The 236,823-nt window shown below is 43.1% G+C and overlaps 4 protein-coding genes across 13 annotated transcripts; 2 read left to right on the top strand and 2 right to left on the bottom strand.

Annotated features, from left to right (window-relative positions):
- The first annotated feature begins 19,240 nt into the window (after nucleotides 1-19,240).
- On the top strand, nucleotides 19,241-29,377 carry NRSN1 (neurensin 1). Its single transcript, XM_045002926.1, has 4 exons — nucleotides 19,241-19,373; nucleotides 21,306-21,382; nucleotides 26,155-26,352; nucleotides 27,275-29,377. Exons 3-4 carry the CDS (start codon nucleotides 26,164-26,166, stop codon nucleotides 27,671-27,673), a joined length of 588 nt encoding a protein of 195 aa, XP_044858861.1. The 5' UTR covers nucleotides 19,241-19,373; nucleotides 21,306-21,382; nucleotides 26,155-26,163; the 3' UTR covers nucleotides 27,674-29,377.
- A 15,566-nt stretch (nucleotides 29,378-44,943) lies between these two features.
- On the bottom strand, nucleotides 44,944-168,922 carry DCDC2 (doublecortin domain containing 2). 9 transcript variants are annotated; one of them, XM_045002842.1, is made up of 15 exons: nucleotides 168,825-168,922; nucleotides 167,589-167,677; nucleotides 154,821-155,181; nucleotides 147,362-147,413; nucleotides 133,501-133,559; nucleotides 130,573-130,612; nucleotides 127,436-127,450; nucleotides 113,527-113,603; nucleotides 113,283-113,414; nucleotides 105,521-105,667; nucleotides 100,832-100,886; nucleotides 96,986-97,169; nucleotides 63,733-63,833; nucleotides 46,931-47,260; nucleotides 44,944-45,516 (listed from the first exon to the last, which is right to left on the bottom strand). In XM_045002842.1, the coding sequence occupies exons 3-15, from the start codon at nucleotides 155,111-155,113 to the stop codon at nucleotides 45,412-45,414; spliced, it is 1,590 nt and encodes a 529-aa protein (XP_044858777.1). In that variant the 5' UTR covers nucleotides 155,114-155,181; nucleotides 167,589-167,677; nucleotides 168,825-168,922; the 3' UTR covers nucleotides 44,944-45,411. The 9 variants fall into 9 exon arrangements, with proteins under 9 accessions (XP_044858777.1, XP_044858778.1, XP_044858774.1 ...); XM_045002843.1 differs by having other exon boundaries at nucleotides 167,599-167,677; XM_045002839.1 differs by lacking the exons at nucleotides 167,589-167,677; nucleotides 168,825-168,922 and adding an exon at nucleotides 156,266-156,410.
- Nucleotides 160,567-182,803, top strand: MRS2 (magnesium transporter MRS2). 2 transcript variants are annotated; one of them, XM_045002850.1, is made up of 12 exons: nucleotides 160,567-160,626; nucleotides 168,664-168,718; nucleotides 171,429-171,502; nucleotides 173,105-173,141; nucleotides 173,956-174,068; nucleotides 174,756-174,929; nucleotides 176,963-177,093; nucleotides 177,708-177,824; nucleotides 178,826-178,978; nucleotides 180,076-180,193; nucleotides 181,085-181,198; nucleotides 182,011-182,803. In XM_045002850.1, the coding sequence occupies exons 1-12, from the start codon at nucleotides 160,582-160,584 to the stop codon at nucleotides 182,119-182,121; spliced, it is 1,242 nt and encodes a 413-aa protein (XP_044858785.1). In that variant the 5' UTR covers nucleotides 160,567-160,581; the 3' UTR covers nucleotides 182,122-182,803. The 2 variants fall into 2 exon arrangements, with proteins under 2 accessions (XP_044858785.1, XP_044858784.1); XM_045002849.1 differs by lacking the exons at nucleotides 160,567-160,626; nucleotides 168,664-168,718 and adding an exon at nucleotides 169,066-169,282.
- Nucleotides 182,804-187,345: 4,542 nt separating this feature from the next.
- Nucleotides 187,346-232,925, bottom strand: GPLD1 (glycosylphosphatidylinositol specific phospholipase D1). Its single transcript, XM_045005895.1, has 25 exons — nucleotides 230,563-232,925; nucleotides 226,950-227,005; nucleotides 224,131-224,209; nucleotides 219,356-219,453; nucleotides 216,459-216,569; nucleotides 216,108-216,156; nucleotides 215,273-215,327; nucleotides 209,418-209,525; nucleotides 208,148-208,175; nucleotides 207,914-208,053; nucleotides 207,030-207,095; nucleotides 204,985-205,105; nucleotides 201,280-201,419; nucleotides 199,899-200,085; nucleotides 197,760-197,870; nucleotides 196,063-196,137; nucleotides 195,021-195,177; nucleotides 193,357-193,498; nucleotides 191,196-191,298; nucleotides 191,006-191,099; nucleotides 190,238-190,414; nucleotides 189,752-189,912; nucleotides 189,401-189,427; nucleotides 189,257-189,307; nucleotides 187,346-187,975 (listed from the first exon to the last, which is right to left on the bottom strand). Exons 1-25 carry the CDS (start codon nucleotides 230,678-230,680, stop codon nucleotides 187,898-187,900), a joined length of 2,532 nt encoding a protein of 843 aa, XP_044861830.1. The 5' UTR covers nucleotides 230,681-232,925; the 3' UTR covers nucleotides 187,346-187,897.
- Nucleotides 232,926-236,823: the final 3,898 nt, after the last annotated feature.

The raw sequence follows: 236,823 nt of genomic DNA, 5'->3' as shown, positions 1-236,823 counted from the left end.
CCAGATGGACTCCTAAAGGATTCAAAATTAGCTCTGCTCTTTAACAGTGGAGAGAGGAGGATGTGCAATTGGTGTTCCAGGCCCTCAAAAGGGGCCCATACCATCAGGTACACACACCAGTCCCCAGCCTCTCTCCCTTCACTGGGTTTTGGAACCCATGTCCCTTGTCTAGCAAGTACTATTTAATGTAGGTTGAGTCATTTCTGTCATAAAGCAGTCTCATAGTTCCTCATTCACATAATTAAGGTAACAGCCCCATTTTTTTCTTCCTGCCCCAATAACAAAGAAATTGGGGATTCCACAGTGTGAAAATAACCATCCCATGCTGCTGTGTGTTATGCTAAGTGGATTGGGTTTACCAATGCAAATGCACATTCCTAAAATTCCTTTGCCCACTCCTCATAATGTACCACCAGATGTCAGGGTAGATCTCATCCTGACTCTGCTTACATCTTCCCCCCAGCCGAGAATTTGTCATCCCGACAAATCACATTCCCTACTATACCAACTTACTGGTCCCCTCCAAAGGGCCTCAGATAGCCCACTTTAGCTTTCACAAACCTGTGTGCTAAATGTATTGGCTCCTCACTAATCACCCCAGGTGCATCGTAAGTTAGCCGTTTCACTGGTCTTATTACTCTGTCTCGCCTATGGAGAATCTCTGTTGCTGTGGTAGGGGGGACATCCTCTTGAGTGACAGATGGGGAGGTTTCCTGTGAGTTCCCCTCGGATACTGGCATAGGCCCCTGCATTTCTCCTCTAACCGTGGAGGATCGAAGGTGCTTGGGACATCTTCCATCTGTATGTCGCCACTGTCCAATAATCTGTGTAGGTCATTACACGGGGGTTCCACCAGTGGCTCAGGAGTGTCAGGAATGGGCCTAAATACTTCTGCCATAGGGTTTAGGGCGGAAGAGGAGGTAGTCTCTTTTGATTCAGCTGATCGAGACTGCAATCTTGTCTTCATCCTAGGATACACCATGGTTGTGTCTTCCTCCTCAGACTCACTCTCAGATGTGCTGAGTAGGGGTAGGTTAGCTGCAGGGGGCCGGCTGTCCACGTTGGGAGGTGGCTTTGGTACAGCACCTTCGTTCTGCCCAATTGCCCTGTTGTGGCCCATCTCATAAGGGCTGCCCACCAATTCCCCCACCGGGAGCAAAAGGTTTCTATGCACGGTCTTTGTCTGTCCTGGACCCTCTTCAGGTTTGATCTTGTAGACCGGCAGGTCTCCTAGCTTTTCCATCACCAAGTAAGGTATTGCCTTCCATCTGTCAGCTATCTTGTGTTTGCCAGCAATACCCAAATTTCGCAGCAGGACTCTGTCCCCTGGCTGGAGCTCTTGCAGACGTACTCTAGCATCATATCGATGTTTGTTACGAACTGCATTCTTCTGAGCTGCAGATGTAGCTAAGTGGTAAGCATCCCGCAGCTTGTCTCGTAGTCGGGATACATATTGCTGATGGGTTTCATAGCTATCGCCATCCTCTGATACACCAAAGCACAGGTCTATGGATAATCTTGGTTCTCGCCCAAACATCAAGAGATATGGGGTGACTCCCGTAGCATCGTTCTTGGTGGCGTTGTAGGCGTGCACCAGAAATGCAACATGTTGGAGAGACACCACAAACAGGACTATACACAAACCATAAGCAAAAAACCCACCCCCAAGTACATTTGGCACTGTCCTTTCCCCCTTAGGGTCTTAAGTCCAATCACCCCAAAGTCCAACAACCCAAGAGTCTCTGTCTCTGGTCAGTGCCACCCCAGAGTTCAAAAGTTTATCTGCAGAGTTTCACCCCCCCCAGCCTGGGTGGAAATGGGGGGGGGGGGCACACACAGGGTGTTAAGGGACACCTTACGTGGGCCAGGGCCGACTGCCCCGCTTCTCCGTGGAGTTCTGCTGTAGCCTTCACTACGACTGGCTCCACTCCACCAGCTGTGCCGCTCCTCCAGCCAACCCGTGAACCGCATCAGCCGTCCACGCGAACCGCTCCACACTGCTCCACGGGCTGCGCCAACGTGCTGCAGACTGCTCCGCTCTGCCAGCTGCTTAGCGATCGATCTTCAGGCTCCCCCACTCAGTGATCTCAGCTCAGTAAGCTTAGCTCTTTTAGTGATTTCAGCTCTTGTAGTAAAGGAGCCCCAGTGCCACCTTGGCCCAATGTGAATTCAGGTCAGCAGCCTCCAGATGGACTCCTAAAGGATTCAAAATTAGCTCTGCTCTTTAACAGTGGAGAGAGGAGGATGTGCAATTGGTGTTCCAGGCCCTCAAAAGGGGCCCATACCATCAGGTACACACACCAGTCCCCAGCCTCTCTCCCTTCACTGGGTTTTGGAACCCATGTCCCTTGTCTAGCAAGTACTATTTAATGTAGGTTGAGTCATTTCTGTCATAAAGCAGTCTCATAGTTCCTCATTCACATAATTAAGGTAACAGCCCCATTTTTTTCTTCCTGCCCCAATAACAAAGAAATTGGGGATTCCACCGTGTGAAAATAACCATCCCATGCTGCTGTGTGTTATGCTAAGTGGAGTAGGTTTACCAATGCAAATGCACATTCCTAAAATTCCTTTGCCCACTCCTCATAATGTACCACCAGATGTCAGGGTAGATCTCATCCTGACTCTGCTTACATATACAAAAGTGTTTTTAACATATAAGGGGGGGGGTCACACTCAGAGGCTTGCTATGTGAAAGGGATCACCAGTACAAAAGTCTGAGAACCCCTGTGTTAGCAGGTGAAGGTGCAGTTGTTATTGCTGACTCATACTAGTACTACTGTAGGTGGCTACAACTAGCTCCAACAAGGATGGAGAGATTGGAGCCTCTCTCCTAAGCCAAGGGAGGTCAAGGACAGAAGTACAGCAAGGAAATCCCCAGGAACAGCTGAACTTGGGGAGAAAGCTTAGCCTGAAGTTGATGCTTTGTTTGATTGATCATTGGAATGGGCAGCTCAAATTCATGCTGGGGAGGCCACTTGAATATTGTTACTCTCCAGCTACAGTTAGAGAAGAAAGGGAAAGTGTTGCCTTGCCAGCTCCACCTCCATCCCATCCCAACCCTACTGCTGACTTTGCTAAGTAGAAGCACACTGCAGGCAGTAGGTTTGACTGAATAGCATTATACAGGGCTTCTGAATTTGGGTTTAGATGGCATAATATTTAATATCTATTAATGGAAAGTCAAAGGCTGCAGCAGTGTTAATCATCCATTGAAGAGGCCTTGAGCTACCAGGTAGCCTGTTTTAATTGGGTTTTCTATTAAGCCAGTTTTTCCTTTGTGATTTATCATACAAAAATGAAACATATTATTTAGTATGGTCTTAAGTGATACCTCCCCGGGAGAAAAACAAAGCCCTGAAGAAACCAGCTAACGATATATAAATTACTCTCCCTAAAATGCAAGCTGTGGGATAGCTCTCCACATCATTTATTTACCACTGGCAGCTCTACAAGTACCCTGTGGTAGCCCATCTGGCTGGTAAAGTACCTAGCACCGTGCACTGGATGGATTGAAGAGTACTTCTGGGCCAGGCCTGGGTACACTGAGGATCAGGTGCTGAACGAATCTCACTTCACTCAGCTGCTCTAACTGTGTAAACAAACCCCAGCCCTACAGCAATCTTACAGAGAGCTGAACCATTAACCACATCATTTTTAGCCCCTCATGAGTAATTTGTCTTCAGGCAAAAGTAAACTCAGCTCTTATTCCACACAATTACCTTAGTATAACAAGCAGTTACCATTGAGGCAGTGGATGCAATTGTGGCCCTATTGAAGCCAATGGGTGTTTTGTCATTGACTTCACTGGAGCCAGGATTTAACATAGAATGAAAGTTTTAGATTTTAAGGCGAGGAAGAACCATTATAACAACATAGTCTGACCTCTTGCATGACACAGGCCAGAGATCCCCAGCTCGTAACTTCTGCATCAAGCCCATAACTTGTCTGAGCTAGAGCATATCTTCTAGGAAAAAAGCAATAGGGTGGAATTCACAAAGGAACGTATAATGCTGCTATGCTGTGTCTCACAACACTGACCTTTTAGGCACCTAAAAAAAAATCACCACAGGAACAGCACTGTGTTCCCCAAACCAAGTTAGGTGCCTGTTTCTCCCCACTCAATGTAAGGAGCCTCAGTGCCTAAGAACGTGATCCACAAAAGCCAGAGTGCTAAGTAGGGAGCCACCTCAGCTAGCCAATGGGAGAGGCTGACCAGAGGGTGTGTCCTAAGTCCCTCCCCTCTCTCAGAAATAGACACGGCTGCAGAGAGGCACTTACTTCTGCTAGAGAGACACTAATGGGAACCAGCCACCTGCAGTCAGGCAACTTGGGCACCTACAGTGCTTCTTGCAGAAAAGAGCTAGGTGCCTGCCTTGCTCCATGCAAAACAGCTGAAAAAGGAGCCCACATCATTACTTCTAGCCCAGTGAGTTGAGCACTCACCTGAAATGTGGGAGAGAGGAGATGGGGAGAGAGGATTTGAACAGAGGTCTTCCACACCCAGGTGAGTGCTCTACACACTGCACTGAGAGTCACTGGACCAGAAAAGGAAGAGAGAATGATTCTGTAGCCCAGTGGTGAGGGCACCCACCTAGAAGGTGGGTGACTCTGGGTCCAGTCACCCTGCTCCAGCAATTCTTTCATTATTTATCCAGAGTGGAACAGCATGAATGAGAGTGACTGAAAAAGCCCCATTGGAATGTCCCCTAGCTCCGAGGTTAGAGAGGTGGGACCCAATCTGGTAGGCAGCCTCTGAGCACATCTATCAAATCGGGCCCAGCACACGACTGAGGCAGACAAACATCTATCTTCCCTGGGTCTTTGAACTGCTCTGAGGCTTCAGAAGGAGAGGGGCACCTGGGCATCTAGAGACAGGCAACAGCATGCATGCCCCATCTCTAAAATATAAGCACCTAAGGGAATTTTTACAGTGGAAAGTTAAGCACTGAGCGAGTTTAGGCACCTATAAGGTTACGCAGCAGCCAAGTGAGAGTCTCGTAGATTGCAGTGGCCACACACAGGGGCTTAGGCACCTAGCTCTGGAGATGAGACATCCAAGTTGCTTTTTGGATCACACCCATAGTCTTGATTAAAAGACTTCAAGCAGAAGTAGTTCTAGTGGTTAGTTACCCTGGATTAAAAATTTGTGCCTTATGTGTAGCCTCAGTTTCCAGCCATTGGACTTCTGTTATGGTGTGCACTCACCTCAGAGTACTCCCTGGGGTCCAGATACAACACTGCAGGGGTCTTCCACTCTAGCGCTTCATTGCCCATCCTGGTTTTGGGGAAGTAAGCCACTTATGTGGCCTACCTTTCTGGCAAGGTCACTTCTCAGTCCACTCCCCGTCCAGAGTTAACAGAAAAGTCCACAAACAGGAAAACCCAAAGTCTATTGGTCTTTGGCTCCCATCTGGGATTCATCATTCTTGGCCTCTTTCCCTCTTGAAACCAATACCTCCCCTCCGGATTGATCTTGTGGGGAGGCAGGGGAACCTAGGCTCACCTTTACCTCTGGGTTCCAGCCCAGAGACCCTGTTTTAGGTGGCTAAGGACTCCTCCTTCAATCCCTCGCCACTTCCATGGACTGCTCCTACCTCTCTCCACTTGTCAGCATTTTCACTGGGTCTCTACAGACTCAGCTATTCCCACCCTAGTTTTGTGGCTCCGTCCCAACTAGCTACTGAAGACCTCCTTAGAGACACTCCCAACCTCTATGGCAGCAGCTGGGCTGTATTTCAAGCAGTCCTAGTTTCCCTCCTTAAGACAGGGGTCTGTCCCAACTCTCTTTCTGGAGCTGTGGATAGATTTCAGACAGTCTGTCTGTCTCTCTCCTTAAGGCAGGATCCCCACACCCCTTCTTGGAGCTGGAGTTGTAACAGGCTAGCTGTAAGGGCCTTAGCCAGCTTCTCCTTCAGCTGGCCCTCTCTGCCATTAATCCCCTGAGGGTTCAGCAACTCAGACTTCTCTTGATGGCTACCTTGCTATGAGGGAGGAGGCAGCATATATGCTTGTCCCCTTCCTACAACTCATCCCTGAGAGGAGGACAGGAGGAGGGACCTTGTCCCACCAACTCTGTGAGGCTCCTGTCCTGATCCCAGGCCCTTAAGGAAACCATAAGGGGATTCCCCACTTCCCCAAGCACTACTTACTCCCTGGACGGTTGCCTCTTTCCCAGTGCTTCATAGGTCCTGGTATATTAGGCATTCCAAAATCTTAAAATGGCCACACCACAGGATGGGGTGGGCTGACCTGTAGGTACCATTACCATTAAAATATACATGCTCCAAGTCCTTCATTTAAAGTCCAACAGAAAATAGGAAAAAAACAACTGAATCTTCAGCCCAGCTGGGAGCCATCTTCCTTGTAGGCTAGCCCCAGCTTCACACTGGGTCCTAGGCTGCACAACACCTCCCCCCATCCTGAGTCTGTCAGACTCTCCAGGGTTTCAGGCAGGTTAAATGTCCTGATCAGCCACACTCTCCCATCAGGCTCCCAGGCTTCTCTCAGCTTCCAGCCCAAGAGGCAAAGCTCTAAGCTATCTCTCACCTGAGTCTCCTCCCTGGCCCTCTTCTAGGGCCTGTGGTACCAGCTGCTTGCAGGCTTCTCCCTGTCAGTAAGGGCTTCTGCTTTGCCCTTACTCAGGCACTCTCGCATGCAATAGGTCAGTCTTCCCCTTCTGAGCTGTCTGGCTCCCTTTTAGGCTCCTCTTCCAAGAACAGCAGCTTCTGCAGGTGCGGTGGGGTGGAGTCAGCTGGGCCCAGAATGACTTCATAACCCTTCTGTCCCAATATGAAGTTTATACACTGCATTATAGGTGCCTAGAGAATGTAGATACCTCTGGAGTTAGGCAGAAGCTGAACAGGAGTTTTGTGAATGCCATTGGTGCCTAAATGTTGGACTTGGCCACCGAAAGGGGCTGTTAGGCACCAAAGTCTCACTTGTGAGTCCAGTCCTTGGTCTTTAACTTCATGACATGAGATAAGTAGAACTCATGAGATAACTGCGAGGAAGTGCTGCTAAACAGGTCTGTGAATAAGGACTTACTCTCCAAGTCCAAAGCAAGATCTGTGGCGACACAAAGAACCTGATTCTTGTCACACTTACATTACTGTAAAACTAGTTATTCCACCACTGACTTCAACAGAGTTACTCCTGATTCACATCAGCATAAGTGAGATGAGAAACTTGTTCATAAAACCCTGTCCATGAGGTAAAGGGAAAGGAAAAGCAGCGAAGAACCAGAGATTTTATTTGGGAGGGCGGTCTCCAGATGAGGCCTGTATGCATCCATTACAATTCTCAGTCCAAAGACATTTTTAGTGTTGCATACCTTAGCTGTAAATGAAAAAAATATCATTCAGGCTAAACTGGAGAAAACTCATCTTCTGGAAGCAATATGGAGAAATCAATGATATTTTCTTTCTTCAAGAGGATTTAAAGAAAACGTCAGAAAAGAATCTCCAGTGAATTTAGCTCTGTTGACTGTGCCAGTCATTTGACATACGGTTAAGGACAAACCTCAAAAGAGAGATTTTTAAACTCTGCAGGCACAGGCATAAGATTTACATCAGCCAGTTCATCCCCATGACGACATCTCAAAGAAGTGAGCAATGTTTTAAATGGCAACTGGAGACAATGTCAGCAGGATGATAGTCTAATTGGAATCTCACTGTTTAATAAGCCAGACAGTGTGTAGGGGGGTTTTTTTGGAGGGAGGAGTTGTGCCAGTTTACTGTATTAATGAAACGATACAGCTTATAATTGCTATGTGTTTGTTTTTGAACAGCATCAATTAATTAAGGGTGATAATTCTAGTACAGAACTTCAGTTATTCTTTTAATTCAGAAATAAGATATTAAATTCTCCTCTGCATACTTGTATCGATGTGCAATCCCATTGGCCCCATGCCTTCGGAAAGTCCATTGGGGTAAAGGCTGAACAAAATTTTTACCATCCAGAATAAAAAGAAATATTGTTTCTCTCATCTCTTTGTTCAGACACCAGAGAGACATTTATTTTGTCATAACATCTATAAATCACATGACCTATTGGCATGTGCTTTCTTCAGCTGACAATACTTTTGAACAGAGGTTAAGTTCAAAACAGTCCTTTAATGCTACCTGCACTGTCTTTTTTGTTTGTAATTTGACATGTTCTCTAGGAGGTAACACAGTGTGTTGCTTCAAGGGCTCATGCACTTTGTTCTGAGAGGAATTTTTCAGAAAACAAGGAGGAAAGAGACAAAAACAATCACACACTCCGGCTACAGAAATTCAGTGGTATTATTGAACATGATGTGTGTAATTAACAAAGGACTAGTCAGTTATGGTACTGCAATTATACTGTAGTTGATACGACAATTGTTGTATCATTACATCAATATAGCTATGCTTGTAATCACTAAATACCAATAATTTGAACTAAAAGGCACTCTTTGGAGCAGGGACTGGCATTCTATAGGTTTGTACAGCACCTAACATAATGGGATCCCAGCCTGGCTAGCCTATGGATGCTATCACAACATAAATGTAGATAATAATGACAGAACTGGAGTGCATTATTTTGTATTACCTTTTTGGTTTCATAATTAAGATATGTTTTTTAGAATCCATTAACATTAATTAAATTGTATTTGCACTGTATTTCACTCAGTCACGGAGGTAACCCTCTACTTATAGGTAGCTATTGGTATGCAAAAGCATAACCACAATATAATTACATTGCAGTTGCACTGTATTATAAAGTGTGGCCAGTTTATCAAAAGCTGCTAGGTAATAGCATGCTGACTTCTGGAATGCTGATCAGCCAAAGAGAGTGTTCCAATTATGTAACATTTTGATGATTGTCACTAATGGCCAGGCTCTCAGCGTTCACAGTTGGGACCAAATTTTCAAGAGCTCAGCTACCATTTAGGCACCAAAATAAGTGGACAGATTTTCAAGAGTCTCAGCACGTTATGTGTTGAGCTCCTTTGAAAATCCCACCTGAGAGCTACAGTGGCAGTTGCTGAGTACTTTTGAAGATCTGGCCCTAATTAGGTGCCTAAAGGGGAGCTGAGTTCTTTTGAAAATCCAGTCCTCATTGTATCCCTTATTGGGGGGAGGGGGACTTGCTGAGGCACACAACTCTGAAGATATTGTCACTGTGAAGCTGACCTGGAAAAACAAAAAGGGTCTCGTTTGACTGATTATCTTCTGCCTGAATTCAGCAAACTCAAGGGCCATGACTAACCAGCCACTGTGCACAGTCACATCACTGAAATACTTCTTGTGCTCCTTTTTTCAAGGCCCATGTGCATCAAGTCTAGCTCTCAGATGCTAACTCTCCTCCTTTCACAGGAGCTTACTGCTGTCCTAGATTCTGTTTTTGCTTTTGCTATTAAATGAAACAGCCCAACTGTGCAAGTTCTCTATCAATTTCTTAGATTGGTTATGCCACAAAATATTGCATAGGATCAGAATAGTTCAAATCCATTAGCACCAACAAAGGTTTTCCTGGGTTCTGAAAGGACTTGAACCTAGCTGTCCTTATAATGCATAAAATGGATTCAGAGAATATGGGAAACCAATGATTCCTCCTCCATATACTTTCAAGGCAGGATGGAAAAATGCTTGAATTTATGATTTTGAATTGGCAGGAAAGAAAAAGCCGACTGTACTCTTAGCTCAGGAGTCACGATACACAGTTAGGGTGACCAGCTGTCCCAATTTTATAGGGACAGTCCCGATTTTTGGGTCTTTTTCTTATATAGGCTCAAATTACCACCCACCCACCCCCCGCCTCCCACCACCCGTCCTGATTTTTCACACTTGCTGTCTGGCCACCCTATACACAATGAAAAAGATGCCATGGTACTACAAATTATTGTACTAAGTACAAAGCTAAGTCATGTTGAACTTAATTTTTGCTAGCTAGAAATTTGTCAAAAAAGTGCCAATAGTCTCAGTGATATTTAAATAACATGCAGCCAAACTCAGATTTTAGTTAAAGCTGCATCTTATGCTATCAGTGATAGACTAGCAAGGGAGTCATTGGCAGTATTGCTCCCAGAGTTTGAGAAAATATTCTCAATTCATAAGTCACCTTTCATCCCAAAATGCTTTATAAACTAAATACGCTAAAAAAAGACTCATTTAATGCACTGAAGTGAAACCACCACTGGAGTACAACACTGACTGTCCAATGAAAGCTCTGCACTTTCCTTAGGAAAAGGAGGTTGATACAGTCCTGGTACCATGAAGTCAGACAGATACAACCTTAACATTGCAGGTCATATGCAACCCAATAATATGCAGGCCCACATAGATGGGAAGTGATGTGCAACCACTGGCACATATATATTGTATAAACAGTATCATTCAAAACCATCTACAGAGGCGCACAACAAAAGGAGCCTCACAACAGCAATGAATCAGAAATATTGTGGTTACTATGCAGGACTAGACCCCCACATCTAACTAGAGTGGATCAGATTCTCCTTTGTATGGCATCTTGTATAGTCATTTTACCTAGGCAAACTTGAGAGCAAAGTGGGTGTAAAGCGGAGCTACTGATGTCAGGGAATGGAGAATTCGGATTTGGTAGCATTCTACATCCCCACCCGCACCCAGCATTCACTTAGCCCAGCTGTAAAATAACTACACAAGGTACAACGCAGTGGCAAATCAGGCCATTACAGTATAAAAAGATTTAGTACAGAAAAAATGCAGAAGAGGGGATCACTTTGCAAAAGTCAGCATTGTGGATCTGAACCAAACAAAGTTTCTCATGTTACTGACCACTGCATACCAAACGCAAATATCTCTGCGACTGCAAAGAGGGACGTGATACATTAGGGCAGTGGTCAGAGATGTCATGTGGAAGACAAGCATATGTTGATACTTTTTCTCATGTTGACACCCCCACACACCTGGTCAAGCTCCTCCTGCTGTACTCTCATCAGGCTGCTGGGCTCGGATTGGGCACGCTTTTGATCTCTGCTGGGGCTCAGCAGGCTTCAGCCACAGTCTCTGGCCTCTCAGGCACAACTTCTTGGGAACAGACTCTTGTAGCACTTCTAGGGAATGGAACCCTGTGGTTCAACTGCATTAGTCCCCCAGGCCCAGTGTTGGCTTCCCTCCCACCACCCCAAGACACCACTGTCAGTCAAGGACACCCTCATGGGTCCTCTGGCTTATGTTTAACCCTTCAGGGACACCTGATAGTTGAAGCAGGAACACACAGACTTTGCAAAATAAATTTTAAACAGATCACTCTTTACTCACAGCAAGCACAAGCTATAAACAGATCTATGGAAAAATAACAAAACCTGCACTCAACTCCCTGCTGCTGGTTCCTCTCCAGGCCAAGAATCCTTTGGGATTTGGTCAACGGCTGTTCAGGAAGCCCTCCTCTTTCATTCCTTCTGCCTTGCCTTTATTTCCTGATCAATGACAGAGAGCAATGCAGACAGGCTTTGTCCTTTCTCAATGTCCAGTCCCCTCTGTCAGGTGACCTTCCTGGTTAGCCCAAGCCCCTTTCAGGTGGACTGTAGAATACTTATCAGCATGGTAGCCAGCTCAAGCTATTGTTATTTAATATCATAACAGCACCTAGAAAGCCCCAGTCAGATTTAGGACTCCATTGTGCTGAGGTCTCTACAAGCACATAGTAAAAGATAGTCCGTCCCCCCACCCCCAAAATACACACACACACACACACCTTGAAGACCTTGTGATCCAAAGAGATAAAGACACAAAGGACTGGAAAGGAAGAGTGACAGATAAGCAAAGTGATCCAAGTTGTTAGGTCCACTTCTTAGTTCTAGGTTGTTGTTTTGCTTTGTTTTATCTATTCCCCCGGCCCCTTCCTCATGCTCAGCAAGGTTGGCAGTGTCCATTTTATCCACCTACATTTCTTCTTCCTCCAAAACCTACTCCCTCACCATGGCCAAGGAGCAGGGAATGAGGGAGGTAGAGGCCAGAATGATCAATCAAAAAACATCCTCAAAATATTGAAAAGAAAATCAAACATTTCTCCCCTACTTAGGAGTATTCCATTCCAGTGGTGGAGGTCTCCTGTAGTGGTGGAGGTCTCCTGCATAGCCACCCTGCCTCCACTGGGTCTAAATAACTCTCCACTTTGCGGGAGGGTAGAGCTCTCATTTCTGGTTGCAGGGGATGGGGAGAAGCTTTCTGTATAACTGCCTACCAGTTCTGATCAATTTCTGCTGCTTCTCCCCTGCTTGTGTGGGGAAGCCTCTCAATTTCAGCTGGGGAAATGGATGTGGGAGGACTCAGAGCTCAGAGAGTGCTCGGGGTCCTACACAGATGCACAAAGGGAGCTGAACCCTACACCAAACTACCTCTGTGTCAGACTAGTCAAAATGTAGCCCATATTCTGTTAGGTATTTGAGAACTTAAAGCATTTCAGTTCATTTTTCTTTTGTAAAGGGACCCTCTGAGAACATGCTGGAATTTTTCAGAAAGCTGGACTATTATGGGCCAAATGTATTTCTACATTCACCTTCACCTAGAGAGCAAGGCTCAACAGAAAATCAAACATCAGTGCCAAAAATATTATGGCAGAACTGCTCATCCCTGGTGTGCCTGCTGAAATGGGCTAATGGTCATTGGAAGCTTGCCATTGTCATTAAGCAGCAAATACTGACAGACATCTGCAACTCAGTGAACATGAATTTCATACCAATTGCAGCCTCTTGCTTAAGAGAGAAAGGTGTTTTCAGGACCTGAGGATGATGCTTATTGAACACAAGAAGGAACATAGGTTCACAGAAATTAATAGGTTGCATTCACCAAGCCAGCAGTTGCAATTCCATCACCTCTCAATACCAGAGACAGGCTTGCAAATGCCAAAACAGCAAATGCCAGTGGATCTAGCAGCAGTAGCTGCAGGGAAAACACTGCCTGTAGATTTCTAAAGCTTTGACTACACTTGGGATTTACCCCAGTACAAACATTGGTGGCCGGGGCAAATCCCGTGTGTAAACAGGCAAAAATGCTATAAGCTGCAAGTTGCACTGGTGTAGTTTACTCCAGTTTCAAGCAAGGGAAAATTGAAGTGATGATAATTGTAGCCTGTTTATAGTAGGGGTATGCATCTGTTCAGCTACACTGCTGATGGGTGAAATCCCCAGTGTAACCAAGGCCTAAACCTCAATGCTCAGTTAAAGCTGAAGCCAGGAAAGGCTTGGCATTATAAAGTATTTTGTATAGCAATCAGCTTCCTTAAGTCATATCATGAATCAGACCATGGGTTTGGTTCTCATCTCACATTAGTTTTACAGTGGTGTACTCCACGGAGTTCACTTTGTAAACAGAAAAGATGTGGACTTCAGTGGAGTTGATTCTGAATTATACTGGTGTTACTGAGAGCTGAAATTGACCTTGTATGTACCTTAGTTTAATAATAATAGCTGATTTTGTGTTTATACCTAATTCTCCCATTTGATACAATACCAATAGCTGTCTTGGTTCACTGAGTGTTATTCATGTGTCAGAAAACAAATTAGTACTGCTAGTGATATAAGAATGGCCATAATGGGACAGACCAATGGCCCAGCTAGCCAATATCCAGTCTACCAAACATGGCCAATGTCAGGTGCTTTAAAGAGAATGAACAGAACAGGACAATCATCAAGAGATCCATCCCTGTCACTCAGTCACAGGATCAGTCAGTCAGAGGCTTCGAAACACTCGGTCAGGGATGCAACCCTGTGCTCTGTCTTGGCTAATAGCTATTGATGGACCTATCCTCCATGAACTGACCTAATTCTTTTTTGAATCCGGTGATAGTTTTGATATTCACAATATCCCCAGCAATGAGTTCCACAAGTTGATGATGCATTGTGTGAAGAAGTATTTCCTTTTGTTTGTTTTAAACCTACAGCCTATTAATTTCATTGGGTGAACCCTAGTTCTTGTGTTATGTGAACAGGTTAATTACATTCCTAATTCACTTTCTCCACACCATTCATGATTTTATAGACTTGTATCTTAAACCCTCTGCAACCTGTTGCAGACTCACCCCCACATCACCTCCTGCTGGTCACTCTGAGGATTAGCTCTGTCCTAGCTGCAGAGCGCCTGCTGCACATGGTGTCCCGCCCATTGCCTGCTCAGTTGTGCTGTCTGAGACCCACATTGCTCCCTAACTTACAATGTCCTCTTCTGGACACAGCCCCCTGCCTGTGCCCCACTCAGTTCTCTTCCCTTCCAGGAGTAACGGCAGTCCTTTGGCTTGCACCTGCCTCAGTGGCCAACTACAACTGAAAGTCTAAGCCCCTCACCTCAGAGCAAGTTGCAGTCTGTATCAGCTACACTCCTCCACACCAGGTGCAGTGGAAGGAGGACCCAGGCCCACCCACTACTCTGGGTCCTGGCCCAGGGATTCTCTGGCAGCAGCCATGTCCTGCCTGTTTTCTCTCCCCTCAACTGCTCATGCTCCCTGGGCCACTTCTCTTTGGCCTTTACACCTTCTCAGCCCTTTCTTTCAGGGGCATTACCCTGACAGGTATCAGGCTGCAGCTTTCCCTCTGCTCCTCTAAGCCTGCCCAACACTACTCTATCTAAGCTGCTATCACTGAGAGCCAGTCCTCCTCCCTTGCTTATCAGGGAGAGGCTCCCATCTCTTCTGCTTTGCAGCCTTTATATAGGGCCAAGCCTGGTCCTGACTGGCTGCCTTTCTGCCCTTCTCTGATTGGCTGGGTTCTGCACAGCCACTCCAAGGGCTGCTATTAACCCCTCTTCTGCCAAAGTGGGTCAACTGCCCCACTACACCCTCTTAGCTGTCTCTTCCAAGCTGAAAAGTCCCAGTCTTTTTAATCTCTCCTCATATGGAAGCTGTTCCATACCTCCTAATCATTTTTGTAGACCTTCTCTGTACCTTTGCCATTTCTAATATATCTTTTTTGAGGAGGGATGACCAGAACTGCATGCAATATTCAAGGTGTGGGCATACTATGTATTTATATAGTGACATTATGATTGTTGATGTGCAGTCACAGGTATTTCATATTTTCTTCTATTTATTCCCTTTTGTCAATAAAGTGAATGAGCAGAAATAGCTTCTTTTGTGAAAGTAGCATATGTACTTATTTATAGAGGACTAGATGACTCATAAGGTTGGGAATGGAATAGAACATCCTTAATTCCTAGTCCAGAAAGGTTGGTAGTGAATGAAAGTCAGATTTTAGACTTACAGGACAAATAACCAGGAATTCTCTTCTTCTCTTATTTTGAAGATTAGTACTCTATTTGTTTCTCTTCTATTTGCCACCTTCCCAGATTGCCATGATTTTTCACAAATAATCATCAGCAGAAATTTAATTAGGTAATTCTCTTAGGGTCAGTGTATCTATAGCGGGATGGTCACTGGCTCCTGCCTGGAAGGGCTTAAAACCTGGGCTGATTGGGGAAGTAGCCACAGCTGTGCCACACCCCAGTCAGGCCCAGCTGGCCCTATCAAGGCCAGGGAAGCAGACACTGTCTCTTGCTGGGGCGGGGCAGGGGGACAAAAAACCCTGACTGCTCGGATGCTCAGGGTGCCTAGAGCAGGGGTCGGCAACCTCTGGCACGCGGCTTGCCAGGGTAAGCACCTTGGCGGGCCGGGCCAGTTTGTTTACCTGTTGTGTTGGCAGGTTCAGCTGATTGCAGCTCCTACTGGCTGCGGGGTGGTGGGAAGCTGCAGCCAGCACATCCCTTGGCCTGTGCTGCTTCCTGCCGCCCCCATTGGCCTGGGACGGTGAACCATGGCCAGTGGGAGCTGCAATCGGCCAAACCTGCCGACGCGGCAGGTAAACAAACTGGCCCAGCCCGCCAGGGTGCTTACTTTGGCAAGCTGCGTGCAAGAGGTTGCTGACCCCTGGCCTAGAGTGAGGCAGGGCTGGGGAAAGGCCAGAGGGGCTGGGGAGCTCCAGGCTGGCAACTCTCCAGGCTGCAGAGCCTTGTCCAAGGAACCATAGAGGCACTGGGTTGTAGAGAGAGGCAGCAGGTCCAGACCCAACCTTGCCTATGAGGAGTAGCTGACATTGCAATCTGCCCCAGGGCATGGGGGTGAGTTGGTGACTGGCAGTAGTGTATGACTGAGGCGAGGTGGGGATAGGGGGTGGGGGTTCCCTGGGGAGGGGAGACCCTGAGAAAAAAGGGTTACTGTCAGGGGGCAGCACCCCAGATAAAGGGGCACCAGAGTCCAGGGAGGGACACAGGGGCCAAGCGGCAGCAGGATACCAGCAGAGGGCGCTCCAAGGCTGGAGAGCTAATTCCTGGAAGAGACCAGCAGGAGGCACCGTAGGGGTGAGTCCCACACAGTTACAGTCAGATTGTGATACCATTCCTCACACCAAGTAGCACCTTGTTCTTCATGTAGCCTGTTGTCTTCAATGTAACCATGAAAGGCATCAGACTAATTCGCAACTCAAGACATCTAGGCCAGCTCATTTTTATACATTCAAATGCTCATTCCCTTACTCACATATAATCAATAGCTATTTTAACAAGGAATTCCTTATTTCCGAACTATCCAAACTTCTTTTCTCTTTCTTTTCTAAGACAGATTTTTAGAAAAGGAGTTTGGTGTCCCAGCTATTTTAAACTCATCATTAATCTCATCTTATTTCTCATTTATTAAAAGTGCTTAAATATTTATAAAATCTTCCTGCTTTCCCCTTGGCTGGCATTAATTCATTCTGTTTTAGTGTCCTGATATATTTCCTAAAAGCTTTGGCTCACGCTCTGCATTCTTGTTTGGTTGACTACTCCCCCCTTCTCCTGTTTTAGTATAGATGGGCTTTTATAAACCTCAGATCCTTTAGCAGTCTTTTGTGACACTATATTGTCTGTTCTTTTTCTTTATGTTCTCATTTTTCCCCAGAGGAATGGTTAGTTGTATCTTAATTATGGCACATTTTTAAAATCCCTGGCTACCCATGGGTTTTAATGCTTCCTCTCTAACAGCTCATTCACTAGATTACTTAATGCCCCCAGATTTCCTCTCCTGAAATCCTTTTGCTGTCAGAGAATCCACTTCTTACTGGGGTGAATCCAAATAGTTTAGGGGTCACAGGTGCAAAGCTTCCCACACTTTCACAGCCTCATTCCTTTTCTCCTTATCGGTAAGATAGTTATTTCAGGATGGCTTCTCCATTAGTTGGATTCTTACCTTGGAGAGTCAGAAAGAGATCTGCAATGTAATTTAGGAACCACAATGATGCTGCCCTTCTAGTGTTCTAGAAAAATGTTTTAAGGCATCAAGTTACAGCACTTTTAAAATATTACATTTGTGTTTTAAGTGAAGATGGTACATTCTCAGACAGGACTAAAGAACATAGACCTTGCACATTGAGGCTGAGACAGCAGTATCTCTATTTAAACCAGAGACTGCTTTCCCATCCACACCACATGGTGACAGACCAACAGAAACACCAGGGACAAGATCTTCGGCAGGTGTAAACTGGTGTCATGCCACCGAAATCAATGGACTGGTGCTATTTGCACTGATGGAGGGAGCAAGCAGAGGCCAAAAAGGATTATGAGGCATGAAAGGTGTTGTACAGGTGGTGAACTGGCACACTACTGTTCTCCTTTGTTTTGTCAATGCCATTCTACAGAAATTATCTGCCAACCAACCTGAAGACATGAAATCCAGACTAGTATTCTAATTAGTTGCCCCTGACAAATTCATTGCCACTATGACACTAATAAGTCCTACGTCTGAGGTAATGGCAGCTGGTGAACTTTGGGGCAAGTGGGGTGTAGCAGACAATAAAAATCATGGCCACTTACCCCTATGGCACCACCCCCACCCCTAGAGAAAGGGAGGATCAGCCATAGGAAAGTTGCCTTCCTATGCTGGCTAGGGCCCTTACTTAGCTGGGCCAGTCCTGGGACTGCCTGGACCTCCTTCATGGGAACCACCACCTCTTCTCCCTCTTGTCACATTCCCCCTCTCCACTGCTGCCTCCTCTTAACCTGCCTGATGAAGCCTCCTTCAGCAGCATCTCCACCTTCATTGCAGGGCAAGGCCTCCCTCCAGCAGCTCTGCTGCTTTCAGTGCAGCAGTGAACCACCCAACCCCAGCCAGCAGACCCTGAGAGAATGAGCAAGAACCCACCACCAGAGCCAGTCCTAGCACACAGTGCTTCCCTGACACACCACTGCGGGGGAGGGGCACTCTACAGTCATTGCAGCCTGTGGCTTGGATGGTGAATCCAGTAGCCGAAATCCCATTACAGATTGCTGCAGCTTTGCCTCCTATCAGGCATTGACTGCATGTGCCACAGGGGTGGTGGATACTAGATAGGATTCATGCATAGCAAATCTATAGCAAGTTGTGATTCATATTTAAACACACACACACAGGTATACAATGCCGTGTATACATGAGGTACCATTGGTCTGGGATCATTATTATAAAGACACATGATACAATTTCCTCATGCTCACAATATGGAAGCAGCCCTGCAAGCTTGGGTGTTGCTGAGCGTGGATTCCCTTGGGTTTAACACACCATAAGTTGACCATGAGATGGACAGATACACAACTTAATCATTTATTATTTATATTGCAGCAGTGCCTAGATATCCCCCCCTCCCCGGGGACCCCATTGTTGTAGGCAGGCTATAAACTATAAGATAGTGAGAGCTAGTCCTGGCCCTGGAGATTTTACAGTCTAAGAAAACCGGCGGGACAAAGGAAATGAAATAGGTGCACAAAAGGGAAGTGACTGGGGCCAACATCACACAGTGGGGTAGGCACAGAAACCAGGATTGGAACTCAGGTCTGCTGATTCCCAGTCCACCAGGGAGGAGGCCCCTGATCTTGCATTTCCCACTGAGCCCTAGCGGCTGGCTGGTGGCACAAGATACTGAGTGACAGAGTTTGTCGGGGAGGGCTCCCAGCAGCAGGAGAGCAGCCCCGCTTCTCCAGGCCTGGGAAGCACCTTTCCGGGCCCTAGCCAAAGCCAGACATCTTGTGTTCAAGCCCATGACCTGTGATCCTGCTGCACGGGAGAAGGGGGGAACCTCTGGCTCAGGGCCCCCAGTGCCCCCCACCAGGGGGCGGGGCTTCGGGGTTTGTGAGGCGCTGTGAACAATGGGGAAAGGAAGTTACAGCGCCTGTGGGGCAATCGGGGGAGGGGGGGAGCGGGTCTCCAGCCGCGGGCGAGGCTCGCTCCGCCCCCTGCGCCGCGGCAGCGCCCGGGAGCGGCGGCGGCGGCGGAGTGCGCAGGCCCAGGGCGAGCCGGGCTCGGCGGGAGGGGACACGAGACGCGGTGTGTGAGCGCGGCGCGAGCGGCTCAGAGCCGGGATGGGCGCCGCGCGAGAGATCTGCAGCTAGCGCCGCTGCACTTGCTCAGCCGGCAGCAGGGAGGCTCAGGTAACCAGCGCCGAGCGCGGGCAGGGCTGCGGGGCTCCTCCGTGTCCGGGGGCTGCGGGGCCGGGCTTGTGCGGACGCACTTGCCCCTGGCAGTTTTGCCAGGGGGGAGGCTGAGCTGAGCCCCCCCCCCGAGCCGCTGGGGAGGCGGCACGTTTCCGGGCTAGGAACCGGCGGGCCAGACAGCAGCTCCTGCCGCTGGCTTTCACAGGACGGTATTGAACTTCCAGATTAGCCCCTTCTCCCTGCCCGAGCCCTGCCCCCGGAGAGAGGGGAGCTGCAGAACGCTTCCGCGTGCTTGCTAACCCCCAGGCAGCCCTGCAGGGGGAAAGGGGGGCCTGTGTTGGCTCCACAGCTGGGAGACCGCGCCGGCTACGGTGCAGGGCAAGCCGAGGGCGTTTTCGTTTCATAATTTGGTCTTTGGGAGCAGACCGTATTGGTCTGGCTGGGCGGAGGGTGCGTCGGTAACACACACACACACTCTCCCTCTCCCTCTGCTCGGAGCCGGCCGCTTCGCTAGATGCTTTGCAAGCGCTTGACAGCATATCTCGGTGAGGCCGGCTCGCCTCCTGGCAGTCGCTGCTGGGTTTCAGCACCATGGAGAGCGCGCTCCAGGCAGCAGTGAAGGGCACTGAAGGCCACTTCCTCCTGCAGAGCCGAAGCGTGCAAGGAAACCAGTTGCTGTGGGGGTTGCACTGCTTTCCCTCCTTGTTGGTGCCATCGGTGGCAAGGGCAGATTAACTCCTCTCCCTGCTCCAAAAACAAGCAGTAATTCAGGCGTCGTTTATGTTTTCTGTAGATTAGCCTGAAGAGGAAAATATGGTCTTCTCCGTTGTTGGAGGGCGTTCTGCAGCTGGAATGTGTATCGGCTGATCAAAATAAAACTAAGCCTCAGCCATCTCTGAGATTCTGCTGATACCTTAGTGAATATAATTATAGAAGGAGGAGAAAGAACTCTAGTAACTGAAATATAAAAAATCTCTTTAAAGAAGGGCTAACCTGCCTTCCTGGGGCAGAGGAAGGGTAATGAGTGGGGATTGTTGATGTGATTAAAATGGGGGGAGAGGTTTCAATTCCTTTTGCAACAGATAGTCACAGGAGCTATACTATACAGTAAGTACCTCGGACATTTTTCTGGGGGGATGCCATTGACCTTGTTTAACAAAGAAAAAGTAAACAATAGCCTTCTTTCCTTGTTCCTACAGGCATGTAAGTATAAAAAACTTGAAATCATGGTTACTTTCATTTCCAGTATGGTGCATCATATTGTAGTTACTCACCAGGATAAAATAGATTTAACCTGTTGCAAGAAGCATTATTTAAAAGTTGTGATGCACTAAGTGTGAGACTGTGGCATTACCATGAGCCCTTAGTAAAGAGTACTGCCTAGTTGCACTGATCTCAAAGCAGACCCGGGGCCTCAGATGGTCACAATATGGTCTTTGCTTCCCCCTTCTTGACTAAGGGAAGTAATTCGTGCCATTTTTCTCCCTGGTGTAGTTTACTTCCTCCTTTGTGCTGCCTTGGCTGAAGTCAGGCTCCACCCACCTGCACAGATTGGGGAATAGCAGCTGTTCAATCCCCTGAGCACAAAAGGGTGTAGCCCAGGCAGGAAATTAATGGGGTGCCTTATGTCCACATTCCCCTCTGTATGGCTGTGTGACAGAGCTCACAATTGACTCCTCAACAAGAAAAGAGGCCTGTACATAAAAGGCATGATGCAAATCCCACTAAAGTCAATGGAAAGACTCCCACTGATTTCAATGAACTTTGGATCAGGCCCAGTCTGCCTTGCTTTGGTCTCTATCCTAAGGGAATATTAGGTATGGATATTAGATTTTGTAAGCATCAAGATTATCCCATTAATTATTATCCAATATCTATATTATTTACTCCAGAATTCACTATTTCTAGGGGGGTCTCTTTTTCCTGTAGGTAAAGATTGGAAAGATGAGCCTTTAAACAGAAAGGTCAGAGTGTTTAACATCAGGAGGAGGAGGAGGACTTAAAACGTAAGAACCCATTTTAATTTGTGTTTTACATTTGCAGGGTCATGGTCATTCATGTGCATGTGCTCAGAGAGCAACATCACATTTCTATTTTCTTCTGTTTTAGCATAGCTTTCAAATTCAGTTTTCTAAAAGGTAAACATTTAATACTTAAAACAATTAATTTAGCATGAAGCAGTTTGAAAATTCATTCAGTAGTTTCTCCTGAAATATGCTCAATGTTTCAACCATCTAGTCACAAAACTGATCACCACCCTCCTACCCCCTCGCCTGCTGTATCAGTGCAGTGTAATAAAGCACAAAATAAACACAGGATAGTCTTTACCTGGGGAATAAAGTTGCTAGGGGATTGCTACACTGCAGCTGCATGTTCTGAAGTTCTGATTGTAACTTCTCTATATTTGTAGAGATTGATCATGATTACACTGGTCCGCTGTTATGCTGTGAAAAGTTCTCCAGCTGTCCCTTGGCTTTATACAAGCTCTAAGATCAGACCAAAACACTGATATAGGGTAACAATGTTTACCCCACTTTTGGGCAAAAGATCCCCAAGCATGGGCTTTTAGGCCCAAATCCTTCATGGTATTTAGGCACCTCACTCCCAGTGAAGTCAATGGGAGTGAGGTGCCCAAGTACCTTTAAGGATCTGGCCCTTCATACCCACATACACAAAAGTGAAGCCTATGCCAATACATTCAACACCCCAACACAGTAGCTGTCGTTTATATTGATCTGGTACAAATGGGTGCCTTTGAACACTCCCCCACATATTTATTGTGGACTCCTTTACCTCACCTCCCTTCAGCATTCTGTTCAATTCCGCTGCCTCATTCTCATATAGCAAGAGCCACATTCATGTTGAAGCTCAGAAGACAGACTACACCACTCCAAATCACCACTGGGGACTGAAAACCTCTCCTTCCTCTGTCTAGGAACTGATAGTATCTCTACATGAAGAACCAGAGACCAGGATAGATTTGCCCACATGTACCAGCTTATTTGTTTGTGTGTCTGAGCAGTGGCTAGGGGGAGTGTGTGTGTGTGGCAGGGGTTATAAAGGTGTTCAGGAAAGCATCCAGTAGCACTGGCTAAATTGAATCAGATGTTTATTTCTTTTCATTCTAAGATCATGATTTGATGAACTAGTTGTCACAACAGTAACACTATGCTCCACTCTTGTGACTAAAATTTTCTTTTTTTGTCTGCTAACCTTTATTCTGTGATACACGTATCTACATTTTAACTCCTAAATAATCAAATGCAACTATTAGCATTCTAGATTTCACTCTAAACTTGTTTTAGTATAGAAAACAATCTACATATAAAATAAGTAATCGCAGGTTGTGTGGTTATCATGGGTTAATCCCACAGTGAGGAATTAGAATTTACAACATATCTCCTGATACACAATGTGGTTAGTGCAAAATAACTATACAGTACTTTTTTTTAAATGTGGTGCATAGTTAATTTATGCTGATCTTTACAAATTAGTCAATCTGTGCCATATTACCTTATGTTTTCTTGAATTAACTACAGTAAATTACAGAGGAGAATGAAGATCACTGGAGATATTGGGCCAGAATCACTGATATGCTCCAGTTGCTTTGCATGATTCTGCTAATGCAAAGCAAGTATCGACCTAGCTTAACTTCCCCGGGAGACTGCTGTGCATGACCAGAGCAAAACAAAGCAGCCAGATACATTAGTCAAACTGACCCATTAGGCCTCATTCTCCCCTACCTTGTGTTGTCCTTTACATCTGTGTAAAGTGCGAGTAAAATACTTCCATTCTGATCTCACTATGCACAAGTTAAAAATGATTGTACAAGTTGCAAGTCAGTGGAGACTCACACATACAGTTTATATGAGGAGACAGTTTTGTCCTGCGAGATATGGGACTTGACTGGGAGTCAGGAGATTATTTGGTATGGGAGGGTTGGCAATCTGTTTCCTGCTCTGCCAGTGATGCTCTATATTGACCTTAGTCAATCCCTTAATTTGTGTGTGTGCACCTCTTTTTTTTTTGGCACACCCTCAGGTGATCTCAAGACACTTTACAAACACTAATTAAGCCTCATAATAATTTGCGTGTACCTCAATTGTCCACATCTGATAATTGGGGATAATAATGCTTACCCCTCATTGCAAGGCAGTTTGAGGTATATTATAATATATTATTGTGTCATATCTTTGAAGGAAGATATGACAGTATGAATCTAGCTATGAAAGGGCTGTGCAGATAAGGAAGCTATGGTAATTCATACAGCCACTTTATAGTTTAGTGCAGTAAACAGTCAAGTGCAGAGGATTAGAGGCCATGATTCCCTGGGTCCATTTTGGATTCTACCATTAACTTATTCCTGCCCATCCTGGCTAATAGCCATTGATGGACCTATCGTCCATGAATCTATCTAGCTGCCTTTTGAACCCTGTTATAGTATTATCCTTCCCAACACCCTCTGGCAAGGAGTTCCAGAGGTTGACAGTGCGTTGCATGAAAAAATTATCCTATTTGTAATGCCTGTCTAGTAATGCTTTGCAGTTGCCCAAAAGATTTGTAAGACGACATCTTGATATCCATGCAACTCTATCACCAGAGAAAGGCATGTACCAGCTAATTTATTTTCTGTGTTTCAGTCTACACATTGCAGCTGTGTGGTTCTCTCTTGAATCAGATAGGCAGGATAATGACCAATAATCATATACAATTGTCTTGCTTTCTGGGGGCTGCCTCCAGCTTTATTATGTCTGATTTAAAGACATCTACCTCCCTCTCTAACTAAGGGGAATCTCTTGTTGAAGACCATTAGGCTGGGAGTCTGTGCCATCTCAACCAATCAACAGAAAGCAAATCAGTAAGAAAAATGAGAATATTATTTCTTTGGCTTGGTCTGTGAGGAAACACCCTAGGGAGGAAGAACAAGAGTCTTGAGGCTGAAGGGGGAAAAAAAGAGAATGGGAATCTTTGGACTCCCATCCCACTCCCCACAGGGAGAGCTTCTCAAAGAAGTGCTGCTCTAAGCACTCTGAAGTCAAGGGCTGCATCTGCAGACGTCCAGATGCTTAACAGAGAGGATCTAGGAACGCTGGGCGGCAGCTTTGCAAAGCTTGTTCACCAGCACCTCCACTCTCCAGTGCAGGAGGTGGTCATGGAGTGGGCTCCAAATCTCATTGGACAAAGAACTTCCACATGCTTGCAGGCCTCCTGGATACTGGATTTGATCCATTTGGCCTTGATATATCAGAATGCTTTGAGGCAAATTCTTACGAGACTATAATGGCAGGAATACATTAATACCCAGGGACTAGAAAAGCTACTACTATCAGAGAAAAGTGCATAAGATTCCTCAACACTGAGCCATGAAAACAACCAGGGATGAAAGCAACCAGTGGATTACAGGCTTAGTGTCATAGCCAATTTCTGTACTTACCAAGAGCCGAATTCTGCCATTGTTTTTAATTAGCATGCTCCAGATTTTTACATAATTTCAGTGAGTGATGCAGTATTTGTCCATCTCATTTAACACAGAGGGAGCTAGTATTCTATAGTGAGTGAAATCATGTGCATTTGGGATATTGCGCTAGTTACTGAAGGGGATAGGGGCTAGAAGCCTATAAAATGCAAGAAAAGGGGGTTGGAGTGGGAGAACCTTGTTAAAACAAACAGGTTAGATATGCTTGCATCGCACTGTTTTAAGAAGTTAGGTGTGTTACTTGAAGCTGATGTTAGGTCTCACTCATACCTTTTGGTTCATATAATCCTACTAAATCCATAACAAAGGCATTATAATACTTCTAAAATACTCATCTACAGATGAATATTAAAGTGGCATACTCATTTTCAAAAGGCCTGATTGATTTCACTTGCACTTATTTTACACTACTGTAACTGCTGAATTCAGTGGAGTTATACCTGTATAAGTGAGGTCAGAGTCAGGCCCTGGATATTTAAAACAGAAAATCTTTGTTTTACTAATACTTTATTACAATGGAAAGAATTTAGAACACTGCATTTACTTTTCACAGTGCGTGAAATCCTAACCCTTTTGCAGTCAATGGGGCCAGGCTTTACCTCACAAATTTACTATCTGCATCTGGTAAATTAAAATAGGCTTGTTAGTTTGTAATAATTTTCATTTTCTGATTTGTAGATAGTAGAACAAATGTTCCATCCTTGAGTGTATTTTTATTCAGAAAAACTAATTTTAAGGCTAGTCTTCATGACCAGGTCCCCCGTGGCTATTTGTGTCACAATTATATATAATCCCACAGTTATGTCTCTGTTTTACAGGCTTAAGAAAAAACGAAGCCATTGAGAAGAGTTTGTGAAATGTTCCAAATTAGCAGATAAAGCTAGCAAGCAATGCCTAACATGACTAATAGTAATGGCATTTGTATCAGAGATCGAGGCACTCAGCCCTGCAGTCATGCAATGTCTCTTTAAATTTACATAAAATTAAATGATATTCCATCATGAATTATGGAACTGGAAACGCTACATGAAAAAAACAACTTTGTTGAGTGTTCACAGATCTATCTTTAGGGTGTAATCCTGCCAGGTGTCAAGGGCTTTCAGCACCTACTGACTTCAATAGGAGTTGAGGGCCCCCACACCTGCCAGGAGTGCTCAGCACTTAGCAGGATTGAGCCCTTAGTTTGGGAGTGTGGGATGGAGAGAACTCCACAGGGCTTCTTCTCTTTCTGGAGCTCATATCAAGGGATTATTTGCAGCCCATTTTGATTGAGTCTGTCTTGTGTGAAATCTCTCATTGCAGGTGAGAAGGATGAGCTCGTATGCAGATATCTGCAGCTCCAAGCAAGCGCAGAGTGGCACGGAAGGAAGTTATCAACGCTATGGAGTTCGATCCTATCTGCATCAATTTTATGAGGACTGCACAGCTTCAATTTGGGAGCATGAAGATGACTTTCAGATCCAGAGGTCACCTAGCAGGTGGAGCTCTGCATTCTGGAAGGTACAGCTCACCACTCTACGGAAACTATTATTTGGTACAGGCCCAGTTTTCAGTAATTACTGAGCATCCACCCTTTAAAAATGAGGCCCTTTTAACATATATATCCCATTGGGCATCAAAAAATAAAACACACAGAATCAAGTCACTTTTGAAATCTTAGCTGTAATTTGTAAAAGTGTAGAGAAATGACTCTCTCAACACATTCACGCATAGCTTTCCATTGACATTCATAAAAGCATAGGTGGGTGTATGATCAAACTACCAGGGAAACAATACGGGCTTGATTTACTAAAATGTTAGAGATACTGTGGAAATCAAGCTTTGCACTTATTATTTAAACAGGGCAGGAAATGTAATGTTGTGACTTACTTCTACCACACCATCCTTTTAACCTCTGCAAGATAAAACATTTCATGGACAGAAAACAGGAAGTGGTCATATGTAATGGGTCATCAGCAGGGTTTGAATCCAGGACTTTCAATGCCAAAGCTCAGACCTCCACTACCTGCGCTAAAGAAGGAGCTTTGTCACCTAGTAGCAGTAATAGGTTAAGAACATAAAAATGCCCATACTGGGTCAGACCAATGGTCCATCTAGCCCAGTATCCTGTCTTCGGACAGTGGCCAATGCCAGGTGTTTTACAGGGAATGAACAGAACTGGTAGTCATCCAGTGATGATACACGCTTACAGCCTCTACACATGCTTATTTCTTTTTCCTGGAAACTCCCATATGTATGTTGATTTAAACAAAGATCAGTTGTAGAAACAATTCCAACATGGCAGTTCATCCACATATTTGAATTCTATGAATCAGGGCTCAGAAGACAATGTCTGCTTCCTGGTAGGATTGACAAATATTTGTGTAGACAATGAAAATGTTAAATGAGGCCACATTCATTTTTAACCTTGTTTGTTTTCCAGGTCGGACTCATCTCTGGGGTGGTTTTTATGCTGATCGGGTTAACAGTTCTTGTAGTAGGTTTTCTTGTGCCACCGAAAATCGAAGCCCTCGAGGAAGAAGATTTTGTTGTTGTGGATAACCATGCCATTCAGTTTAACAGAGCCCTTGATATATGTAAGCTGGCAGGAGCGATCTTATTTTGTATTGGTGGGACCACAATGGCAGCATGCCTGTTGATGTCTGCCTTTGCTAAAAGCTACTCCAAAGAAGAAAAGTACCTTCAGCAAAGGTTTAAAGAGAGAATAGCAGACATAAAAGCCCATGCACACCCAGTCACAAAAGCACCAGCACCAGGAGAATCGAAGATACCTGTCACTTTGTCCAAAGTTCAAAACGTCCAACCTTTATCAGAAACCTGACATTTTTCTTTTTAATTTATACATCATTTAATTTGAAAAGGTCAGCCTTTGTGAGCATATGAATTTGTGTTTACAGTACAGCTTCAAGAACTCTGCTCTGTAAGAGGAGAACTGATTGGAAACCTTATCTAGCAGAATTTAGATGTTGGCAAATGAGGGAAGTTTAGGTGATCAGTGCTTTGAATAATGTATTTACATGTTCAAATATATGAACTGTGTAAACAAGTGTTCACCTATGTTGATCTAGGTCAACCTACCAACACGGTTACAACAACACTGGAGGGGGAAAAAAAAGATTTTTAACTTCTTATCAGTTTCTGTGTCATTTGAGAAAAATGGGCATTATTATACCAATTGTATCATGGCCATCCAAAATTATGCTCTGTTTAAAGTTAATGTGGTGTGTTCTTTTTTTAGCTATGGTAGTTTTTAAAACTTTTTTTAGACTTGGTGTTCTTTCACTTTCCAGTCCTGCTGTACATGGGGTAATATCCTGCCCTCTTTACCCGTGTTTGTAGTCCTGTCGTTTTCAATAGTCTCTATAAAAAGCAGAGTGTACATATACACATTCTAGGTCTCTCACACAGAAGAAACTGTGCTGCCCCGATTTTGATTAAGGCAATTCAGCGTTTCCATATGGGAAACAAACATAATTTTAGGCCTAAATTTGTCACCATCCCGCCTTTTTAAAATCACCAAATTTTATTAAGAACAAATGCAAAATAAGCAAGATTATGAAACATCCTATTTTAATTAAGAAAAAGAACTCCACATTTCCCCATTGGTTGTTTGGTGTGGTGTCCCTCATCATGAGTCTTTGCCAAACGTTCTTAAAACTCCTAACACACATTTGGGCCTTGGCAGGATGGGAATTAAACTATGGTTTAAAGCAGTGGTTACCAACCGGTCGATCACGATCAATTGGTCTATCCTAGAGGATCTCCCAGTTGATCACGATTTCTGGTGGCAGCGCAGTGTGGCTGCCTACAGCTACTCTGCCTCCACAGCACTCCTGGAAGCGGCCACTGCAGCCCTGTGGCCCCAGGGGTGGGAGGGCAGGGGTCTCCCTCCATGTGCGCTGCTCCTGACTGCAAGCACCACCCTCTCAGCTCCCATTAGCCGGGAGAGCTGTGGGGGGCGGTGCTTGCAGAGAAGGGCAGGGCACGGAGCCACATGCCCTGCACCCTCCCCACCCCAGGGGCTGCAGGAGCACATTGGCCCCTTCCGGGAGCAGCATGGGGGCAGGGTAGGCATGGAGCCTGCCTTAGCTTTGATGCGCCCACTGCTGACTGGGAGCCACCGGAGGCAAGTGCTGCCCGGCGGGAGGCCACACCCCAACCCCCATCCTGAGCCCCCTCCCGGAGCCAGCACCCCATACCCCCTCCTGCATGCCAAACCCCCTCCTACACCCCAACCCCCTGCCCCATCCCTGACCCCCCCTCCCAGAGCCAGCACCCTGTACCCCCTCCTGCACCCCAACACACTGCCCCAGCCCGGAGCCCCCTCCTGCACCTAAACTCCCTCCTGGAACCTGCACCCCTTCCTGCACCCCAACACTCCTTCCTAGAGTTTGGACCCTTCACACCCTCCTGCACCCCAGCCCCCTGCAGCTGGCTCAGCTCAGAGCCCCCTCTCACACCGCGAGCCCCTCAGCCCCAGCCCAGAGCTCACATCCCCTCCCAAATCCCAACCCCCTGCCCCAGCCTGGTGAAAGTGAGTGAGGGTTGGGGAGAGTGAGTGAGAGGGAAGGGGGGGGATGGAGTGAGCAGGGCGGGGCTTTGGGGAAGGGGCGTGGCCTTGGGGAAGGGGCAGGGTAGATCCCGAGTTGTCCTTAGATTAAAAAAAATGATCTTGGGGGTAAAAAGGATGGAAACCACTCGTTTAAAATGAAATTCCTAGCCTGCTGTGTCCTGTCTCTACATAATCCCATTAGTTGACCTTAAAGTATTTATCTAAAGAAAATTTAAAATGTTGTTCTATTTTTATAGATAGTAGAGTAAGCTCTCCTTAACCGGAATACATTTGTCCGGCTGCTTACCTGAACATTTGTCCTTTCATTAAAGAAACTTAATTTTGTTCTCATATGAGGTAGATAGCTCATCCTCTTAATCTATGGATTTAAATTAAAGATGTATAAAGAATGATGTGACCTTTGTATTCTCTGACAATACATTCCACCTTATAGTTCCTTTTATTTTTTGAATGGATTCAGTAAAATTATATGAACAAGCCAAACATGAATTTTGTGGTGAGTCCTTTCAAGTAACTATTTTCCTTTCGAAACATAAAATATCAGTTTCAAGGATGAATCGCAAATGAAGTCACTTAGCTGCATAGCACAAGTGAACCTGTTTGTGTTGATGCCTTTTGTGCATGAAGCGCATTGCCATTTTCAATGCATAGTGTGGAAATTGGTGACAATGACATTGAATCAGATTCAGGATGGAAAACTCTGGCTATCCAGATTAAGTCTGGAGGTGGCTGTGCTCCATGCTTTGCTCATTCAAAAGTTCTGGATCTGCAAAGCCTTTCATGGACTTTGGAGGTGCAGAAACCAGAAGGAGGGTTTTGGGGGTTGTCTTTGAGTTGAAACTGGAATAATTGTTATGAATGGTGATAGAAGTAAGAAAATTGTACTTGATGATGCTAAGAAAAATTTCAGCCAGACACAGCCAGGTAGATTACCATAGCAACACATATTTGAAATGCCTAAGGACCAACGCTATGAAAGATGGACAATGATGACACCATCACAAACAAGAAATTACACAGACTGAAACAGAATAAAATTCTGTGTATAACTGGCAATTTATTGGCACTCACAACTTGGAGTGCAAAAGCACATAGCAACCCATGTTCAAAACAAGAGTGTAGTTCACAGGAAGGAGAGGATGAGTGGGTAATGGGTGTGGGACACAAGGGCAGGAATCAAATGTATGTACCAGATGCAGTTTTGGGTGCCACACTTTAAGAAAGATGTGGTCAAACTGAGAAGAATCCAGAGGAGAGCAAAGATAAAATATTTAGAAAATCTGACCTATGAGGAACAGTTTGTTTACTCTTGAAAAAGACGACTGAGTCTTCATATATGTTATGCTATAAAGAGAAGTTTAACAACTCTCCATGTCCACGAAAGGTAAGATGAGAAATAATGGGCTTAATCTGCAGCAAGGGAGATTTAAGTTAATATTAGGAAAAAAACTTTAACTATAAGGAATGTTAAGCCCTGGAATAGGCTTCCAGGGAGATTGGGGAATCTTTGTTAGGTTTTTAAGAACAGGTCACAAACACCTGTCAGGGATTATCTAGGTATACTTGGTGCTGCCTCAGCACAGGGGGCTGGACTAGAAGACCTCTTGAGGTCCCTTCCAGCTGTGTGTTTCTATGATTATATAAAACAACTGCAAGTATTTCATGGGGGTGGGAGGGGAGAGTTCTGATGATTGCTCATGTAGCGCCCCTCTCCACCTGGTTACCTCCTTTAATGCCAATCCGCTTACAGGTTTTGATGGACAGGTCTGGGTTCTTTTGGATCCCGCCACCCGCTCAGCAGGGTGTATCATTTTTCTTTTTTTCCTATGAAATTATTTGGTGGTGCCTCCACCTCCCTCATTCCTTCGTGGCAGGGTCACCAGGGCAGCTTGAGTGGAAAATTCTACCTACAGAGTAATCCCCACTTACTTGCCAGATAGTTGGAGACTTCCAAGAAATAACACAAACACACAAAACTATATTCAACACAATCATTATATTATACAGGAGACAAATACAACATAACAGGGTGAAACTATTTTTAGGGTCACCGGTGCCCACACTGAAAATACCAGTGACTTGATGTAACAAGTGTAAAATTAGTGTCCTGTTGGTACGCGTACTTTGCTGGGGCCCTTGATGACCTATAAAATTCTTCTCTGCAGTGGTTTAGCAGTGTGGCGGACTGGGTTCAGTACAGCCCAAAGGACTCACAAGTGGGAGGAGGTGGTGAATCCCTCCACAGGTGTAATATGCAGCAGGTTATAAAATCCTCAAACCCTCACTCCCTGGCTTGAGGACACAGTTCAGGGAGTAGGGGGTCCCCAAAACAAATTCCCTGACTAACTAACTAAAAGCTGGTGCACTCACACACTCCATGAATGATCCTCAGGTTCGAAGACAACGCTGGACTCCTCAATCACTGCAGAGGGGCTGCTGTCTGCTGGCAGGGATCCTCCTCAGGCAGGAATCAGGCTGCGTTGGTCCCAGGATTTCCCCGCACCACAAAGGGGCGCAGGGCTCAAGGTGTAGGTTATACAACTACCCTAACATCCAAACTGTAGCCTCCTAGCCCAGCCTCCAGTCACACACTCCGCAGGCAGCAGCCCTGGACTAGCAGCGCTGACCATGTGGTGACTAGTCTCACCTAGGGAGCTGGAGGGCGAACCCAGCCTGGCTGGGGAAGTTTCCCAGCAAACACTACAAATTGTGAATCATCAGTGGGGAAGGTTCCAGGAAGCCAGTTCTCAGGGGGAACCCTGCCTGCAGGCCTGGGACTCACCAGCTCCCCGCACAGCCAGTCCTGCTCTGGCCCTGACTGGCTTCAGACTCCCAAAATGGCTTCTCCCTGGGAGGGCCTATCACTCCCTATTGGTTGTTGGGCAGACTCTGAGTCTGCCTTGGCTCCCCCTCCTTTCTCCCTGAGCTGCCAGCAGACAGAGTCCCAAGAATCTATGTCATCTCCTTGGGGGTTACACTCATATGGTGTGTGATAAACACCACCAAAACACATCAATCGCAGTTGCTTGTTCTTTATTCTATGCATTATAGCCAAGAGGTAGAACAGCAGCATAAGTCTTTATCTAGTTCTTTTCATGTCAGAAGGAGGCTTGTTTACTATGCCGTCCCTTCACTGCTGTCAGGTTGTTAGTGTGTGGGCAGCAGGGAGACAGGACACTAACTTTTTCAATGTGAAGTTTAATTAAAGATTGTGAATAGTGAAAATGTGACATTTCAGGTCTTATAGTATAGCTCACTACAGGAGATTAAAATGATGGTTCTAATATCTATTAGCTACTCCTATCTCTCCACTAACCTTTTGTGATTACACTTGAGATCAGAATGAAAATCCAACTTTCAAATGAATTATAGTTTTTCCCACAATAGCTGCATGGACACAGAATGTTTTTAAACATGCACTTTTATCATCTTCTAACATTTTTGAATGGGAGGAGAGGTGATCAGCAGGCAATGAGCTCCGTTCAAGATGGGTTAGTACAAATACTGAGCATTCTACCATATTTCCCAGACCCCTTGCCACCAAATTACCGCCGAAGCAGGACCCGCCGCCGAAGACCCCGTGCTTCAGCAGTAATTCGACAGCGGGGGGGCCCCCGCCGCGGGTCTTCGGGGCACTTCGGCAGCGGGTCCCGGAGTGGACGGACCTCCCGCCGCCGAATTGTCACCAAAGCAAGGGCCCCCCACCGCCAAAGACCCCATGCTTCGGCAGTAATTCGGCTGCGGGAGACACCCACAGCGGGTCTTCGGGGCACTTCAGCGGCGGGTCCCAGAGTGGAAGGACCCCCCGCCACCGAATTACCGCCAAAGCAGGACCTGCCGCCAAAGACCCTGCGCTTCGGCGGTAATTCGGCTGCGGGAGACACCCACCGCGGGTCTTTGGAGCACTTTGGCGGCGGGTCCCAGAGCGGAAGGACCCCCACCACCGAATTGCCGCCGAAGCAGGGGCCCCCCGACGACAAAGACCCCAGGCCCCCTGTATCCTCTGGGCGGCCCTGGCCTGCGGTGGCTCCAAGCACTGGAATGGGCACAGATAAATAGTCAGTCCTGTGCTCTGAATGCTTCCTCTGCTGGCATTCAGGCAGTGTGAAAGGAAAAGAGGAAACAGCATGACTAATACAAAGGGTTGAGGAGCACAGGACATTGAGGAGTGGTTCAGAGGGGTAGGCTGAGAATGATAGGAGCTGTGAAGGGGGGTAGAAATAGGAAAAAAGACAGAATGGACAGGAGCTCTGGCGGGGAACAGGAGAAGAGAGGGACAGGTTATGAGAGCAGGGGCAGAATGGTCTAGAACCACTAGAGCGCACTCACTTCCAAAACCTGGCTTTAGGCTATGTCTACACTATGGAGCCTATACAGACATAGCCATGCTAGCACAGCCCCCTAATGTAGATGCAGCCTCCACCTACAGGAACACCACCTCCCCCAATCTTAGCCGCGTTGACAGAAGCCCTCATCTGTCAACATAGCTGTCTCGACAGTGAGGGCTCTGTAGGTATAGCTATATAGGTCAGAGATGTTTTTTTTCCTACAGCCTTGAGCCACATAGCTATGCCAATAGAACTTTTAAGTGTAATCCATGTTTTAAACACAGGATTCCAGAGTCTCAACATTCCACGGCTAATGGGCAAAGAGTTGTGAAACGAGCATTTCTTCCCTCCACTGTGGTTAGTCCACATGGGGATAATGGCTACCGCTTGAGCTAGGGATCTAATCCAAATTCCATCCATAAATCCCATAGCAAACAAAGGATCCCAAATAGCTAAACACAATTATTACTGCTTTCCACGCTACCACTACTTCCTCGAGCTCTATAGTCCCCATCATGAACCCCATCAATGTCTGACACTGCCCCTCTTCTGCCCAAGTATGGGCCTTGGATTCAGCCTTCCTGGGTCCATGGAACACTTCCCAGCCCAAGGACTGGATAACATCACGTTCACATGTAGAATGGAATATCTACAGGTAAGGGCCATCTTAACAGAAGAAATATTCCCTGCCCTTCCTGCTTCCCACCCAATTGCCTTCTATCAAATTCTTATGCATATTTGACTATTTTCATTTTTTATTCTATCCTTCTTAGAGTTAGAATTACAAGACCTCCTTTACCATAAGTGTATTCATGCTGCAATCTGCATGGAGGAAATCAAATTTTGCAGTTTGATTGGTTGCTTTTATTGTGTTAATTTGGATGAACACACACATGATGGTTGGGCCTGTTTTCCCTACTGCATCACACAGTGACTTCACTGCAGCATCTGTGTTTTCTCCCTGCAGGCTCTATTAACCCCTTTATCTGCCTTTCATTCCCACTGTGGTGACTCACTGGCTAAAGACAGGGGGGAAAAAATGCCCTCATCCTCATCTGAATGTCAGCAGATTCATTGAGAATTTATGGAGCAGCCCCAACATGACATTTATAATTGTGCTTTTGCAAACAAATGGCTATTTGTGGAAATAGCAGTGATAAGAGATCAAGAGGATGGACCCTACCACTTCATGACTGTTTGGCCTAAGAAGCTGCAGAAAGGCAGCAGTGTATGAACGAGGAGGAAGAACTTTATCCTGGGCAATGTAAAGGAGAGAAAGCCTATAGCAAATTTCAAGAATCTAAGCTGTAAGTATTTTAAGAGCTCTTCTTCATCAGTAGGCTAATAGCCAAAGCAGCAATTTTAATAAAATGAAGGTATTAGGGTGTAGGGCCACTCAATGTTAGCAGGTCACCCTGACATTATGTACCAGGATGCCAGGTAAACTTACCATCTCGCAGTCAGAGTGTTACATCGACTATGATAGAATACGATGCCCTTGATCTCCAGGGGCAGGGCTTGAAGGATCTCTCTACTCCTCCCACTTCATTAGTAGCTAAGAGCCATGGCACATTGATCGCCTACATCCTCTTCAGGGGTTCTTTAGAAGGCCACATACTGCTTGAGATAATTATGTTTTGGTTCTGCTAGTTTGCTCTTGTGGTACAGCTTGTCTCTTGGTGACATTGACACAAATGGGAATGCACTGTGTGCGCCTATGGTAATCTCACATTTCAGACATTTGAGACTACTAGTGTTTCTTATGGGTCTCTCAGATGCCTGTGTAAACAGCCATCTGTGTCTTCATTTTCAGGTTTGATTTGGGAGAGAGATTAGTATATTAATATACTAAGCACATGGAGGCTCAGTTTAGCTGTCAGGTAATTTATAAGAAGGCGTTCTTTTCCAAATGAACTCAACACCAACTTATTTGTATTTGTAACATAAATGCAAAGAGAGAATCAAATACAAGGAAAAAAACTGCTGCAAATATTGCAAATTTTTAAATGGCCTAGTTTTTCCATAACAAACATTTTATTACACTGGTGGATTTTTTGCAAATAAAGAGGGAATGTCTTACTTAAACACTGCCTATGAGTTAGCCAAATTATTTGAGATATGTTACTCTAAGAATTAGATTCTAGATTAGATGCTTCCAGCCTGATATCACCTGGAGCATCTATTTTGATGGAAAGGGGCCAGGTTGGAATTGGAGTGTTTGCCTATGCCAGCTCTCAGAACTCCTTTGGAAGCTGCTGCTCCTACTCACTATGTCTTTTTCGGGAGCTCCACGTTCCCTGCTTGAACTTCTGTGACCCCACAGATTTTGACCTTCTTTTAATAAGTGTCATGGATAGTGGAGCAGAACTAGTTGCAGCTGCTATGAAACCCAGAGTCAGCACAGTGGAAGCTAAAAGAGGGGTGCTAGCTGACAGCCAGAGGAGTGCAGACGTAGGCTTTTTAAATAAGCCCGATATTTCAGTCTAGTGGCCATGGACAATGGAGTGCGCATGTTTGGGAGTTGAGTTCTTTCTACTTAACTAGTTTTGCTGGCACTTGCTCTGGGACCACGTATTCTCACTTAGAACAAATGCAAAAGAAGAATTTCTTCATGAAGGTGAAGTCTTCTCTGCTGGCCCTCAGACAGCTATTGCTTGGCTAGGGCTGGTGAAAGTGCTGCTCTCCCTTCTTTCCTTTTGGTGAGGCGTTCCTCCTGAGGCTGGAGGTGGGCAAGTGTTAAACACTTTGTTTGCTGGCAAGGTGAACGTCCCTTGGGCTCTTTTCAGTATCCCCAAGAAGCACATATTGGCAGAGTCAGAACCTATCACATTACAGATTTGATTTTGTTCCACATGCTAGAACACCAGACAGTGGTGTTGTAACCAGGTCCTCTGACTAGGTCATAGTCATTTAACATGGGTTTGTCTGTTTTTTTAAATTACTCACTTTTATACAGGAAAAAAAGGTGTTTATTAACCCTTTTTTTTTTTTAAGAAGTGTAGTGAGTGTTGTTTTAGTATCCTGTCCTGATCTACCCTAGTACATTTTCTACACACAGGTGAAAGTATTAAATTCCAACACTTTTTATTTCAACGAAGGGGAATTGTTTCTGAAAGAGGAATAATGCTTATTTTCACATGTGAAACTGAAGTGCTCTTATATTGTATATTATGTAGCTTTGGAGAACTGCAAAAAATCCACCTATGCTATGAAGAGTTGAAAGTCATGCCATGTGTCTTAGGAAATGTAATTGTCCTTAGAATTTTGAAAGCCTTTGGCTTGACCTCTGATCTCTGTGTCTCAAAGTCATGACAATGTGAATCGATTCTGAAGGATTGCAGAGTCAGACTGGAACTCCTCAACTATTAGTGTCAAAGGTCACCGGAAAGATAACTATTTCTCAATTTGCTGATGTGACCTATGACCTCCTTGTCAATTTTGGTACTCTTCATATATTTCCAGTCTTCAAATCTTTACCCCAAATAGGGTTCAATCTTATGAACCATGACACATGCAAACTATCCCATTGACTTCAATGTATCAGGGTTCACCCCTTTGTTTATATTCAGGCAACTTTCAGATGTATTTCATTGAGCTGTTAAAATATGATAGACTTCAAGAAGTCAAACTCTTGAGCAAATTTCATGCTTCCAGGTTGCCTCATGTACCTCTGGTTTCCCTCAGAATGTTGGGTCTACAACAGGATAAAGGAAAAAAAACCCACACACAACTGAATGAAGGCATAGAATTCTCTTTATAAATAAATAGGTGTTTTCTGTTAACAAAAGCATTCTACGATTTTACAATATAATATTTGATTTATATATTTGTTTTGCAAAGTATATTTTATTTAATGCCTGTTAAATAAAAAAAATATATAGGGGGTTGGAGCCTCTCTCTTTAGAAAAGAGGAAAGCTCACATTAAACCCCTGTGATTATTTTACACTTACTGAAGTAATTTAAACAACTGATCCAAGCATACTCCACATCCCTGCAAGCATACACCAAAGGACAACTGATGAAAATTAAGGCCTGGGGCCCATTAAGCACCTTCTTAACTTTTTGCACTGACTTCCAGGGGGCTACCCAGTGTGCCCAGTTAAGCATGTGAGTAAACTGTTGCAATATTAAGGCCTAAGAGTAAAACGAGGGAAGGAGTTCTTGGGCCTGTGACAAGGCCACACCATACCACTGATCTGAAACCAGTGGGGAGCTCTGCAGTGCTTAATTTGTAATGAAAGAGGTGCTGGGGCTCAAGCAATTTTTTTACATTCATAACTGATGCAGCAAGCCCAGATGTGCCAGGGCTATGAAATGCCAAGCCTAGAGGTGCCAGGGCTCAGCCCTGCCACAAAATAAGCACTGGAGCTCTGCCATAACAACGACCGTACAGGATATGCCAAGAGTTGGCTTCAATCAGTTTAAAAGAGCTACACCCTATAGCTGTAAAGGCTTTAATTATCTCCCAGAATTTTCCATCTCTTTCTGAGCTCCTCATCCATTGACAGCTTCTCTGCCAGGTCTAGGCTGTTCTCTTCCTTTGGATTCGGGGCTCAATTTTTCAAGAGTTCTGATCTCAATCCAGCAAAGCACTGAAGCATGTGCTTAAAACTTTAAATATATATATAATCCCTTTTCAGTAGGTAAGATATAATGGGAAATACCATTAGAACCAGTACTAAGTATAAGGAAACAGCAGTTGAAACCAGAAGCATCTTACCTTCGATTAACAAAGTAACAGAAAGCTTTGATCACACATTATGTATACACCTGTACATAATTTGATGCATACACTGATATGGCCATAAACAATAACCCATAAACAGGTGAATGGTTTTACTGTATACTGGCATCTCTAGAGTGCTTTGTTTGGCTACAGGCTACATAGAGGTATTTCAACCACCCAGATTGGTATATCTATGAACAGTATTCCTATTTAATTGCTCCTCTTGTGATTATTTAACAGTTATATTGCAGTAGTGCCCAGAGTCCTCACCCATTGTTCTAGCAGCTGTACAAACACCGCAAGTGACAGCCCCATGCCCAAACAGCCTACAATCAGACATGTTGGGGAGAAGATGAGTAATAAAAACGTGATATTTAGCACAGGCTACCGGTGTGTGGAGTTCTTAGTCAGCCACTAGCAGGATATCACCAATCCTCCTGTGCACTAGACTGCTGTTTGGTGTATGACATAAGTAACTTTTATAGTAAAATAATTATAATAAAATGTCTCAAGCTACTTTATTTAGTATCTGACTACTTTTAAAGGCTGTCTTAATGGGTGTTTGAGCCAAACATTAAGATACCCATGGCCGACACTCTTTGTCAGTATTTTGTACAGACTGCCATTTTGGGGGGTATTTCTTTTCTGCTAACAAGATAAGAAATATTTATTTAGCTTTATTTTATATTGGATTTTTTAAAAATTGTCTTCACTTTCATCTACTGAAATTGGGGAGGCATTTCCATTTCCTTATCTGAACTTACTTTATTTAGACCCGATTCATCATAACACTTAGGCATATGCTTAACTTTGAGTGCATGCTGCAGTTCCATGGGACTTAAGTACATGCTTAAATCCTTTGCTGCACTGGTGGCTTCATCTCCTCCTTTAACTGACTAGAACAGGGGTAGGCAACCTATGGCACGTGTGCCAAAGGCAGCACGCGAACTGACTTTCAGTGGCACTCACACTGCCTGGGTCCTGGCCACCGGTCCAGAGGACTCTGCATTTTAATTTAATTTTAAATGAAGCTTCTTAAACATCTTAAAAACCTTATTTACTTTATACAACAATAGTTTAGTTATATATTATAGACTTACAGAAAGAGACCTTCTAAAAATGTTAAAATGTATTACTGGCACGCGAAACCTTAAATTAGAGTGAATAAATGAAGACTCGGCACACCACTTTTGAAAGGTTGCCAACCCCTGGCCTAGAATGTGTACAGATTAGGAAGGCACCGTTGATTTGGAAATTTCCTGGGCTATCCCTGGTGAACAGCTAAAGCTATTATTTGTTGAATGCCAATTGTGCAGAACAAAAATAAAGTCCTGTCCTGACCTGTGCATTTATAAGCACACTAATGATTTTCAAAAGTGATCAGTGATATCTAAATGTTGGTGTCCAAAGGAAATATCTTCAATAGTGTGGTCGAGGGTAAACAGAGTTTCCCCAATTCTCATTTGGGGATCATGGAATTTAGTTTAGCCACTTCTGTTATCCCTACACCACTGAATATTTTAAAGGGAAAACTCTTAATAAGGCCACACACTCAAGGATTCAGTGATATAAAATCTATCACTTTCACTTTTACTGTGATGTCATCAGAACTACCTGTTAAAGACTATGCTTATCCTTTCTCCGCAAATTAAAGAGTACTTGGTACAACATTCATGTTCTGAATGATACTATATATCATTGCAGGAGATGACATACTGAAAATGCCTATATTTTTATTTTATAAAGAGTCTTATTTGCTATCCTGAAGAAATGTATGCTTAGATGTTTTGTAGGTGAGCAACAGAGAGAAATTTATATGAATGAATGAAAATTGCCTGCTGTCAGACAATAAATGAAATAATCTTACATAAGAGTTAACTATATACTATCAACTTGAACTTTTTAAAACTGACTAATTTGAAAACAAAATTCAGTTTAACCCTTTAAATAGCATGTCATGAAATTAAAAAAAAAACTGAAAAAACATGAAGGTTTATGTTCTCCCACTGATGTATATAAACATCTTTTAAGCAAGGGAGGCACTGACTGTACAGGGAAACAATGCCACTGACTATACAGCGTGCTGCCAAATACACAAAATAAACGAACTAGAAAAAAGAGAAAATATTATTGGGATCTCCATGTACTTACTGTTAGATACAAAGTTTTCACACAAATATGTTTTTCAAGTTGTATCTGTCCCTTTAAAGTTTTCATGTTTGCTGTCTATTTGTTGATGCTAGGCAAAATCACAGGTACTGAAGATGGAAAGTACCTATTAGGTCATCTAGACCCTAATCCTGTAACAAGAGGTGCACCTCCGCACCACATGGATCCCACTGACTTCTGTGGGGCTCAACATAGGTACAACAGGCCCATGAACAGTGCCCTAGTTCCCAATTCAGCAAAGCACTTAGGCATGTGCTTAATACTAACTAGGCATAGAAATGATCAAATTCTGACTGAGCAAAGCATGCTACAACAGCCATTTATTTGCTAGGGTTTTTACAGAAAGTTGAGCATATGTACCCAGAGAAGATACAGATGTTTTTTGGTAGCTGATACACTGGTTGAATTTAGTTAATTTGCTCCTGTTTAACTACTGGAAGATTAATTGTCAGGATGCCTGGAGCTCTTCTACAGGTCTTTTTTACCATTGCTTAAAATGTAAATAAAATAATTTAAGCACGTGCTTAACTTTAAACATGTGCTTATGTCCCACTGAAGTCATTGGGACTTCAGCAAAGCACTTAAGGACATGCCATTGTGCTTTGCTGAATAAGGGTGGTCTTAAGCACATAGTAAGGGCTTTGCTGGATTGGGGACCCGAGTGCAGAATTGTTCCCAACAGGAATATTCCCCAGTGCTTTGTCCAGCCCAGTTCAATAAACCACACCCAAATCTAAACGTTATAAAAGTTTATCTTTGAGTTCTAGCAACATGTACAGACTTAGTTCCTCTGGTTTTTAATGTCACCTTTTATATATCTATATTGCTAATACTGTGAGATATATTGGAGGGTCAACAAACATTACTTTTCCATTGAGGTAAAATATCAAAATATATGCTAGAGAAAATATAGCAGTTTTTAGGTGGTTTTCAATTACTGTGAATGCTTTTTTACATGTTTTTTAAAGTTTGTTTCAGTGGCTTAGAATGAACTTTAAAAAATTAACTGCATGATAACCACAAAAAGTGAGTGTTTACTAGTAATTTGCTAGCATTAACAAAAAAAAAACAACAACAACCTCAAAATCAAAACCAAGAAACCTCCATCACATATCTATAGTTAGCTAAAATATGGTTAAGATCAGAGAAATTTTCATTTCTATGACTTGCAACATAGTGGCACTATCTGTTGAAGTTTAGAAAGGAAATAAAGACAGTGGGAATCCATGTAATAAAGACAACCAATATTCTGGATGATACTCTTACGCACTAGTGCAAATGAAACCTCAGCTTATCTGGAACCATCTTACTACGACCAGTAAAGTAACATTTTTAAACTTTAAGAACTATGCTCAGGATTAAAACATAGAGCATTTATAGCAGAGTTTTGTGCAAAAAAATCTAATGGGCCAGATCATCAAATGGTGTAAACAGAGATGGCTCCGTTGACATCGGTTGAGGTAAACTGAGTTATGGTAGCGGAGGATCTGGGCCAGTGTTTTCATTTATAAATTACTTTCTCATTGGCTGATGAATCAGCTGCAATCAAAACTAAAACAGAAGTTAAATTTTCTTCCATTAATCTATTAATCTACTACAGAGATTTAAAATTTCTTAATATTTGTTGTAAATAGTTAAAATTTAACATTGTGACTGGATAAACTTTCCCAGTTTTGAAAAGTGAACATATTATCTTATGGGTTTATATTTGAATGAAGTTTGTCTTACCTTATAGTAAAGCTGGGTGAATAACTGATTTTTTGTTTTGCTGGCAGTTCAAAGAAAAAGGATTCAGTTCAAGCCAAACCGAAACTGATGAAGACCTCAGGTAAATCAAAAGTTGACAGAAATTTTGTTTTGTTTCCACTAGGGCTGTCAAGCAATTAAAAAAATTAATCATAATTAATCGTGCGATTAAAAAATGAATCGTGATTAATTGCACAATTAATCACACCGTTAAACAATAACAGAATACAATTTATTTAAATATTTTTGGATGTTTTCTACATTTTCAAATATATTGATTTCAATTACAACATAGAATACAAATTATACAGTACTCACTTTATATTTATTTTTTATTACAAGTATTTGCACTGTAAAAAATAAAAGAAATAGTATTTTTCAATTCACCTAATACAAGTACTGTAGTGCAATCTCTTTATCATGAAAGTTGAACTTACAAATGTAGAACTATGTACAAAAAAACTGCATTCAAAAATAAAACAATGTAAAATTTCAAAGCCTGCAAGTCCACTCAGTCCTACTTCCTGTTCAGCCAATTGCTCAGACAAACAAGTTTGTTTACATTTTCAGGAGTTTACATTTGCAGAAGCTGCCCGCTTCTTGTTTACAATGTCACCCAAAAGTGAGAACCGGCGTTGTCATGGCACTGTTGTAGGTGGTGCCACAAGATATTTACATGTCAGATGAGCTAAAGATTCATATGTCCCTTATTGCTTCAACCACCAGTTTAGGGGACTTGCATCCATGCTGATGATGGGTTCTGCTCAATAACAATCCAAAGCAGTGTGGATAGACACATGTTCATTTTTATTATCTGAGTCAGATCCCACCAGCAGAAGGTTGATTTTCTTTTTTGGTGGTTTGGGTTCTGTAGTTTCCACATCACAATGTTGCTCTTTTAAGGCTTCTGACAGCACGCTCCACACCTCGTCCCTCTCAGATTTTGGAAGGAACTTCAGATTCTTAAACTTTGGATCAAGTGCTATAGCTATTTTTAGAAATCTCACATTGGTATCTTCTTTGCATGTTTTGAAATCTGCAGTGAAAGTGTTCTTAAAATGAACAACATGTGCTGGGTCATCATCCGAGACTGCTATAACATGAAATATATGGCAGAGTGCGGGTAAAACAGAGCAGGGGACATACAATTCTCCCCCAAGGAGTTCAGTCACAAATTTAATTAATGCATTATTTTTTTAACAAGTGTCATCAGCATGGAAGCATGTCCTCTGGAATGGTGGGGAAAGGATGGAGGGGCATACAAATGTTTAGCATATTTGGCACATAAATACCTTGCAATGCCAGCTACAAAAGTACCATGCAAATGCCTGTTCTCACTTTCTGGTGACATTGTAAATAAGAAGAGGGCAGCATTATTTCCTGTAAATGTGAACAAACTTGTTTGTCTTAGCAATTGGCTGAACAAGTAGTAGGACTGAGTGGACTTGTAGGCGCTGAAGTTTTACTTTGTTTTGTTTTTGAGTGCAGTTATGTACAAAAAAACCCCTACATTTGTTAGTTGCACTTTCATGACAAAGAGATTGTACTACAGTACTTGTATGAGGTGAACTGAAAAATACTATTTCTTTTGTTTATCATTTTTAAAGTGCAAATATTTGTCATGAAAAATAATACACACTTTGATTTCAATTACAACACAGAATACAATATATATGAAAACGTAGAGAAACATCCAAAAAATTTAATACATTTCAACTGGTATTCTATTGTATAACAGTGTGATTAAAACTGTGATTAATTTCGATTAAGTTTTTTGAGTTAATCGTGTGAATTAACTACGATTAATCGACAGCCCTAGTTTCCACTAGTCACTTTTGGAAACAAAGGAAATGAAGGGCTATGTACACAGAAGAGCTAGAGGAGGAAGCAGTGGTGTTTGTTCTCTTATAACCTGCAGCCCAGTGGCTCAGGCATCCTCCTACGATGTGGGAGACTAATTTCAAATCCCTGCTCCACAACAGGCAGAGGCAGGAATTGAAGACAGGCCTCCCATGTCACAGGTAAGTGCTCTAGTCAACATCACCTCCTCCAGCCATTTTGTGAATGGCCCTAAGTCAGCCAAAAAAAAAAATTTGGCTGAAACTATTCAGCAAATTCATGCCAGATTCTGGACTAGTTTGTGGTCAAGCAAAACTGCATTTTTTGGCAAATAAATTGTGTCTGAAAAATGTTGCCCAATTCTACTCTATAGCCCAAATCCTGCAAACAGTTCTATGTGCATGCAGACTTCCTACATCTGTGCAGAGTTCTACTGAAGTCAGTGGGTCTTTCTGCAGCAGCAGGGATTTGAGTACATGGATCAGGTTGCAGTACTGAAGTCTCGCTATCTCCCCCACTCTATTCATGGTGCTATATATGTGCTTTTCATTAACAGAACCACCACTAATGCTGCTGCTTTACTGGAAAGCCACTATTCAGTTTTAAACATCTAATCAGAATAGATTCTCGACTCCAGTTTTATGTGGGTGAACTCCACCAAGAGGAGAATCTGGCCCATTACCTCTAAATTAAAAGCCTGGAAATTAAGTATACCTCATATTTCTAGCTGTTTATTATTCTAAGAAAAACATTATACATTATACATTAGAAGTCACAAAAATATTCTTTTCTAAACAAAATTGCTAAAAAACTCTGATGTCTAACAAATGCTTTTTTGGAGCACATTGGAAGACTAACACATGGGGTTGATTCTAGAACTATCATCTGATACCAAAGAAGGAATAGCTCACTTATTTATAGTATTTCTAAACAAAAACCCTTACATTTCCCCCCTAAAATCTCATCAGTAAGCCACGTATTGTGAAAATAATTCAATCTTCCTTTTAATAGGATGTTCATTATCTCTGTCAATCCATACGGCATTATCATTTCAAGACTCAATAGGTGGTACTCAACTGTATCTTCACATTATAAATTATCAATCACAGATAACAACATGCTTTAAATGCCAAATATTACAATCCTTCATTTTCTGCTAATCTACTTTTTAAAAAGTCTATGCTACAGCAGCATACTCATTGGTTTGGTCATTTTTTTCACTTTCTTGTGGGCTGGTGATAGTTACTCTTGGATTTGATGCTTTTTCCAGATGAGAGTCAATCTAGAGAAAAAAAGGAACCAAGAATCGATATTTTGCATACATTGCATGTCAACAAATATATAATTAAGTAGGCCACACTAGAATTTCTACAAAGAATTCTTCAAGTGAAAAAATACATACGAGCTAGTCACCAATATAACATTCTTGGGTAGCTTATACATGGGGTCCTCCCATCAGGTATGGATAAGTAGGAAAAAAGATGAAAATAGCAGAACCTTTGCTCAAATTAAAATATTTTCCTGTTTATACTCCCATCTGAGAAAACATCCCTTCTAAATTAAGCCTCCCAAAGATGTAGTCTCACTTTGTGACATAAACCCTCTCGTAGTCTCCACACTGTTCCCAAAAGCATTCCATCAACATATCAACTCAGAACATAATAAATCCTACTTCTGATGAGAATGTTGTTGCATATGTGTCTGGTAACCTTTATTTGAAAATGTCCTTGTGTATCATACAAATGGCTCAGAATCAATCCCAAATTTAGAAGTATGGCAGAGACTATCCTGAGCATCATGGGAGGTACAGGAACTTTCACTTCTAATGGTATGCAATCAGAGAGCTGGCCCCAGTTGTCCTATCCCTGACAATGGGGAATCCAGTCAGGGAGTGCCATGTTAAATTTACGACCCACGCACCGTGTAATCTCAGGAAATCTATCCACTGCTCAGGTTACCGAACACTTGGGGTAGTTCACATGTGACACAGACATTTCTGATTCCATTTCCTCCTGTCGAAGACCCTCTCCTACCAGCAAATGGAGGATACAGCATCAGGCACCTCTCCCTAAATTTGTGGCATACCCTCCGTGTCCTAAGGGACAAGGCTTTTGTTTTAAAATCCCATGAAGAGAAATCCCCTGCCTTTAAGATTCTTGTTTATTTTAATAGTCCTTTTCTATCTGAAAATATAAATATTAAATAAATCAGTAAGACTTCCATGAAATGAGGGCAGCAACACTTATTAAATGCAACCTTCGTGCAGGGCAAGTCAGCCAAACAAACAAGGCACTGGTTTCATAAACCAGTAGACATGCTTGTGCGCATCCCACTGTCCCCCTGATATGTCTGACAGAGGAAGTGAAGAATGAAATATACAATCACACTGCTCTTCTTGAGAGTGCAGGAGTCTTGTATTTCTAGTACCCTGCCTATCCACAAAGGCAGGACAAAGACCTGCCAGAGTGATGGAGTAACAAATACATTCTTTGCCAGTTGGAGAAAGAATTCTGCAGTTGTAGCCAGAAGATGAGAGGGGTTGTAAATGAGGGGAAATAGCTTTCCTGCAAGCTGAAACTCCAAGGACCTCATCGTGGCTGAGCTGGACTACATTTGCAGTACAGAGAGCTAGTGCTGGAATGAATGAGGCAATATCTTTTTTTTTTTAACAAAATATCGAAAGAATAAGCTGTTACCTGGCTTTGATTGTCAAAGTCCTCTGGTGCTTTTGTTTCTTCTTCAGGATGAAGATCATTGTGGTCATTAAACTGCTCCATTTCCTCACCATTTTCTTCATTAGTTTCACCATTTAAGCGGAAAGGCCCCTCTTCCTCCAGCTGTCCAAGATTCTCTTCTTCTTGCTCTTCTTCATAATTCTCATTTATTTTCTCTTCATTTTCTTCTATCTCATTATGGAGAACATTTCCATTAGCGGCCTCCCCCATTTCCTCTCCCTGATCTCCATTCATGTCTCCATCATTTCCCTCTTCTTCATTTTCTTCCTCATCTACTGTTTCTGCTGGCCTCTGATGAAAGCAAGAGCAGAGTTATGTCATTTTCAAACATCTTTAATCAAAACATCCCAAGCAATGTGGTAATATGGTGGACCCGTAAGTCATAATTGCATCATCGTAAAGGGATAGCTGTAATATTTTACAACAAGGAAGTTATTTATATAAATGGTCTATATATATTAGATGGATATAATGGATATAAATGGTCTAAATATATTATCAGCCCAAGAATCATGTGTCCCAGCCGCTTCTCTCTAACTAAGGGCTAGACCAGTGGTTCTCAAACTTTTGTACTGGTGACCCTTTTCACATAGCAAGCCTCTGTGTGTGACCCCCCCCTTATAAATTAAAAACACTTTTTTACATATTTAACACCATTATAAATGCTGGAGGCAAAGCGGGGTTTGGGGTGGAGGCTGACAGTTCGTGACCCCCCCCCATGTAATAACCTCGTGAGCCCGAGAGGTCCTGACCCCCAGTTTGAGAACGCCTGGGCTAGACAATGCCACAGAGATCAACTGGGGGAAGAAGGGGGAAAGTCCAGTTTGTTCACACCATGAGGAAGATGGCAGAAGGTATTGTGGGGGTGGGAATCTATGAGAGATCAACCACTCCACAATCCCATATTCCCCATTCTAGAGGGCTGAGGATTGGGATTTGCATGGTGAGAAGGAACAGTGAGTGAGACAGGCAGGGGCTAGGAAGCATACACATCACCATCTCCTCAGCCTGTAGAGATTACTGAGGAAACAAAAACAGCCCTTGGCTGTGCTACCTCTTCCATGGCTCCACTTCCATTAAGGAGATAAGGAGGTGGACAGGAGTCCCAGAGCCATTGTGGAGGGACAGGGCCTCTGAACAGATGAGATCTACCTACTGCAGATGCCCCAGAGAACCTGAAAACAGAGGTACATATAGCCTGTCCCCGACTGCTGGCAGATCTGGTTATGGTAACCACTATACTGCACAACTGTAAGTGGGGAAAACATTATGTTTAATAGAGAGCATTCATTTACCTACATTTTCAACATTTCATAAGAAATCTACTTCCAATTCACATGCTCCAAATTTGAAAACCAATGGGCCCAATTTTCAGAAGTGCCCAGCACCCAACCACTCACACTTAGAATGGTGGGAGCTACTGGGTGCTATGAACTTCTAAAAAGTCAATTTAGGTGCCTACACAGGAGCGGAGTTCTTCTGAAAACCCTGGCTCCAATTGTTAGTATTGAGAACTTTGGAAAAATCTGGTCCCACTGTTTTAAGTGTTATTTTGGCATCAACAAAATATAATTTTGTGCATATCAAACAAATTCTTCATTTAAACAAACACTCTCAATTTACTAAGGGCAGGTTGTGGCACTCTGCACCACATATTCACCATAGTAATATGATTATGGTATGATTATGATATAATTATGTTGCATCTTGTACAATATATGTAAAAGCAGCAAAGAGTCCTGTGGCACCTTATAGACTAACAGATGTATTGGAGCATGAGCTTTCATGGGTGAATACCCACTTTGGTGGATGCATGCATGCTGAATATGATTATCCTATTTGTAAGAATGTATCATTTTTGTATCTGGAGTTATGAATATTGACTATGTATTTGTATTTCAAATGTGTTTGCTCCTGGGTAACACCCAAAAGTTTGTTTGAATTCAGGCTAGCCAGCACATCATGAATGGGCTATTCAAGTTGAATGGTCCATCAACAAAGACAATGGACCATGGAAAAGGCTTGTCCTGACCTGGGGACGCTTCAGTCAGCCTATGGATAATGGCTGCCATGACTCATCGGAGCATGCAAGGGCTTGTCACTAAATCACATTATACTGAACTCCTTTTTGGTACCTGTATTTTTTCCACAAACTGGGCTGGGAACTTGGCTTGGAACAAAGGGGTTCCCGCCCTATGGAAGAAGCTATAAAAGGGGAACAGAATATCACCAATGGGTCTCCCCTCACAACAGAAAACCTGAAAACACCTTAGAAAAAGACTGAATTGGGGAAATGCTGGTCCCAGGCTGGAAAAAGGATTCCTGCCTGTGTATGCAAAACCTAACCTGCTTGTACTAACAGGGTGAGACACTGCTTGATTCAAATCCTATGTAGTGTATCATAGAATATCAGGGTTGGAAGGGACCTCAGGAGGTCATCTAGTCCAACCCCCTACTCAAAGCAGGACCAATCCCCAACTAAATGATCCCAGCCAGGGCTTTGTCAAGCCTGACCTTAAAAACCTCTAAGGAAGGAGATTCCACCACCTCCCTAGGTAACTCATAGCAGTGTTTCACCACTCTCTGGTTAGCTGGTTGTAATCTGGAGCTGGAGGCTGCTTGATGGCAATGGCCAGGGAGTTAGTTTTATCTGGATTAATGACCGACCAATGCACACTGCTTTTTCCCCCAGACAGATCAGCCATCAGATGCAGTGGTTCTCCAAACTGAGCCAACATCAGCAAATTAGTAAACTTTAACACATGTGGGAATGCAGGCAGGATCAGGCCCTGATCCAAAGCCCATTAAAGTCAATGGGAGTCTTTCAACAGAGTTTAATGGGCTCTGGAGCAGGTCCTTAGTTTGCTGGTGTTGTCTTCCCCGTGGACAGGTGTCCACATCACAAAATAACACTGGCACAACCGGCACCCTTGTTGGCAGTTTCAGCAAAGGTCAAAGATTGAACACGCAGGGAGACAACTACCCTCTAGCTCATTGAGGTAGTCTCTTCGGGTGAGAATTAGAGCCAGGGCCGGCTCCAGACCCCAGCGCGCCAAGCGCGCGCTTGGGGTGGCATTTTGCCGGGAGGGCGGCAAGCGGCTCCGGCGGACCTTCTGCAGTCATGCCTGCGGGAGGTCCACCAGAGCCGAGGGACCAGCGGACCCTCCGCAGGCACGTCTGCAAGAGGTCCCCCGGAGCCGCGGGACCGGCGACCGCCAGCGCGCCCCCTGCGGCGTGCCGCCGTGCTTGGGGCGGCGAAATTGCTAGAGCCACCCCTGGACGTTAACGGTGCTATGTCAGTTTACACTGGCTGAAGATCTGGCCCCTGGTTTACAGATCAGGCCCATGGTGGTCTAACAGCAGCTTAATGTAGAGCAGGAGTAAATTTCAGTTCACATACAAGAAGTATGTTTGCTTGGTAGTATTTGGAATGTTGGCAAAGGAGCTTAAAAAGGAGGAGTATTCTAATTGCACTCATTATGCTACTATTCATTAAGAGCTATGGTTACCAAGTGCCATCAAAATTCCAAAAAGCAATACATCACGAAGACTTTCTACAGCGAGGCATTTTACTTCCAATCAGTTGGTTAGTGCATGGCTGCTATTAATATATTACAGAGACCAACATCATAGAAATTCTTTTCAAGGTAGATATTTTATATGGGAAAAATACATTTTTAAATACCAAGTAGCATCCATTTTAATGTCAACTGTAATTTTGCTTTACTGAAACCATTTCCAAATGTTTACTCAGACAATGGTCACAGACAATGAAGTAGGCAACAAAATCTTAATGGTCATAAATAACATGGCATGCAGATCTCATGAATACAACATCAGGCTCACTTAGCTTTGAGACAACAACCATCTTTAAAATATAACTACTATTACCCAATGAATAGTGCTTTATAGATATGTTGCATATATTCCAAAAGCAAAAACACTTTGTTCCAAATCCAGTTAGGGTTGCTAAGTGACAACATCACTTACAAAACCCAAGCACTTAAAAGCAAGGAAATGAACATTAAGGACTTAGTCTTACACTTCCCACATAATAAGTATGCTGTTATTACTCAGTATAAAAATATGTGTTTACCATCATGAAGCCAATAACCTGAAACGCTGAGCCATTTGGGTGTGTTTTTATATATTATTTTGTTATACCGATGTCAGTATCTAAGCATTTAGGGGTGGATTTTCATAAATGCTCAGCACCCACAAGTCCAATTGCAGTCAGTAAGAGCAGTGGTGCTCAGTCCACTGCAAAAAATCAGGCTTTCAAACTCTCTTCCTCAGTTACATGGAAAATGGATCTCTGCACATCCCCCCTAAGCCAATAGGCTATTTTGGTGAAGGAATGGAGGAAGAATCATTTTACCAGATCTTGGAGTTCTTTCATGTTTGAGAAGTAGCCACGCTAGTATACAAGTCAACGACATTTTTTCCTCCATCTGTTTCACTGACAGAGAATCATGTCTGTTTTAATTAGTGACTGAGTCAGTGTTACAACATCTACATTTCAGATTTTGTGAATCAATGTGATTTATTGGGCAGATATAGGGACAATGAAACGTTAGACAGCTAGCAAACAATTCAAAAGGAGCAATTTTGAAGTCTCAACAAATATTTGTTTGACATTAATCATACAGTTTTCAAAAAGTATTCAACAGGCAATGAAAATTAAACCTAAAAATTTTAAAGTCTGAGGATTTGGGGAGGGGCTTCGGGGCACACTAGAAAGGGGAAATCAAAATAAATTTTATAATAGGACTGTAGTTGCAATCTTAACTTTGGAGAAATTACCACCTCTCAATAATAAAATCACATGCACCCATAAATCCAGGGCTGGAATCCTTGTCAAACAGCTTAAAAAAAAATCACAGGCCTCTACCACCTGAGCCAAAAGAAAATCTGTTCTCTTTCTAAGCAGCAACCAACCAAAAGACAGTTACATGTTTTCTCTCTCTCTCTCTCACAAGTCCTGAGGGTATAAGTCAATGGATCTGGAAAACAAAAACAAAAACAGCAAGAGAAGAAAGAACCCTTTTTTAGCTACTGACCTATCCAGTAATCAGTAAACAGAAGATCGAAGTGGTGTTTTTTATATGAACACATCATCGCTTGTTCTAATGAATTTTGAGGCTCGTGCATGATCTCTTGCCTGTAATCTTTCTAAATACCATTTTGAGAAGCTTGCTCATTATAGGAACTGATGTAATATGAAATTTTTTCTCATGAAAAGGTCTGGCCTTTATAATCGAGGGATGTCTCAGAGCTGCCAACTTGCTTTAAGACTGAATCAGTGCAAACGTAACTGTTTTTGCCTTTGGCAACGGGGAGAGAAATTTTGCATACTGTTCACTGGGGTGAAATTCAGGTCTTCATCCCAAAACTTCTGCTTTATATCTAAAACAGTGAATGAAAGGTGCAATGCTTCTATTACTTATGACATACTCTGACTACACAAGCGATACTTCAGTGAGTTAATACTTTCAGGTCCCATCACATCTCCAGGAAATGTAAAGTCATTGATGGCATCAAGAGAGCATTAATTAAAAGCCAAATCTGTGTTTACAAAGCAGGTTGGTTGGGTAGCAAAGATTCCAACTCTGTGAGCATCCAACATAGCCACATCATGAAATCTTTACAACGACGTGCAAAGGAAAAGGGATGACGTGGGAGGAGCAGAGGAGAACAAAGTGCACAAACAGGGAAATCTTTTGGATGTGTTCCCCATTATTTACATTTAAAGTACGCCAGTGTCTGTTTCACCGCTACCATATTTTATACATAGGAACTACCAAAAAACTGTAACCTCCCAATCAGATTTTTTATATTATTTTTAAAGTGAAGGTGGAGTTTCCCAGGCCCATATCCTCAGAGCTATTTTAGGCATCTAAGACCCATTGATTTCAATAGGAGTTCAGCACCTAAATACATTTGAGTATCTGGTCCCCAGCTCCTACTTCCACTTCCTGGCTTAAAACTGGGTCTGGAGGCACTTGCTGGGGACACTGCCTAATTTACGAGAACACAGAAGAGTAACTGGCAGCATCTCCTGGTTCCTATCTTCTTCCTCTTATTCACTCCCAGTGGAGCATAAGGCATCAACCTTTCTCCTCCATTCATTTCGTTCTTGAGCAAGGCAGCAAATTTCATCCCACTTCATTCCCATGCCTTTCATTTCCTCTTCAATGGTCCTTCGCCACGTCCCCAATGGTCTACCTCTCCTCCTCCTTCCTTGTGGTGTCCATCGTAGGGCAATATGAGGGTGTCTATCAGCACCCATTCTCAACACATGCCCCAACCATCTCCATCTTCGTTGTTTGACTTCATCCACTATGTTGTTAATGCCCGTTAATCGGCTCACTTCAACATTGGTGATACGCTGTGGCCAGTGTATGTTAAGAATTCGCCTAAGACACCTTCCTTCAAAACCCCGAAGCCGACTTTCTATCTTCTTGTTGGTCCTCCATGTTTCCGCCGCATAAAGCAACACAGAGCGGACGTTCGACCTGTAGATCTCTACCTTGGTTTTCATTTGCAAGATGGCCGACCTCCAAATGTTCTGAAGTCTATAGAATGCAGTTGCTGCAAGACCGATTCTGGTAGATATCTCCTTCTGAATATTACCATCAGCCGATATGTAACTACCAAGATATTTAAAATCGTTCACCTCCTCCAATTCTACGTCACGTACTACTGTCGTCGTCGAGCTGGCTGTTTTTACTTTCATTGTTTTGCTCTTACCGGCGTGGATATTAAGTCCCACGCACCTTGCTGCTATACCTACTCTATCAGTCTTCTCTTGGAGGTCCATCTGAGAGCTTGAAATCAGGGCGATGTCATCCGCAAAGTCACAATCTTCAATATGACCAGAGGGTCCCCATGCGATCCCTCTTGGCCTATCTTCGGTGGCTTTCCGCATCACCCAGTCTATAACCACAAGAAATAGGATGGGCGAAATAACACATCCTTGTCTAACTCCCGTTCTCACATGGAACCACTCGCTCCGCTGTCCTTCATGGCGAACACAACACTTATTATCGGCATACATATCTTTGAGGATGTTAATAACTTTCGGAAGGAATCCATATGTTTTTAGGATATTCCAGAGAGATGGATGGTGGACGCTATCAAATGCCTTCTCGAAATCAAGGTAGTTAATGAACAGTGGCGAGTTCCATTCAAGGGATTGTTCCATTATCATAAGTAATACAAATATCTGATCAACGCATCCTCTCCCACTCCTAAATCCTGTTTGTTCTTCCCTCAGGACCTCTTCTACTGCTTGTCTTATTCTCTGTAACAGGACTCTGCAGAAAACCTTCCCGAGCACTGATAACAGGTTTATACCTCTCCAATTATCACACAAAGACAAATCACCCTTCTTTGGTAATTTCACAATGATACCTTTCTTCCATGCTTCAGGTACTTTCTCTTCTTCCCATGCCTTGTTGAATAGCTCCTCTAGAATCCCGGCACTCATATTCAGGTCGGCTTTTAGCATTTCTGCGGTTATTCTATCTTCGCCTGGTACCCTATTTTCTTTTGTCTGTCTAATGGCCTCTTCTATCTCTCGCTCTGTGATAGGCCCTTGTTCTACCTCCATCTGAAAACTCGTTTCCTCTATTTCAACTACCTCTTCAGGATTTGGTCTATTTAGAGTCTCTCTAAAATGCTCTGCCCATCGATTAATTTGTTCTTTCTCTTCTATCAATATTCTCCCATCCTTTCCTCTAACCGCTGTTGACCTATTGCTGAACCCTCCTGTCAAAGTCCTCATGATTCTATACACAGTTCTTGTGTCGCCCCGCATGGCTGCTGACTGTGCCTCTCTTGACAGACTGGTAATATAATCCCTTTTATCTTTTCAAACACTTCTCTTCACAGCCTTGTTTTTCTCCCTGTATTCTTCATTCGCAGCTTTCTGTTGTTCACCACTTCCAGTCAGCATACGTAATTTTGCTATCTTCCTCTCCTCAATGAGTTTGTATGTATGATCTGAAATCCATACTTTCCGCTCTCTTCTCTTATAGCCAAGCACTCTTTTGCTGGCCTCCGCATATACCTTCTCAACGTTGTCACAAATAGTGTTTATATTACCAGTTTGCAAATCATTTAGAAGTTGAAACTTTTTCGAGAGCTCCAGTATGAACTGTGCCTTTACCGACGGTTCTTTCAACTTCCTTGAGTCAAGTTCCTATCTTGGGACACTATAACAGCTAATTTGATATACTGCCTAGTTCCCACTGTTTTACCTCCTCTAAGGGTAGGTCTATACTCACCGTCCGGGTCGACGCGGTGAGTTCGACTTCTCAGAGTTCGAACTATCGCGTCTAATCAAGACGCGATAGTTCGAACTCCCCACGCGCTCCGGTCGACTCCGGAACTCCACCACCGCGAACGGCGATGGTGGAGTCGACCTTGGAGCCGCGGAGTTCGACCCCGCCGCGTCTGGACGGGTAAGTCAGTCGAACTAGGGTACTTCGAGTTCAGCTACACTATTCGCTTAGCTGAACTTGCGTACCCTAGTTCGACCCCCCCCCCCTTAGTGTAGACCAGGCCTAAGAGTCCAGTGTGGAAGACAGACAGAAGAGCCAGATTCTTTCTGCTTATGGAAAGGGAAAAATATAGGCAAGTTTCCCTTTACTGTTTTTAACAAAACATTGTATTAGTATGTTTTAAATATATTAAATAAGAGCAGCATTAAAATATGAAGAGGGCTTATCTAAACTCTTCTGTCAGAAAAAGTTAATAGTAATAATAATAATAGGGACATTTAAAACACCACCCTCGTGTCCACACATTAGATAGTATTTCAAGTTTACCTGACAAAGCCCCTACTATTTTGTACCCCATCACTAAGAAACTGTTTTTCCCACCCCTTTGTCCAACTGATTTCATAGCATGTCCCCAACTCCCACTGACACTGGCACAGTGATGCAAACAGAGAAGTATGAAGCTGGAGAAAGCCTGTATTCCACACAAAGCCACCATGCATTTTGTATTTGGAACCGCAATTTGGAACCTCAATCTTTTATCGAATGTAAAACAGAGATGTGCCGTTTAAGGAAAACACTGGTTTTTCCTACTTGATTTTCAGTTACCACTGGCATCTAGCCTACCGTAAAATAAAAGCAGCCATTTTAATGCACTCAGCTGGAAGTCAACATTTTGCAGCACAGTATATAAGCATGCATCCAGCTGATATCACACTACATTTAGTCAATGGCTAATCTGGCATTTGTTCAACTGTATGCTATAAATGGTAAAACAGAGAAGAAGGCTCAAGTAAACAGCATCTTAACCACTTCATTTCTGGTGGCTGGAGAACATGGTGGCGTTATCTGAAGTGCCAGCATTCTAATGAAAAGTTGGCACATATATAGTAGCATCCTACGCATAAAGGACAGTAGTGGTGGTGCATTTTGTCCCATATTCCTGGTACATAAGGCAACTGTGCAGCAGACAAGGTGAACAGAAAAGCTTTCCAGCACAAAGTTTAAAACTGTTGAAGATGATCAATAAGGATCTAACCCTGCAAGGTGATAAGTGCTTCCAAGTGGTGCTGAATGCCTCAGTTTGGGAGCGTTGGGGTCTGAGATGCACCTAGTCCCTTGCAATATTGGACCCTAAGAGAATATACATATTGTTTTAAAGTTACAAATACATCCACTGACGTTTGAGCTTCTCGATCAGAGACAAAGAGTGGGGAGTGTGAATTTTGGGCTTTTTCCTTGGAAAGTATGGAATCAGAAGATTCTTCGTGGGTAGTGTATGTGCACAGGGGAAGGGAGTGAGGGAAAGGATACTAGTTATCAAATGTGATGCCAATTTCCAGCCCAAGTTGGGTAGTGACTGAAAGGTGTTAGCATTTGATGGCTGTACAGTGACCTTTGCAAAATGAGGTTAGTGGTCTCAAACAGGTTCCTTGTGTGACAAAAGTCACCAGTACGATTAACACTTGCTGGCAACCTCAGCAGACAGACCAAGTGCTAAACTGGCAATGGAGACTAACCTATTCTCTCATCCCTAAAGAAGGGCCCCATCAGGTTGTGCTGAGGCACACTGGCAGGGCTGTATGCAAAAGCTTGCAGAGCTGCTGCTTGTGCTGTACCAGTATATGGGATAAGTAAGACTTCAATCTTCAGTGCTGTCAAGTTGGCACCTTTCACAAGGAATAAATTCAACATGAATATTAGAACAAGACAGTTCCTGATGACTGAATGCATTGCTGTCAAACACTACAAAATGCCCACAGGAAGCCTCTGTGGAGGTCAGTAAATGGACTGATGATCTCACTAATTTACTATTAGCAAGCCAAGATCAAGACAGGATAATTCAGGCTGCCACAAGAAACACAGATGAACTAGACGGGAAATGAGGTGTTGTTCTATCCTAACAGTAGTATCCACAGAGGCCTACCTATCACAAAGGCTGCTTCTCTCTCAACAATGATAGTTACAACTAACAGGGAGACTGATGGTGGCCCAGGTGAAACTCTCGAGGCTGTGGCAGGATATTTTCAGTGGAAGGACCTTGGCTGTGGAATTCCTTACATCAGAGAGCAGGATGAACCAAACTCTTGCTACTTTTAGAGCATAATATAGAATTCATGCCTCTCAGAGACCTTCCCTCAGTAACAATGGCAGCAGGATAGTCCAGCAATGCTTCCACCAGAAAATCACCAGGAGTGACCCCACTTACAGAAGCAGCACAAAACAAAGGAGGTGTGGTGAGTCTGGTCCTTTTTCTGATAGAAACGATGCTGTTCTTAGTATTTTCTACAAAAAGAAAAGGAGTACTTGTGGCACCTTAGAGACTAACAAATGTATTTGAGCATAAGCTTTCGTGGGCTACAGCCCACTTCATCGGATGCATGAGGTGGAAAATACAGTAGGAAGATATATATATACACAGAGAACATGAAATAATGGGTGTTACCATACACACTCTAACGAGAGTGATCAGTTAAGGTGACCTATTACCAGCAGGAGAGAAAAAAACTTTTTGTAGTGGTAATCAAAATGGTCCATTTGCAGCAGTTGACAAGAAGTTGTGAGGAACAGTACAGGGGGGAAATAAACATGGGGAAATAGTTTTACTTTGTGTAATGACCCATCCACTCCCAGTCTTTATTCAAGCCTAATTTAATGGTGTCCATTTTGCAAATTAATTCCAATTCATCAGTCTCTCGTTGGAGTCTGTTTTTGAAGTTTTTTTGTTGTAATATTGCAACTTTTAGGTCTGTAATCGAGTGACCAAGGAGACTGAAGTGTTCTCTGACTGGTTTTTGAATGTTATAATTCTTGACGTCTGATTTGTGTCCATTTATTCTTTTACGTAGAGACTGTCCAGTTTGGCCAATGTACATGGCAGAGGGATATTGCTGGCACATGATGGCATATATCACATTGGTAGATGTGCAGGTGAACGAGCCTCTGATAGTGTGGCTGATGTGATTAGGTCCTATGATGGTGTCCCCTGAATAGATATGTGGACAGAGTTGGCAATGGGCTTTGTTGCAAGGATAGGTTCCTGGGTTAGTGTTTTTGTTGTGTGGTGTGTGGTTGCTAGTGAGTATTTGCTTCAGGTTGGGGGGCTGTCTGTAAGCAAGGACTGGCCTGTCTCCCAAGATCTGTGAGAGTGATGGAGTGATGATACAATCGCATTTGCTCCAATCCCTCAGACAGAGGCAAACACCTACAAGATCTCTATCAAGCATTCTTAAAACTACAATACCCACATGCTGAAGTGAAGAAACAGACTGACAGAGCCAGAAGAGTACCCAGAAGTCACCTACTACAGGACAGACCCAACAAAGAAAGTAACAGAACGCCACTAGCCATCACCTTCAGCCCCCATCTAAAACCTCTCCAGCGCATCATCAAGGATCTACAAGCTATCCTGAAGGACAATCCATCACTCTCACAGATCTTGGGAGACAGGCCAGTCCTTGCTTACAGACAGCCCCCCAACCTGAAGCAAATACTCACAAGTACTCCTGTTCTTTTTGCGGATACAGACTAACACGGCTGCTACTATGAAACTTAGTATTTTCTGTGGCAGCTAGGTATTTTGGTATATTAGCAATGCCTAGACTGAAATTACTACACTGTATAACATTTATCTTCCCCAGAACACCTTTACCTTTTTGTACACTGTGTTTGAGAATTAATCAAAAGGCCTAGTGTTCTTTTATCTGAGTCAAACAAAATTTAGAAAATTAGCCTCTAGATAAGTAAGCACAAAAAAGGACAACCAGACCAGGCTTTCTGGCAGAGCTGGTTACATAATGATAACAATAAAGATTCACAAATATATGTGTTAATAAGTGGTTTGATTTCACTCCACTACTGTTTGTAGGTTCATACTAATCATTATTCTTGGGCATTGAGATGACAATTAGATATTATTAAAAATGGTTGACTCCCAAAACCTACAGAGATAATTGTTAGTCTGAAACTTCTACCAAGTCAATGTTATTCATTATTCTCCAGCAAAGATTAGAAATACTATGTTAGGTGGCTAATCAAAGGAGGGCAAACATATCAAAGACAAGCAGTCCCATATGCTAAAAACTACGGCTGTTGATTAATCACAGTTAACTCACACAATTAACTAAAAAAAATTAATCGTGATTAATCGCAGTTTTAATCGCACTATTAAACAGTAGAATACCAATTGAAATTTATTAAATATTTTGGACATTTTTCTACATTTTCAAATATATTGATTTCAATTACAACATAGATACAAAATGTACAGTACTCACTTTATATTATTTTTATTACAAATATTTGCACTGTACAAATGATAAACAAAAGAAATTGTATTTTTCAATTCATCTCATACCAGTACCGTAGTACAATCTCTTTATCATGAAAGAGCAGCTTACAAATGTACATTTTTTAATGTAACTACATTCAAAACCAAAACAATGTAAAACTTTAGAACCTACAGGTCCACTCAGTCCTACTTCTTGTTCAGCCAATCGCTAAAAGAAACAACTTTGTTTACATTTACGGGAAATAATGCTGCCCGCTTCTTATTTACAATGTCAGCTGAAAGTAAGAACAGACGTTTGCATGGCACTTTTGTAGCTGGAATTGCAAGGTATTTACGTGCCAGATATTCTAAACATTCATATGCCCCTCCAGAGAACATGCTTCCATGCTGATGACGCTCATTAAAAAAATAATGCGTTAATTAAATTTGTGACTGAACTTCCTGGGGGAGAATTGTATGTCCTCTGCTCTGTTTTACCCATATTCTGCCATATATTTTGTGTTATATATGGTCTCGGAAGATGACCCCACACATGTTGTTCGTTTTAAGAACACTTTCACTGAAAATCTGATAAAACACAAAGAAGGTACCAATGTGCGATTTCTAAAAATAGCTACAGCACTCGACCCAAAATTTAAGCATCTGAAGTGCCTTCCAAAATCTGATCGGGGTGGAGCATGCTTTCAGAAGTCTTAAAAGAGCAACACTCCAATGCGGAAACTACAGGACCTGAACCACCAAAAAAGAAAATCAATCTTCTGCCGGTGACATCTGACTCAAATGATGAAAATGAACATGTGTCAGTCTGCACTGCTTTGGATCATTATTGTTTAACAGCATGATTAATCGCAATTAATTTTTTTAATCACTTGACAGCCCTACTAAAAACTATTTGTCCACACTTTTGGCAAATACTTATACACACATGAGAAGTAAATCAGGATTGGCTCATGAGCAATTAAGAAACAGGAAAGGGATATGTTTCCAGCAAAGAGTTTGGCCAGGTCTATTCTCTACCTCAGGGACATAAAGATCTACTTAATTGAAGAGCTGGCTCAAGACATAAAATTTTACTTTTAAAAAAACACAATGAGGTGGATACCTCTCTTTTCCAAACTAGGTAAAAGGAAACAGTGCCTATAAAACATAACAAGCTCTGCCAATTTCATACAACTCTACTGAGGAAACAGTGGGACAACTAAATATCATGTTGGCCACTTCAGTTCCAGCACTGTGTGTACGGATTTATCAAAATCAAATAGACATGAGCCTATTTTGCCACTCAGAGGCAATCTAATGTGGTACAAGACTGCAAGAATCCTGGCCCTGATTCTGGGCAGTGGTCTAGCCCCTTTACACTGCTCCACTGGCACAGCGGGACCAGAACCCAGGTGGACCTATGCACCAAGGCAGCGTTTCCCAAACTTTTTTGGCCACGGAACACTTTTTAGCCTGTTACGGAACACTTACAATATTATTTTGTAGTCGTTTGGTTTTCAAGTAAAAAATTGCGTTATTTATGCTCAAATATATTTTATTTTATAAAACCAGGGCCAGCTCTAGCCATTTCGCTGCCCCAAGCACGGCGACATGCCGCGGGGGGCGCTCTGTCGGTCCCCGGTCCCGCGGCTCCGGTGGACCTCCTGCAGGCGTGCCTGCGGATGCTCCACCGGAGCCGCAGGACCAGCGGACCCTCCGCAGGCACGCCTGCCGGAGGTCCACCGGAGCCGCCTGCCGCCCTCCCAGGGACCGGCAAAGCGCCCCCCGTGGCATGCTGCCCCAAGCTCGCGCTTGGAGTGCTGGGGCCTGGAGCCGCTCCTGTATAAAACAAAGCAACAATGAAAATTTAAAATAACTTGAACTAACAATTTCTAATTTGAAATTGTGTATAAAGTAGTACAAAAATCAAGTGCAAGAGTCTTTCACGGAACACCTATTCACATCATGTGGAACACCAGTGTTCTGCGGAACACAGTTTGGGAAACGCTGCATGGCTCATGAGACAGCTCATGGTGTCTGACACCATCAGGTGGTCCAGAGACATTTATACGGAACACATCACAGGACACCACCAATACCACACCGAGTAATCGAGACAGCCGACCAGGGAAATAACCCACTTCCTTCCCTGATGGACCAAGAGACGCACCCCACCCATGTACCTATCTGCTCCACTGATACTGACTTGGACTCCTTATTCATTCCATGGGTGGCGTACCCAAGCCCACTTATCCACTGACACTTTAAAAATCCTTGCACCCCAATCTGAGTTTACACCAGTTATGCGATATGTATGTACCTTTTCATCCTTGCAAACGATATCTGTAACCCCCCATAACCCAAGTCTGACCCCAGATGTACAGTACCTTCCCTCTCAACCTGTGTATATTTCGTTTCAAACATTTACTTTAATAAAAATTTTAAAAGGAATCCTTCTGACAGCAGGGCTCCACCTGATGGCATAAGGCTGGAACAGCCCAATTCTGCCTTTCTTCAGCAATATGGCGAAAAGGGTTATGGCTAGAACATACTGTGGTCTGGATAGACTGGGCTAGTGGTCCATAGGTGTCTTAATCAAGATCGCTGTAACGTAGAATAACCTCTGTAGTTTTTGTGGGTGAGCCAGAGGAGTAGATTTGGGAGTTTAGGGAAGGATTGAAGTGTTATATTAAGAAAGAGTAATAGTGGGAGAGTTGAGGGCTTAAGAAAGGGGGAGGGGAGAGAGACTGAAAACATGAGGAAGGAGGAAGAGAACACAATGCAGGTAAAAATGAAGAAGAAGAAGGAAGAGAAAAAGGATACCCAAGACATGCAAGAGAAAGAAAAGTAGAGCTAAGGAAGGGAAAGGAGGAAGAACAAATGCAAGGGAGACATAAATTACGGTTAAAAAAAAGTTGAATGTCAAAATATTACACAGGAGTGATTGTTTTGTCTTTTGAAATATACCAGATGGTACCAAATGGCAGGTACTTCCCAAGAAGCTTTCCGGGGTGGGTGGGTGGACACCAGCAGATCCCCTTTATTAACCCTTCCTCAGTCTTAGTAAACTACTGAAGTTTTCTAGGCATCTTGAGGGATGGGCTACACTTTAAAACTCTTTTTTGCTGGTACAGCTTATTCCCTTTGGGAACTAGCTTAAGCTATGCCAGCAAAAGAACCCCTTTCCAGTATCAGCTGCTTCTCCACTAGTGGGGTAGCTTGTAAAACTCTACCAGTACAGCTCTGCTGGCAAACCCTTTCCAATGTAGACAAGGAGCAAATAAGAGGTGTGGGGGCATGGTTACTGGAAACAATGCTGTACGCTTCACTTCACCTCAGGACAGGGGCTTCTTTTTAAAGTAAACATTGTCTGAAGACTCAGGGGGTATTTGAGTAGATTTTGGGAGTGCAAGGACTTTGCACTGACACATAGGAAACTATGATGGGGTGGTGTGCCCTCTTAAGGGCAGTGGTGCCTAGTGGGTCAACCCATCCCACCATGTGATTTGGCCCATTAAGGTTTTTAAGAAGGTTAAAGACAGTCAGGGGCGGGGTTGTCTCCTGAACCATGATGAAGAACCGACTTGGACTCTTATAGGGACCCAGAGTGGGGTGACCTGGGTAACTAACAAAGTAAGTCACCTTTTACAGAAAGATTTAATAAATCAGACCCCACAAAGAGGTGTGGGGGTTGGTTTTTGAACCAACCTAAGTCTGGTAATTGGTGAAGAAAACATGTGCAGGCTGGGGCCACAAGGGAACATGCTGGACAGGCTCATCTCCTGACAGGAACAAATAACCAGGACTCAGAAAGCATTCAAGAAAAGGGAATGTATTCAAAAGCAGTGCAACCTTGCATACAATGCTGTACCAATGAATGTTACAAATGAACCCTGTAAAAAAAAAATGCAGCAGCCATCAAGGGAAGCGACAAAAGAAAAACACAAGATTTGTTTTCCACATTAGTCATTTGTTCAAAGCTTAAAGATTACCTGATCTACTGGAACCTCTACCTGAGTGTCTTCATCTTCCTGGATTTCCGCTGCCCCCCACGTTTCAGACCGTTTTTCACCAGCTTTGTAAATACCTTCATCTACAACCAGAAAGAAATACTGAGTAGACGTAAAGACCAATTGTGACACTGTGTGGAGCAACAACTGAACTGCACCTAAAATCTGCTTCTAAGAATAGCTTTCAAAGCTCACATACCATTTCCAGTGCAGACCTTTTAATGGATTTTAAATGTCTCATTATGTTCAATTTTGTTTCCTTTGTTTCTAATTACAGTTATACACACGCTACATTATGTAGGGGAGGAAGGAAAAAGAGAGATAGATCTGAACAAACACCCTGGATCTGAACTCCCCTCAACTCTGGGGAAACTCAGATGTGAACCTGATCTTCACAACACAGAGCTATCACATTACATATAAACAATAGAATATGCATATAGATTCAAAATTATGATATTAGCTCATGATAAATGAGCTAATAAAATTTCCAGTGCTAAGAAAAACAGCACAAGCGTAGAAGAACAAATAAATGTGGTGAATTATTGTAGCGGTGATATTACAATTTAGGATTTACGAAGATAACCAGGGGAATCAACTCCAGTTCCCCATACATAGCCTGAACAATAGAAGAAACTCTACAGTTCTGTTTTGCAAGGGCACTGGGAAGCCACAGAGAGCCTGCCCAGGACCATGGAGAGGGTTGTTTCAGGTAGGCAAGACTAATAGGTCCACCAGCAGATAGTCGATTCCCAACCTTATTCTAGTTCACATCAGTTTTATTTGTTTTTATTTGATTTGATTCATTTGTTATTGTACTCTGCAAGTAACTTCCAAATGCCTTAGCCAGGCACATTTTTTGTACCAGAAAACTGGGAAGGAAAAACTAGAATGACAGGTGTAGTTTGTAACTTCAAAGAGTAATAAGGGTTTAAAAAACAGAAAAAACAGTTACTTACCTTTCATAACTGTTGTTCTTCGAGATGTGTTGCTCATGTCCATTCCATGCTAGGTGTGCGCACACCACATGCACTGTTGCCAGAGATTTTTCCCTTAGTGGTATCTGTTGGGCCGGCTCTGGCCCCCTCTGGAGCCACAGGCGTATGCACCGATATAAGAAGCACCAACAGCCCTATGCCATCTCAGTTCCTTCTTGCCAGTAACTCTGACAGAGGGGGAGGAGAGTGGGTCAAGGAATGGACAGGACCAACGCATGTCAAAGAAAAAGAGTTTTGAAAGGCAGGTAACTGTTTTTAATTCTTCCAGTGCTTGCTCATGTCCATCCCAGGCTAGCTGACTCACAAGCAGGACCCCAGGAAGTGGGCTCAAAGTTCATGAATGTGCAGACTGCAACACTCTTCTCCCAAAACTGGCATTGTCTTGGGCCAGGGGTGCCAGAATAGGGGGGGCCCTCCCACTTTTTAAAGTGGACGGGCCTGGCTCATCCACTTTTCATCATGGCCCCCTGTGCCTCCTCTTCCTCCCCAAAGCTGGAACCTGGCCCGAGGAGCTATGGGGAGCTGCAGGCCCTCCACCTGCCCAGGGCAGGGGGGACGAGAGCAGCCCCCAGCCTGTGTCCCCGCCACTCGGGCCACCCATCCAGGGCAGATATAGGGTCCGTGACTCCCCACAGCTGCCCAGGCAGCTCTTACCATGGCCCAGCTGTGGCTCTTCGGCCTCTGAGGACCCACCTCCAGGCTAGGCTGGAAGCCGGAGCCAGGTCAGGGTAACATCCTCATGGGCAACTGTGGAAAGCTATGGACCCTCCACCGGCCCTAGGTGGTAGACCTGGGGGGTGGAGACACAGGCCGGGAGCTGCTCTCAGGCCTCCCCACCCGGGGCAGGTGAAGGGGCCCGAGAGACCTTGTGCCCCCACCCCCACACACACTTTTAGGAAGAATCTGTTGCCCCTATCTTGGGCCTGTTGGGTGATGGTGTAGTGGGACGTGAAGCTATGAACTAACAACTAGGTTGGGGGCTCTGCAGATATCCTGAATTGGTACCTGTGTGAGGAATGCTGCCGATGGAGCCTGGGCTCTTGTGGAATGAATGGTCACGATGGCTGGAGGTGGGATGTTCGCCTGCTCATAGCAAGCCCGAATACAGGCAGTTATCCAGGACGAGAAATGTTTTGGGTTGACACAGGTAGCCCTCACATCCTTTTTGCTATTGCCACAAAGAGATGTGTGGATTTCCAGAAGGGCTTAGTCTTCTCAATACAAAAGGCAAGGGCCCGCTTAATGTCCAACGTATGAAGCCATCATTCCTCAGAGCTTTTGGGAAGAAGACAGGTAGCAAAATGACCTTGTTGTGGAATTGTGCCATCAGCCTTGGCAGGAAGCTGGATGGGGGCGCAGTTGAACCTTGTCCTTGAAGAGCAATGTGTAAGGTGATTCTGACATAAGGGCCTTGATCTGAGTGACCCTTCTGGCCGAGGTGATCGCCACTAGGAAGGCGACCTTCCAGGAGAGAAGTAGTAGGAAGCATGATGTTAACAGCTTGAAGGAGGGCCCATACGTCTCGACAGGACCAGGTTTAAGTCCCGTGGTGGGGGGTGTCAGTTTGCGAACCTGAGGCTAGAGTCTTTCCAACACCTTGGGAAACTGGGCTGTCATTTCATGGGAGAACACTGATCTGCCATTCTCTGGGGAGTGGAAGGCTGAGATGTCTACCAAATGAACCTTAATAGATGAGAGTGCCAGACCCTGGTGCTTTAGGTGAAGCAAACAGTCCAAGATAGACTGAAGAGAAGATAGAGATGGAGAGAGATCCCGTTCGGAGGCCCACCAAGTGAAATGTTTCCACTTGGCCAAGTAGGTAGCCTTGGTGGAAGACTTTCTACTACCTAGAAAGACCTGTCAAACCTGTTCCAAGCAGGCCTGTTCTTCAGGGTTCAGCTATGCAGCATCCATGCAGTTAGGTGCAGAGAGGCAAGGTTTGGGTGACGCAACCAGCTGTGGTCTTGTGAAATCAAGTCTGGGCAGAGTGGAGCTGCCACCGAGAGATCCAGAATTGTGCCAAATCAATGCTGGCGTGGTCACGCTGTTGCTATCAGGATAATTCTTGTCTTGTCCCATTTGATTTTCAGAAGAACCTTATGAACCAAGAGGATCGGAGGAAAGGCATACAGTAGGCAGAAGTGGCATTGGAATTGGGGGCGGGGGTCCTCCCACTTTTAGAAAGTAGGGGGCCTGGCACGTCTACTTTTAGCAGGGGTGGACCCTGCCCCCTTCCCCTCCTCCTCTTCTCCCCAAAGCCCCACCCCTGGGGCAGGCCAGCATGGAGCCCAGCCGGGAAACTCGGGCAGATGTGGCTGACCCTCCACCTGCCCGGGGTACAGGGGGGCTGAGAGCAGCCCCTGGCCCGTGTCCCCATCTGGCCAACAGCAGGTGGAGGGTCCACAACTCCGCACAGACTCCCCACAGCTGCGTGCGTGCCTTTCCCCGACCCAGCTCTGGCCAGGTGGGGAGGGGGGGAAGCCTCAGAGCCGCAGCCCAGCCACGGTAAGAGCTGTGCAGGCAGCTGTGAGGAGCCACAGCATGGACCCTCCACCTGCCCTGAGCAGGGTGCTCGGGGGGCAGGGACACAGGCCAGGGGCTGCTCGGGCCCTCCACCCAGGGCAAATGGAAGGTCCACCACAGCTCCCCGCATGGCTCTTACCATGGCCGGGCTGCAGAGCTGAGCCCTCACCCCACCCCCCACAGCCAGAGCCGGGTCAGGGAGAGTTGCATGCGCAGCTGTGGGGGGCTTGGGTCCCTCCACCTGCCCTGCATGGGAAGCCAAGGGGAGGTTGGGTAGACGGCTGCTTTCAGGCCCTTCCCCGGCCCTGATCTGGCTTCCAGCTTGGCCAGGGCCTAGGGAGGTGCACGGCCCCAGCCCCCACACTTTTGGTAGGGCTCTGGCACCCTTGGTAGGTGATCTGCTCACAAGAGCAGGAAGGCATCCGAGAGGGAGCCTGGGCCGTGCCCAAGGAGCGAACAGAACTAATGGCATTTTCTGTTCTGCCTGGTGGCAAACAGGTCCACCTAGGGAGGCCCCACTTTTGGAAGATGACACTGACAACCTCCAGGTGAAGAGACAACTCGTGGTGACAGGAGAAGGACTTGCTGAGGTAATCCGCCAATATGTTCCAGGTTCCCAGGCGATGAGATGCCTCGAGATGAATGGAGAGTCTCGCACAGAAAGAGAGGCTGCTGGGGCTTGAAGTTCGCTGTAGGCACCACCAGGGACCCCCAGGGCGGGGTAGGGGAGCAAGTACAGGTAATCAAATCTGCTTTACTGGCACATAATACTTTCTCTGCCCTCTTTGAAGTGGGGGCCAGAGAAGAAGAGGTTTGCCACAGGGCCTTGACTGGCCCCATCACCACCTCACTGATGGGCAGGGCCACCTTGGATGGAGTTGCTGCAGCCAAGATATCAATAAGGCTGTATGATGTTTCTTTGAGCTCCTCGATCTCCAAGCCCACGTTTGAAGCAACCTGCTTCAGTAGGTCTTGAAAGGCCCTGAAATCATCCTGGGCTGGGACCTGCAACAGCCTCATCTGGGGAGGATGAGGAGGAGGCTTGCACCAGAGGAGGGGTTCCTTCCTTTTCCTCGACAATGTCCCCTAGAGGCATCTCTTGGACTTCGGCACTGCAGTCGGGATCCAGTGCTGAGCAGGAAGGAGCAGTAGCCCGTATCTCAGAGACCACCAAGTGGAAGGAAGGCCCTGGTACTGGGAGAAACCCCCAGGGATTCCAGTAGGGCCACTGCATCAGCCAAGTGACCCGCTAGCCAGGTACCTGCTGGGGGACTGGCACTGAAGCTCAGGGGGGCATAGGCTGGGTACTGATGGTGGGCTTTTGGCGGTACATAGGGTTCCCTTTCAGACTCCGAAGAGGATTCTTCTCTTGGCAACCATGGTGGAGCAGTACCTGCTTCTGCCTCTATATGGTGCGAGAATTATGGGGAACAGTGGCGTGCCAGGGATTGGGATGCTGGGATCATGTGGGGCTTTCCCCTGGACGATGCCAGGAGGCCTGGTGCTGAGAAGGCACCTGATGCACCCTGTTCCCTCCTGCTTCCAGACACCAGAGCTGGTAGGTGCCCCATGAGGTTGGAGGGACCAGAAGAGAGAGGTTCCAGGGTTGATGGCACCATGAGTCCGCTGATACCATGGTGGCTTCATGGTCTGAAGTCCCAACAGATTTGTCAGAACAAAAAAGGGTCATTCCAGCAACAATCCCAGGCAGTATGAAGGAACTGAGAGGGTGCGGGCTGGTGGCACCCCTTATACCGGTACATATGCGCGCAGCTCCACAGGGTGCTAGAGCCGGCTCAAGAGATACCACTAAGGGAAAAAACTCCGGCAACAGTGCACACGGTGCACACACATGTAGCACTGAATGGACATGAGCAAGCACTTGAAGAATGATGGGTACCAGCACTAAAAACCAATGGGGAAAGGTTGCTCTGCAACTTTCTGATGAACTACGCAAGACTGATAGATATCCATTTCTGATATACCCAAGTGCTGATTGTACCAGCACTGAGCATTGATATCACATGTAGGAAGAATTTCCCCTGATCATGTAGTAGCAGCGTGTGCACCAGTGAAGCACAAGTACAGAGGTGCTGTGATAATGGACTGAAATAAAAAAATTGTGTGTAAAGAGCATGCTTGTAGTAATGAGAGATTTTAACTAGGCAGGCATAAACTAGGGCACACCAAGTTAAGAGAATACATCAATAAATATTGAGTGAAATCCAATAGATATACTGGAGAAATTTAAAGTATGTATAGGTACCTACATCATCAACCAGTAAATAAAAAATAAAAAAACAGTGGAGTATGTCAGGTACAAATATCAGTTAGAAAGGAAAATGAAAGTGTTAGAGAATAAAAGTTTTAGATGTGCACATGCACATACACTCTACAGCCTATTGATACACTAAAGGCACCTTTGACACAACCTAAAAGTGCCCCTATGCAAAACAACATTCCAGCCTAACTCAAGTGCAGCAATGCCATTCAATATGGCCCGTAACCAGCAACCCAAATAAATAAAAAACGAAAACCACCCTTCTTCTCTAACAAGTCACCACCCTTACTATTCAGCTCCATTGTCAAGTGCCTGGGGAGGTGGGGTATAAGACGAGTTTGCAGCATGCCCTGAAGGTCATCAGATTCAGACCCTTTATGGACCAAGGAGTGGCAAGGAGCAAATTTCAAAGAAGTATGGCCCTCACAGAGAACGTCCTTTCAGCAGTCTTATTTATACCAACTGGGCTTCTGTGCAAGCGTCTCTGTTGATCTCAACTGTGATAGCATGACATGTGGAGAGAGTACAATATAAAAAGCAAACCACAGTTAGAGAGTGAAAAAGAAATTTTCTGCATAGGGGGATCACTAGCTGGAAAGGGCTGCTCCATCTCATTGCCTAGATACAAGTAGCTTTGCCGCCAAAGGATTTGTGCTTAGCTCTCCGGTCTTGCAATCCACCTTCTAACCCCAGGCGACAGCTTCCTTAGCAGGTACTTCCAAACTAAATTGATTCACCTCTGAAAGTACAACTTAGACATAATACCTCAGGTGGGTCTTCTAGATTCATATAGAGTGACCCATAATTTCCACACCAACAGAAAAATTGCTAGCCTGAGCTCCCATTCCCATATAACATCTGCTAGGTTAGCTTAGCAGTTAAGCGACTGATCTTAATTGGCAGAGGGTGCTGTTTCACCTAGTTCTTTAGTGCTGCTGCTTCTTGAGCTAGCCTTGTGCTCCTGGTGCTCCTTTGCTTGTTGATGTAAGAGACTACAATCATGTTGTCTAGATGAATTGGGAGATATAATATCTGTTTCTTGAAGGCCAGTTGGGTGACTTTCTCAACTCAGAGCTTTCCTGAAGGGCTGTCCCTTAAGTAGACTGATGAAGTAACTTCACTTGCTTGGACCAGGTTTCTTGAACTACAGAGTCACTCCCCATCTCAGAGGCTGGTATTTAGTGTAAATGTTATTCCTTACAGGTCCTGCAATAACATCCCTCTCTTCTGGCGCACAGTCTTCCAACCAAAACACACATTGTCTGGCCTCTGGAGACAGAAGGATCCTTGCTTGTAGGTCACTGTCCCTCAGTTTCCACTGAGCCAACAGAAGATGCAGAAAGAGGATGTACATGTTCCTGTCCAGTGCTCCAGTCCTAAAAAAAGAAGTGCCAGTACACACTTTTGGCACTATCACTCTGTGAAGGTATGGGAGGTCACCCCAGCACACATCCCTCTGGTCAATCACAGCACCACACAGCGTCCTGCCTTGATCTCCCTCCACCTGGGGTGTAAACAAGCCCAGACCAGTTTCAGATATTAGAGAGCGCCCTCCATGGAGGGTCTCTTTTATTTACCAGAAAGTCTTTAACTGAACAACCTCACACAGACATACACAACACCTTTCTACCTCAGCTTCCTGGTTTGTCATTTGTCTTGAGTTTAGTATTTGCCTCTGTCCAGGAGCTCTGTCTGGTTGCTGTTGCCTCAGAACTCCTGATGCTGTCTGGATGGAGTTTTCCTCTGTCGTACAGGTATGTGGAGGTCTCTCAAAAGGCTGTTCCAAACATCAGGCAGGGCTCTCTGGCCTCTCTGCCCATTGTGAATTCTCTGCTCCCTTGGAGCATTTTTTCCAGGCTTCCTGCCCTGGTAGGCTCACCACAGAGCTTTCTGTTTCTAAGATCCCCCTTTAGGCTCTCTGCCCTAGAAGCATAGTTTCTGTTTGGCTCAGATTCCATCTACCTCCATCTCCTTACACTGGGAGCACAGGTTCCACTTAATTGAAGTGCGCTGTCTCTCTCTCTCTCTTCTAACAGCACAGCTTTTGTCTGGTTCAGGCTCTCTGGGAGCTCCAATCTGTTGGAGCTTCCTTTCTCTACTGAAGTCTCTCTCTCTCTAATGGAGGTCCTTAGCCTTTTATCATGCTCAGGTGCTTCCCTGCCTAATTAAATGCCACCAGTTACTCAAGTGATTTAACTACTCCCAGGTGAACCTGAGCTGTCCCTATCTCTCTTGTGGAGCCTGTCTGAGGTACGCTGGGCCTCTGACCCCTTCAGAGGGTCAGCTACCCTCTGACACACTCGTAAGTGATGGTTCCACAAGTACCACAATGCTGTTAAAAGTGCTGTAATGGCATTCCTGAGTGTTCTGGCACAACTTGAACTCTGTTTCTGGCCAAGGGAATCATATCTATGAAAGTTGTAATTCTCCCCATGAGCTGAAGAATCTGCTGGATCGAATGGGCTTGATCCCATCCAAAGCTGCCAGACCTCTTGATGATGATCTATAGTAGCATTACCACCATAGCTACCAGACTCGTTGCAACAAAGGGACATTTTAGATTGTTTTTTTTTAAAAGGTAGTGTAAAAACTTTGGAGGAGTTGTGGCACTCAGTACATCTGAAAACCAGACCCATAGGACAGTGGTTGCCAGCCTTTCCAGACTGTACCTGTTTCAGGAGCCTGATTTGTCTTGCCTACCCCAAGTTTCACCTCACTTAAAATCTATTTGCTTACAAAATCAGACATAAAAATACAAAAGTGTCAAAGCACACTACTGCTGAAAAATTGCTTCCTTTCTCATTTTTATCATATACTAATAAAATGAATTGCAGCTTCCAGACTGAGAAACACTGATATAATATATAGAGCAGTATAAACAGGCCATTGTCTGTATGAAATTTTAGTTTGTACTAATGCTTTTTATGTTGCCTGTTGTAAAACTAGGCAAATATCTAGATGAGTTGATGTACCACAAGGAAGACCTCCAAAGGTAGGCACACCCCTGGCTGAGAACCACTGCCATAGGACCCAGGATCACTGCTATTGAAGAAAAAGACACATTAGATCATGTCTATCCCCCTACAATGACTAGTTCCCATTAAAGGACATATCAGATATTAGAATGATACTGCACTTGGTTATATATATTTCATAAAATTCAGTGGGGCTCAACCATCAGGCAAGACAAGTGTACACTCAGTGCAGATGAGAAGCAAAGGTGGTGGGGGGGAGGGACGTGAATGTATCTTTCCACAACCTTGATCCTCAGCCAGCTGGAGCTGAAATGAACACCAGGGAAACTTACGGCAGTTTCAGGACTGCTCTAAATCACACTGCCAGCAGCCACAGTAGCCCAGGATCTGTCAGAGAGTCTACCCTGTCCCTCCCTGCACTCTGCTGGTTATGCTGGCTTTGCACCACCTGACAAGGGGAACCCTCAACTACCCCTACAGAGACACTCCAACTGCTTTGGGCTGCCAACTAAACCCCAAAGAGGGAAATGTAGATAAATTAATAACAAATGTGGTAGAAAAACTAGATATCTCAAAATATTCTGAGAGACATAATTCACCAAGGATATTTTTCCACTGTCTAAACAATGTTCATAACCCTGTGCAGATACGCCATTTAATAAATGGGGACAATCCTGTAGAAAGAGCCACAGGAACTGCATATTTGGAACTTCTGAGGAAAACAGAAGAGCTGAAATGCCGAGACCCTTTCCTGTTCGATGCGGTTCAGTATTTCAGTGTAGCCTGACTGGAATCCATTTGTACGCTTTGCTAAACAAGAACCTTACATGAATGTATTAAATGGTAAATGAGTAACACATTCAAATAACCGGTAAGAAATCTATATATTTTAAATAATTAAGCACAGCAATTAATTCCTCTTGTATAAGCTCCTTTCCTAACCAGCCCTAACTATAAAAAATTTATTGTAGCACAAATCATAACATTATACCCAGCCATTTAATGCATTTCAGATTTGAAACTGATTGAAGTTTAGCAATAGGGATAAAAGAAAGTCATTGTAACAATGGCCTGCCCTGAATATTTTACAGAAATCTGAGACATTTATTAACTGTAAGCTCTATATGTAAGGAAGAAAGTTAATATGACTATAAAAATATTAATGTGTATTACGAGACTCTGCCTCATAAACTGCTAAGTCAAATGAAAAACAAAATGTAAAAAATCTGTGGCTCATTAAATCTGAGATTGCTATGAGGGATGGAGGGGACGTATGAGTTTATGCTTGTCTGTGACAATTTTCTTTTTGAAAAAATCTCCAGGCTGCATTGTGGTGGAAGATCCATGATTTTTCCTTTAAATGGGTTTGGTGGTAGTTCATTATGTGTGAAGAGAGAAGGAATTAAACAGAAATTGGCGGCAGGAAACCTGAATATGAAAAATACTTTTTTTCATCTCATGCTAATGTGGTCGACAGGATCAAGCTTTTAAACATTTAGTTGCTTGCTTCAGAATGTACTGAATTCCTAATAAGAATTCACTCAGCTATAGATTGCTGACAACAGACTATCTCAATGAAAATTGCAAAAGCTGCTTCCAGAAGGCTGACCTTGTATGAAGCAGTCTCCTTTATTGATAGGAATGCAGTGAATGCTAGAGCAGAGAAAAGGGTGTTTCACTTGTATGCAGTAGTTCGTTCTGAAAGGATCACGTTATTTATCTTACAGTTCGCTCTTACAAAAGAGAATGAGTGTGATATTTTGGGACTTGTTTTTCCCCCCATCTTCTTTGAACATTCTCCATATTTATTTTCTCTCTCTGCTTCTAGGTGTCTAATTTATTCATTTATTGCTCAATTGACAGTTATAGACCATTAAAGACTATGTGTATGTTATAATAATAAAGTATCACCTGTTTAGTCTAGATCTGTTTTGACTTCTTTTCAGTTTTAAAATACATCACTCTCTTAGATCCCTAGTGTAACTCATCTCTCATAATGGCAAAACTTTTGTACAGGACCAGATGAAACACTGCAACTTATATTCTATTTTACTCTATATAGGGTCTTATTCTGCATTCATCACTGGAGTATCTGAGTGCCTTCCAGTACTGCATTAAGCAATGTGACTAATCTGTCACATGTGGTTTGTTCTCTCATTCTGTCCCCCAGGCAGAAATGTGTGTACAGTGGAGTGTTTTGTTTTGTTAGGGAGAGTTTTACTTTTTTATGTACATGTTTCTATGTTTATATTAGAGAAGGCAAAATTGAAAAAGTGTGCCTTGCACTAGGAACGGAAGGTGGTGAGGTTTGTGGCAGCTGTAAGACTATATTCAGTGTCACATGACTGCTACTAATGAAGCATTGTGATATAGACTAATTGTAAAACAATGATCTTATTTCCTTCATCAGTTGTAAGTCCAGGAAAATCTCTGCAAATAAATATGATTATGATTTCTCTCTCACGAACAATAAATCAATAAATAAACATGACTTTCTTCTTTACTGAGTTATTGTCAATGCTTCTCTTCCTTTAGCATAGTTCATATGCATGGTAACTTCTCAATGAGCTGGTCATATTACTATGTTTGAACTACAGATTTTTTAGAACAACTAAGAGTCAACATTGTGTAAACATGGTCATTAACATTTTTAACTCTGAATATCAGCCATGCACTCAACTATCCCAATGTTTACATTATGCTAAATTAACATTCTCTTGGTATTAGTGGCACTCATTCTTAATGAAAAGTGAAAATAAAATGCACTTCTATGGAAGAGATGTGTTTATGGAACTACAAATGAAAGATGATGCATACTGTATGCCTACACAGTATTGATCTAATACCCATCAGCTCTCATTTTCTTTTTTATCGAACTCCTAATCCTCACAAAATAAAATTCACTAAGGTCTCAGGCTGAAGGAATCACTTTCATTCTTGAGGGAAAAAATTGAGATTGTGGTTTCTGTTTTATAATCAATGATAGTTCAAATGTACTCAGCTTCTGATTTTGAAATTAAATTCCTGTAGTTGCTAAAAAAAAAATCTATAAGAGCCACTAGTGATTATGAAAGGCAAAAAATAACGTGACAGTAAGACAGGTCACCTCTCTAGGCGGACCCAACACCTTATATGCTGGTTGGTTAATGTCACTGAATGGTATTTTAGAGTAGATACTTGCAAAATATGTGTGGGAAACCACCACAGATATGTGTAATATGTGACAAGGAGTTTATTTTAGGGGGAGATTTTCAAAGGCATAAATATGAGTTAGGTGCTCAATAAAGAGGATGATTCAGAAAGTCGAACATCAGTAAATAGTACTAGAAGATTATACTAAACTATCACACCCTACAAAAACTCTGCACTAATGCTACAATCTGCTAAATATGGCATCAGAAAATAATCTTCTAGGTATGATATTGAGCTTGTATTAATGAATTGGTTCCAAAGGAGCTTTCATCAATTTTATTAGGATCACATGGATGTCTCAAACATCTGGCTTTTAAAAGAGATGGGTTTTGCATATTTTTATTTTAACTAGCCCCTCGATGCCAGCATTTTGGATGTCTCCTTATGACACACTAATGCAAAATGCTCTGAATAATTCCTATCGGGATGAGACTGGTATCCTTTTTCTAATGTTTCAGAATTTAACTGGGCTATGAGGAAATGGATGCCTCTGAAGGTGATGATGAAGCCTAACACAATAAAGAGTGTGCTTTGGCCTTTTAAAGATGGTTTTATGGGATGAAAGATTGCTCACCAAGTTGGCACTGAACAATATAAATGTGAGGGATATAGACCTGAACAGCTTGCACAGTTCTTTTCATTTTCCAATCAGATCATATAACTGAAGTATTTTAAATTGGCTCTTATTTCCTAAGGCTAAAGTAGGATTTTACTGTCTAGAAATGGGCTAAACGACTATTTGCACAATAGGTGCCAATCAAATAAACAGTGTGGTAAAATATCTAACACAACCATGGATGGAGGAGATATCACAACAACACATGCTTTTGGTATCACTTTAATAAACCCAATTATTGCTGAGGCACAGCTGCAGTAATCTACGGCTCTAAACCTCACTGATATTTCCAGTTGCAACCACTGTAAGAAAAAACATGTTCAGTATTGCTTATGCTATTACCAGTGTAACACAAATCCAATCATATCATTATTACGTCTAATAGGTTAGAAAAACTGAAATGCTAGCTTGCAGTCTACCAGATTTGTCATAAACATGAAGGGATTTATACATAAAAAAATAAGTAATTCCTCAATCATCTTGATTTTATGGGATTGTGACATGCATGGGTTATGATACGTATGGCATACTGGTGAAACACTGTTTCTAGTATGTGCATTTAAAAAAAAAGCAAATTCAAAAATAATGTATGGCTAACTTGGCCGTCTGAACTGTGCTGGAAGATTTAGGTTAAGCCTTTAAATATTATATGGACCAGGGCTGGCTATAGGCACCAGCAAACCAAGCACGTGCTTGGGGTGGCACAATTGCAGAGGCAGCATTCCGGGGGTGGCAGTTGTGCCTAAAGCCGGCCCTGATATAGACATAATTCTTGATTAATTAAATCCTGGAATCAACGTCCTTCAAACATTTGGCACTTATGTACTCAAACAGAAGAGCAGATTCTAAGCTTGTGGAGCAAAAACACATTGTCTCCAAAGAATATTTAGTTTTTATCCACTTCAGCATACTCCAAAGAGTGCACATTTCAATTCTGTGTATAGTTTATTTGGTCGAAATTAAAATGAAACCAATAGCAACTTCTAATGTATATAGCACATTAAAATATGAAGACTCTTAAAGCACTGTACATAGGAAACAAAAATCAGGAGGAACACTACCCAAGATGTGGCAGATGAGCAAATGTGGTGCTATTTTCAAATATGCTGTTAAAAGTAGATATATTTGTAATTTGTAAATCTATGACTGCTGTCCATTCTGTTCATTATAAGTGAAATGTGAAACCCTGTATTTATTTACAGTACAATACAATACAAATAAAGCAAGGACGTAATTCTAAAACATAGGTTTTCTTATTGGCAGCCTCTTTACTATGATTGAGTGGAAGGTCTCTCTCCAGCTCCCGCCCTTTAAAAAAAATATTTTGAACAGCACAATCAAGGAATAGTGACTTTCTTGGAGACATGCGATAGTCTGAGTCATTCAAACTATTTTTCTAAGAACTCTTTAGAAGAGGGGTAGGAGGACAACTCAAGGGAGATCAGTGGACTGATCTCTATGAGAACTAGAGTTAACTTTGGAGGAAAACTAGGTACCAAGTAGATGGATACTTTGACCTGAAGTAAGATCAGGAAAGAACCTATAAGAAAAGAACTGCTAGTTCTCTCATCCAGCGGAAATGACCAACAACATGGCCATCTCAACCGAAAGTCACCCACCCAAATAGGACCCTAAACTTATGAAGAGGTTATGCAAAAATATTTTCAGAATCCAAACAATAGACCTAGAAGAGAGATTCTTGTCTACTCTCATGAATCTGGTGACTAGACCCTGGTGTAATGGTGTGCTAAACTGTATTATACTGTTCAGCTACTAGGCACCATGTGTAACATATTTAAATGAAGCTCACATCAGCCATTCCTGGCAGTTCACATCTCTGGTATATCTCTCTGAGAAGGAGGCTCTGTAGCCAGTCTACATCTGGTACGGGAATCTCAGCTGCTAGCAGCATGCCCATCACCTATCTTGTACAAAGTATACATGACAGCGAGGTCCCAATGGCAAAACAGGCTATGTTTGCTTCCCAGTGGACATATTCAGGTAGAGAGATGGCAATATGCAGGAAGGTGACTGCTCAAGCTATGGATGTTAGGAATTCTCTAGGTCCCACCACAGGCATAATTGTCCAGGGTGATTGGCATATTGATTTTTCTGTATTCTACACTAGAACTAAACCTCTTCAAATTTAAGACTGGATGCAGAAAATCATAACCCTCCCCCCCAAGCTTTTTGTCATCACAAACAACAGAGCACAGACCCCTGCAAAGCAATCCTTGACTGACACCCGAAGATGGTTCTGCTGTAGGGCCAGCCACACTGTTTCTTGCTTCTCTGCCTGATAAGAGATGGGAGATGGCACAAATCAGTGGGAATTTGGAAAAGACTATAAATCCACAAATATCCGAATGAGATCATAGATAGCACCCAGCTATCTTTGGTAATCTGCCCTCACTGCTTACAGGAAATGGAGATTTCCTCTCACTGGAAGCAGGGATGGGCCTTGCTTCCCTGACATTAAAAACTCTCTTTCACCAGCATTGTGCACTCCTGCTGCCACAGGTCTATACCTCAGGACTTTTGCTCAGTCGGACCTTGGGGCCTATGACCTCTACCAATACTTAAATGGGAATCGGAGGGGCTGGATGATCCTGGCACAGGAAAGATGATCAGCTTCTTGGGCTTCATTTCATCACAGAGGCTCTGAAGAGCTTGATGCAAAGCTTCCCCAGAAAACGTCTCACCTTTAACAGGAGTAGCTATGAGCGTCTGCTTGGTCTGAATCTCCTGGAACTGTAGCCTTAAGAGGATTCTCTTCTCTTGAGCCTGTTTATATGTATCCAGGTGACTACTTCCAAGGGGACATCATTCATGTAGCTGGAAATGAAGTGGAGGCTAGAACAGGCTTCCTTCACCTACTTGTGACCCAGTAAGAATCCTGATCCACAGCCTGCTGCTAAATTGCTATAGGAACTGCTCCAAAGAACACTGAAGTTGAAAGGAGTCTTTTTAGAGCATAACGTTCTGGCTGAATCCTCCAAAATAGTTGTTGTGTTCAGTTCATGCTTTCTTTTGGATTCCAGCTTCCTGTCAAAAGGATCTTTCAGAGAAAATTCCCTCCTCTATGTGAGAGCAGGTATCTTCAAGTGAGGAGTTAACTCCGTGTCTATATCCGTGAGAGACCTGGGGTTTCCTATGCTTCTTGAGCAGGTGGTCCATTAGGATAGGATGAGAATCTAGCACATTACAGGATTCATTGACACTTTCTTAGATGTCCTTGTGGGAAAAGAAACAGCCAAAGGGTTCTTCCCACATAAACAGCCTCTTCTAGAGGGCTTTTGCTCTTGGGAGATATCCTGGGGGAAATCCAGGATGGAGGATACCATTTCCTCGGTGGTGTTGAAGACTCAATCTCTAAGGAGCACTCATCCTCTTCCTCTGGGTTTTCCAGTACCCTGGGACTGACAGCCAGATGGCAAGAGGCTGCTTCCCCTGGCCTCTGCTTTGAGATGAATTTGGTAGGTACTAAGGAAATTAAAGTGGAAGAATGCCTCCAGACAAGGATTGCCACCTCCAAGACACAGAAAACTCATCCACTGGCCACCGACCCCACCAAAATAACAGTCCTACTGCCAACTATAGCTAATTATTACTAAAATGTTTGAGAGAATCATTTCACATGGACTCTCAGTGCCACTCAGGTTTGTCCCAGCCAGTGGTGCTGTGACCTCATATGCCAGATCGCAATGCCTGGAGTGGAGAGCCAGGCCCAGCTCCACAGGACAGGACCCACTACTGCAAGGAGAATGTGGGGCAGGCTCATTCGCCAATCCCTCTGCACTGGGGCAGGATTAGGGTTTCAAAATAAGAAATTGCAGTTGGTGGGTCACATTAGTAAAACATTTGGGAACCACTTCTCTAATGTATCCCAAGTAGGGAGAAAACGGCACATTACTTCTTTTAACCAAGAAGGCAGTACAAAAACCACCCAGATCCATTAGAAACCAGCCTAACTAGTGGCAACCCTAGTTCAAACTATGATGCTTGGGACCCTCCCCAACATTGTGGCTGACTGCAACACTGGGGAAAGGGGACAGGGCACCAATCATCTAACAGAGATCCTGCTGGAGGAGGAACAGGCTAGCTATCTGTCTTAGAGTCACTACAGCGTAGAGCTTATGGACTGGGGGATAGAGAGTCAGAAAGTGGCCTGCTCACCCCTCTAATCTTAAATTGCTCAAACACAGAATTGAGGCAGATCACAAAGGCAGAAAGAAGCTGGAAGGAAAGCAGGAACACGGAGTCCATTTACCTGAACTCATGCTCCTCCAGATCTGTGCTTTGGCCCCACCGTCTGCCATGAGACATGCTGCTTATCTGATGTCTACTTAGCAGGGGAGCTGCATCGTATTAAGCCTTCTATCCGTCTGGTGAAGGGTCCCATGAGTTACCAGGATTGAAAGAAGCCTGTCACAAAATGGCCCTGGGTCCCTCTGTAGTCACTTCAGTACCTTATGAGCCACTCCAATCCTGCTGCTCACACCACAACTGCAGGACCCTGCAGCAGGAGTTCCTATCTCTCCATAGGGTAGGAGACTGGGGCTGAGAGAGATGGTATTAGTGGAAGGGCTTTTCTGATCTCTGAAAGCACAGCATCCAGCTAGGGGAATTGGAATTGCATAGAATGATGTCACAGACAGCAACAGTCAGATTCCAGACTGAAGAGCTTTCAAAGAAAGTCACCAATTTGAATGGTAATTGGATTTTTGTTTAACTCAGGTTTTTCAGTAACAAAGAACTTATAACAATAAAACACGAAGAGTGAAAAATAGTCCCCCTTGAAAAGGAACCCATTACACTATTGTTAATTTTGCCCAATTCTCAGTTACACGCAGGCCTTATTTACACTATTTTGGCAGGATAAGGCTCCTCTTCACTGTCAGAGCAGAGTAAACGAAAACAAATCTAAATATCTTTAAACAGTGACCCCAGAGACACTGTATTTTAAAATGCAATGCAGACCAGTGTACACCCAATCGGGTTTTTTGTAACTGAGTTAAAGATTCTTGTCCTTCAAACATTGAAAAGCCTTTGCATTAACTTGTAATGAATACTTAAAAGAAAAAAAAACAATATTCTTTGTTCTTGTGAGTTCTTGTCACACTTTTAATATAACTGTCTAGTAATTGCACGTAAATTACTTTTTGCTTTAAAAAATCATAATCCACAAATCAAAACATCAAAACCACAGTTAGAGCTTTTGAAGGAGCATTTAGACATATATTTTACTGATCTGGCCAAAATAATAACTTCTAACTCATAAAAAAAGTTATATTTCACATTCCTGTCATGACTGGAGAGCTATGTTTCACTAAAAGCAACTACAGAGACAAGAAATATGACTTTAATAAGGTGTAAAAACTCAAACAATTTTTTAGCTACTAAGTTTTCCTGGTAGTGTGGCCTATTTAAATGCCTAGCACAACCTTTTGGCAAGGCAAAGGTGCTGCAGTCTGTAAAGGGTTAACGGGTCCCCTGCCTGTAACACGGGCTAAGTACAAAAGGAAAGGGACGCTGATCAAAGAAGATCCCCTCCTAACTGTTAGGGAAAGCCTATGGGAATTATTGCCCAGCGTTTTTCAGGAAGTGGTTACTACATGCCTCCTTCATTTTTTACCCCCTGGCCTAGTTCACCAGACAAATATTTATTTATCTGCCCATCTAACAGAGAAAGCTGCTATGCTAAACTGCTGCCCACTCTATGGGTGCACTGCTCAGATATGCTAGCTCACACAAAAAACCTGTCTGCTCAGCCCTTCCTTTTGCTCAGCAACTCCAAGCAGGCCTTGACTCCCACATTAAGAGGCATAATGGGGAGCATTTCTCTGTTGGGTGCTCTACTCTGTGCAGACAATAAGAGGTGCAAAATGAACAGACTCTGAAATTCTAAATCAGACCTGCTGAACAAGTAGGACTGATTCTCTGGGAGCTGCCAGAAGACACCTTCTCCATCAGAGACTGGAAGAGAGACTGTGGTGATTGCAAGAGGAATAGTAGCCAGAGAGAATACAGCACCACAGAGGAGATGAGAATGGTGAGGGAACCATGGAATAAGGAAGAGCAGAAAAACAAAAGCAACACTTTGCACTTCTATAATACTTTCCATCTAAGGACCTCAAAGTGCTCTGCAAACAGTGAACTGACTCTCTCAACGCTGATATGAGATGAGTATTTTTATTCACATGCTTCTGCCATGGTATTATAAAATGGGAAAACCAAGATATGGAAGTTAAATGACTTCCCCAAAGTCACACAAGAAGTCTGTGACAGAGCTGAAAGATCTCTTGCATTGCATCCTAGTCCTAATGGGAGGAGGAGAGAACAGAGAGCAAGGAAGGGTATGGAGAGAGGCAACGGAAAGTGAGAGAGCAAGTGGATTGAAAATCGTGGATCACAGAAAACGGGAGAGGAATGGAGAGGTTAGAAGAGAATAGAACAGAACGGACAGTAAGGAGGGGATAAGAAGACATTAAAAAGTAGTTAAATGGATGGAAAGAGAACTAGAGAAAGAAGTTGTGAGGCTAAATTCATTATAATCCTGGCGAACTCAGATACCATTGCATTTAGTACTACAGAAAAAAAACAAAAACAATTAAAACAAAAGGCAAACAAAAACCTACCCACAAGTACACAAGAATATCCTACCTTAATATCAGGCACAGAAGAGAACTACAGGTGTGAACTGTTGCAGATCTCATAACTTTAGGGCCTTCGGGGCCATTTTTTGCTGCATTTAGCAATGGTCAGCTAATATAGATGGTGCCATAAAAAATATTTACTGCTCATAGCAGCTATATATTTGTTGTATTTCCTGGTTTGAATATAGGGAATACTGTAAGTACTGTCAATTACTGCTGCATGTAAAAAAAATTCTCTCTCCAAGCAAATGGTAGCAACTTCAGGATTGGGAGCCCAACTCTGAACTATCCGGGTCCCCTCAATGAGGTGTGAATTCTACCCCACACACACCAATCAGATTCATTTCAGTGAGATGTGAACTCTAGTCTAGTTAAGGCCATCTAAATGCCAACTTTATTAACCACAGTCACATTTTTTAAATTATTTATTTTAAAAAAGAAAGAAATTAAATGCAGAAGACTACCATATTAATGCAATCAATATAAAATGACAGGATATGCAAAAGTTTCTGCAGCAATATTAAATCACCTATATGTGCATCTTGTATATTTTGGAGTATACATTTTATAATGGACAGAAACATATATAAACTATATTTTTAACCAGCAAAACAGGAATAGGAAATAATACATATATAAAATATGTCCAAGTTAATGTTGCTGTAGGAACTAGAGCTTTTATTTCTTGGTTTATATTTTATCTCAACTGTGCTATAACTTCAACATTTGCATTAATAGATTTTTTCCGTTTAATGTACTAAACACACACACACAGAGAACATATACTCAAATATATGCTGACTAACTGATATGAAGCTGAAAAGTCTCTGTGAAAGACATCCCAAACACAAACAATTGATGTGCTCAAGGATGATATACTTTCTTGGATTTACTGACTTTCATTCCAAGAGTAGAGGTTATAAATTGTTTTATATCAAATATGAACTGTTTATTCCACACTGTTTAATGATGATGCAGAGAGTGGCATATGTGAGAAAATTGCCATTAAATATTAAATAACAGCACTGAATGAAGCTCCATGTTTTCCAGATGACCTGTGTGGTAATTTATATATTTCAGTTTTGGAATAAAATTTAATCTCTGAAGACACAATATATTAGGTTCTGATCCTCCAAACTTGTAGTCACATGTTTAACTTTAAGCATGCAATCAGTTTCACCGAAGACAATGTAAGCATGCGTGTGATTGTAGGATCAGGGCCTATTCATGACAGCATTTAATCACATGTTTAACTTTAAGCAAACATGCACTTCAAGTCTTGTCCACATATAGAAATTGTGCCAACTACACTAAAGTGGTTTAGAAATTGATTTAATTAAATCAGTGCATCTCTCGTGTAGGGACACTTAAATCAATTTAGGAGTGTCTGGTGCTGATTTAACTTAAGTTTATTTTTTATCAACTTAAGCTAAAATCAGTATAAGGTAGTCTTAAATCGATGTCGTTACATTGGTACAACCTGTGTGGGTAGACAAAGGCAGAGTCCCATTGATGTCCCATTTAAAAAGATAATCATGTGCTTTCCTGAATAGGAATGGGTTTAAACACATGCTTGATTGCTTTACTAAACTGGGGCTTTACACTGGTAACCCTCGCACACAGACACACACACACACACACCCCTGACACTGGCCCTCACTGCCTACCTCCCCCTGTAGCTTCCCATACTTCCTCCTGTGAAAACCTTCCGTGCATAGCCCCTTTCACCACAGACTTCTCAGTGGTCAGGTGTGCTGATGCAAGTGGCCATGTTATGTGCCACCAGCTCCTTATTCCAGCTATAAACTGACAGAAAGCATAATTTGATAAGCCAATTTGGTCACTGGTGGAAAAAATGTGAGGATGAGCCTGAAATACAGGCCAGACACCCTGTCAGAAACGGGCTGTAGGGATGTTCATGCACTGACCCGTGCATTCAATAAATCCATCTCTTCCTTCCAACCCTGTATCATCTCCCACTTCCAGTGCACAAAAGGCAGAATTTGACTTAATATATTTGGAAGTTTCCTTCAGGATAAGAGTCCTATAATGTAATTTATTTTTTTAAATCACATTTTAGCACAAAAAGACTATCAAAGTACCTGTTTAAAAAAGTTTGATTCATCAGTGTGTTTAAATTGATTTACAATTCCCACTCTGGGAGCAATACCTCCGGAGACTAATACAAGTTAAATAATTGATTTGAGGTAAACCAGAAGGGGGTAAAAAAAGACTACTTTTTATTTCACTGTCCCATTCAACCTCAAAAAGGCTATCGATTTACCAATATTCTTCACTAACAAATGCATGCTGCACTTCAAACATTTGTTCTCCTAAGTTACTGCCAGAATCCCTATAAATATGAATTTCCTACAATGTACCTTTCACGAGAACACCTATCAGCTGCTTCACAGCATGAAAAGCACAAAAAAAGGCATTAGGAAAACATTTCTATAGCAAACCAGACTGATACTGCGTTTACATGGCAAAAGAAAACTATTACACTGCAGGCAGTAAAAGCCTCATTTTAGAGATATTGGGGGGAAAATAACTTAATTCACTTCTGCCCATGCCATTTGAGAACTGTTACATTTTTTCCTGTCAGAAATAAAATGAACATTTCACCACCTACTGCTTAAAATTGCCAATTAAAGCTATTTAAAATAAAAGTCTATATTATTCAGAAAGTCAGTGTGTAAATAGGAACATAGAAACTGCTTTACTGGGTCAGATTCATAGTCCAGCTAGTCCAATATCTTGTCCCTGACAGAGGTCAGCACCAGATGCCTTAAGGCTTAGAGGAAGATGCAAGAAGCCCCTCAGTATGCTGATGTGGAATAATCTGCCCCCATGACGCTCACATCCTAATCCCTAACAGTTAGAGACTGGTTTATGCTCTGAAAAATGATGTTTTATATACCTTCCAAAATTTGTTAGCATTAACCATTTGTTAGCATTAACTATTATAACTCTGGATATTCTTATTATCCATATCAATGTCTGATCCATTTTCGAATCTTGCTCAATTTTTGGCCCCAACAAAATCCAATGGCAGTGAGTTCCACACTCGTGTAAAAGAAAGCATTTCCCTTTATTAATTTTGAATTTGCTACTTTTAAATTTCACTCAATATCCCCTTGTTCTTGTGTTATAAGACTGGGGGAACAAAAGTACCTAATCTATCTTCTCCACACCATTCATTATTTTATATACTTTTATCATGTCCCCTTTTTTCAAAGGTAAACAATCCCAAATTTTTCAGTCTCCTCATATGTATTTTTCCATGTCCCTAATCACATTCTTTTTCCTTCTTGGAACCGCCTCTAAATCTATAATATCCTTTCTGATATGGGGTGACCGGTAGTGCACACAGTATACCAGCAAAACCAGGTCATACCACTGACTTAGATAATGACATAATATTTTCCATATTATTCTCCATCCTGCTCCCTATGCATCCTAAAATATGACTTGCTTTTTTGACCACAGATGCACAATGAAACATGCGGGTCCTCACTTGAGCCCACCAGGTACTATGCTTTAACCCTTTACTAACTATTCATGACAGCTGCGTACAGTGATTCCCAGGTATCCTTCCTGAGCTGATACAGTTAACTTAGATTTCTGTAAGGTATATGAGTTGCACAACCTTTTCCCACCAATCTGCATCACTTTGTATCAATACTGAACTTCATCTACCATTACATTGCCCATGCACTTACCTTGGTTAGGTCCCTCTGATGTTCCTTACAGACTTCTCTTCACTTGACTAACCTAAAAAACTTCATCATCTGCAAATGTTGCAACCTGACTGCTCATCCCCCTTTCCAAATCATTAATAAATATATTAATCAACATCAGAACTAATATCCTGCTGTTAACTTCTGCCATGATGTAAACTGACCATTCAATCCTGTCTCTGCCAGTTTTTGATACATGACAATAGTTTGCCTCTCACCTCATGATTACTTCGTTTTTTCAGTAGACTTTGTTACAGTTCAGGGCAACTGCACCTGTATTTCTCCCTCAGTGGTCCAGCAAGGGCACCAGCTCTCAACTTCCAGCTCCCCACCTGTCACCTTTCTTGAGACAAAAACTACATCTCACTCCCTTCTGACTGGCATATTTCCCAGCTGCACAGTGTTATTCCCAGCAGAGACAGGCCGCCCAAGCACACCTACTTGCTTTCTCTTCAGAGACAGATAGCTGTAATTGCTACAATTCTAAGTTACCCACACAGCATATCTTATGCAAGCCGACTTATAAGGTAAAAGCACTATGGAGAAAACATTTTTAAAACAATAAAGAACCTACACACAAACTAAAAAGCTTACCAGAGATCACCCCAACTCTAACAGGGGCTCTGGCAGGAGCAGTCCTTCAAAACCCCACCCAAGAGGTTTCCTTTGTGGGTCACAAGTTCATCACAGCCTCAGCTCAGAACTAGCACCCAGTCTTATGGGGCCTCAGTAGGACACGTCTTTCCAATCCTTCCATAAGGACTGGGGTCCTCTGTGGACCAGAGGTACTGTCCTTTTGCTGGATCAGGAAGAAGGCCTTGAGCCAGTTTAAAACCAAACTATTTTTATCCAAAAATCCTTTCTTTGTCTGTTGGTCCCTAGAGTATCCACCTCGCAAGGGGGATGGCTTCAAAGGACAGATGACAGAGGAAATACATCAGCATCCCCCTCCTACTAGAGAAAGTACACACACCACAATAATACATACACAATTACATTTTTAATACAATGGACCCCAAAGGTATTAACCCTAACTCCATAAGGTTTATCTTAAGTCCATAAAATTTGTTCATGATATTACAGGATACTGTCAGTCTATCACAACCTCTTCTGAGGGTATGTCTATGCTGCAGCTGGGAGCGTGCCTCCAGCCGGGGGAGACAACACACACTTGCTTCGCTCCAGGTAACGCAATAAAAACAGCAGTGTGGATGTTGCACCATGGGCAGCAGCACAGGGTAGCCACCTGAGCTCAGGCTCATACTCTGGCAGCTAGCCCACACTGCTGCCTGCGCTATGTTACACTGCTAACTTTAGCACAGTAGCTCACACAGAGCTCACAAGCGTCTGTCTATGGGCTGCAAGACATGCTGCCAGCTGCAGTGTAGACACATACCCTGAGGGATCTTCTCAGAGGCCTTTTGAATTTATAAACCAATTCTACTTTATCTACTACTTTATCAGCATCCCTATTTATCTGTACATATTACCACACTGACACTTCCAAAGAATTCTAGCAGATTAGTGAGACACATTTTACCTTTGCAGCAACCATGTTGGTTAGACCCTATTTAACTATTTACAAGCTGGGTGCAGACATTACCCCAGTAAATCTAAAACCTTTCTGCAAACCCTTGTAATAAAAACAGAGCCTGAAAGACTCCGTGATAGAACAGCCACAATGGATTTTAACTTAGTTCTTTAGCAAACAAATCACCAGAATATTTTCTATGAACACTTTCAGTGCACAGAAACACAGATAAGCAATTGGAGACTAGGAAAGATATGTCATATATTCAGATTAAGATGACATAGAGTTTATGGTAATTTACTACTTACAGCTTTTACGGTGCAATGCCTATTGCTTGTTGTTAGTATTGTGTTAATAGGCCCTAATCCTGTGTAGGCCCCAGAGCCCGCACAAAGCCCTATTGAAATCAAATAGTGTTTTACCCTTACTTTGAACTAGGGTTGCCAACTTTCTAATCCCACAAAACTGAACACCCTAGCCCCACCCCTTTCCCAAGGCTCTGCCCCTTGCTCACTACATTCCCCCTCCCTCGGTAGCTCACTCTCCCCCCACCCTCACTCACTTTCACTGGGCTGGGGCAGAGGGCTGCGGTGTGTGGGGGGGTGAGGGCTCTAACTGGGGCTGCGGGCTCTAGATGGGGCCAGAAATGAGGGGTTCAGTGTGCAGGAGGGGGCTCCGGGCTCGGGCAAGGAGTTGGAGTTTGGGAGGGGGTGAAGGCTCCAGCTGGAGGTGTGGGCTCTGGGATAGGGCTGGGGGTGAGGGGTTTGGGGTATAGGAGGGGGCTCCAGGCTCGGGGGTGGGCAGAGGAGTTCAGGGTGTGGAAGGGGGCTATAGGCTGGGGCAGGAGGTTGGGGTTCAGGAGGGGGTGAGGGCTCAGCCTGGGGGTGCAGGCTCTGGGGTGGGGCTGGGGATGAGGGGTTCAGGGTGCGGGAGGCGCCTCTGGGTTTGGGTGGGGCTCAGGTATGGGGCAGTGGGTTGGGGGGCAGGCTTAACTCTGGCAGCTCCCAGTCAGTGGCGCAGCAGGGGGGCTAAGGTAGGCTTCCTGCCTGCCCTGACTCCGTGCTGTGCCCTGGACGTAGTCAGCAAGTCCGGCTCCTAGGTAGAGGTGTGGCAGGCGCCTCTGTCTGCACACTGCTCTCACCCGCAGGCACCGCCTCTGCTGGTACCCAGCCAATGGGAGTGCGGAGCCGGTGCTCGGGGCGGGGGCAGCACACAGAGCCCTGTGGCCCCCCCACCTAGGAGCCGGACCTGCTGGTCACTTCCAGGGTGCAGTGCGGAGCCAGGACAGGTAGGGACTAGCCTGCCTTAGCTTTGCAGCACCGCCGACCAGACTTTTAATGGCCCGATCGGCGGTGCTGACCGCAGCTGCCGGGGTCCCTTTTTGACCGGGTGTTCTGGTAAAAAAACAGACATCTGGTCACCCTACTTTGAACTGGTATAAATGAATATAAAACATGCAGAGCACCAGTGAATCAGGCCCATTACATGTAATGGCAAAAGGTACATAATGGAGCAGAGAAGAGCTTATATCTGCTCTGGAGTGTGGATCAAGGTTTGTCTTGGTTTTACCAGGTTATCACTATTAGTCTATAAGAATTTGTATAAAACACTATGATAATCATATCATAATGTTCTATATTTCATCTTTTAGAGAATTCTGATTGTCAGAAGCTCTCCCAAATTGTACCAGCAATTGTACCAGCAACCTGAATCGCATGTACAAATGGTTGCATGCTAAAAATGTTATGAGTACAATTTATTACACTTTATTTTAAAGGATTTTTGTTTCCTGGTACATTTGAATTTCCAAGAAGAAGCCTGCCTTTCATTTCTATGAAAAGAGCTACATTATCATCTGGGCTTTGGCCATGACTTGGCATATTGTGTTACATTGTAATAATGTGTTATACAATGGAAACAAATTAGTATGGTGCTCAAGTATACACTCCAGCAGAAATATTTTCATCACACTTATTTTTTTTAAATGACTCCCCCTCCCATGACGAGAAACAGAATTTTTCAAACTTAGCTAAATAATTGTATCTGTAACTCCAAGTAATTTCTCTCTCTCTGAAAGCCACTATTTTATCCAGGGAAAATATTCACTAAATACATCATCACACTTAATTTCAAATATGACTGCAAGCTAATATTTGTTATATGCCGCAGGCCATCTTATACATTCACATTTTCATTTTTGATGACACAATAGATTAAATTGTGTATAGCAAATTAATTCATTATAATATGTCAAAAATATGTTTTGATGTGCCATGTTCATACCATCAGCATCTCAAGCAGTACTGTGAAGGATTTATTTAGAGGACATGCAACAAAATGAATGCACTGAGTCTAAATTAAATATACACTGCAATGTTTACTATGCAGCTGTAGTATAGGTAATGCTATCTTCTCTAAGTACTGCCACAGTGTCCTCTAAGTTTGATTGTGTATTTTATGCCTCTGTGGGAAAAGAGGATTTTCTTTATTTTTCAGATAATATGGGAGCATTTCTCTGAAATCAGCATGTGAGCAGATACCTTTCCTAACATGCTTTAAAACAAAAGCTACACACAGTGTATGGTCAAAAAGTCACCCCTGTCCTGGAGTTTAGCTTTATTAATAAAGTAGTTGCCAATAACAACGTTTGGCTTCAGCCTTCTCCCCAAGTTTGATGGTGACCGTTGCTGCTGTCACCCGAGATTCCTGCCTCAAGACTTCTAAGATTCGGTCTCTCTAGAGTGGTTCTTCTAGTTCCCTTATATTTAAATGGGAAAAAGAGGCACCTGACTCAGTAAGTCAGTAGAATCCACTGAACTTTTTCCCAACAGGATCAACTCCTGGTAACAGGAAGGGGCTTTTCAAAGAAACACTGCCAGACTATTACATTGTCAGAGGATCTAGGAAATGAGTGGGCAGGGAAACTGAATTAACCTCTCTCTGACAGGGACAGGTGCCCCAGAACTTGGTTTAAGCACATGTGGTGCTGCAGTCGCTGCTGTACCTCTTCTGTGGATTGCATAGAGGCCTCTAAGTTTACAGGGCTCTCAGGCACTTTTATGATCATTACAATCATTACAAGAAAATAAAAAGGACACAGAAGAAAACCTTACTACAAAACATCTGCTCAGAATCCTGTGTAATGTCAAAGCAACTTCTATGTAACAAGAACAACCTTTTATTTAGAAAAATGCCATGGTGGGACTACTACCTTCCAAGAGTTAACAATGCAAACCTTCTAATTGAAAGAATACCTGCCATCAGCTCCTCAAATGAAATTATATGTCTGGGACCATAACTAGCAGCTGATCTTAAATCAAAATCTAGTAATGCTGGCATTCTATCTGACTGCTCTTGACAGCAGAAAAGATCATACGTCAAGATGTGGGACAAGTACCAAGAAAAGCTGAAGAAAAGAAGCCATAGCATCATGAAGTGGCCAAAATGAAATCTGAATCATCTAACTAAAAAGTAGAGTTAAGCTTAATTGAAAAATAAATGTAAAAATATATAATGGAATAATAACACAGTTCTTGTTAAAATACATGACATGACTAGAAATTATTTTGAAATAGCAGTCACATGATGAGAAGCATGTAGCTGCTTCCTGGCTATTCTTTCATTTGATCCGGCTGAACAACTATCAGAGCATTCAGTAAATAAAACATAATTCCATGGCTGGTGGCAAGAGGGAAGTCTGCAACTGCTTCTGAACAGTCCTTAACCAAAGACTCACCAGAAAGAGAAATGTTTTTACAGTATTAGGATCCATTCCAGCAAGTCAATGGGGACCCATGCAAGTGCAGAGGTTTCTAGGAAGGGGACCTTAGACACTGCTTTTTCTGTTAGCACAGCACTACTGTACTTTCAGTGTGGGCTATCTAGTGTCATTTAACCACAGGCAAAGTCCCATCTTTACTGTAATGGCTATTAGAAAGGATTCAGTTTGAACTCTGAATGGCACTACTGTCTGCAAGCTGTGTGTCTGATCATAATGTTTGTTATTATTTAATTAAATATTAGATTTTAATTTCAGCATGAAAAAGAAATGATAACAGGATATTTTTGAAAAAGTGTTGGTGAGTCATTTTTACCCTGCACAGGCCTCTTCTGAAGCCTACATTTTATGGATCATTTTGCACATGGGCCAGTTTTTGAGGTGTGGCTTGCCATCTCAAATTGTCCTGCAGTCTGCATGACCTATCAGGACAGATTCAAGACAGCCAGCAGGCAGGGGGAGAACGATCTGGAGGCTGGGCATCGGTGGCTGCATGTGTGCCTCCATCAGCAGCTACCTGCAGGGCAGACCTAGCTGCAGGAGCTCAGTTGCAGTCATTTCCCACAGCAGCTGCCTTCAGGGCCCAGCTAAGCCCAACCTACAGACAGGCACATCTCCGTCCTCCCAGTCCCCTACCACCAGCAAAGCCTTGGACTTATCTGTCTTCACACTTGGCCTCGTGTGCCTTCACACTAGGGTTAAACTAAGGGGAACAGACAGGGAAGCACAGTCCTCCCTCCTTCATCTAAAATTAGAGAAAGACCTGCCCTCTCCTCAGTATAGGAAGCTCAGCTCCTTCAGAGCTCGCCCTTCTCTTTGGCTGATGCAAGTCACCAGGCAGGGAAATCTTACATGAAAGCAGCGTTGAGTCGTCGCGCCACCACACCCCCCTTAATCGTCTCTTTTCCAAGCTGAAAAGTCCCAGTCTTATTAGTCGCGCCTCATAAGGAAGCGATTCCATAGCCCTAATCATTTTTGTTGCCCTTTTCTGAACCTTTTCCAATTCCAATATATCTTTTTTGAGATGGGGCGGCCACATCTGTATGCAGTATTCCAGATGTGAGTGTACCATGGATTTAAAGACTATCATAGAGTTACTGTGTGTGTCTTTGTTTTGTAATAGGTGCCAATCAAGAGTATTGTAAAGTAGCCTTCAAACTGAACAAGTTAGTGTTGTTAACTAAGATTGTAGAACACTGTATATGGATGTGTGTCTACCACAGTTAATGATTTCATACTGCCTTTCTAGTTCTAGATGTATACATACATAAATGAAACCAAATGTGCAAACTTCTTGAACTGCACTCAGTCTATATAGTCTGTCATAAATGTAGTAATTTATTCTAGATAGTTAATCAGATCCTGGAGCTAGTATAATTAATTGGAAAATAGGTTAAAAAGGTTGACTACTATAGATCCATTGGGAAGGAGACCTTGGTAATTGGCATGTAAATAATTGATTAAATTGTCTTGTGATCTAGCTTTGGATTGTTCTTACTCTTTTGTTAGCAAACTGGAGCTGATAACCAATTAGCAGAAGTGAGGCCCTATTTTGAGGGACTCTTATTCAAAAATCCAAACAAAGTCACCTTCCCAAGATAGTAATTGAGTATCATTGTTATTTTCTTTTGTGGTCATGTGATTTGATTCTGAAAATCTGAATGGTTATCTTGGCCAGTTTTCTAGTCTGTTAGCCAAACCAGAGTCCAATACTATTTTTTCATTCTTGTATCCCAGGGATTGGCAACCTTTGGCACACTGGCGGGCCAGGCCAGTTTGTTTACCTGCCGTGTCCACAGGTTTGGCCGATCGTGGCTCCCACTGGCTGCAGTTCGCCGCTCCAGGCCAATAGGGGCTGCGGGAAGAGAACTGCGGCCAGTGGGAGCCGCGATCGGCCAAAGGTTGCCGATCCCTGTTGTATCCTATGCTGTTAGTTGCTATTATTAAGGATATTTAATAAACTGTATAAAACTACATTCAACTCTCAACTCCTTTTTCTTTAGTTAAGCAATCGAAATTAAAAGAACCCTAAGAAAGGTTGTACAGATAATCAGTTAAGCAGTTGCTTAACTAAGGTTTTGTTTTATACCTTATCTTTCTTACAATGGTGTCTACGTGAATTCAGGAACCCACCTAAAGAAGTGTCTCCAGAACCAGAACCTTTACTTATGAAAATCCTCACTCCAAACAAACTGACACTATCAAATCACGGGGTCAGAGTTACATGGATCAGAGAAGACTGTGTACACTGACTCCTTAACTTGGAACCAGGAACATCTCGTCCCAGAGGTTCAGGTTCAATACACCAAACAGGAGCATCAGTGGCTCCAGGCACCAGCGCTCCAAGCACGTGCCTGGGGCGGCAAGCCGCGAGGGTCGCCCTGCCAGTCCCTGCGAGAGAGGCAGTCAGGCTGCCTTTGGTGGCACGCCTGCGGGAGATCCGCCGGTCCCGCAGATTCAGCGGCAATTTGGTGGTGGGTACGCCGAAGCTGCGGGACCGGTGGACCTCCCGTAGGCAAGCCGCCGAAGCCGCGGGACCGGGGACCTCCCGCAGGCAAGCCACCAAATCCGTGGGACCGGGGACCTCTCGCAGGTAAGCTGTTGAAGGCAGCCTGACTGCCGTGCTTGGGGCGGCAAAAAAGCTAGAGCCGCCCCTGAACAGGAGAGTGGATCAGAACACATGGATTTTGAGAGCTGCTTTAAGACAACTGCATCAGAGTCTCTCAACACCACTGAGTGCTTCTTTTCTAAGGAGAAGAAAAAGGTACCAAGGCCTCAAGTTAACCAGGATGGAACTGTCTGAACAGAAGATAATTCCTGTATTCTTGGAGACTGATCTGAGAATTTTGAATTAAAGGTCTCCGAGCCCTTAAAAACTGTAAGCCAAACAGACAAAGCCTTCTCCAAGAGCATGGCCTCTCTTCTTGCTTTTAACATCAAGGGCAAAAACTACAAAAGTAAGAGACTCCTTGCAAGATATACCCTTCTGCAGGGCATTCCAGGTTAACATCTTAGTCTGTGGCAGACACTATTTCATTAAGTGCCGTGCTTTAAGTCTTCTCCAGATCTACCATAATTAAGGCTACGATTTTGTCATGGATATTTTTAGTAAAAGTCAGGGTCAGGTCACGGGCAATAAACAAAAATTCACAGAAGCCATGACCTGTCTCTGACTTTTACTAAAAATGTCCATGAGAAATTGGGGAGGGAGGAGGGTCCCCTGCTGTTTGTGTGAGCATGCTCAGTACACCCTAAGTAGCACATTCAGTCAGATAGCAGTTTTTCACATCACACGTAAGCTGGTCAGCTGCAGGGCCCCCAGTGTCATGGCGGTCGCTGGAAGTCACGGATTCCGTGACTTCTGCGACCTCCGTGACATAATCGTAGCCTCAACCATAATTAAATCTTTATCATCATCTAATTTAACCACTTTAACTACTATCTACTGAATAACTAGTAGTATTAAACTAAATGACATAATCAGGGATAAGAGAATTGTTTAAGAAATTCCTTTAGCAGTGAAAAGCCAGGACCTGAGAACAGGTAGGAGGCAGAGCCTTTGATAACTGCAGCTGGAATTTCAGAATGGTGCATCCAAGGGTGACTACCCTCTATCAGTTAAACCAAGTTGCCAGATTGCAAGTCATGGCATATAGCTTTTAAGAGAGGAATTTGCAGAGGCAATTTCAAGAAAGGGAACCTGTGAAGATAGCCAGTTCTAAGAGGCAGACAGTAAAATTGCTCTTGGTCACTTTTAGTATAATAAGAAAATTATCTCTTTGTCAAGACACAAACATAGTTTGAACATGACCCATAAATAGCTGGATAATGATGTCAACCTATAGTAACATCAGTACTACAATTCAAGGACATTAGATTCACAACAGAAATAAAGCAGCAATTCTACAACCTTCTTCTAAGAAAGATACCATTATACTACAAAGTGATTCAGAGTAAAGGGTTTCATTGATCTTTCAATGCCAATTTTCAAATCTACTCCTCAGAAGCAGGAAGTACAATTTGTAAATCACAATCCTGTACCTTTGCAGATGCATTATTGGATCCAATATGTGAAAGTTATAAAGCATGATGCATAATTATAGCACATTTAAAACAACAGTTTGGGGAAACATCAGAAGTTATGAAAAGTGTAATTTATTTTTGCTGACAGATATTAATTGCTCCATGTTAACAATTTTTGAACCATTATTAATAAGAAAAAAATAGCACACTAATGTCTCAGCAACATCTGTCCAGAGTGGATATTCTTCTAGATATAAAACAAATTCTTACACCATAAGGGGAGGAAAGCAATTTCCCAAAGAGAACATTTATTATTACATTTCTAAATTGCTGCCATGACACAGTGGGGAAGCAAATCAGAAGTTGCCTCCAGCAAGTCTGAAGTGTGATTAGTCTCTGCAGCTATTGGCTAATTGGAGTTTTACATTTGTTCTATTCCCTCTGGGTCTAAATCATTTTGTTTTATCAGAACCAAGCAGCCAGCATGGGATCCTCTGGGACATTGTAATGTCCTTGGAGCAGGCCAGCTTTTTTTAAAAAAAATTTTTTATTCAGTGCAGAACAATGACAAAGGGATTCTGACGGTGTTTTTCCATTGGTTATGCCTGTACCAAAAGCATAAAAGGTTGGGCAACCCTAAGTTATTTTGCTTACATTCTTTATGGCATATACCAAGTTAGTCTGTCTTTTATAAATTGGGCGGAGGCTGTGAATGCTGCATACAGATACATTTGATACGTGTCAAGTATCAGAGGGGTAGCCGTGATGATTTGATCTGGAAATTAATATGGCAGACAAAGTACACTGAAAATCTGATGACCTCATTATGATTTACACCAATGTGTAATTCCAAATTTTCACAGGAATCTGGTCCTGAGTGTTCAGGAACCTACATGATGTTATACTCTACCTAAGTACTCACCATTATCTTGAAGGATATAAGTTGTTGCTCTTATATTTTGCTTCACTTTTGTGGGTTTGTTAGAAAAACTAATCTTCTCTTGAGTCTGTTCTCTCTTTTCCTTTCTCTTTGGAGGCTGAGGAGATGACACCATGTCTCCTGTGTCATGGGAGCCAACAGTCGATTTAGATTGGCGATCATTTCCCTAAGAAAAATAATTCAGAATTTTCATTGGTGAGTATAGGATAGATTTTTTTTAAGTTTCACTGTAAGCTACCTAAGTCATAGTTTATACAGACAACAAATATACAAACAGCTATATTCATTAGCTACCAGTGCTTTTAGATGCTATCTAAAATAATCCAAGAAACCATAACCTTTCATTAACCTGTTGTCAACTCAAAGAAAAAAAAGTCAGTTCATTTAACTCAATTAATGCTGTGAATTCCCTGAGGAAAATCAGGCATGCCTTCTTTGATACAAGATTCATTAATGTGAATTAATACATGCATATGCATATACAAAGTCACTGGATGTTCATAACCAATGTGACTGGTAAATAATTGATCACATGACCAAAACTACATTTGTATGTTGTTCTCCTAAGTATCAACAGCAGATGGCAGAGGCACTGGCAGATATCTGGCATTCGCACTGATGTTCTTCATTGTAGACACCCTGAAAGAGGCCAGCCACCCTGCTGCTTCTGAATCACTTCCCCATTTTGCATCTAAAAACTGAGCAGTGGATCTGGACCCATGTCTCTTTATGGAGACTTTCTATGGCAAATTCAGAAGACATATTTGAAAGTCATCTTTGAAGGAAGGCAAAATGACACAATAATGCATATTAAAAGGATATCTAGAAGCTGATTTTCATAGGAGCCCAGTCCTTCACAACTCCCACTGACTTCATTTGGAGTTGTGTCAACCTAAGTATTTTCTCTAATTAAGCAGCATGCACTTTTTCTCTTTAATTGACCACATTTAAATTTAACACAATCTTTAGCTTGAAAAAAATGTGACTTCCACATGTTTTTTCCTTAGTTTAAACCAGTTCACAATAATTTTTATAAAAGTTGTATCATAAATATGTATGCAGTGTAGATTACATATCTCAGACACATATAATGCTATTTAGTTAAATCACAAATGACAAGTAAATTCCACTTGGTACTTTCACTGGGTGCAGCTGTTTGAACAATTCAAACTATTTAATTCTTGAACACTAGAGGGCCCTGTAATTCTACAAAGTGCCAATGTGAGCAGAATAGACAAGGACAGCCCGTTTTTCCCCCTCTGCTGAAGTTGAGAGGAAATACCTATCTTTAAACTAAGGTCTCGGGACTGCCTTCACTACAATAACCTTTGCTTTAAACAAAATCCTGTACGTATTATGCACACTGGCATTTTTTAATAAAACTTGTTCATTGTGGTTCTTCTGATTTTTATTTAGCCAATAGAAATGTCACCTCGTTTCATTTAAAGTTGGCTTTTTTGTTTATTGAAGAATAAGGATATAGCCACATTTCATCTTTCCTTTCAGTGCCTACAAATTCCAAAATTCATAACATAGCAGAGTGCTGGTCCAAATCAGCAACAGCAGTAAAACCGTACGTGCCCATAAAGGCCAATGGCATTCCAGTGATTTACACTAGCTGAGAATCTTGCCCCAGATAGTTAATAACAATACTGCACATTCCTAAAAAATCTACAGATATTAAAATGTCTACTATGCATCAGTGTGTCAATTGTGCGTTTTTTCATCTTGTCTGCGTTACTTCTCTACATGGGATACAACCATAAAGCAGATAATTCTGAATGTTAGCCATTATTCTCGTTAGCTTCTCACTTTTTTCCAGACTTGTCATGGTTAAATGAGACTAATAAAAAAAAATGCTAGAATGCTGAAATTCACATACAGTGACCAAAACAAGGAAACTGCACTTGATACTGATGTTTGTATCTTCTATTGACTTTAAACCAAATTGAGTGGAGGCTTTTTTTTTCTCAATAGTTTCATATTTTCTTTGTGTTCCGTTAGGTTTTTTTTGCAGGAGAAGAGGAGTTCTAGGGGCAGTGGGGTGGGTGGGACAGACTACAGAGTATATACTTATAGACTGTGGGCCTGATTTTTCCACTCCCTTCAACTTCTGTGGTCATTTACCTCTGTGCACAGTGAATGCAAGCAGAGAATAAAATACTACCATTCTGATCTAGCAGCATTTTATACCCACTCTGCACAGGTGTGTAGGTCAGACTAGGGGCTTGGCTACACTTACAAATTTGCAGCGCTGCAGCAGGGTGTGAAAACACACCCTCTCCAGCGCTGCAAATTGCGGCACTGCAAAGCGCCAGTGTGGTCAAAGCCCCAGCGCTGGGAGCGCGGCTCCCAGCGCTGTACGTTATTCCCCACAGGGAGGTGGAGTACGGACAGCGCTGGGAGAACTTTCTCCCAGCGCTGGCGCTTTGACTACACTTAGCGCTTCAAAGCGCTGCCGCGGCAGCGCTTTGAAGTGTAAGTGTAGCCAAAGCCTAGGTGATCATGATGGTCCCTTCGAGGCTTAAAGTCTATGAGTTTGATGTGTAAATGGCTTACAGGGTGTAAGGCAGTAGAGAATCAGGTTGTGAAGGATTCCTAGAGCATAGGATAGGCAACTCTTTTACAGCCTGATTCAAAGCCCATTGAAGACCATGAAAAGACTCTCACTGGCCTTCGTATGAAGTCTTGATTGTGTATTTTCCTTAGTTGCATAAACTGAATTTAAAAAAGAGTCAAAACTTACAAGGATAGTTGTCATAAACAGATAGTTAAGGGTTAATGTCTCTTTTACCTGTAAAGGGTTAAGAAGCTCAGTAAACCAGGCTGACACCTGACCAGAGGACCAATAAGGGGACAAGATACTTTCAAATCTTGGTGGAGGGAAGTCTTTTGTTTGTGCTCTTTGTTTTGGGTGTTGTTCGCTCTTGGGACTAAGAGGGACCAGACATCAATCCAGGCTCTCCAAATCTTTCTGAATCAGTCTCTCATGTTTCAAACATGTAAGTAATAGCCAGGCAAGCCGTGTTAGTCTTATTTTTGTTTTCTCAACTTGTAAATGTTCCTTTTTGCTGAGAGGATTTTACCTCTGTTTGCTGTAACTTTGAACCTAAGGCTAGAGAGGGTTCCTCTGGGCTATATGAATCTGATTACCCTGTAAAGTATTTTCCATCCTGATTTTACAGAGATAATTTTTACCTTTCTTTCTTTAATTAAAAGCTTTCTTTTTAAGTACCTGATTGATTTTTTCCTTGTGTTAAGATTCAAGGGGATTGGATCTGGACTCACCAGGAATTGGTGGGGGAAGGGAAGGGGGATGGTTAAATTCTCCTTGTGTTAAGATCCAAGGGGTTGGATCTGTGTTCACCAGGAACTTGGTGAAAAAGCCTCTCAAGGCTGCCCAGGGAGGGGAAGGTTTTGAGGGGACAGAAAGTGATCCAGACACTGAAATTTCTGGATGGTGGCAGTGTTACCAGATCTAAGCTAGTAATTAAGCTTAGAAGTGTCCATGCAGGTCCACAAATCTGTACCCTAAAGTTCTAGAATTATGAGAAATATCTCAAAGCAACAGTTGGTCTTTGGCTGTGTTTCAGAGATGTTGTATAAAATAAAGAGACCATTACAGCAACAATATTTTCTGATATTTCTTTTGTCTAATTGACACGTGAATAGTTCCATATTCTTCAAGCAGTGATAAACATTCCACCAGGTGGCTCTGGGTTTTATTATCACACGTTTTATTGAAACCCAAAGGACAGTGACTTCCCATCTGTTGGAATTAAGCAGAGTTAGCAGCAAAAATCTTTTATTGTTACATTTGCTACTTACACTCCCTTTAGATTTTCGGGATCCCACAACAGGAGGCAGTGAAGAGGCTTTGGAACTGCGGAAACAAATAATACCTTAGGAGTCTGAACATGGTCTATAATGTAAATGCAATATGTGCCTTTATTATAATAAACAATGGTTTGTTTTCCTAACTATGGCAATGTAGTTAATTATTTTATCCAATCTACTATTTTACTAAGAAATCCCACTGATACTGATGTCAAATTCCTATTTGCCAGGTTGCATTTAAATGCCTAATCCTTATCTTATGCAAATAAATGTATTGTAATTCCCATAATGTATACTTCAGTGGTTCTCAACCAGGGGTACGAGTAGTCCTGGGGGTATGCAGAGATCTTCTAGGGAGTACATCAACTTATCTAGATATTTGCCTAGTTTTACAACGGGCTACATAAAAAGCACTAGCAAAGTCAGTACAGACTAAAATTTCATACAGACAATGGCTTGTTTATACTGCTCTATTTACTATACACTGAAATATAAGTACAATATTAATATTCCAATTGATTTATTTTATAATTATACAGTAAAATGAGAAAGTGAGCAATTTTTCAGTAATAGTGTACTGTGACACTTTTGTATTTTTATGTCTGATTTTGTAAGCAAGTAGTTTTTAAGTGAGGTGAAACTTGGGGGTACACAAGACAAATCAGACTCCTGAAAGGGGTACAGTAGTCTTGAAAGGTTGAGAATCACTAGTATATTTTATATGCTGAAAAATGTGAGGAGGTATTCTGTTAATCTGTGCAAGATCCCCCCAGCGCCTATAATTCAAAGTATCTCCACTGACTTCAGTGGAGCAATGCCGATTTATACCAGCTGAGGATCTACCTCAATATCCCTTAGGCTATATCTACACAGTGAGCTAGGGGTGCAATTCTATCTGCACAATGAGCTAGGGATGCTATTCCCCTGCTCGTGTACACATACTTCTGCTAGCTCTTCTTAGTGGGTATGTACTTGGCACAGCTCAGCAGTGCCTCCACTACCACTACCCATGCTACCACAACTACGCTGCTATTTATACTCACGCTAGCTCGATGAGAACTAGCGCAAGTATATGTACACAAACAGGGAAAATCACACTCCTAGCTCGTAGCATAGACATAACTTTAGGCTATGCTTTGCACTACCTTTCCATTCGTGCCTCAAAAATGTTTTTCCCAGAATACTTTGTGTTACTAATTCTCTCTGTATACAGTTTACAAAAGTCAGTATGTATTGCACTGGAGTTAATTTGCAAAATAGGAGAGAAATTTTTATCTCACATCAGTTTCTCACTGGCACATCTCCACTGATCTCAGTGGAATTATTCCTGATCTACACCAAAGAAAGTGAGAGAATTGGGCCCAAATTTTTCTAAAGAATTTAAAAGATTGGTCCAATTTTTAAATTACAGTGATCCATCAGATACCCATTATGAGCTCAATCTTGCGAACATTACCAGTGTAGTGCTTATTACTATGGGACTACTCCATGGGACTACTAACGGTAGTTTTGCACCAAGCCCCACAGTGTTCATAGGATTAGTCCCTAAAAGAATACTCATGTGACAGGGGCATTGTCTGGTCCCTGGTGAACAAATGGTTAACTCCAGCTCAGCTCCCTTTTCTCCTTGCACAGGTAGTCAGGGGAAGGGCTGGAAGAATGTGTAACTGGGAAACAGTGTGTGTGGGGGGGGAGAATACCTTTAAGGAAGGTCACGCTCCACACCTGGTCATAGAACTGGCTTACAGCACCTTTTGAAAGAATGCAGCTCCACACACCATACAAAATATAGTGGGCCTCAGCCACTATAAATCCGCATAGTTCCATTGAAGACCATAGAGCTATGTGGATAAACAGCAGTAGACATAGGCGGCAGGTTCGTATAATTTTTGGTGGGGCCCAAAATGGTGCCCCCCCCCTCCCGCGCTCTCACCCTGTAAATTGATATAAAATGAAGCTACAACGCGTCAGCACCACAAGATTACAAGGGTCAATTAAAAGTGGAAAGTCAGAAGCAGCACTTGTCTATTAATACCTAATATACGGTATTAAATTTTGTTGCACCTGTTGTGACAAAGTGGGAATGTTCTTAATGTTTTCTCTGAATACTGTGTGGGTGCCTCAGTTTCCCCTGCAAAGTGCCAACTGACGGTGTTGGGGACAAAGAGATCAGGTGGCCTCCTTGTCCGGAAGAGACACAAAGGCCAGAGGAGGGAGTGTCAGTTTGGAGCTGGCTGGGGAAATCGGGAGAGGCCCAGAACTTGGGTCTGGGCTCCCCACCCCGCAAGATGGACCTGACTGAGGGGTCATGTTTTCTGTACATACAAGCTCTGTTTTAGACTGTATCCCTGTCATCTAATAAACCTTCTGTTTTACTGTCTGGCTGAGAGTCACATCTGACTGCGGAGTTGGGGTGCAGGGACCTCTGGTTGCCCCAGGACCTGCCTGGGCAGACTCGCTGCGGAAAGTGCACAGTGTGGAAGGGCTGAATGCTCCGAGGTCAGACCCAGGAAGGTGTAAGCTTCTTGCCCTGGAGACAGTATGCTCAGAGAGGAGGCTCCCCCAGAGTCCTGACTGGCTTTGTATGGAGTTGTTCCAAAGCATCCCAGCATCCCCTTCCACACCATGCGCTTCCCAGAAGTCTGCACAGGCACTGACACTCCCTCCTCTGGCCTTTGTCTCTTTTCCAAGCATTAGGAGGCCACCTGATCTCTTTGTTCTCCAACACCTTCAGTTGGCACCTTGCAGGAGAGTGGCCCAGGCCATCAGTTGCCTGGAGACAGGGTGTCAGCCATTCTCTGTGCAGACAGCATCACACTGGCCCTCTAGGGCTTTACAACAATCACACCCCCTTATCCCACCATCTAGAGCCTTAAGAAATGCATTGGGGAAACTGAGGCACACAGACAGTATTCAGAGAAAACACCTGTATACGACCAGTTACATACTTTGAAGGGTGTAAAATAATCAAATATTGTGCTAAATACAATGATACTCCAAACTGACCACCAAATTTAAGTTGCATGTTTTTCCCCTCAGGTGAGGGTTCTGGGGTGGGGCTGGGGATGAGGGGTTCACAGTGCAGGAGCGTGCTCGGTGCTGGGGGTGCAGGCTTTGGGGTGAGGCAGGGCTGAGGATGAGGAACTTGGGGTGCAGACAGGCTGCCCCAGGGCTAGGGCCAGAGAGGACTCCCCATCACCACCACTGGCAGCAGCAAGCTCCAGGGGAGGGACCCCTCCTCTCCCCCCTGCCCCCCACAGCACACTCACTCTGCACCACAGTCACTGCATATGTTCCTTCCTAGGGCCCCTCAGGTCCAGAAAGCCCACTCACCTCCCCTGTGATGGGTACTAGGGGGTGGGGGTTGCCATCACAGGTGGCCTTCCATGTTGCTGCCCCTCACTATAACTTCACTGTGGATGGTGCTGCCCCTTGCCCAGCATGGGGCAGAAGTGGGGTCTGCATGGTGATGGCTATGGGGCAGGGGAGCAGGGTGTCATAAAATTCACCCAAGCCCCAGCTGCTCAGGTAGGTCTATGAATCCCCCTCCCCCATCTGCCCTGTGGTGGGTGGATGCTGGAGGGGAGGGGCACTGCCTTCACATATGGCTTCCTGCCTCCCTGACCCCTGCTGCAGCCTGCAGCCCCTCACCGTAGCTTCAGTGGGTGGGGGGGACGGTGGGAGGGGATGGCATGGGGCTGCCCCTTCCCCAGCGTTGGGCAGGAGTGGGGGCTGGGGGGGAATCATAGGGTCAAACACTCACGGAAGCCCAGGACCTGTTCAGGTGGGTGAGGTCAGTCTCCGAGTCCTGGCCGGAAGTGCCCTTTGCATCTCCTCCAGGTAGGGGGAGGGGAGGGCTGCCAAACATGGCACAGCCCCCTCCCCTCCACCGGCCAGTGCTCCAGCAAGCAACAGCAGCCGGCAGCAGCAGAGGCAACAGGCAAGGCAAGGGAGAGAGACATGCCTGCGTTTAAGCCTCCAGCCTCCGGGGTGGGGCAGAGGAGAGGGCTGCCACCAGCACGGCGGGCCCCCCTCCCCCTGGAGATGGTACAGTCAGCAGCAGCTTGCACTCACTGCTGACTGCTGAGCGGCAAGGAAGAGACTGAGACACTCAGACGCAGCTGCCTGCGTTCAGGCAGTTAAGCTCTCTGGGGCCGGGCGGGGAGGGGAGGGGGGAAGCTCTCCAGCCCTGGCGGCGGCGGGGGGGGCGCTCCAAGCAGGGGAGAAAAAACATTGGTGGGGCAGAGCCCCTGCTTGGGATTTATTCCTGGGGCTAAAGCCCCAGAGCCCCATATAAGTCGGCGCCTATGGCAGTAGAGGAAAAATCTGGATGGGGAGGGCTGAGCCAGAGAATCTTTCTCACGGTGTTCATGTTGTGGAACATAATCTCTCACTTTAATGGTACTTTTATGAGAGAAACACATCCTCCCTTCCTCTCAGTTTCCTTCCTCTCTCTAGTAATATTCTTTGTCCCCTTTTCTTTCTTATGGCCATGAACACAGGTTTTTCAAAAATATAAATACAGGTCTGCTTCTGTGTTACATTTTGTGTGTCTCAAATAATGATTTTGTGTTTTATTGGGTTTGGTTTGTAAACACAATGATTAACACACAAGGACACTAGTAGTATGAAAATACACACACACACACACACACACACACACGTATAAAGAGAGCTTACCCCTGAGGTCTTCTTATTGTAGATTTGCTAAACAGTAGATCACCATAAGGCAACTTCTTAAACTTGTCTCTGCCCACTGCAACATAGAACTGCCCATTCTCCAGATCTGACCCACTCTGAACAAGTTTTCCATCTAAAGTATAAAGCCTGGCAAAACATTAATTGCAGTTTCAATTAGATTTCCTAAGTGAATTGAAAAGCTAGTGTAACCTATCCACTTAAAAATCATGACTGATTCTTTTCACCCTTAATTTACTGGACTTCAAAAGCAGAGGTATAACAGTTGTCATACAAATACCACTATACCCCCAAAGAATCAAATACAAGGAAAGAAATATCAAACTAACCATCCACATCACAACTTGGATCAAGCCGCATGGTACTTGGGATCCAAGCAGGTGAGCAGAGAAATCTAATTTGGGATTGATCTCTCATTGTCATGGGTGAACTGTGTCAGCTAATGAAACGAGAATTATTGGGAGACAGATAGAGACCCTCTATCCAGTAACTGGAATAAGTATAAGAACTACTGGATTTTTGTACTCACAGAAACTTTATTCTCTAGAGCTACATGTGATCTGTTCCACTGGCTCTCAACCTTTTTCATTCCAGGACCTTCTTTTCCATATCAAGATTCACTTCCCATCCAGCTATATGGAAAAGGCAAGTAGGTCATCACCCCAAGATTCAGAATCCATCTTCTATTCATTTCAAGTGTGAACATAATTATGCATAGTACTTTTATTCACACAGGATATCTATGCTGGATTGGGCTTTTTTTGTTGTGGTGGGTATTGTTAATATATTAATAGGTAACTATTACATTATAATAGCATTTCTCAAACTGGGGACACTTAGAGGTCCCCAAGCATGCCCCGGGGGTCTGCAGGCCCCATTGATCAACTCCTCCCCCTCTCTCCCAGTGCCTCCTGAATGCTAAAGTCTGGAGGCACAGCAGGGCTAAGGCAGGCTTCCTTCCTGCCCTGCACTGCCTGGTACCCAGGCGCCGACTCCGCAGCTCTCATTGGCTGGGAACTGCGGCCAATGGGAGCTGTGGGGGCGGTGCCTGCGGACATGGGCAGTGCATGGAAACCCCGAGCCCCACGCCTAGGAACTGCTGCCAGAGAGATGTGTCAGTCACTTTCTGGAGCCGCCTGAAGTCCCAGAGTCCCTCCCAGGGTCCACAGCCTGCACCCCAACCCCCTACACTAGCTTGGTGAAAGTGAGTGAAGGTGGGGGAGAGCGCGTGACAGAGGGAGGGGGGATAGAGTGAGTGGGGCCGGGGCCTCAGAGAAGGGGCAGGGAAGGGGCATGGCCTCGGAGAAGGGGGCAGGGCAAGGGCTGCACGGGGGGCCTTGGGTGGGTCCCCACAAAATTTTAAATCAAAGTGGGGGTCCTTGGGTTGCTAAAGTTTTAGAACCGCTGCATTATAGCAAGGAACAGTATGTATAAAACAATTCAAATACCAAGAGCTAATGTCTGTGTTGTACCAGAGGGATCTTTACCATAATAATCTCGGTATATGGAGTAACAGACTATTGTGTGTACACATGCATTTACTGAGGGTGAAGGAAGAAACTTGTTGCTTGGGGATTTCTATTTCTCTTCTGTCAGAATCACCTCATTTCCAAATCTCTGATTTTATACAAGAAAGATCACAAGGGGGTGGAGGGAATCCCTCTATACTAAACAGGTTCTACCCTGTGCAGCATGTTCCACAATTCAACAACAGGAGAATGTTTACATAATTAACTTTAACATTCAAACATCTTTATTTAAGAAGCCTTCTAGAGGGTGTGTGCATGTTATCCACAAAGTGCACGTACAGCAAATGGATGCACACTATACAGACACAAATATTAATTTTTCAACAAGTCCACCTCAACAAGCTTTTTTCCCAACTGATATATACAGATATGTGCAAGATGACAGAGCTGAGCTAAGTCAGAAAATTCTGTATTTTATAAAAGAGAAAAAGCTACTTTTTACACTAACTTCTGACATCAGTATTAGGCAGATGAATCCATTGCCCTTTGAGGCCAGACATACACTTGGTTTAATCTCGCATGAAATAAAATTTAAAAAGCACAATTTGCAAAAACACTCTGACATATTTTTGTAACCCATAATGCATCATTAATCCCCCAGATGTGGAAGTTCCTCAGTTTTCTAGGTGCTATAAATTGTATACTAACAGAGGCAACTTTTTTGTTCTTATTTTATATTAACATCAATCTCAGCTTTTAAACTTTGCTGTTTCCTTGCATATCTAGTACGTCATCCCAAATGCACTTCCACTACTACGAAGTATACTTAGTGGTTATTTTTAAATACAAACATTTCAAGGTAATGGCAGCACTTGAAAAAACACTTATGCTTCATTGCCACATAAAAGCAACCAGTAATGATGAAACAACATTAATGAGCAAACAAGCCCACAAAGACAAGGAAACCTAAAATCAATAAGGAAAAACTCATTTCTGAATTCACCTCATTGTGTTTGTTAGACCACACATTGTTTGGAGAACCCTGGAAAACAGGAAAATTAATGTAGCTTAGGAAATAGAATTCTGCCATCTAAATGTCAATGGGTGTGGATATGGGTGTATTAAATAGATCTTTAACTTTGTCTAATGTATACTTTTCTGCTTTAAATGCCATTTTTGTTGTTCTTTTTCAATGTTGTCAGCCTAATGAACCACCTGAAAACCTTAATAACAAATATCTGGCAGCCTCTAGCTAAGTTTCTCACTAATAATAATAAAGCCTAATAATTGAATTAAACATAATCAGCTGTTTAAAGTGAAAACAATAACAACAATGCATTTAACAAAGGAAGTATCAGAGGGGTAGCTGTGTTAGTCTGGATCTGTAAAAGCAGCAAAGAATCCTGTGGCACCTTATAGACTAACAGACGTATTGGAGCTTGAGCTTTCTTAGGTGAATACCCACATGCATCCGACGAAGTGGGTATTCACCCACAAAAGCTCATGCTCCAATACGTCTGTTAGTCTATAAGGTGCCACAGGACTCTTTGCTGCTTTAACAAAGGAACTTCATTAAAAAAAATTATTACAGACCTGCCAAGTATCACATATGTTGTGTGACATTCATGCCTACAGCTTTTTCCCCATCCACCCAGTCATACCTGCACAAAGCTGGTTTCTCATGTTATCCCTGTTAGGCATCAGAGATCCCCTGCAGTGATTCCTTCTAGGGGATGCTGTGGTGGCTACTCTGCAAGGAGCCTCGCTCTCTGCTACCCTTCCTGCATCTGAGCCAGAAATGGGGAGCCAGGAGCAGAGGTGATGGCAGGGACACAATGTGAAAGGCTGGTGCCTAGGCTCCTTGCCTTCCACAACCTTGCCCACCCATCAAGCTGCTTCAGGCTCCCAATTACCACCTCCCTCTTCTCTCACCTTGCCTAGACACACCCCACATCATCACCAACTCCCCCAACCAACTCACCCGTCCTGGCATACACCCCCCGATGCCACACCTTGCCCATCACCTCCAGGCACCCTGTACCTCCCATAGGTACCACATACACCTCAGGCATAGGCGATGTATGGGGCGACTTGGGGGGGTCAAGTGGCCCCCTCCCAGATTTTTGCTTGGCCTGCTGGGTGGAGAGAGAGGGGCTGTGTCCTTTTCCCACTGCACCTGTCCCCCAGCACACTCGGCCCCTGTCCTTGGCAGCCGGGCCCAGGTGGGGAGCAGACGAGGCAGGCCCAGCCACTTCCCACACACCCCACTCCAGGTCACTGGTCTGCACAGCACGGTGGCAGCCTGCAAGAGCCCGGCTGGGGAGACAGCGGCAGTGGGCCGTACCCCCCGCCCAGGCCCGGCTGCTGGGGACAGGGGCTAGGCTGACCAGACAGCAAATGTGAAAAATCAGGATAATAGGAGCCTATATAGGACAAAGACCCAAAAATCGGGACTGTCCCTATAAAATCAGGATATCTGGTCACCCTAACAGGCAGAATGTGCCAAGGGGCAGGCGCAGCAGGAGAGGGACACAGTCGTCTCCCCTCGTGCAGGTAACTCTGGTGGGTTGGGGAGAGCGTGGTGGCCCCAGGTTGGGCTCAGGGCAGGAGAGGCTGCTGGGCAAGGGCGACTCATGGGGAGGTCCTGTGTCCTCCCTCTTAGATTGGGCTCCTCCCCCCAGCATTAGGAGGCACGAGTCGTTTACATCAGGGACCTGGCAATACCTGATTCAAGATACTGCAGATAGGCTCCCATCTACCTCGCTCATAGACTCCCCTCCTTCTACTGCTCTACATGTATTTGTTTGTAATTCCCCATCCTTCCTGCGCCTGCCCCCACTCTTGGGGAGCTTGGCAGGAGAATCAGTGACTTGATAAATGTCATGCATGAAACCACAAAACTTGGCAGCTATGTTGTTAATGATGCGGAAAAGAAAAACAAACACCACACATGTAGTGTCATTCTTGTAATTCTGTTTTTTCTTGTTTAATAAGAAGTTATATCTTTCTGGCATCAGTGGTCTCACAGGATGACAACATAGTGACTATAAACCACAGCAATTAATTTGTAACTTATTAAGGAACAATGATCACTTTACTAACTTATTTAATATGTATTCCTAGCATTTTAAGGAACAGAATATGAAAACTAAGTTAATAGGAAACCAGAAAAGGAAAACACTGAATGGTTCAAATGCCATGCATAGACACCAACTCCGTGGACGCTGAGCAGCCACCGGCAGCCCCCCATCAGCTCTCCCCCACACCACCCCCAGCACGTCCTGCCCACCGATGGGCCCTGCAGATCAGCGCCTCCCCCTCCCTCCCCATGCCTCCCACCCACCGTGATCAACTGTTTCGCACCGTGCAGGAGGATTTGGGGAGGAGGGGAGAGGAGTGAGGACACAGCGTGCTCAGGGGAGGGGGTGGAACAGGGCGGGAAGAGGTGGGGCAGGAGTGGAGCGGGGGTGGGAAGAGGGAGGGTTATACAGGCCTGGTCTACACTACACGTTTAAACCAGTTTTAGGAGCGTTAAACCGATTTAACGCCACACCCGTCCACACTAAGAGGCCCTTTATATCGATATAAAGGGCTCTTTAAACCGGTTTCTGTACTCCTCCCTAACGAGAGGAGTAGTGCTAATATCGGTATTACCATATCGGATTAGGGTTAGTGTGGCCGCAAATCGACGGTATTGGCCTCCGGGCGGTATCCCACAGTGCACCACTGACCACTCTGGACAGCAATCTGAACTCGGATGCAGTGGCCAGGTAGACAGGAAAAGCCCCGCGAACTTTTGAATATCATTTCCTGTTTGCCCAGCATGGAGCTCCGATCAGCACAGGTGGCGATGCAGTCCGAAATCAAAATCCAAAAAGAGCTCCAGCATGGACCGTACGGATGTGATCGCTGTATGGGCAGGCAACGGCAGCATCCTCGCCCCCCCCCTTGGTGGCTGATGGTACAATATGGCTGATATCCATCGTCATCATCAGCCTTGTGGCAGATGGTGCAGTACAATAGGACTGGTATCCGTCCTCATCATCAGCCCGTGAGTGCTCCTGGCTGGCCTCCGGTGAGGTCGGCTGGGGGTGCCTGGGTAAAAAACTCCCGATCATTCCCAGTAGATGGTACAGAACGGCTGGTAACCATCTTCATCATAGCAACAGGAGGCTGAGCTCCATCAGCCCCTGCCCTTCATGTGTAAAGAAAAGATTCTGTACTGCCTGGACTATCATAGCAGCGGGATGCTGGGCTCCTCTCCCCCACACTGCTTAATGTCCTGTCTGGACTATCATAGCAGCTGGACGCTGCCTTCCCCTCATTTTATCTCAGTAACAAGTCACTGTTTCTTATTCCTGCATTCATTACTTCATCACACAAATGGGGGGACACTGCAACGGTAGCCCAGGAAGGCTGAGGGAGGAGGGAATCAACAGGTCGGGCACCCCCTGTGAATGGCATGCAGCTCATCATTTCTGTGGGATCTGACACGGAGCGGCTGTGCTCTCTGGTTCTCTGATACACTGGTTCTCTAGTACACTTGCCCCATATTCTAGGCAGGACTGATTCTACTTTTAGGTACCATAAAGGAGGGATTGCCTCAGGGAGTCATTCCCATTTTTGTCTTTTGCGCCCCCGGCCAATCTCAGCCAGGGGCACCTATGACAGCAGCAGATGGTACAGCACAGAAGGACTGGTAACCGTCATCTCATTGCCAATTTACAATGACATGGTAGATGGTACAGAACGGCTGATAACCATCTCTGCTATCATGCAAAAGCAAATGAATGCTGCTGTGTAGCGCTGCTGAATCGCCTCTGTCAGTGGCATCTAGTACCCTTACGGTGACAGTGACAAAAGGCAAAACAGGCTCCGTGGTTGCCATGCTAATGGCGTCTGCCAGGGCAATCCAGGGAAAAAGGGCGCGAAATGATTGTCTGCCGTTGCTTTCCCAGAGGAAGGAGTGACTGACGACATTTACCCAGAACCACCCGCGACAATGATTTTTGCCCCATCAGGCACTGGGATCTCAACCCAGAATTCCAAGGGGCGGGGAAGACTGCGGGAACTATGGGATAGCTACGGAATAGCTACCCACAGTGCAACGCTCCAGAAATCGATGCTAGCCTCGGACCGTGGACGCACACCACTGAATTAATGTGCTTAGTGTGGCCGCGTGCACTCGATTTTATACAATCTGTTTTACTAAACCCGTTTATGTAAAATCGGAATAATCCCGTAGTGTAGACGTACCCACAGTTTTACAACCCGAGGGTCTTACTGACTCCCACCTGCTCCAGAATAGCTTAGTAAGCATCAGTTGCAAAGAGTGCTTCACTGGTACAGGGCTGTGATCTTTTCTCTCGGATGCAGACCTTACCTAAGTTAACCATGCCTTTCCCATCTGCAAAGTGGATTACTGTAACATGCCCTACATGGGGATGTACTGGAAGGCCACAAATTTTGTTAGTGCAGGATTTGGCAGCCTGCTTACTTCAGTGTTTCCCAAAGAGAGCACATTTAATCTGTGCTCAAGGACTTGAACTGGCTCCCAAATAATTTCCAAGTACAATTAAAGGGGCTGATTTTAAAGCCCTAAATGATTTGGGACCTACCTACCTGAGAGATCATCTCTCCTCTAATCAATACTGTGTCAACCGAGATGAGCTGAGATGCTTGTATAACTTTGGAACCAACTTCCCACCTTGGTCAGACAGAAATTGAGCTGGTTGACTTTCTGAGCATACTGCTGGGCCCAAGTCATCAGAAAATGGTCGGCTGTGGATAGAGCTGGTTGAAAGAAATTAGATGGGCCAGTTTCCCATTGAAAAATGTAGGGTTTTTATAATTGAAATATTTTGTGGGAACATGTAAATTTTGATAAAATGCTTCATGACAGAAGTCAAAACATTTCATTTCAATAATGTTAAAACATTATATTTTGACTTTATTGTTTTTGTTTTGTTTTTATAGTTACATTAAATATTAATGTTAATGTTGTATTGTCCTTATATATTATATTTAAAATTATATTTGTCAAAACTATAAAGCCAAAACAAAACATTTCAACTGTACTGACTCACTTTTTTGGAACTTTCATTTAAGTGGAAATGCAAAATTTCAGATTTTCATTCTGATTAGGAACAATTTTTTTCAAGATGTCAGAATTTCCTATGGAATAGAAATTCAGTCCCCAACCAGCTCTATTTATAGAGATTTAAAGATATGTTAATATGTAAAGTATATGTTATAAATATACAACTTCCCCATACCTGTGCACAGCTCCACTTCGGAGGGTTACTTTTTCTGTTACCATTTCAAGAACATGATCCCATTGATTTAGTGTTTTTCTAGGGATGAAGAGGCGCACTGCTGGATTTATAAGGTCTCCATTAGCAATCAGACTGAAAGAATAAAGGAAAGTTAAATCATGTGTAGTTGTGTTTAAATAAAACTCAATATAAACAAGAAAAAGAGGATGGTGGATTACCTCCCTTAACTGAAAATCCTACTTACAAAATAGTGCATGGCTCTTGAAGTGGTTTTCGAAACCGTGCTGACACATTGATTCTACTGTGGGTAACTGGTTTCACCTGGAAGGACAAAAGTATAAAGTCATTTATTCTGTCTTTATCTTAGGACAGGACTTTTTAAAAAATGTATTTCATTTTATTTTTACCTCACTCCTCTTTTTCCAGCAGTAAGTTTAACTTCACACTACTGCCATCTGGCACTAACTACTCTCTGGGGTACAACAGCATACTATAATGGCTGGGGCCCTTCTTGGGGGAATTATATTAGGTTATAAAATTTGGACCTTGACCTTTTGCCTTCATGAAGACCTTCCTTCCCGCCCCCTTATAAAGCTTTCCTCTATCCCTCCCAATATGCAGGAGTTATGTCGCCACAAAACCTGCACTGACATTCAGAGCTCGGCAGATGCCATTACTGACTTGCCAGTAAGCGCTGTTGAGTCACACAAGGGTCAACCTCCCAAACTTCACCCCTGACTTCTGACAGTGTTTCTGTCTTAGTTCTCATAGTTCATGCCTACTGGTTCGGAAAGTCAAACCTGCAGCTTCAATTCAGTACAATAGCTAAGTGCCTCTAGGCCTTAGAGTTTAATAAATATTTTGCTCTTATACAGCCCTTTTCATCCAGCTCTTTTATTATCAAAGCACTTTACAAAAGAGGGTAAGTATGAGCCTCATTTTACAGATGGGAAAAGGCACACAAAGGTTAAATGACTTACTCAGGTAGAAGTCTGTGGCATTCAGAATAGAACACAGGCTAACCGATCCCCGGACATTGGCATTAATCACTAGACCATACTGCCTCCCTTTTTAATAAACACTGTGTTCAGAGTGCTCAGTAGTCATGACATTAATATTTAATAGAAAGTTATCCAAGTCTATCAAGCTAGGCTTCCATATGGCATTCATCACATTCTTTCAAATTTTCAAGTAAAAAAATAAACACATAAAAGGTAAACACATCTTCTTCCCCCCCCAAAAAAACCAACTAAAGGGAAGACATTTAATCTACTATAATTCATAAATCATTGAGCCAGGTGGGCTGACAAAATCCCAAACAAACATCCAAAAATAAAGGAAAATGTATTTACAATCTCACAATACCCCAAGAAAGGGTCACAGGTTTGAAGGATTCAACACACCATACTCACAAATAGAAACATGCTTTGCAATACTTATATAGTTAGCGCAAGTTACATGCCCAATCGTAGGATGAAAAATAGCCCATGCTTTAGTCCCTTATAAGCTTTATCAGTCCCCGTCCACATAAAAAGTTGCATCAACTTAATTAATAAGCCTCATTTCAACATTTATATCTTCAAATGGCTTTACAAACAAATTTATTCAACCTGAAAACACCCTGTAAGTATTATCATCTGTCTTGTAGATTGGAAAACTGACAAAGAGGTTAAGGGACCTGCCAGATAGTCACAAATTTTAGGGTCAGGAGAGATTATTATGACCATCTAGTCTGATGTCCTGCATAACATAGGCCAGATAACCTCATCCAGTTATCCCTGCATCAAGACAATATTTAGAATCATAGAACAGGAAGGGACCTCAAGAGGTCAAATAGTCCAGTCCCCTGCACTCAAGGCAGGACTAAGTATTATCTAGATCATCCCTGACAGGTGTTTGTCCAACCTGCTCTTAAAAATCCCCAATGATGGAGATTCCACAACCTTCCTAGGCAATTTATCCCAGTGCTTAACCACTCTGACAGGAAGTTTTTCCTAATGTCCAACCTAAACCACCCTTGCTGCAATTTAAGCCCATTGCTTCTTGTCCTATCCTCCGAGGTTAAGAACAATTTTTCTCTGTCCTCCTTGTAACAGCCTTTTATGTACTTGAAAACTGTTATCATGTCCCCTCTCAGTCTTCTCTTCTCCAGCCTAAACAAACCAATTTTTTTTCAATCTTCCCTCATAGGTCATGTTTTCTAGACCTTTAATCATTTGTGTTGCTCTTCTCTGGACTTTCTCCAATTTGTCCACATCTTTCCTGAAATGTGGCACCCAGAACTGGACACAATACTCCAGGTGAGGCCTAATCAGCATGGAGTAGAGCAGAAGAATTACTTCTCGTGTCTTGCTTACATCCCAGAATGATGTTTCCTTTTTTTGCAACAGTGTTACACATCATATTTAGCTTGTGATCCACTATGACCCCCAGATCCCTTTCCACAGTACTCTTTCCTAGGCACATTTCCCGTTTTGTAGGTGTGCAACTGATTGTTCCTTCCTAAGAGGAGTACTTTGCATTTGTCCTTATTGAATTTCATCTTATTTACTTCAGACTATTTCTCCAGTTTGTCCAGGTCATTTTGAATTTTAATCCTATTGTCCAAAGCACTTGCAACCCCTCCCAGCATGCTGTCGTCCGCAACCTTTATAAGTGTACTCTCTATGCCATTATCTAAATCATTGATGACAATATTGAACAGAACCGTACCCAGAACCGATCCCTGTGGGACCCCACTTGTTACGCCCTTCCACCATGACTGTAAACCACTGATGATTACTCTCTGGGAATGATTTCCCAACCAGTTATGCACCCACCTTATTGTAGCTCCATCTAGGTTGCATTTCCCTAGTTTGTTTATGAGAAGGTCATGTGAGACAGTATCAAAAGCCTTACTAAAATCAAGATATACCACATCTACTGCTTCTCCCCTATCCACAAGGCTTGTTACCCTATCAAAGAAAGCTATCAGGTTGGTTTGACACGATTTATTCTTGACAAATCCATGCTGACTGTTACTTATCACCTCATTATTTTCTAGGTGTTTGCAAATTGATTTCTTAATTATTTGCTCCATTATCTTTCTGGGTACTGAAGTTAAGCTGACTGGTCTGTAATTCCCCAGGTTGTCCTTATTTCCCTTTTTATAGATGGGCATTATATTTGCCATCTTCCAGTCTTCTGGAATGTCTCCCATCGTCCATGTCTTCCATGACTTTTCAATGGCTCAGATATCTCCTCAGTCAGCTCCTTGAGTATTCTAGCATGCATTTCATCAGGCCCTGGTGACTTGAAGATATCTAATTTGTTTAAGTAATTTTTTACTTATTCTTTCCCTATTTTAGACTCTGATCCTACCTCATTTTCACTGGCATTCAGTATGTTAGACGTCCAATCGCCACCAACCTTCTTGGTGAAAACCAAAACAAAGACGTCATTAAGTACCTCTGCCATTTCCACATTTTCTGTTATTGTCTTTCCCCCCACATTGAGTACCGGGCCTAGTCTGTCCTTGGTCTTCCTCTTGCTTCTAATGTATTTATAGACTGTTTTCTTGTTATCCTTTATGTCTCTAGCTAGTTTGATCTCGTTTTGTGCCTTGGCCTTTCTAATTTTATCCCTACGTACTTGTGTTATTTGTTTATATTCATCCTTTGTCATTTGACCGAGTTTCCACTTTTTGTAGGACTCTTTTTTGGGTTTTAGATCATTGAAAATCTCCTGGTTAAGCCACGGTGGTCTCCTTCCATACTGCCTATCTTTCCTACACAGTGGAATAGTTTGCTCTTGTGCCCTTAATAATGTCTCTTTGAAAAACTGCCAACTGTCTTCAATTGTTTTTCCCCTTAGACTTGCTTCCATGGGATTTTACCTACCAACTCCCTGAGTTTGCTAAAGTCTGCCTTCTTGAAATCCATTGTCTTTATTATGCTGTTCTTCCTCCTACCATTCCTTAGAATCATGAACTCTACCATTCATAATCACTTTTACCCAAGTTGCCTTCCACTTTCAAATTCTCAACCAGTTCCTTCCTATTTCTCAAAATCAAATCTAGAACTGCCTCCCCCCTAATTTTCTGGTTTATCTACCACATATCTTTTAGAAAGACATCCAGTATTGATTTAAAGACTTCCAGAGATGGAGAATCCACCACACAGCTAGGTAAATTGTTCCAATTGCTAGTTACCCTGACTTTAAAATGTGCATCTTGTTTTTACTCTGAGTTTCTCTAGCTTCACCTTCCAGTCATTGGCTCTTGTTATGTATTTGTCTGACAAATTAAAGATCCTTCTCTATCAGAAATGTTCTTCCCGCACAAGTATTTAAAAAAATGTGATCAAGTCACCTCTTAACCTTCTCTTGGATAAACTAGAATAAGCTATTTTGTCTCTCCCAGTAAGGCAGGTTTTCCAAAGTGGAATACCGGAGACAGTATTCCAGAAATGGTCTCATTAAGGCAGTATATATTATACATCTCCCTGCTTCTACTTGATATTGCCCTTAGACATCCAAAGATCATATTTGCTCTCTTAATCACCACATCACACTGATGAATTTATTCAGGGTGAATAAATGGGCCCAAGTCAAAGGTTTTAACATGATGCTGTAACTGTCCAACACGAAGCAGTTTTAAACAAGGTTCTGGGTTTGGTATACAGAGACTTCAGTCTGCTTTCGTACTATGGCAAACATACCATTAAAAATCTTGTTTATTATATTTTATAAAACCTTTATTAAAAATACAAAAAAGAAGGAAAAACAGTTATAGCGTTTGAAATGTTAAGTAAGGTTTTCATTTAAGCATCCCTCATTCCCTATCACTTTAACTGTAGAGAGCCTTTGGGGGAGGGAGGGGGGAACCTTGTTTGACAGTCTATTAGATAATATTAAAGATGGTAATAACTGTCCTTTTGGGGAGAAGAAAAGCAGTTAGTTGAAATGGGCTGGAGCTGTTGTTAAAGTCCGATCCCATTTCCTAAAAGGCAAAACAAGACACCTACAAGACGGTAAAGAAAAGACGAGTAAAGATAAAAAATCCAGCTTCTGTCTCTGATGTTGACTCTCACTTGCAATCTCACCGCTGGAGAAACCCGGGCATGGCACACGGTCTTATCAGCCACTTCTCAGACCTGGCAAATTGTAACAGCATCAAGTCATTTACAGCATTGCTTTTAGCTGCCTCCTTCTATTTGCAAAAAAGAACGAAGAGTACTTGTGGCACCTTAGAGACTAACAAATTTATTTGGGCATAAGCTTTCGTGGGCTAAAACCCACTTCATCAGATGCATGCATGAGACTAATCAATTAAGGTGGGCTATTATCAGCAGGAGAACTCAGAGTTGGTATGGCAACACCCATTTTTTCATGTTCTCTGTAAATATATATCTTCCTACTGTATTTTCCACTGCATGCATCCGATGAAGTGCCACAAGTACTCCTCGTTCTTTTCGCTGATACAAACTAACATGGCTACCACTCTGAAATCTGTCTATTCACAGACTTAAAGCAAGTTGTGAAATATGCAGTCTTGGCTGGCTAAGCCAGACTTATTAGACAGAAGGCAAAAGGAGAGAGATAGTAAAAGAGAAGAAATAAGGCAGGGAAGAAAAAGAATACGTGGGATGGGGGAGCAGGGAGGTGACAAAATCTCATATCCCAGGTTGTGTTCGGGATTTAGTCGGAGCTGGTGGCGGTGGCAATGTCATCTGGTACCTCTCTCTGGCCTACTCTGGTCAGAACATCTCTCAGGATTAGGACGAAGAAGTACAGGGTCCCAGGAGAAAGTGGGAGTGGCAGTCATGATGGTAAAATTCACTCTTCTCCTTCTCTTCCCTCTCAGTCACCCAGTGTCACGGTAGGCCCTCTGCTTCACCTCCACCCATCCATCCATATTTCCCCCCAAAGTCTCTTTTTAAGGATCCCAAAAGGGAGTGATGGGTGGAAAGTCCCATCCCCTCATTATTTTGTCCACCAATTAGGCCTAATTTCTGACACACCAATTTTGGTTGATTGATTTCTGGTTCCACTTTTCCTCTTTTCCAGGCATAATCTTAACATAGTCCTTTAGTTATAACAGTGGCCTTTTGGTTTAGGCTAATTCAGTCTGCCTCGCTTTTGCACCTTTTCCACATCAACATTTGTTGTTGTAGGTTATTGTGGTACTTTATAAACTATCTCACAGCTTTTACAGTTGCTCTCATGATTAAGATAAATGTGTAGGCCCAATTATCACAACAGAGCTTATGGCAGATAATTACTGATTCTGATCTGCAAATTGCTTTCAGAGTCACTACTTTCCAAAATACATTCCCATTATCCTATATATGTGACCTACACCCTTTGTTCCCAGATGTATGACCTTGCATTTGGCTGTACTAAAAACACAAATTGTTCAAGTAAGCCCACTTTACCAAGCAACACAGATAATTCTGTAGAACTGACTTGGCCATACCATTACCACTGCACCAATTACTGTGTCATCTGCAAACTTTACCAGCTATGATTTTATATTTTCCTCCAGGTTATTGATAAAGATTTTAAATAGCATGAGGCCACGTACAGACCCTTGAGGAAGGAACCTCACCAGAAGCACCCCCTATGGATGATGATTCCCCATTTACAATCACTTTTTGAGATCTATCAGATAGCCAGTTTTTAATCCATATAATGTGTGCTTCATTGACATTGTATATTTGTATGTTCTATGTATACAGGTACCTTTGTCAGCCAAATTAGTCAATAGTAGAGCTACGATTAGAGCTCAGAAATTATTGACTCTATGTTTAATCTACCAGTTCTGTACTGTCACTCAATCTCTGCAAATTTTCAGGTAGTCCATTGCTTAGAATTGCATGTTTTGCTGTGAAAGGAATGAGACTTGGGATGCTAGTTACCAAGGGTCATTTCTTGAGAGATTCTAAGCATGTGTAATCCTTTGATTTTTTGCACTGGGGGTGGGGAAAGGGAGGCAGGATTTGCCTCTCCATAGCAGGGGTCTGAGGGCTCAAAGATTCCATTTCCCAAACCTGCAGAACTCTTGGGATGCACCTCAGATGGGGAAATCTGTGCAAAGACCACTCTCCTTCAAAAACTTCCTGCCCCCTTCAGCCCATTTGACACTAACTGCTCATCACAACCACGACTGCCCCAGAAATTCCCTAAAGCAGTGGTTTTCAAACTATGGGGCAGCAGGCCTCCCAAGGGAGGCGCAAGCTGTGTGCTTTATTTATTGTTGTTGATATGAGCTCTGGTTGTCAGCCCCCGGTTGCTGGGGCTCATGCAGAAGGGCTATGCACACCTGAGAGGCAGGGATAAAGGGGACAGCCAGAGCTCTGCCATGTGGGCTCTCTTGCTCCCCCACCCCAATCCTTCACCAGAAATAAGGGTTCAATGGAGCGCTAAGGCTGCTGTGACAAATGGTGGGTGGTGTATGTGTACTGGGCCGGGGACGGATGTGTAAATGACTACAGACACAAAGAAGGGGAGCCCAATCAAAAAAGTTTCAGAACCACTACCCTAGAGGGGCATGTCCACGCCTTGGAGGAGTAAGCAGTGTAAATGACCTCAAACTGTCTGCAGTAATTGATGCTACTTTGGCGTGGGAGAATGGGAGAGGCTGAGGTAGAATTTAACAGACTGCAAAATGCTGCCCAGTTAGAATAGCGTTCCCCCCACTTCAAATGTGCATGAAATGACTTATCTGTACACAACAGAAGAATGGAATGTGGGCAGGAATGCCTGCCCTTAACAGAGCATAAGTAAGGGTTGAACGTTTTAGTTTTTCCTTTTCACTGTGGTGTTCTTAAAAAGTATTATTCTGTTGTTGTGCCTAAAGTTCCAAATTTATTTACAGTCACTGAATATATTTCTGCGTAAAACCTATTTATGACGTCTTTCTGGATTCCAATCTTCTATCTTTTTTTCCAACACAATGATTTTTTTCCCCCTTTGGCAGTGATGCATGTGAACGAATTCAGTTGGTGGGGGTGTGTGACAACCCCCTAAGGAAACTCCCCTGGTTTACACAGTAACTACCATCAAAGAAGAGTGGCAACATTTATCATTGGTAACATTTCAAGTGACCTATAATATAAAAGGCAAATATGTATGGTAAAAATGTACTTAGAGCTGGCATTGTAGTAACTAAGCACCAAAAGCAGAGGGGATAAAAATAGGTTTAAAAAAATGAAAGCAATTTTAAAAATTAAAATCAATTAAAAACAGAGATGAGACTTAAAAACAAATTAGACTCTACAGCCCCCTATTGTAGTCACTTACATGGTAAAAAAAAGTTTAATACCATATAATAGACAATACTAAAATGCTATACATTAAATAGCCATGCAAATATTAAGCACAGTAGATTCATGACAGGTCCCGTTCAGCCTACAATCTATTTTATTTAATACTATTAATGGAACCGAATTAAAGAGATGTTGTAGCCTGGGACTGTCAGATGACTATTGGTCAAGGGGCAGATCCTGCCAACACTACTGAGATTAGCGCTTACTACCGTGAGCAGGCCCACTGAAGTAGTTCACAGTAGTGAGTACTAAACTCACTACTAACTGTGCATTTTCAGGATCAAACATACTCCCTGTCCACTCAAGCAAAGCAGGCCCTCTGCTCAGGTCTGGCAGGATTTTGGGATTCCACGAGATGGGCCGGCATTCCTTTGGCACAGGGTAGCTGCAATCTGTGGGAACTAGCTGAGCCCCAGTGTGCGGGAAGCTTTTGGCTATACTCTCAGCAGGGGAACAGATGGAATGGCTGAGGAGGTTAGTGCAGCCCTAGACTCCAGAAGTGCCTGTGGAGCGGGCTGGGAGTTGGATTCCTGGAACTCCTGTGGATCTCCTCTTCACTAAAGCCATTTACTGAGGTGGTCGAGGATATCTCTTTGAAGTCTGTTTTGTTCGTCTGTACTATCTGTCTGTAAACCAGTGTGTGCCTTAATGTCTGCTCTAAATCCCATTGAAGTCAGTGAGAACAAGGGTTGCCACATGTCCCAGTTTTCCCAGGGTTGTCCCTTTTTTGAGATAGCTGTCCTCGGAAATCTGTAACGGTGTTCAGGGTACACTGCCAGCTGTCCAGTTTTATGGGCTCAGGATGCTCCCAGATGTCGTGGTTTTTTGTACCTTAGAGGTAGCAACCCTAGTAGAAACCTTCCCATGAACTTCAATGGGCTTTAAATTAGACCCTGGGACTTTGGGAAATCCTGGCACTCTTCTACATTACTAGCCTGGGCAGGGAGAGACAACGATTGTTGTGACATTGTTTGTAATTGGCATAGTTGGAGCACAGAGATTTTGTAGAGGCTGCCAAATTATGAAGGATCTTGGTAATTTTTGGCGTCAGTTTTAAAGAAAAACATTTTAAGGTTCATTTTTACAGTGTTACTATATCAGTCTTTTACCATACTAGGCTTTTGGCGGAGGAGGGAAATTTGCCATGTCTCCAGATTGCAAAAGGGAGCCAAATTGGGAATATTTTGAAGATGTTCCTGTAGCTGCTGTCAGTGTCAAAGGATCATTTACCAATGTAACCAGTGTAGCAAAGAGCTTCAAAGCCAAGAAGCAAGGAAACATTTTGAAAAGCATGCTGCTAAGGGCTAGGCTGACAATAATCATACTTTAGTATTCACTAGTCTGAATATTTAGACCCAGATCTTGGGCTGTGTTCAAAGAACAACTGATGCAGAGCATATTCCACTCCCAACCAATGCTGGGGCTGTCAGTCCAATCTACAGCATAAAGCAGACTGGCTTCAGTACTTAACAGTACTTGTCTACCTAAAGACTGATTTGATCCTTTGGTTCCAGATTCTCCAAACGTGATCCTTAGGTCACTACTAACTATCCTAACCAGCAACATCCCTGGGTGCTGGGGAATAGAGAAAGATGTTCCACACGAAGGGGCTTTTTTGTAGGATTTCCCTCCTTCTTCCCCAGTAATGTGGCCTTTCAACACCCTACTCGTTATATTTCCTTTTAGATTCTGGAACAGATTTCCCGCATTGAACACAAGGCCAGCAAGAAATGCATTTCAAGAATCTTCAAAAGCACCAGAAGAAGCAGATGGAGACACAACCACTTTTCAAACATAATAAAATAATAATAATACTTTTATATAGAACTTCTCATCAATATTCCTCAAAGCGCTTTATAAAGGAAGGCTGTGTCATTATCCCCATTTTACAAACTGAGGCACAGATAGGTGAAGTGATTTGCCCAACACCATCCAGTAACCTCTGACAGAGCCAGGAACAGAATCCAAGTCTCCTGAGTGCCAGTCCAGTGCTCTATTCACTAATCCATACTACTTCCCAGAAGAGGCTACCTCCCCCAGGCACATCAGCATGAACAGACTTTCCGATGTGTAGTTCTCTGGCCTTATATTATGAAATCATTCACTTTTGGTATTGGCTGTCCACTGCCTCTACATCCCAAAACATGGATGCATATGAAAGTTTCTTCTTTCTTTTTAATTAAATTAACCCAGTGATCCCATTTGACCTTCAGCTAGACGTTCAAAACTACAAAGGTACAAAAAACAGCACAGAAAGTAATTAAGCTTTCTGAAGAGAGTATATTTTAAAAAAATCTTTATAGACTGCTTCCTTTCAATGGACTTTAGAGGTCATTTTTTCAAAGGCCCTAGGCATTGTACCTATGAGCCTTTTGACTTTCTAACAATGGGGTAATTATACATTTACCCTATTTCTGAACATAAATGAGAACTGTGTGCGTGCACACCCATTTTGCAGGTGCAAATTTGTAACCAACTTCGAAAACATTTCCCCAAGGTTACAATCCCAACTGGACTTTCAAGGCTCTAGCAGCACAATTCCTTGACCATTAATGAGATCTGAGTGGCTAACATTTCATGCGTCAAGTTTAAAGATTTAACTTTAAAAGCTTCAAAAACTTATTAGTGAATGCTTTGAACAGTTACTACTACTTATGATGAGATGCAAGCTAAGCACAGGTGTAGCCTATTCACTTGCTAAAAAAGCGGAAACTATTTAAGAACATATATTTATTATTTAGATTTTAAGAAACAAAAAACTGGGTGTATCCACTTCCATCAGCTTGTTTCCCCTCATCACACCAAACCCTTCCCATCATGTAACACCTACACACCTTTTCTAATGGCTGTTCAACATTTTCAGGGCTGACTCCTGCATCTGACAAGCACTCACAGCCTCCCGTCTACCTTAACGAAAGTTTCTGCGGGCAAGAACTATATGATTGGGCCCATTAACATCATATATATACTGCAAACATTAAATAATCTACCAAAACTAAATTCTTCAATATACTTTGTTCCACCCAGACTTCAGTGACCCACACTTCATGGGAGAGCTAGTTAAAGAAGTGCTCTCTAATCACAAAGAACAAGCCATTTAGGTTATTCCCTGGTGTGTCCAATTAATTACTGTAGTTGTTTCTGCAAGCTGATGAAACCATAAATTTCTAGCCAAGTTCCTCAGTAGGCCACTATGTTGTTGTACTTGGCCCCTGAGGACAGATACAGTATTACAGCTGCTAACGGCTCATTTATTATTGAAAGGTTTGTATTTCTGCCAATAATAGACACTCTGGCTTCAGCCTGCAAATCTGTCTTTTGGGTTACCCTCTAAACAAAGCCATTTTATTCCCAGCAGCCTTCTCTCGTCTATCTAGAAAACAAGATCGCCCCATTTTTAAATGAGCAAATCATTAGGGAATGCAAGATGGGAACAGTTTGGGTAAAGCCATTATATTTTTCCTTTTTACTCCAAAAGTAGCACAAGTAAGAACAAAATAAAACCCTACACAGTTCTCCACGTTTGTTAGAACCAAACGTGCCTTATATTAAAGGCAAAAAAGCTACATTAGCACAACATTAAAGGTTGCCAGTTTAAGTCCACACACAAAAATCAGAAAGTGGAAAATGTTAAGGTTTCCAGAGCAACATTAACCCACTCTAATGGCACATAAATATTTGCCGTAGTAGAAGCTTTAGTAATTGACAATACTGCACACGGTGTCCCAGATTGGGTCTAACAAGCACTGGACCTTTTTGGGGGCAGAACAGAACTGCACTGCTCTATAGGAAGTCCCTTTGGCATTCCCCACTGTACAATGGGAACAGATCTGCTGCATTGCTCCTAGGATTCTCTCTCACCCTTATGTGGACAGTTATGCTGTATTGGCAGGTCTGGCCAGGTCTTCCCCTACCCTCTTTGGGGTGGCTACCCCTTCAAGGTCACTACTACAATTATGCCTGACCCTGGTTCAGGTGGCAAAAGGCAAGAAACACTCTTTGCACCCATCTCCACACTGTGCACGTGCCCAAAGACCAAGCACAATCTTTCTCTGTATATGTGGAATAGGTACAGGAGAAAGATAGGAGAAAAGAATAAACCACAAAAAGAAACACTAGTTGAAACACTGTGGAGTTCTGCACCTGAGTTTTGCACACCAGAAGTTTTCAAGTCAGTAAATATGTAGCCACATAAGCATGCTCACTACAGTGCTACCATTTTAAACAAAGCACAGTGTATATAGCATTACAGACATTTAAAGCCTCATAAGCAATGTGTAAATGAGAGAAATGTGGTTTTCTGTTTCACATTTCCCTAACAGCTATCAGTTCACACGTTAGACCGACTTCTGCCTAGCTGTTGCTAAGCCATCTCTGGGTATGAAAAGAGCTGTATTTTCTAAGAGAGCAATATATTTTAAATACACAAAACACATAAATAAGAGTAGGGTGACCAGATGTCCCGATTTTTGGGTCTTTTTCTTATATAGCTCCTATTCCACCCCACCCACCCCTGTCCTGATTTTTCACACTTGCTGTCTGGTCACCCTAAATAAGAGGCTGGGTGCTCAGCTGGTGTAAAACAGTGCAATTCCATTGAAGTCAATGGAGCTATGCCAATTTACACCAGCTGAATATCTGGCTCAGTGTTTGTTTAAAGCATACATTGATGTGCTCGTATTTCCTTTGTAGGAGAGACCACAATGGCATGGTGTCTGGAATAGTCTGACCCCTCTGGGGCTACCAAGTTACATATTAACCCAAGTGAAGCCTTGGGTAAATATTTGCACTTATGTTAAGAAGCCAGCAACACTAGAACCTAAATCCTCTAATGTACGGTAGTTTAATTTCACTTTAATCAGCACAGTATTATTGACTTCCATGAGAATCTGGCCCTCTTATGCTTTCATATCCAAGCTCCTTCAATTTCTTTCAAATGGGCCATTTCAAGGCAGTTTCCACCTGCCACCTGGTGAAAACTGCCTGGGTAATAATTTCTTATTTGTGTGAGGTCCCAGTTTATCGTGTTACATGATAGCACACAGCAGGACTGTACAATTTTAAGAAAGGAAGCAAAGAGCACTGTATCCAACTTAAACTTCAGGGGCAATTTTATGTTATTACTTAAATTAGAATTTGTCAGTCTATAGGAACCAACCCCAGTAGTCTTGTGAAATACAGCATGGTATCTCTAATGCTTACAACCATCATGGATGTCTATGTTATTTCATCTAAAAAGATGGCATCTCCAACACTGCTGTTCAGTTCCCTCTAATGCCATATTTGTTCATTACTGACTCAGTCAGAAGAGTACTACTACTAAATCAGCAGAATGACTTTCTATAGCACACTGAGATTTTCTTGGAGGTCTCCCATACAACTACTAACTAAACCCAACTCAGCTTAGCTTCTGAAATCTGATGAGATCACAGCCCCAGGTGGTCATGGCTTCTGAAATTGAAGCATTCACAGAACAATGATTCTGAGGCCTCTAAAGTGTGTATATTTAAGCCAAACTTTCATCCTCACTTTTTGCAGCATGACTGAAGCTCATAGCAAAACCTAGGGTACTAAGGCTGGGATTTCTATGTGAGGAAGCACCTAAATCCCATTAATTTCAATGGAGTAGGGTTCCTAACTCCCTTAAGCCCCTTTGAAAATCCCAACCAGCATGTGCATTAAACTTCTAATAAAAGCATGATAAATAAAAATTATTGTCATTCTATAACAAACATTCTATACATTATTTATCCTTATACTATAGTCCTTACAGGTATTTGTTAAATATTCATAAAATTTGGCAACAATATACACATACACACACTGCTCGCTAATACTTGTACTTACATCTTCCACTGTTAACTGTTGGCAGAAAAAAAAACACAATATGTTTAGCAATTAAATAATTAACTCATATATACAATCAAATTATCTATAATAAACATACGTTTCTATCTGTCAGACAAAAATTAAGCATAAAACACTTTCTAAGTCTATTTTGGTTTTTAAGTTTTAACAGAGAGTGATCTTGTGCTCTTGAAGGTGAGGGACTGAAGCATTAGTTTAACACTAGCATTAGAACTATGTTAACCATCAATTTATTGCTCATGAAAATGAGAAATTGACAACACTGGGTTGAGCACCACTTGTGAAAGTGAAGTCTGCAATAGCACCACATTGTTCAGGCAACCCGAGCAGTATGCAATTCAATGGCGCAAGCTGAAATCACAATTGAGTACAGTTTCTGCTATGAAGACTTTCAGCAACACTGCAGGGGCACAGGCTATATTGGCTTGGGACTCTCAGACACATTCCAAGACTTTCATGAGTGTATTAACCATTAACAGGTAAAGAAAAAAGTACCTAAGAGTGACATTTGAATCAACAGAAGACCCTGTTTACTCTGGGATCAGAACTATGCTTGCTACAAACTGCGCCTCTCACAGCCAGAGCCATAAAACCAAAGATGTAGCAAATGGTATATTTCTCTTTGTGATAATTAACATGTAAGCTTTTGTGTTGATTACCATACTTATAGTTTTAGAATATATGAATGGTACATTATATGACTTCACTTTCCTCCTTCTCTTCTCCCCTTTCCCACACAAAGAGAGGTCAGTCTAGTTACAAATAAGAAACTTAGGCCCCAGTCTAGCAAAGTACTTAAGCTTCTACTGGGCTGAGCGTATACAGGACTTTGTAGAAGGTGCTCAACAACTTTGCAGAATTAAGCTCTTAATACTTGAAAATTACATACTATTACCATTGTAGTCTGTGGTGGCACACGCCAATATTTAATCAGACATGAGAAGCAATGGATTACTGTGAGGGGAAGAGGGGAACTGAGTCTGGTACATTAGGAAGATTGATTGAGACTAAAATCTAGGCAACTTTCATCACCTTGAGGAGAGTTAAAAATAGAATGAAAGCATTCTTCTTAGCTTGTCTTCTCCTTCCAGAAAGCAACAAACTTGACTGCACATCTGCGATCTGAAATCCATGCCGAAGGATGAAAGTCTGGAGGCACCTGCACTGATTGCAACGCTGATGGAATTCATTTAATCTCTCGCTAAAATATGACATGACTAAACTGGTCTGCTGCCTTGTCCTGTTCAAAAGCAAAGGGGCTCACCTGAACAGCTTCAAGCCTTCCCTCACATACACGCGTGTATGTATAAAGCCATTCTTTGGGCCACATTCTCAGCTGGTGTAAATCAGTGTAGCTTCATTAAAGTTGATAGCGCTATTCCAATTTACACCAGCGAAGGATCTGGCCCACTGCTACTGCAGTAAGTATTACAATACGTCTATGGCAAAACTAGCATCTGTCACATTACTTATGTTACTATATAGCTAAACCTTTTGAAATTTGAAAGATTTCAACACAGTGTTGCATACCAAACTTATCAGCTCATATAATGAGCCATAGCTTGGCCAGTTTGTTACAAAGGCCAGTTTGTTAACCCCAGGAAAATTGAGAACAAATGTTTGCTTTCCCTAAGGGCAGAGCTGGGGTCAAAAGAACCGAAACCCAATTAACATACATCATCCTGGATGTTCAAAGCTTGTGATGCAAATGAAAGTAGGTTCACGGTTCAATGGTCAAAAGCAAAGAAAAAAAAGATAAATGTTGCCTTTATTTTCTTTTATTTTAAAAGCTATCACAGCACATGAAACAATTTTATCCACCACATAAATAAGATTTTTATTACTGGTGTTCTTTATGTATGCTTCTTAAAGATATAGGGCCAGATTCACCAGCATGTTCTAAATGTTTGGTACCATTCCACTGACCCAAAGCAGTGACCGACCAAATAAACTAGGTTTATGGCTGTATTACATCACTGGATGGTGCAAAGCAACCACAATGTACCAGTGGACCTGGCCACAATTTCTTTCTCTTTAGCTAGAGGCCTACCTCTATTGGTGTGGAAATAAAGTACTCCTAGAGATGTCTAGAGCTGCTAGCTCTACAAAGACACACTTAACATCCATGGGCCATATTAACTGGGTTCTCTCAGCTTCCAGGGATAGTCTGGCATTTGGCAGCTTACACACAATCTTCTCTCCCGTCAACCAGCACAATCCCTATTGAGCATAACTGAGCAGGAAAGAGGCAGTGCCAGGCCAATATGTATTTGCTGATTCAGCAAATCTTCCAGGCAGCCTCTTACAAGGCTCCTAAAGAGCCCCCACAAGCATTTAAAGCTGCCCTCTTCCATTGAAAACCATAAGAAGGCTCCCGCTCACCTCCAGAGTAAATCTTACTCCACAGCAGCTGCCTATATCAATAGAAGAGCATTGTCGTTTGTACCCTTTCTGCCTATGTGGGCGTATCTGGCCCCATGTATGCAAGTTCTGGAGGGAAAATTCTATTATATTCAACATGTATCACTGTAAACACCTCAAGGCGGAGATTACGGGCCAGATCTTCAGATGGCATAAACCAGGGTAGCTTCATTGGCTTCAGCATAGTTGTACTGATTTACATCAGCTGAGGATCTGATTTCATGTCTCTGTTTTGTCCAGCATCAAGTTCACTGTCGGTGCTTAAATAATAATATAGATAATCACCTGGAGAAACCTCATCAGAAACTAAATACATGGGAAGGGTCTGTTATGAGGAAGGGGCAGAAGGGGCTCAGCAACTTCACTCAGATTTTTCTCCTCGTTCAAAATGAATAGACAGACTGGGGGTGCTTTCTACACAGCGTATTTGCTGTCTCACCCTTTTCATCTCTGACGCCCTCAGGTTTGAGCTTCATGTAAGATAAAATAAAAGGTCTTTGCCCCCCAAGGCTGCAGAGAAAAGCTTGAAGATGCGGACCATAACGGTTCAAAAACAAGAAAGCACATTTTTTTTAAAGTATTATTTTGAAAATTTCTTGATTTTTAATCCTTTTTTTTTTTGGACCTGATTTGTGATTTTTGAACACTTGGGGAAGGCAATGCTGCTTACAGAAAATGCCAGTATTTATACTTACATGCAGCAACTGGAGTTGTACCTCATTAAAGACTGCAGAACTGGACCCAAAAAAATGAAAGTATAGTTCGCTTCCTTGAAAACATCAGCCACATTAGTTACCTAGAAGAGACTAATTAGCTACCCTTATGTTAAACCCAATACAAAACCTAAAATCTCCATGGGCTTGATCCAAAGCCCATTTAAGTCAATGGGAGTCTTTCCGTTGACTTCAAAGGGCTCTGGACCAGTCCGTAAATAAGCTCATTACAAAGGTACATGCAATTATAAAAATTAAGATAATCTCTTCCATATACACTGCTAATGCACATGGCAACTGAATGATTAGCGTTCCAAAATACATAATCCCAATTAGCAGTACGTACAAACCAAAAGATACCGTCTGGTCAATTCCATACTGATTCCTACTGGTATTAGTTTGATTATGAACACTCGGAATAGTAACTATGTTTGTATGTCTTGTTGTGCTAATTACGTTACCAGGATACTAACTACCAAACAATGTCATGCAAAATTTAACTTGTAAAGATGTTGCTCCAGAGGTTTAAGAAACATATCAAATGTTTCGTTTGCAAGCTCTACACGATCATGGATAGAAAGCTAAATCAAAACTTTGGCATCTGTACCCTATATTTTGACAATTTCATACTGTATGTTATATCAGCAGCAACGTTTTTAATACAGTTAATTATATCCCGCTTCAGAATATGAGGAATTCCATACTCAGCCCCTGAAGCAAATTGCGAAAGAAATCAAGTTTTTAAGATGTGGAGCAATAAAGAACACTTACAGGGTCTTATCTGGCATATTTGTATGGCAGTATGAATGGACATCATGCAAACAATTAAACTGCTTCCAAGCATACAGCAATATTTTGTGTATGCTATTTTTATAACAGGAGCTGTGATTGCTTATTGCTAAAAATCAGGAAAATTTTACTTCCGTGAGGATTAGTTTGGCCTGGCAAAGCCAATCCCATCTTCAGCTGCATTTTGAGAGCACTGAAAAATGGGATAGTTCAACCATTTCTCAGCTGTTTTCAGAAGTCCCTCACATTATTTTTCCTTTACTGAAGAAATGGGAATTAATTTTCAGTGATCAATAGCTAAAAATCTAAGAACTAAATCAACAGTCCACTCACAGTGTCTACGTAACAGCAACTTTTTCTCAGTGGTTAGGTGTAGGAACTATTTGTCAGGTAACCCAAAATACAAAACTTCCAGTAAGTACAAAAAGCATGAATACTGGAATTTATTACAAGTATTTTTCATACTGATTTACACCAGGAGTCGGCAACCTTTCAGAAGTGGAGTTTATTCACTCTAATTTAAGGTTTCGTGTGCCAGTAATACATTTTAACGTTGTTAGAAGGTCTCTTTCTATAAGTCTATAATATATAACTAAACTATTGTTGTATGTAGAGTAAATAAGGTTTTTAAGATGTTTAAGAAGCTTCATTTAAAATTAAATTAAAATGCAGAGCCCCCCGGACCGGTGGCCAGGACCGAGCAGTGTGAGTGCCACTGAAAATCAGCTCGCGTGCCGCCTTTGGCACATGTGCTGTAGGTTGCCTGCCTCTGATTTACACGATATGTCATAACAAAAAGTCTACCCAGCATTAAGGAATTAATCATATGAGAAATTGAGCTCTCAACATCAGCTCCCAAAATCAAATGATTACAAATTCATCCAGTTACAAACACTACTTACAGTCCAGTGCAGACTAGGAAGACATATTGTACCATCACTACTGTCTATTCTGAAAGAGGCACCAAAAAGGCTCAGACAGGTAGATCCAGAGAATTAATTGTTAAACGTTATGTAACCCTTAGTGATTCAGAAATAATTAAGTCACAACATATCAATGAAAAACAGGAAGCAGAAATCCAGGATATGACAGGGAATGGCAGACATCCTCCAGAATACCTATACACATACCTCCTCACTGTGCTTTGGAGAAAATTCCAGTGGAAAGATATAAAATGCTTCTTTTACACTCTAGCAATTACTAACCTCTGCTGGAGAAGATGTGGGCATATTGGCCACCACACACACACCTTCTGGACCTGCCCACAGACCCACACATTCTGGTCACACACGTGAAAGCTCAAAGAAATCTTTTGACATATATTTCAATCAAAAACTCAAACTATTATGTCCTAATGGACACACCTCCAAATATCCATAATGACAAAGAACGATACTTGCTCAAAATATTAACAGCTACTGAAAGTAAATGCATCATTATACTATGGCTGACAAAACGAGAACCTACAACTGAGCTGTGCAGCATGGGGCACGGGTCACTTGTCGGTTTGAACTGGAGTAAATGGTGGATTCTCTGTAACTTGAAGTCTTTAAATCAAGATCTGAGGACTTCACTAACTCAGCCAGAGGTTATGGGCCTATCAGATGTGTGAGTGGGTGAGGTTCTATGGTGTGTGATGTGCCGGAGATCAGACTAGATGGTCCTTTCCAGCCTTTAAAACTATGAGTCTATGAAATACAAGAAATTAAAGGGATGAAATAAATCCCTGACAGAATCTGAAAATCCTAGGGACTGTTTGAAGATCACTGGGCTCTAGCCAGTACTCTACTTTTAACATATAAGAGACAAGGACAAATGGTAACAGCCCAGAATTAAAACCACATTACCTCACCCAGATAGGACATGCCCATCCATCCACCCACATAATAATACCTGGGCAGAAAGATTCTTCCCCAACCTACTACACATCTGCCTACGCCATACACAAACCCTAAAATACGAGTTTGTGTACCTCTCTCTCTATGCTCCAGTATATATTGACATGCCATTTTCTTATGTGCCTGTAAAAGTCTTTTTAAAATACACACAACAAAAATATGCTATTATAATACAAATAATAATGATAATAATAAACAGTCTCACAGCTTGCCATGTGGTCACCTTGTTCCAGAAATCCATGTCAAAAACTGATCAGTGGATAAGACAACTGAAGGTTGTTGCTGTTTAGAAAAAAATCTGTCTATTAGCTTTTAAGGACAAATATAACAATATGATCAGTAATGGGCCTTAACACTTTTAAGACCACCTAAAAACTCTCGATAATAGATGTCATTCCATAAGAACACTTATAATCTTCATTTGCACTTCTCAGTAACAGCAAACTGGTTCTTTAATATTATAGTACATACTCTCATTCAAATAAGGGCTTGTGACTCTCTGTTTTCACAGTAACATGATGTTTACTTCAGTATGTTCAAATCTCTGTCCTCCATAAAATATCTTTTCTTTTTCAATTGAGTGTATTTTTCAGAATCAAATAAAGTTTAAAAGAAACTGTCACCTATAGGAGTTGCAAATACTGCATGCAGCTCTGGTCACCCCATCTCAAAAACGATATATCATAATTTAAAAAGGTACAAAGGCAACAAAAATGATTAGGGGTATGGAACAACTTCCATATGAGGAGAGATTAAAACAATGGGGACTATTCATGTTAGAAAAGAGATGACTGAGGAGGAATATGATAGAAGTCTATAAAACCATGAATGGTGTGGAGAAAGTGAATAGGGAGTGTTATTTACCCCTTCACATAACAAAAGAACCAGGGGTCACCCAATGAAATTAATAGGCAGCAGGCTTAAAAAAAAAAATAAGGAAGCACTTCTTCACAAAAGACACAGTCAGCCTGTGGAATTCGTTGCCTGAGGATGTTATGAAGGCCAAAAGTATAACTGGGTTAAAAAAAGAATTAGATATGTTCATGGAGGATAGGTCCATCAAGGTGGTCAGGGATGCAACCCCATGCTCTGGGTATCCTTGCCAGAAGCTGAGGATACGTCTACACTACCCGCCGGATCGGCAGGTAGCGATCAATCTATCGGGGATCAATTTATCGCAGGTAGTGTAGACACGATAAATCGATCCCCGATCCCTCTCCCGTTGACTGCTGAACTCCAGCTCGGTGAGAGGCAGTAGCAAAGTCAACAAGGGAGCCGTGGCAATTGACCCCGCGCCGTGAGGACGCAAGGTAAGTTGAACTAAAATACATCAACTTCAGCTACGAGAATACGCTGAAGTCTATGCTATTCTCGTAACTGAAGTTGCGTATCTTAGGTCGATCCCTCCCTCCCCCAGTGTAGACCAGGCCTGAGATGGGATGACAGGTATGGGAATGGATCACTTGATGATTGCCCTGTTTGTTCATTACAAACAATTAGGCTTTATTCATAATAATCAAACGGTAACTATGTTGACTCACTTTCCCTCCAGAGATTAGACAGTTTAACACCTCATTTGAGATACACCTCTACTGTAGATCATTTTAACTACAAAAGGAACGTATTCCTTTAAAATGAATTCTACTGCCAAAAGAACTGGAGGACAGAAAGAGACCTGGGAAATATGTTGCATCAAGGTTGTAGCTTGAGTCAAGGTAAAATGTTTTTACACTACAGTATTTTTCCCATCAGTACAGCAGTAACAGGAATGAAGGTATATTTTGTCTGTGTTGGAATAAAAGCCCATAAGGGGCCTGCCAGTGTAATTTACAGCAGCTCTGAGCCTGGCATACAATTTGCCCCAGAATCACGGAGCCACAGCTGGCTCCTTTGCATTCTCCTTCACCTCCACTACTGAGTCTAGCTAATATTGTTGAGAATCTGATGCCATAAAACTGTTCTTCAGACTTTTTTTCGCAAAACTTCCCAGAAAAACCTCCATGTGACAATTCTGGGGGTCTGCCTTGTTACTGGGGAAATTAAGGGATGTTGAAAATTTGATTTTTGATAGGAAGCTAGCTTCACCCTTAAGCACAGGGGAGCTACCACAATGCTGGGATATGGCAGATGTCTTGTTATTTATCTATCGGGATAAATGAGAAAATGGTGGGGAAGGAGAAGGAGGGAGACAGCAGTTGGTGCATGAATAGGAATCCTGATCCACATAAAAAACTTCTTGCCCTGTCATTTTCACCAAATTTTTACCAACAAAATTCATCAACTGGAAATTTGGAAAATTCCTTGTCACAGCAAGGATACAACAGGAAATACTGTCATGTTTCTGGTCTATTTTAAAAAACTGAATTTAGTTCTAAAGAGAAAGCCGTGTCAATCATCCCCAATGAGCACTCTCCTGCTGACACAGCGCAGTGCACACTACTACTTATGCTGGCGTAATTTATGTCGCTCAGCGGGGTGTTTTTTCACACCCCTGAGTGACAAGTTTTGCTGACATAAGTGGTAGTGTAGACATGGCTCAAGGCTGACTGAAAAGAGTTACAGAGGGGTCTCACAAAAGTGGGTGACTGGGCAACAAAATGGCAGATGAAATTCAATACTGATTAGTGCAAAGTAATGAACGTTAGAAAAAATAATCCCAATTACACATATATAATGATGTATTCTAAATTAGCTGTTACCACTCAAGAAAGAGATCTTGGTGTCACTTTGGATAGTTCTCTGAAAACATCCACTCATTACACAGCAGAGATCAAAAAGGCTAGGAGAATGTTAGGAACTATTACGAAAGGGATAGAAAATAAGACAGAAAATATCATAATGCCACTATATAAATCCAGAGTGCACTCACACTTCGAATACTGTGTCCACTTTTAGTCACCCCATCTCAAAAAGGATATAGTGGAACTGGAAAAGGTTAGGAGGAGGGCAACAAAGAAGATCCAAAATATAGAGCAGCTTCCATATGAGGAGAGACTAAAAAGATTACGGCTGTTCTGTTTAGAAAAGGGACAACTAAGGGGAGGATATGATAGAGGTCTATAAAATCATGACTAGTGTGGAAAAAAAATCAATAGAGAAGTGTTATATTCCCCTTCCCACAATACAAAAACCATGGATCACTCAATGAAATTAATAGGCAGCAGATTTAATACAAAGTAAACAAGAGGAAGTATGTTAATCTGCGGAACTCATTGCCATGGGATGTTGGGATGGCCAAAAGTATAACTGGGTTCAAAAAAGAACTAAATAAATTCATGGAGGATACCTCCTTGGCTATTAGCCAAGATGGTCAGGAATTCAACCCCATGCTTAGGGGCTACCCTAAATCCTTGACTACCAAAAGCCAAGAAGAGAAGACAGGCTTGGGGCACTCCAACTGCCCTCCCTGTTCTGTACACTTCCCCTGAAGCTTTGGTATTGCCCATTTGGAGCAGGCAAGATACTGGGCTACATGGACCACTGGTCAGACCCAGTATGGCCGTTCTTGTGTTTCTTTTGTGCTGAGGGATAAGGGTGCCTGACCAGTTCCATCTTCTTTCTAAGGCGGCTTAGGAAGAGGCAGAACTGATGGGGAGGGCAGATGTTTTCTCACCCTCCTCAGCACAACAAGAAGAGGCAAGGCAGTGGCAGTTGCCTTTAGAAAAAGAGCTTCCCTTACCCTGATGGTAGCCAAGAGCTGCTTGTGAAGCCACCAGTAAGCTCCTTGGTCAACATTTAGCACTAGGCAGCCCTGATCTGGATGGGTGCTCTAGTGGAATACAATTAATTAATTAAACAAAATATAAAATAGCTTCCTCTCTTAAGCTCTCAGAAAACTGAAAAGGTAGGCTCTGATGAGTGCATTTGCAGGAGCTGAGCCATAAATATCTTTCCTTACCAATTTTGTCCCTTTCCCCTAGGCAAGTACTGATTTTTTTAAATGAAACAAACTAGGACGGTTTTATTTATGAAATTCTATTTAAATTAATGCCTTATTATACCAAAGCATCTTTGTGGAACAGCATCAAAAATTCCCACACAGTGCTAGGAATAAAAATGCATAGCAAACAGGGAGAATAAAAATAAAATATTGGTTTTGGTCCCCTACCTCCTCCCAAAATGTATGGTTTATTTTTAATTCCATAACAATGAAGTGGTATATTAGCAAAAAGTAAAACAGGACTTGCTTCATCAAAAAGCTATTTTACACAAATAAATCTGGAGATTAAAGTTTTTGGCAGTAACTCTTTAAAGGAGATTTTCTGAAATGAAATGTTAATGCATTAAAAACAGTTGGTGCCATGTAGCTGCTCTTCATATCCCTGGCTGAACATTTACAGATTATTTGGTTTAATTTTATTTTTAGATTCCTATATGCAAATACATTAATTACACAGAATTAAACAGCTAGCTATGTCAGCATTAGATACTCTGAAGATAACAAACAGAATCTAAAGTGCAAGTAAAATGCAAATTGAGATATGGAAAAATACTTGAAATATTATGTGAAAGCAAACAGTTTATTTTAAAAATGTAATGTAGTCAAAAACCCAACTATCTATCCAAAGATAGTTTGATGGAAAATTTTCACCTGTACCTTTTGAACAGTGACAATATAATATCAAGTAGGGTAGGGTAATCAGTCTTTACCACTTTCAATATTGTGCAGAACCTAGTGTGTTTTGCAATGGTATGATCCTGTGGAATGAGAGTCCATGTCACTCGGATATAGAAATAACTATTTTTTTTATATCTCAGTGACATTTCTTTTTACAACTCCTGACTGATGAAGAGCATCAATCCCAAGAACTATCCTTTCACAAGTATAAAGCATTCTTAGCAGTGCAAATAGGGGTTTAATGTATGTAACCTGGGGTAACAGACACTTAATAATGAGAGATCCTCAAAGTTGAGCAGTATTAGCACCCGACAGACATTTGGAGTGATGCTGTGATATTCTTCATTATCCAAAGGATGTAAAATGTGACACATTCTGTCTGCTAAAAAACTATTATAAATGTTGTATGTAAAAATCTGAGTCTTTTACCTACTATTACTACAAGTAACATCTAGTAGTACTATATATGCAATATTTTTTCAGTTTACTTACACTGCACATTGAGCAGCCCTTTATAGGAAAGTATTTTCACGATCTCCCTGTACAGTCAGTTAGTTCTTTTTCTCTGTTATTTGTTAGTCTTAATGTAAGGCCTGGTCTACACTAGGACTTTAATTCGAATTTAGCAGCGTTAATTCAAACTAACCGCTCAACCGTCCACACCATTTAATTCGAACTAGAGGGCTCTTTAGTTCGAATTTGGTACTCCACCTCGACAGGTGGAGTAGCGCTAAATTCGACATGGCTAGCTCGAATTAGGCTAGGTGTGGATGCTAATCGAACTTAGTAGCTCCGGGAGCTATCCCACAGTGCACCACTCTGTTGACGCTCTGGACAGCAGTCCGAGCTTGGATTCTCTGACCAACCACACAGGAAATGACCCGGGAAAATTTGAATTCCTTTTCCTGTCTGGGCACTTTGAATCTGACGTCCTGGCTGGACATCGGGGCGAGCTCCGCAGCACCTGCAACGATGCAGAGCTCTCCAGCAGAGGAGTCCGGCCAATCCAAGAATAGAAAGAGGTCCCCAGCATGGACAGACCAGGAAGTCCTGGATCTGATCGCTGTGTGGGGCGAGGAGTCTGTGCTGTCGGAGCTGCGCTCCAACAATCGGAATGCAAAGACCTTTGAGAAGGTCTCTAAAGCAATGATAGAGAAAGGATACAGCGGGGATGCGATGCAGTGCCGCGTGAAAGTCAAGGACCTGAGACAAGGTTACCAAAAAGTCAGAGCGGCAAACGGACGCTCCGGAGCACAGCCCCAGACATGCCGCTTCTACGAGGCACTGCATGCCATTCTCGGTGGGTCTGCCACCACTGCCCCACCAGTGACCGTGGACTCTGAGGATGGCATAGTGTACCTGGACAGTTCCTCGGCGATGTTCGCCAATGGGGAAGATGAGGAAGGGTTTGTGGAGGACGGCGCAGGCGACAGCGAACACAATACCGCTTGCCCTGACAGCCAGGATCTCTTCATCACCCTCACAGAGATCCCCTACCAACCCTCCCCGCCCGTTAACCCGGACTCAGAATCAGGGGAAGGATCAGGCGGTAAGTGCTATAAACATGGAAACTTTTATTTTTTAAAAAACGGGTATAGAAAAAATAGAAATACTATATACAAAATTTTACATGTCAAACTATATAAATAGTAGGTCCACACATATAGGGATTGAACAATAATCCTCTTGGGACAGTTCAACAAAGCTCTCAGAGAGCAGCTCGAAAAGCCTCCGCAGGAGGTTCCTGGGGAGAGGTGCCTTATTCGGTGCTCCATGGAAGCACACTCTTCCGCGCCAGGAGATCCTAATGTAGAGAGGAATCATCGCCTCCACCAGCATTGCTGCATATGGTCCTGGTCTGTGCAGGACCATATGCAGTAGCATCCGCTCTCTCTGACTGCGAGTGACCCGCCTCAGGGTGATGTCGGTCTGGACAGGCTGCATCTAAGTCGGGCAATTAGTGTATTGTTACTATTGTTAACGATTTACAATTAGGTTGCATAACAACGACCCTCGCTTAACAGCCACGTGCTGGAGGCCACAGAGAACAAGCAGACATTGATCTTTCCCGTGCACTGGCGGGAGGGGCTGGAAAAGGCTCAGCCTTTCTGCTTTCCAGATTGCCTTTAGCAGGAGAGCACAGCTATCCACTAACTGATAAGCATGATCTACTTTAAGGCTTACCAGGACTGTCTGCAAGACGGATTCAGCTGTCTCTCCCCACTTGTCCGCTCTCCTGTGCAATGGCGCCGCCAATGAGAGCGTACTCCGAAATCTCGAACTTTTCCTGAGATCTTGTGAGACTTGGTGCCCTGTATGGTCTTGTTCAGAGAAACTGACTAGACTGTGTTCACTGTTCGCAAACATGTATCTGTTCAAGGAAATCATTTACTGTTTCCCATCACACAGCTTCTGATCTTTCCCGGACTGCCCCGGCATCCCCCTCGCAGAGGCTGGCTCAGATTAGGCGGCGAAAGAAAAAGACTAGGGACGAGATGTTCGCGGAACTGATGGCCTGCTCCAGAGGCGAGGCGGCAGAGCAGAGACAGTGGAGGGAGACCCTCTCTCAACAGCGTCGCACACACATCGAACGGGAGGATAGGTGGCGGCAGGAAGACCATCAGGCGACTCAAACGCTGCTTGGGCTAATGAGGGAGCAAACGGACACGCTCCGGCGCCTTGTTGATGTTCTGCAGGACCGCAGGCAGGAGGAGAGAGCCCCCCTGCACTGTATCTGCAACCACCCTCCAACGCCAAGAAGTCCTGTCCCCCCCTCACCGAAAATTACAAGACGGAGGGGCGGTAGGGGCCGTGAGAACTGTCACTGCACCACAGCTGAGCGCTAATGTTCCACACACCTCTGACGCTATAACTGTTTAGAAGCGCTTCCCTTACAGGATCACCCCAGTCCCAAATCCAAGTTTCATCACCCCACTATGTAGTAGATTAATAAAAGCTGTTTGTTGTTGTTCACTCTTTCCGTCACGTCTTTGGTGTCAGAAGACTGTGTATGTGGGGGGGGGGCAGGGGATTTATAATTGCACGGGATAGCCTACATTAGCAGGGTACAGACTATTGGGGGCAGGATCAACTGCAGGGCACACACAGACTGCATTCAGTAGTCACCAGGGTCCCTCTGTGTGGTGTATGCTGCCCCGGGTCATTCTGTGATGTGTACGCTTGTCCACGGTCCTAGCGCCTGCCACCCCCTAATGTTAAGGCATGCTGCCCTTACCATGCACTTCCACCGTAGGCGCAATCCTCTCCGCTGCCCTGAGCCCCAACAAGAGCCCTCATCCACGGACAGATACTCACCCTTCCCCCACACCCCTCACCCCTTCCTACGCCCAAACCCACAGCCCAGAGCCTGCATCCAATTCCGTATGCAAAGACGGCACCACTCACCCCTTCCTGCAAACCCACCCCTACATGCACAACCACTTGAAACCGTCCCCCACCCCAGAGACCTATGTAGGAGCAGGAGGATGTCCGTCCTGTATTATACAAGCGGTCTGTACATCAGTGCACACCGTACCCAGCACAGTATGCGTCCATGTTTCAAACCCTGAACAGAAATGCAAAGTAAAGGAAAGATTTATTAAAAATAACTGTTCCATTTAATATGTTTAAAAACGTGTTTTGGAAGTGGGGGAAACTTGGAGAACGGGGTATGTAACCGCAGATCTCACTCAACACATAGAGACACAGGCCCAGGATCAGCTTCTCTTAAAATCAAGTGTAGAGTCATAGGTTACCCTGCTCTCCGAGGAAACTTGCTTTCAAAGCCTCCCGGATACACAGCGCTTCCCGCTGGGATAGTTTTTCGGCACGGGTGTCTGGCTGAGCGTAAACAGCAGCCAGGCGATTTGCCTCAACCTCCCATCCGGCCAAAAAGGTCTCGCCCTTGCTCTCACAGACATTGTGGAGCACACAGCAAGCAGCAATAACTACGGGGATATTCTTTTCGCTGATGTCCGAGCGAGTCAGTAAGCTCCGCCACCTCCCCTTAAGACGTCCGAAAGCACACTCCACCACCATTCTGCACTTGCTCAGCCGGTAGTTGAAGAGTTCCTTCTCACTGTCCAAGGCGCCTGTATAGGGCTTCATGAGCCAGGGCATTAGCGGGTAGGCTGGGTCCCCGAGGATCACTGTAGGCATCTGCACATCCCCAACCGTTATTTTGTGGTCCGGGAAGAAAGTTCCTGCCTGGAGTCGTCTAAACAGACCAGAGTTCCTGAACACACGCGCGTCATGAATCTTGCCCGCCCACCCAACGAAGATGTTGGTAAAACGTCCCCTATGGTCCACCAGTGCTTGCAGCACCATTGAAAAGTAGCCCTTTCGGTTAATGTACTCGCTGGCCTGGTGGGCTGGTGCCAGGATAGGGATGTGAGTCCCATCTATAGCCCCACCGCAGTTTGGGAATCCCATCGCGGCGAAGCCATGTATGATGTCCTGGACGTTTCCGAGAGTCACTACCTTTGAGAGCAGTTGCTCAACGATTGCGTGGGCTACTTGCATCACAGCAACCCCCACGGTAGATTTGCCCACGCCAAAGTGGTTCGCTACTGACCGGTAGCTGTCTGGCGTTGCAAGTTTCCAGAGGGCTATGGCCACTCGCTTCTGCACACTCAGGGCTGCTCGCATCCGGGTGTCCTGGCGCTTCAGGGCAGGGGCCAGCAAGTCACAGAGTTCAAGGAAAGTGCCCTTAGGCATCCTGAAGTTTCGCAGCCACTGTGATTCATCCCAGACCTGCAGCACTATGCGGTCCCACCAGTCCGTGCTGGTTTCCCGGGCCCAGAATCGCCGTTCCACACCATGAACTTGACCCATTGCCACCATGATCTCCACGGCGCGGCGTACCCTGCTTTGTGAGAGGTCTGCGCCATTCTGTGACTTCCTGTCCTCACCGCGCTGCCGGAGCCTCCTCGCCCGATTTCTCAGCAGCTGACTGTGGAAGAGGTGGACGATAAGGTGCGAGGAGTTGACAACGGCCATAAGTGCAGCGATGATCGCAGCGGGCTCCATGCTCGCAGTGCTGTGGCGTCCGCGCTGTAACTGACCAGAGAAGGTCGGTAACAGATTTCCCGCCAGCGCTTTCAGGGAGAGAGGGTGGGAGTGACGGTTCAATAATGACAGTTACCCAAAACCACCCTCGGCACATTTTTTCCCCCAGCAGGCATTGGGGGCTCTACCCAGCATTCCAATGGGCAGCGGGGAGTGCGGGAACTGTGGGATAGCTTCCCACAGTGCACCGCTTCCAAAGTCGACGCGGGCCCCGTGAATGTGGACTCAGAAATTCGAATTCGTGTATTTAGTATGGATACACAAATTCGACTTCATAAGGTCGAATCCACAAATTCGAACTAAGTTGATTCGAAATAGTCTTGTAGTGTAGACAAGGCCTAATGGAGTGGCACTCATGAGCATCCTTTCTGGTTGGGTATGTCTGCAGTCTTTAAACAGTCTTGGCCCATATCCCCAGGGTTTCCTCCCTGGAGGCAATGGTTTCACCCTCTTGGTCTCTTCAGGCCCCAGCTCTCCAGCTGGGCCTCTTAACTGTTCAGTTCCCCTTCTGGGGATTTATTGCTGTACAATTGTAGGCCACTTTCCAGTGACCTATGTGGGGGAGACCTGCCCCCCCCCACTACTCCAGGTCCTGGCCCAGGGACCCTAAGAATAGCAGCCACATGCTGCCACGTCCCTTTAATGGACCACTTCCCTGCAGCCCCAGCCTTCACCGATGTGTCACCCTTTCTGTAGGGCTGAAGTCTTGTATTCAGTCCCAGCAGCCCTCCAGAAGTTCCTTCTTGCTCCCCTGGTCACTGCCAGTACTGACCTGTCCATGGTGCTGCATTTCCCTTTGGTCAGCCAGGAGCACCAGTTGTACTCCTCTGGCTCTAGCAAGGAACTGATTCTGGGCTGCACTGCAGCTCCTTTTATACTAGCCTGCAACCCTCTGATTGGTTAGGCTTTCACAGTCTCTCTAGGCCACTCAGAGGACTTAGCTCTACTGCTCCTTTCCTGGGATGGGTGTGGCAGGACCCTGAGGCATCCAGCAAGGGGGTTCTGGGCTTAGTCTACCCCATCGCACCTTTACACAGCAAAACGGAGAGTGAAGCAATTTTAAAATAAAAAAAATGAAATTAAATACTGACTTGACGTATGCCGAGGGCCTATACTGTGTCCCTCAGGTGCATACATAACTCTTAGTAACTTTGCACAAGAAAGAAGTTGCCACAGTGCAAACATGGACTGTGCAAGCTTTCCCACACCATTTGTCAATGAAGCCTGTTCCTAACCTGCAATATCTTTATTATTCCAATGAAGGGTCTCTTCTGGGCAATGTCTGTAAATCTGGCTGAAATTAGTTGACTTGTTTGTGGTTTGGTAAGGTGGACAAATGGAAACTATGATGAAGCCATCCCATTGATTCTCAGTTGTGATCCAAGTCAGAATGTAAAATTCTTCTTAAAGGGTAAAAGGCTTATGCACTTATCCACTGGTGCACTTGTCTTTATCTCCAACTCGCACACACAACACAATGATGCAGAGTAATGTGAACTGAAATTGTTGTTTTTCAAAACAGTTAAGCATCTATCTGATGCCATATTTACATTAGGGCACTGCAAGGAATAAAGAAGAATTCCTCCCACATCTCAAAAGTGAGCTATGCATTGCTGGATCAGAGAAAGTAATTTGAAATTTTCTCTGTAAATACATTTTCACTGTGATGTACGACTCCTGTTAATTACTGAAAGCATTGCATGCCTAATTCCCATTGTACATCACTGAAAAGGTGCCTAAAGATGCCCTTCTTAGGCTATGTATATACTACAATTTAAGTCAGTATAACTCACTCACTCACAGGTATGAATAAGCCACCCCTCCGAGTGACATTAGTTACACCGTCCTAAGCACTGGTGTTGACAGCGCTATGTCGGTGGAAGAGCTTCTCCTGCTGACTCAGCTACCAGCCGCTCATGGGGGCTGGAGTAATTAAATTGATGGGAAAGTTCTCTCCTGTCAGCTTAGAGCGTCTGCAGTAGCAGAACTACAGTGGCGCAGCTGCAAGTGCTGTAGTGTAGCCATAGCTAGTCTGGGGATGGCCCTTGGCCATGGAATACACTACCACTGGATATTGGAATGATTACAAGTTTCTCTACTCTTAAGGCCGGTGCAAGATACACCCCCTTTAAGCAGGGCTTTTCCCAGTAGTGGAGTAGTGTAACAGCCTTTGCAGACTGGAACCAGGTGAGTAGGAAGCTCAAAAAAGAGAGAAGCATTAGGTTCATTTTAGGGCATATTCTGGTGTGATGTAATGCTTACTCCTGTATCTAGGGTGAAATCCTGGCTCCATTGAAGTCAATGGCAAAACTCCCACTGACTTCAGTGGGGCCAGGAGTTGACATCTAGTGCCTAGAAGCAAAGGTGCTGTGTGCATTAGAAATGCAGATAGATATAAAAACTGGTGAAGCAACACTATTTTCTCACTGATGCAATTATTCTTTACTTTCTGCTACAGGTTTGATAAGAAAGACCTGCGACAGTGTACCCCATAAGGCTTTATGGGGGGGTGCTAATAAATGAATGTATGATATAACTAGAATAGGGTTTTGCTACATATGCCATGTAACATATCTGTGTAAAGGTTATGATCTACTGGTTACGTTCATCCTAGTTGTATGCAGGCACCATTCGTGTGTTCAAAGTTATGAACATTGGCTGTATAATTGCTTGATTTCTAAGTAGCCTTAGTTAGAACATTTGGTCACTTCTTGGAAAGAAATGTGCAAGTTAAGTTCTCAATCAGGAAGCACTTAACAGACAAAAGAGCTTAGAAGACTCCAATCCACATAAGAAGTCTACCTGAGGATGTCCAAGGTTGCATATGGGTAATGGCTGCTACCTGCAAGTCCTGAGTCATGCATGGGCATGTGACTTGCCCATGTGATTCCGTATCTTCATTTTGTGACTGGATTCTACACAGGGTGAGCAGGGGGTCTCTACCCACAGGAGAAAGTCTATTCAAACCCCTGGGACACCCCTCCATTTTGTCTTCAGCTGGCTAAAGAAGGAGCCTCTCCACCCCCCAGGATACTTGAAGGAAACTAGAACAAAGGACAGTAACTACAGGGAGGGGATGAGTGATTGCTGGACCCAGGCTAAAAGGAGATTAGTCTGTAAAAGGGAGTATTCTGGAACTGGTGAGGATCCTATCTGTATTTAGTTTGATTAGACATAGATTTGCGCATTTTATTTTATTTTGCTTGGTGACTTACTTTGTTCTGCTTGTTACTACTTGGAACCACTTAAATCCTACTTTCTGTCTTTAATAAAATCACTTTTTACTTATTAATTAACTCAGAGTATGTATTAATACCTGGAGGGGGACAAACAGCTGTGTATATCTCTCTATCAGTGTTAGAGAGGGCGAACAATTTATGAGTTTACCCTGCATAAGCTTTATAAAGGGTAAAACGGATTTATGTGGGTTTAGACCCCGTTAAGAGTTGGGCATCTGGGTGTTAAAGACACGCACACTTCTATGAGCTGTTTTCAGGTAAACCTGCAGCTTTGGGGCAAGTAATTCAGACCCTGGGTCTTTGTTGGAGCAGACGGAAGTGTCTGGCTCAGCAAGACAGGGTGCTGGAGTCCTGGGCTTACAGGGAAAACAGGAGCAGAGGTAGTCCTGGCACATCAGTTGGCAGCTCCCAAGGGGGTTTCTGTGATCCAACCTGTCAAAAGACCTTTACTGATTCCTCTTGGAGTTTGTTTCATTTCCTTGTTAGGTTCAAATGCCTATTCCCAGCAGTCACATGTCTCTGACATAAGCCTTAGAGGTCAATGTAGGACTGTAGGGCTCTCCAGAAAATGAGAATTCTGCTTTGCAAACAACAACAACCAACCAACCAAACAAAAAACACCAAAGGTTTTGGAATTTGGTTTCATTCTCTTGGTCTCTCTTTGGTTTTGACCAGAAATTCCATTATAGACCTGAGAAATCTTCCAGGCAAAAAGTTTTGGTTTCCCGACCAGCTCTAGTAGGCTGTCCATATTTTTTTCTAAAATTTGTCAGCCAGAACATGGAAAACTGATTTTTTTTTCAACAAAAACTTTTTTCATTTTCATTAAAATTTTCCACAGCAAAGAGCTTCATTTTCTAATCAGATCTAATGATGACAGCAATAAAATGTTTTTACTGATGCTTTATTTTATTGCTAGACCTGCCAGCTGTCAGAGCTGAAAAGAAGACAATCAGTTCATCACAGTCAGAATTAAAATGTGGGAAGTGTGGATGGGGCTAACAGTCACATCAATAATATCTTCATGTTGTTGAAGAACTTGGTTTTGACCATTTCTGAACATGAGATACCAAAACACAAACCGAAATTTTCAGTAAGAAATGTAGAGATGACACTAGTATTAATGTTAGATTTTTTTTTAAATAGTTGAGTCTCATTACCTCATTATTGACTTCTGCAGGCTTTTTCTTTGCCTCTCCTATGTCCAAATAGCTTGGGGAAGAGAAAAGAATGGTATAGGTTACTTATAGCTGCATTTAATCTCAACAACAAATATTTATTCTTATATTTAATTAAATTAGCAAGAGTAAAATAAGATGTAGAGTGTTTTCACTTATATAATTATAACCAAAATTTTATACTGAAACAAACTGACCACTTGCAGCACTGAAAAGAAACCATGCCACAATAGCATAAAGTGCTCTTAATTCAGGTTTCTAATTAAAAAGTTTACCAGATGCCTACAAGTCAGAGACCGATACAAAAGACGGAGGAGGAGTTACCTGCTAAAGTCAGGAACCCAGTCCTGGTAAAAGGCAAAGCCCCTCAATAATCCAGTTCTTAGGAAGAGGCTCAGTTACTACTGTGATGAGGGGCAGTAAATAGATTAGAGATATAGGTGTTGTGCTAGGATTCCTGTCAGGGTGCTAATTCTGGCTCCTGCTCAAGGATTCCATCTTTCTGATCAGCCTGTAGTACAGAGGTGGGCAAACTACGGCCCGTGGGCAACATCTGGCCCGCGGGACCATCCTGCCAGGCCTTTGAGCTCCCGGCCGGGGATGCTAGCAAGGGGTTGGACTAGATGACCTCCTGAGGTCCCTTGCAACCCTGATATTCTATGATTCTATGATATTAATTTTGATTAAACACAGAATACAAATTGTACAGTGCTCACTTTATTTTTTATTACAAATATTTGCACTGTAAAAACAAAAAAATGTATTTTTCAATTCACCTCATACAAGTACTGTAGTGCAATCTCTTTATCATGAAAGTTGAACTTACAAATGTATAATTATGTACACAAAAAACTGCATTCAAAAATAAAACTATGTAAAACTTTAGAGCCTACAAGTCCACTCAGTCCTACTTCTTGGTCAGCAAATCACTCAGACAAACAAGACTGGTTGCAATTTGCAGGAGATAATGCTGCCCGCTTCTTGTTTCCAATGTCACCTGAAAGTGAGAACAGACATTCGCATGGCACTGTTGTAGCTGACGTTGCAAGCTATTTACATGCCAGATGTGCTAAAGATTCATATGTCCCTTCATGCTTCAACCACTATTCCAGAGGACATGCTTCCATGCTGATGATGGGTTCTGCTTGATAATGATCCAAAGCAGTGCAGACTGACGCATGTTCATTTTCATCATCTGAGTCAGATGCCCCTAGCAGAAGGTTAATTTTTGTTTTTATTTTTTTTATTTTTTTTGGTGGTTCGGGTTCTATAGTTTCTGCATGTGTTGCTCTTCTAAGACTTCTAAAAGCATCCTCCACATCTTGTCCCTCTCAGATTTTGGATGGCACTTCAGATTCTTAAACCTTGAGTCAGGTGCTGTAGCTATTTTTAGAAATCTCACATTGGTCACTTCTTTGCATTTTGTCAAATCTGCTGTGAAAGTGTTCTTAAAATGAACATGTGCTGGGTCATCATCCGAGACTGCTATAACTTGAAATATATGCAGAATGCAGGTAAAACAGAGCAGGAGCCATACAATTCTCCCCCCAAGGAGTACAGTCCCAAATTTAATTGACGCATTATTTTTTTAACGAGCATCATCAGCATGGAAGCATGTCTTCTGGAATGGCGGCCGAAACATGGAAGGGACATATGAATGTTTAGCATATCTGGCATGTAAATACCTTGCAACACCAGCTACAAAATTGCCATGCGAACGCCTGTTCTCACTTTCAGGTGACACTGTAAATAAGAAGCAGGCAGCAGTATCTCCCGTCAATGTAAACAAACTTGTTTGTTTTAGCAACTGGCAGAATAAGAAGTGGGACTGAGTGGACTTGTAGGCTCTAAGTTTTACACTGTTTTGTTTTTTGAGTGCAGTTATGTAACCAAAAAAACCCTGCACTTGTAAGCTACACTTTTATGATAAAGAGATAGAATATCAGGGTTGGAAGGGACCTCAGGAGGTCATCTAGTACAACCCCCTACTCAAAGTAGGACCAAGCCCCAGACAGATTTTTGCCCTAGATCCCTAAATGGCCCCCTCAAGAATTGAACTCACAATCCCTGGTTTAGCAGGCCAATGCTCAAACCACTGAGCTACCCTTACCCCCTGAACTTCAGTACTTGTATGAGGTGAATTGAAAAATACTATTTCTTTTGTTTATCATTTTTACAGTGCATATATTTGTAATAAAAAAATAATATAAAGTGAGCACTGTGCACTTTGTATTCTGTGTTGTAATTGAAATCAATATTGAAAATGTAGAAAAACATCCAAAAATATTTAATATTTTTCAATTGGTATTCTATTGTTATAAGTGCAATTAATAGCAATTAATTTTGAGTTAATCGTGTGAGTTAACTGCAATTAATTGACAGCCCAAATTAAAACCTATGTTCCCACGCAAAAAAACTTAGCTAAGGTGACGTTTGAACTGCAGTACGCATTGGTTGTTTGACTGTATATTGCCTTTCAAGAAAATTAGAGTTAAAAAAAAAAACACCTCGTGCTTAGGAACTTGGGGTTGGACTCCTTGAACAAAGCATCCTAACTAACTTAACTCTGCCTATATAGTTATACACTGAAAAACTAAGAAAAATATAGGTCTCCCATGTGTGCCAGGCACCAGGAGCTGAGAATGCACAGCGATTTTGGCTGTAACTCTGTGCAGGAACGTGCAATGGTGCATGTGCTGGAGCCCAGGATGCTGCAGTGAGTAGTTGTATCTCAACACAGTGCTTCATTTTGGCACTTCCTGCAGAAGTTAAAGATGAACTGGCAGATGGCTGGAGTTAAAGTGTCTCCTTTAAGCTGTCTTTGCCAGGAGCATCAGATTCATTGGCAGCTGATCAGTGTTCAATACAGGGGTTTCCCCATTAGCACTTCCAGTTGGAAGACAAACATGCATCTGCAGGCAATCATCACTCAGTGCAGGGAGGGGTCTGCCCAGTGACATTTTCTGCTGGGAGTTCCACATGCATCTGCAGGTGAGCTGAGTTCAGTAGAGGGTCTCCTCAACAGATTTTCTTGAAAGCAGTCACAAAAGTATTGGTAGACGAGCAGAGTTTGATGCACATCTCCCACCGGCACTTTCTGCTGGGAATCCAGGATGCAAGCAGTCTCCCAGAAGCACTATTGCTCTTGTGGTCAGCAGCTGGGATCTGATGTGTCTGTGAGTCAAAAAACTTCTTGTGGCAAAATTTCAAATTAAGGAGGCCTGAATAAAAATGACGTTGCAATGAAAAAATACCATTAACCTGGAAATAATGGTGCCAAAGCACCAAGGCTCTAGAGTATTGAACTGAAGTCTTCAGAGTGCTGGAGTATCAAGATACAACAAGGCTTCAAGGCAACACGTCCAACACCAAGGCAAAACACTGAAACACCAGAGATGAAAATGAGGAGACTCTTCAGGATAAGGGTCAAGGTTCCAAAGTAAAGTGCCCAACTGCTGAGGCTTCTCCAGGTATAAAGATGCCAAGGCTTAATATGGGGGGGAATGGGGACACCTAAAATTTACAAGCCTAAAAAAGACAAAGGTGTCGTAAGGAATAGATACCTCACAAGAAAAAGTGTTAAAGGCCAAGAACAAATCGCCAAAGCACTACAGGCTTGTCCACATGGCAAGTTAGTGCACAGAATCCACAGCGCACTAATCGACCATGCACTAAGTAGCAGTGTGCCTCCTGCTACTGCACTACAGAACTTTTAGTGGGTGCATACAGCTATTTAGTGTGCAATAGGCTACAATGCTATAGCTTTGCATCCCAGCTTGCCACTCACTATTAATCTCTGTGTGGACAAGCCTTAAGATCAAGCTCTATACCAGGGGTCGGCAACCTTTCAGAAGTTCTGTGCCGAGTCTTCATTTATTCACTCTAGTTTCGCGTGCCAGTCATACATTTTAACATTGTTAGAAGGTCTCTTTCTATAAGTCTACAATATATAACTAAACTATTGTTGTATGTAAAGTAAATAAGGTTTTTAAAATGTTTAAGAAGCTTTATTTAAAATTAAATTAAAATGCAGAGCCCCCCCAGACCGGTGGCCAGGACCTGGGCAGTGTGAGTGCCACTGAAAATCAGCTCGCGTGCCACCTTTGGCACATGTGCTGTAGGTTGCCTACCCCTGCTCTATACGTACGTACACGCACAACATACATTCACTTAACACAGTTGTAAATGACTACACAAGCTGGAAGGCAGTAGAGGATCAGGTCTGGTATGTTTAGAAAAGTAATTTTATATAATTAGGAACTTTTCCTCTTCTTGGACAGTGGCTTTACAGTAGAGTGGGATTTTTCAAAAGTGCTCACCAACGGCCTAATCCTGCTTTCAGTGAAGATAGTGGCAAAATTCCCATTGACTTCAATAGGAAAAAAATTAGGCCAATGCTGAGTGCTTTTGAAAATCCCAATCTATATCTATTGCACCATTTTAAAAAAGAATGTATACTATCAGAAGAAACAGACATGAAGATGGCATATTACTGGAGGAACTCTGCACCACTGCGTATGTGCAGAATTCATGTCTCCCACAGATTTCTTTGCTTCCCCACAGAAAAATGATTTTCAACGGCGAAGCAAAGGGAAGCCGCAAAAGTGGTCACGCACCACTCCCCAGCAGCATGGGCGTGTTTTTCGGGCACTCAGAGCAGCCGGCAGAGAGGTACATCATCACTGGGGATGCTCAGACCTGTGGCTCCTATCCTATGTCAGGCTCAGCTGCTAGTCCCAGCGGGGCTGGGGGTGGGGGAGGACAGGACTGCTTCTTCTCCTGCAAGAAGCAGCCTGGGCCAGATCAGAGACACCCCCAGAAACCTCCCCCAGCTGCAGGAAGCGCCGCACATACCCCCAGCTTCCTGCCCCCATCGCTCCTCAGTTGCATGGAGACGGGTTTCTGTACAGGGAGCTGCTCCCCCGTCCGCCCAACCCCCGTTCATCCAGGCCCGCCCATACCCAGACCCCGCTGCTGAGCCTCATCCCCCTCCACACCCAGAACCACCCCACTGAGCCCCCCACACCTGAACCTCCACCTGCCAAGCCTCACCCCCTGCATCTGGAGCCCACCCTGCACTCAGACAGCCCCCCACCGAGCCCTGCCCCCGCATCCAGACCTCTACCCCTACACCCAGGCTACCCCCACTAAGTCTCTTGCACTCAAACCCACAACCTGATGAGCTCCACACCTCCCTGCACCTGGACCACCCCAGCAAACCACCTGGACCCGCACCCTAACCCCCCAACAAGCCCCTGTACATCCAGATCCTCCCCACTGAGCCGCCTGCACTCAGATTGTCCACCCAGAACCCTCTCACCCCACACCTGGATCCCCCCACACTAAGCTCCTCCACACTTGGATTCTGCCGGGCTGAGCCTGCCCATACCTGGTGTGCCTGGCATAGAGGGGCAGGGACCTGGGGTATTTCTGGGGCAGGCCTGGCTCTTGCACTGTGTCAGGGTCAGGTGCAGCCTCACCACCGAGTCAGTGTCCAGGGGGTGGGGGGCTGCAGGGCAATGCCCCACCTCCATCCAGCTAGTGGCCTGTGCTCCCCACTGCCATGCTGGAGCCTCCACGTTTATTTATTGACAAATAAAATGTGCAGAATTTTAAAATATTGTGTGCAGAATTTTTGTTTTGGTGCGGAATTCCCTCAGGAGTAAGTTCTGGGGTCTAAACACTTGACCTTAAATATATAATTCTGCAATTATTGAAAGCACAATTCCTTTCCCAGTCCCAGTTGTTCACATGCTCCCCCCCACCCCCCAGATTTCTGCTAGGATTCACACCAGAATGTCAGAACCATCTAGTGAGGGCTGCTGCCCTCGTTCCCTTTGTCATGCCCATAAGATGATCAGATGTCCCGATTACAGGGACAGTTCTGATACTCGGGGCTTTGTCTTATATAGGCTCCTATTACCGCCATTCAAATTTTTCACACTTGCTATCTGGTCACCCTACTTGCCCAGGAGCTGCCCCGGCCCATATCTTTGCAGAGCTCATCCCTTCCTCACTCCCCGCATTGCAGCTGACCGCAGTTCCTGTCCCTTCCCGCTCGCACAGCACCAAAGGCGGCTAACACCTCCAGGCTGCTGCTGGCCACCAATATAACCCAGCCACTTCCTCTCCCCTGGCTGCAGCGCAGGCAGGAAGGGGTTAAGGAGGCCTTGTGCACTGTGGGGCCCTCAGGAACCTGCAGGGGTGGTTGGGATCTGGCAGAGGGGAGGAGGAGGCGATGACACCAAACCCCAGCCAAGGGAGAGAGTGGTGAGGAGTGTCCAGTGCAGCCTGGCTCCTTCCCTCCCCTGCCAGTGCACAGTGATGCCATCCTGGGCTGGAGGTGACTCCTGACACTGCCTGCCCTTCCGCACAGACAGCAGCAGCAGCCTGGTAGAGCGGTCTCCCGAACGTGCCCCTGGCTGCAGGAGCTGAGAGGAGGGGCAGAAACAGGGCACAGGGGCTCATCCCACTCTGGACAGCCAAGCTACCTGCCGAAGGTGGGGGAGGGATTGCACTGAAGAAGGCACAGAGAGTGACTGTGAGGCCATGCAGCTTGCGCCTCCCTCCCCCCCGCATCATCACTGCAGACAGGGTTCGCACCAGAACCTTTAAATTGTGGGGGCGGGCCACCAATATCAACAGTTATGTGTCACCTCTGTTAAAAAGCCTAAAAGGATGGAACTCACTGTCAGAAGAAATAAGAACAATACGCCCACCACTTTGCCAAGGCTTTCCCACAATATTCTCATAACCATTCGTTAACAAAAAAACCAACAACGCTAAGCCTGCTTTTTGGTGGCAGGGCAGAGCACGGAGAGAGCAAAAACACTGTTGTCCTTTAAATAACAGGAGGTATTCAGCTACTAGGTTATACAGAGAGCAATGTACCTACCTGGAATGAGCAGAATATTTTAAACATTTAAAAAAACAAGCAAGAAACAAAATTGTTTGGAAGGTCTAATCTGCAAGGCTCATTCAACTTTACCATACACACTTCTGCACTCTGCTCTTCCAGAGCTGCTTCCCCAAATATTACTGAGCACCACATATTCCTCCCAAATGCAGGCAGTTACCATGCAGTGAAAATAATACATTATGCTGCAAAGATAGTGTATCTCTTGGTGTTAGGGATTGTTCCTTTTATTTTTGTAAAGTACCGAGCAGAGATACTAGAATGCTAATTCTATGTTAAGCCTTAAAGAGGGAACTCTCCCCCCAACCCCACAAAGCTGTATTAAATTTCCTGTCATATTTACTTAGATTTTAAACTCTTTGGGGCAGAGACTGTCTTTCTGTTCTGTATTTGTACAGCGCCTGGCACAGTGGGAACCTAGTCCATGACCGGGGCTCCACGGCGCTGCCGTGATACAAATAATAAAGGTTTAGACGTGAATGTTTCATTACATTTTCTAATTATTTTTTTTCATTCATCACTCACTTGAGTTTCTTGAAGGCCTCCCTGCCACCAGCCACGTAGTGCTCTCCACTCTGGAGCTGCTCCAGCTGACGGACGCGATGCCCTCCATGGGGGGTGTAGATGCTACGCACAGCCCCAAAAGGAGCCTTCACCCCACCTGTCACCTCTTTCAGGAAGACCTCGAAGTTGGACACCTTCTTCTCATGGATGACTACCCGGTGCCCCGGGAAGAACGGGTCCCCGTTGCGATACACCAGCACACTCTTCACCATCGGCTGTGACAGGCAGGTCGGCTTCGTGGTGGGGCTACTCATGTTCACCTTCTCTCACTGCTGTTGCTGCAGCCAGACAGTCAGTGCTGCCCTCCAGGCACCGTCTGCACCTGTTTATTCAACAAGAATATTCCTCTCTCTCACACACTGTCAAATACCTGTGATGCATGAACTGTGTACACACATGCACACAGTACCTGCACCAAGGACCACCTCCAATAGGCAAATCCCTCTCGAAAGCAACCAGGGAGGGATGGGAGCCTCCCTAAGGTTTCCAGTACAATTCTGTTCAGCCCTTCAAGAGCAACCTCTGCTAGGCAACCGATTCTTGCTGCTCCCTGGAGCCTGGTGTGGCTAACACAGATTACACTAAGCCATACCCAAAAAAACATATATACAGATCTAAAGGAGGAGAAAAAGTGACTGAGCATAGTAAGGAACCCATAGTCCTGCTGGATCTTCACAGCCTCACTTTGCACTTGCAGCTCTCTTGTTTCACAAGTGGTTTTACTCTGTTGCTCAGGAAACTTTATCCTGCTTCTTCTTCCCTCCCCTTCCCACCTCAAAAGAAAAAAAAAAAGAGGAAAGAAACAAACCCAGCCAAGTGAGGACGGCTGCCAGACTGCAACAAACCAGACAGATTAAGCCTATACACACCAACCAACTCAGAGCTGGGCGAGTAATGAGAAAAGGAGGGGAAGGGAGGGGGCTGAGTCACAAATATTTTATTTGGAAAAAATTGCATGAAATGTGTGACTATTTCAGAATTATTCACCAGACCCTCTGTAATGGGGAGGGCGGAAATGTTTTAGATAAATCGCAGAAAACTCGCTGAATAAGTTATCTGGTCTGTTTCATTTGCCTATCTCTGTATCAACTTAATTACATGGAAACAGTTAGCACCTCTTAGGAGCACAGGAAGAATGGACCCCTTAGGCGGCCCTGTGACCAGCAGTAGGTGCATCATTCAAACACCAAAAGCCTGGCAGAGGGAAGAGAAACAGAAACCCCAGTGCAGACAGGGGACAACGGTAATTCAAGTCAGGAGTGACAGGAGGTGAGGAATGGGAGCAGGGAGCAGCACCTGGCCTGGGGGAGGCCCAGCACACGCACACGCGCGCACGCACACACACACACACTGTATGTGTGTGTGTCTATCTCTCTCTCTCCACCTAGCACTCAGCTCTGAGCCACCTGGCACATCATATTGCTGCACGCTGGACACTGTTGCTGAGTGTGTGTCTCATGCTCCTCTCTGGGGCTCCCGAGGGTGGGGAGAGAAGGAGGCACCAGCCGAGGCAGTTGGTTCTTGCTGTTGTTCAAGGAGCTTCTTCTGGGGGCGGGGGGGAGAATGTTGTTATTTGCCACAGTTTCCATAGCGACCCAGGTAGCTCCAGAGCAGGGGGAGCATCGATCCACTGCAGAGAAAGAAAAGAGCACTGCTGCAGCCCCCAGCGGGGAGGGAACCGGTGTGAGCCTGAAGGGGTGGAGGAAAGCTTGTGAGAACCCAAAAGAGGGGAGCGGGGGAAGAGAGCTTGTGTGCACTTGAGGCGGCAGGGGAGGAAGGAGATGAACTCTAAGGGCTAAACTTCAGGGAGAAGTTTAAAGTCACCACACCTCTGGCAGGACACTATGCAATGTCACAATTCCCATCAACTCTCATGGACTATGTCTACACAGCAACAGGAAGCAATTGTAGAGACTGAGACAAGAGAATACAGCCATGCTGCATTACAGCAGCTCAGTACTGAGTTTATTGTCTTCATTATTATCTTCTTGTTATTTAAATAAACAATATTTTCTCCTCTGTAACAGACCCCCCCAGGAGCAGAGACTGTGAGAGTCCCCTCTCATCATACAAGATGTACAAGAGAGGGTGAAGGCTCCTTCTTCCCTCCCCACATATCCGCACACAAGAGCCGATCTATCTATCCATTCGTCCATCCCTCTTTTTGAATGTTATCCATACTAGGGAAATTCTTTTGAATTAAAGTATTTCTGCCACTGTGAATAATAGTTCAAATACCCAAGATACACTGCACAAGGGAAACCTCAGACTTCATTTTACTTGTTAATGTGCTTCAAACTTATTCAGACAATCTAACTTCAAATATTCTGGTGTGATGTAATGCTTACTCCTGTATCTGGGGTGAAATCCTGCCTCCATTGAAATCAAAGGCAAAACTCCCACTGATCTCAGTGGGGCCAGGATCTGACCTCCAGTGTCTAGAAGCAACGGCGTTGAGTGCCTTAGAACTGTGGATGGATGCAGCAACTCATGAAGCACTATCTTCTCATTGGTGCTATTATTCTTTACTTACTGTTACAGATCTGATAAGAAAGGCCTTTACTGATTCCTCTTGTTTGTTCTACAAGGAGATAATGTTAAAATGCCTATTCTGTTTTGAGATACATCCCTTAATTAACAGTTTGCACAGAATCAGTTTCCATGTCTTCAAAATAAGAGACACTCAGTTACATAAAATATTGCTGGGAGGACACATTTCAAAAGAAGAAGGGCTTGGTCCTCAGCATATCTTCACTGCTTTGGGTTCCTGGTCCAGGACTAGGTGCCATGGTAATACAAATAAATAAATAAAATAGTAATGATGGGAGGATTCACTAGTTAGTAATCAATTCTGCAGCCTTTACTTGCACAAGCAATTCTCCTGACGTTATTGGAACTACTTTCCTAGGTAAGGATTGGGCCTTAGAGTTTGTACAGTGATTCAAAGATATAAAGTGCCATGTAATTGCTAAGCACTATTGTTAGACTTGAAAAGGGGCAAAGGAAATTCCCTTCACCATGGAGACTTGGCTCTCTCTTTTAAAAAAATCTATATAGTGGGGAAAGACTTTGCTGGAATAAGAAACATCTGAAAAACAGCCCCTTCATTTTGCACTTGGCATCTCTTCCTGGACTCCTTTTTTATAGGGATTAGTTTACTCATTCTCAAGAATAAAAGAGACTTTTATTGGACTCCTTTAAGACCAGATTCACTAAAAACTCCACTGATGCAGCACAGAAGCAAGGACAAGCCACAACAAATGAAGAATGGGGTGGGGTGCTCCTGGGGTATGAACGATTAACAAAAGTGGGGGTTTTGGTTTGTTTGTTTTTTACCTACTCTGATCTGTGAGTTCTTAATTAGGGCTATATTTATTTGGTGCCAGCGTTTGTCTTTTTGTTTGTTACTGGCATCTGATGGTTTCTCTTTATATGACATGGACAGTCTATGTATAAAGCAACTGACACACTGAAAACCATTCTGTATTTATATAATATATATTTTCTGATTTTTTTCCTTTCCTGGTCTTCAATTATTAAGAACATTCACGACAACTGGATTGGATCTTTGTATCTTTTTGCTGCTTATTCCTCATTTGAATTCAAAAGCATGACTGGGCCATAATCAAGATATCAGTATGGCTGGGACCAAGTTCTCTGAATATAGAGATTAAAAAAATCAGAGTGTGTGTTGGTTTGTTGCCTAGATCAGCAGTACATGTAATCACGTATTTCGTAGAGGGATGCTCTCCATATGGCTATGTAAGTCTTTCCAATTAAATTATACATATAGTGTTGTTGCTTTTTTTTGCCTTCTATGGTCCTCCTACTGCCTGAATGGGCAAGGTCTGTTGATAACACAAAGTGTAAGTCCGCTCCTACAATGATCAAGTAAGGCAGGAGTAAGCTCATTCCTGCAAAGTGAATTCACTTTGGGTAGATCGTGTTCCCTAAAAGTGTGGAGCTTTCTAACCACTCCTGCACTAGGACACAGTTGCCCTAAACACCAGAAATAATCCATTCCACTGCGAGAAGTAACTTGGATCCTCTAAGAATCGAAATGGCTTCTGTTGAGCTGGAGACTGACCTCCTGTGGGATAACATCAGCCAATCAAAAACACAGAAGAAACCATGTGACTTGCCCAACGTAGCCTGTCCATCTGAACCAGGATTGAATTCAAAACACTCCATGAATAATAGCCTGATAAAGTCTGTGGATATCCTAGGGCCAATAAAGTTTGCAAAAGCAATCTATAGAAGGTATTGAGAAAAACCAACCTAACACAAACTATTCATGGTTTACAGACAAAGTTAAAGTCAGGCCAGTTAATTTTGAGTACTTTTGACAAATAATTTAATTCAACACAAAACAGTGATGTATATAACATACATATTAAGAATCCAGTTCAACTTCCACTAAAGATAACAGAAAGACTCCCACAGACTTCAGTGGGTCTAATATCAGACCTTAATACAGCATTCATCTTAAATTACTTATAACTTTTCATAAATAAATGACCCTTTGGAATGAAATTTCCCTTTCTTGTTTTTAATCAAAGATGATTTCTGGTGTGTACAAAATTTGCTAAAATTCTTCATGGACATCTTTGCGTTATCCAATCAGAATATAAGATGTTTTATAATAAGAATGTTTTATGCTCTGATTACTCAAATGTATAAAAAGAAAAACAAATTTAAATGTCTCATGGACTTACTCAATGAAAGCAAATGCTTTGATATATTTGGACACATTTTGATGACAAATAGCAAAATGTGTATCTTGAAAATAGCATGTGCTAGCAATGCATGATTTTCTACTACATTTTTTAACACTATGTGTTGCTCTATCCAGACCACTGCACAATGAAACACTGTATAAGCCAGTTAAGACTTTGACCCTACTGGACCTTCCACAAACCCTGGCTAGTAGGAACTGTAAAGCCTGACAGAGATTAACAGAAAATATATTATATTTCATCTAATTTCTTTTTTGCTTGTTTTTCCCATTGTTTGTTGCAAGATCAAAATGGCTCCGTTCCTTCACACCTAGAGATTGTTCAATATAATCATCATTTTCTAAACTGATTTCAACACACATGATGATCAAAACATACAGGAATTTTTCTCTTGCTTTTTATCTCAACTTTTTATGAAGGAAAAATCACCCCCTGCTGTGAATTGCCAGGAAGGCAGTTAACCATTATAAGAGAGTAATTTCAGGCTGAGTGATGTCAGACATACTATTGTTATTGGTTAACAGTTATATTCCTCCACTCATTTGCAACTTCTGATCTAATTTATAAAGGGGAAAACTGCATAGTAATATTACTGTCCTCCTATCCAGTGCTCTCTGGTAATCAGATAGTTCACCCAGATATGAAAAAACATGTATAAAGCATTAGTATTTTGTGTGTAAAAGGCAAAAGGGTGATGACCTTGATACTGTCTCAGAGTCAGGCAATGAGGTATAATCTGTCAACCAGTTTGTCAGCTATTCAGTGCCAGATTCAGCCATCTGTGTTGACCTTAGGCCCAATTCTCACAGTCACACAATATCGTTTTACAATGCACTGGCAAAATGGAGGAGCAGAAACAGTCCCAAGAATACCCTTTCTGCAGGGAATATCCCAGCTGGCACAGTTGACATAAGGGACAAGATGCTCATCTACTCCAGCCTCCTTACATCAGATAAAGGAACCAGAGCTGCATAAAGGGGCCCAGTATGGAGGAGATTTCCCAGTGCAGGCTCTGCAGAAGCCAACTACAGGCAAGTCTTATCTTACGTGGGGGTTCCGTTCCGTGGTTATCGCGTAAAGTGAAAACCGCGTATAGTCAAAATTATATCCCCAAGCCCTTTAAACCCTGCCCGCAGCTCCGGCGGCGGGGCCGGGGGGGCATTTAAAGGACTCCACCGGGCTCCCTGCCACCCTTTAAATGCCTCCTCCGGCCCCGCCACCGGAGCTGTGGGCAGGATTTAAAGGGCTCCGCCGGGCTTCCCGCCGCGGTGGGGAGCCCGGAGGAGCCCTTCAAATCCCGCCTGCAGCTTTGGCAGCCGGGCTGGGGCTGGCATTTAAAGAGCCCGGAGCTCCATGGTGGCTGGAGCCTTGGGCCCTTTAGTTCGCCACAGGGGCTACCAGCCACCTCTGCAGCTGGGAGCCCCCTGGGTGATTTAAAGGCCCTGGGACTCCCAGCCACAGCTGGTGCCCCAGGACCTTTAAATCTTGAAGCCACGCCCCCCACGCTTGAGGCCATGCCCCCCTGACTCCGGCCGTACACGTAAAGTTTAAATTGCGCATGTTAAATGCACGTAAGTTGCGAGAGACCTGTATAAGCCTGCCTTCCACCACAAATCCTGGCATACCAAGCATGATCGTGGTAGCTGGGGGAGGTGAGACATGTTATGGATGTGTTGCAGAGATCCTAGGCACTGCTGCAGTCCATAGGCCAGTGGTTCCTAAACTGTGAGGTGTGCACCAGGGAGGGGGGGCACAGCAGGACCCAGGAAGGGAGCACCACCCAGCCCTGCTCTGCCTCCAGCTCCACTCTGGCCCCGGCCTCAGCCACCAACTCCCGGCCATGGCCCCAGCTGCAGTTCTGGCCTGACAATGACCCTGCTCCAGGACCCAGCTCCGATCACAGGCCTTCTCCAGGCTGCAGCCCCTAGCCCCAAGCACGGCCTCAGCTGCAGCACCAATCCCGCTTCCAACTGCAGCCCCCAGCCCCAAACTGACTCCCAGCCGCGGCCCTTGCCCCAACTGCAGGCCCACTCCCGGCTGCAGCCCCGACAGCGGCTCCACTCCTGGCCATGGCACCAGCTGCAGCGCTGGCCCCACTTCCAACCACAGGCCCGTTCTTGGCTGCGGCCTCCGGGTCTGGCCGTGGCCCCTAGCCCCTAACTGCGGCCCCAGCTGCAGCTCTGGTTCCGACCGCAGCCCCACTCCCAGCTGTGGCCTCCTCCCAAGCCTAGCGGGGCCCCCATTTCCAGCTGCAGCCCCACTCCAGGCCGCAGCCCTGCTCACAGTTCTAATTGCACTGTTATACAATAACAGAATACCAATTTAAATGTATTATATATATTTTGGATGTTTTTCTACATTTTCAAATATATTGATTTCAATTATAACACAGAATACAAAGTGCACAGTGCTCACTTTATATTATTTTTATTACAAATATTTGCACTGTAAAAAAGATAAACATAAGAAATAGCATTTTTAATTCACCTCATACAAGCACTATAGTGCAATCTCTTTATCATGAAAGTGCAACTTACAAATGTAGAATTTTATTTTTTTACATAACTGCACTCAAAAACAAAATAGCGTAAAACTTTAGATCCTACAAGTCCACGCAGTCCCACTTCTTGCTCAGCCAATTGCTAAGACAAACAAGTTTGTTTACATTTACAGGAGAGAATGCTTCTTGCTACTTATTTGCAATGTACCTGAAAGTGAAAACAGGAGTTTGCATGGCACTGTTGTAGCCAGCGTTGCAAGGTATTTACATGCCAGATATGCTAAACATTCATGCCTCAACTTTTTACAGTGCCAATATTTGTAATAAAAAATAATATTCTGCATTGTAATTGAAATCAATATATAAATGCAGAAAAACATCCAAAAACATTTTTATATTTATATATAAATAGTTTTTCTTCATCAGCTAAATACTGATGTACACCCAGTTCTCTAACGGAGGATAGAATCTGTCCCCATGTGCATAATTAAGATAAACACAGAACAGATCATCCTTTTTGGATAAATAATACACCTCTACCTCAATATAACGCTGTCCTTGGGAGCCAAAAAAATCTTACCGCGTTATAGGTGAAACCGTGTTATATTGAACTTGCTTTGATCCACCAGCATGCGCAGCCCCGCACCCCCGAAGCACTACTTTACTGTGTAATATCCAAATTTGTGTTATATCGGGTGGCGTTATATCAAGGTAGCGGTGTATTTGAAAAAATAATTGGATGCACCATGGCATACTTGTGTGCACTGTGAAACAATTATTGAATGTTGGGAATCATTAAGAAAGGAATAGATAATAAGACAGAAAATATCATATTGCTTCAATATAAATCCATGGTACACCCACATCTTGAATATTGCATGCAGATGTGGTCACCACATCTCAAAAAAAATATATACAGTAACTCCTAGCTTAACACTGTAGTTATGTTCCTGAAAAATGCTACTTTAAGCGAAATGATATTAAACAAATTCAATTTCCCCATAAGAATTAATGTAAATGGGGGGGGTTAGGTTCCAGGCAAATTTTTTTTACCAGACAAAGGACATTATACAGTATAAGTTTTAAATATTTTAAACAAACAATTTAATACTATACTATACTCACCAATGATGATTATGAAGCTTGGTTGAGGCAGGGACGTAGCAGGGTCGGGGGCTTGCCCCGTTTCGCCCACCCGGCACTCCTGCTGGGGAGTAAGGACGGGGGCTTGCCGGCTCCTCAACTGGAACACCGTGTGGGCAGAGTGGGGAAAGTCCCCGTGCTCCAACCCTGCTCCCCAGCAGAAGCGCCAGGTGGGTGGAAGGAGAGGGGCGAGCCAAACAACCTTACAACAGAACATTGCGAGACTTTAAACAAGTATGTTCTCTAATAGATCAGCAACCTACTAACAAAACAATGTTAACCGGGATGACTTTAAGTAAGGAGTTACTGTATTGGAATTGGAAAAGGTTCAGAAAAGAGCAACAAAATGATTAGGGGTATGGACCAGCTTCCATACAAGGAGAGATTAATAAAATTGGGACTTTTCAGCTTGAAAAAGAGATAACAGAGGTCTATAAAATTATGACTGATGTGAAGAAAGTAAAGAAGGAAGTGTTATTTACTCCATCTTGTAACACAAAAACTAGGGGTCACCAAATGAGATTAATAGGCAGCAGGTTTAAAACAAATAAAACAAAGTATTTCTTCACACAATGCACAATCAACCGGTTGAACTCTTTGCCAGAGAATGTTGTGAAGGCCAAGACTATAACAGGGTTCAAAAAAGAACTAGATAAATTCATGGAGGATAGGTCCATCAATGGCTATTCACCAGGATGGGCAGGGATGGTGTCCTTAGCCTCTGTTTGCCAGAAGCTGGGAATGGGTGACAGGGGATGGATCACTTGATGATAACCTGTTCTGTTCATTCCCTCTGGGGCACCTGGAATTGGCCACTGTCGGATGGACTATTGGCCACTGGACTATATGGACCTTTGGTCTGACCCAGTATAGTTGTTCTTATGAATGATGGGAATCTAAATTTTACATTACTGTCATTTAACTATGACATGTTTGTCAGACAGTAGCAAGTTGTATAGGATAAATCAGGTTGTCAAAGCCATTCAGTCTTGATTCAAAGGGTGTAAATCAATTAATACAAGACAAACAAGTGAAGTCAGTGCACAGTATGCTCTTACATCAACTCTGAGCTTGGTCCTAATAATGAAAATGAACAACAACAAAATGTACTGAGAGGGTTAGTGTAAAGTTATCAACAGAAGAGAATTTAATTTCAGTGCACTCGATTTTGCTAAATGGAACACCCACAATCCTTTCTTAGACTCACACTGCTCTGCGCAATGTATCTAAAAATCAGTCTGAGGAATATCAGCCGGTTATGTACAGCTGCAATTCTGCAGTAATTGGACTGCCTTCATTGACAGTTTGAAGTATATATTATGAGGCACTTTGACTCATTCACACTAATTGGAAGAAATAAAACACTGATGCAGTTGTAAATTTTAAAATCTATGCCACAGTGATTTCACTCACTTATACAATTCCCAAACCAAAAATGCCATTTAAAATATAATTAATTTTGTAAACACAAATCAACTATTTGGGGGGGAGGGATAGCTCAGTGGTTTGAGCATTAGCATGCTAAACCCAGGGTTATGAGCACAACCCCTGAGGGGACCATTTAGGGATCTGGGGCAAAAATCTGTCTGAGGATTGATCCTGCTTTGAGCAGGGTGTTGGACTAGATGACTTCCTGAGGTCCCTTCCAACCCTGATAGTCTCTGATTTTTTCCCAAAAATCCTCATTGAAATGTTGTAGTTTAAGCCATACCTGTTGCTGATTCCACTTGTCAGCAACATGGGGTTTTTTTTAGTGCATTCAAGACTTCTGAGAGATACCCGAGGGAATAAGCAGGAGAAACTTCATAAACTTTTAGGCAAAAACCCCAGATGGACAGCTTAGGTGGGAAAGAAGATGAAAAAACCCTCTTTCATCCAGTTCTGAGGAGTAGCACCAACGGAAAGGGAGCCAATTTGATCAAGGCTTCTTAGGCAGTCAGTAGTTTCTGATTTTTTCACATAACAGAAGCAAGTCTCAATTAAATGTGAATTTTATGTGTTTTTAATTTTCTACAGATTCTCTCTCTCTCTCTCTATGGCTATTTCCTTGCAGGGCATGAATTCTGTGCTCGTCCATTAGGCCCTCATCTTGCAAGCTAAAGGCAACCATATTTATTATATATGGGGGGCAGCTTTGAGCTGGACCCTTTCCTTATTTGACAGAAATATGGTGCATTCAATTTTTTAAAAAACCAATACAATAGACCTGCCCAAATGCATAACCATTGCCCTAGATCAGTGGTTCTCAAAGCCAATCCACTGCTTGTTCAGGGAAAGCCCCTGGCGGCCGGGCTCTTTACCTGCTGCATCTGCAGGTTTGGCTGATCGCAGCTCCCACTGGCTGCGGTTCGCCGCTCCTGGCCAATGGGGGCTGCGGGAAGGGCGGCCAGCACATCTCTCGGCCCGCGCCGCTTCCTGCAGCCCCCATTGGCCCGGAGCAGCAAACCGCGGCCAGTGGGAGCCACAATTAGCTGAACCTGCGGACGCGGCAGGTAAACAAACGGGCCTGACCCGCCAGGAGCTTTCCCTGAACAAGCAGCAGACCGTCTTTGAGAACCACTGCCCTAGATGCACACCACCTCACAGGTCTGCATTCAGTTCTGAATACTAAAAAAGAAGCTGTAATCAGCACATCAGTAAGCTAAGCTGACAGTTCATGCCTATCTTGAAAGTATCAAGGCTCCATATATCTCTATTACACAGCAACATTTCATTACATCATTATATTACACATTACATTACAACAATGCTCAACTGGCTATTGTTGAGTTCAAGGTGTTGGCTTCATCCTAAAGCTATAAATGTGTCCTGTTTATCTGAAAAGACACCTCTCCAGGCAAGACTGCCATAGTTGTAATCAGTGTAGGTCCTTGAGCTATGTCTACCCTTCTTTAGGCCTGATTCTTCAATTCATTATTTGTGGGATGACCTCTGTGCCCATGGAGAACCCATTCAAGATAATGGGGTACCTCATGAGTGCCAGAGTCCACCAGCATGGAACAAGTTGCAAGATCTGGGCCTCAAAGGAGAGAGAGATGCTAAGCATTCTCCATGACTCTAGATTTACTTGGTCTACCAGAACCAAGATTTGTTAACCTTGTAGACCAGGGGTGGCCAACCTGTGGCTCCAGAGCCACATGCGGCTCTTCAGAGGTTAATAGGAGTCTCCTTGCACAGGCGCTGACTCAGAGGCTGGAGCTACAGATTCTAACTTTCCTGTGTGCTGTGGGGTGCTCACTGCTCAACCCCCTGCTCTGCCTCAGGTCCTGCCACCACTCCAGCCCTTACCCCAAGGCCCCTGCTCCTTCCCCCAAGCATGCCATGCCCTCGCTCCTCCCCCCTCCCCACCAGAGCCTCCTGTGCACTGCAAAACAGCTGATTGCGGCAGGCAGGAGGTGTGGGAAGGGAATGGGAGGCACTGATTGGCAGGGCTGCCGGTGGGCTTGAGATGGGGGGCTGTTGCTCTTTGGCAATGTTCACTGGTAAATTCTGGCTCCTTCTCAGGCTGGCCACCCCTGTTGTAGACACTCTGTAAAGCTTGTCTTTTTCCATAGGTATTAGGAGAAGGAGGTGCTGGAGTCATTGGTGAGACATATGGAACTTACAATTAATATAACTGTGATAAGCAAATATTTTATATGAAATCATGTGGCCTAATGATATTTTTGCTGTTGATTTTAGTTCTGACAGTCTATTGTTATTTATTATGAAAACATCCAGGGGAATGGATGGATAAAAGAAAAACAAACCCAACATTTTTCCCTTTTGTCCTCATGCAAATTAAAGAAAATAAGCTTTCCTTTTATAATAGCTACGGATTTCTTTCAAATTTGCTAAATATAATTTCCAATATAAACTCTTTAAATACTCCCCCAGTGTTTTCTACTTATTCAGGTGCTTCTCTATAGATCCTACATGAGTAGCAGTCACTTCCAAGAAATGGTGCATGTTAACTTACTTTCCCATTCTCTTGCGTTATCTTCTACAGTGCCTGGTATTGCCATGTTTTGTTTTGTTAAAGTATCCTTGGCATCCAAGATTATTAAATTCAATACTGTTGTACATACTGCCACCTACTGTGACCCAACAAAATTAAGACTAAAAGACTGGCATTTGTTTCAGTGGGCTTTGGATCAAGCCTTAAACCAGCAGCCAAATTCTGCTTTCAAATGCATTTGAGTTCAAGCTGGAATAACTCCCTTGACTTCAGTATATAGGAACTGAAGAATCACTATATAGGAACTGAAGACTGTGAACCTGCTTCATCATGGCTATGCACCTTGTGAAGTCATTTACACTTGTGCATACTGACTGTAAAACATTATCATTTTGATTTTTTATGTTTCTTACCCCTACATACCACCATAAATGTCTTCAAAAAGGGGCGGTAGCAGGAGAACTGGGAGCTGGCTAGCGTCAAATTCTGCTCTCCGTTACACCTGTGTAAGTTTAACGTAACTCAATTGAGATCAAAATTTGGTCCTGATTCAGTAAAGCACTTAATGCATGTCCTTATGTCCATCTCTATTCAGGATAACACTTAAGCAACTAAACATATGCTTAAAATTAAGCACATGCTTAGGCACCCTTGCTGAACAAAGGCCACAGTTCCTAAAGGGATCACAGCTCAGGATATTTTTGCAGTTTTTGCTTCTAAGAAATATAGTATAATAACCATAAGCAGCAGCCGGTCAACTGAGGCTCATATTTAATTAGTAATCTAAGTTTCCAGCTTGGCTCCACTTTCTCCATTGAATACTATAGTACAGGAATTTCTAAGTGCAACATTGATGATAGGATATATTGCTAAAGGGTCTGGTTTGGGCAGGAGCATTTCATTAATTCAAAACTACACCTCTACCCTGATATAACACGACTCAATATAACACAAATTCGGATAGAATGCAGTAAAGCAGTGCTCGGGGGGGCTGCGCACTCCAGCAGATCAAAGCAAGTTTGATATAACACAGTAAGATTTTTTGGCTCCCGAGGACAGCGTTATATTGGGATAGAGGTGTATGTGGTTTGAGTACAGATGAAAGAAAGGGAATTCCTTTGCAGTATTTTCATTAGACCTTTGTACACAACAGAATATTTAAAAAGCAGTATTTGGTGATGGGAGTGGAGGGGTAGGTTACTGAGGGCCTCTCCACACAGAGTTGTTCCTGTTCAGCCGTTAGTGTGCCCACAAGTGGACTCACTCAGGAACAGCTTTAAATTCACACCCTAATCTAATCCTTCCTAACTTTCAACTGCAGCTAAATCCTAATTTAACTTGAGCCTCAATTGACCGGTTCATCTTGGTGCTTAGATGTATGTTCAAAATGTATTCGGTTGATATGCTTACAAGATGTTTGGTTAGGGCACAAGAGCTGTGCTGAACTCAAACTGGGAAAAAATTAAGAACCTCCCATGTCATTGTCAGGTGCTTCCCCCATCCCAGTCCTGCTGGAGAGGGCACAAGAGCGAGATGCGAACAGGTGGGTTCTCTCCCGCCCAGCGGGGCCATTAACTCTCAGCGTGTGACCTTGTGCGGGTCATTCAGCTTCTCCGCGCCTGGCCCAAGGGCTCCAGTCAGCCCCTTACCTTGCGGAGCGGCCAGGCCCGAGGGTGCTGCCCGGGGCTATGGAGCAGTGACTGATCGGCGCGGAGAAGGGCAGGCGGTGGGGCGCCCGCCCGGGCACCTCGGGCTCGGCATTGCGAGCCAGCGGGCTGCCTCCGCCCACGGCCGGGGCTCTGCAGCACCAGACCCCGCCCCCGTGCTCCGCCTCCCGCGTGTGTGCAACCGGGCGGGCGCCTCTGGGGCCTGCAAGCGGCCGGGAGCCCCCCACAGAGCCGGCCCATGTTCCGCCGCTGGCTCCTCCCCGCCTCGCCGGGCCGCTACGGGCGGGGGAGCTGCCGCCGCCTGCTCGCAGCAGCAGCAGCCTGGGGGGCGCGGCGGCTGAGCGGCGGCGGGGGGCCCTGCTGCGCCGCGCCCGGGCTTGGGCAGCGCGGGCCGCGGCTGGGGGCCGCAGCTCCCCGCGGGCAGCCGTGGCGCTGGGCAAGTAAGTCGTGCCCCGGGCGGGGGGCACCGCACACGGCCCGGCCGGCCCTGGTTGCTGCCCGGCCGGGGGGGAGGCGGATCGGCTCCGGAGCGAAAGCCCCACCTGTTGAGTTACCCTCTCACGTCACCCCCGGTGCCTCCCCTGGGCGTTTTTCCTGCTCCTCGCCCCGGGACTGGGCTGCTCCGGCGTAGGGAGAGCTGGCTGCGGGGCAGGGGCTGGCCCCGCCGCGGGGAGAGGCTTTTCTAAACCCACAGCGGCGCTAATCCTGCAGCCAAGCGCTCACCCCACTGAGCAAGCCTTAAACCCACGGGCACGGGTCTCCACTTCCTAGGGTGACCAGGTGGCCTGCTAGTTGGGGCTTTGTCTTATATAGGCCGCTATTACCGTCCACCCACCCCCCCTCCCGATTTTTCACACTTGCTATCTGGTTACCCTGTGGGGTGCACAGTTATTGTTCCACCCTGTTCAGGCCTGGAAATGGGGCCAGGGAATAGGTAGGTAGTTATAAGTCTATCAGTGTGTGTTTTAGGGGGACCAGATAGCAAGTATGGAAAAATCAAGACGGGAGGGGGGGGGGGAATAGGTACCTATATAAGACAAAGCCCCAAATATCAGGACTGCCCCTATAAAATCAGGACACTAGTTAGTTTCTGAATCCATTTGGCACTTACAACCTTTTTTTATATCTTCCTGAAGTATTAGGCCACAATTTCATCTCTATGTGCCTAAACCTTAAATCAATGGCCTGAATTTTGGAGTTGTGGGTGCTCGGCTTCTTTGAAAAGTAGGCTGCTTTTATTTAGGTGCCTAATTGTAAATAGTGGACGTGATCCTGTAATTGACTGCTTGGGAGCTGTGTAGTGGGGACAATTAAGGCATAGGGGTGTCCCCCACACAGTCAATGGCAGGATTACGGCCATTGCTGTAATTTCCAAACTCCTTTTCCAGTAACATCCAACTAAACCACAAATAGGTTTATGTCTACATAATTAACAGCTAACTAAGAAAATGGACACAGTGCTCCTTTGAAGTTTTGGCTGAGCCTGTCAGTCATTTACCAATAGCCCATGCAGTATGAAACACAGATTAAGGCCTTCCATCCTGCAAACACTTACTTTTTACAGGTTTCAGAGTAGCAGCCATGTTAGTCTGTATCCGCAGAAAGAACAAGAGTACTTGTGGCACCTTAGAGACTAACAAATTTGTAAGTCTCTAAGGTGCCACAAGTACTCCTGTTCTTTTCACTTTTTACATTTTAAACAAAGGGTAGTCTCGCTGAAGTCAGTGGGACTACTATGCACAAAGCATGTGAATGTTTGCAAGGCCTTTCTGTTAGGTAAGGAGGGGAAGTGGCCTAGCAGATAGACCATTGGCCTGGCACAGGAGACCTCCATTTTATACCCTACTCTGCCACAGGCCTACTGGGTGACCTTGGACAAGTCACTTTGCTTCTCCGTGCCTCCATTTTCTTATCTGTAAAATGGCATAATGATACTGACCTGCTTTGTAAAGCACTGTGATCTACTGTTGAAAAGCACTATCTAAGAACTAGGTGGTATTATTCATTACCATAGTGCACTAATAACTCATTTGCTCAACAAATGTAGGCCCCAGTCCCTGCAGTCAACTTCATGCAGGTAGACTTGTAGAGCTGCACAGAGCTCGTTGTAGGACTGGAGTGTTATTCTTTATTGCAGCTGCTTTGTGTTCTTAAAGGATACTCCAATTTAATCTAATTTCTATTTTTTTACCTATTATTGTTGCAAGTAAAACAAGATTACCACAAACAGGTGGAAAGGAAATGTGTTTACTTTGCAGACTTGATGGTACTTTAGGTATAGTTAGTTTCTCCTGTTTGTATGGGTCTTTCACACAACAGTGAGGAGAAACATTCTGAATAAGAAAACTGGTCGTAAAGCCACAAACGTTGGCTCAAGGAATTTTATTTATATTAGAATTTAAGTTGACGATGCCTCTTAAATCAGCTGGGTTGTTTGTTTGGTTTTTTTTTTAAGCGAAATTGTATTTAACTGGGTTCCTTATGACAGTTTTCCACCTAGTGTGCAAGAGAAGAAAAAAGTATGTATTTATCAAAAGACCGTGTGCTGGTAATAGAAAATTATAACTGCCGTGTGTCTTTCTGCAGATGAACTGGGTCGACACTCAGCGACAGAGGCCTCTCAAGCCACCTTAGCCAGCGTAGTCCCTGTGTTTGCAGTGGTAAGTGTATTGAAAGGTTTCAACAAAGGACAATTTTTCCAAGCTAATCAGCCTGTGTTTTTCTCAAACTATTATTTGACAGAACTGGTCATTGTCCATGATGCGTTCATAATGTGTGGCTATTACTAAGTAACTGTTTTAAAAACCTTGATTTGAAGGAAAGTTATGTTTATGTCGATATATTTGCAACAGGAGTATTATAATATGCTAGCAAAATACCAGGATGCTTTTTTTATGAGAAGATAATTCTTGTTAACTCACAATTTAATCATGAAGACACAGTTTAACTGTTGAAGAATTTTTGTAAAATACATGCTTTCGCTATTAAAAATACACTATTTTTGCCTTTTTTTCTCATTAACGTAGTGGTCCCCAACCTTTCTGTTGCAATAGTATATTCATGTTCCCAGAAGAGTGTGGCGGGCGCCCAGCTGCCAAAATACCGCCAAGAACCGGCATCATTGAGAAGCGTTGCCGCCGAAATGCCGCCGAGAAGCAGCAGCATTTTGGCGGCGACACTTCTTGGCATTGCTGCATTTTGCTGGTTGTCCGGCGGAAGCGCTCTCTTGTCAGTAGGCAGGCACAGATAAATGCCCCGCGAGCACTGCGTTGGGGACCGCTGTATTAATGTCATGGAATGTGGTAGCTGCAATGCAGGACAGCCAGTGGTTGAAGGAAGAATATCTTTTTGTAGGTGTGCAGCTGAGAGAAGATGATGTGATCCCACATGAAAGCAGACAGTTGAGAGCATTGGTACACATTCAGGCCCTGATGCTACAATGAGAACCACATAGTTGTTTCCTCTTATATACTGCTACTAGCTTTAAAAAAAAAAAAATTATGAATAGCTCTTGAATAAGCTACATATCTCAAAGCAAGAGTGCAAAAGCTTTGATCAAATCAATTCTTGCGGTTTTTCCAATAAAATGACTTTAAGTTTACAGAAAATACTCGTTATGTTAATACCTTGGAATATAAATGAAAAGTAAATAAGGTGTTAGAAACAAATTATTCCTTGCTTTGTTACATTAGCATGCTATCTATTCTTTCACTTACACATAGTGGAATTACACAGTAAATACCATTCAAAAATCAGGGAGTGAATAGCCCCCCCACTTTTGTTGCCCTTTGCCTTGTAAATTGTTCAGTTAAAACAACAAGATGAAACAACAAAATTTGAAACACAAAATGTAAAGAGCTCCTCTTGTGCCAACACAAAAATCTCATACTCTGTTTAAAAAAAAATTCTTCCTGGGAAGTTGATATCAGTGCGAGCCAAAGATATAGTTATGAACTTAATTGGTGTATGTCTGAAAAATATTTTAATAGGTGCTGCTTTCCAGGTACCATGTGTAGCATCCACATGTTCAAATGACCTGAAATACGTTGTCTAAGGCGTTCATAATTACCTGAGAAGTATTAGCAGAGATGACAGAATAGCATAACTTGCCCCTCCTTAATAAGTGGACTGATTCACCCCCACTAGAATTCAAAGCAAATATAAGCAATTTCATACAACTCCTTTCCTGTATGTTATAGCAGCTTTTTTAGAACAAAATACCTACTTCCGTGTTTTCTTTTTTCTCTTTTTCCCCCCTTTAGATGAAATTTGACAAGGAAGGAAATATTACCTCTTTTGGTAGGTAGAGTTTTCATTTTCTTTTCCTATTTGCTCTTTTGTGCAATATAGAATTTTCTAAGTGGAAATTTATACTGGTTCAATTGAAGAAGCTTTTCTGGGTTTAGATAACTGTCGGTGTTGCAGCATTTCCCTTGGTTTTACTCGTCTATTCTACACAAACTCTTACACCACATTCATCAGAGTAGAATCTGAGCACCTTCCGATAGTGCATTAAGCAATATGACTATCATCTCGTGTGGTTCTGTTTTGCTTTCATCCTTTTCCTCTTTGTCCCAGTTCACCACCAGTATATTTTTCCTTCTTGGGATACCTTTGTGACATGACACGTGCTTGACATGAGCTTTGCTAAAGTGTTCTAACATGAAACTTACTGTCTTTGCCTGTTACTTTGGTTACTTTTAGACTTTTCTTTATTAAATAAAAATAAAATAAATAAATAATTGGAGATATACCAATCTCCTAGAACTGGAAGGGACTTTGAAAGGTCATTGAGTCCAGCCCCCTGCCTTCCAATTTTTGGAAGGCAGGACCAATTTTTGCCCCAGATCCCTAAGTGGCTGCCTCAAGGATTGAACTCACAACCCTGGGTTTAGTAGGCCAATGCTCAAACCACTGAGCTATCCCACAAAGGGAGTTCTCTTCCACCCAAGTTATGACTATTTTGCTGTGTTAGAATTTTATTGGATGATCAAGGCGGGAAGTACTGTCAAGTTAGTTTCTTTCTAAAACTGCAAAACAGACTAATCCATAATTTATAAAACATGTTATTTTTCCCAGATAAGATTTTTCTTTTTAAATGTCTTCTTGGCAGAAAGAAAGAAAACAGAATTGTACCAGGAACTGGGTCTTCAAGCTCGAGATCTAAGATTTCAGCATCTAATGAGCATTGCAACTAGAAACAACAGGATTATCATTAGAATGGAGGTAAAGTGATATTTTTATTTTCATTAACTTCAGTGGGTCTTAAATCTCTTTATAGGTGTCAATAGATGTTAAAATACACTTGAACTATGTCTCAGTTGCCAATTCAGTCATGTTCTAGTGAGATCCAGGGCCCTTTTAATACTGGCTATCTGTGGCCTTGCATATATTATTATCCATCTGTCCTTACAGATAACTCTGGCACTGAATATCTAGCAAGCAGAAGCACTTCATGTTGCACTTCAAAATAATGAGCTCCTTGTCTTTTGTAGAATGGCCGTCTCTATTCAGGAGGGCCAAAATTTTTCCCTTTGTGGGCATGATGAGAATTTTTAGAGGCACAGGATGAGCACAGCTAAAAAAATTTGGAGAATCTTTCTTTCTTCCTGTCCTCCAGTAACACCAGAGGCCTCTTCGAGTACACTAAAGGAAGTGCTTCCAATGTCAGTCCAGTCCATATACTTCAGGGGTTGCGGGGGGAATGACAGTGGAAGATAGACACTTGGGTACCCTGGACACGAGTGTGGCATAAAAATCTAGGTAAATAAAAAACAAAGCTTATCATAACAGTCCCCTTATGGGAAGTGGTTTTATAGAAAACCGAATTCTGAAATGCATTAAGTGTCAATGAGAAAATTAGAAACCTTCATAAAGTATTAACTGGCTGCCTAACTGCATTCTCTTTTTCAGTTTTTGAAGGCTGTGGTAACACCAGAGTTTCTTCTGATACTAGATTATCGCAGTTTAAATATGGAGCACTGGCTGTTCCAAGAACTTGCGTCTCAGCTGTCTGGAGACGGGCAGCTAGTTACATATTCCTTGCCCTTTGAATTTAGAGCCATAGAAGCAATACTGCAATATTGGGTGAGCATCTGGTTACTTTAGCTACTTTTGAAAATGTTGTTTCATGGGAATGACAGTATAATTTTCTATTCTAGAAATATTTTGGGTTTGCTTTGGGCTTGGTTGTTTTTGTTGTTGTTTGTTTTGGTTATGCGGGATCTAGGCAAACATTTAGCAGTGAGGAGAATTAACTATTGAAAGAACTTACCAAGGGGCACGATGGATTCTTCATCGCTTGGAGTTTTTAAATCAAGATTGACAGATATATGCTGAAACATAAAATTACGTTTTGATGTCGAAATTACTGGGGGAGGTTCTCTGGTCTGTATTATGCAGTAGGTCAGACTAGATCAGCATTTCTCGAATGCGATCACCAGGGGCTTTTCTTGTGGCCACAGCCTCCTGGGCAGCGACTGGGTGGGGGGGCAAAGCAGTGGCCTGTCCCCCAGGGCCATCAGCAGAGGTTGGATCCTGTCGTTCCCCCCCCCCCCCCCCCGGATCCATGAAGAGCAGACAGCCAGTGATTTCCCAGGGGCTGTGGGGCTCGGACTTCAGCCTTGGGATGGCGGGCGGCAGGCTCCAATTGTGGGACTTTGGGCTTTCGCCTAAGCTCCCTCTAAGCTGTGCAGCAGGCTATCAAGGGCTGCGCAGGTGGAGAGAGGCACCTCTCCTGCGGCCCCACCCCAGCCAGGGAAAGGCATCTCTTCCCCAGGCCCCAGCCCCAGAGCTGCCCCAGTCAGAGAGAGGCACTTCTCTGCCCCAGCCCCGGAGCTGCCCCGGTGGGGAGAGGCACTGTCCCCCACCCCCGGGCTGCTGTGCCGAGAGAGCTGCCTGGTCGGGGAGAGGCGCCTCCCTGCCACAGCCCCGGGCAGCCTGCACCCCAAACCTCTGATGCCGCCTCACCCCAGAGCCCGCACCCCCCCCACACAGACACCAACCCACTGCCCTAGCTCTGAGCCCTTTCCTGCACCCCAAACCCCTCATCCCTGGCCCCACCCCAGAGCCCAGACCCTCAGTCAGAGCCCTCCCCCGTGCACTCCAGCCCTCGGCCCCACCCCAACTCCATATTGGGGCAAATAACAAAATTCATTCCACAGAGATGTAAAAAATTAGAGGGAACATTTGGCTCTAGCCCTGGACACTGCAGCAGGTGCTAGTCCTGGGCTCACCACCCGCCTGCATCGCCTCTGGCCCCCATTCCCTGCCTACCCACCTCCCCATCCAGGACTTTCAGTCCTGGCAAGACAGGAGACAGTAAGTCTGCTGTGAAAATTGATATTTGTGTTTGTTAATATCACTTTTCACGCTCTCCCAGCTAGTTAGTAAGTCTGGTGTGAAAAGTGATATTAACAAACATCCAAATACCACTGTTCACAGCAGCAGACTTACTAGGTAGCAAATCTTTTTAAAAAAGCAAAAGAAATGACAACAAAAAAAAGATAAGAATGTGCAAAACCACTTTATTTGTGTTTCTGTTCTGCTTAGGTCCAGTAAAGAATAGAGACAACTGTACAGTATTTTTATTATTGAGTCTGAAAAAATACCCTATAAATTACAATGATTTGGATATGTATAGGTGCATATTTATTTGTTTTTCATAAAGTTAATTAAATATTTTAGGAAAAATTGTCAGAGCGACCACCAGCAAGAATTACTGGCAGCCGCACTTTGTGGCCACCAAAAAAATTGTTGAGAGACTCCCTGGACTAGATGATTATGATAGTCCCTTCTGGCCTTAAAGACTATGAATGTTAATGGAAATGTGACACCACTTAAGGTTGACCAGATTTCAGACACATGAACCTCATACCACGTTTATTCAGTAGTTGGCATGATGTTTCAGTTTTATGTAAAATTTTGTTCAAAAACTATTGCAGTGGGTAAACTTTATCTTGTTAATGTTAGCTGTATTCCAGATAGCTCCTATGTATTGAAAAAGTAGATTGCATACCTGAGTGTAACAGTGAATTCTGTGTTCAGTGTGAGGAGTCAGTTGCCCAAACCCTTCTAAAAGGATTATTTTAATTCTTATGAAGGATCATGTTATTATCTAGATCAGCAATCTGCAAGGGAGACTTAACGTTTTGCAACCTCAGATCGTTGAGACGCTGGAAGCTCTAGTGGATCCCAAGCTACTGTCTGTGGATAGAAGTAAACTACACATTTTGCTACAAAATGGCAAGAGGTAAATAAGAGTAAGCAATGGGGAGCATAGCTGAACTTCAGAAAATTGTGTACAATATACATTTCCTAGAAAACTACTTTTGAGTTATGCAATTTATTTGTCATTGTAAATTCAAATGTATGAACTATCTAGTTGGAAAAAAATGAAATCCCACTTTGGGATTTGTAGTCTACCTTCTAAAACTGTGTATAATGCAAAAAAATTAGTACTAGGCAATTTAATATGTTCATTGTAATGTAAAATTAGGAGCTGAAACCACTCTTCAAACCATTTGAGTACACGTGAACTTATTGGGCTATGCTATGTGTCAATACAACAGACGATACAATTGTCTGAATCAAATTACTTGTTTCTCCAAGTGCTCATGAACCCTTGAAATATGCCCAGAATACACTGCTAAATCCTTTTCAGTTAAGGTTTTGGTGATTTTGGGGCAGTTGGTCCCAGAATGGACCAGTACCGTGGCTAAATGCAAAATGGGGATTTAAATTTTCTAAGAAACTCTTCCCCAGTGACTCATTCTGGCAAGATCCAGGGAAAATGAAAATATTACCTCTCTATGGTAATGCAAATGGGATTGCCTGATTGTTTATGCCTGTTTGTTTTTTCTTTAGTTTGTCAGAATTAGAAACAGATCTTAAAGTTTTCAAAGAAACAATCCTAAAAATCTTAGATGAAGAGGAATTAATAGAAGAGCTCTGTCTAACAAAATGGACAGATCCACAAGTATTGTAAGTAAAGTTGGGTAATCCAGAACACTTTTTAAAATGTGTCTTGTCCAAAGACAACCTGAATACCAGATTAGATTATTTCTCTCCCCTCCCCTCAAAAAAAAAATCTATACAATGTTTTTAAACCATAATGCTTTACCTCTTTTTAAAAGGTGTTGTATCCCATCGCAGTGTGAGCATAGTGTTAGCAGCATTACTGATGTCTTAAAAATACAAGAGGGCCGTCGTGGCTCTCAGAGACCTCACTGTTTGCCTAGTCAAAAGAAAGATCCAAAAAGTTTACTCCAGAAACTTGTATGCCTGTTGTAGAGCAGGTGACTGGCTAGGTGCTCTGGGCCTTGTGGATGCTACCAGGCACCTATGATTCATTCAGTAGGACTGAGATCTCTCAAACTTCAGGAAAGGGGATAGTGCCAGCAGTTTCACATACTGACTGTTATGCTGCTGTCATCAGTTCCTGTGTCCACAAAATGCTTCAACTAAAATGCTTCAGTTATTGTCGATGTGCACCTAAAAAACACGTGTAAGTGCCAAGTAGATTTCAATATTATGTATACAACTTAGCCCTCACTGTATGGGGGAACAGAAGGGAGTGTTAACAGCATCACTGTCAACTTCCACATTTGAGGGCACCAGAAAATTAACAATCTCTCTTAAAAATGTCACAATGTGATGCTGGGACACTAATATTTATACATTGCCTGTGCATGTTTATAGCTTGGCAAATGTTACCCATTTTACTGACCAAAGTAACTGACTTTTTTTGCTCTTCAGCTAATAGACATTGGAAAAGCACGTACCTTTTTTTTGATGACACTCTTTGTAATAGCAGAAGTTCCCCATGTGCCTAACTGGATTTTGCAGCATTGTTGTCAAACAGGACTCATGCAGAGTTTTTCCCTTATCACTTCATTCTGGGCCCATGCTTCAGAACATGTAAACATGTTGTTGATAAGCACATTGCTGATCCGTAACTAGAAAATATAAATTGTTGCTCACAGTGAGGAGAGCATGTCTGGAATTGACCATGCAGAGGAAATGGAGCTGCTGCTGGAGAATTATTACAGACAAGCCGAAGATCTCGCTAATGAAGCACGTGAACTCAGAGTATTGATTGATGATTCCGAAAGTATCATCTTCATCAACCTGGACAGGTTAACTATCCTTCTGACACATACTACTTGTTATACTGCCAGAAGCTTTGCAGAAATTGGTGCTGGCTTACCCTTTTTTGAATTCGAGTCTGAGAGCAGACCCTGGGAACCAAGACTTGGAGGCGCTCATTCCTTGTGGTTCTGGGGAGGTAATAGTTAAAAGAAATACCCAGATGTTCATGGGGAAAATATAACTTATTTGTAAAGAATTGCTATGTAATGCAGCAAAACTGAAACTTGAATTGACTCTTAAATGTAGGTTGCGCTTAAGTGTTGGTGTCTGCCTTCAAGAACATGCCCCTGGTTTTCCTGGGTCACATCTTCTGCTATCCAATAAATGTTGCATCTGCACCAAGCATGATGGTACAGTAATCAGCTTAGTTTGCATCAAATATTTAGCTTTATTAAGACTAAACTATTGTAAATAAAAAGCTGAAATTCGTTATTACGCACTAATCAACTTTCAGTTTTCTGTATTTAAAAATAATTTATAGTCTTAACATCTTGAAGGGTATCGTATAAGCTACTGTTGAAAAGCAGTGTATGATATTCTCTCCTCCTCCTTAAGTGGGGAGTTACCTCAAGAAGCATTCGGAGTGGACACTCCATCTGGAGGCCAGCAAGAGTTGAGAAGAGGTGGATGTGGAATGCCCCAAAGTAGACTCTGCTTTACAGTCCACAGCATTTTCTGACCCTCTGCTTCTTTGTAAGTATGCTTGCAAGGTAACAGTAAATGTTTCTTTTAAATAATCATTTATAAATTCCTGTAGTTAATGGTAAGAAAACAAAATGTAAGTTTCCATAAACTTTTACTGTTACTTTACACACATACTTACAACAGGTGTGCCCAGATGTCATGGATCCTGCTGATTGCAAAGCAGAGTCTGCTTCCTGAGAGGTGCATTGCTGCTGCAGTTTCAAAACATCTCTTTGGAGAAAAATCACCTGACACACTAGCTCTTGTTTCTGTGTTGCCTAATACCGGTGTGAGTTGCTCTGTCAATTTGTTCTGATGTAATGCATCCTGCATAAAACTTTATTACTAGACAGCAAGTAAACATCTGTGTTCATCTCCTAAATCTTTCTCCCTTCTTCAGCCACCGTAATGTGATGATGAGACTGAACTTACAGCTGACCATGGGGACTTTTTCTCTTTCTCTTTTTGGACTGATTGGAGTAGCCTTTGGTATGAACTTGGAATCCTCCTTTGAAGAGGTGAAAACCACTGCTGCTTTAAAACTGATTTTATAATTACTGTCAGACAACACAGGTACCAATGCACCTGACTTAACCCAGGTTTTCTGTTAAGTATAACACTCTCTTCACCGATAAGACTCCAGTTTTATACTGGTGTAAAGTGAGAGAATTGGGCCCACTGATTCCAGCTTTAGTGCAATGACTTTCTTTTGTCGTGAATTAGTTCATGACTTGTTCAGTAATGACTCTGCTGCAGGATATTCTTCTGGATGATCAGGAAGAGTAATGTTCCAGGAGGAAAATACTGTACTTGGGCATGGTGGCTGACAATAGGCATGGTAATGTTCACCCATTCATACTTCTGAAAGGTCTTGGAGTTTGTATTAGAGTCACTTTCATATGCAAAGGTGTAAATCAGTTAAATAATTTTCTAGACTTCATGGTGGAGCCATGACTCCACTGTAAATTAAATAATTACACTTAGATTGCTGGTACCTATCACACTTACATGCATTACCTTAAAAAGGAAGAGATCTTTCCCCTTCCTTCCCTCATCGCCACCTTCACACAAAAAAAATGAGGTTGGGGGGAGATCTCTAAATTCTTGGTAAAAACCAGAGCAATCTTCGAAAGGAACCATGCATGGGCTAGTGTGGTAGTGAGGAACACTAAAGTCCAGAGACCAGCACACCAGTGCTCTGGAAATGATGGTGTATCAAGTGGATCACTTTGCCTTGCAATAACCCGGAATCTTAGCCAACCTTCCCCAGCCAAGGAAGTTCACCATACTGTGGAGCCTTTGGAGGGGATGGAGAGGGGTTTAAATTAGAGATGTGGGAGGGAATCCACTGAGGACCCTTCTTACACAGAAAGAGCTACATGATTAATGGCTATTTTTTCCATTGCTAGGACCACAGAGCATTTTGGCTGGTGACCGGGATTATGTTTTTGGGAAGCGGCCTTATCTGGCGGCGTTTGCTTTCATTCCTTGGACGGCATCTAGAACCTTCACTACCTCCCCAAGTACGTATGGCTGGCTAAAGAGGTCCACTGCATTCTGTGTGCACAGTACCACTGCTACTTCCTGTGTTCAGTGTGTACTATCGAATTTGTAATGGATGTGATCAAGGAGGGGTGGATGGGACACAACTTCCACTTTTATAGAAGTAATTGGTGAAATCCATGTCCCCAAACTTGGGAGGGTGGTAGGGTAGGCTTCCCTAAGCAGGCTTAGGGGGAGCACAGGACAGGGCAAAGGAAAGTTGTGACACCTAAGATGCCCTGCTTCACGCTGCAAGTATTTGCTGCTGCCAGAAGTGACGAGGCAGGCAATCCCTTGAAAACTACTCTTAGTGTAACTGGTAACAGGAGCGGCTCACATGTACATGGCTGCAACCATCCTTTCTCTGCTTCTATGGCACTCAACTCAGCGATGCTGCTGTTCCACTCCCCCCATCCCACCCACTCGTCCCTTCCCCTCACCCAGAGGTAGCTTGGTGCTGGAGAGGGCGAGCTATAAACAAACAAGTCCTGGATAGCAAAGATCACAGGTGGAGCTGGGTGGGGAACAAGAACAAAAGACTAGACTCAAGAGCAAAGAAAAAGAGAGGGTGGCACTTGTGCTGGGGCCTGGTGCCAGGGAGGCAGCCTGACCCAGCTGTTCCTCCTCAGACGCACTCCAGAATCCTTTGTGCTGACTTTCATAGCTTTTTTCAAAGCTTGATGACACTTCAAAGGAGGCTTCCTGAGAACTGGCCGGCACTTGTATGCTCCACCCCACCCCACTTTTTTTTTTCTTTTATAAATAATCATTCGCTATTATGTGACTTGCCTAGGTGCCCACATTGCTGAAAAAAACTCATCCAACAGCTGGAAGGACTGAAGTAAAAAATGACCTTAAAACAGAAGCCTTTATGTCAAGCAGAAGCACGCTGACAAATCGATAGAACCGGAGAAAGCAACTGGCTTTTTTTGTTACATGGAGAACTGTACACACACTTGCACAACTGTTTTCCCTATAGTAAAAATTAAGAATTTTTAAACTCATAGAATGTCAATCTATATCTTATGCACAAAAATGTTTTTAAAGTTGATTTTTTAATGGCACAAAAGTCAGTAAATGCAGAGAGAAGATTCCCATAGGATCCTTAATTTTTTTCCTCATGTGTTACACTAGAGGATTTCGCTAGACTACAGCATGATGCACAGTTTGCAATTTGAGGCTCTCACGGTTTGAGGTCTTCCATCCAAGGACTGCTCAGGCCCAGCTTTCATTAGTTAGGTGTTGACAAGATTTCAGCCTAGGGCAGTAGAGCTAAAGATAGAGACTAACATTAAAAACAAAAACTGCTATACCTCAATAGGAACTGGTTTGATTTTTTGAAAATCAGGCTACTCATTCAGGAGCTGATAGCTGGAGTTAAGAGCCAAACTTTAGGGTTGTTGTTTTTTTCCTTTAGTTTTAGTTTTTCAAGGTTGCATTCACTCTCTAGAGAATAGGATACCAGAAGCTGGAATCAAACTCACATTTCTTGCAGAGCACTAGACCGGCACAGCCAGACCAACAAATACAGAAAACTGCTTTGTTTCTGTTACATGAAAAATAAACAAGTTTTTGAATGTCCAGTGCTCACCTGTTCAAAGACTACTCAGGCCCAAATGTGTTTTTTAAATCAGAACAGCAGGCCCTTTCAGACTGGTAGCAGATGCACATTTCAAGCATGCAACCACTGCCCTTTCAGTTGTAACTGACTAGATGTATTTACACGTGTAGTATAACACTTCCTTATTCGATTAGTAAGAACTTACCTTAGGGCCTGATCCAACTCCCATTTGAAAAAGAAAAGTCACACTTTTTTCCTGACCTGACTTGTTTCCTTTTCTCTCTTTCTGAAGACATAGATGGCCGGGATCATGAAGCATACCGCAGTTGTCTTGCAGCTGGTTTCATTACTACACATGGTGGATGAGATTAGGGGCAAATGTGGGGTGAAATCTGTGTGCAGGTCAGGGGAATGGGAGGTAGTAGCAAAGTTACATGACTATCAAAGAAGTGCTGATTTGATTCCTGCGATGGTGGAAGAGTTAAACACCTGCTACTTCCACCCACCTGCTATTTGCATCTCCTGAGGGCCTTACCCCACTGTGCAGAGTGACTGTAAAACCCTTCTAGATCAGAATGGGAACACTTACACCTGTGCCAAGTACAGTAAGGTAGCTCTTTAGCCAGCAACTTAAACATTGTGTAAACCACTGCCCACCTGACAGGCTGAAAAATTTATTGTAGCAGCAAAAGCGTAATTCAGTGCTCAGGTGAACAGAAAATGGAAATGAGAGAGTTCAGAAATTGTTATACTTCTGCAACCCTGTGGTCTTTCCAAAGTAAAATCCTGTGTGGCATCTAATGATTATCAACTAACTGATTTAACTTTGTGTATCCTTACACTTCCAAAGCATAGCCTCTTACAGGATAATGCACTGTTCTTTCTCTGTATTCTACTAGATAGTAGGGGATTGGATGGCAGTTGAAATCCCCAGTGGCCAAGTCATTACCATCTACTGGTTGTCAAATGACCTTTAGGAAGTGTTTTGGTCTTGATCCAGCTCCTAGTGGGGAAACTGTTCACAATATGTAACAGTTGAGAACTAATGTTGGCATACCCAGAGAGGGCAAGGAGTGAATGGGTATGGATACTGAGGTTCTGACTCAGGAAATGATCCCTTCAGGCCAGGGTTTTGAAATACATTGACAGGGCTATTGGAAAAACTTGCATTGTTGCTTCCCCAGCTGTATTTTCCTTGCAGCTACAGGGCATTATTTTGACTCCTTTCATCTGTACTTAATTGACTTTTATGTATATTAAAAGCATTTAAAATAAGACCACTAGTTCTTTTACAGGGCTGCATCTATGTCATGGGAGTTACCCAAGTCTAGAAAACCATTGGACGTTTAACACCAGGCTCATTCACACTGCAAAATGTAGGTGTGGTAACAGAATTCTGAGCTCAGAAGTGAGAAACTGAAGCCTGTGGTGGTTGATAAGGTTTTGAGTGAAATTGCCACTGAACCAGACCCATGAACCCCAACTATCAACTGATTAAGAGTTTGCATTAAGTGTAGTTGACAAAGCTGCACTTTGTTTGTAATACCCAGGACTCACAAATAAAATGCCAACCGGTTTTATCCTTCTGTTTGGCAAATTGACCTCTTTGGTTTTGCTGACTTAACAGTAAGAGGAGTCTGTTCAGCTTGGATAAACTTCACTCATTTTCTTTACAACACACTTGACCGAAAAAAGCGTAGTGTTTTCTAGGGCTGAGGGTGAAGAACGTATATAAGGCAATCCCCAGCTTGTCAGTCTGCCTCCTACAATCATTTGGGCTCTCCTCCACCTGACTACTTCTATCAGGCTTGTTGACGACTGGAATGTGCTTTCAAAAGTGGCAAGTGCAGGATGGCTTGGGATCCTAACAGGGAAGGTGTTAAGAGCAAGAGTCAATAAGGAAAAAGGTAAAATAATGACCTATGGGAGGGAAAGTGCACTGCGTTCAGCTCACCCACCCTGATGCCTTCTAGTTCTCCAGCTACTCCTCGATTTCCATCACTTATCCAGAGAGCATTTTAAAGGGTGGGTGTCATTTTCTTTTCCTATTTTATCAAAACAAATTCCAAACAGTTGCTGGTTGAAATGTTCAGCACAACATGCTCTCTTCCTATTTATCTCCACAGAGCCCTTGTTTAAGTACTTTCTCCTCTTCTCCCTCCCACCCCATCTCTTCATTTATGCTGTCCAGCTAGCTGGTTCTTGCTAGCTCTGCTGTTTATTGCTTTATTTAGGCAGGTTAAAACAATTATGCCCAGTATGGATGCCATGGCAAATGATGATGTAGTAAAAACAGAAAAGCATAAATCTAAAATTCACCTTTTAATCTTCTGTTTTAAAGCTAGAATTATCAAGAGCTGGAAGAGTCTTTAAAACTGCCTCCTGAAAACACTGAGAAAGTAGGAAAGATTTTTGCCTTATGTATATTTTCCAAAGAGGACGATGACTGTTTAAAATGCTCCAGTACTTTGCTACTTGCTTGTAACACACACAAAAGTTTATCATAGTGTCATAACTTCTGACCCCTCCCCCACATATACACCCACCAATGGTTGCAGACCTAACCCACAAACAACAAGATCATATGCTGTTGCTTAAGTATGTTGTTTAATTGTATATGGATACACGCTCAGCATTAATGTACCCCTTCAAAACCACACTCCTCATGAGTCAAACACATAATATAATTAACAATAAGAGCAGGATTTTAGCTTACCAGAGTCACCGAGTTCTACATAAAAACATAAGGAACGGTGGAGTCTAACCTTGAGCTCCTTGCCCTTCTCTTCCCCTTGAAGCAGACCTCCTGCTTCCTTAACACACGGGACCCCTGCCTTAACACATACCTCCCCTGAGACTCTCAACAGGCAAGTGCTATCCTTAAGGATGCCCTAGGCCTGCTCTCTACCACCCAGCTGCTGCTAACCCTTTGCAACTGCCACCGTCCATCTATCAGGCATACCTTTATAGCACAACTTCAGCTGTAGTGAAGTCAATGCCAAGTATCAATGTAACATTCTAGGCAGGTAGCATACTGTCCTGGCTCTGTGAATGGGGTACTCCTATCCGAACGGTGTAGAGTAGATGGGACGAAAATGGATGAGTGAACTGTTGTCCGAAGTTGGAGTCTCCTGCTTGTCTCAGGCAGTAGAATACAGGAAGTACAATGGGATTTCTGGTCCCTGGCAGAAGGGGAGGGTGGATGGGAGTAGATTATATTTCGGCCTCAGGATTGGTGGTTTCTGGACTGCAGTTGGAAAATAAGATGCACCGTTGTGGAATAAGGAGCAAAGCTGAGGAACTGTCTTTCCATGGAGGATAAAGCAACAAGACAGCAGATGATCTGGTCCAGCAGCACCACTTAGTGCAATGCCGTTGGCAGACAATCACTGCAGTGCCAATCTATCCAGCCCAGAGAGCGTTACCCTAACACAAGAGGGTTGCACTTGTGGTGTTGAGAGTCCTACGCCAAGTCCTTATCCCTGCTGCTGGCATAGAGCTTGTAGCCAAGGTGCTGCTATGTTGGTCCTTCGATGTGGTTTAGCCCTTTGGGGCAGTAAGCCACCAGTATAAGGCTGCTGGAAGGCAAGGAGCAAAATGTGGGGCAAAGATGAGCTTAGTTACCTATGCACCCCCTTTGTACCTGCTCTGTCTGCAGCGTGCCTGGACCACCACATCTGACTCAAGCTGCTCATGTGTCTAGTTGATAAGCGGGTGAGCTGGAGAGCAGTGGGTGCTGATTGGAGAGCTTGTTGGCTGTATTAGAAATGTCCATGATGTAAGGTAGAGGGCATGCGGGGGGGTGCTGGTGTACAGGAGGAGTTTGGGCAGGCATACAACGGCAGAGTTAAAGGTGTTTGTACACATAAGAACATAAGAATGGCCATACTGGGTCAGACCAAAGGTCCATCTAGCCCAGTATCCTGTCTTCCGACAGTGGCCAATGCCAAGTGCCCCAGAGGGAGTGAACCTAACAGGTAATGATTAAGTGATCTCTCTCCTGCCATCCATCTCTACCCTCTGATAAACAGAGGCTAGAGACACCATTCCTTACCCCATCCTGGCTAATAGCCATTAATTAATTCAACCTCCATGAATTTATCTAGTTCTCTTTTAAACCCTGTTATAGTCCTAGCCTTCACAACCTCCTCAGGCAAGGAGTTCCACAGGTTGACTGTGTGCTGTGTGAAGAACATCCTTTTATTTGTTTTAAACCTGCTGCCCATTAATTTCATTTGGTGGCCCCTAGTTTTTATATTATGGGAACAAGTAAATAACGTTTCCTTATTAATTTTCTCCACACCACTCATGATTTTACATACCTCTGTCATATCCCCCTTTAGTCTCCTCTTCCAAGTTGAAAAGTCCTAGTCTCTTTAATCTCTCCTCATATGGGACCCGTTAAACACCTAATCATTTTAGTTGCCCTTCTCTGAACCTTTTCTAGTGCCAGTATAACTTTTTTGAGATGAGGAGACCACATTTGTATGCAGTATTCAAGATGTGGGCATACAATGGATTTATATAAGGGCAATAAGATATTTTCCATCTTATTCTCTATCCCTTTTTTAATGATTAGTAATATCCTGTTCACTTTTTTGACTGCCGCTGCACACTGCGTGGATGTCTTCAGAGAACTATCCAAGATCTCTTTCCTGATTAGTTTTAGCTAAATTAGCCCCCATCATATTGCACGTATTTAAGTGATTGCATCAACTAGGCATGCTGTGCTTTTCCTTACACAGCCAAATACATCTGCTGGAACCAGCCTCCCTTATAAGTTGAATTGATGCTAGGTTAATGTTGTTTTGGCTCCCGTCATGCTACTTTGTCTGTGGCTGGGTTATCTAGCCTTCTGACTTACATGGATAGAGGTTTTTAATTGGTTTTCAACTCTAAAGCTGTATGGATGGACCATGACAGGTAGTATTTCCCATCTATTTATTTTTCCAATCAACCCCAATTCCCTCTCTGCTGCTTCTGTCCTCTTTTTAGCTACATCCTGTTTGAGCCTCTAGTTTGTTAGCATGGCACGGGGAGGCATGAAAGAGAACACCATAGATCCTGGGAGAATCCACCACTGAAAACAGGCATGTACCCAAACTCAACAAAAGAACATTTAAAGGGTATACATAAAAAGCCTTCCACTAAGTCTAGCTTTCACCGAACTTCTCTCAGCAGCTACTACAACTTCTCTCTGCAAAGATACAAAACAGAGGTTAACAAAATTCAACTGCATCACTGAGGAGACTTTGCCAGCATAGCTATGTCAGGAGCGGCATGGGGAGGGGAACCCTCCCCCCAACCAATATAGCTATGCCCTGCAAAAGCCCTAGCACAGATATAGTTGCACCAACAAAGTCCTTTTGCTGGTATAGTATATTTATTCAGGGAACTAATATAAGCTATACTGGCAAAAACACACTTGCTATAAGATGCATCTCTGCTACAAGGGTTAGCCAGTATGCCTATGGCAGCAAACCCTTTCTAGGGTAGACAAGGCCTGAAAAAGAAAAGGGAAACATTTGCTTGTAGAGCAGCCTTCTCTAATGAAAGCCAGGAATGGTGCTTGTTTCATAAGGTGTTTGTTATATGGAAAATGGCCCTTTCTCTTAGGCTGGAAACAGTTAAGATTCCAGCTGCTTTTTCCTAAAGGCTGTTTGGTGGGTGAGGTCAACCAACATTTGGGTAGGGATCACTGCAGAGATGAGCAATCATCTCCTCAAATGATTACTGACAATGAGGAAAATGGGCAGGACCCCAAAGTCCTAGAGTCCATTTATATTTGCAACCACTGGACCAACCTCAAAGTACAGAGTAATGGCAAATGAAAAAACCAAACATTCGTGTCACACAGATGCAGGCATAGTACTGTAACTAGGGGTACAAGGGTGCTGCAGCACTCCCTGGCTTGAAGTGGTTTCCATCATCCAGAGAGGAGTGGGGCATATGAAGGCCCTCCAAGATTATCAGGCCAACGACTGGGCCTTGCCTTTGGGTAGTGCTACTGGAAACAAGCACTAAAATAGAAGACTGCATATATACTGACCATAGTCATTTGCCCAGTAGCCAATTTTACAGAATGTCATGAGCATCAACATTGCTTATAACGGGCTGTTGGAGTGTAGTCTCATGGTTAAAATACATGATTGAGTCAAGTCTGCAGCCGATTTGCGGACACGTTTTCCAGACTGACTTGGGCAAGTTGCTAAGAGCAAGTTTGGGGTTTTTTTAAGTGGATTCCTTTTCAGGTGCTGAAATTTAGACTGCTGTGTCCTCTTTGCCTCATTTTACCACTCTAAAAATGGGGTTAATATTGGCCCAGAGGGTGACTTAATGGGGAAGCTTGATTAGCTTCTGTAAAGCACTTTGGGATCTTCAGAGGAATGGTACCATGCTAAGTAATATATGCAAATGACACAGACAAGTGTTGGCAAGAAATAAGCTGGCAGACAAGAGTGATGTTCGTTTCTCTCACCTTTCCTGGAGATTTCACAGTGATGATGGAGCTCCCAAACCTTGATCTTTCCTGTAAAATGAGATTGCTCATTATGCTCTGAGAACGTTAATTAAAGAATGTCTTTTTTTTTCCCTCTCAGCCATTGATTTTCCAGTTACTCACTTCAGGAGAAATTAGTACATATTGTGCCTGAAACAAAAGAAAGAAGGGGAGAAGCTGTTAGTAGAACCAACTTCTTAGAGTGTATTTCACTTGCAGACTAAAGGCCTCATGCATTAAAACTGCCTTACTCCCACGTTGCAGAACTCTGTGCAAGGTTGTTCATGAACCCAAAAAAGAGGCCAAATTACCTAGATTTAAGAACCTGAGCAAGTTGCTGTGTGATGAAAGCAACAAGATGGAGTTTTTACTGAAACTTGACTCCGGATACCAGTCTATTGTTTTCTTTTCAGTAGATGTAATTATTTAGTTGTCATTTTGTTGTCTCCTGGTTTTACTGGTAAGTTTTCTTACCGAATCCTCTGGACAAGGAGAAGTCCATGATTTGCAGTTGTCTGTCACATGACCGGAGGTGGTCTGGTTTCCATTGTAGATGTACACACGTCCAGCTTCCCCTCCAAACAGTACAGATGTGATGTCTTCAGTTCTCAGAGGAGATGTCACAATAATTTCATCTGTAAATAATCACAAAAAGAGGATATATGATGTCAAGATGAAATAGTACTAGACCAAAACACAAGACCTGGCATTTACACTGGTCTGTATACAGTAATTCCTATGAACATTAATGACTAACTGTCCATAGAATAAAGATAAAGTTAAGTTTTCTTGACTTATGACTGAATTGTTTGATTTTCTGCTGTAAAGCATCTTGGGATGTTTAAATCCATCTATAAAGTGGGATGTGTTCTGAGTTTATATGACAATGTAAGAGGCAAGTCTACTCTTGCTCAAAGTAAAAATCTCTTCACCCACACCCTCTAAATCCCCTTGTTTTACCTAGTCCATCATTGTCCAGGTCACTTAAGTGTACATCTCCTCCAAAGCGAGAGAACCTCCTGTCCCCACTGAAAGTGCTGAGCAAAGAAGGTTTGGCACCATCTGTCAAGTCATACATCAGAATGGTTCCAGCTTGGTGCAGTACTGAGGATATAAATACAATCCTAGACGTGCTGTCTGAAAGAAGCCAGGGTGACAGAATTAGACCCTCAGATGTGTACACTCACAGGAATAGGCTTAGTACATGTAGTGTACTAACAGCAGGCAATACTGGCATTAACAAATATATGAACAAAATGAAAACATACTGACTTTACAAAAAAACTATCAAATACTTCATTATTTCTACTCCAGTTACAATGTTAGTTCTACTTTGAAAAAAAATCAGTGTTCAAGAACACGTATCAAGTGTGTGCTCCTAAATATAGTGACTCTTGACCATTTAATTATGCTGTCACTGGTGCCAGGGAATTTATGGCCTAATAATGAATCAGTTACATAAATAATGTGTTGAGAATACACTTATCAAAAGTCTGTTCCATACAAAAATCTTGCCCTAAACAAATCTGAGGCTCTAGCAGATGGGGCTGTGCAAAGTATACCGTGCACTTTAGGGTATCCATAGGGAGAGCATCATAGATAGCACTCATAAATTCAATGTGGCTATTAAGTCCATTTTATAGCTTGCTGTAATTAGCTTAGTTTACCATTCACTTGAGACATATATAGTGCATAGCTTAAAATGTTTCAGTTTCCAGAGCAACATACCAGAGGTAGGTGCACCCACTACCAACACTTCTCTTAGAATTCCAGCCACAGACATGAAGCCACTGGCCAGCGATGAACCCAGTTTGCCCCTGTCCTGTTGATTGTTAAACATGTCAGTTGCACAGAATACCATTTTGCTTCACATAGTTTATACCTGTAAATTCCCAGCATACTAAAGAAAAGGTCCTACCATGTCTCCAGTTACGGAAAACCGGCTTAGTGTGCTTGGTGGGTTATATCCATACACCTTTCCAACACTCTGTTTGGTATCCAGTGAGCTGTAGCAACCTAGACTAGAACACACAATATTATTTTCAGTCAAAGTAATAACTTGAAATGTATTTTGTAGATACATACAGCATTGCTTGTATGCAGAATATTGTTTTCTTTTATTATGTGCAAAATGCTGTTCTGGTAATTATTCACATTCTTGTTTCTAATTAGACTTACAGTAGAACCTCAGAGTTATGAACCCCTCAGGAATGGAGGTTGTTCTTGTGACATTGCAATCTATATGACTTTATGAAAATATGCTGATGAATGTGAATATAATGTAACTAAACTATGCTTTATGCAAAAGGTCTCTTGTAAGGTATCATTACAAAGCTTATAATCTACTGTGTGCTATCATTCTATTTGTATGACTGTATCACTCGTGCATCTGAAACTAGAAATATGAAATATAACTCTGAGGTCCTATTGTAATTATGCAAAGTGTAGGCCATTAATGGTGGTTTGGAATCTTGATGGCTCCCATTAACCAGGACAATTGACTGTAGATGTCTCTGTTTTACTTGTAAGTCTTCCTGTATCCATGTGTGCTGGCAAGTGAGTAATGAAGTCTTACAGTGACATGTCACCTGAACTGGAATCCATCTTTAGCCTGGTGCTTTTCCATTGAGAAGGAGGGGTGGGAACCCAGAGAGGGACAAAGGATTCCTGCATTATGCAAAAGATATATAAGTGGGTGGAACAGAGAAAAGGGGGCGGCCATCATGAGAAATCCCCTAGCTACCACCTGAGCTGGAACAAGGGCTGTACCAGGGGAAAGGATTGTGCCCAGACTAGGAAGGTGTCCAGTCTGTGAAAGAAACTTATTGAAACATCTCTGAGGATGAGATTTCATCTGTATTCAGTTGTATTACTGTACAAAGCTTAGACTTGCGTGTTTTATTTTATTTTGCTTGGTAATTCACTTTGTTTTGTCTGTTACTACTTGGAACCACTTAAATCCTACTTTCTGTATTTAATAAAATCACTTTTTACTTATTAATTAACCCAGAGTATGTATTAATACGGGGGGGGGGAACAGCTGTGCATATCTCTATCAGTGTTATAGAGAGCAGACAATTTATGAGTTTACTTTATAGCTTTATACAGGATAAAACAGATTTATTTGGGGGTTTGGGCCCCATGGGGAGTTGGGCATCTGCATGTTAAAGACAGGAACACTTCTTAACCTGCTTTCAGTTAAGTCTGCAGCTTTGGGGCATGTGGTTCAGACCCTAGGTCTGTGTTGGAGCAGAGTGGTGTGTCTGGCTCAACAAGACAGGGGGCTGGAGTCCCAAGCTGGCAGGGAAAGCAGAAGCAGAAATAATCTTGGCACATCAGTTTGCAGCCCCAAGGGGGTTTCCGTGATCCAACCCGTCACAGTTCTCAACTCTGAACAAAACATTATGCTGGTTCTTTCAAAAGTTTACAACTGGACATTGACTTAATTCAGCTTTGAAACTTTACTATGCAGAAGAAAAATGCTGCTTTCCCTTTTTTTTTTAGTAGTTTATGTTTAACACAGCACTGTACTGTATTTGCTGTCTATGCTGCTGCCTGATTATGTACTTCCAGTTCCAAATGCGGTGTGTGGTTGACTAGTCCGTTCATAACTCTGGTGTTCGTAACTCTGAGGTTCTACTGTAAGATCTTTCAGAAAAGAGACCTTTTCCACCTTTATATTTGTACATCACTTAGCACAATGGGGCCCCAGTCATGAGGCTTGTAGGTATTACTCGGTATAGATAATTACCATTGTAGGATTAGGACTGCCACTCTGCTGGCATTTTTAAAAATTATAAAAAGACCCCAAGGAATTTGTTTTTGATGAAGACTTACAATAAAGACCAACTGCTTTGAAAAAAGAGTTAAGGAGAAGGTAGGTAAAATTTTGAATGTACTAATCTGAAGTTTCCTCTAAATACGACTATTATTGTCCCCAGAGAGTGGAGTTCCACAGGTAAACTTACTGAAACAATATTATTCTACTGCAGATCTTAAAGACTATAGGAAAAAAACACAGGTTGTGAAAGGAATTGTGTTACGATCATGTACAACTTCCAAATAAAAGAGAAACACACCCAATACAGCTCTTCCAGGTAGGGCTTCCAATCAGCAGTAAGGTTTTGTTCTTCAGCTGGTGACTAACAAGTGAATATCCAAACCAGGCATAGTTCTTTTCCCCCTTCACCATCCAGTTGGCATCCTCTACTGACAGCAGCCCTGACAGATAGGATCAAACCAGACAAAGGTTAAGTTGGGATGTTCACCAAGGATAGAACATTGATTATCAGTTTCTGGAATATACCACATTTCAATCTAGCAATAGACACTTTTGTTTTGATCGGGTTACTCTTCCCATGATTACTAATTTCATAATACACTGTATTTGGTGGCAAAGCAGTACTCAGCAGCTGTGTTTGTGGTGAAATCTTGGCTCTAAGTCACCCAAACACAACCTATGGGATGCTTTCAACTTCTAAAGGCAGGTATACAGGAGATATTGAACCAGTTTGAATGGAACTGAAACGTCTTCACTAGAACGGAGATAAAACTGAAGCCATTTATCTGAATCCAAAGTTCAAATAAATGAGATTTTAATTCAAATCACTCCTGGGTTTTGGTTTTATGCAGACTTCAGCTGACAAAGTTTTGTGAATTCAAAACCATTGCCGAGTTGCTTCCATCCTTATTTGAAATAGATATGGGTCAAAATTAGTCCAATTTAGCTGAAAGCCTTCCCCATCTACAAACACCAGTTTTGAAAACAATGGGACTCTGATCTAAATTTAATTATGCAAAAACCAAACCTCAGCTGATGAAGTTTTGCACCCCTACATATTCACACTGACTTTCTCCAGCTCTAGGCTTCAACCTCTTTTTCTAGCTCATGTCTCTTCCCATCCCACAATAATCCAGTTTGACCCATACCCTTGAGTTACAGTGCTCACTTGCAGCATTCCCCTTTTGCCACATGAAGGAGCTCTTAGCATGGCACTAATGAATAATCTTGTAATACTCTCAGGCCCATGCCAATTTGAGAGAAAATCCAGTTAGACCCCTCCTGATGCAAGGGGCTACCATCACTACCTGGCAGCACTGGTTGATAAGCATTCCTTCCACACTGTCGGCCATTCATTTCTGTTTCACAGCCAAGTTCTGTAGTTTTCTTCAAGCATTAAACAGCTCCTGCTGTTGACTTTAATGGCACTACTACTCATCTGAGTAAAGTTATACACAGGCTCAAGTGTTTGCAAGTCCAGGGCCTAAATTCTTAGGAGACTGTTTTCCCCTATCCCCATTTTTATGATGTACACTTCTGTTTGCCTTGAGTTGGGAATTATGTGCACTAACCTTGGAATTAATATTTATACAATTAGGCTGAGGTCTGTGCAAAATTACTTACTTAACATACAAGGCACTTACACTATTATTGCATTATTAGGCTGACATTTGTTAATCCATCATCAAATACTCAGAAATACAGGAATAAATTAATTTTAAATTTTCTTCAGCTGGGACAGTAGAAATCCAGGTAAGGCAATATAAATACTAGAAACCTATTTTTATGTATTTATTTCTTTAATTACAGAGTGCACATAAACCTTTCAAGAATCTGCGACAACTAATAGGTTGCTCAGGTTTCACGTAACAAAGGATTCAATTAAAACAAAAGTGTCAAATTAAAACCACAAATATACCCACGTAAAATATGGAAATGTCAGTTTTACTCAGTAAATATTACCTTTGTCACTCCTGTTGAAGTGAGAATAAAATGCAACTACAAATCCTCTCTGCTTCCCACCGCCAGGTGCATAAGGAGAACCAACAACCAGATCAGACTTTCCATCCCCATCAATATCAGCAGCCAGCAGTGACCAGCCAAGGTTACAGAATGTGTGCTGCAAGAGACAATATCTCAATCAAAACTTTAAAGTGCAAAGCAGCATTGTAATTGTCTACTTGCTTTGTTATGTTACTTTAGATCTCTTCTAAAGAGTTAATTTTGAATTTTGATCAATCACCCTCCCATCTTGTAACCAAGTTGTTTGGTTTTTTTAAAAAAATAATTGGAGAATAGGGAGTCCATTTCCTGGAGTACGTGCACTCAAAGAGACATGACCATTCAACAAAGAGACAAGGCAGAAGTACAATGAGGCATTTGTTTTTAATGTGTGGCCTCTGACAAATGCAATTACAGGGCTTGATTTTGATATCCTTTCTCACGGTGAGTAGTAAGGGGATAGCAGTGCCCCAGATCCTTAAAGGTATTTAGGCACCTAACTCCCACTGATTTCAATAGAAGTTAGGTGTTGAAATACCTTTGAGGATCTGGGCCAACATCTCTACAGTATCCCCAGTAATGGAGGCTTGAGAATAACAGTGTGGACAAACTGTTTCCCCGCTTTGCCTCCTCCTGCCATTTGACTCCTGCCATTTGACTTCAGGTAGTAAAATTTAACCTCTGGTCCTGGACAATTGAAGGTCTGCAGACTATAGACCACTTATCTTAACAGAAGCCTTATGAAAAAGGCTCTAAATAGCAGTTCTTGCACTTGACTTTCCATGTCATATGAACTGTGTCATGTTTCCTTTCTACTGTCGCTGATAACCTTGTGGTCCCTGTGTAACTAAAAATTAGGTTGCCTGTCTCATATGCATCCCCCAGACAACAGCCTGAAAGGATAGGACAATACTGAATAAAATGGTACGGTGATGTGCCCCCCTCCTTCAGTCCCCAATTCTGCAGTTTTGGATTGTCCTTCTTACTGCTAAATGTACTGTACCTGGCAAATTATGGTAATGTTTGGCCAAGGTGACAAGCCTCTTCCTGTAGTGCCCAGATACACATACACAGCACCCTAAACAGTGGGGGAGAAACCTTTGAGAATGTATACACCAATGCCAAGCACGGACTTAATAGTACAAGTTAGAGAAACTACTTTCTGTGAAGACCATTAGTTAGGCTGCATTTTTCTTACCATCAGAGCCCACACAGGATATTGTGTCTTCCACCCCAAACCTAAGAACGAAATGTGATGACCAAATCAGCCATCTAGATTTGGGGGTGGGGGGCGGGAGGGGGAAGGGAAGAATCAACATGCTCCTTTCAACAAATAAGGGAGTTTTCATTATGTTACTTGATAAGGACAATAGGCAATATCGTTAATATAAATAAAACATTCATGCAGATTGCAGTGTAGTTCACAGTAACTTAAGGCAAGGGTATAGACTGTATGTAGGCAACAAGAGATGTGTAGTATCAAATTTTCCAAACTTGGAGGCCTAATGTAAGCACTTAAATCCATATTTAGGCAGTTAAATAAGCACCACCTGATTTTCCAGAAGTGCTGAGCAGCTGGAACACCCATTGACTTAAATGGGGGCTGCTCGCGGCATTTCTGACAAATCAGACCATTAATTAAGCACCCAAATATAGATCTAGGTGCCTCCATTGAGGCCGTCAAGTTTGAAAATTTGGGCTGTAGTTTGTATTAGGTAATTTGATAAAGCAATACTGGCAACCAAACCACATGTGAACATAGCAGCCATTATCCCACTGCAAGATGACACTGACTGGAAGAATATAGGCAGGACCGGCTTTAGGCCGATTCCCTCAATTCCCTGGAATTGGGCCCCACTCCAAAGAGGGCCCCGCACCTTAGGCGCCTTTTTAGGAAAGATCTGATGCAGTATGTCAGCTCTATGAATGGTGGGTGAAGATGGCCTACGTAGCCAGCTGTATGTATAGGTAAAGTATAAGTATTGACTGAGGCTGTAACACAAGTAGACAATCAACAGGCTTAGGGCCTGTAATGTAAAACAGCTTAGCATAACTAATCAAGGCCTTGACATAAATAACTGACAGGCAAGTGACTTTAAGTCACAAGATGAAACATAGCAATAAATAAAAGTCAGTCGGTTGACGTGTGAAGTGAGAAACCACGTAAGTTACTGATATTTTAAGAAGACATGTTTAAGCAATATGTATAATATGTTTAACTGAAACTCACAAGGTTTGACAGCAGTAATATTATGGCAACCGATTGACGTAAATGCTCATGAATATGATATACCCAGTTAATTAACCTATAGAAACTGGGAACTCCAACGTAAGTAGGGCATGGAAGTTCAGATAAGGAAAAGGGGCTGAACCCCATATGAATATTTCTCCCGGGGGGGATTCTGCACCCATGGGGGGGGCACAGAATTCATATGGTCCGCATTTTTCTGTCTCCCATCGACATAGCATAGTGTGGGCCCCGCAGTAAGATCTAAGTACGTAGCTGAAGTTGCGTAACTTAGATGGATCTCCCGTAGTGTAGACAAGGCCTCTGCGTTTACAGAACAAGATCCAGTTTGGGAACCACCAACAAGCTGCCAGCTTATTCACCCTGAGTAATGTGAGAGATTCTCTCTTTAATGCTGATATTTGGAACATAAACAAACAAACCAGATGTTGTTTTAAATAAAGGGCTCTTACTGTATAAGTGAGATTCTGTGATCCTACAGAAGGTGCTCCCACCGCTATGTCTGGTACTCCATCCTCATTGAAGTCCAGTACTGCTATGGCAGAACCGAACCTGCCTGAAGGCTGAGAAGACACATGTCACACTCATGCAGCTAAGTAAACAATAAAACAAAATCTTGGCGTTTGCCTCCTCAAGAATTTTTTGTAGAACAAACATCCTACGAAACAGCTGGAAATCCAGAACTGACAAAAAAAATCTCACAGTTCTTAGATTGTCAGTATTATTTACTCTTAAAAGAGCAGCTGAATAAACAGGTTGTCCTGTACAGATGTACAGTACCAATAGCTGAAGTGAGTACATGTGGGAGTGGTTTGTTCTGTTTTGACAGAGAGGGGGAGTTTAAAAAAACATAACATGTTTGGTCTCAGCTTGTTAATCTCATTATAACATTTATGCTACATCCTCTTCTCAGGTTTTGTTTATCATTTAGGTGATGCTTAGAACACCCACTGTTACTATCATCGTGTCTGTGAACCAATAACATTTATGTTAAAAAAAGAGCAGAAGACACCTCAGGACTTAAACATATTTGCTTTAGACACTATTGTACTTAAAGGGGGTGTGCGTGTCTTTCTGTTTCTTAGTAAGATGCTTACAACAAAGCATGATCTTTATATTACTCAATATATCATCATCTAGTCCTACTGTTCAATCTCAAGCCAAAGTCACTCACCACCCTCTGTCACATCTCAGCAAAGCATTTCACAGAAACCATTTGCATTGTTAGTAAACTGCCCTATTAGTGAGCCTAATAGAAACTGATTTCAGAATGGTAGCCATGTTAGTCTGTATCAGCAAAAACCACAAGGAGTCCTCATGGCACCTTAGAGACTAACAAATTTATTTGGACATAAGCTTTTGTGGGCTAGAACCCACTTCATCAGATGCACGGAGTGGAAAATACAGTAGCAGGTATATTTATACATAGTACATGACAAGATGGGAGTTGCCTTACCAGGTTGGGGGTCAGTCTAACAAGACAATTCAATTCACAGTAGAATACTAAGGGAGGAAAAATCACTTTTGTAGTGGTAATGAGGATGTCCCATTTCAAACAGTTGACAAGAAGATGTGAGTAACAGTAGGGGAAAATAGTATGGTAAAATTAGGTTTTGTAAGGACTCATCCACTCCCAGTCTTTATTCAGGCCTAATTTGATGGTGTCCAGTTTGCAAATTAATTCCAGTTCTGCAGTTTCACGCTGGAGTCTGTTTTTGAAGTTTTTTGTTGAAGAATTGCCACTTTGAAGTCTGTTATTGACTTCCACTCCATGCATCTGATGAAGTGGGTTTTAGCCCACGAAAGTTTATGCCCAAATAAATTTGTTAGTCTCTAATGTGCCACAAAGACTCCTCGTTGTTTTTGCTAATAGAAACTGAGTAATTTATGACTTCCTGTTCTGTTTTGTATCCTGAGGAGATGTGAATCCACAAAGAACACCTCCAATAGGTACGTGGGAGATTCCTAAACATGTATAGCACTTAAACAATGTGTGTCTCATCCTCCCCAAGCCCAGCGGAAATAGGTACTGAGCTCTCAAGACTCAAATTCATAAGTTGTGGGGTTCCCAGCTCCTCCAATGGCCTAAGCAGTATTATAGCTACTAAGCAATAGCAGTATTATAGCTATTATACCTAAGCAGTATTATAGCTACTACAGTCAGAGGCACTATAGAAAAACTAAGATAAATAGCCCCACATATGCAAAAAGAAGCAAAAGGCAGTTTTCGGCCCAACTGTGCAGTGGCCCGGTAGCCATGTATAGATTCCTGGGCATGGATGGACTCCACCTCAGTGTCAGTTAAGGGTCCCAGTTTGTTTTAGTGTTACTTTGCCTGGTGGAGAGAAGAGTAAACAGATCGTCTTTAATTCAGCCACAAGGATCTTTCATAACAACAGGGATTGTTTTTCTTTAAATGCACATAACATTCTGGTTTACAGGGGAGACATTTCAGAAACCATGACAACTCTTTGTGAGAAAAAAATTAACAGCACCACTGATCAGTCAAGGGAAGGATACAGAGCACTGACCTTTTAAAAAAAATAAAGGCAAATTGTTTTAAATGACAAATATGTGACTTGATTCCCCACCTGAAAACCCTCCAGCACTTGATCTGCTTCCTTGTCCAGATCCATGTTTACTGGAGGCAAACCTGACTGATTACTGTAGATTATGTACACCCGTCCTAGCTGAACATGGCCCAATCTGCTGTATCCTGGTGCTCCAACCACTAGATCCTCATAACCATCTTGGTTTAAGTCACCTGAGGCCATTGCCCTGTATACCAAAGGAGAAAACAAAAGCATAGCATCAATTACCACATTGGTTCAGCAAATGTAAACATTCACATTTCAAAGCTAACTGGTCACTTTCACAATTTCTTAATACTAAGAGTCTGTAAAGCCATTTTCCAAGTGATTTGAACTTATTGACTCTCAGACCTATTTTGTTGAACTAAACAGATTAGAGCCTCTGAGGTGCAGCTTCTATTAACACTGCTGTGATCTGCATGGATTGCCATCAGATAGCGTTCTTATTTACTGAACTGTACCACTTAGCAGCCACCAAGCAGCATCAAACAAAGAAGCATGACATCTGCCCTGATTTCTGCCTCAATTTCTGATCTGTTCATTTGACTTGGTTTGGTGAGACTCAGTTACTTGATGGCACTCACAGAGGTTGACAGAGAAAGAACAAACTGGCATTTATTTAGGGTTTTTTTTTTAAATACTGGTGAAGGGTGCCAGATTAACAGCCCTGTAAACTAAAGTCTCCAGTTTTTGTCCCAGAGCAGATACAGCAAGACTAGCACCAGTGCAAACTTCCTCCATCTCTCTTCTCCATTGCATGTCTGCCATAATCAGGATGGAGGAGAGGAGAGAGGGTAGATATCATTCTCCATGCTGATTCAGTCCTTCATTTCTCTACTAAAAATGCTACCAAGAATACCAATTAGTATCAACTGGAACAACCCATTCATGTCACATAGGCTATTAAATGGTCATCAGATGGTAATGATGGTCCCAAGTTATGTTGTTCAGATCCAGACCCAAATCTGGATCCAAGCTTTCCCAAAGTTTGTACATAATCAGATTTAGTTTTGGTCTTGTTCATTAGACAGGGGCTAGCCACAAAGTTTGGATCTAGATCTGAACATTTCCAAGAACTGGGGTTATCTGGAACCAGGGTTTTGCTTTGGATCAAACTTTGATCATGACTTTCAACCAGTATGGATGTGGTCAGCAGTAAACCAGTGCCCCAAAGTAAAAAAGACTCCATATCTCAATACCTTACAGGAATGCCAAGCTAAAGTAAGTTGTTCTGCAGCTGACAGCATTTACATCCTGGTTAACATGGCCCATAACTGTATCTTTAAAATCTCTTCAAGGAATAAAGATTTAATACTTTAACTGCTGCTTAAAATAGTCACAAATGAGGAGAGAGGGAAAGGAGAGAGAAATATGCACCAACCATCCAAGCCTGGCATAGGATGATTTCAGAAAGTATGAGGCTGTGGGCTTGGAGATGTGGTTAGAGGATTGCTGATGCGTGACTGCAAACACTCTCCTGACATTCTGTGCAAACGCACTATTAATAAAGTGGAGGGATTTCTGAAAGAAAGTAGTAATTCAAGAATTATGGGAATAATAATACAACATACACAAACACCCACAGTGTATTTTCCTTACCAATAGGAACTCTGAACAAATAAGGACCTGATCCAAACCCCATGCAGGTCAGTGGGAGTCTTTACATTGATCTCAGTTACTCCTGGGGGAATTCTGTGCCAAAAAATTAAAAATTCTGCACACGCTATTTTAAAATTCTGCATATTTTATTTTTAAAATAACACAATATAATCACACTGGTTTCTATTATTTTGATAATGTATTTAAACTACAATATAATGGATGAAGAATAGGAGTGGGGAGCATTGGAGGAAATCCCCCAAACCCCTTGCCTAATAGTAATGTAGCTAGGTTTGACCCTTTATTTCTAGTTATTAGTCAACAAATATATGTAGCCATATGCTCGGGGTTACATTATAGGCAACTAAAGAGCAAGTGAGGGCTGGGGAATCAAACTCAAAATTTAAATTGGCTACTGACCATCTCCAGAAAGGTCAGTAGCAAACAGTTCATGGAGCACATTTTGATAGGAAATGTTTTCAGTCCAAATATTTAGACCAGTTTTAATCACTAATGCACCATAAGCATTTATAAGGTCATACTGTCCTTTACACAAAGTAAAGGAGCCTTAAGACATTTATTCCTGTTTTATATTCCTGGGGGAATTCACAAAGACAATGGGAACAATTCACTAAGCAGGCGGGCTGTTACATTCTGCTCTGCCTGAGGGGATGGAGCCCACCCCCCACCTACCTCCTCAGAAACACCCGAAGCCCTGCCCTTCCACATTGAGCATGCTGCAATAGTGAGTGAGAGGGATAAAGTGTGTCTCTCACTCTCTCTCTCTCTCACATGGACGACTGATTTATATTACAACCAGCTGCTCCAGGCCCCCGAACCAACCTGCCTGTGCTGCTGGAGAGGGGTGTGGGACCACTCTTGCAGCTACCCTTTGCTTCCCTGTCAGAAGTAATTTTTCTGTGAGGAAGCAAAGAATTCTGCAGGGGACATGAATTCTATGCACATGCAGTGACACAACATTCCCCCACGAATATGACTTAGTGGACTTTGGATCAGGTCCCTAGTGCTGCTTCAGATAGAGGCAGAACCCTAACAAATCCAAAGCACAACTGGTCAAGAATGCACTACTGCACTAAGGGTACGTCTACACTACGGGACTATTCCGAATTTGCATAAACCGGTTTTGTAAAACAGATTGTATAAAATCGAGTGCATGCGGCCACACTAAACACATTACATCGGTGGTGTGCGTCCACGGTCCGAGGCTAGCGTCGATTTCTGGAGCATTGCACTGTGGGTAGCTATTCCGTAGCTATCCCATAGTTCCCGCAGCCTTCCCCGCCCCTTGGAATTTCCGGGTTGAGATCCCAGTGCCTGATGGGGCAAAAATCATTGTCGCGGGTGGTTCTGGGTAAATGTCGTCAGTCACTCCTTCCTCTGGGAAAGCAACGGCAGACAAGCATTTCGCGCCTTTTTTCCCTGGATTGCCCTGGCAGATGCCATAGCATGGCAATCATGGAGCCTGTTTTGCCTTTTGTCACTGTCACCGTATGTGTACTAGATGCCGCTGACAGAGGCGATTCAGCAGCGCTACACAGCAGCATGCTTTTGCTTTTGCATGACAGCAGAGATGGTTACCAACCATACTGTACCATCTACCAATCCATAAATTGGTAAAAAGATGATCATGGTTACCAGTCCTTTTGCACTGCACCATCTGTTGCTGTCATAAGTGCCCCTGGCTGCTCTTAGCCAGGGGCGCAAAAGCCAAAATTGGGAATGACTCCCTGAGTCAATCCCTCCTTTTTGGTATCTAAAAATAGAATCAGTCCTGTCTAGAATTTGGGCAAGTGTACTAGAGAACCACTGTATCATAGAACCAGAGAGCACAGCTGCTCTGTGTCAGATCCAGCAGAAATTATGAGCTGTATGCTATTCACAGGGGGTGCTCCTGCAACAACCCCACCTGTTGATTCTGTTCTTCCCCCAGCCTTCCTGGGCTACCGTAGCATTGTCCCCCCACTTGTGTGATGAAGTAATAAAGAATGCAGGAAGAAGACACAGTGACTTGTTAGTGAGAAATGAGTGGAAGGCAGCCTCCAGCTGCTATGATAGTCCAGACAGGACAGTAAGGAGTGTGGAGGAGAGGAGCCCAGCATCCCTCTGCTAGTCCAGGTGCAATTGAATCTTTTCTTTACACATGAAGGGTGGGGGCTGATGGAGCTCAGCCCCCTTTTGCTATGATGACGATGGTTATCAGCCATACTGTACCATCTACCAGGAAAAATTAGGACCAGGCGCCCTTGATTGACCTTACCGATGCTAGTCGGCATGGTTACCAGTCCTTTTGCACTGCCCCATGTGCCAATAGGCTGATGATGAGGACGGGTACCAGTCGTTTTGTACCATCAGCCACCCATGGCGGGGGGGGAGCAAGGATATTGGCGTTGAGTGCTGCAGCATCGCATCTATCTGCAGCATTCAGTAAAGATAGGGTGACATGTAAAAGAGTCAAGAGAGGATTGTTTTCCCTTTCACTTCTGGGGGTAGGTGGGGGGGTGCGTAGATTGCCGAGCTGTGCCCTGACCCACCGCGGACACTGTGTTTGACCCTAGAAGCATTTGGAGCTCAGCCAAGAATGCAAATACTTTTCGGAGACTGCAGAAACTGTGGGATAGCTGGAGTCCTCCAGTCCATGAGCGTCCATTTGATTCTTTGGCTTTCCGTTACGCTTGTCACGCAGCAGTGCGCTGAGCCCCTGCTATGGCGTCTGTCTGGAGATTTTTAAAAAATGATTTTGAATTTCGTCTTCTGTAACGGAGCGCTGATAGAACAGATTTGCCTGCTCTTACAGCGATCACATCCGCATGGTCCATGTGGGAGCTCTTTCTTTATTTTGATTTTTAACTGCATCGCCACCCGTGCTGATCGGAGCTCCACGCTGGGCAAACAGGAAATATTCAAAAGTTCGCGGGGCTTTTCCTGTCTACCTGGACACTGCATCCGAGTTCAGATTGCTGTCCAGAGCGGTCAGTGGTGCACTGTGGGATACCGCCCGGAGGCCAATACCGTCGATCTGCGGCCACACTAACCCTAATCCGATATGGTAATACCGATATTAGCGCTACTCCTCTCGTTAGGGAGGAGTACAGAAACCGGTTTAAAGAGCCCTTTATACCGATATAAAGGGCCTCTCAGTGTGGACGGGTGTGGCGTTAAATCGGTTTTACGCTCCTAAAACCGGTTTAAACGCCTAGTGTAGACCAGGCTTAAGAGTAGGATTCCTTCTTGACCTGTGAGGGTGACCAGCTGCTGCTATGAAGCATGAATATTAAAGACATACTGTAATATCATTATATACAACAATATAACGGCTGTTCACACGTGTAAAATGCTACCATTCCATCTGGAGACTCTCTTCCATCCTGCAATGTACCAGACTGAGGAACTAAAACAATTTATGGCAGTTCCAAATTTTGCATGGCCCATCTATCTCCCCTTGCACTATTGATCTAAAAAGACGTACAGTTGCCCAGGATTGCATATTGAAATAAACTCCTTTCTCCGTATAATTTATATTCTTTTCAATTGTTTTTGTGAGTGAAGAAGTCACGTTCTTGTGCTGTTCCTCTTTGGACTGTTTAATTCTGTTGAGATAAAGAGGCAGTAATAATTAGAAATGTTGCTGAGGGGACCGTTAATAAGATAAACCCATTAAATGCAATTTAATGACTGGGCTGAAGATTTTATGCCATGAGAAAAGCTGAAGATCATGCCATATGCCATTCAGATGGCCATTTACCCAAATTTATAATAAAAAGATCTTAGAACCAGGTTCACTACTGAGTTACATCAGTTTAACTTCATTGAAATTAGTGGAACTATGCCAGTTAACAGCAGCTGAGAATCTAGTATTACCTATTACATCAATATCATTAGGTGTTTTCCCCTCATCACCAGTATTATTTTTACTGGCACACTATAAATGTGTAAGAACAACATTCAAACTATGTTGTCTACAGATGGATTTGAATTGTGATATTGTACACTAGTCACTTGAACTTGGGTATTGACATTCTTTTCTTTTAAAGCCATAAGCATACAAATTCTTTTATGAGTTATTAATGATCTCTAGAGCAGTAATACAAGCAAATAAATGATTTGTTAATGTTATTACTAGAGTATATTTCTAAAATACTCTACTTGGCTACTCAGACTACTACTCAGACTAGTAAATCCATTGCCATACACATAGACCAAATCCTGCTCCAATTTATACTCTATTGAAGTCAATGGAGTTGCAAGGAATGTAAGTTAGGGTTACAGAACATTTAATTGTCTCCCTTGACTAAGACTGGAAGCAACCAAGGGAAAAAAATAAAATAAAAAGCTAATCTCTTCTCACTTGAAATCCAAAACAACAAAGTGATAAGATAAAGGTAGGGCAGCTCTCAGACCTCCAGGCTTCCCCCAAATGTGAGATTTATAACCATATCTACCTGCCAAGCAAAAATCCCCAGTCTTTTTCAGTTTGTGCATGGGGCATTCGTTGTTTGTTTACTAGTGAGGGTGAAGAGGTTTATGCACGAATGGGAAGCACAGCCCTCAAAGAAAACTCCTACTCCTCCGCCATCTTGCTTTCTCTCTTTCTCTCACTACTTCTATTTGCTGATTCTCTTCCCTATCTCTATCAATTTTCTTTTTCTCTCCCCACTACTTGTTATCTCTCTGTGACCCTTTCTCTATGCTGTGCTGCCCCATACCACTCCATTGCCTCAGTACCAGTTAGATGCAAACTGAAATGAATTACATATGAAAGCTTCAGATATACAGGCTGAGAAAACTCTGAATCTTTTTGTTATCTAAACTGAATATCTGATCATGGATTTTAGATGTATCCTGAATGTAATTCCCAGGATTAATTATGAATTCTTGGGGGAAAAAATATACCCCTTAGAGTGTGGATTTTAGTGGAATGATCTGAGTTCTTAAGATCAAAGTCTGACTAACTCATGTGTCTCTAATGTACTTAGGTCTGACTCATTGCAGTTTCAGTTCAATGAGAATTCACCAGTAGTGTAGAGGCCATACTCAACACAAGCAGGAAGTTAGCTGTGGAATGGGTGTGCAGGTGACTAAACACCCTGTGTCCTACAGAGCTGGACTCCATACGTACGTAGACCAGCACAGTAGGACTTTTTGATGTTAGCTGTGTGAGAGACAGGCATATGGCCAATGAGCCACCAGACCTCATGCATGGGTGTGCAGATGTTGCACTCCTACTCCAATCCAGGTGCTGGAACAACAGTCCCGAGGGGCAGAGTGCTTACTCCATACCCTATCCACTGGCAACAAGATTATTTGGATTGGGGAGGGCCTAAGTTTCACCCAAAGGAAAGATCAAACAAATATCTCTCTTCATACATGAAGAAATTTCTCCCCTGGAGTAGAGTTTTTCCAAAAAGGAGAAGTGAGGGACCTCGATAGGTTACCCATATAATTGGATTTCCACACAAATGGACATTTCTTCTTTCAGAGTAAAATCTTTGCAGCTTTCAGGATTATACTTACATGTCGCTGTTCTTGTGCTCCCCATTGCACTCTATAAACAGAGGGTTCTCAGGTATGAAGCAGCCACTGAAGAAATATTGAAAACACACAGTTTTTTATTTATTCTAATGGAAGTTAAACTAAACAGAACTTTCATCCATACAGACTCCTCCTCTGGGAAGTGAGGTCGTCTCCCTCAATAGCCCCTGCTTATACAAAATTAGGGCATTGTTATATTCCTGAGAAATTCCTTTTGTATTTTTTTAAGTTGTTGATGGATTATTTAGAATCCATAAGAATGTCATGTGTGATTATGTAACAACTTACTTTGGCACTAATAACCTGCTACTCTTAGTAAAGGTAAGTGATTTTGGGTAGGTAAAGTGTTTTTAATTAAAGCGACATTTTTCAAGCATGCAACACAATAGATTATATGACTTGATGTTTCCAACACCATTTTCCAATATACGTGCAGTAATAATATTCATATAGACAAACAGTACAATTGTCTGAGGTCTGCTCTCCACAGCAAAGATTGTAAACCTATCAGGGCAAAGGTGAAATATTTGTGTAAGTGATATTATAGTGATAAAGTTTTCTATGAAAATAATACCAGCCACATACGAGTCTGAACTTGCAACTCTTAGACAATTAAGGTTCATTCTAACTCTCTGAACTCAATGAGAATCTTCTCACTTCACTGGGAGTTGGATTGGGCCCTTACTCTCACTGAATTCTGACTAAGTAAGCAAAGTCTTCAATTTCAGGCTCCAATTCTGGGACTGGGCCTGCTTCCTTGAGAGCAATTAAACAGACTTCATAACTTGAATACAGCAAAGGTAATTTATCGGACTTTACTGTAGTCTTATAAGAGGTGCATCCTAACACATAAAACAACATCTCACCTGGTCCCATTTTCTAACATGTGGCTTGCTAGCTGAAAAATATTATTTGACCAAAATGCCATGTCATCCAGTCCACCAAGGAAATACTCCTGGAACCTCTCCACAAAAAATGGAGATTTGATAGCATATGATGGGAAAAGCTATGAAACAAAACACAGTATAATTAGTGGAATGGTTCAGTGTATCTTAACGTTAATATGTACCTAGTTGCTAACAAGAAAAAAAATAAGTTACCTTGGCAACAGCAAGCATTTCTCCATGCCTGCAAAAATAAATAATCTTCAGATAAATGTGCTTCATTAAGAAATAATATGAAAATAACCCCATTTCAAAGCCTTTGTGGACCCCTATATAATAACCCAGTATTTATCCGACTTTAAGGACGGTAATGTTGAGATATTTCCTTGTTTGTTACTATATCATAATAAGATCTGTAAAATCAGAGATTGTGATCTTTATTGCGTTTCTTAATATTTGTGCCTTCTACACTGCTCTGCAACTCAGCACAACTATGGGGACACCTACACTGCCTGCAGCAGCACAGGTATAAATAGCAGTGTAGATGGTGAGGCACTCCTTAGGCCAATAAAGTAAAGATTTACCTGAAGCCTGTGGGTAGGTACGTGGCTCTCTACTTGCCAAAGCAATGCCTCCCCAACTACACTGCTATTTTTAGCAGTATACTGTCCCACTGCCTCTCCACAGCTAACGCCTTTCCCCAGGTCAGGAAGAGACTCTCAGTGGGGAAAGGCTCGGCAGCAGCAGGCTCATTCTTTCCCCCCTGCCTTTTCCTGGCAGAGCCTTTACTCACTGCAGTGAAAGTCTCTGGCAGTGGGGGAGCTGCTGAAGCCTTTCTCCACTGCCAGAGCCTTTCACTGACACATGGAAGCAGCTTGCTTTTCATTGTGGCTGCATATACCCTGTATGCAGCCGCCACTGTTGGACAGTATAGACATAGCCAGTTGGTAAATAATTGAATTAATGAACATAGCTATGAGACTCAAAATATTCTAAAGTAGTCATTACCACAGTTCAGGTTCTCTGAGCTAAGAGAGACAACTTGCCTACCTATCCTTCAGACCTGTAGTATTCTGGAAGTGTCTGCATTGGTGTCAATGTCTGTGGGCAAGTGAGCTAGCTATAGCTACACATCCATATTGCGCTCTTCATTGAAGAAGATCAGAGTTTTACTGCTAGAGTGTCACAGCATGGCCATGCTTCAAAACATTGCTGTTACCTCACAACACAGGCCTGTTTATGTTGTTAAGACATACAGTCCAACTATTGTATTCATCTATTTATAAAATGTAACAACTGTGAAACTTGGATACAGATCCAAATCTTCATTCCAAGTTTCCCCAAAGCTCAAGGGTGTTTGGGAGAGAAGTTTGAGTTTGGGTCATCTCTAACGTAGAGATGCAGGTTCAGTGATTTACTATGAAAGTTATTATAATTTTTCCCCATATGTTTTGTGAAATAAGAAGTTCACAACTCAGTGACTTACAATTCGAGAAACAGCAGGTAAGTGCAGTCAATAATTGTGCCTTCAGTTATTACTTCTTGGCCATAATATTCCTTATAGATAGCTAGCAGGTCTTTGACTGGTACATACCTAAAAAAAATACTGAGGTGTTAGAACTAATATTTCCCATTTTATCCAATAAAACACAATACATTTTATATAAGTCCCTCCATGGGATTCTTGTCTAGTAGATATGCCTAGTCTTGGATTGTGTCCTCTCCTCTGGCCTGTCCCCAGCCTACCCCTTGCCCTTCTGGGATCAGTCTATTCAGAGCTAGCATAATTGTTCCTACCCCACCTTCAGCGCAGACCTATGACAGAGCTTATACAGGGACAAGGATCTTCTGCACTGGGATGAACTTCACCCTAGTCACACAAAATATGACATAACCAATGTTTCAGTGTAATTGTTAAATAAGTATATTGTACCTGAAAGTTGTAAGTTACAAGAAAATGTCTAAAACTGGTTTTTAAATGTACTTGATGATGATGTATTACTCTTGATTTACAATGTTTAACTGAAGCAAGTGTCCATTTTATATGAATTTCAAATCTTCTCTTAGGCCTGGTCTACACTAGGACTTTAATTCGAATTTAGCAGCATTAATTTGAATTAACCGTGCACCCGTCCACACCAGGAAGCCATTTAATTCGACCTAGAGGGCTCTTTAGTTCGAATTCGGTACGCCACCCCGACGAGGGGAGTAGCGCTAAATTCGACATGGCTATGTCGAATTAGGCTAGGTGTGGATGCAAATCGAACTTACTAGCTCCGGGAGCTATCCCACACTGCACCACTCTGTTGACGCTCTGGACAGCAGTCCGAGCTCAGATGTTCTGATCAGCCATACAGGAAAAGCACCGGGAAAATTTGAATTCCTTTTCCTGTCTGGCCAGTTTGAATCTCATTTCCTGTGTGGACGTCGTGGCGAGCTCAGCAGCACTGGCAGCGATGCAGAGCTCTCCAGCAGAGGAGTCCATGCAATCTCAGAGTAGAAAGAGGGCCCCAGCATGGACTGACCGGGAAGTCTTGGATCTGATCGCTGTGTGGGGCGATGAGTCTGTGCTTTCGGAGCTGTGCTCCAAAAAACGGAATGCAAAGACCTACGAGAAGGTCTCCAAAGCCATGGCACTCAGAGGATACAGCCGGGATGCAACGCAGTGCCGCGTGAAAATCAAGGACCTGAGACAAGGCTACCAAAAAATCAAAGCGGCAAACGGACGCTCCGGAGCCCAGCCCCAGACATGCTGCTTCTACGAGGCACTGCATGCCATTCTCGGTGGGTCTGCCACCACTGCCCCACCAGTGACCGTGGACTCTTAGGATGGGATAGTGTCGAGGGGCAGTTTCTCGGCGATGTTCGCCGATGGGGAAGATGAGGAAGGGTTTGTGGAGGACGAGGCAGGCGACAGCGGTTACAATACCGCTTTCCCCGACAGCCAGGATCTCTTCATCACCCTCACAGAGATCCCCTACCAACCCTCCCCGGCCGTTAACCCGGACTCCGAATCAGGGGAAGGATCAGTCGGTACGTGCTATAAACATGTAAACATTTATTTTTTAACAAAACAGGAATAAAAACTATATAAAAAGAAGGTCAATGAATATAGGGATCGAACAGAAATCCTCTTGGGACAGTTCTATGAAGCTCTCTGAGAGGTACTCGAAAAGCCTCTGCAGGAGGTTCCTGGGGAGAGGTGCCTTGTTGGATGCTCCGTGGAAGCACACTCTTCCGCGCCAGGCCATCCTGAGGTATAATGGGAGCATCGCCTCGACCAGCATGGCAGCATAGGGCCCTGGTCTGTGCAGGGATTCACGCAGCATTCGCTCTCTGTTTCTCCTGGAGACCCGCCTCAGGGTGATCTCGCTCGGCGACTGCTGCATCTAATTAGGGGAATTACTTTAATGTTACTATTGTGAATGCTTGACTTTTCCTTTGCATAACAATGACTGTTGTTTAACAGGCACGTGTTGGAGGCTGCAGAGGAAAAGCATACAGGGATCTTTCCCGGGGACAGCCGCGAGGGGCTGGAACAGGGTCAGACTTTATGCTTTCCAGATTGCCTGCAGCAGGAGGGCACTGCTATCCATTAACTGTTAAGCAGCCTAAAGTTTACGGCTTACCAGGCCTGGCTGCTACATGGATTCTGCTGTCCTGCCCCGCTTGTCCGATCTCCAGTGCAAGACCCCAGGCAATGAAAGCGAATGCCGAAAATTCGAACTTGTCCTGAGAGCACATGAGATTAGGTGCCCTGTATGGTCTTGTTCACAGAAACTGAGTAGACTGTGTTCAGTGTTCGCAAACATGTATCTTTGGAAGGAAATCACTTCCTTTTTCCCATCACACAGCTGCGGCTGTTTCCCGAACTGCCCCAGCATCCCCCTCACAGAGGCTGGCGCAGATTAGGCGGCGAAAGAAAAAGACTAGGGACGACATGTTCTCGGAACTGATGGCTTGCTCCAGAGCCGAGGCGTCCCAACAGAGCCAGTGGAGGGAGACCCTCTCTCAGCAGCAGTGCTCACACAGCGAACGGGAGGACAGGTGGCGGCAGGAAGACCAGCAGGCGACTCAAACGCTGCTTGGACTAATGAGGGAGCAAACGGACACGCTCCGGCGCCTTGTGGATGTTCTGCAGGACCGCAGGCAGGAGCAGAGAGCCCCCCTGAACTGTATCTGCAACCGCCCTCCACCGCCACAAAGTCCTGTCCCCCCCCTCACCCAAAATCACAAGAAGGAGGGGCGCTAGGGGCCGTGAAAACTGTCACTCCACCCCAACAGAGCGCTCATGTACCAAACAGCTCTCATTCCCTAAAGTATGAGAATTGCTTCCCTTCCTGGCTCACCCGATCCCAAATCCCAGTTTCATCCCCCAACTGTGTAGTTGAGTATTAAAAATAGTTTGCTGTTCATTACTGTTTCCGTCATGTTTCTTTGCAGAAGACTTTGTGTGAAGGGGGGGGAGGGGTTTGTTAATTGCATAGGACAGCCACCATTACCAGGGTACAGACATGGGGGCAGGATCAACAGCAGGTCACACACAGAGTGCAGTCACTAGGCACCCGGGTCACTCTGCGAGGTGTCTGCTGCCCCAGGTCAGTCTGGGAGGTGTATGTTGCCCCAGGGTCCTAGCGCCTGGCATCCACAAATGGCAAGGCAGGCTGCCCTTACCATGCCCTTCCACCCTAGCCATGAACCTCTCCGATGCCCTGAGCCCCAGCCAGAGCCATCATCCCCCCACACCTACTCACGCCTTCCCACACACCCCTCACCCCTTCCTGCAAACCCACCCCTTCCTGCACACCCTCCAGTAACCGTCCTCCCCCCAGAGACCGCTGTAGGAGCAGGAGCCTGTCAGTCCTCGAGTGTAGAAGCGGTCTGTACATCACTGCACACCGTACCCACCACAGTCTGCGTCCCTGTTGGAACCCTTGAACGAGAATTCGTTAGTAAAGAAAACTTTGTTAATTAAAAATGTTCCAATAACTTTATTTTTAAACATCTGTTGGAAGGGGGGAAACCTGGTGAACAGGGTATGTAACCACTGAAAAAAGTCAATAGTAACTGAAACAGGGGCAGGTTCAGCTTCTCTGTAAAGAGACTGGACAGTCATAGGTTACCCTGCTCTCTGAGGAACCTAGCTTTCAAAGCCTCCCGGATGCACAGCGCTTCCCGCTGGGCTCTTCTAATCGCATGGGTGTCTGGCTGAGCGTAATCAGCAGCCAGGCAATTTGCCTCAACCTCCCATCCCGCCATAAAGGTCTCCCCCTTGCTCTCACAGAGATTGTGGAGCACACAGCAAGCTGCAATAACAATGGGGATATTGGTTTCGCTGAGATCCGAGCGAGTGAGTAAGCTCCTCCATCTCCCCTTGAGACGTCCGAAAGCACACTCCACCACCATTCTGCACTTGCTCAGCCGGTAGTTGAAGAGCACCTTGTCACTGTCCAGGGCGCCTGTATAGGGCTTCATGAGCCAGGGCATTAGCGGGTAGGCTGGGTCCCCGAGGATCACTGTAGGCATCTCCACATCCCCAACACTTACTTTGTGGTCCGGGAAGAAACTACCTTCCTGCAGGCGTCTAAACAGACCAGAGTTCCTGAACACACGCGCGTCATGAACCTTGCCCGGCCACCCGACGCAGATGTTGGTAAAATGTCCCCTATGGTCCACCAGTGCTTGCAGCACCATTGAAAAGTAGCCCTTTCGGTTAATATACTGGCTGGCCTGGTGGGCCGGTCCCAGGATAGGGATGTGAGTGCCATCTATAGCCCCACCGCAGTTTGGGAATCCCATCGCGGCGAAGCCATCTATGACGACCTGGACGTTTCCCAGGGTCACCACCTTTGAGAGCAGTAGGTCAACGATTGCATGGGCTACTTGCATCACAGCAACCCCCACGGTAGATTTGCCCACGCCAAAGTGGTTCGCTACTGACCGGTAGCTGTCTGGCGTTGCAAGTTTCCAGAGGGCTATGGCCACTCGCTTCTGCACGCTCAGGGCTGCTCGCATCCGGGTGTCCTGGCGCTTCAGGGCAGGGGACAGCAAGTCACACAGTTCAAGGGAAGTGCCCTTACGCATCCTGAAGTTTCGCAGCCACTGTGATTCATCCCAGACCTGCAGCACTATGCGGTCCCACCAGTCCGTGCTTGTTTCCCGGGCCCAGAATCGCTGTCCCATAGCATGAACGTGACCCATTGCCACCATGATCTCCGCGGCGCGGGATCCCGTGCTTTGTGAGAGGTCTGTGCCACTCTCACACTTCATGTCCTCACCGCGCTGCCGGAGCCTCCTCGCCCGATTTCTCAGCAGCTGACTGTGGAAGAGGTGTTCGATAAGGTGCGAGGAGTTGACAACGGCCATAAGTGCAGCGATGATCGCAGCGGGCTCCATGCTCGCAGTGCTGTGGCGTCCGCGCTGTCACTGACCAGAAAAGTGCGCGAACAGAGTTCCCGCCGGCGCTTTCAAGGAGAGAGGGCGGGAGTGACGGTTGAATGACGACAGTTACCCAAAACCACCCTCGACACATTTTTCCCCCAGAAGGCATTGGGGGCTCTACCCAGCATTCCAATGGGAAGCGGGGACTGCGGGAACTGTGGGATAGCTGCCCAGAATGCACCGCTTCCAATGTCGACGCTTGCCCCGTTAGTGTGGACTCACAAAGTCGAATTAGTGTCCTTAGTGTGGATACACAAATTCGAATTCATCAGGTCGAATCCACAAATTCGACCTAAGTTAAATCGAACTACTCTTGTAGTGTAGACATACCCTTAGTGATGTTCAATGTATGGGACATAAAACAACCAATAGGACCACTTTATGATTCATTATGCAATGAAAAAATATTTAAATACTGACAACCACAATTTTTTATTTCTACAAAAACTAGTAAGAATTTGCATAAAAACACCAAAAAATAGCTAAATTAAACAGAGGTATCCCCTTATAAAGATATTGCCATTGAGTTATATAAAGAACAGCTAGGACTTTCCAGCAAACTATTTTTGTCGTTGTTGGTTTCCCGTGTGACCAGTGTGAATATCTTATCTGTGTGTGTCAGTTTTCTCATGTGTAAAATGGAGATACTACTACTTCCTTTCTCCCTCCCCTATGGCTGCTCTTCAGGGCAGGGACTGTCTCTTGCTCTGCGTGTGTACTGTGCCTAGCACAATGACTTTCCGATCTCAGGTGGGGCCACTTGGTGCTACAATAATACAAATAAATATTATTGTATTAGAACATCCTGAAATTATCATCTACACTATGTGTTATGTGTGCAGCAAAAATTAATGAGAGTATTTCTTCAAAACATTGACAGCTTAAGCACAATGCTCTTACCAGTCTGCTTTCAGGTAACTAAAATCAAGCTCAAACTGGCTCAATACGTCACCTCCTACATTTAGAGAGAGGGGTTAAAAATCAGCTTTACTATATTAGCACAAAACATCAATTTCTTTTTAAAAAAGGTATCTATCACTGGGCCTTGGCAGTACTCCATATGGCTCCTGTGTGTGTTAATACTGTAGAGTTCCATTTCAGGTATGTAAATATTTCTGACTTGGAATATGTTGATGGTACACTTGAAAGAGAGAGAGGGGATAAGCATTCTGCATTTCCAGAACATGATAAAAGCATTATAATATTTAAAGTCAGAGCAGTGACTCGGTTTAACTTTGAAGTCCTCCTGCTTACATTTTGGCTTTAAGTAGGAATGGCAGGTTCTGCAGCGTATCTTCTGAGAGATGCACAGCAGCTGCAGCACCGGGGTGAGAGGGCAAAGGTGATTTTATGCAGAATCTGACCATCCAGAATCTGTTGCCAAGGGGAGCCAAAATGACATAGGGAGGGGTGGGCAGGGAGAAGTGGCACTACTTTAATTTACAACACCTGGATTGCAGCCCAGACTCTACACAGTGATGAACAGTTTAGCAATCACCCTTCCCATTCCCAGCCACCATCCACATGGGTCCTACACCAGGGTTTGCGGGGTGGTGGAAGGGAGACAGGACAGGGTCCTTGTGGCTCATTTCTGACTCCTGTACAGCGTCAGATAACCTTAGGGGGATGGGGGGGGAAGGGGCAGAATCATCCCCATAATTTGACTATGCACTACACTGGTATTCACAAAGGGACTGGGACCTCATTGGTTCATATCAGTAAAAATAAAAATTACCAAAATCACCCGTATGATGAGCATCTGAGTATGAGCCATGAAAATCAATCTGGGGAAAAAAAGAATATTTCGTGTATAAAACCAATGACAATAAGCCAATTTTGATCATCCTTCGGTACAAACAGAAAAGGACAAGTAAAGTGACACTAAAGTTGATAGGCCCAAAATTTGGCCAACTTTGTTCTGCAAAATGTTTGTCACATCAGTGTGTGAAGTTAAGCATGTGCGTGTAAGTCTTTCCAAGGTCAGAGACCAGGATTTTTCCCCTGGGTTAAAAGCCTATTTGTAAATACAAGTTATCAATACCAATATCTACAGGTATGATTAACCAACAAAATGATGTACACTTACTTCTCCCATGGTCCTTAGAAATCCTTGATCAATGCCCAAGCTATGCCAGCTCGCATCTGCCACCATATGTGAGGCAATTCCAAACAGGAACGCCACCAGTTTCTCTGTAGTCTAAACAACAAGAATATGCACGTAGTAATGCCCAATCACTTTACTACAGCCCCACTATCTTTAAAAAAAGTTATTAGCATTTCATCTGCTCAGTGCATTTAATAAGGATACAATTCAGCAACCCTTTCTCACTAAGGGCTCTATATTGCAAGGTGCTGAGAACTTTGGCCCAGATCCTCAAAGGTATTTAGGTGCCTAACTCCCATTGATTTCATTGGCAGTTAGGAGCCTAAATATCTTCAAGGATCTAGGATCTTTGTTCCTGATCCTGCAAAGCATTTAGTTACATGCCTAACATTAAGTACTGTATTAGTTCCAAGACTATGGAGTTACATGCTTGACTTTATTGACATCAGTCGGCCTACTCATCTGCTTTGAGTTACACATATCAGTGCTATGCTGGATCAGGGACATAATATTCAGCATGACGGCATCCTTCAAGACTGAGCCCACTTAGCCATACTTATGCTAGTAGTCTCAAAGACAAAACAATGGAGTACCTGTGCGAGCACTACTCAACATAAAGGTGGAAGAATAGAGCACTGAATAATTTCAGAGGGATTCCTTTGTCACTTAGGAATAGATATATCCACTTGTAATACAATATGATATGAAGTCTCACCTTATGTCTAATTAAAAGTTTATTTCAAACTTTCATAGGCAAAAAGTTGTGACGTTATTTGTGAACACATTCCTCAGCAGTATTGGTTGAGTTTCTTCAAGAATCAGTGGTCTTCCCTAAACCATGATCACTTTTAGAGATTTTCCCCCTCAACAACTTTACAGCTCATAAAAGTTAAACAGTCCACATGAACAGTACTGTTCAGAGCCAGGGAAAATGCTGCCTCTGCACAAGCTCTTCCCAAACCTCCAAGGTTTAGGAATGCACTTCAGAGCTGACCTATAAAATGCCTTAAATTGCTGTTGCAATTACTGGATTCTCCTGAGCAAAGGCTGGCAAAATTCTACTGGCAAACTCTCCAGGGGACAAGGACTAGGATATGACCCCCAAGGATATGATCCAGACATGGCTGGAAAAAAACAACAACCCTGATTGTGACGCGTGGCCAGAAAGGAATAAACATCCTGCAAAATAAATTATTCAAATTCAACCCTTAAAGACATGTGGGGAAATAACGTTTGTGTTTTTGTGTACTTACATATGTATGGACAGTGGTCAACAATGTAATCAACAGCCCGTGTCTATGCTGTATTCTGATAATTCAAAGATAAAAAGAACATCCTAGCATTTAAATGAAGTGTAAACACGGGATAGCTCTGTATTCATCTCTCTTTGAAATGTATTGCAAATCATCAGTGAATGGTGGAGGAACAGGCGATTGTCTTATGTTAATCCATATAGCTAAGTACCGATGATGGACCCACTTCAAAGACACCCTGATTACCTATTGTTCCCCAAAGAACTCCAACTTGTCAAAGACCTGAAACTGTATAAAAGTTCCTTGGGTCCTGATCCTTTTTATCTCAGATCTGTTTAAGCTTCATCTGGGGAAGTTTGAGTCGCAGGATGAGATCCCAGTTAAGCTGGTACACCCTGGATATGATATTGGACATTGGACTATAACCTATGAACTAAATTTTAAAGGAACTCTTTGCAGCTACAAAGCTCACCATCTTTGCTATGTATCTGAACCTCAAGAATTGAACTCATGTCTGTATGTATATTGATCTTTTAACCATACTCACTCCCTTTTCTTTTTAAATAAATTTTAGTTTAGTTAATAAGAATTGACTATAGCATGTATTTGGGCAAGATCTAGAATATTCATTAACCTGGGAGGTAATGTTTCTGATCCTTTGGGATTGGTAATAACTTTTCTTTTATATGATGAAATAAGATTTTCAGAAATCTTCATCATATTTGACATGGGTACCTGGATGGAGGCCTGAGGCTGGGTTACTTTAAGGGAACTGTGTTGTTGGTATCTGGGCAACCAGTGAGGTAATAAAGAAACTGTTTTGTGCTGGCTTGGTAAATCTAAGTATTAAAAATATCCACCAGCTTTGAGGATTATCTGCCCCATTCTTTGCAGTTCACCCTAACTGAGTGACCTCAGCTGGCCCCCATTGGGACCCCAGTCACACTGACATCTGAGAGTTCGATCCCAAGATCATGAGTGAGACTTAATTTTACTTTGAAATCGCTGTCAGCCCCAGGCAACCAGGCTCCAACTGACAGCCTGGGAAGTGGGAAAGGGGACCCCACTGCAGCCTCACCAGGCCTGGGGAGGGCAAAGAATCCTAAAAGGAGCAGAGGTAAGGCTGGGAGAGCTGAAATATCGCCTGGAGGAAGCTGGAGGGGTGAGGTGAGGAAGATGGGGCTTGATGGGGCTGTATTGATGGTGGGTTCTGAGCAGATGGGAGTGAGTGCTGGGAGGGTGAACTGAGGGCAGTGGGGGTTGATGGGGATGGGGCACTGAACTGATGGGGTGGTGATGACAGAACTGACGGGGGTTTACGGAACAGGATTAATTGCTGGGCAGGAGACGAGCAGATGTGGGGGTGAGAGTATTTGTAGTGGGGCCAAAATCACCTTATCTAGTACATGTCGGAGAGTGGACAACATGCACATACCCTGGGGATGGACAGGGGAGTTCAAATATCAAGAGACCGACCTAAAAAACATAATTTATTTTTTAATCTTGTGATTTTGGGGGGTCTGTCTCATGATTTTTGATCTCTTGAAGTTGGCAATACTGTTTAGGTGAAAAAGATGGTTGGTGGAGGCTTTAAGAAGTCCATGCAAATTCAAGGGGTTTTCCTACCTCCTCCCAAGGCTGAGGATACTTCTTCCTGATGTAATGGATACTAGTGTTGAGAAATGGTGCCCAGTGAGTGTCTTCAGAAACATAATGAAATATTCCTGCAACATCAAAAAACAAAATTATACCTTGATTTGAACTGCTCCACACGTTAGATTTCTGCTCAATTGCACATTCAAAGAATGTTACTTTTGAAACATTTTATTGTATCAAGAGTCACTGAAAAGCATTTGTGCATATTTTATATTGTCAAAACAGATACTACATTTACCTGCCGTATTTTTGATGGAAACATGTGAAAGCCTTATTCCACCCCCCACTCATGGTTTATGAATAAGTGAGATACAGAAAAGTATATTACACCTTAAGGGAAGAAGTCTAGCAGAGTGAAGAGAGAGGCTGGTGGCCAAATGAATGCACTGGATTTTATGGTAAGACAAGCTAGTGGGAAATCCAGGCAAATCAAAATCCCATGCTTCAGGGCATGAGCTGACTGCCTCAGGGGTCTGGAAGGAAACGGCCATCATCTCTGTGTACAAGATTGCAAAACTGATTAGGTATGCAGGTCTGTTACATCTTACACTGGAGTTACGTTCCACAGTCAGTGTATAAAATCACGTATAGTCAAAATGACCCTTGAAAATCCCTTAAATCACCCATAAAGTACAGTTTTGTATATACAACCCTGTACAGTACTATGTATTATATACAGCAATGTACAGTACAGTATAAAATAAAGACTACATATGCAAAATATAATTTTACAATATTTTAATAACAACAGAGAGACGGAAGAATGAAAGAATAAAAAATGAAAACAGTAGAGTACAGTGCAGTACTGTAAACCTGAACAGTCACCAGTCATCCTGGATATTCTTGCTAGTCTTGTACTGTACACACTCCAATGATTAGTCTTCCTTTTCCCCTGACAACACTATAATTGAGTCGACAGGGCTTGATGTCGATCCAGGAGACGATGGACCAGGCTTGGGTGATGGAGAGCTTGTCGTAGATGAAGTGGTTGGCTCTGGTTCAGCTTGAGAAGTTGATTGTGTGGGCTCTGCTTCTGCTGGTTGTTTTTTCTTTAAAAACATGTCGCTGTTGTCTCTTGAGCTCTTCAAACATTTCTTAGTACAGTCTCAAATCATCCGTAATACTACGTGTGATTTTGAGGCTTCATTGCATAGAAGGATCATATTCAGAAATTAAATCATTCAAGAGTTTCGCTGCTTGGAACACTTCAGAAAATTTATGAAGATTCCAAGTTGCTGGCTCTTCCTGTTCATCATCATCTTCGACTTCTGTAGATGATTTTATCAGTTCCTCTAACTCTTTGTTAGTCAATGTTTCTCTATGGCCCTCAATTAATTCCTCAATTTCTTCCTCAAGGATGTCGACAAAGCCATCACCACCCACTTGCCTGGCCACCTGAACAATGAGGAAACCCTTAAAATCATTCACAAGTCTTCCTATAGGTTTCACCAACGCACATTGACTGTTTCAGGCTTGATTGCATCCACTGCCTGTTTAATATAAGTGATGCAATCAGCAATGTTGAAGGACTTCCAACTCTCCATCACATTAACATTGGGATCAGCATCCATAGTGGTAAGGATCCGTGAGAATGTAAGCCTCGTGTACGTGGCCTTGAAACAGCTAATCCAAAAGGCTTGGTCGAGAGGTTGGAGGATGGAGGTGGTATTGGGGGGGGAGAAAGATGACTTCAATGTTGTTATGCACAAACCGGAATGCCGCAGGATGGCCAGGAGCATTGTCTACGATCAGCAACACTTTAAAGTCAAGTCATTTCTCTTCAAGGTACTGCTTGACCTCCAGAATGAAACACTTGTGGAACCAAACCAGAAATACTACTGCCGTCACCTAAGCCTTTTTATTTGATTGCCAGAACACAGGCAGGAGATTTTTGTTCTTGCCTTTTAGGGCACGGGGATTTGCAGCCCTGTAGAGCAAGCCCGAATTTATTAAATGCCCAGCCGCATTGCCACAAAGCAACACAGTCACACGGTCTTTAGCTGCTTTGAAGCCAGGGGCTTGTCTTTCTGATTTCGAAATGTAAGTGCGGGTGGGCATTTTTTTCCAGAAGAGCCCAGTCTCGTCAGCATTAAAAACTTGTTCTGGAAGACAGCCCCTTTCCTCTATGATTTTCTTTAATTGTTCGGGGTAGGCTTTTGCTGCATCCTCATTGGCAGATGCAGCCTCACCAGTAGTCTGCATGTTTTTGAGGTTGAAGCGGTTCCTAAAACTGTTAAGCCAACCTTGGCTGGCTTTGAATTCCTTCTTATCAGAAGGCTGTCCCTCTTCAGCGGGAGGTTTGAACAGCGCATAGATGCTAAGAGCCTGTTCTCGCAACATGTTGCCATTGATAGGCACACGTTTACAGTTCATGTCTTCCAGCCATACGTTTAATGCCTTTTCAGTCTTCACTAAAGTCTTATCACGCACTTGGCTCGTCACCTTAGCAGTTACTGGAGCACTTGATGCCACGGCTTGACGAATTTCTCTCTCTTGAATCTTGATGGCCCGGATGCTAGATTCGTTGTGGCCGTATTTACGCACCACGTTGGCGATGGACATACCATCTCTCAATAAGTCCAACACGGCCAGTTTTTCATCCAGCATTGGAACACATCGCTGTTTCTTCAGCTGAACACCAGATGAAGTAGGTGGCTTGCGTTTAGGGGCCATGTTACACAAAAAATACGTACTGTACAGTATCTTTAAACAGTACAGGTACAGTAGAATCTCACTCAGCGCGGCGAGATGCGCACAGTAGGAGAGGCACAGGGAGACTGAGTACTGTAATGGGAACAGCAGTACTGTAGTGGAAACAGCAGATTCGCTTCTCCCATCTCACACTCACTCTGGGGCATACACACTATTTAAACTGTTGGGTTTTTTTGGGTGTTTTTTTTGCCAACCCTCCAGGGTTATTATAGGGGAGAACCTTATCACACGCCTAAAGACATGCTGTTGCTGTCAAGTCCCCCAAAAAATATTTTAGTGGGAACAGCAGATTCGCATCTCACGCTGGTGGAATCGCCCACACTTTTTTTCCCCCCCCGACCGTGTAAAGCTGAAATCGTGCATGTTAAATGCGCGTAAGATGCGACAGACCTGTATTATCAGTTTGTGTGGGGAGATAAGGTCTTCATCTGAAGTATCAATAGGGTGACCAGATAGCAAGTGTGAAAAATAGAGACAGAGGGTGGGGAGTAATAGGAGCCTATATAAGAAAAAGCCCCAAATATCGGGACTGTCCCTATAAAATCAGGATATCTGGTCACCCTAAGTATCAAGCTCTGGCCTCGCTTTGACTTGGACAATTCAGATCTGGTCTCATCTAATACTGAGCCAGGCAAGCAAATTCTGTGTGCCGATGTAATGCTCTGGGAGTTAATTTTACAGTGCCTAGTAGTGTAACTTTGAATTCTAACCAAGTGCAGCTCTTTTACTGGGGGAGAAAGAGAGCAAATAGATTTTCTAGAATCCAGAAAGAAGATGGATGAAAAGAACCTAATTTTATGTATAAATGGTAAAAAAAAACTGACAGGGTCTCCTGGATGATTTCACTGTCTACTATTTTCCTTTTGTTTTTAAGGGGAGATGAATTGGAAACATGGGAAGACTTAGCTATTGGTACCAGTAATGCCAGTTGTAGTAGTAATTTTTTTATATAGACTTTTGTTCTCTAAAAAAAAGGATTAAGATTCAAATTTATTTCCAATAGGCCCCCAAACAGTCATGAGATAAGCTATGTCTACACTGCAGCTGCGCCACTGTAGGGCTTCTGGTGAAGACACTGGAAGTCAACGAGACAGAGCTCTTCTGTCGGCTTAACTCCACCTCTGTGAGAGGTGGCAGCTATGTTGACGGAAGAAGCTCTCCAGCTGACATAGCACTGTCCAGTCTGGTGCTTAGTTGGTGTAATTTACATCTCTCAGGGTTGTGGATTATTCACCCTCCCCTGAGCAATGTAAGTTATACTGATGTGTAGACCTAACTTAAGAGAAGACTGGTATGTGTCTGTGACAGGGTGCTGAGTGAGAAGCACTTAATCAGCTCCTGCCACTCCAGCCCCACTCTAGGGGAATGGATTGGGGCTGGCTGGATAGCCCTGCATCTGCCTGGTAACGGGCAGCATATGCCAGCCTCATTAGCCAGGGCTATAAAGGCTGGGAGGAAACCAGAGTTGGGGGGAAGAGAAAGACCAGGCACAGAGGGAGCTGGGAGCCTTCTGGTCTGTTGCTGGCCAGGCCTGCACTTGGCAAAGTTGGCTGCGAAACTCGTACATAGGTGAAAAGTGGTGGCGGGAAAACACCTGTAAATAAAGAACACTGGTGTTGCATCAAGCTGAGGCATTCCTGACTGATTGGAGAGGGCAACGGGCCAAAACTAGACAGGCCCAGAATACACCTTACTACAGTGTCTCTCCCCCCACCTCTGCCACCATTTCCAGCTCACCCTCCCTTTCGTGCCCCATTACACCAGGAGAACTTTAGAAGCCAGGCATACCCAAAAAGTCATTAGAATCTGTGAATTTTAAGAGCTGATTCTTTCAGAGGATTGTGTCTCAGGAACCCCTTGCTCAAACAACCCCAAATGTGGATTACTATCCCTACCCAGACCTCTGGGAAGCCACAAAATTTCAAAGCAATCCGAGTAACCACGCAGATTTTAGAGCATTTAGAAGTCTATCTTTAAACAGAAATTGTTCTTAATTTTAACTGCAGCTCCACTATAATAAACCCTCTTCTTACCATTCCGGCAGATAACAGGATAAAAGGCATCAGGATAAAGGCTCCCAGCCTGAAATGCATCCTGGTGGTTTAGTAACAACTGGGAGAGGAAAGGATGAGGGAACAAGAAATCCGAATACAATTAACGACAACAGAAAAAGGTTATAGTGAATACTTAAGGTGCAATGAGTCAAAGAGAACATTTACACTTCAGCAAGATATTGCCAAAGTAAAACTAATAGTCAAATACATTACTTCAGTTTACAAGATGAGGGGTGGGGCAGGAAAATAAAAGAGTCTAAACTAACTGGTTTATATTGTAGCGATTTCAAAAACAAACACACAAAACAAAAATCTTCACATTATACAACAAAAAATAAAATATTGGACAGACACTTAAGTAAAACCAATACTCTGAGAAAAGACCAAATAATATAAATAGGGCTGTTGATTAATCGCAGTTAACTCACACGATTAACTCAAAAAAATTAAATTGTGATTAAAAAATTGTGATTAATCGCACTGTTAAACAATATAATACCAATGGAAATTTATTAACTATTTTGGGATGTTTTTCTACATTTTCAAATATATTGATTTCTATTACAACACAGAATATAAAGTGTTCACTTTATATTATTTTTTGTTACAAATATTTGCACTGTAAAAATGATAAAAGAAATAGTATTTTTCAATTCACCTCATACAAGTACTGTAGTGCAATCTCTTTATCGTGAAACTTACAAATGAAGATTTTTTTTCTGTTACATAACTGCACTCAAAAACAAAAATAATGTAAAACTTTAGAGCCTGCAAGTTCATTCAGTCCCACTTCTTGTTCAGCCAATCGCTCAGAGAAACAAGTTTGTTTACAATTTGCAGGTGATAATGCTGCCCGCTTCTTGTTTACAATGTCACCTGAAAGCATGGCACTTTTGTAGCCAGCATCACAAGATATTTATGTGTCAGATGCGCTAAAAATTCATGTCACTTCATGCTTCAATCACCACTCCAGGGGACATGTGTCCATGCTGATGATGGGTTCTACTTGATAACAATCCAAATCAGTACAGACTGACGCATGTTCATTGTCATCATCTGAGTCAGATGCCACCAGCAGGCTGATTTTCTTTTTGGGTGATTCTGTTTTTTTTACAGTGCAAATATTTGTAATAAAAATAAATAAAAGTAAGCACTGTATATTTTGTATTGTGTTGTAACTGAAATCAATATATTTGAAAATGTAGAAAACGTCAAAAAATATTTAAACAAATGGTATTCTATTATTGTTTAACCGTGCAATTAATCATGCAATTAATTTTTTTAATCGCTTGACAGCCCTAAATTTAATAATAAAATTTATATTGCACTGAAGGATACCAAAAGCACTTTAAACGCACTACAGCAAAAGCTGTGTTATCCGGCACTGTTATCAACCAGAAAGCTCTATTAACCGGCATTACTGATATCTACCAATACAAATCTTCAATCTAGTAAGCAGAACTAGTATACTGCCCAGGAGGTTATGCAATTGCACATTCTGCACTCTACTCTTATGCAAAAGAGGCAGAAGACAAGTAAACAAGCTGATATCAGGGATTTATTAAAAAAAGCAGCTTCCAGAGTGTGTCATAGGGTCATTACAGATTCAGCCCAACCTTCTACATCTACAATGATAACTGATGTTGATAATGGTGCCCCTGATGCACTGCAAGATCCTGAAGTGCCTTCTGAATCATCAAAGAAAGATTAAATTATGTTCAGTATAGTTTTAGTGCTAAGTGTATTTTTAGTGATCTGGGTGTATGTCATGTGCTGGCCATAGTGATATGTAGTGTCATAAGATAACCTACTGTATAGAAAACAGAACAGGAGAACTTGTGGCACCTTAGAGACTAACAAATTTATTTCAGCATGAGCTTTTGTGAGCTACAGCTCACTTCTTCGGATACTTCTTCGGTTGTATCCGAAGAAGTGAGCTGTAGCTCACGAAAGCTCATGCTGAAATAAATTTGTTAGTCTCTAAGGTGCCACAAGTTCTCCTGTTCTTTTTGCGGATACAGACTAACACAGCTGCTACTCTGAAACCTGTATAGAAAACTTTACTTGAATGCACCTAAGTGCTTCAAGAAACCAACCACTCTGTAGTGCAGTACTACTACTGGATTGGTGAGTACCTGTTTACTATTTTCTACTTTATTCGTATTATTGTATTCTAATTATTTGAAAATTGGTATTCCATTGGTAAGTATAACTCTTAGTTAACAGGGGTTGCCAGTTAATCAAAAATTCCAATTTCCCCAACATGCCAGATAACAAAGCTTTTGCTGTACATACAAGTATGTATGCACACATTCAATGCAATTACTCAGACATACTTAAAGAGAAGCACATGGTTAAAGTGTTTTTCTGGCTGCGGTAAGGCTATAGGAGTGTGCTATAATTACATGAACCTTTTCTCTCATCTGAAGTAATATTACATGTGGCTGATGAAAACACAAACTTGACTCTTGTTTGTTATTTGTTTTTGTTGTTAAATCTCCATTCCAGGAGTCATTGATTAATTCCTCCAGACATCTACCTCAAGAGCAATGCTAATTAATTTAAGACAGTTGGCAAGAATACAAGCAGAAAAAATTCTGTACAACTACACAGTGTATACCTAATGGTAGTTATTAAGTATTTATTTCCGGTTGTGTGCAGCATAGGCAAAGCAATTTCCACACAGAAAAGGCGTGAATCTGATGAGCTCACTGTCTGAAGATTGACAAATAGACAAAAAGTGGGCAGAGGAAATTGTCACAACATATATGCAATTAAGGAATAATATACTTCCTTACCTTTCTATAGTTAACATTCCCCTCATGTTTACTGAAAAATTCCAGAGCTCGGTGTGCTGAAAAACAACATATAATATTAAAAACTAACTTAAAAGTATTGTGGCTACGCCCAGCTTTAGTTAGAAGTACTGTCAAAATGTAGGTTTCAGAATAGCAGCTGTGTTAGTCTGTATCCACAAAAAGAACGGGAGTACTTGTGGCACTTTAGAGACTAACAAATTATTTGAGCATAAGCTTTTGTGGGCTACAGCCCACTTCATCGGACGCATAGAATGGAAAGAAGTGGGCTGTAGCCCACAAAAGCTTATGCTCAAATAAATGTGTTAGTCTCTAAGGAGCCACAAGTACTCCTGTTCTTTTTGTCAAAATGTAGGTGCTAGAATGAATTGAAGTGTACTTATAACACAACTGGCATTGGCATACAGCACATCACTCCTCTTGACATTTCCCATGTGGTAAATGACATGTTCTCTCCTCATAGATGGTACTCGGTTTTAATAAATGGAAAGATATTTCTTTGATGCTTTTGGACACAGACTGAGACCTTGTTCTCCTTGGCTCTCCAGTTCCCAGAAACCACAAGCTGCATTGGCCAGCCTAGTACCGTAACACAACAAACGGTCTCCTTACATCCTAGCCCAGACTATCACAATTAATTAATGGAATGCTCATTCATACAGCTTTGATATGGTATGTTCCACAAAATTCTAGGTACCACTAGATAGGCTACTTGGAATTTGAGTTTGAAAGTAATTAATGTAATTTTAATTAATTCTTATTATAGACATATCATTTAAGTTTCTTTGTTCCCCTACGGTATTGAATCAGATATAACCTGTGACCCATTGTTAATGTTTAACTACTTGATTAATTTTTACCATACATGAAAAACAAAAATCTGCAGTCAGCAAAGTAAAGACAGTGTTTACTCATTGATCAGTTAGGCATGCACATTGCCAAGCAGTGCTTACTAGGCAAGCATCACACTATAGAATAAAATAAATGGACATCACTATTTTAAAGTGAAATATTGTTCAAACTTTGATTACATTTGACTTGTGTTAATGTGACAATCCCTGGAGTCAATTTATTTACATATATTCTCTCTGTAAAATGATTTGGTTCAAACTGCAAACCCACCAGCTATTCAATTCTTGCTATGAATACTGGTTTCATTTTGACTATTAATATAATTCGGATCATTTAAAACTATAGTATACAAAGCACCCACAGATACTTTAGGGAACAATCTCTCATCAGCAAGGGAGTAGACAAGTTGACTTAATAGGCCTTTCCAACTTCTTAGTTCTATATTTTAAACAAAGAAGAGATATAATTTCCAGTGCCTGGAATTCTTGGATTGGCAATTTATTTCCTCTATTCCTCCATACACATGATTAATCAAATATATTGATTCTTCAAATTGATCTATGCAAACAGATCTTTACAATGGTAGAGCCTCAGGAATGGACTTCAATGGAGCTCCACTCAGATGTATATGTTTGTCCATGCACATCTTTTTGTATGGCCAAGCAAGTAGAGTGCAAGGAAGCATTGCTACCTGCACCAAATTTAGTCAACATTTTGACTATATAATTAATTTTAAAGTCCTTTGAGAAATGTGAACATGAAAGGTGTTATATGAAATCAAATTCTATTCCATTTCTGCCAGGTTTGTTTTCTAGAATGTGTAACTCATGAATCTGTAAACTAGAAATGGCTTAGGAAATGAAATGTCTTTACCTGCATTAGCACTGGATATCTTTATTAACTATGGTATGGGTCCAGTCCTGCCACCACTTAAGTGAATGGCAGAACTCCAATTTGCTTCAGTGATAACAGGCTTGACTTTAGTGGGAGAAAGAATGGGTCCAATGAGTGGTATTTTCAGACAAAATTGTGACCCAATAGCGAATTATAAGGAACATTACTCAGGTAATCATGATGAATAGGTTAAATAAATGTAGCCTTTTTTTAATTTGGAAAATATATCAGTTTTGTCCTTGATTAGAATGAGTGGATTAATTTGGAATAAATCTGTCAAATTTTGTCTCTGAATTTTCTGCAAGCAGATTGGAATTATCTCAATTTTGTTATTTCAAGTTACTGACAGAGGACCAGATTCTGCCATCCTTATTCACAGTAAGCACCTTAACCCTAAATCCTGCAAAGATGTATGCACCTACTTAACTTTACGCACTATGAGTTGTCCTATTAATTTCAATGGGACTACTCATGGTGTACAAAGTTAAGCATCTGCATATGTCTTTGCAGGATCCAGCCTACAGTACTACACACTGTAAAGTATCAGAGGGGTAGCCGTGTTAGTCTGGATCTGTAAAAGCAGCAAAGAATCCTGTGGCACCTTATAGACTAACAGACGTTTTGCAGCATGAGCTTTCGTGGGTGAATACCCACTTCTTGCATCCGAAGAAGTGGGTATTCACCCACGAAAGCTCATGCTGCAAAACGTCTGTTAGTCTATAAGGTACCACAGGATTCTTTGCTGCTTTTACACACTGTAAGAGGGCACAACCTGGCCCTGAATAAATTCTGTGCATAATATTAGTCTGTAACTTGTTCACAATTGCAAATATTCGAAATTTGAAAGTTTGATTGGCCAAAGGCCACGTGCTATGTTTTTATTCCCTATTTGGTTAAGATGAATACGAAGAGTCAGGATTTCTGGTGCAAGTACTCACAAATTATGAATTAAAAATGTATTGTGAGTGAACATTCTGCAATATTCACTTAAAATTCACTGTTTCCATTAATATTCTTGCCAGTAAACCCATTTGGTAGAATATTTACAGAAAGCAGATGCAATAAAATGAATTTATTTAAAAATTCAAACAAAAATATTTATGATTCCTCTTCCCTGCCCTCCACCCCAGTTTGCCCCATCTCTCCTTGATTCTGTGTTGCATAATGTTATTTGGCATTAGCTTAACTGGATATTTACCTACCTCAAATAAAAGTACAACAGAGATTTTGGCACTTTTATTTTTATATGAAAAATACAGCATCATACTTCACTACCTATTTTACAAAGAAGGTAATATACAGTGCTTTAAAAATGTACAATATTATTAAAAACAATTTGAACGGAGAAAGCTGATATAATTAAGACACCCATGTAGCAACAAAGAACATTTAGAAATATAAATAAGCCATAAATTATTTCCTAGAAAATCAGTTGTAATTTAAATATCACATATTCTGTGATCAGAAAGATGATAGTATTGCTGAAGTTAAGCATTAGGCTAATTCTTCTCTTCTTTCTGCAAACCAGGCCATTTTTGTATAAGATCCATAGACAAAAATATAAACATTCCAATTACATGATGCACACATTTTAGAAGATAAAAGAATTCACACTGATTTAAACACCCAACATAAAAATAAACAGGAAAACTAGTGCTACAGCACAAGCTCCAGACAGGATATATACTCAGACATTCATATCTGCTATTTAGTCTAAGAAAGATGGAATTTGCATGATCACTGTCCTTCACTTTCCACTGATCCAATTTTCTATCCAATCCTGTATTCACTTTCCTTTGCAAGCAATTTAAAATATTATGCTAAAATGCATATTTTGTATGTATCTTACCTATTTCAATATGTGTTGAAATACCACACGGCATACATCTTTGGCACAGGCTGTAAACTATAATCAGCAGAACAGACCAAACCTTGAAACCATTCATATTGCTAATATACCGGCACATAAATCATGGCTTTGAAAATGCTTGGGGCAGTATTACTGTGACCTTTGAAATCTAGGTTACGGTATATTTCTCTCCTTCCAAGCATGTCGTTGACACAGAGGCTAAACTGTCAGGTTATTTGAAATGCCCCCGTTTTCCAGTTTGATGTTAATCATTATCAGCACTTATCTTTTACATCAGAGTGGATGTCTTTTATGACCCACGGCAAAAGAAATCTATACTACAGGATCTTTCCCTCCTGAAATCTGTAGAATTTCTAGACTATGGGAGGGTAACTTCTATTACTTGATCTTCTGCACGTCTGTATTTTAAATAGAGATATCATTGTACGATAAAAGGGTCATTCAAAAATATTTGTAGTATGGCATACAGCTGTCTTGTGCATATACATCAAATTTTATAGAAGACTAACACAATATTACAAAGTGGTACTTTTTAGCTGAAATCAACATAAATACCACTTTTACAAGTTTCACGAGGCTTGAGGTGAGAAACCATACAACTTATTACCACTTCTCCCACCAACAACTAGCATGTATGTTCCTGTGGTTTAGGTCCCATAACCCAGGAAGTTTGTAAAACTGGTGGTTAGGTTGTTTTCCACTAAGAGTTGAGTGGGCTCTTGTAATACAGCTTGTAAAAGTGTTTGCTGGGTTTTTTCAGTTTCTGGTACCTGCATGGAGTCCAGTAGGACTGGGGCTCAGGTTTGTCAAAAGTTTCACAAGACTTTGAGCAAAGTTGGTCCCATTTTAAAATCTGTCACAAAGAAAAAGTCACTTCGGGCCAGATCTTGCAGAGACTTATATGAATGCTTAACTTTACTCACAAGCGTTTAACAGGACAATGCAGAACATCTCAAGTTAAATCCATGCCATTTTGTGGCATTGGGGCACTAATTGGAGGTTTTGGTGTAACGTTTTGCAAAGTCTTAAGCCAAGATCTCTGCTCCAGCAGCATCAAACTCATGTGGACTCTGAGGGTAGAGGAGTGTTGCCACCATTGCCAGCATCACGATATTTGATTTGGTTTTTTTGTAAAGCCCGAGCTCCTGGAGTCAGGTGATATAGGTGAAACTCTCAGCTTTGGTTTTTTTTTAAGAGTTAAGGCTTGTCTACACAGAGCAAAAGCCTAGAATAGCAATTGCTATTGGAAGTGGATTAACCTAAACAGCTAGTGCAGAATAGCTACTAGAGTGGTTGCTCACATGTTCCCAGACCGCAGGACATTCCAGTACTTCCGGGAACAGCACAGGTGTAGTGTAGGAAACTGCTCTCTGTAGGAATGTGCTATTTAGGGTGTAGTGAGCATGCTCAGTATCATCTGCTGAAGCCACTGCCTTTCACCCTGCCCTTATTAGCCATAAGATTCTGACTGCTTTTTACAGAGGCTAAAAGGGGGTAAATTGAAGGAGGGGGGGGTGACCAGGGGTCAAAAATTGACTGGTCAGGAGAGTCAAGCAGCTGGAAGCAGGATTAGGATTGAGGCTGAAGGCAAAATCAGGAATGGGGGGCGGGAGGAGATGGAGTTAAGTTGAGGGGTGAGGCACTGCCAGAGGGTGGCAGAGGGTAAAACCCCAGCACAGGGAGGGGCAGAGAGGGTAACAGTTACCCTGGTGGACTGAGACACCAGTGTTTGGCAAAAAAAAAAAAATAGGGTGGGTGGGCAGAGGGGCCTTTTTATTTGATCAGAGGGGCTTTTTTGCATGTTCACACAAACTGAGCATGATCAGTAACATCTGCTGAAGCCATTGCCCTTCACCCTGCCCTTATTAGCCATAAGATTCTGCTGACTGCTTTTTACAGGAGTTAAAAAGGGGCAAAGGGGGGAAATCGGAGGAGGGAGGTGGCCAGGGTCTGAGCAGGGGGTGAAAATTGATTGGCTGGGGGGTCAAGCAGCTGGAAGCAGGGTTAGGATAGGGGCTGAAAGCAAAATCAGGGGTGGGGGGAGGGGAAGGAGACAGAGTTAAGCCTAGGGGTGAGGCACTGCCAAAGGGTGACAGAGAGCAAAACCCCCAGCACAGGGAGGGGCAGAGGGGGTAACAGTTACCCCAGTGGACTGAGACACCAGTGTTTAGCCAAAAAAATAGGGTGGGGAGGAGCAGAGGGTTTTTTTTTAAATTATTTCCCCTCCCATAGATTACCTCTCAGCATGGGCTTCCCAGGGCTGAGTTCTTAAAGGCACAGGCATCCAAATGCCTAATCACTGCAGTTCCTCTTTGATGTAACCTACTGAGGTGCTGCAGCAGGAGACTTAATTCAGTGAAACCGGACCTTCCCTCCATCCCCCCAGGGGGCTGTACATCCCCCCTGAATGTCCCCAACACCCCCACAGTGGTCAGCTAGTTACAACAGTGTTACCAATTTTGTCTTTGGTTGTAAATTTGAATTGAAATTGAAACATTAATACACACTTTAAAAGCATATACAATGTATGATAAAATACTTGTACCTGAAAAAGTATAATAGGTTTGAAAAGTATGAACAAAGACTAGCTTCCTCACACAGCTGTTGTTTTTTCTGACAATGTTGGCACATTCGTTTCAGCAATGTTGACTAACCTTATAATTTAAAAATTATGATTTGTAAGCAAGGTCTGAATGAGCTCTTCCCTGACAGATAATGATGAGCCAGGGTTGGGGGGAAGGCTTCAGAACCAGACTGTATTTACATGAACTCACCTACTCTGCCTAGGTATCCAGCAGACAGAGCTGTGTTGCCCAAGTGATCAATTTTGGCTAGTGTTTTGGGAGTTTCTGTACTAATCATTTTTATTATATTATAATTAATTTTTACATAAGAATGGCCATATTGGGTCACACAAATGGTCCATCTAGCCCAGTACTCTGTCTTCCGACAGTGGCCAATGCCAGGTGCTTCAAAGGGAATTAACAGAACAAGGCAATTATTCAGTGATCTATTCCCTGTCCTCCACTTCCAACTTCGGGCAAACAGAGGCTCCCACAGCATGGTGTTGCATCCCTGCCCATCCTGGCTAATAACCATTGATAGCCATATCCTTCATGAACTTATCTAGTTCTTTTTTGAATCCTGTTCTAGTTTTGGCCTTCACAACAAAAATTTCCACAGGTTGACTGTATGTTGTGTGAAGAAGTATTTCCTTTTGTTTGTTTTAAATCTGCTGCCGATTAATGTCATTGAGTGACCCCTAGTTCTTGTGTTACGTGAGGGAGCTTTTCACTTTCTCCACACCAGTCAAGATTTTATATACTTCCTCCCCGCCCCCGCCCCCCCGCTGCCCCTTAACAGTCTCTTTTCCAAGCCAGAAAGTTCCCCAGTATTTTTAATCTCTCCTCATATGGAAACTGTTCCATATGCCTAATAATTTTAGTTGCCCGTCTCTGTACCTTTTCCAACTCCAATATATCTTTTTTGAGATGGGGCGACCAGGACTGCACACAGTATTCAAGATGTGAGCATACCATGATTTATATAGTAAAAGTGGAGGAGCTTGGTTTGCCAGACTGATCAGCAAAGCCAATGCTGACAAACTATGCAGAAAGCCTTATAAGCCATTCATTGTCAAAGCCAATTTTAGCAGTACTTAATGAGGCTGTTAAGAATGCTGGAGACACAACACAGTTTATGTGAACAAACATGGCTGTCACATCATACTTTCTCTTTAAGCAAGAGATACCACACACTACAGACTGGAGGCCAATGTTAAGTGCATTGTCATTTGTTAATCCGGAAGTTGGACACTGGTTCCAACCAAGACCAGCAAATGCTCACTATCTTTCTGCAAGAAACTCAACTGACTGGTTAGAAGTATGCAGTGCAACAGTGAAAGACTCAGCAATTGAAAAAGTGAAGAACTCTCTCACTGCATTCAGAAAATGTGCATACATAACTGAAGAATGCACCAACGGAAATGGATGTCAAGTATTAAGTCACTGCCTATGTTATCTTGATATCAGTGGTAGATCAGTAGATGAATTTCTAGATATTCAGTTTACAGAGACACATCGTCTGCATCTCTGACAACCCACATCTTAGAAGAGTTAAATGCTTGTCAATTGAACCCCAAACAAATGGCTGCATGTGTATTTGATGGAGCTTGCAAACTTCTCTGGAAGACATAGTGGAGTACAAGCTTTGCTCAGAGAAAAGTGTAGCTCTAATATCTCTAATACACACTGCAGAGGTCATCTACTACTAGCACTAGTACAAGCTGCAGAATCTTCAAAAGGCATTTAAAAAGCTATAAATTTAATGTCTTCATTATATTCTTTTTCAGTAAGAGTCCAAAAGGACCGAATGTCTTGGAAAATATAGAGGATACATTGGGACAGAAGTTCAAATTAGTCCATCCTGGGAAAATCCACTGGCTTTCTCATGAGTGATCCTTGGCTGTTGTTTTAAAATTATTGCAACCATTATTATTGGCTTTGGAAAGTATCTACCGAGATGGGATGGATCTAATTAGTGAGGCTGGTGGACTACTTTTGCTACAAAGTTCAGAGAACACAATCACCATTCTCTCTTGTAAATCTACTGTTGAAACCACTTGGGTCATTATACAATGCCATCCAGGCATCTGCTACAACAGTAATAGAGCTCTGTCCAGCAATGGAAGCTACACTTGGATCAATCTGAGAGATATCCACTGAAAACATACTGGAAGAAGCAAAGACTTCAGTTCAGAAGTTGACTAATTAGGACACTTATATTAACTCCTTAAATGAAGAAGACTAAGGGTACTTCTATACTACCCACCGGATTGGTGGATAGTGTTCGATGTATCAGGGCTTGATTTATCGCATCTCACCTAGATGCAATAAATTGATCCCCAAATCGACACCTGTACTCCACCTCGGCAGGAAGAGTAAACGGAGTTGACAGGGGAGCCGCGGCGGTCAGCTCGCCGCCGTGAGGGTGGCTAGGTAAGTCAAACTAAGATACTTCGACTTCAGCTATGCAAATAGCGTAACTGACGTTGCATATCTTAGTTCGAACCCACCCCCCGCTAGTGTAGCCCAGGCCAAGAAGTGTTTGTTAAGCCAGCTCAAAAAGTAAAGTACACTGACTCAATTCTTACATCTCTATTACTTTTGGATTCCATCAACCTCTACGTAGCTTTTACATATGCCTGTCTTATAAAACACCGATAGTTGAGTGGAGTGAGGCACTAACAGCAATGGGGCTGCCATGTGATCAGGACAGAATAGAGAATTTGAACACAGAGTGGAATATCATATGATGAATGAATGTAGATTGGATTTCAACTTCTCCTTTATCATCACTAATGGTTCGACCCAATTTTTGTGCTATGTTTCTTGGGATGAAAGAAGTAGGAATTCATCTCTTTCTACTTCCAGTCACAACAGCTACAGTTGAGCGTTCTTTTTCCTCATTGAATAGAATTTTGTGTTCTGAAAGAAGTCGCCTTCTGCCTGATCATGAGCATATCATGAAGGACTGGAAGTATCTAACACATGAGAAGCCACCAAAAATGAATGCACTGTATTTGAGAAGTGAATTAACAGAGTTGTGCAAAATTACAACAAGAAAGATGTAGATATAGTGCTTCATAGTAGGCTTGGATAGCCAACTCTAATTTGTGTGATGATTTAAAAACATGAGTTAAATCTAATAAAATGATCATGAAACATTTTTCAGCTTGTACTATGGTACCGTACAGCCCACCTTTGCCCTAACAGTCTCACACCTCATCGGTCCTTGCCCCTCCCCTTGTATTTTTGAACACACACCCTAGTCTGAATTTCTGCAGAAAACACTGCAGTGAAATATTTTTTCTGTGCGATACTTGTTTATATCACATTCTGTTAAATGCAGTATTCAGCATCAATTATCCTCCTAATGTAAATAGCAAGGTAGGTTTGTTTATTTTGCTAGGCTACTTCGCTGGCTCATTTGTTCATGGGAGAAGCCTGAACCTCTAAAGAGCTATTCACCTCACCAAAAACACCACATCAGTTTTTCAATAGAACTCCCTACTGTTTGTCTGAGTTTGAGATCCTCAGTAGCAACAGTTATAATCATCCTATATCATGTTTTATAGAGATCATGAGCATTTTACCAACTGCAGGCTCAGTTATGACGCTAAAGCTTGAGTAATGGAATCTTACCTACCAGTTCCCTGAATTTGCTACAGTCTGTCTTCTT

Source organism: Mauremys mutica, chromosome 2 (assembly GCF_020497125.1).
Source record: "Mauremys mutica isolate MM-2020 ecotype Southern chromosome 2, ASM2049712v1, whole genome shotgun sequence".
Taxonomy (NCBI): Eukaryota; Metazoa; Chordata; order Testudines; family Geoemydidae; genus Mauremys; species Mauremys mutica.
The sequence above is the reverse complement of the archived record's forward strand: the minus strand, read 5'-3'. Positions and strand labels throughout refer to the sequence as shown.

Bases quoted from the DNA above. Each gene is read 5' to 3' on its own strand.
- NRSN1 (XM_045002926.1), top strand. From the start codon at position 26,164: ATGAGCTCGTATGCAGATATCTGCAGCTCCAAGCAAGCGCAGAGTGGC. The intron at 26,353-27,274 runs GTACAGCTCACC...TTTGTTTTCCAG, and splicing joins GGAGCTCTGCATTCTGGAAG to GTCGGACTCATCTCTGGGGT.
- DCDC2 (XM_045002842.1), bottom strand. From the start codon at position 155,113: ATGAGTAGCCCCACCACGAAGCCGACCTGCCTGTCACAGCCGATGGTG. The intron at 130,613-133,500 runs GTGACCACATGG...TTTTGGGTCCAG, and splicing joins ACATGGATTTCTGGAACAAG to TTCTGCAGTCTTTAATGAGG. The intron at 45,517-46,930 runs GTAACAGCTTAT...TTTTTTCTCTAG, and splicing joins ACTTTGACAATCAAAGCCAG to ATTGACTCTCATCTGGAAAA.
- MRS2 (XM_045002849.1), top strand. From the start codon at position 169,081: ATGTTCCGCCGCTGGCTCCTCCCCGCCTCGCCGGGCCGCTACGGGCGG. The intron at 169,283-171,428 runs GTAAGTCGTGCC...GTCTTTCTGCAG, and splicing joins GCAGCCGTGGCGCTGGGCAA to ATGAACTGGGTCGACACTCA. The intron at 174,069-174,755 runs GTAAAGTGATAT...TCTCTTTTTCAG, and splicing joins GGATTATCATTAGAATGGAG to TTTTTGAAGGCTGTGGTAAC.
- GPLD1 (XM_045005895.1), bottom strand. From the start codon at position 230,680: ATGTGCCGGTATATTAGCAATATGAATGGTTTCAAGGTTTGGTCTGTT. The intron at 208,176-209,417 runs GTAAGTCACTGA...TTATTTTTGCAG, and splicing joins TACCTGCTGTTTCTCGAATT to GCATGGAGAAATGCTTGCTG. The intron at 195,178-196,062 runs GTACAGTACATT...TGTCTCTTGCAG, and splicing joins ACATTACCATAATTTGCCAG to CACACATTCTGTAACCTTGG.